General features: G+C 42.4%; 4 protein-coding genes and 1 long non-coding RNA gene across 7 annotated transcripts; 1 reads left to right on the forward strand and 4 right to left on the reverse strand.

Moving 5' to 3' along the window:
- Nucleotides 1-19172: 19172 nt before the first annotated feature.
- On the reverse strand, nucleotides 19173-67379 carry LOC135522556 (uncharacterized). The gene is made up of 3 exons (XR_010452702.1): nucleotides 67206-67379; nucleotides 27142-27247; nucleotides 19173-21731 (listed from the first exon to the last, which is right to left on the reverse strand). It is a non-coding gene; the product is annotated as an uncharacterized LOC135522556 (long non-coding RNA).
- Nucleotides 67380-72987: 5608 nt separating this feature from the next.
- Nucleotides 72988-77697, reverse strand: LOC135522558 (transcriptional regulator Myc-like). The gene is made up of 3 exons (XM_064948934.1): nucleotides 77490-77697; nucleotides 76438-77086; nucleotides 72988-75743 (listed from the first exon to the last, which is right to left on the reverse strand). Exons 2-3 carry the CDS (start codon nucleotides 77072-77074, stop codon nucleotides 75196-75198), a joined length of 1185 nt encoding a protein of 394 aa, XP_064805006.1. The 5' UTR covers nucleotides 77075-77086; nucleotides 77490-77697; the 3' UTR covers nucleotides 72988-75195.
- Nucleotides 77698-77999: 302 nt separating this feature from the next.
- LOC135522559 (progressive ankylosis protein homolog) lies at nucleotides 78000-125268 on the forward strand. 2 transcript variants are annotated; one of them, XM_064948936.1, is made up of 12 exons: nucleotides 78000-78082; nucleotides 95115-95331; nucleotides 95591-95709; nucleotides 96904-96987; nucleotides 97180-97350; nucleotides 101382-101516; nucleotides 108030-108122; nucleotides 108267-108359; nucleotides 119125-119254; nucleotides 119565-119688; nucleotides 123462-123561; nucleotides 123695-125268. In XM_064948936.1, the coding sequence occupies exons 2-12, from the start codon at nucleotides 95160-95162 to the stop codon at nucleotides 123809-123811; spliced, it is 1338 nt and encodes a 445-aa protein (XP_064805008.1). In that variant the 5' UTR covers nucleotides 78000-78082; nucleotides 95115-95159; the 3' UTR covers nucleotides 123812-125268. The 2 variants fall into 2 exon arrangements, with proteins under 2 accessions (XP_064805008.1, XP_064805007.1); XM_064948935.1 differs by lacking the exon at nucleotides 78000-78082 and adding an exon at nucleotides 85112-85584.
- A 3561-nt stretch (nucleotides 125269-128829) lies between these two features.
- Nucleotides 128830-150835, reverse strand: LOC135522560 (ubiquitin thioesterase otulin-like). Of its 2 annotated transcripts, none has more exons than XM_064948939.1 (8): nucleotides 150732-150835; nucleotides 135644-135894; nucleotides 135418-135509; nucleotides 134490-134596; nucleotides 134236-134379; nucleotides 133783-133914; nucleotides 131330-131599; nucleotides 128830-130723 (listed from the first exon to the last, which is right to left on the reverse strand). In XM_064948939.1, the coding sequence occupies exons 2-8, from the start codon at nucleotides 135790-135792 to the stop codon at nucleotides 130454-130456; spliced, it is 1164 nt and encodes a 387-aa protein (XP_064805011.1). In that variant the 5' UTR covers nucleotides 135793-135894; nucleotides 150732-150835; the 3' UTR covers nucleotides 128830-130453. The 2 variants fall into 2 exon arrangements, with proteins under 2 accessions (XP_064805011.1, XP_064805010.1); XM_064948938.1 differs by having other exon boundaries at nucleotides 134236-134403.
- Nucleotides 150836-167704: 16869 nt separating this feature from the next.
- LOC135522561 (POU domain, class 6, transcription factor 2-like) lies at nucleotides 167705-287663 on the reverse strand. Its single transcript, XM_064948940.1, has 9 exons — nucleotides 287492-287663; nucleotides 264899-264996; nucleotides 260935-261130; nucleotides 232027-232370; nucleotides 211665-211811; nucleotides 201680-201889; nucleotides 198176-198329; nucleotides 174922-175090; nucleotides 167705-169494 (listed from the first exon to the last, which is right to left on the reverse strand). The coding sequence occupies exons 1-9, from the start codon at nucleotides 287661-287663 to the stop codon at nucleotides 168978-168980; spliced, it is 2007 nt and encodes a 668-aa protein (XP_064805012.1). The 3' UTR covers nucleotides 167705-168977.
- Between the last annotated feature and the right edge of the window lie 695 nt (nucleotides 287664-288358).

Raw genomic sequence — 288358 nt, forward strand, 5'->3', positions numbered from 1 at the left:
TTTGTGGACACCCCTTCAAATTAGTGGATTTGGCTATTTCAGCCACACCCGTTGCTGATCAAATTGGGCACACAGCCATGCAATCGCCATAGACAAACATTGGCAGTAGAATGGCCTTAATGAAGAGCTCAGTGACTTTCTACGTGGCACAGTCAGAGGATGCCACCTTTCAAACAAGTCAGTTCATAAAATGTCTGCCCTGCTAGAGGTGCCCCGGTCAACTGTAAGTGCTGTTATTGTGAAGTGGAAACAACGACTCAGCCACGAAGTAGTAGGCTACACAAGCTCACAAAACGGGACCGTCGATTGCTGAAGCACGTAGCACATAAAAATCACCTGTCCTCGGTTGCAACACTCACTACCGAGTTCCAAACTGCCTCTGGAGCAACTTCAGCACAATGACTGGTCGTCGGGAGCTTCATGAAATGGGTTTCCATGGCTGAGCAGCCAAACACAAGCCTAAGATCACCATGCGCAATAACAAACGTCCACTGGAGTGGTGTAATACTCGCCCCCATTGGACTCTGGAGCAGTGGAAATACGTTCTCTGGAGTGATGAATCACGCTTCACCATCTGGCAGTCCGACGGATGAATCTGGGTTTGGCAGATGCCAGGAGAACTCTACCTGCCCGAATACATAGTGCCAACTGTAAAGTTTGGTGGAGGAGGATTAATGGTATGGGACTGTTTTTCATGGTTTAGGGTCGGCCCCTTAGTTCCAGTGAAGGGAAATCAATGCTACAGCATACAATGACATTCTAGACGATTCTGTGCTTCCAACTTTGTGTTGGGCTGTTTCACCCTGTCGGGCTATATCACCGCCTCATATGGCAACTGCACCGCCTGCAACCGCAGGGCTCTCCAGAGGGTGGTGCGGTCTGTCCAACGCATCACAGGGGCACACTGCCTGCCTTCCAAGACACCTATAGCACTCGATGTCACAGGAAGGCCAAAAAGATAATCAAGGACTTCAACCACCCCAGCCACGGCCTGATTACCCTGCTGTCATTCAGAAGGCGAGGTCAGTACAGGTGCATCAAAGCTGGGACCGAGAGACTGAAAAACAGCTTCTATCTCAAGGCCATCAGACTGTTAAATAGCCATCAATAGCCTGCCTCCACCCAGTACATTGTCCTGAACTTAGTCACTGTCACTAGCCGGCTACCACCCGTTTACTCAACCCTGCACCTTAGACGCTGCTGCCCTATATACATAGACATGGAATCACTGGTCACTTTAAAAACGGAACACTGGTCACTTCAATAAATGTTTACATACTGTTTGACTAATTTCATATGTATGTATTGCATTCTACTGTACTCTAGCTAATGCCACTCCGACATTGCTCATCCTAATATTTATATATTTCTTAATTCCATTATTTTACTATGAGATTTGTGTATTGTTTTGAATTGTTAGATACTACTGCACTGTTGGAGCTAGGAAAAGAAGCATTTCCCTACACCCGCAATAACATCTGCTGAATATGTGTATGTGACCAATAAAATTGGATTTGTTTTGATTTTAACTTTGTGGCAACAGTTTGGGGAAGGCCCTTTCCTGTTTTAGCATGACAATGTCCCCCGTGCACAAAGCGAAGTCCACACCAAAATGGTTTGTTTAGATCGGTGTGAAAGAACTTGACTGGCCTGCACAGAACTCTGACCTCAACCTCATCGAACACCTTTGGGATGAATTGGAACGCCGACTGCGAGCCAGGCCTAATTGTCCAATCATTAGTGCCCAACCTCACTAATCCTCTTGTGGCTGAATGGTCCCTGCAGTAATGTTCATCTCGTGGAAAGCCTTCCCAGAAGAGTGGAGATTGTTATAGCAGCAAAGGGGGGACCAACTCCATAATGCCCATGAATTTGGAATGAGATGTTTGACAAGCAGGTGTCCACATACTTTTGGTCATGTAGTGTACTTATTCTCAAACTGTAGCAGTCGGGTCCCTCACAACCCTTAACTTCAATAGACAGATAAGGACAAGTTGGGCTGATTAAATTATTTTGATGTTTCGGCAACATAAACACAGTTTCTCTCCATACAGCATATGAAATGCATAACTACAGTACATACTGTAACTACAGTAGTTCTATCTCTGTTTTGGGAAAATGTGCTTTTTTGAGGAAGCATTTATAGTAGCAGTTTGTTAGTGAAACTAGCCACATTGTGAGTAGCTATGTTGTCAATGAAGCATTCTCATTGCAGACCAACATTTGAACCTCGATTGAAAGAAAAACTCTCTGTTCCTGGGTTGAAGTCTGACCTAAGGTGTGAAGTCACACCTTCTTCTGAGTGAACTTGTCAGCAGAGCCTAAAAAAAGGACGGGTGCTGGGGAGGTGTGAATGAGACTGCATGTTTCACACCTCCCAGTGTAACAGCAAACAATGCTGCTACTACCCAGCGAGGGGAAATATATATATTTTTTCACCTTTATATTACCAGGTAGGCTAGTTGAGAACAAGTTCTCATTTACAAAGCAGTTCGACACATACAACAACACAGAGTTACACATGGAATAAACAAACATACAGTCAATAATACAGTAGAAAAGGTCTATATACAGTGTGTTCAAATGAGGTAAGATAAGGGAGGTAAGGCAATAAATAGGCCATGGTGGCAAAGTAATTACAATATACCAATTAAACACTGGAGTGATTGATTTGCAGAAGATGAATGTACAAGTAGAGATACTGGGGTGCAAAGAAGTAAGATAAATAGATAAATACAGTAAGGGGATGAGGTAGTTGGATGGGCTATTTACAGATGAGCTATGTACAGGTGCAGTGATCTGTGAGCTGCCCTGACAGCTGGTGCTTAAAGTTAGTGAGGGAGATATGAGGCTCCAGCTTCAGTGATTTTTGCAGTTCGTTCCAGTCATTGTCCACAGAGAACTGGAAGGAAAGGCGGCCAAAGTAGGAATTGGCTTTGGGGGTAACTAGTGAGATATACCTGCTAGAGCGCGTGCTACAGGTGGGTGCTGCTATGGTGACCAGTGAGCTGAGATAAGACGGGGCTTTACCTCGCAGAGACTTGTAGATGACCTGGAGCCAGTGGGTTTGGCGATCAGTATGAAGTGAGTGCCAGCCAACGAGAGTGTACAGGTCGCAATGGTGGGTAGTATATGGGGCTTTGGTGGAAAAACAGATGGCAATGTGATAGACTGCATCCAATTGGTTGAGTAGAGTGTTGGAGGCTATTTTGTAAATGACATCACAGAAGTCAAGGATCGGTAGGATGGTCAGTTTTACGAGGGTATATTTGGCAGCATGAGTGAAGGATGCTTTGTTTGCGAAGTGGAATTTTGCCAGTGGAAGATTGCTCAATGGGAGCGCAGACCACTGGTGCTAGTGAACAAACAGGGCCACATCAGCCTTTCCCTGGCTAAACTATAGAGCTTAAACATAACATCACCATAGCTGATAAAGAGCTGAATTGAAAACACTACATGATCATACATTGAGAGATTGATTGTTGAAAGGATACTTTTCTTTCACCTTTCTTAAAGAGGCATTGACCTAACATCAAACAGTGGAGTACCACTTAGATGTATAAAACAATTTAAAAATGTGTGCCTTCTTGTAAAGAGAACAGGTCCCACTGCATGACATATACTTTTTTATAAAACATATTTTGGATCCTGGATGCTGATTGGTTGATAGTTATTCCATAAAACCATAATTACATTACAAGTATCAATGTGCATCTACTGTCCTGCATCCCAGCCAGGTGTTCAAATACATAATATCCACAGGAAAAAGGTATCTAGACATCATTTCCCTATGCTTCTTACCTAGCATTTGGTTTGTTACAGTGGGGGTTAATATAATCTGACCTGTGCAACATGTTGCAGTTTTTGGGGGGACAATCTCCACCGTACCATGCATATAAACATATTCAGCTGATGAGACTGACAGCTTCTCTGACCCTTGGATGACTGTAACTAAGGCTGGGAATGTCAATACTAGCAAGGGCAATGATCACAAGTCAGTCATAATGTGCATAATGTGGCTAATAGGCTAGCGCACATGCCAAACATAAGGCAGGCAGGATGAATATGACACACAAGCAAGTATACAGTGGCTTGCAAAAGTATTCACCCCCCTTGCCATTTTTCCCATTTTTTAAAAATTACAACCTGGAATTAAAATATTTTTTGGGGGGGGTTGTGTAATTTGATTCACACAACAAGCCTACCACTTTGAAGATGCAAAATATTGTTTATTGTGAAGCAAGAAATAAGACAAAAAAACATAACTTGAGCGTGCATAACTATTCACCCACCTCAAAGTCAATACTTTGTAGAGCCACCTTTTGCAGCAATTACAGCTGCAAGTCTCTTGGGGTATGTCTCTATAAGCATGGCACATCTAGCCGCTGGGATTTTTGCCCATTCTTCAAAGCAAAACTGCTCCAGCTCCTTCAAGTTGGATGGGTTCCGCTGGTGTACAGCAATCTTTAAGTCATACCACAGATTCTCAATTGGATTGAGGTCTGGGCTTTGACTAGACCATTCCAAGACATTTAAATGTTTCCCCTTAAACCAATCGAGTGTTGCTTTAGCAGTATGCTTAGGGTCATTGTCCTGCTGGAAGGTGAACCTCCATCCCAGTCTCAAATCTCTGGAAGACTGAAACAGGTTTCCCTCAAGACTTTTCCTGTATTTAGCGCCATCCATCATTCCTTCAATTCTGACCAGTTTCCCAGGTCCTGCTGATGAAAAACATCCCCACAGCTTGATGGTGTTCTCTGGGTGATGAGAGGTGTTGGGTTTGCGCCAAACATAGCATTTTTCTTGATGGCCAAAAAGCTCAATTTTAGTCTCATCTGACCAGACTACCTTCTTCCATATGTTTGGGGAGTCACCCACATTCAGTCAGATTCCACTACTGATAAGTTACATATAATGTATTAATATGTATGAATACACTAAGTGTACAAAACATTAAGAACAACTACCTAATATTGAGTTGCCCTTAGAACAGCCTCAATTTGTTGTGGGATGGACTCTACAAGGTGTCGAACACAGGGATCCTGGCCCATGTTGACTCCAATGCTTACCACAGTTGTGTCAAGTTGGCTGGATGTCCTTTGAGTGGTGGTCCATTCTTGATACACACAGGAAACTGTTGAACGTGAAAAACCAGCAGAGTTACAGTTCTTGACACAAACCAGTGCGCCTGGCACCTACCACCATACCCCGTTCAAAGGCACTTAAATCTTTTGTCTTGCCCATTCACTCTCTGAATGGCACACATACACAATCCATGTCTCAATTGTGTCAAGGCTTAAAAATCCTTCTCTATCCTGTCTCCTCCCCTTCATCTATACTGATTGAAGGGATCATAGCTTTCACCTGGTTTCACCTGGTCATTCTATGTCATGGCAAGAGCAGGTGTCCTTAATGTTTTGTACACTGAGTGTTTCTCAAAACGCATACTACTGTGCTATGAGCACGCAAATTGGAGCACGGGCAGGTCAGCTTATGAATCCAAATTAAAGTATGTGAAACGGAGAACAGAGGGCACCTTTCAAATGCGTACGCCATTTGTACATATTTTGAAAAACGCATCGATGGAAGCTTCAAAGGAAAGTATGCAAAGAAATTTCGACGCCACGACGTAGAGAATCACGCACATTATTTTAGTGAGAGAAAATGCACTCCGACTTCAGAATTAAATGTTGCCTATTCACAGCTTATATGCTACCTGACGACAATATATTTTAACTGGATACATTAATAAATACATGCTGGCTTAATTTTGGTATGTTTATCTGCCTACGTACCTTAGATCGCAAGCCCATAATAAATCAATGGGGTTAACTGGCTAGCTACTACTAGACAGATAGCCACAAAGTATTGTTAGCTAGCTACCCACAAAGAATGGACATCTACCTTGCATAATGTTAGTTTTAGGTCATTTTCCCCTGTTCAACTACAGTGCATTCAGAAAGTATTCAGACCCCTTAACTTTTTCCACGTTTTGTTATGTTACAGTCCTATTCTAAAATGGATGAAATAAAAACAAATCCTAATCAATCTACACACAATAGCCCATAATGACAGAGCAACAAACAGATTTTTACAAATTTGCAAACATTTCTAAAAATGTGCTTTTGCTTGGTCATTGTGTAGATTGATGAGAAAAAAAAAACAATTCAATTTAATCCATTTCAGAATAAGGCTGTAACGTAACAAAATGTGGAAAAAGTCAAGGCGTCTGAATACTTTCCGAATGCACTGTATCTGGTTAGCTTCATTATCACAATTCAAATATAGCTAACTGATAGTTATGAAGTAAAACTTTTGCTTTGTGTATACCTTGTTTCGTCTCTATTGCCATTGTCCTGGCTGGAGTACGGTTCAGTGAATGGGCAGGATCTCAGCGAACACTGCCTCATTGCCTGCGTGCGTAATGGGTCTGCGGTCAAACGATTCCCCCTCATCACTGTCAAACGCTCCCTGAAACACTTCAGCGAGCAGGCTTTTCTAATCGACCTGGCCCAGTAGAGGATGCCTGGTTGCTCTTCAAAAGTATTTTCCTCTCCAACTTAAATAAGCATGTCCCATTCAAAAAACTGTAGAACTAAGAACAGATATAGCCCTTGGTTCACCCCAGACTTGACTGCCCTTGACCAGCACAAAAACATCCTGTGGCGTTCTGCATTAGCATCGAATAGCCCCCGCGATGTGCAACTTTTCAGGGGAGTCAGGAACCAATATACTCAGTCAGCTAGGAAAGCTAAGGTTAGCTTTTTCAAACAGAAAATTGCTTCCTGTAGCACTAATTACAAAAAGTTTTGGGACAAAAATGTTTTAAAAAAGAATAGAAAACAAAGTGATAACTGGAGAACATGGAGAATAAGAGCACCTCCTCCCAGCTGCCCACTGCACTAAGGATAGGAAACACTGTCACCACCGATAAATCTACGATAAACGATCATTTCAATAAGCATTTTTCCACGGCTGGCCATGCTTTCCACTTGGCTATCCCTACCCCGGCCAACATCTGAGCACCCCCTGCAGCAACTTGCCCAAACCCCCCCACCAACCCGCTTCTCCTTTAGCCAAATCCAAACAGATGATGTTCTGGAAGAGATGCAAAATCTGGATCCCTACAAATCACCTGGGCTAGATAATCTGGACCCTCTCTTTCTAAAATTATCCTCTGAAATTGTTACAACCCCTATTACAAGTCTATTCAACCTCTCAATGGATACAAGATGCAACTGAGCTCAATTTCTCATAGCAAAAATGTCAAAAAACCTGTTCTCGCTTTGTCATTATGGGGCATTGTGTGTAGATTGATGAATAAAACATTTAATTATCCATTTTAGAATAAAGCTGTAATGTACGACAATGTAGAAACAGTGAAGTGGTCTGAATATTTTCCGAATGCACTGTATGTTCCAGGATTGATCCGATGGCATTGAGGAGTATACCACATCAGTCACTGGCTTCATCAAAAAGTGCATCAATGACGTCATCTCCACAGTGACCATGCGTACATACCCCAACCAGAAACCATGGATTTACAGGCAACATCCACATTAAGTTAGTTCTAGGGCAGGCGTCCCGCTAGCGGAATCCCTCGACAACATTCCGCAGAAAAAGGCAGCGCGCGAAATTAACAAATATTTTTTAGAAATACGCAACTTTCACACATTAACAAGTCCAATACAGTAAATGAAAGATACACTTCTTGTTAATCTACCCATCGCTTTACAGCGAAAGCACATCATATGATTATATTAGGTCAGAGCCATGTCAAAAAAACACAGACATTTTTCCAGCCAAAGATAAGAGTCACAAAAAGCAGAAATATAGATAAAATGAATTACTAACCTTTAGTGATCTTCATCAGATGACACTCATAGGACATCATGCTACACAATACATGTATGTTTTGTTCGATAATGTGCATATTTATATCCAAAACGCTCAGTTTACATTGGTGCGTTACGTGCACTAATGTTTTGATTCCAAAACATCAAGTGATTTTGCAGATAGCTACATCAAATCCCAGAAATACTCATAATAAACATAAATAAAAGATACAAATGTTATTCACAGAATTAAAGATAGACTTCTCCTTAATGCAACCGCTGTGTCAGATTTCAAAACAACTTTACGGAAAAAGCATCATCTGAGTTCAGCGCCCAGAGCCCAATCCAGCCAAAGAAATATCCTCCATGTTGGAGACAACAGACGTTAGCAATAACATTATAAATATTCACTTACCTTTCATGATCTTCATCAGAATGCACTCCCATGAATCCCAGTTCGACAATAAATGACTGATTTGTTCCACAAAGTTTCATAAAGTCCATCATTTATATCCAAATAGCCAATTATTGTTAGTTTGTTCAGCCCAGTAATCCATCTTCATGAGGCGCGAGCACTACGTCCAGACAAAAACTCGAAAGGTTCCGTTACAGGTCGTAGAAACATGTCAAACGATGTATGGAATCAATCTTTAGGATGTTTTTAACATAAAACGTCAATAATGTTCCAACCAGAGAATTCCATTATCTGTAGAAAAGCACTGAAACGAGAGCAAACTCTGTCGGGACAGTGCGTCACGAGCCTGAGACACTCTGCCAGACCCATGACTCATTCAGCTCCCATTCCCCCCTCCTTTATAGCAGAAGCCTGAAACAAGTTTCTAAAGACGGTTGACATCTAGTGGAAGCCTTAGGAAGTGCAACTTGACCCCATTGACACTGTGTATTCGGTAGGCCAAGCTTTGAAAAACTACAAACCTCAGAATTCCCACTTCCTGGTTGGATTTTTCTCAGGTTTATGCCTGCCATATGAGTTATGTTATACTCACATACATCATTCAAACAGTTGTAGAAACTTCAGAGTGTTTTCTATCCAATACTAATAATAATATGCATATATTAGCATCTGGGACAGGGTAGGAGGCAGTTCACTCTTGGCACGCTATTCATCCAAAAGTGAAAATGCTGCCCCCTATCCCAAACAGGTTTTAACCTCTCTAGGGTATGTGGGACGCTAGCGTCCCACCTGGCCAACATCCAGTGAGATTGCAGAGCGGCAAATTCAAATACAGAAAAACTCATTATAAAAATTCAGAAAAAAAAACATATTTTACATTGGTTTAAAGATTAACTTCTTGTGAATCCAACCACGGTATCAGATTTTTAAAATGCTTTACGGCGAAAGCATACCTTACAATTATTTGAGAACAGCCCAACAGACAAATCATTCCGAACAGTAACCAGCCAAGTAGAAGAGTTACATAAGTCAGAAATAGAGATCAAATGAATCCCATACCTTTGATGATCTTCATATGGTTGCACTCAGAAGACATTCAATAACTCAATAAAGGTTCCTTTTGTTCGATAAAGTCTCTTTATATCCAAAAACCGCCATTTAGTTTGTGCATTTTCTTCAGTAATCCACGGGCTCAAACACAGTCACAACAGGCAGACAAAAAAATCCAAATTGTATCCGTAAAGATCATAAAAGCATGTCAGACGATGTTTACATTCAATCCTCAGGTTGTTTTTAGCCTAAATAATCGATAATATTTTAACCAGACAATAACGTTGTCAATATAAAAGGTAAACAAGAAAGGCACTTTCTCGGTCGCACACATGTAAAAGCTCTGTGACACGGCAGGTTCCACTCATTCCGACTGCTCTTACGCCTGAAACAATTTCTAAAGACTGTTGACATCTAGTGGAAGGCATAGGAAATGCAATTTGAGTCCTAAGTCAATGGATACTGTAATGGCATTGAATAGGATACTACAAAACCACACAAAAAAATAGTTCCTGAATGGATTATTCTCAGGTTGTCGCCTGCCAAATCGGTTCTGTTATACTCACAGACACTATTTGAACAGTTTTTTCTAAACGTTGGAGTGTTTTCTATCCAAATCCACCAGTTATATGCATTTCATATCTTCTGTGCCCGAGTAGCAGGCAGTTTAATTTGGGCATGCTTTTCATCCAAAATTCTGAATGCTACCCCCTACCCTATTGAAGTTAACCTCTTGAAACTCTAGGGGCGCAATTTAATTTTTGGATGAAAAACGTTCCCGTTTTAAACAAGATATTTTGTCACAAAAAGATGCTCGACTATGCATATAATTGATAGCTTTGGAAAGAAAACACTCTGAATTTTCCAGAACTGCAAAGATATTGTCTGTGCGTGCCCTAGAACGGGAGCTACAGGCAAAACCAAGATGAAACGGCAACCAGGAAACCAGCAGGATTTTTGAGGCTCTGTTTTCCATTGTCTCCTTATATGGCTGTGAATGCGAGAGGAATGAGCCTGCCCTTTCTGTTGTTTCCCCAAGGTGTCTGCAGCATTGTGACGTATTTGTAGGCATATCATTGGAAGATTGACCATAAGAGACGACATTTTCCAGGTGTCCGCCCGGTGTCCTCCGTCGAAATTGGTGCGTCTTTTTCAGCTGCTGGTATTTTTCCATGCGATTCTGAGGGGAAAGCAGGCTTCCACGAACTGCATATCAATGAAGAGATATGTGAAAAAACACCTTGAGGATTGATTCTAAACAACGTTTGCCATGTTTCGGTCGATATTATGGAGTTAATTCTGAAAAAGTTTGACGTTTTGGTGACTGAATTTTCGGTTCGTTTCGGTAGCCAAATGTGATGTACAAAACGGAGTGATTTCTCCTACACAAAGATTCTTTCAGGAAAAACTGCACATTTGATATGTAACTGAGAGTCTCCTCATTGAAAACATCCGAAGCTCTTCAAAGGTAAATGATTTTATTTATTTGGTTATCTGGTTTTTGTGAAAATGTTGCGTGCTAAATGCTACTCAAAATGCTAAGCTAGCTTAGCATACTCTTACACAAATTAGTGATTTGCTATGGTTCAAAAGCATATTTTGAAAATCTGAGATGACAGTGTTGTTAAGAAAAGGCTAAGCTTGAGAGCAGGCGCATTATTTTCATTTTATTTGCGATTTTCAGAAATCGTTAACGTTGCGTTATGCTAATGAGCCTGAGGCTTTATTCACGATCCCGGATCCGGGATGGGGAGTATCAATATTAAAAGCACACCTGTTAATGTCCCAGGTTCCTGTTTTGTCCCAGGTTCCTTAGCTTAGTGATGAGCTTTGACCGCACTATGGTGTTGACCGCTGAGGTGTAGTCAATGAACAGCATTCCTTTTGTCCAGGTGGGAAAGGACAGTGTGGAATGCAATAGAGATTGTGTCATCTGTGGATCTGTTGGGGTGGTATGCAAATTGGAGTGGGTCTAGGGATTCTGGGATGATGGGGTTGATGTGAGCCGTGACCAGCCTTTCAAAGCACTTCATGGCTACAGACGTGAGTGCTCCGGGTCAGTAGTTATTTAGGCAGGTTTCCTTGGCGATCTTGGGCACAGGGACAATGGTGGTCTGCTTGAAACAGAGACTCAGTCAGGGAAAGGTTGAACATTTTAGACACTTGCCAGTTGGTCAGTGCATGCTCTGAGTACACATCCTGGTAATCCGTCTGGCCCTGTTGACCTGTTTAAAGGTCTTACGTCTGATCATGCTTGCCATAGCCTAGAAGTCAGCTTCCAGACATTTAAATGATCTGTTGAAATCAAGGTGTTAAGAACAGGATTCATAGTGCAATGGTTGGAGTTCCCGCCTGTGGATCAAAACATTGTGGGTTTTCCTCCTGGAAGCAATATTTTGACCATTATTTAATTAAATCACTTAGATGTTAAGTCCCCAAACAGTGTTGTTATTCCCTCCGTAATGCAATCAAACAAGCAAAACTTCAGTACAGAGACAAAGTGGAGTCCCAATTCAACAGCTCAGACACGAGACGTATGTGGCAGGGTCTACAGACAATCATGGACTACAAAGGGAAAGACAGCCACGTCACGAACACTGACGTCTTGCTCCCGGACAAGCTAAACACCTTCTTCGTCCGCTTTGAGGATAACACAGTGCCACTGATGCGGCCCGCTACCAAGGACTGTCCTTCTCCGTGGACGGCATGAGTAAGACATTTAAGCGTGTTAACCCTTGCAAGGCTGCAGGCCCAGACGGAAGGCTGCATTGCAATGCTGCCTGCCCAGACGGATCCTCAACACTGGGGCCCCACAAGAATGGGTGCTCAGCCCCCTCCTGTACTCCCTGTTCACCCATGACTGCATGGCCACGCACGCCTCCAACTCAAATCATCAGGTTTGCAGATGACACAACAGTAGTAGGCCTGTTTACCAACAATGACGAGATAGCCTACAGAGAGGAGGTGAGGGCCCTGTGAGTGGGTCATGGGTCATTGTCTGGGTCATATCCTGAGTAGTGATCATTTTAAATGAATGGCTATAAATCGATCTTGGAATGGCTCAGAAAATATATAAAATCAAATTTTATTGGTCACATACACATATTTAGCAGATGTTATTGCAGGTGTAGTGAAATGCTTGCGTTCCTAGCTCCAACAGTGCAGTAGTATCTAATAACTGACAACAATACACTCAAATCTAAAAGTAAAAGAAAGGAATTAATTCATATATAAATATTCGATTGAGCAATGTCAGAGTGGCATTGACTAAAATACAGTAGAATAGAATACAGTATATACATATGAGATGAGTAAATCAGTATGTAAACATTATTTAAACATTATTAAAGTGACTCCATTATTAAACTGCCCAGCGTGTAACGGCGTTCTTCGTTTGTCGAAAGAGAGTCGGACCGAAATGCAGTGTGTTGGTTACTCATGTTTTTTAATGAAACAAATGACAATTACATGAAATAACTTGTAAATACAAAAACAACAAACGGAACGTGAAAAAACCTATACAGCCTGTCTGGTGAACACTAACACAGAGACAGGAACAATCACCCACGAAATACACAGTGAAACCCAGGCTACCTAAATACGGTTCCCCATCAGAGACAACAAGAATCACCTGACTCTGATTGAGAACCGCCTCAGGCAGCCAAACCTAAACTAAACACACCCCTAATACAATGACCAAGGCGTGACAGAACCCCCCCCCTAAGGTGCGGACTCCCGGACGCACCTCAAAACCATAGGGAGGGTCCGGGTGGGTGTCTGTCCATGGTGGCGGTTCCGGCTCGGGACGTGGACCCCACTCCATTAATGTCATAGTTCCTCCCCTACGCGTCCTGGGATAATCCACCCTCGCCGCCGACCATGGCCTAGTAGTCCTCACCCAGAACCCCACTGGACTGAGGGGCAGCTTGGGACAGAAGGGCAGCTCGGGACAGAGGGGCAGCTTGGGACAGAGGGGCAGCTTGGGACAGAGGGGCAGCTCGGGACAGAGAGGCAGCTCGGGACAGAGGGGCAGCTTGGGACAGAGGAAGTCCAGCACTGAGAGGAATCCCAGCACTGAGAGGAAGCCCAGCCAGGCAGTTGAATCCGGCAGATCCTGGCTGGCTGGCAGTTCTGGCAGATCCTGGCTGACTGGCAGATCTGGAAGAGTCTGGTTGACTCCCGGATCTGGAAGAGTCTGGTTGACTAGCGGATCTGGAAGAGTCTGGTTGACTAGAAGATCTGGAAGAGTCTGGTTGACTGGCAGATCTGGAAGAGTCTGGTTGACTGGCAGATCTGGAAGAGTCTGGTTGACTGGCAGATCTGGAAGAGTCTGGTTGACTGGCAGATCTGGAAGAGTCTGGCTGACTGGCAGATTTGGAAGAGTCTGGCTGACTGGCAGATCTGGAAGAGTCTGGCTGACTGGCAGATCTGGAAGAGTCTGGCTGACTGGCAGATCTGGAAGAGTCTGGCTGACTGGCAGATCTGGAAGAGTCTGGCTGACTGGCAGATCTGGAAGAGTTTGGCTGACTGGCAGATCTGGAAGAGTCTGGCTGACTGGCAGCTCCTTGCAGACTGGCAGCTCCTTGCAGACTGGCAGCTCCATGCAGACTGGCAGCTCCATGCAGACTGGCAGCTCTGGCTACTCCAAGCAGACTGACAGCTCTGGCTGCTCCATGCAGACTGACAGCTCTGGCTGCTCCATGCAGACTGGCAGCTCTAGCTGCTCCATGCAGACTGGCAGCTCCTTGCAGACTGGCAGCTCCTTGCAGACTGGCAGCTCCATGCAGACTAGCAGCTCCATGCTGACTGGCAGCTCTGGCTGCTCCAAGCAGACTGACAGCTCTGGCTGCTCCATGCAGACTGACAGCTCTGGCTGCTCCATGCAGACTGGCAGCTCTAGCTGCTCCATGCAGACTGGCAGCTCTGGCTTCTCCATGCAGACTGGCAGCTCAGGCTGCTCTGAACAGGCAGGAGGCTCCGGCAGCGCTGTAGAGGAGGAAGGCTCTAGAAGCGCTGAACAGGCAGGAGACCCCGACAGCGCAGGAGAGGAGAAAAGCTCCGACAGCGCAGGAGAGGCGAGGCGCACTCTAGGCCTGATGCGTGGTGCTGGCACTGGTGGTATTGGGCCGAGGACACGCACAGGAAGCCTGGTGCGGGGAGCTGCTACCAGAGGGCTGGGGTGTGGAGGTGGTACTGGATAGACCGGACCAGATCTGGAGACTGATCCGGGACCTTGAAATGCTTCTTACGAAGCCACTCCTTCATTGCCCGGGCAGTGTGTTTGGGATCATTGTCATGCTGAAAGACCCAGCCACCCCCATGCTTCCACCCCCATGCTTCACAGTAGGTATGGTGTTATTTTGATGCAACTCAGCATTCTTTGTCCTCCAAACACGACGAGTTGAGTTTTTAACAAAAAGTTATATTTTGGTTTCATCTGACCATATGATATTCTCCCAATCTTCTTCTGGATCATCAAAAAAAAACAATCCATGAGGTCGAAAAAGAATTGTCCGTAGAGCTCTGAGACAGGATTGCCCGTGCCTGTTAACGAGGTAATCAGAACGTGTACTAGCTAGCTAGCTACTTGTCTAGCATTGCAGAGGTTGGGCATAAGCCATAGCCTACATGTCAACATGTAGCTAATCATTGAAATTTTTATTTTATATATTTTTTCCTTATCTAGCTACCAGGTTTGGACTCGTTGCCTGTTTGCTTTTTGTAGCAAATGTTATACATAGAAAATAACATTTAAAATACAATAATATTGCTTGACTGTGATATCCTTCCTCTATGAATGAGTTAACAGGCACGGGCTATCATATCATTCATTGCTCGTTTATTGCGAACAAACCTTTTTTGGACATGGCTCACTAACCTCACATAGCCAGGTCATGGATGTAGTGGCTCACTATCACCATCTGACGTATAATTGAGATTACACAATAAAAAAGCACTTTTGGCATTTGTGTCATTAATACATTGTTGACAATGTCCCAACATGTTTTGCTTGTCAGCAATCAATTTTAAGATATGTACCTTTCAAAATGGCCCCCTGAGTGGCGCAGTGGTCTAAGGCATCGCAGTGCTAGCTGTGCCACGAGAGATGCTGGGTTCGAGTCCAGGCCAGGTCACTGCCGGCCACGACCGGGAGAACCATGGGGTGGTGCACAATTGGCGACTCCTGTGGCGATCCGGGGACAGTGCACGCTGACACGGTGGCCACGTTTCTGCCGACACATTGGTGCAGCTGGCTTCCGGGTTAAGTGGAAATTGTGTCAAGAAGCATTGCGGCTTGGTTGGGTTATATTTCGGAAGACGCACGGACTTTCGACCTTCGCCTCTCCCGAGTCCATATGGGAGTTGCAGCAATGAGACAAGACTAACTACTAATTGGAAACCATGAAATAGGGGGTAAAAGCAAAAATAAAAAATACAATATACAAAACAAATGTAAATGAACTTTGAAAATACAGAAATCATCCCAGTATGATGCATTTTGCATCATATGATGCAAAACGCAGCATTATATGATGCAAAATGCATCATACAGGGATGATTTATATATTTTGAAAGCTTGCATGTCAACATTTTTCAGGATCCTATCTTTCAAAGATAATTCGTAAAAATCCAAATAACTTCAAGGATCTTCATTGTAAAGGTTTTAAACACTGTTTTCCATGCCTGTTCAATGAACCAAAAACAATTAATGAACATGCACCTGTGGAACTGTCAGCTTACAAACGGTAGGCAATTAAAGGTCACAGTTATAAAGACTTAGGACACGGACTCTGAAAAACACCAAAAGACAGATGTCCAGGGTCCCTGCTCGTTTGCGTGAACGTGCCTTAAAAATGCTGAGAGAAGGCATGAGGACTGCAGATGTGGCCAGGGCAATAAATTGCAATGTCCGTACTGTGAGACGCCTAAGACAGCGCTACAAGGAGACAGGATGGACAGCCAATCGTCCTTGCAGTGGCAGACCACGTGTAACAACACCTGCACAGGATTGGTACATCCGAACATCACACCTGCGGGACAGGTACAGGATGGCAATAACAACTGCCCGAGTTACACCAGGAACGCACAATCCCTCCATCAGTGCTCAGACTGTCCGGAATAGCCTAGAGAGGATGGACTGAGGGCTTGTAGGCCTGGTGTAACTCACCAGACATCACCGGCAACAACGTCACTGGACCAGACAGGACTGGCAAAAAGTTCTCTTCACTGACGAGTTGCGGTTTTGTCTCACCAGGGGTGTTGGTCGGAGTCGCGTTTATCGTCGAAGGCATGAGCGTTACACCGAGGCCTGTACTCTTGAGCGGGATCAATTTGGAGGTGGAGGGTTCATCGTGGTCTGGGTCGGTGTGTCACAGCATCATCGGTCTGAGCTTGTTGTCATTGCAGGCAATCGCAACGCTGTGCATTTGTAATGGATGTGAAACGGCTAGCTTATTTAGCGGTGGTGCGCACTAAATATCGTTTCAGACCTTAAAGTAGTAGTAAGGGCCGCTCTGCAAGGGTCGCGGCTTTGTGGAGCGATGGGTAACGATGCTTCGTGGGTGACTGTTGTTGATGTGTGCAGAGGGTCCCTGGTTCGCGCCCGGGTATGGGCAAGGGGACGGTCTAAAGTTATACTGTTACACATTAAAGGGAAGACATCCTACTCCCTCCCGAGGTACCCTTCCTGCAGGCTCATCCTGACATGACCCTCCAGCATGATAAAGCCACCAGCCTCCAGCCACACTGCTCCTTCTGTGCATGATTTCCTGCAAGACAGGAATGCCAGTGTTCTGCCATGGCCAGCAAAAAGCCCGGATCTGAATCCCATTGAGCACGTCTGGGACCTGTTGGATCGGAGGGTTGGGGCTAGTGCCATTTCCCCCAGTAATGTCCAGGAACTTGCAGGTGCCTTGGTGGAAGACTGGGGTAACATCTCACAGCAAGAACTGGTAATATGGTACAGTCCATTAGGAGGAGATGCCCTGCAGTACTTAATGCAGCTGATGGCCACACCAGATACTGATGGTTACTTTTGATTTGGACCCCCCCCCCCCTTTTGACACATTCAATTTCTGTTAGTCACAACTGTTGAACTTGTTCAGTTTATGTCTCAGTTGTTATATCTTGTTATGTTCATACAAATATTTATAGGTTAAGTTTGCTGAAAATAAATGCAGTTGACAGTGAGAGGACGTTTCTTTTTTTGCTGAGTTTATTAAAAACTTGATTGCTGACTAATGAAACAAACCAAAATATAGTTTTTTGGGTGGTGTATTCCTTTAATGGTTCATGTTGCCTGAAATGTCGACTTTGCCGGCTCCATACCATAATGTCAACTACATTATGCAATTACTGATTTGTAAATAGAGGGCAAAACCATGCATAGAACGTAACTTTCTCCACCCAGAACTAAATTAGCTTGTTCTTGTTATGGTGATCTCTTGTATTGAGATTGCAGTGGAAGGTTACTTCCACTCCGCTAGTGCGTCGTGGAACACCCCTTCCACGCTGTTCATTATTTCCCATAGAACGCATAGCCTCTTGTTGATTCTCCAGTCATAGAGACTGAGGTCATGGGGAGGAAAAGTGAGAACTGAACCAATTGAACTCCAGATAGGCATATTTTTCCCACTACCAACTAAGTGAGCTTTACAGACAACGCAAGTCTTTGGTTTGTACCACGAACATGTAGACCCAGAAAAAATATATTTTGGCCATTTCTACTGCCTTCACTTTCAGTTTGTGTAAAGTCCCTTAACTGACTTCTCGTAAGAGCTTAAATGAATCAGTACGTTAGGGGAGGTGATTTCTCAATTACTAATCTTCAGACTCTCTTTAAGTGAGGCATAAACTCAAATATACTGTGTGGGTAGAATATAGAGAGCTATTTATCTGCTCAAGAATACAGTAATATCTTAATAGCTAAGATTCACTGATAGGACCAAAACCAAGAGCAGCCTCTGGGGGAGGGGGGGGGGGTGTATGTGCATTCAGGTGTGTGAATTAGTGGTAACACAAGTCTGTGGAATTCCGTTGACATTGTCACTATTTGAGTGTTTCACAGTACAGCATGTCAGTGTATGTTTGAGTCCTGTGTGTGGCAAGGAAATTGTCTGTGTGGAATGTGTGTGTTTTCAATCATCTGTAGCCACCTCCGACTTTGGTGGGAAAGTCAGTCATCCTATCCACACTTGGTGTCAGGTTGTCTGGGAGGAAATGGATGACAAGACATTCCAGTCGTCCTGAGGAGGGAGTGAGTGGGACGACTGAGTTGACAGCGGTTTCTTTTAAGGAAATCTCTGTTTAACGCTCTTACTTTCTTTCAGATCCAATTGAGCTTGAAACCAGAGAGAGAGAGAGAGAGAGAGAGAAAAGAGAACAATTAAAACAAAATGAGGCATCTCATCTAGACCTACAGTATCTTCTGTGGTTCAATGGCTTCTGGTACAAAGGCAACATATTTTGTTAGGGAATTTACAGTGCTTTAGTGAAAGTTATATAGTGGAGATTGGGGCATGGGTGGGGTGGAATACAATAATAATATGGTTAGAAACAATAACTGAATCAGTTTGAGTAATGTTTGAACAAACTAGTGTCTGCAACGCAATTTTTAAATGATGTAATTTTACTCTCATGTTTTATAAACTTGTGCAGAGGTGAGGGTGTGGTTTGTATGTGTTGTAGCGTGACATAAGTATTTTGTGTGTAAGTGCATGTGATGTATGTATCTGTACATTCCCTCCAAGTCTAGCTAGAAGGTAGTTATGCAGAAAATCTAGGTTCAGCGTCAGTGTTTGGTTTTGTGTATTGAATGAGTTTCAGCTGCCCATGGAAGAAAACACAGTCAAATGAGCTTCTGCGAAAGTGAGAGATTTATTCAGACTCAACCATTCTGCTCCAGACTCTTTCTGATTGACAAAAGACTGATTAGTACAGATGGATGGAATGTGACAGCTACTGACAGCGACCGTCACAAGAGTACAAAGCATTCTGGACACGGGGGGAATAAAGGCAACAGCAGCATGGCCTCAACATATTTCAGCCTACACCATGAAAATACATGACTCCACTAAATCCTTGTCAGTCCAACACAGACACGCAGACAGACATGGGGGTACGCTGGCACAAACACACACACACACACACACAAACCTGACCTCTCCATAAAACTTTACATTGCACAACTCATCATACGCTCTTTTAAATCCCTGTGTTCCGTTCCACTGAAAACTGACTTGTTTATTCATGCTAAGTGTAAAAGATTTAACTGTGAAAATGAAATATCTCATTTACGTAAGTATTCACACCCCTGAGTCAATACACGTTAGAATTACCTTACCTCTTTCTGGGTAAGTATAAGTGTTTTGCACACCCGGATTCGATCCAGCAACCTTCTTGTTACTAGCCCAACGCTCCTACCCGTCAAGCATTTCGCTACACTCGCATTAACATCTGCTAACTATTTGTACGTGACAAATAAAATTTGATTTGATAAACCAGCCGCAAACAGGATGCATGTTCTGGAATATTTTTTATTCTGTACAGCCTTCTTTTCACTCCATCATTTAGGTTAGTTTTGTGGAGAAACTGCAATGTTGTTGATCTATCCTCAGTTTTCTCCAACCATTAAACTCGAACGGTTTAAAAAAGTCACCATAGGCCTCGTGATGAAATCCCTGAGTGGTTTCCTTCAGAAGGACTCCTGTATCTTTGTGGTGACTGGGTGTGTTGATACAACATCCAAAGTGTAATTAATCATTTCACCATGCTCAAAGGGATATTCAATGTCTGCTTTTTAAATTTTTGACCCATCTACCAATAGGTGACTTTCTTTGCGAGACATTGGAAAACCTCCCTGATCTTTGTGGTTGAATCGGTGTTTGAAATTCCCTGCTCAACTGAGGGACCTTACAGATAATTGTTTGTGTGGGGTACAGAGATGAGGTAGTCATTCAAAAATCATATTAAACACTATATTACACAGAATGAGTCCACGCAAATCATGTGACTTTTTGTTCCTGAACTTATTTAGGCTTGCCATAAAGGGGTTGAATACTTATTGACTCAAGACATATCAGCTTTTCATTTTTTATTCATCTGTAAAAATGTAAAAAATATTTTTATTCCACTTTGACATTCCGTTACAGAAAAACAACATGAATTTCATGTGATCACATGATATTATGTGAAGTTACTGTAATGTGATAACATGTCACAACATGTAAAAGCAACCTGCGATAACATAAAACTACACATGTGAAAACAATGTTAAGTAAATGTGACAACATGGTGATGCCAAATTTCAATGTTTTTCAAATGTGAAAATTGTCACGCCCTGGTCTTAATATTTTGTGTTTTCTTTATTATTTTGGTCAGGCCAGGGTGTGACATGGGTTATTTATGTGGTGTGTTTTGTCTTGGGTTTTTTGTAGGTATTGGGATTGTGGTTAGTGGGGTTGTCTAGAAAAGTCTATGGTTGCCTGGAGTGGTTCTCAAATCAGAGGCAGGTGTTTATCGTTGTCTCTGATTGGGAACCATATTTTGGCAGCCATATTCTTTGAGTGTTTCGTGGGTGATTGTTCCTGTCTCTGTGTAGTTTCACCAGATAGGCTCGGTCACTTTGGTTTTTCTTTTTACTTGTTTTGGAAGAGAAGAGAACGAGCGCCATTCTCCTTGCGGAGATGGTGCTAAATACATCAACACGGTCGGTCCCTGGGATTGGGCTGGCCAACACGATTTGGTTTGCTTGGAAGGAAAAGGAGTTGGAGCCTTTAGGACGGGAAACTTTTGGAAGGATAATATTGATGGGGATTCTAAAGCTGACGGTGAAGGACGTGTTTTGTTTCCAAGGCAACTCGTTGGAGGGAGCATACGACGTGGCACTATATACAGAGGAAAAACACGATGATATCCTGAGAAGGGCAAGAGCAGTGGGAGGTGAGAGGCCGATGTGCCACTACGAAATAACAAGCCTGGCGAAGAATAACTTTAGGGTTGTAACTGTCAACATTTACAACCCTTACGTTAAGGACGAAGAGGTGAGGGCCTTTCTGGGGAGATACATGGATAACGTCTCCTCAGCAGAATAACAGAACATGGCCAAGATGTTCAAATGTTCATAAATGACCAGCATGGTCAAATAATAATAACCACAGTAGTTGTCGAGGGTGCAACAAGTCAGCACCTCAGGAGTAAATGTCAGTTGGCTTTTCATAGCCGATCATTGAGAGTATTTCTACCACGCCTGCTGTCTCTAGAGAGTTGAAAACAGCAGGTCTGGGACAGGTAGCACATCCAGTGAACAGGTCAGGGTTCCATAACCACAGGCAGAACAGTTGAAACTGGAGCAGCAGCACGGCCAGGTGGACTAGGACAGCAAGGAGCCATCATGCCGGGTAGTCCTGAGGCAGGGTCCTCGGGCTCAGGTCCTCGAGAGAGAGAAAGAAAGAATTAGAGAGAGCAAACTTAAATTCACACAGGACACTGGATAAGACAGGAGATGGACTTCAGATATAAGACTGACCCTAGCCCCCCGACACAATCTACTGCAGCATAAATACTGGAGGCTGAGACAGGAGGGGTCAGGAGACACTGTGGGCCCATTTGATGATACCCCCGGACAGGGCCATACAGGAAGGATATAACCCCACCCACTTTGCCAAAGCACTGCCCCCACACCACCTGGAGGGATATCTTCAACCACCAACTTACTATCCTGAGACAAGGCCGAGTATAGCCCACAAAGATCTCCGCCATGGCACAACCCAAGGGGGGGCGCAACCCAGACAGGAAGATCACGTCAGTGACTCAACCCACTCAAGTGACGCACCCCTCCTAGGGAGGGCATGGAAGAGCACCAGTAAGTCAGTGGCTCAGCCCCTGTAATAGGGTTAGAGACAGCGAATCCCAGTGGAGAGGGGAACCGGGACAGGCTGAGACGGCAAGGGCGGTTTGTTGCTCCAGAGCCTTTCCGTTCACCTTCACACTCCTGGGCCAGACTACTCAATCATGTGACCTACTGAAGAGATGAGTCTTCAGTAAAGACTTAAAGCTTGAGACCAAGTCTGTGTCTCTCACATGGGTAGGCAAACCATTCCATAAAAATGGAGCTCTATAGGAGTAAGCCCTGCCTCCAGCTGTTTGCTTAGAAATTCTAGGGACAATTAGGAGGCCTGCGTCTTGTGACCGGAGCGTACGTGTAGGTATGTACGGCAGGACCAAATCAGAAAGATAGGTAGGGGCAAGCCCATGTAATGCTTTGTGGGTTAGCAGTAAAACCTTGAAATCAGCCCTTGCCTTAACAGGAAGCCAGTGTAGGGAGGCTAGCACTGGAGTAATATGATCAAATTTGTTAGTTCTCGTCAGGATTCTATCAGCCGTATTTAGCACTAACTGAAGTTTATTTAGTGCTTTATACGGATAGACGGAAAGTAGACAGCATTATAGTTGTCTAACCGAGAAGTAACAAAAGCATGGATGCATGGACAGAAAGTTTTTGATTTTTGCAATGTTACGTAGATGGAAAAAAGCTGTCCTTGAAACAGTCTTGATATGTTCGTCAAAAGAGAGATTAGGGTCCAGAGTAATGCCGAGGTCCTTCACAGTTTTATTTGAGACGACTGTACAATCATCAAGAATAATTGTCTGATTCAACAGAATATCTATGTTTCTTGGGACATAGAACAAGCATCTCTGTTTTGTTTGAATTTAAAATTAGAAAGTTTGTAGCCATCCACTTCCTTATGTCTGAAACACAGTCTTCGAGCAAGGACAATTTTGGGGCTTCACCATGTTTCATTGAAATGTACAGCTGTGTGTTGTCCGCCTAGCAGTGAAAGTTAACATTATGTTTTCGAATGACATCACCAAGAGGTAAAATATATAGTGAAAACAATAGTGGTCCTAAAACGGAACCTTGAAGAACACCGAAATTTACAGTTGATTTGTCAGAGGTCAAAACAATCACAGAGACAAACTGATATCTTTCCGACAGATAAGATCCAAACCAGGCCAGAACTTGTCCGTGTATACCAATTTGGGTTTCCAATCTCTCCAAAAGAATGTGGTGATCAATGGTATCAAAAGCAACACTAAGGTCTTGGAGCACGAGGACAGATGCAGAGCCTCGGTCTGAAGCCATTAAAAAGGTAATTTACCACCTTCACAAGTGCAGTCTCAGTGCTATGATGGGGTCTAAAACCAGTGAAGTATTTCATATACATTGGTTTGTCTTCAGGAAGGCAGCGAGTTGCTGCGCTACAGCTTCTAAAATCTTTGAGAGGAATGGAAGATTCGATATAGGCCGATAGTTAAAAAAAAGATTTTCTGGGTCAAGGTTTGGCTTTTTCAAGAGAGGCTTTATTACTGCCACTTTTGGTGAGTTTGGTACACATCGAGTGGATAGAGAGCCGTTTATTATGTTCAACATAGGAGGGCCAAGCATAAGAAACAGCTCTTTCAGTAGTTTAGTTGGAATACGGTCCAGTATGCAGCTTGAAGGTTTAGAGGCCATGATTATTTTCATCATTGTGTCAAGAGATATAGTACTAAAACACTTGAAGTTCTCGCTTGATCCTAGGTCCTGGCAGAGTTGTGCAGACTCAGGACAGCTGAGCTATGGAGGAACAGGCAGATTTAAAGAGAAGTCCGTAATTTGCTTTCTAATTATCATGATCTTTTCCTCAAAGAAGTTCATGAATGTATTACTGCTGAAGTGAAAGCCATCCTCTCTTGGGGAATGCTGCTTTTTAGTTAGCTTTGCGACAGTATCAAAAATACATTTCGGATTGACTGACCTTCACGGCTTAATGTAATGATGGACTGTCGTTTCTCTTTGCTTTTTTGAGGTGTTCTTGCCATAATATGAACGTGGTCTTTTACCAAATAGGGCTATCTTCTGTATACCACTCCTAACTTGTCACAACAACTGATTTAACACAACACACGCTTTAAGAAGGAAAGAAATAACACATTCAATTAACAAGGCACACGTGTTAATTGAAATGCATTCCAGGTGACTACCTCATGAAGCTGGTTGAGAGAATGCCAAGAGTGTGCAAAGCTGTCATCAAAGCAAAGGGTGGCTTTTCCCAACACTTTTTTGGTTACTACATGATTCCATGTGTTATTTCATATTTTTGGTGTCTTATAAACACAGAAATAGTAAAAATAAAGAAAAACCCCGGAATGAGTAATTATGTCCAAATTTTTGGACTGCTACTGTATGTTCTCTACACACAGTCAAAATATGTCAGGAAATGTCAGAGTTCAATTGGAGTTGAAAAGTTAAGTCTATTTTAGGACTGCAGCTGTATTAAAAGAGGCAACTATGGATAATCATTTCGCCAAATAAGTGATAACTGTATACAAGCTGTATTAATCCACGCCACTCGTCAGTCAGTATGGCTCAGTATTGAACAGCCTGCTGTCATTTCGTGCCCGACCCTCATCGTGGAGAGCTATCCTCCTATTAGTTTTCACTTCACTTCATCCCTTACCTAACCTACTTGTACACATTCAGTATATAACCATATTTCTAACCAAAAAGACAGCAGGTGGTCAAAGTCAATAATATGGCATCCTCTCTACGTGACAAATGTCCTCATAACAATGCCTCCACACAGCATCAAAGCAATTAGAGGAACTCAGTACCACCAATGATTACGGGGGTGATTGATAGAAGTCATGAATACCTGCAGCAAGTCCCCAGAGGGCTGTGCATAGAAAAGACCCAAGGTACTTGCAACAGAATTGACTCCTGTATCTCCTATCTCTGTCAGCTAAGCAGAGAATAACTTCCCCACCACATAGTAAAATGTGGGCCTGCATGGAGAGGTAGATGTAGGGGAGAGATGGTAAGAATCATTCTCTTTTGTTGTAACTGCACAAAAACTGCCAGAGTAAAAGTAAATCAAATCTGTGTTTCGAAATAGTCTATAACTCAAAGTACGCAGTTAGGGGTTTATAATATTGGCTATTTACTTCAGAGTTTGATCTCTTGGCTCCACCTCCTCCGCTACTCCCTCCCAGTTATGCTGGTCTTCCAAGTCCCCCTTCCATACTATCCCCTAGTTAACTTAGCTACAATGCTCTTGGTTAAATCAAAAGATACTGCTAACTTTTATATGTGGTTAAACGTTAGCTAGATAGTTGGCTTTCTTAAATATCCAGTGGTGTAAAGTACTTAAGTAGTTTTTGTGGGTATCTGTACTTTACTATTTTTATTTTTGACAACTTTTACTTCACTACATTCCTAAAGAAAATGTACTTTTTACTCCATACATTTTCCCTGACACCCAAAAGTACTGGTTACATTTTGAATGTTTAGCTGGATAGGAAAATGGTCTAATTCACACACATCAAGAGAACATCCCTGGTCATCACTACTGATGACCTAAATTGTCAAATATATATATATATATATATATATATATATATATATATATTATTTATATTTATATATATTTATAAATTTATATATATATATATATATAAATATATATATTTATATATATTTATATATAAATATATAAATAAATAAATATATAAATATATAAATATTTATTTATATATATATATTATAATATATAATATAATTAATATAATTAATATTATATAATTACTATTATATATAATGTAATTAATATTATATATAATATAATTAATATTATATATAATATAATTAATATTATATAATATAATTAATATAATATAATTAATATTGTATATAATATAAAATATATATATATTAATTGTCAAATATATATTTTAATTTGCACGTCCCCGCTGCCTGTTCGCTCTCAGGACCCATCCTTCGCTCGCTCGACCACATTCTGCACTCTCAACTTGTCTGTGCACTCGTTGCAGTCCTCTGCTTGCAGTAACCATCCTCTGCGCTCTTGACTCAGTTTTTGCTTGCTCAACGCTGTTTCATCTTGCTCGACAGCCCCATCTTGCCCAATTGACTTGAGGCTGATTTGACACCATATACCCACATAGAACAATGAGAGATTAGAACATTGCGATACCTTTTGCATAGATGTATGTCTTTGTCAGGACAGACACACACGCATGAATGCATGCACGCACACATGCAGGCACTCACACACACGTACGTACGGCAGGTGAGACTGCACGAGTACTGTTGCTTTCACTAGAATAAGGCTGTGGTAAGCGGATGTGGTACTACGTGACATTTGTGACATTAGGTACTTCCCGGCCACAGTACCTTTCACAATGTATCGTACCACTGGGGCCCCTTTCACGGTGGGTCTGTCTTCAACATCAGCATGACTCAAAGAAAAGTGGAAGTGAGAAGTGTGTAACAAAGCTACTTCTTTCTTTCCTTTTTTATTTATATATTTAACTTCAATTCTGACCTTCATAAAGCCTCTGGGCTTGTATTCATAAAGCATCTCTGTGTGGAAGTGCGGATCTCGGATCTTTACGAATACGAGCCCCAATTACAAAGCCAATAAGCAACTAGTTGTAAACTGAGTGGCAGGAGAGGAAGGAAAGTTGATGACCACTGTTTAAATATTCCCTAAGGACGTCCCTCAATCCCTGTCTTGACCTGGAGGTGTGAAGTGAACTGACCTCATAGTGTGTCAATGAGGGGAATTGTGTTACGTATGTGTGTGTATTAGCTTCAGAACTGAGTTATTTCACTTGACTTTATTCATAGATACACTTAAAAAGGGAAGAAGTGGTCATTCTAAAACAATGTTCTATGGCTTGCTTCCTATCATACAGCAGACTCTATTGATAAAATATAAGGAACAGACATTACAACATAAAATCCCTTATTGAGCATGATCAAACTCCTTATGCTGTTTCCACCTGTTCAGTCTTTGCATCCAGGTCCATGTCTTGATTAGAGATCTGCTGATCCTGAATGATTGACAGCTGAGTATAGCAGAAAGGGCAGGGTCGTCAAACAGCCATCCTGCAAACACAGAGAAAAAGAAACTCAGAGAGCCATTACCAAGAGTGAAATGATTACCCTCCTTACTGATTTATGAGTGTGCATGTTAAAAGCTGTTCTCCTTTGAAGGGAAACCGTTTACCAGAAGAAGTGTCTGGGGTCTTTCCGACTTGGCCCTAGTTTCATCTTAATTTATAAATCACAACTCTTATAGCAGAACCACTCGTAGGCCAAACATGCAGGCTAAAGTGCGTACACATACCCACTTATAAAATGCATCCCAAATGACACCCTATTCACTTCATAGTGCACTACTTTTGATCATAGCCCACAGGGCTCTGGTCAAAAGTAGTGCACTACATAAGGAATAGGGTGCCATTTGGGGGACACAGTGTTGTCTCAGCTTTGTAAAAAATATGAATAGAGGATGTTAAAAATCGACACAGCACAGCCTAACTGCTAAACCAATAATGATCCATGCGAAGGTTCAAACATATTAGCCTTTGACAGGTCTGCTGCACAGTGAATACTAATGATTAGCCCAGAACATTTAGCTCTACAGCTCTGGGTGTTCATATCGATGTAGCACAACTCAGAATGTGCTGATGTCATCCAATGACAAGAGTGTTCTTGCATACATGGGACTAGAAGAGTTCAGACAAAAATCAAGGCATTGAGGAGACAAGACCAACTGGAATGTGCATTCGGTTCTTTTAAATAGCTCATTTTACACTCCTACTCCACCTAATGTTGCCTAGCTGAAGGGAGCGTCAGCTTCGGAATGCCTATGCAGAACATGTCATATCTTGACAGTGGCGAGACCGTTCTTTCAATATTGTTTAACAGCTCTGTGAGAATGGATGCCTCAAAGCGCACGTTACACCCACTGGTTGCTTGCAGCTCAGGTATGGGGAAACAAGGTTTGCTAACAACGAAAACAAAATGTTCTTGGTCATTGTTTGCCCTCTTGATGATATTTGTTCAGGAAATAGGACAACTCTTTGCCGAATGGTATCCATACCATGCATTCTCTGTGTATAAGATCCTCTCTGTTATTTTGCCGTGCTATAAAAATGTTTGGATTATAACACACAATATCCTGGGAATAAATGTAAATAGTACATATGAGCATCAAATATCAGGATTCAGTATCCACATAGTGGTTAGGGAAATTTTGCAAATGTTGATTGCAATATAACAGCAAGTCTTTGGTTTCTAGGGGTGGATGCTAATGTTACTTGAAGGTACATCCCTCCCCACAGGTACCATATACAGTAGTATACAGTAGCCATATCCAGTAGGCTCAATGAACACAGCAAGACTCCCTCCACATAAGACATTTCCACTGACATATTCATTGCCTCCAATGTCCTGATGTAGTGCACTATACACTTCCCTCAGGGGTGTGATTGCTTAGGCAGCTGACTGGTCGTAAGAGTATGGCAGCTACAGCACACGTCAGTCTGACTGTATTTCAGGAGGGTGACAAAGTATTGAAAGGAATGCGTGTGAGTGAAGGGAGGGGTTGTCGCTTTGGTCCCCACTCATGTGATGGTGGCACCCTATTTTTGTCGGGTGGTATCCATGAGTGACCAGGCTAAACGATGCACATACCATGTAGAAAAATATACATAGTATATAGTGTCAAATAAGGGTTCTTAAAGCGGAACCCTTTTTGGTGCTATATAGAACCGTTCTACAGACCTATTTAACAGCTTTCGGAGGAGGTGCGGAAGTGAACCCTGGAATCCCAAAGAACCTTTGGTGAGTTTGTAAACAACAGCTGTTCCGTCGTGGCTGTAAACACCTAGCTAGCTTAATTAGAAGCCATAGTACTTGTGATGGGATGGTCTTTAAGACCGGGGTGGAATCTATTTTTGAATATTAAAGTACTATGGCATTTTCCAAAGAAGACAACCTCTGTATGGGGGAGTTTTGTTAAAGAGCCCCAGCACTCGGTCTGAACATTAACACACATCGCTTGCGGTACGGTTTTGGAAGCATAAGGACATTATCTTTTATATCAGTGAGAAATCATTTTCAAAATACAAAAGGTTAAATTGATACACACCTTTATAGGGTTAGTGTTCTCACACGGTCATATCTCCATGTTACAGGGTGTGTTTACAGAAGATAGACTAGATAATTAGCTATATAGCATGCTTCGAACAACTGTGTGTAACAGAAGAAGGACCCAAAATACACATACTTTAGCAGCATACCACCCTGCATCCTACTGCTGACTTGCATCTGAAGCTAAGCAGGGTTGGTTCTGGATGGGAGACTAGATTCTGCTGGAAGTGGTGTTGGAGGGCCAGTGGGAGGCACTCTTTCCTCTGGTGTAAAAAGAATATCCCAAGACAGTAATTGGGGACATTGCCCTGTGTAGGGTGCTGTCTTTCAGATGGGATTTTCAGTGTAAATGAGAATGTGTTCAGTCAACTTACCTGGTAAAATAAAAATCACCTCTACTGTACATATTGTATGCACACAGACTGGAAATATAATACATTAAAACTGCTTAATTAATGTTTAAAGCATCAAAGGAGGTTGCCGACAGTGTGCCTTTCTTTTACTATGCCATGCTTCAGTGGGAATGGGGAATCCCAATTTGACTTGGTGTTTATTCAAGCAGGTCACTTGTAGTGCTGAGTGAAGTGCTTTTTAGGTTCGGTTTGATTAAAACAATCACAGTTTTCAATTTTCAGTTTCGATATATTCTTTGGACATTAAATGCACTGCATTAAGTGGGTTGAATGCAGTAACACAGAATAAAACAATTAACAAAAAAGTCCCATTACTGCTTTTCACTTAATCATTTATTCACATTACTTTAATAGAATATTTCCGTTGTTGTGTATATTACATTTGTTTTAGGCCTTTTTGATTAATTTATTATTCAATTCCAAGTAAATATCTAATGTCTATAGAGCTGCTGCCTAAACTGTGTGACAAAAAAAAAAATCACGATTTTAGGAGTTCTTCAAAGTAAATAAAGCATATGATCACTATCAATCTTAGATCATGAATTTTTTGAGATACCTCATGAAGCATTTGCCCTCTATCCCTCTCGATTGTTTGTTCTTCTATCTCTTCTGTTCATTATAGTTAATTACCACGTTTTCTGCGATAAACTACACGGAGTGTACAAAACATTAAGAACACCTGCTCTTTCCATGACAGACCGACCAGGTGAACTCAATATTAGGAAGGTGTTCCTAATGTTTGGTATTCTCAGTGTACTGTATGTTAGAATGTTGATCTGTTGGAAACTCCAACTCCCTACTACATTGCACAGTTCGGGCTTAATCGGATTTATCGCTAGAGAAAATGTGCATTGCGCTCACAGATTGAACCGACGTAGGTCAACTAGTGGTTTAAACTTTTACACTCGTACCCGTATACAGGTTGAAAATGGCAGATTTGGGCACTGATAAATGCCTAAAATTGGAACACAGTGGCTGTACAGTAACATGCTATACATGACGTCAGAGCTCTGGCTCTGCGCTTCACAGCGTTGTATGGTTTTTGACTGACAAACATTCTGAATTTGAGCACTCCAATCCATCCCACTAACTGGGCAACTTCTGCAAATGTTTTGTTGTCTGAGTGAGGGAAATGTGCGTAAATGTATTTGAAAGATGAGACGTTGAGGATTATAAGAAATACCACTGTCATACAAGCAAGCCAAACACCCGTCCAAATGTGCACTTCACATAACCATATCATAAAACTCATGTCATATACAGTGTCAACGTTTATGATCACTCACTATGTTTAATGTACAGTTCCAAAATGACACGGCATCATACCCTGGGTTGTTCTGAACAGAATTAGCCTGTTTGTCTATTGTGAAGAAAATGTCGCGGCACACACACATGAATGCACTCCTTTCTATGAGCACCATAATTATCTGTCCCCTTGAACTGCATTGCGAAAGTCTAACATCGTGTTTTATAACTTAGTTAGTCATGCTGGCAATAGAACAGGCCTTCAAACGATGCCCACCCGACTCAGATTGGGATTCATAATGGACCGTTTTTGGCGGGGATGCAGGGTTGTGTTCCAAACAAAACAACTACAAGTGTGCTTGCTCTAGTTCCTCAATGGCACAGCTAGGAGAGCTCAAAAAAAAATCACATTATACAGTAGTTGAACACTCTTAGAAATTAGTTATTTAGGAACTGTGCACATTTTGGAGAGGTGTGTGGCCACTTGGAGACACCAGTTAGTCTGCTCACTCATGTTGCACCTATCCCACATTTTCCAAGAATATCCTTATCATGTTACTGAATGTATCCAGAGCATTTTCAGATTTTGTTATCAACAAATGCGGCGAAAAGTACAGTAAATGTAAAATGCGCAAAAAAAATCTACAGTCTTAATGTTTGGATTCATTATTGTGTATGGTGAACTGTTGTGTCCTCACCTTTTGGCCTAATCATTTCCCAATACTCTCCAAACTGCATTGTCATGCATTTCATATTTCTTCTGTAAGAAACATTTAAATGTAGCCATATCCATATAGGCCAATTCCCACAAGTGTAAAGGGTTAAAAACTAGTCACCTGATAACAATGGTGTTAAAAGCACTGCCCGGTTTACAGTAGGTCACAAGAGGAGGAACGTTTTGGCTGCGGCCCACACATTCTTTATGGAGAAGAACAAAGGAGCATTCCTGGCTTCACTAACAGAACACACTTATCTTTCACAAGGTTTTTCACACCACACATATTGGGAAATCCTCTTGCTGTAAATCCATCAGGCCTGACAGGGTAATTATGCACTGATTAACGAAAGATAACCATGACATGTAGGCGTACCTACAGTCATAAAACGTTGTCAGAATTCCAATACGGAGTGACAAATTGGACTATATTGGACTAGTCATAATGCAAATAAAATATTTCCCAGTCCCACTCTAGTTGGGTTTGTCTCCTCTTAGAGGGTGGGGCAGGAAGGGATCCAACTAGTTCTCCGAAAGCCATGTCAGCCTCCTCCAAGAGATAATTTACTGAATGTGTCAAACTCCAGCCAAGTGCTTCATATCTCCACTGAAACATGGTACCTATGGAATGTGCGACGGTAGAGGGGGTGTCGGAGGGGAGGAGTTCAATCTCCGGGGTGTTAAACTGCTCTACTGAGTAATGAGGTTGTTGTCGATGACTGGTGGGCACTAGATCACGAATGGTGCAGACGCTTCTGGACGGCGCAGCCTGCTCCGGAGATCTTGGAGTGAGGTTAGGTGAAACGTTTGACCTGTGCGATGGCAGCTTAGAGTACTTCACAGACTGAGTAACCACTGTGGTCAACTCAGTCAACTATTTTTAACATGCAACGCCTAAGTACATACACAGTAAACAGAATAGACACTAAACCACATGAGGTACAATATCAGTCAAGATGAGTCAAAGATTGAACAGAACATCCATGTGTTTTTGGGATCTGTCATATTGACACCCCCCCTCAACCCTTGGAGCCCACCAGGAGTCCCCCGGAGGCAGCAGGTAAACCAATTCACTTAACGGGCTCCATGTGATGTGGCTTTTCCTCTAGAGGGTTCAGGGCCAGGTCTTCCTAAAGAGCTCAGGGTTCATTAGCAGTCTCTGTTCTAGGGATTACCCACTGAAGCGCTGGCCAACAGCTGCTCCAGTATAGCTAGAGAAGAGAGAGAGCTGGAAGGGTGAACGAGGTCATACGAGTCCCTTATGAGGACTTCCTAAAACCATAAGATAGGCAGCCAGGGCTATTTCCCTTCAGATTTCTCACCAAACGTGTCGCAAGACTTGACTGCATATGGTATGTGAATTTGCTGCCAATAATACCAGGAATAAATTGGCCCAATGTGTTTAGGCCACTCTGTGCAATGAGTTTGCGTGCCTAATGTTGTCCCTCACAGCTGCTGGCCTCGTAAAAGCATGAGTCCTTCTTCTGATGCCAAAGCCCACACAACTACAGCACAGCTAGAGGTTGCATGGTAGTACAAAATAAATACAAATGAAATAATATGTTTAATTGTCACATACATTTCACTGCACCTATCCAGTGTGTGGTTTTACAGGGTCAGCCATAGTAGAGCACCACCCCTGGAGCACCACTCCTGGAGCACCACCCCTGGAGTTCACCTTGTCAGCTCAGGTACACTACCTTTCAAAAGTTTATGGTAACTTAGAAATGGCCTTGTTTTTTTTTAAAAGAGCACATTTTTTGTCCAATAAAATAACATGAAATTGATCAGAAATACAGTGTAGACATTGCTAATGTTGTAAATGACTATTGTAGCTGGAAATGGCTGACATCTACATAGGCGTACAGAGGCCCATCACCAACCATCACTCCTGTGTTCCAATGGCACGTTGTGTTAGTAAATCCAAGTTTATCATTTTAGAAAGGCTAATGATCATTAGAAAACCCTTTTGCAATTATGTTAGCACAGCTGAAAACTGTTGTTCTGATTAAAGCAGCAATAAAACTGGCCTTTTTAGACTAGTTGAGTATCTGGAGCATCAGTATTTCTGGGTTCGATTACAGGCTCAAAATGTCCCGAAACAAAAACCTTTCTTTTGAAAGTCGTCAGTCTATTCTTGTTCTGAAAAATGTTGTCTATACTATGTGAGAAATTGCCAACAAACTGAAGATCTGGTACAACGATGTATACGACTCTCCTCACATAACAGCACAAACTGGCTCTAACCAGAATAGAAAAAGGACTAGGAGGCCCCGGTGCACAACTGAGCAAGAGGACAAGTACATTAGTGTCTAGTTTGAGAAATAGACGCCTCACAAGTCCTCAACTGGCAGAGTCATTAAATAGTACCTGCAAAACACCAGTCTCAACATCAACGTTGTGACTAATGTTTTGCAGGTACTATTTATGTTGTTGGAAGTAGTGTTGAAGGGCCAGTAGGGGGCACTCTTCCTTCTGGTCTTAATATCAATGTCCCTGGGCAGTGAAGAGGACATTGCTTTGCGTAGAGTGTGTCTTTAGGCTGGGATGTTAAACACATGTCCTGACTCTTGTGGTCATTGAAAATCCCATGGCACATATCGCAAGAGTAGGGGTGTTAACCCTGGTTAAATTCCAAGCCAGCCCCCTTTTCATCATGGCCACCTAATCATCCCTCTCATTCCTGATTGGCATATATCACTCCTCACCTCTCCACCATGCTAGCTGAATTGTGGTCAGTGTTCTGGCACAAAATGGTTGCTGTGCATCACCTTGGTGGTTGTGCAACATAGTGGTGGAGTATGAGGTGAGTTTCCCCCTTACTATGTAAAGCGCTTTGAGTAGCCTACCTCAGTTGGTAGAAAGGTGCAATTTGAATCTAAGCCATTATCATCATCATCATCATCGCAGCTTCTCTTCTCTCACAACCATAAGACACAAACAGTGAAATGCAACAGTCACCAATGGGTGGTAGACTAGAACTCCACAATAATGCACCCCCAAGGAAACTTACTATGACTGTGATATGTGGTTGTCTCCCCTAGCTATCTTAAGATGAATGCACTAATTGTAAGTCGCTCTGGATAAGAGTGTCTGATACATTTCACATTTTAGTAATTTAAAACATCAAATTAGACAGATGTCAACTATGGCCGGAGTTGATAATCCATATCTTTTACATGGGGAGTCAGCGAGGACATCCCAGGCAACGGCTGTGGCCGTCCTATAGAAGACGGAGTTTAATGTCGTTTCTACAGATGAAGGCTATAAATTCAGGATGGAAAACGCGAAGGATGGAAAGCCACTCCACTCAACAGGTGTACATCTAGAATGAATGGAGAATAATTTTTCTACTAAAGAGATTGAGTGTATAGAAACTTTTATTACGCTCAATTAGACTCGCTGTACAAATGTATGTTTCATTGGCACATTTATGGACCATGATTAATATGATTTCCATCGTATATTTTAGGGCTTTACTCTGGTGGTAGAAAAGGGGGAATATTCAAGGATCTGGCAACTCTACTGTTATGTGGATTCTTCACGAAACTAGAACGAAAAAAAAAATAGTGATTTGGATTTTCAGTTTATTCAAATGGTATATTTTAAAATATACATTTGGATATTTTTCAATATTCATAAATGTATGTAAAAAATGTGTGATTGAAATGAAAATACTACTCACATTACGGACAAGCGGTAAAGCTTCAGATAACACCAACTTTTGCTTTGTAGCACCTACAGATGAAACATTATGGAGTCTTAAGAGACCTGGGTAAGGACAGAATGTCACAAATATTCCAACTTCAATTAATGATTTCTCAATTATGCTTTAAGATACCAATGTCAAATATATGTCAACAACCCTTCCTCTAAAGGAACCTTCTATGATTACATTTCGTGAAGAGAAAAAAGGTATTTTTCTGTTCTAGTTTGGTGAGGAATCACCCCTATACAAGACCAATTGTTCTGCAGTTCAGCCTAAAGGCTATATTCTCGGCATCTCTCTCATGCTTCTTTCATCTCCACTTCCAGTTAAGTATGTGTCCCACGCAAATTAAATAAACGGACAGCCAGCCTTACATTAGCATTCTACAAGAGACTGCTTGCTTCCTGACAAATGAATAACCCTATTGTCATTCTGGAGGAAATCTTTCCGTTTCTCCTAATTTGTACTTCCTCTGGAATGAGATAATGTTAGCGAGAAGCACAACTGTCACTGAGGCACAAGACATGACAAAATGATGTGCACTTCGCTGATATCATCCACTTGAACTCACGGACATCTGCCGCGTTGACTTGAGTTGAACATCTCGGTTTCGTTTTACAACCTCACAGGCTAGGAAAATTCACCTCAGGTGGTTCTACGTTCCAAAGTCCAAGCTTTTCCAAGAACCCCTTCAGAGAATATTTCTGTGGGAACCTGCGCTGTCTTTGAAGTTGATTAGATATGCATAGCTGTTTCATGGTTCTTAGACAGCTGTGACATTTCCCACAGTTCATTTGTCATGATTAACGGGTGGACGGTTAATGATCTTTCTCCTGTTGTAGATAATAAAAATTTGTTTCTGATTGATCTTTACTCATTTTGTGATTGTAAAGCAGGTAGTCAGGCCATGATACTCCGGTACATCATGATATTAATTATGTTGCAGTAAATAATATTGTCTCAGGGCAGGAGCTGGTATTCAGTGTGCAGGCTAGGCAGTGAGACAACCGACTGGGCACACAAGGGTTGTATCAACGTTGTTGCCATTTAAATGAAATGACGTTGTGCCAACGTGGAATAGACGTCTGTTCCCATTGGGAAGTCGCTAAATAGAAGTGGCTTAGCATAACAACTTTGATTGATCTAATACGTATGCTACTTGGATTTGCATGTGAACCTCCAGGTTGTCAAACTAAAAAAACATTTGATAAAAGATCATAATATTCTAAATGGTCCACAGGCTTATCCACATCAAATGATCGTGATGATTCATTAAGACATCCTAACCTTTCAACTTGGGATCAGTAAAGCTCTCGAACCCCCAACTGATTAACGTCAGGAAGTCCTAAGGGTCAACTGGGGTCATGACTTCTAATACCTGAATGTTCAGCTGGTAGTGGAAACACACCCAGCAGCATCTGAAGGCTATTACTTGTGACTAAATGCCCACAGGAGCAGGACATCAAGGCACATAAGATGCTTCGTACGGGTGTTTGTGATTTTAGTCCTTCTCAATTTGCACATCAAAAAACCTGTTGGACCCGTGATCTGGTAGATTCTAGTTTAAATCTGGGGTTGGTCCTGTGTGTGCTCTATTCAACATGCAACACAAAAGACTGATGAATTACTTCCTCTGCCATAACGAAGCCATCGGCAGTTATGGAGCAAATTACTTCTCCAGTTTACAGGTCTCTGGAATTTGCTTTGTTCTCCTGTTAGCACTCAGATACGGCCATTCATTTCAGACTCTTATCTGAGCTTAGATAAAATGCGGTGTTTACTGGGAAGCCAGAGAATGTCTTTCATTCACTTGTACAGGCCGCCTTTGAACTCGCTCAAACATGGAAGGCTAAATATTTACACGTTGGCCCCTGCTTGTTTAACGTTGCAGACACACTTGCGCCGTAGAGTAAATTAATGAAAAAGGTTTAAACAAAACACCTTCAGGCATGTGATGGCTGCCAGGACACTTTGTGGTGCTGGCCTCCCCAGGTTCAACCTCCTTTTGAGGGCATGGGGACTGGGGAACCAGGGGGCTCGCTGGAGGGCCAGAACACTGCTGATGTTGCGGTCTCTCTCTGAAGAGAGATCAGAGCATTAAAGTTGTCTCAGGCTCAAAGAGATTACGCAGGTGTAGAGCACTAAGGCTGGGAATTTTCAGGGACCTCACGATACATAGGTGCCGATAAGATAAAGTGGCAAGAAAAAGTGTGAACCCTTTGGGATTTCTGCATCAACTTTGATCTGATCTTCATCTAAGTCACAACAATAGGCAAACAGTGTGCTTTAACTAATAGCACACAAATTATTGTATCTTTCTTGTCTATATTGAATACATCCTTTAAGTATGTGAACACCTGGGCTAATGACTTCTCCAAAAGTTAAATTGGAGTCAGGAGTCAGCTAACCTGGAGTCCAATCAATGAGACGAGATTGGAGATGTTGGTTATAGCCGACTTTCCCTATTAAATCTAGACTTGGTTTCCTTTATCGTAAATCGCTCCTCTTTCACCCCAGCTGCCAAACTAACCCTGATACAGATGACCATCCTACCCCTGCTAGATTACGGAGACAATTTATAGATCGGCAGGTAAGGGTGTTCTCAAGCGGCTAGATGTTCTTTACCATTCGGCCATCAGATTTGGCATCAATGCTCCTTATAGGACACATCACTACACTCTATACTCCTCTGTAAACTGGTCATCTCTGTATACCCGTCACAAGACCCACTGGTTGATGCTTATTTATAAAATCCTCTTAGGCCTCACTCCCCCCATCTGAGATATCTACTGCAGCACTCATCCTCCACCAACAACACCTGTTCTGCCAGTCTCATTCTGTCCCCAAAGCACACACATCCCTGAGTCGCTCCTCTTTTCAGTTCGCTGAAGCTAGTGACTGGAACGAGTTACAACAAAACACTCAAACTGAACAGTTTTATCTCAATCTCTTCATGCTACCATGTTGTGTTGTCATATTTTTAATTTTTAATCCCAGGCTCCTGTCCCCGCAGGAGGCCTTTTGCCTTTCGGTAGGCCATCATTGTAAATAAGAATTTGTTCTTAACTGACTTGACTAGTTAAATAAAAAGGTTAAAAAAAATAAAATTAACTCACAAAATTAATTCCCAAGTTTATCAAGACATTTTGAAGGAGAGTGTTAGGCTATGTCCGCCAATTGAAGCGCAACAGAATTTGGGTGATGCAGCAGGACAACAACCCGATATACAGAATTAAATCAACAACAGAATGGCTTCAACAGAAGAAAATGCGCCTTCTGGAGTGGCTCAGATTCCTGACCTCAAGAGAGCAGTTCACACCAGACAGCCAAAGAATAATGCTGAACTGAAACAGTTTGGTAAAGAGCAATGGTTCAAAATTCCTCTTGACTGTTGCACAGGTCTTATCCTCAACTACAGAAAACGTTCGGTTCAGGTTATTGCTGCCAAAAGGAGGGTCAACCAGTTAAATCCAAGGGTTCACATACTTTTCCCACCCTGCACTGTGAATGTTTACACAGTGTGTTCAATAAAGACGTGAAAATGTATAATTGTTTGTATTTTATTAGTTGAAGCACACCGTGTCTATTTTTGTGACCTAGATGAAGATCAGATCAAATTGTATGACCAATTCATGCAGAAATCCAGGTATTTCCAAAGGGTTCACATAGCTTCTTGCCACTGTATATACTGAACAAAAATATAAATGCAACAATTTCAAAGATTTTACTGCGCAAGAGTTCATATAAGGAAATCTCAATTAAAATAAATAAATTAGGCCTTATCTATGCATTTCAGGTAGGGCGTGGATCAGAAATCCAGTCAGTATCTGGTGTGACCACCAATTGCCTCGTGCAGCGTGACACATATCCTTCGCACTGAGTTGATCAGGCTGTTGTGGATTGTTGTCCCACTCCGCTTCAATGACTGCAAAGTTTCTGGATATTGGTGGGAATTGGAATACACTGTCATATACATGTCGATCCAGAACATCCCAAACGTGCTCAAATGGGTGACATGTCTGGTGAGTATAGGCCATGGAAGAAATTGGACATATTCAATTTCCAGAAATTGTGTACAGATCCTTGCGATACGTGCCATGCATTATCATGCTTTTAGGAATAAGGCCTGTTTTTCTTTTGAAGCCAAGAGGCTAGTATCAGCTACATTTATGCCTTTACTAGGCTATGGGGATATTTTATATATGAATGCTTCCACTGTGTTTGAGATCAATTGACACCCTTTGACATGGCACTTTGAGATTTATTTTAAACTGCAAAACCCTTACACACCACTGCACTTTGTATACCAGGGTTGGCTGGCCTTCTCTAGTCACTCGTAGGCTCAGTCACTGGTGTACTTTTATTTACAAAGCCATTTTGGTTTTACTACCTTTTATTTGGGCATTTTTATTGTTCAGAAATGTGGTGGGTACACTTCGTTCGCTGGACTTTATCCTGCTGACTGTTCCAAATGTCCGAACTGAATTTGGTAAAAGGGCTTTTATGTACTCTGCGCCATCGTCTTGAAACGCCTTACAAAATACTTTCAAAAACTGTAAGAACTTGTCCCGATTGGTATTTTTAAATTACTGATGAATGATCTTGAGACTGATCAACCTGACCGGTCAATGTTTTTAATTTGATGTTTTTGATTTTGTTAAACTCTTGTGAATTCTATGGTTTTTACTAGATTACTTGTAGTTTTTCATGTTGTTTGTCTGTAATGACTTGGTGCTGCCTATATTGGCCAGGACGCTCTTGAAAAAAATAATTTTAAATCTCAATGATTAAATAAAAGGGTTAATAATAGTAGAATGCTGAAACATCAGGTGATGGCAGCGGATGAATGGCACGACAATGGGCACGGTAGCTCTGTGCATTCAAATTCAGCAAACCGCTCACCCACACAACACTATACACATGGTCTGCGGGTTCTGAGGCCGGTTGGATGCACTGACGAATTCTCTAAAATGACATTGGAGGCAGCTTATGGTGGAGAAATGAACATAAAATGATCTAGCAGCTCTGGAAGACATTCCTGCAGTCAGTATGACATTCCTGCAGTCAGTATGACAATTGCACACTCCCTCAAAACATGAGACATCTGTGCCATTGTGTTGTGTGGCAAAACTGGACTTTTTAGAGTGGCCTTTTATTGTCCCCAGCACAAGATGCACCATGATCATGCTGTTTAATCAGCTTCTTGATATGCCACACCTTTCAGGTGGATGGATTATCTTGGCAGATGAGAAATGACCACTAAGAGGGATATAAACACATTTCTGCAAAAGAATGAGAGAAATAAGATTTCTGCTTATGGAACATTTCTGGGATATTTTATTTCAGCTCATGAAACATGGGACCAACTTTAAATGTTGTGTTTATATTTTTGTTCAGTGTATGTATTGTGACTCCCATGATTCTATGTATTGCAAATCGATACTCTGATTTTATTGCGATTTGATGTTCCAAACATATTTTTCGCTGTATGTCTGGTGCAGAGAGACGAGAGCCTGAGATCATTTGTTTTGATCAGTCATGTAAATAAAAGTTCTGAAAACATATTCATAGTTAGCTCACTGTGGAATGGCATCTCTTCACACATAGTATCCTTAAATGGGGTGAATGATCATTGAATCATGACTTTACTGTTGCCATCTCAATAAAGTTGAGAGAGAGACAGAGTGAGAGGGAGTGAGAGCGCGAGAGATTGAGATTGCAGCCAGAGCTTTGTTTTGACTCTCCCTCAATCAGTTTACATGTGTTTGCAGATCTGGCGTTTCCTCTCCCTCCAAGCATCTGTTTGTCTCTCATTCAAATGAATACCGATAAGAATCTGTTTGAGTAGCTTCAGTATATGAGTCAGTAACCAGGTTTCCATACAACCATCCAAAGTGAAGGGCTCCTGAGTGGTGCAGCGGTATAAGGCCCTAACGTCACAGTGACATAAAACACATCCCTTTTACAGCAAAGACCTGGTGAAGAGTTGCAGGGGAGAAAAGAACATGCCCATTTGCAAGCTAAATTAATTAGTATCTTGCGACATGTTTCATTCTTTAAAGTAGCTCTGATACCCCCGCTACAGATTGACTGATTTGTAACTGACTCGCTAGTCATGGTTCATATAATAGAAAACTTCAGTGTCAAAGCACTATTTTCTGTGGCATTTCAAATATGAACAGAGAAACTTTCCTTTGAATATCAGAGTAATATCGGATTATGAATGTCCTCGGATGAAGTCAAGACCATGGAAGCCCCTTTGTGGCCGCTGACCTCAAATCTTATCCCTTACAATGCCTATAAAAAGTTGACACCCCCTTTCAATATGTTCACCTTTTGTCTTATAGCTGAAATAAAAATACATTGAAATAGTTTCCCGCCATTGATCTACATATTTTACCCCACAACTTCCAAGTGAAAAATCTATCAATTTAAACTGAAATAGCTTGGTTGGATAAGCGTCCACCCTCCTTATAATAGTGATCATAAATTAGCTCAGGTGTAACCAATCACCTTAAAATTCACACACTAAATCAATTGGCCTCCACTTGTGTTAAATTGTAATGATTCACATGATTTCAGGATACATTTCAGCAGTTCCTGTAGGTTTCCTCTGCTGGGTAGTGAATTGCAAAGCAAACAACCATGAGCAGGAGCTTTCAAAGGAATGCCCGGACAAAGTTGTGGAAAGGCACACATCATGGGATAAGTATAAAAAGCACGCTACAAATCTGGCATGTATGGTAGGGTGGTATGACAAAACTAAAATCGAACTTTTTGGCCTAAATGCAAAGTGTTATGTTTGGCACAAACCCAACACATCACCCAAAGAACACCATCCCTACTGTGAAGAAGGGTGGTGGCAGCATCATGTTATGGGGATGCTTCTCGTCGTCAGGGACTATCAGGATTGAAGGGAAAATTAATGGATCAATGTACAGAAAAGTAATTGAGGAAACCCTGCTGCAAAAAAGCTAAAACTGGGATGGAAGTTCACCTTTCAGCATGAAAACGACCCGAAGCACACAGCCAAAGCTACAGTGGAGTGGCTAAGGAATAAAAAGGTAAATGACCTTGAGTGGCCCAGTCAGAGCCCTGTACTAAATCCAATGGAAAATGAGTGGCATAACTTGAAGATTACTGCCCATCAACACTCCAAGGAACTTGACAGAGCTTGAACAGTTTTGTAAAGGTCAAATATTGCCAAATCTCGGTGTGCAAAGTTGGTAGACACTTATCCCAACAGACTCACAGCTGTAATTGCTGCCAAAGGTGCTTCCACCAAGTATTAACTCATGGGGGTGGAGACTTCTCCAATTCTGATATTTCATTTTTTTTTTCACACACCAAAAAAAATAAATCTCTTCAAGTGTGGCGTAAGGAGTAAAGTTTTAGAAGCGCGAAGACCGTCATTTTAGGAACAATCATTTCTGCTCAGAGTCTGATTGGACACCATGTCCTAGATATGTCCACATTGTGCCCTGTAGAGGGGGCTTGGAATCAGGGTATGTGGGTTCGCTACATGTTATGTGGTAGTAGAGCTGAGAGAGTCTATGGCAGAGCCCCTTGAATGACCTATTCGAATGCCTCACAGCAGAAAATCTACACATATCCATTGGGTGACACCCCTGCCAGAACTCAGTCTCACTCCCAGAGCACAATGCAGTGCGTATAACAGAGAAATACAAAGTTGTAACAATGTTTGCCAGAGAATAACAGGCCATCAATTTCAGTGTGCCTAGTAACTTGGGGCTGGTAGTTAAGCCATAGAGGTTACCTATGGGACAGGCTGTTATACAGGGGAACCAGTGAGGCTGAGGAAGATTGAGGATGCTCAGCGGCCAAGAGGTGCAAACAAGCAATGCCCCCAGTGGCCCATCTGTTGTGGGAAAATAAACGGAAGCTCAGTCAGTTCAGTCAATGGTTGAAAATAAGGCCTGCTCGTGTGCTCCTCTCCCCCTCAGGAGCCATAGAAGACGGCTCCATTAATCACTTCCAGAATGAGCCTCCTGCTCTCATGGTGAAATGACAGCAGAAGCTTCACGCTTTCCTTACCTCACAATTGTAACTCCATTACAAGGCAAGCTCACTGCTGTACTAACTCCTGTTGTTTCTGGTGTTGTCACAACTGTCCCCCATCAAAACGCAAAAACAAAATGGTGAGAGGGATGATTTGATTTGTAGACTGTCATTGATTTCGCAAGGTAAAGTTAATATTTGTTTTACCTATACTGTAGGTGTCCAGGTGGGGATTGCTGCATAAAGTTAAAATAAATAAATAATCATTTGTGACCTGGGTTCGATTCCGGCCCACTGCTTTGTGGCACACTATCGTTCTTTCCCACGGTGTCTCCTTTATGCAATAAAACATGCACAAAATACATTCAATTTATTTCAGTTAGCTGTAATATGATGGTGGAAATGTATATTTTCGCACTCTTCAAATCCTCTATAGAACTTATATTGTTATAACTTCTTCACCACTTCCAACAACAGTCTAAAAGTTCTGGGCAGATCGACACCGACATACAGTGCATTCAGAAGGTATCCAGACCCCTTCATTTTTCCACAATTTGGTAGGTTACAGCCTTTATTCCAAAATTGATTTTTTTTTTTAAATTATCAATCTACACACAATACCCCATAATGACAAAGCAAAAACAGTTTTTTACAAAATGTTAGCAAGGTGAAATATCACATTTACATAAGTATTCAGACTCCACTCAGTACTTTGTTGAAGCACTTTTGGCCGTGATTACAGCCTCAAGTCCTCTTGGGTACGACCCTACAAGCTTGGCACAGCTGTATTTGGGGAGTTTCTCCCATTCTTTGTTGCAGATCCTCTCAAGCTCTATCAGGTTGGACAGGGAGCGTCTATGCACAGCTATTTTCAGGTCTCTCCAGAGATGTTCAATCGGGTTTAAGTCCGGGCTCTGGCTGGGCCATTCAGAGACTTGTTCTGAAGCCACGCATGCATTTTCTTGTCTGTGTGCGTAGGGTCATTGTCCTGTTGGAAGGTGAACATTAGCCCCAGTCTGAGGACCTGAGCGCTCTGGAGCAGGTTTTTAATCAAGGGTCTCTCTGTACTTTGCTCCGTTAATCTTTCCCTTGATCCTGACTATTCTCCCAGTCTCATCGGGGGAGAAGGGCCTCTGTCAGGGAGGTGACCAAGAACCCAATGGTCACTGACAGAGCTCCAGAATTCCTCTGTGGAGATGGGAGAACCTTCCAGAAGGACAATCATCTATGCAGCACTCCACCAATCAGGCCTTTATGGTATAGTGGCCAGACGGAAGCCACTCGTCAGTAAAAAGGCACATGACAGCCCGCTTGGAATTTGCCAAAAGGTACCTAAAGGACTCTCAGACCATGAGAAACAAGATTCTCTGGTCTGATGAAACCAAGATTGAACTCTTTTTCCTGAATACCAAACGTCAAGTCTGGAGGAAAATGTGTTCAATAGAACAGGCTGTTAAAAAAAACAGCAATTAGTGTTAAAACGGTTCATAATTAGTTAATGACCCATTTTCTAAGACTATTACTTGTATGAATTGCTTTTTAGGTTAAGAGAAGATGAAGCTGAGCAGTTAGTGCTTTTTGAGGTCGGTTCGGTTTGTAATTTTTTTTTAATCACAGTTTTAGATTTCGGTTCCGATTTATTTAAAATCAAATACATTATGAATTATAACCTTTACATTAGATTTTTTTGATTGAAATTTCAAAAGCCAAACATTAGATTTTTTTGATTGAAATTTCAAAAGCCAAATATGGAGAACATTCAATTGCCAAAACATTGTCTAATACAGAATAAAACAATAACAGCCCGATGATGGTAGCGACTGCCAATTAGTGCATGTTTGTCACTTATTCACATTACCGTAAAATATTTCAGTTGTGTATATTAGTGTTTTATTTGATTACTTTATTATTTTCCTAAAGTTAACACCATCTCATCTCTGCTCAGGCAGTAGAAGACAGCCAGCCAGACGTCCACGTAACGTGATCTCTGTGCTACCCATAGAGTCATCCTATTTACCTCGACTAGTAGTTACATGACTAGCTAGTAGCTGACTAGCTAGTAGCTGACTGCCTGTGCCTCAGAGGTGTCTGACAAAACCATTTTAGTAGTTCTTCAAAGTAGATCATGCATACTTTCAAGACAGCCATTTACCAACTACTACAAGTATCAACCAGATAGGGCTACCGCTCATTGTTGTGTACATTCCTCTCTCATGCAGTTTCTTGTGGTCTGTGTGTATCCACCTGTGTCCGGCAGAACAAGCACAATGTATTATGGCAATTGTAGTTAAAGAAATTGGTAATTGTGCCGGACTAGGTTGAGTATTTGTGACCCGTTTCAAGAAGACCCGTTTGTATGTCGCAAGTCACTACTTCACAGGAGAGGCATTTGAACATAAAAGTATATTTTTCAATCAAAATGTGTGTTTTTGGCAGAAATACCTTCTGGAACACGTGAACGTGAACTTTCATGTGCCTTAATAACAAACTTATATGCCATCTGTAAATACTAATACAATTGTTAAAATTACAAGCCTAGTTGGTTTAGCCACAGAAAAAGACAGGAACCTTCCCCCTAGCCATGATTGGCTGAAATAATGGATGGGTTGGACATGCCGAGAGATGAGTTTGGATTAGTCTGCCATGTCTATGACATGAGTTGCTGCCTGTGTAGATAATCATTGCTACCGCAGCTTTTTTTAAATAGAAAAATAACTGCAAAAGTGTTGCTCTCAACATTGCTGCCCTGGATTTAACAGGCACTATCGACAAAAATAAATAAATTGTGGCCTACTTTCTGGAAGACGATCGCGCGATGCTGACTCTGAAAATGAATCAGACGATGAGGATATCCCTGAAATAGAAACATTTGAATTGAACGAGACAGTGATGGGGAACATAGATCAACAGTGTTGTTGTCACGGAAGAAGTTAACAGAATTTTGAAATCAGTGGAATGCCCGGTGGAAGCAGAGTATGATTGCAAATGCAGAGGGAGTCGATGTTGTATAAAACACCTGTCTCCAGATTACATCTTCAAACTAAGGACATCCATGTATACGGGTAAGAGTCCAGCTACATTTTCAGATATTATACGTTTCTAATTTAGTCCGAAAGCTTTCATAGCTAGCTAGCAGTAGGCTTTAACTTGCAATCTAGCTATCTAGCTAACGTTAGCAGGCCCACTAGCTAAAATTATGTTTATGATCTGTGTAGTAATATTATTCGTACCTCAGAAATAAATTCGCATTGCTAGTTATTGACTAATGTCAGCTAGCTAGCTAACATTGAACCTAGTTGGTTAGCTTTAGCTACCTCCAGAATCATGCATGGTGACTAGCTATGACGATCAGTTTTTATTGCTAGTAGTATGGGTTGGGATTAAGTTTCATTGTTAAGCTCACTCGGTTTAGCACATGGCCTCACATGTGAATCCTTAGAGATGGGTGGGGCTAAATCTTAGGAGGGTGTGAATGATGTGGGATGGGTGTAGACAAAGAAGAGCTCTCCAGTAGGTGTACCAAAACAATTCGGCCCATTCTGTCAAAGATGGGGTTACAAGTTAATCTACTTTCAAAGCAGAATTCCTTTCCCATTGTTCTCAACTGCAGTGTATGATACAAACTCAGTAAAAAAAAGAAAGAAACATCCTCTCACTGTCAACTGCATTTATTTTCAGCAAACTTAACATGTGTAAATATTTGTATGAACACAAGTTAACAACAGACAAACTCAACATGTTCCACAGACATGTGACTAACAGAAATGGAATAATGTGTCACTAAACAAAGGGGGGTCAATGCAGCTGGTGGCCACACCAGATACTAAGTACTGCAGTGAATCTCCTCCTCATGGACTGCACTAGATTTGCCAGTTCTTGCTGTGAGAGGTTACCCCACTCTTCCACCAAGGCACCTGCAATCCAACAGGTCCCAGACGTGCTCAATGGTATTGAGATCCGGGCTCTTCGCTGGCCATGGCAGAACACTGACAATCCTGTCTTGCAGGAAATCATGCACAGAACGAGCAGTATGGCTGGTGGCATTGTCATGCTGGAGGGTCATGTCAGGATGAGCCTGCAGGAAGGGTACCACATGAGGGCGGAAGTCTTCCCTGTAACGCACAGCGTTGAGATTGCCTGCAATGACAACAAGCTCAGTCCGATGCTGCTGTGACACACCGCCCTAGACCATGAAGGACCTCCACCTCCAAATCGATCCCGCTCCAGAGTACAGGCCTCGGTGTAACACTCATTCCTTCGATGATAAACGTGAATCCGACCATCACCCCTGGTGAGACAAAACCATGACTCGTCAGTGAAGAGCACTTTTTGCCAGTCCTGTATGGTCCAGCGACGGTTGTGCCCATAGGCGATGCTGTTGCCGGTGATGTCTGGTGAGGACCTGCCTTACAACAGGCCTATAAGCCCCCAGTCCAGCCTCTCAGCCTATTGCAGACAGTCTGAGCACTGATGGAGGGAGTGGGTGTTCCCGATGCAACTCGGGCAGTTGCTGCCATCCTGTACCTGTCCCGCAGTTGTGATGTTCGGATGTACCGATCCTGTGCAGGTGTTGTTACACGTGGTCTGAACCTGAAAGACGCCTTGGCAGTGGTCACAGATAATGCCTCATACTGACTGAAGGCATATAAGGAGGTTCTGAAAGGAGTGATGCCCAAGTGTCCATGTAACCTGTCTCTGCCATGTCATTAATCTGGTGAGTGAGACCTGGCAGTACTAAAAATACTTCTCTGAAGTGGCATCACTTGTGACATGGATGAGATCTGTCTCCTTCAAGAACCCTGCCAGAAAGAGATGGGTGAGCTTCCTCATTATGAAGGGGTTTGTGCAGAACAGGGCTCCTCCTGAAGCAGTGAGCTCCAGATGGAATAGCTGGTTTGGGGCAGTGAAGTACCACGCAGAGCATGTTCATCTGTGCATCTGTGTTTTCTGTTGGCAGAAAAGTCATCATCCCAGGAGGTCACAAACATCCTCAGCCAGCTGGAAACGGAGAAGGTGCAGGCCCTCACTGTTAAGATAACCTTCATCTCTGGGCTGCTCCAAACTGATGACAGCTCTGTCAATCCTGGAAGGAACCCACCGTTCCACAGCAGTGTCTGCATACAATGTCATGCAGGATCTGGGCTCTTACCTAGTGAATGGAACGGCAAAAACATGTGGGTATGGTGCCGAGACAGATGAGCTATTGAAAAAGATGTCTGTGATAGATGGAAAACGTACAATGGACAGACATAGGAGCTCATAGGGTAGTTCCAGAAGTTTTGCCTATTGCTGCATTATTTCCTAGATTCTTCCATTACTTTTTTCAATTTATAATGAAACACTTATTAGAACTCTGTATTGAAGCACTTGCCTTGATAAATAGTGCAATGTTGTGTTGCATCATTACAAATGTACTGTTATGTATTATTCAATTGTTGATGTTTTATTCATTCACATTATTAGATACTTTTTTCTGATAAAATTAGCGTAAATCGTAACACAGAATTCAGAAAAATAAAAACGGAAAAAACGGAATTTGTGAAAACAAAACTGATTTCATAGGGCCATATGACTGCAAAATCAAACACCATTGTTTGAAGAACATGACTCATCAAGTCTACAGAACCTGGGAAGTAGAGCAAGATCACACTTCTGATGTTACCCGGTTCTCTCTCCCTGAAAGCTAAAATCATTACTTTATCTTCATAATTCTGTGCGCGTGTGACTTTGTGCGGTGTGTGTGTGTGACTCCAAGGAGGGGCATAAGGCATATGACAACTCCCCACTAACTTTCTTCTCACCCTCTCCCTCCCTCTGCTCCTGGCCCTGTCCATCCCTTTAAACTCCAGAATGTGCTCTATTGAGTCACAAACCCCAGCACAAATAAGGCTGTGTGCAATATGCATCTATGGCTGAGAGGAAAATCTCAGAGGAGGATTAGTTCTAATCCAGCCAACACGGCATGTTAGGCATCATTAGCGCATTGACACCAAGCACATCCAAATACAAAAAGGTTCTACAGATTCCAGCCATTCAGCAGCTTTTTATCTGCCTTCCATCTGAACATGGATTGACCGATGGGGCCTGAAAAGTCTTAGTGTGACAAAAGGCTTTTCAGGCAGACTTTCTATGAGATAACTATGGCCCTGTTCTGAATCCAACCACTATGTTAGCGAGGCAACAAAAAGGTTGGCTGACACCTCTAGGTTTCCATAGGCAGTATTCTGCTTCAACTATATAAATGCTAAACTATAGTGTCTTAGTAAATATACAAACTGTAAGAGACATTTCACTTCCTGCCATAATTAGGCCTATAAGTACATTGATTTACTTTGTTGAATGCACCAACTAAGTTTATCTGGATAATAATGTCCACGTAAAATGGGATGTAGCTCACCATTCTGTGTGTAAACAAAAAGGTTCGCCTGTTTATCAAATCCATGTTGTAGCACTTCTGCATAGAGAATCAAACAAGGGAAAGAAAATCCATGAGAGACGTACAGTTCAGTTTTCCAACTTGTCCCTTTTCCCTCCCCTATCCAGTTAAATATTCCTTAAAACGTGCCTGAAGCAAGACAGTGATTTCATTCAGCAGGGGGAATAACATTACATAACAGACAGACATGCATGTGTCTACCCCACAGCGGTACTCTAGGATTTCAATTATTCCAGAGAACTCTCTGGGGTACATTACTATGAAAACAAATCCAGAATTGTACCCTAAGAAAACACATGTATGTATAATATTGTGATGATATGGCTGTAATGTTAATCACTTTAGAGATTTGTGATGTGCATCGGTTCTTTACCATTACTGGTGGAAGACCTGTGATCGCAGCCACCGTTTTTAATGAAACCTCCTCGACATGTGTTTTTCATTTGATTTCAAACTGCAAATAGGATTTAAATATATTGTAGATGGACATGATCTTCCATGGTCACATTATGACCTTTATGTTAAAACATTCTCCTTAAAATAAATCAATAAATACATGAATACCATCAACAAAATCCTGAATTAATGTTTCAATATACATGATCTTACCTGTGCACATAATCTCTCTCTCACACACAGGAATTCACCGTTAATTAAACAAAAAGGTTAATGATTAATCTCCTCCACCAATTACTTTTCATATTGTCTGTTGTGTTTTAATAGAGTCTATGTCTCCCTTAACTTGGTTTTCGTGCAAATGTTCACATTCAGACTGGGAAAACGTCAGCCTATGAGAGATCCCATTGAAAAAAACATTAATGTTAAAATTCTCTTATATCGTTTGTCCCCAACTTATTTATTTGGTTCCAGAACTGTTGAGATTGAACGCAAAACAGGGAAACTAGTGTAACCCCCCCCACACACTTTTTATTCCACAACTTTATATTTCTGACTGTGCCTCTCATACCCCATCTCTCACACTGAAAACATTGTGAGGGGATCCAGGCACCCACTGCCAAAGACAACACAGACAGGCTGCCGTCTAATGGACAGAAAGAATGAGAGCGCAAGGGAGAGAATGAGAGCGAAACATTGAAAGACGGGGATGGGGGGGGACCTGGCTCTCAAGAAAATAGTGTCTATGTGCACACTGCTCCACAAAATGAGGTGGAAACTAGGCTGCACTTCCTAACCTCCTACCAAATGTTTGACCCATACTAGGAGACACATATTACACAGAGACATCAGACTCAATTAAAAAAAAAAATGAAATAACATTTTGATAGGAGTTTATCAGTGTGCCATCACGGCAGCAAAGATGTGTGACCTGTTGCCACAAGGGCAACCAGTGAAGAAAAACACCATTGTAAATACAACCCATATTTATATTTATTTATTTTCCCTTTTGTACTTGAACTATTTGCACATTGTTATACTGTACATAGCTACAATATGACATTTGAAATATCTCTATTTCTTAGAACATTTTGAGTGTATGTTTATTTCACTTTAGTTTATTATGTATTTCACATTATTTGGCAATGTAAACATATGTTTCCGATGCCGAGTTAATTTGATAACGTGACAACATGTAAAAGAAATGTGATAACATGAACTTGTGAAATAAATGTGACACAGGTTGCAAATGTAACATGTAATACCATGAGACCCTCAAGATGGTGCCAACAGATATTGCAGCTCTGCTTCAAATTCCTAAGCAGCTTTGCAATACATAGTTTTTTTGGTGGGGGGTTATTTCTTACATTATTAGCCCAGAAAGTTTGTGTTATTACATACAGCCGGAAATAACTTTTGGATATTATAGCGACGGTAACTCATCAGCATTACCCCCAAGACGCCGGCCGGTGAAGAGGAGATATTTGGAGTGGACTTCTAGTCCGACTAACCAGGCGTGCACACCATCCAACCACTTCTGAGTGTATAACAACAGGGACTGTAACATATTCTGCTTCACGGAATCATGGCCCTCGCCGGATTTTGATTTGATATGCTGTCCCGTCCATACAGCCAGATGTGCAAACTGGAAACCACATATTCTGAGGCCACATTTATTTCAGCTGGGGATTTTAACAAAGCAAATTTGAGGAAAATACTACCAAAGTTCTATCAACACATTGACTGTAGTACTCGCACTGCTAAAACATTCGATCACTGTTACTCCAACTTCCGGGATGCCAACAAAGCTCCTCCCTTCCTATAGGCAGAAACTCAAACAGGAAGTACCCATGCTAAGGTCTATTCAACGCTGGTCTGACCAATTGGAATCCATCCTACTTCATGAATTTCATGAAAATAGTGAAACCTGCAGATTAAATTATTTTTTATATGTAATCAGGCAAGTTAGGAACAAATTCTTATTTACAGTGAATGCAGCTAGCTAGTTTAGCCTACTTAAACAGAGAGGGATGCTATGTTACCTACCTGACTATCCAATACTGGAACACTTCCAAATCAGGGTAAGCTTTAGGTTTTATTAACTTATTGCCACGGGACCCGCTGGTGTACCTGCTAGCTACTGCATGATTGTAGCAGGTTTACTAACGCATTAGTTCTAGTAGCTTAGCTTTGCTGACATGACATTAGCTAATATGGGGACAACTGATATAGGCTGTGTATAGCGGTTACCGGTTATGATATGAAGGTTTGGCTTGGAAAGGTTTTCACCTGGTCACAGACAGCTGATGTGTTGTCTACAAGCAAAGTAATAACATGAGAGGAGGAGAGAGTATAGATGCAAGAAGGAATTAGCCAAAGATCAAGGGGCTCATGCTGTTTGTATGTGGTTGCTATGAAAGTAGGAGTGTTTATTTAACTAGGCAAGTCAGTTAAGAACAAATTCTTTTTTTCAATGACAGTGGGTTAACTGCCTGTTCAGGGGCAGAATGACAGATTTGACATTGTCAGCTCGGGGGTTTGAACTTGCAACCTTCCGGTTACTAGTCCAACACTCTAACCACTAGGCTACCCTGCCACCCCCTAAAGCAGGGGTTCTTAAACTTGTTCAGCCTGGGACCCAAATGAGAAATTCTGTGTTTTCCTGAGACCCAAGCTTATGAAAACATGCAACTACAGTATATGCAAATACCTGTACATTTTATTGCTATTATTTCTAAAACAAATGCAATATAGACAAAAACAAATAACAATGAAATGAAATACCCATATAGATAGAGTACAAAGCAATTCATGTTTATTTTTCCCCATTAAAAACTCTTACATGCAGTATCTGTCTAGGTTGAAACAGTTAAAATACAATAAATAATTTTCATTCTGAACTAGAATAAACTGATTGATCACATCACACAGATGTATAATAGAAGAACACATAGTTTGATAGTGCAGCCCTTAGTAACAGTACAGATGAAAAATGATCAGGCCTATTGTACATCTTACTGTATAGGTTGGAACGGTTGCTGTTAAAATACAATAAAAACTCAACTGGAATATAACGATTGATCACATCACACAGATACAGACCAGAAAACAACACACACACACACCTAATAAGGCAGGTAAAGTTTGACCGTTTTTTGACAGTGCAACCCTGAGGTCATGCTAAGTATTGAGTCGGTTTCTGTACTTGTTTTTTAAGTATGCCATAATTAAGAACCCTGACTTGCATAGGTATGTGGGGCCAAACTGGATCAGAACACCTGCTTTCTCAGTCAGGCAGGAGACAGCTTCCTGATGCAGATGAGCAACCCAGAACTGTTTAAGTGTGTTTGCCTCAAAAAAGCATTTTGCTTCAATCAGTTTATTCCAGTTCAGAATAAAAATGATTACTTGTATTTTAACAGCAACAGTTCCATCCTAGACTTGTTTTCATTCTGCCCTGTTCTGAAAGAACTCCCTGGGTTTATCATCATGCTGTAGATGTTTCATCAGGACGCTTTAATTTGTTCGTTTTGAGTGTCTCATTACTAAGTACTTCCCAGCACAAAACACATTGTGGGTGCTCAACGTTATTTCTAAAAGTTTGTATAAAACCAAGAGAGAAACTAATCGCTGTATTTGCGTTTCATGACGATTGAGCTCAGTCAGAACTTGTGGCTAGCTTGAGTCCACTGATGTCAGAGGTGAGTGGGAATGACAAATCAGTGGCTGACAGTGCATCATCTGCTGCTGAACAACAGCGCTGCAGCATGTGGGTCACTGAGTGATCATAAAAGAAAACAAGAAAAAAAAGACCTGGTAAACCGCGATGCATACGGACATCTCCCTCCCACTTGCCCGCAAGAGCCAAACTGAGCAGAGACGCTGCTAAGCAGAGAGCGCACTTATGCATTTACTCTTGACACGTTGCGACCCACCATTAAGAGGAGTGGGTTGCGACCCATACTTTAAGAAAGGCAGGCCTAAATAGATGTCAAAATACCTCCCTGCACATTCTCACATGCTGACCACACCTCTTGCGTAACTTGTGCGAGTGTTGCTAAATATACATCCCAGTCTGACGCCAATGTAATGAAACAGCAGGGAGCAGGTCTCGAACCCTCGACCTTTGAGCCCGAGGTCCGTACCTTGTCAGCTCGGGGATATGAACTTGCAACCTTTCAGTTACTAGTCCAAATGCTCTAACCACTAGGCTACCCTGACACCCCAGGGGTGTTCTATCTCTCATCTCCCCCTGAGCGGTATGACGACTGCGTGGTCCCATGGTGTTTATACTTGTGTACTATTGTTTGTACTGATGAACATGGTATCTTCAGGCATTTGGAAATTGCTCCCAAGGATGAACCAGACTTGTGGAGGTCTAAAAAACAATTCTGAGGTCTTGGCTGCTTTCTTTTGATTGTCCCATGATGTCAAGCAAAGAGGCACTGAGTTTAAAGGTCGGCCTTGAAATACAACCACAGGTACACCTCCAGTTGACTCAAATGATGTCAATTAGCCTATCAGAAGCTTCTAAAGCCATGACATTTTCTGGAATTCTCCAAGCTGTTTAAAGGCACAGTGTTAGTGTATGTAAACTTCTGACCCACTGAATTATAAGTGAAATAATCTGTCTGTAAACAATTGTTGGAAAAATTACTTGTGTCATTTACAAAGTAGATGTCCTAACTAACTTGCCAAAACTATAGTTTGTTAACAAGAAATTTGTGGAGTGGTTGAAAAAGTAGTTTTAATGACCCCAACCTAAGTGTATATAAACTTCTGACTTCAACTGTACATACAAAGTATACCCATCCACACAAAAAAACATATGTTGGAGGAAACACCATACACCTGGTGACTGTCAGCGTGCATGTGCCTGGCCTGCCACAGGAGTCGCTACAGAATAGGACAAGGACACCCTGGTCGGCCAAACACTCCCCTGGGCCAATTGTGCATCGTCTCATGGTCGCAGCTGGCATGGGTCTCGAACCAGCATTTGTAGCAATGCAGTTTGCACGGCGATGGAGTGTCTTGGAGCCTCCTGAGTGGCGCAGCGGTCTAAAGTTAATGCTTATCAATTGCCTTGCACAAAGTATCAAATACTACTTAAACATGAATCTTACATTTAATTTCAATGTTATTTGTATTTTTTGATCACAGAAAGAGAAAATATGGAAAAATAATTATGAAATGTTAATTATATAAAGCTGCCCCAATTGAGCCCCAGTAATACATTTGGGCCAGATAACTCACACCGAAATTGGCCCGAGATCAATCCCGCATCCTAGCCATAAGTAATACTGCCGAAGACGGCCCAGACTTGAGCCACATGAAGTCGGCCGAGTCTGACTCTCAGCTGGAATCGGCCTAGATCCACTGGGCTAGCTGGGCTGTGTATTCATTCCATCGATTCTATTGAAAAATGTTTCTTAAAAACGGAAGCAAACAGAACTGGGATAAACATACCTGAATTTGTCCAATAATAACTCTCGTTTGCAACTGTTGGACTAATGATCAACTAGATGCAGGCAAGATTATGCAAGGCGGTATTTAATGTGTCAGTTTCTGTCACCAACTAAAATTCATCTTGTCCTGTGCACCTACGTTGTAAACTGTCATTCATAGGCTAGGTCGTAGCAGCCTCATGATGGGTTTTGGGAAAATTTGAGTATAATGTTACATTGAGCTTGGTGAATGGAATATGAATGACAGTCATCCAATATGCTGTAATAGAAATGAGGCCATGCTCGTAAAAAAAAATATATAATAAATCTGGCCTCCCTCATCTTAAACGTCACCAACCGCCACTGATGTGAAGACATGATTTCACATATGAACAACAACCTCACGTGTCTTTCGTTTTCACATGTGAACATTTCAGCTCAATATGTGAACAGTTATTTCGCATGTGAAACTGCAAATGTCAAGGTTTTTTTGTAAAGAGAAGTAATGGAATTATATGGGGGTTAAGGTAGGTGCTACACTGATTAGCTAAAATAGTGTACAAATCTTTAATGAATGACAATATGATTACATTTGCCATGAACTCACAACCTATGCTGCATTTGCACAAGTCCCCCTTTGACACACTCAAACTGGTGTGCCTGGCACCTACTATTAGGGTTTTTATTTTATTTAACCAGGCAAGTCAGTTAAGAACAAATTTTCAACTTTTTTTTTTTCAATGACGGCCTAGGAACAGTGGGTTAACAGAATGACAGATTTGTACCTTGTCAGCTCAGGGATTTGAACTTGCAACCTTTTGGTTACAATTCCAACGCTCTAACCACTAGGCTACCCTGCCACCCCAGGGTAGCCTAGTGTTGCAAAGCGTCAGAAACTTTACGGTAAATTTTCAGAATTTTTCTGGAAATTTTCCATGGGAAGTTAAGCCTAGGCATTTTGGGAATTTTGCTTAAATTCATAAAAAAAAAAAGTTAGCTTATAATAGTGAACCTTTTTTGTGAGATACACAAGGCAATTCTAGGTCTTGTGGTATGTTTTGGTTAAACTATCCCCAATTCAATGAAGTTGCAACCCTCTGCATGCACAGTGCACTCTTCCATCACATGTAAATCAAATCAAATTGTATTTGTCACACACACGTTAGCAGATGTTAATGCAAGTGTAGCGAAATGCTTGTGCTTCTAGTTCCGACAATGCAGTAATAACCAATGAGTAATCTAACCTAACAATTCCACAACTACTACCTTATACACACAAGTGTAAGGGGACAAAGAATATGTACATAAAGATATGAATGAGTGATGGTACAGAACGGCATAGGCAAGATGCAGTGGATGGTATCGAGTACAGTATATACATATGAGATGAGTAATGTAGGGTATGTAAACATTATATTAAGTGGCATTGTTTAAAGTGCTAGTGATACATTTTTACATCAATTTCCATTATTAAAGTGGCTGGAGTTGAGTCAGTATGTTGGCAGCAGCCACTCAATGCTAGTGGTGGCTGTTTGTACTTTCTAATGAACTCGCTCACCGAATCAGCGTATTCGTCAATGAGGTTGTTGGATGCAAACATGATTGAAGCAGTCTTGAAGCGTGGAATCAGATTGGTTGGACCAGCGTTGAACAGACCTGAGCGTGGGAGCTTCTTGTTTTAGTCTCTGTCTGTAGGCTGGAAGCAACAAAATTGAGGAGTCGTGGTCAGCTTTTCTGAAAGGAGGGCAGGGGAGGGCCTTATATGCGTCGGAAATTAGAATAACAATGATCCAGGGTTTTACCAGTCCTGGTTGCTCAATTGATATGCTGATAGAATTTAGGGAGTCTTGTTTTCAGATTAGCTTTGTTAAAATCACCAGCTACAATGAATGCAGCCTCAGGATATGTGGTTTCCAGTTTACAGAGAGTAAAATAAAGTTTGTTCATGGCCATCGATGTGTCTGCTTGGGGGGAATATATACGGCTGTAATTATAATCGAAGAGAATTCCCTTGGTAGATAATGCGGTTGACATTTCATTGTGAGGAATTCTAAGTCAGGTGAACAGAAGGACTTGAGTTCCTTGTATGTTGTTATAATCACACCACGTCTCGTTAATCATAAGGCATACCCCCCCCGCCCCTCTTCTTACCAGAAAGATGCTTGTTTCTGTTGGCGCGATGCGTGAAGAAACCAGCTGGCTTCGATAGAGTTTCAAGTGAGCCATGCTTCCGTGAAGCAAAGAACATTACCGTCTCTGATGTCTCTCTGGAATGCTACACTTGCTCGGATTTCAATCATCTTGTTGTCAAGAGACTGGACATTGGCGAGTAGTATGCTAGGGAGTGGTGCGCGATGTGCCCGTCTCCGGAGCCTGACCAGAAGACCGCTTCGTTTGCCCCTTCTACGACATCGTTGTTTTGGGTTGCCGGTTGGGATCCAATCCATTGTCCTGGGTGGAAGGCAGAACACAGGATCCTCTTCGGGAAAGTCATATTCCTGGTCGTAAGGATGGTGAGTTGACGTTGCTCTTATATTCAGTAGTTCCTCCCGACTGTATGTAATGAAACCTAAGATTACCTGGGGTACCAATGTAAGAAATAACCTATAAAGGAAACAAAATGCTGCATAGTTTCCTAGGAACGCGAAGAGAGGTCTCCGTCAGCGCTGGAAGTGAGATTCTACAGCTGATTCTCAAATTCTTGCACACTAATGAGATGCTATTGAGCCCACACTACTGCACTGTCTGCGCCAAGGACGACATGCTTTCTGGTAAGTTTTTATTACAATACTGGGTGGGGAAAATATTTTATGACATACATTATTTTTTGTTAACTAGTAAATAGTAGCCTACAGCAAAGTGTGTTTAAATCATTTAACTTAATTTCTGATAGTTAGTTTTTGCTACCATGTGTGTTTAAGCTTGCTTGAGCCTGCTAACCGAGGAGTGTTAATTCATCTGTTTCATTCTAACATTTAATCTAACTATTTGTCTGTACTTGTTTTTTTTACTCATTTTTTTCTCATCATTACAGGAAAATGCCACAGGCTATATTTGATGTGTGGAGATATTTCATTGCAGCTAACGTAGAAGGAAAAGCTGTGTACATTTGCAAATACTGTTCCAAATCATGTGAAGAATGCAACCAAGAAGCAGTATCATCTGGCCAAGTGCATAAAGTTCCCTCAGCGCTCATAACAAGTAACCTCTGACAAAAGTCCCTCTACTTCTATTTGAGGTGAAAATGATGAATCAGACACCTTATCAATAGCAACAGCTCATGGTCCTCCTGGAATCCGAAGTTTTTCTGACTCAATGGAGGAACGTAATCAGAGAAATACTGATGAGTGTCTTTCTCGAGCTGTGTATGCATCTGGTTCACCCCTGATGCTCACAGGCAATGAGTATTGGAAGAGATTTTTGAATGTTCTTTCACTAAGCATACACCCCTCCAACCAGACATGCTTTATCTACTAATTTGCTGGATGCAGAGTTCAAGTGAAGGTCAAGCAAATCATAGAGAAAGTAGACTGTATTGCAATCATCTCTGGTGGGTGGTCGAATGTTCGTAGACAAGGAATAATTAACTACATAATCTCCATGCCTCAACCAGTATTCTACAAGAGCACAGACACAAGGGACAACAGACACACCGGTCTCTACATTGCAGATGAGCTGACGGCAGTCATCATTGACCTTGGACCACAGAAGGTATTTGCACTGGTGACAGACAATGCTGCAAACATGAAGTCTGCTTGGTCTAAAGTCCTACCCTCACATCACACCCATTGGCTGTGCTGCTCATGCATTGAATCTGCTCCTCAAGGACATCATGGCACTGAAAACAATGAATACACTACAAGAGCGCCAAGGAAATGCTTAGGCATGTGAAGGGTCATCAAGTTATAGCAGCAATCTACCTCACCAAGCAAAGTGAGAAGAATAAGAGCACCACATTGAAGCTGCCCAGCAACACCAGCTGGGGTGGTGTCATCATATTGACAGTCTCATGGAGGGGAAGGGGTCTCTCAAAGAAATGCTCATATCAGTCTGCCGATATGGACAGCCCCGACAAGAGGATCCTCCTGGATGATGTATTTTGGGAGAGAGTAGTAAGCAGCCTGAAACTTATATTAGTAGCCATTGCACGGATTGAGGGAGACAATGTCATCCTGTCATATGTTCAGACTCTGCTTTCAGATGTAAGAGAAGAAATCCGTACTGCCCTGCCAACTTCACTGTTGCTCCAACCAGAGGAAACTGCAGTTCTGAAATACATCGAAAGCGCCCATACACGCCGCAGCATACAGTGCCTTGCGAAAGTATTCGGCCCCCTTGAACTTTGCGACCTTTTACCACATTTCAGGCTTCAAACAAAGATATAAAACTGTATTTTTTTGTGAAGAATCAACAACAAGTTGGACACAATCATGAAGTGGAACGACATTTATTGGATATTTCAAACTTTTCTAACAAATCAAAAACGGAAAAATTGGGCGTGCAAAATTATTCAGCCCCTTTACTTTCAGTGCAGCAAACTCTTTCCAGAAGTTCAGTGAGGATCTCTGAATGATCCAATGTTGACCTAAATGACTAATGATGATAAATACAATCCACCTGTGTGTAATCAAGTCTCCGTATAAATGCACCTGCACTGTGATAGTCTCAGAGGTCCGTTAAAAGCGCAGAGAGCATCATGAAGAACAAGGAACACACCAGGCAGGTCCCAGATACTGTTGTGAAGAAGTTTAAAGCCGGATTTGGATACAAAAAGATTTCCCAAGCTTTAAACATCCCAAGGAGCACTGTGCAAGCGATAATATTGAAATGGAAGGAGTATCAGACCACTGCAAATCTACCAAGACCTGGCCGTCCCTCTAAACTTTCAGCTCATACAAGGAGAAGACTGATCAGAGATGCAGCCAAGAGGCCCATGAGCACTCTGGATGAACTGCAGAGATCTACAGCTGAGGTGGGAGACTCTGTCCATAGGACAACAATCAGTCGTATATTGCACAAATCTGGCCTTTATGGAAGAGTGGCAAGAAGAAAGCCATTTCTTAAAGATATCCATAAAAAGTGTTGTTTAAAGTTTGCCACAAGCCACCTGGGAGACACACCAAACATGTGGAAGAAGGTGCTCTGGTCAGATGAAACCAAAATTGAACTTTTTGGCAACAATGCAAAACGTTATGTTTGGCGTAAAAGCAACACAGCCCATCACCCTGAACACACCATACCCACTGTCAAACATGGTGGTGGCAGCATCATGGTTTGGGCCTGCTTTTCTTCAGGAGGGACAGGGAAGATGGTTAAAATTGATGGGAAGATGGATGGAACGAAATACAGGACCATTCTGGAAGAAACCCTGATGGAGTCTGCAAAAGACCTGAGACTGGGACGGAGATTTGTCTTCCAACAAGACAATGATCCAAAAAATAAAGCAAAATCTACAATGGAATTCTTCAAAAATAAACATATCCAGGTGTTAGAATGGCCAAGTCAAAGTCCAGACCTGAATCCAATCGAGAATCTGTGGAAAGAACTGAAAACTGCTGTTCACAAATGCTCTCCATCCAACCTCACTGAGCTCGAGCTGTTTTGCAAGGAGGAATGGGAAAAAAGTCAGTCTCTCAATGTGCAAACTGATACATACCCCAAGCAACTTACAGCTATAATCGCAGCAAAAGGTGGCGCTACAAAGTATTAACTTAAGGGGGCTGAATAATTTTGCACGCCCAATTTTTCAGTTTTTGATTTGTTAGAAAAGTTTGAAATATCCAATAAATGTCGTTCCACTTCATGATTGTGTCCCACTTGTTGTTGATTCTTCACAAAAAAATACAGTTTTCTATCTTTATGTTTGAAGCCTGAAATGTGGCAAAAGGTCGCAAAGTTCAAGGGGGCCGAATACTTTCGCAAGGCACTGTACATGTTGGACCCGAAGTATGCTGAAAAGAGCATCCTGTCTGGTGCAGAGATCAACAAGGTCTATGGTTTCATCACTACCATGTCTTGCTACCTTGGCCTGGATGAGGGCAAGGTTCTTGACAGTCTGGCGAAGTACACTTCCAAGCAAGGCTTTGGGATGGAGATGCAATATGGAGTCATGCCAACATATCTGGTAAGCCACCTGGTAGAAGGGACTTTGTGTATCTGAGGCTCTTTCCCCGGTTGCCTCCATCATCCTCCAAATCCCACCAACATCAGCTGCCTCAGAGTGCAACTGGTCATTGTTTGGGAACACAGACCCACCAAAGCACGCAACAGACTGACCAATGCAAGGGTTGAAAAATTGGTGGCCATCCGGGCAAATTTTAGGCTTTTTGAGCCTGACAATGAGCCATCCTCAAGGTTGTAAAGTGACAGTGAAGATGAGGCCTCAGAGTCTGATGTTCAAGTGGTGGCCATTGAGGAAGTCCAGGGAGAAGACATGGAGGCCTGAGAGGAAGACAGGTTAACAGATGTATGTTGAAAACATTTTTTGGGAAATGCGATGGATTATTGGGGATCATTCAATATTCCCTTTCTTTTGTTGTTCAGTGAAATCATCCCATGTGAAGAGTCAACTCATTTACTTAAAGTTCAATTCATAACTAAATTGTTCTCTTATTTCTATTGGAAGGATTTAATAATTTGTAATTATGTCTACTTATGATAAGGTAAAAGGTTTATATCTCCATAGGATATGGTAAATGTATCCAATGCAAAAACATCTACATTTAAATGGTACTAATATTAATTTGCATATATTTCCATTAATTCCCACGGAAAGTTTCCACCTCTGAATATTCCCCAAAATGTGCCTACTACCTATTATGGTACCTACTACCATAACCCATTCAAAAGGCACTTAAATATGTTGTATTGCCCATTCACCCTCTGAATGGCACACACACACTTGTTAATTGTCTCAAGGCTTAAAAATATTTATTTAACCCGTCTTCTCCCCTGATTGGAGTGGATTTAACAAGTGACATCAATAAGGGATAATTTCACCTGATTCACCTGGTCAGTCTGTCTTGGAAAGAGCAGGTGTTCCTACTGTTTTATACACAGTGTACATACACAATGTAATCACGTATGTAAAATATGTACAGTTGAAGTCGGGAAGTTTACATACACTTAGGTTGAAATCATTAACTCATTTTTCAACCACTCCACAAATTGTTAATAAACTATAGTCTTGGCATTTTTCCAACATTTGTTTACAGGCAGATTATTTCACTGAATCACAATTCCAGTGGGTCAGAAGTTTACATACACTAAGTTGACTGTGCCTTTAAACAGCTTGGAAAATTCCTGAAAATTATGTCATGGCTTTAGACGCTTCTGATAGGTTAATTGACATCATTTGAGTCAATTGGAGGTGTACCTGTGGATGTATTTCAAGGCCGACCTTCAATCTCAGTGCCTCTATGCTTGACATCATGAAAAAAAAAATAATAATAATAATAATCAGCCAAGACCTCAGAATTATTTGAGGTCTGGTTCATCCTTTGGAGCAATTTCCAAATGCCTGAAAGTACCACGTTCATCTGTACAAACAATAGTACGCAAGAATAAACACTATGGGACCACGCAGCCGTCGTACCGCTCAGGAAGGAGACGTGTTCTGTCTCCTAGAGATGAACGTACTTTGGTGCAAAAAGTGCAAATCAATCCCAGAACAGCAAAAAAGGGCCTTGTGAAGATGCTGGGGGAAACAGGTACAAAAGTAAAACAAGTCCAATATCGCTACAACCTGAAAGGCCGCTAAGCAAGAAAGAAGCCACTGCTCCAAAACCACCATTAATAAGCCAGACTATGGTTTGCAACTGCACATGGGAACAAATATTGTACTTTTTGGAGAAATGTCTGGTCTGATGAGACAAAAATAGAACTGTTTGGCCAAAATGACCATCGTTATGTTTGGAGGAAAAAGGGGGAGGCTTGCAAGCCGAAGAACACCATCCCAAACGTTATGCACGGGGATGGCAGCAACATGTTGTAGGGGTGCTTTGCTGCAGGAGGGACTGGTGCACCTCACAAAATAGATGGCATCATGAGATAATTTTCAAATGGACAATGACCCCAAGCATACTTCCAAAGTTGTGGCAAAATGGCATAAGGACAACAAAGTCAAGGTATTGGCGTGGCCATCACAAAGCCCTGACCTCAATCCTATAGAAAATGTGTGGGCAGAACTGAAAAAGCGTGTGCGAGCAAGGAGTCCTACAAACCTGACTCGGTTACACCAGCTCTGTCAGGAGGAATGGGCCAAAATTCACCTGACTTATTGTGGGAAGCTTGTGGAAGGCTACCCGAAACGTTTGACCCAAGTTAAACAATTTGAAGGCAATGCTACTAAATACTAATTGAGTGTATGTAAACTTCTGGCCCACTGGGAATACGATGAAAGAAATAAAGCTGAAATAAATTACTCTACTATTATTCTGACATTTCACATTCTTAAAATAAAGTGTTGATACTAACTGACCTTAGTGAATTTTTACTAGGATAAAAATGTCAGGAATTGTGAAAAACTGAGTTTAAATGCATTTGTCTAACGCGTATGTAAACTTCCGACTTCAACTGTAAATTGAAAACAGTGTGGCTATTTCGTGACGTTCTGGGGACATCCTATTGACACATTTGTTTGCAGGGCATCGTGTAAAAATATTTATCCACATATAAAAGGTTATGATCATGTGAAAATCCACATGTGAAATAGCATCACATGTGAAGTGCTCCAAAACCACATGGTTTCACATATGAAAGGTTGTGATTTTCCAAATGTGCAAAACATAAATCATGTTTTTTTTATAAGGGTAGGATTAATATGTGCTTAATCTACTTCAGCTCCTCACTAATGCAAAAACACACATTCTTACAGACTGTAATACATAATGTCAGACGGTCCCTGTGTAGTCCTGCTTTCAAACTGAGGTTGTGCACAGGTTTAACCCCAGACTATTACGCAACAACTCATCCTGTGTTGTGCACCCTTACCTACAGTACCAGTCAAAAGTTGTCATAACCTACTCATTCAAGGGTTTCTTTATTTTTACTATTGCATAGACATCAAAACTATGAAATAATACATATGGAATCACGTAGTAACCAACAACAACAAAGCCACCCTTTCCCTCTGACAGCTTTGCACACTTTTGGCATTCTCTCAACCAGCTTCATGAGGAATGCTTTTCCAACAGTCTTGACGGAGTTCCCACATATGCTGAGCACTCGTAGGCTGCATTTCTTTCACTCTGCAGTCCAACACATCCCAGATCATCTCAATTGGGTTGAGGTCGAGTGATTGTGGAGGCCAGGTCATCTGATGCAGCATTCCATCACTCTCCTTGGTGAAATTGCCTTTACACAGCCTGGGGGTGCGTTTGTCATTGTCCTGTTGAAAAACGCCAAGCGCAAACCAGATGGGGTGGCGTATTGCTGCAGAATGCTGTGGTAGCCATGCTGGTTAAGTGTGCCATCAATTAAAAAAATATGTACATATTATTTTTTAAATCACCTAGTGTCACCTGCAAAGTACCCCCACAACTCCTCATCCATGCTTCAACGGTGGGAACCACACATGCAGAGATCATCCAAAACCCAAAATCTCAAATTTCCACCAGTCTAATGTCCCTTGCTCATGTTTCTTGGCCCAAGCAAGTCTCTTTTTCTTATTGGTGTCCTTTAGTAGTGGTTTCTTTGCAGCAATTCAACCTTGGAGGCCTGATTCACACTGTCTCCTCTGAACTGTTGATGTTGAGATGTGTCTGTTACTTGAACTCTGTGAAGCATTTATTTGGGCTGCAATCTGAGGTGCCGTTAACTCTAATGAACTTATCCTCTGCAGCAGAGGTAACTTGGGGTCTGCCTTTCCTGTTGCGGTCCTCATGAGAGCCAGTTTCATCGTAGTGCTTCATGTTTTTTTGCGACTGCAGATTGACTGACCTTCATGTCTTAAAGTAATGATCGTTTCTCTTTGCTTATTTGAGCTGTTCATGCCATGATATGGACTTGGTCTTTTACCAAGTAAGGCTATCTTCTGTATACCACCCCATACCTTGTCACAACACAACTGATTTGGTTAAACACATTAAGAAGGGAAAAAAAATCCTCAAATTAACTTTTAACATGGCACACCTGTTAATTGAAATGCATTCCAGGTGACTACCTCAAGAAGCTGGCTGAGAGAATGCCAAGAGTGTGCAAAGCTGTCATCAAGGCAAAGGGTGGCTACTTTGAAGAATCTCAAAAACAAATCAAAATATATATTTATAAAACACTTTGTAGTTACTATATTATTCCATATGAATTATTTCATAGTTCTGATGTCTTCACTATTATTCTACAATGTAGAAAATAGTCAAATAGAGAAAAACCTTTGAATGAGTAGGTGTGTCCAAACTTTTGACTGTTGCTGTACATCTTTACCTACTGTTTTCTACAACTACATATAATGAACTGATAACATGCATGAGCTGTTTGATTGGCTCAGAGGGTTTAAAGGCAACCAAGGCTTTTTTCCCTCTCGTCCCCTATAAGCTTGTGTATCAGGACGTGTCGGGTGAAGTTGACCCTAGATGCTGATATTGGGTCAGTTTAGAAATTTCCCCCACTAATGATTAAGGTTCTGGGAATTGGGGGAGGGAAAACTGATCCTGGAGCTGTATCTACAGGAAACTATACCCAGGAGCGTATCGGTAGTGAACCTGCTGAGCACGAGACAGAACTAACTGGGAAAGAGAGATAGCAACACCAAAATCCATACTCCTCAGTGCGTTAGTTTATAGCTCAGTATGCTTACTCTGGCTCATTCCCAGAGAAAGTGAACAGGCTTTTCTATCTTCAGTCATGTTACTGGGAGGCAAGGCAGTCATCAATACTTACATTATTGTAAGTGACAGAACAGCAAAGAATGAAGGCCAAATTAACATTTGTTTTCTGGCTGTTTCTGGAACAGTTTTCCCGTAAAGTGACTGTAATCTTGCTATGGCGCATACAAGCACAAACGTACCACAAAGTGACAATAAATGTACTCATCATGTCTGCCATTGTCACAGTGACTCTGCAGTTCTTTGCACCTATGAAAACCAATGACCTTGTGTTCTTTAATAACACACACACACACACACACACACACACACACACACACACACACACACACACACACACACACCCCCTGAAGGGCTAAGATGTGCATCTGACTCATTGAGGATCATATAGACTTTGTAAATGTGCTGATAGGGCTGGATGAGCATCAGAAAATAATATAATATAGTGTACAATCACTTCAATTCTAGCCTAAACATTAAGCCCACGATAACTGATACATTTGGCACCATGTTACAACACCCATAAAATTAAATCTGGAAGCTCACAATAACAAAATGCGTTTAAACATGAAGTTATATTCCAGATTTAATTTCATAAGCAAAATAACTGTAGTTGGATAAGGTTAGCAGAAAGGATTTTGATTGAACATAAACATTGACATAAAGTGATGTGAACCAAAGATAGAGAGTATTAGAGCACTCTTACCCGTTCCCTGACTCCGTTTTGTGCATTATTAGTTCTATTCCATTTCGGATAGGTGCGTGCCTTTCAAACACAAATCTCGACCTCCTTCCCATGTGCTCGCAGCATGCGCTCCATGGAGCACTGCATAAAGATACAGTGAGTAACGTCACGATAGGGAGTCCTCATGATGATGAGGATAATATCACCTCCACATAGGCACGTCGACGTGAAAGCACGTGTGATTGATTGGCCTCGTGTTATAAATAAGGCATCGCGTAACGTCTGCTTCCAACTCACTCTCTCAAACACGTAGAACCCCTGAGAGCAAGCTCACACTCCAGATCCCAATCACCTGTTCACACACATGTATGTCATTATCGCACACTATTTAGTTCAGTTTTTTTGCACCCCTTCATTGTGAAGTATTGTTTGTTTTGTGACACACTTCTAGTCAGAGTTCTGGGTTTCGCCGTAATTTTACTCCTCCCGTGTATGATAGTTTTTTTGTCTGCCTCACTAACGAAGCCTTTTGGCTATTCTCTGCCTGTACTTTAGCCTATTGGATTTCCTGTTATCACCCTAATGCCTGATGTCCTGGACGACGTTACTAGCCTTTTCCCTGCCTGTACCGTTGACTTTTTGGACCCATGTGTATGACCTTCTGACTGCTCCTGGACCCAGCTACCTGCCTCCTCCTGTGGTCCTTTTTTAATAAACACCTGCTCCGCCCAGCACTTGAAACCAGCTCTCTGTCTCCCATCGTGTTCACTACACATCTACTGTAGGTGTATTTTTTTTATTTCTGCAAATGCATTAAATAATCAATAACCACTATCCAGTAAGACAAATACGGATTTTCAAGACGTATTTTTCAACTGCACATTATCAATTAAGCATTAACATCACAATAATTATTGGAAAGAAGAGCCAATCAGATTTGAACATAGAATATTTATTATTGTTCCCATCTCTCACGTGCACTTGTGTTAGCTTTTTCAAAAGCTTTAATTAACACTGGCATCCATGTTCAAAATTGTCAAACCTAAACAATAAACCAACAGACCACTTCAACTACAATAACTTAATCAGTAACGGTTATGTATGTATCTTGCCGTGATATGTTATCGACCTTAGTAGAATGTACGGACTGTATTTTTTTTTGACTGTGGTGGTATGTAAACAGCTACAGAGACTGGCACTAAGACAATATTGAATGAGCTGTATTCCACCATAAGCAAACAAGAAAGCACTCACCCAGAGGCGGCGCTCCTAGTAGCTGGGACTTTTAATGCAGGGGAAATTAAATATGTTATACCAATTCTATCAGCATGTTAAATGTGCGACCAGAGGGAAAAAAACTCCTACCTTTACTCCACACACAGAGACGCTTACAAAGCTCTCACTCGCCCTCCACTTGGCAAATCTGACCAACATTCTATCCTCCTGTTTACCAGCTAAAATTAAATTAGGAAGCACCAGTGACAAGATCAATAAAATAGTGGTCAAATGAAGCAGATGCTACGCTACAGGACTGTTTTGCTAGCATAGACTGGAATATGTTCCGTAATTCCTCCGATGGCATTGAGGAGTACAGACATTGGCTTCATCAATAAGTGCATTGATGATGTTGTCCCCACAGTGACTACGTATATATCCCAACCAGAAGCCATGGATTACAGACAACATCCGCACTGAGCTAAAGGAGCGGAACTCTAACTGGGAAGCTTATGAGAAATCCCACTATGCCCTCCGAACCATCAAACAGGCAAAGCGTAAATACAGAACTAAGATCGACTCGAACTATACCAGGTCTGACGCTCATCGGATATGGCCAGGCTTGCAAACCATTACAGACTACAAAGGGAAGCACAGCCTGGAGTGGCCCAGTGACATGAGCCTACCAGACAAGCTAAAATATTTCTATGCTCGCTTTGAGGCAAATAACACTGAAACGTGCATGAGAGCACCAGGTGTTCTGGAAGACTTTGTGATCACGATCTCTGCAGCCGATGTAAGAACTTTAAACAGGTCAACATTCACAAGGCCGCAGGGCCAGACGGATTACCAGGACGTGTACTGCGAGCATACGCTGACCAACTGGCAAGTGTCTTCACTGACATTTTCAACCTCTCCCTGTCCGAGTCTGTAATGCCAACATGTTTTAAGCAGAACCCCATAGTGCCTGTGCCCAAGAACACTAGGGTAACCTGCCTAAATAACTACCGATCCGTAGCACTCACGTCTGTAGCCATGAAGTGCTTTGAAAGGCTGGTCATGGCTCACATCAACACCATTATCCCAGAAACCCTAGACCCACTCCAATTTGCATACCACCCCAACAGATCCACAGATGATGCAGTCTCTATTGTATTCCACACTGTCCTTTCCCACCTGGACAAAAGAAACACCTATGTGAAAATGCTGTTCATTGACTACAGCTCAGCGTTCAACACCATAGTGCCCTCAAAGCTCATCAATAAGCTAAGGACCCTGGGACTAAACACCTCCCTCTGCAACTGGATCCTGGACTTCCTGACGGGTCACCCACAGGTGGTAAGGGTAAATAACAATACATCCGCCACGCTGATCCTCAACACAGGGGCCCCTCAGGGGTGTGTGCTCAGTTCCCTCCTGTACTCCCTGTTCACTCATGACTGCACGGCCAGGCACAACTCCAACACCGTCATTAAGTTTGCAGATGACACAACAGCCTGATCACCAACAATGGCGAGACAGCCTATATGGAGGAGGTCAGAGACCTGGGCGTATGGTGCCAGGACAACTGACAACTAAATTAAATAGTACCTGCAAAACACCTGTCTCAACGTCAACAGTGAAGAGGCGATTCCGGGATGCTGGCCTTCTAGACACTGGCAGAGTTCCTCTGTCCAGTGTCTGGGTTCTTTTGCCCATCTTAATCTTTCTTTTTATGGGACAGTCTGAAATATGGCTTTTTCTTTGCAACTCTGCCTAGAAGACAAGCATCCCGGAGTCGCCTCTTCACTGTTGATGTGAAATGTTGTGTAGAAATCCGAAAAGGGTGGCCAGCAGAGATAGGTAGGATGGGCTGAGGGTTGGGATGTGGAATTGGAGAAAATTGGAGTGGAGTTGCTGGGCGGGGGATAGAATGATGGTCAAAGAAAAAAGAATTTAAAAAATTAATTAAAAATGAAACATAAAAAGTATGTTTGAATGACACTGAGGGGTAGTGTTTTTACAGCTATTGCCGGTTTGCCTGAGGCTGATGCCGTGCAGGTGTTTGTACACATGCATATACACACACTCATTCAAATGCACACATACACGGACACACACACATGTAAATAAATGTACTCAACCATTTAGAGTTGGCCTTGCTGTTATGATTTTAGTTGTTCTTGATGTCCTTTGTTTTTTGCATTGTTTTCTGTTTTCCTGTCTTTTTTTTCTTGTCAGTTCATTTTCTTGGTTGTTGGTGCATTGGGGAGGTTCTTGGGGGTGGGGAATGGATTTTTTTTTATTTTCTTGGGGGGGACTGTGGGAGAGGTTTCGAATGGTTGAGGGACAGCTCTTGGGGAACTGTAGAGGGATCATGGAGAGTTCGGGTCCCCTTTTTTTCGATTTTGGGAAACCTAACAACGTGCACTTGAGCAGGACGTTGACCCTGGATGCTTCCACAAATTAACTTTTAACAAGGCACACCTGTTAATTGAAATGCATTCCAGGTAACTACCTCATGAATCTGGCTGAGAGAATGCCAGAAGTGTGCAAAGCTGTCATCAAGGCAAAGGGTGGCTACTTTGAAGAATATAAAATATATTTTGATTTGTTTAACAGTTTTTCGTTTACTAATTGATTCCATATGTGCTATTTCATAGTTCAGATTTCACTATTATTCTACTGTCTACACAAAATAGTAAAAATAGAGAAAAACCCTTGATTTTTGACTGGTACTCGTATACATATACATAGTTGAATCTGACATTGCTCGTATGGATATTTCTTTATTGTAGAATTTTTGGATTATGTGTGTATTGCTTGGTATTATTTTACTGTTGGAGCTAGAAACACAAGCATTTTGCAGCACCTGCGATTAACATCTTCAAATCTTTGTCCGCAATTAACACATTTGGATTTTATGGCTTTATCAGATGGATGTGGCTATGTAACTGCTGTTTGACTTCACATGAAACTAAACTAGAATTTTAATCCCGATGCTTAGCTGGTGTGTAGCATCTCATTCTTGTATGATGTGTTTGTTGAATGTTAAGTCCCCTGTGACTGAGGGAAATGAAGCTACAGCAAAAAAGTGATAATGGCTGGAGTCACATTTGCTTATATTTGCTGTTCTCCAAATGCCCCCCCTTCTATGATTGGGAGTGACAGGTGAGATACTCTGTTACAACCTCATGATTACAACACATTTGAATGCAACAGTCTGCACTGCAGTGTATGGCACTCAACCCAGGGAAGGTATGGGTTATGATATAGGGTTGGAAGCATCATTGTGAAATGAAACAGTCCCCTTTCAAATAGCTACTGATGCACCATGTTACTACAGACAGATAAAGGACATGTGAATGTGTTCTGTCAAGGTCTCATGTGCAAATGTGTTTCCCTATGTTACACAAGGACAGTGGAATGGACATGGGAATGATAACTCACATTATGGTCATTGCAGTGACGTGAGGTGAGATCTGTGGCTGGGTAGGCACGGGCAATTATCAAAGCCAGATTTACTGACAATTAAACCTTTACGAAAGCCTAGTTCACCATACAACAGCTCGTGCCAACAACCAGAGAAACATAGGCCATTAACATAAATTAACAAACAATTCTCACCAAATGTAAATACCAACGTAGCCAAGATACTCCAGCGATATCCTCTGATGGCAACATATTTCATATCATCTGACAATAGAATCCACAGTTACAGTTCAATCCTGGCTTTCATTTTAACACTGGTATTGTCTAAAATGTTGTAAAACATTCCTCTCATCTATGATCGTCTGTCTGCTCCAGGTTGCTGTGTCTGTCAGGCCGAGTGTGGTGCATTCGATCAGATGATTTTTCTGTCCCTTCCTCTGATGAAGGTCAGGAAGCGCAGGTGTTGGTCTCCCTCTGATTTATACCAAGTTTTCAGAAGGGAAATCCAGGTGCAGTGAAGGAGGCCCCATTTGTCAGGTTGTTTTTGCTAGCTAGCTTCGGTCAGTTTAAAGGATGCGGGCTCCAAATGATGTAGACACGGGCAAATGTGCAGAGCTTACCACGCGACATGTTGAGCCAATACACGTGCAAAATATGAAATCGGCTCAATGGAACAACTTTAAGCTAGGCAAAGCAGTAAGGCCTATGCTGACCCTGTCTACTAAAAGTTACTGGAGACAGGAATAGATTCATGTCAAGGATTTGAATGGAGGTTTTGATGCAGTTTCAGCAAATGTTTTGATTTTGAGCATAAAACCCACCAGTGTAAGCCCTACATACCCAGACTTTGACATCACTGGGTCATTGGTGATAAAAGAACCGAGGCTAGAAAAGAGCAATTCCTGCAAGAATGAAAATAATGCTGTGGATGTCTGGAATCTAATCCTGAGGCTACACTTTCAATTTCAACAGACACCTATGATGCTTCACAGTTGAATCAGTTACAGCAAATGTCTGTCATCTGCACCATACCAGGTAAATCAACTGCATCTTGTGATTAGTAGTGTACTTAAATGTTGAAAAATGAATTGTGAACAAGGGTATGTGTGGAGGATAATATTGGCAACCCAGAATCAAATCTTGCATAACATTTTAATGTAATGACTTCAGAGGTCAGTAGGTTCAAGGCTTTAATCAATGAAGAGGGCTCCATCCCAATTCTCCACCCTTCTTTTGAAGTGTGCACATACATACATTCTTGCATGGATTTAACAATAGTCCAGCACCATGGACATGTCATAATACCCTCCAGCAAATGCTTCTTCTTCTTTGGGTTTTATGGCAAACTACACACAAGGTGTAATGTCGCCACCAACTGGACGGGGGTGAAAAGATTTACAAAAATAAAATTCCATATGGGAAGGGAACATTTACATGAATCCACGCAAACTACAAAAAAAGTATTAACACAAAATATATACATTTCAACTCCTTCAGTCATTGGAAAACTCAAATACCCTGCTCAGGCTCTGGGGCCTGAGAGAGTGGGACTGCACGAGACAGTAGCTCCTCAGATATCAAATATTTTAATCCCAGAAAGAGTTTAGCTGCAGAAACAATGATGTTGATCTTTCTCGACTTATTTTGAACTTATGCACTTCCATTTATCACCATTGCTATAAATGACACAAAGTCCAATTGTTTCACATGAAGAATGTCTGGGTCCTGCTGGTAATAAGTCGCTCTGGATAAGAGCGTCTGCTAAATGACTTAAATGTAAATGTATGTAAATGTAATACTCAGGATGTGGTGAAGGTTCCAGTGTAGACGTACTGGTCTTCATTCCCACTGGACCTTCAGAGATACTATACCTTTTGAAAGTCTTGGCATAGGATACTCTCAACTGCCCTGCTTTTGGCAACCTCAGTCTCGTTCACCCTAATCGGGCAATCCAAGGACTGCGCTTCATGTTCTCCACGCCTTCTAATAAACATGCAAAATCTCCTTCATAGTGATGTTTCGCACACATCGGCTTCTCCCTTCTGCAGGCACTTCTTACATTTCCAAACATTTTACACCAAGAAGATTGTAAAGGCTGGTTTACAAAAGCTGCCAGGATAGTACAGACTCGAGAAATTACTTATTTGACAGGTTTCCTTCTCCGTAGCTCAAAGTATGATGAGTGATTACCCTCCCCCCCCCCAAAAAAATTCTGATCCTCAGAAACAAGAAATCAGAACAAACCTACTTCTCGTGCTCTTCACCGATTTTACTGTACCTAAAGTTTTATGCATCATTTTGGATGTTTCCAACGAGTCCCAGAAGTCTGACATACCCTCATTTTCCAAAACAAACAAACTCCTACCAGATACAATAGGGTATTATCAGAACTATACATTATTTCCCACAGTTGTACGTATTTTCTCATTGGAAAATTAAGTCCATTCATCCCCTTTGCCACCGCCATGAGATTCAAGTTACATATACACCATACCCTTGGTAGTCTCTCTCCCAGCCAATGCTTACAACATTCCTGTGCTTTTGAATCCATAAACAGGAAGTTATTCTAAAAGGGTGAAGAACAAGACATAACATTGAAAAGGATCTGGTCTTTCTGCCATCTGGACTATGTAAATTAGGACATCAAATCTCCAGTGCTTGCTCGGTTCACTCATCGAAGATCGAAATAAGGTGTACGACCCAATTGCCTTCAATTATAAGTTGGTTCCCCTGAAATGTATTTGACGACTGACCCTCAACTGTCCATACCAACTTGTGGCATGGTCAACTCTGGATAGATCGGTTTATAACTGCACCATTTCAAATTCCTGAATAAAGGTGATTCTACTGGTCTTCTAATTGTTAAGACTTCAAAGAGAATACACATTAATGCAAATCCATGTCCATTTTAACAAGTCAGCCCACGAGTGAAATCAACTGTATCAGATCAACTGTTAATGCAAACAGATCTTGTAAGACCTCATTCAAGTGAGACTGCAAGAGACAAAATATAATTTTTTTTTTAAAAAACAGGCGAGTGTTAAGAAATGCATTTATATTTCAAATGAATCGAGGAACATATGTAAACCCATATACTGCCTGAACTTCCTGACAATTGAGATCCAAAAATACATATTAGGAAATACTCAGTAACTATATACAAAACATTCAAATTTTAGGTTGGGCATGCAACACATGTACCCCATTTTCATATTTTATTAATAAAATAAATTTAATATTTTACTGCCGATAATTGAATTAAGGCAGTTCAACATTTAAATCAAAGACTCGCATTTTTTTTGTTTTCATGCAATATCAACTATACACGCCATGTCTTAACTTGCATTAATAACGATAAGGCCAAAAAGTCTATGCCGCTTTGATCTCAAACATGAGAGTTCTGCAACCGGGCCAGCTTCTGTTTCAAATGTTCACTTTTCCTCCTTAGCTGCTCTTTGAAGTTGACTAGTCTCTGCTCGTCTGTCTGCATGCTGTAAATACACTCTATCGCCTTCTTCAGGATGACCACTTTGGCTGCCTTTTCATTGTTAGCCACCTCCGGTATCTTGTCCCGTAGAGCGAAAAAGCTCAGCTTGAGCTCGTTCCTCCGCTGGCGCTCCAGTACATTATGAGTCCTTCTTTTGTCATAGTCCTCAGTGTCTGATGCCCAGGGACTTGGGCATTTGCGGTTGCTGCTGATCTGCTTGAGGACCCGGCTGCTGCTGCCACTGTTACTGCTCTCGAGCCTCAGCCTCTTGACAGCTGGCTGCTCGTGCCGCGTGGAGGGGTGAGCTGCGTAGTTGTGCTGGTGGGTGGAGACATGGCACCTCTTCAGCACAAGGGGACTGTGATGTCTGGTCCCAGACATGTTGGGGTCACACCGCTTCTCTGCGTGCCTCTTCTCCACAGTCACGACATCTATCTCCTCATATTCTGCAATGAGATTAAATAAAACAATTCAGCATTCACATTATTTTTAAGGAGAATCACTAGCCACAATTGAGCCCCATACAACACAGTATGCCTTCATGTCAGAAAAATCTGCTTTACACTCCTCCCCCTTTTTCCACATCAGCTGATTTTTCAACATTCCAGCCTGAAACCCTTCCCCTCAACACAGACTAGTCTGTAGACAAGTAACTACAGCACAGTCTTGACTATAGCACTTGTGCTAGAGGTTAAGTGGGGCGGCTGGTAGCAGAGTGGTTAGAGCGTTGGACTAGTATCCGAAAGGTTGCAAGATCAAATCCCCAAGCAGACAAGATAAAAATCTGTCATTCTGCTCCTGAACAAGACAGTTAGCCCACTGTTCCTAGGTCATTGAAAATAAGAATTTGTTCTTAACTGACTTGCCTTGTTAAATAGGCCTCTAGCCTGGCAAACCCATCCATGTCAAAATTCCTAACAAATTCCTGTTCACACCCTTGATGTCAAGGACATGAGTGACATCCATTTACCCCAATTTATTAATAAGCAAACATTAATATTCAACAGCACCATAAGAGTTCACATATGCAATTGGAGGGAATTATAATGCATGTTGCCAGAAAACACTGGCATTATACAAATGGTTTAGTCAGAATAAATCATAAAGAGCAATAAGTTACAACACTGCTATTCAGCTTACCTGAGTCACTACCACTGCTACTAATGCTATTGGGTGGGGTATCCAATGCCAAATCCGTGGGTGGTGTCACCTTGCTTGATTTGGAAGTATCAGTTATTGGGTAGGGAAAGACCACTGAGGGATCAATGCATTCGGACGCGGATGTGTTCAGATCCTGCAAGTAGTTTGCGTTCAACCGAGTAGTAGTCCACTCCGCGTTGTCGCTAAAAGCTGGTTCTTTCCTAGCAGCTTGGAGACAGGCGAGTCGTTCAGACACCACTTTTTCCAACTTGGCTGCAGCCGAGAACCCGCTCCACATACAGTCCTGGATGATGATAGACTTGAGGAAGGTTTGAGAGTAATCGGCATCGCAGATGAAACTCTGGTTTACAACGTCATCCCCGAGAAACTCAGTCACCATTTCGAGTTGGTCAGAAGTTGAAGGGAAAAGACTAGACAGTGATGGTCGCCGGCTCGGGGAGAGAGGAGGAGTGGGCAGCAACTCAAATTTCTTCCAGATGTCCTCACTTGGAGCCGGTGGCTGAAGTTGTCCTTGTTGCTGGTGATAAAAATCCTCATCTTCGTTGTCAACATAAAAATATGGCTGGATAGAATCGTAGTCGTAGTTTTTACTTGCCAAACTTGAATATAGCTGCATTGTCGCTCTTTCCTGAGTGAAAAGGGTGAATTAGTTGGTTAAAATAACTATAAAAAAAGAGGCTACATCAACTTGCATGCAAACTGATAATGGTGCATTCAGCAAAAATATCACATTTCATAAAAGCCTTGTCAGACACATTAACATGCAAAACCAATCTGCAGCTGACAGCTAGTCTGCGTGGCGCACAGGACATTTAAACCCAAGCAGACTGCAAAAACACAGCCGCCAGCCGGTTAACTATAAAAATGCATCGGACTATAGGACGTTACAGCTACAAATATGTAACAGCTGTTTAAAAAAAAAAAAAAAAAAAAAAGCACCACAACTAACAGATAAATAGTACGCAAAACAATATCCTTAGTGAACGGCCGTCTACACGGAACACGCAGTGTCATCTCAACACTCCCCTTACCTTGCGTTTGTAAAACAAAGTGGAGGTCAATTCACGAACTCAAAAACGTAGATTGTGAGAAGTATTCCAAACAAGCTAGTCAAATTAATCCTTGCCAGTGTGTGTGATAAGGAGATGTTCGTTTCCTATTAAAGTGGCTGGCTGAGAAGCATGCATAACAGCTCTTTTTGCTCGTGATGTTGGATGACATTTGCTGCAGGAGAATCACAGCTGAGTATTCAGCCCGGGCTTCAATAAAAAAGGTTGTGCTCTTACATTCCACCTATCCCTCCGCCACATTTATTTTCCCGCCAAACAACCATAGCGTTTTTATGTGAATATAAATGAAGATTATCGTGTTACCTCTATGGATGATTATTATCTTCACAGTCTTCAATGTATTTCTGAATGATCATATCATTCATTCGTCGCTATTTCCTTCGGGAAATTCTTATACAACTAGAACTAGTTGTTGCGGAAGGATATTTAAGTGGGAGGAGTTTAAAAAAAACGCAGTATTCCGTGCAAAAACAGCTTTACGTCTCAGCAGCAGAGAGAAGATGCATGCCCAGTTCAACACTTCAAAGCCTGTCATATTCTGTATCTGAAATGAGGTAAAGTATTGATAAATCAGAGGGAGGGAGCATAATCGGAAATACATATAAAATACAGTTAAAAAAATCTCAAACTGTTTTTCCTGTACATGTTTTTCCCTGAAAACTCACCAAGCGTAGGGGAGATATTTAAATACATGTTTAAATATTGAAATATTTAAACGTACGGGAGATATTTAAATACATGGCTCTGGGAGACTAGGGGAAATAATAGTAAAGTGTGGTTCAGCAGGGACTGGGTCATCTGACAAATCCCAGAACAACAAGATAGAAAACTTTACCTGATGGACAAGAAACATGCAGCAAGAAGACATGCTTGATTAGGTAGTCTGCTGCAGGTAAACCCAGTTGATAATGTGGTATGTAGGGCAAGAGCTTGAACTTTGATGATCCAGACCTTGGTGTGAGCTATGGCAATGGTGACGAGATACGATGTTGGCTTCCAACAGGCCAGATATAACTGCACTGCTAAAGTTTCGTTTTAAAAATGAGCACCTCCACAAATTGGCCATTGAACGTGAAGAAAGACATTGGAATGTCCTCAATAAAAACAGACGATTAATCGATGTATGGTTATAAAGCACCCTCTAGCGTCTAAAAAGCGACAGTGCAGCGCAACATCAGCACGTGGGGCGAGATGAACGTTTTTTAAAACACGATTTAAAAGGTTGTTCATGAAGAAAATCAAAAAACAATGAATGGAAGTTAGCCACTGCCCCCAGAATAACAGGTTTATAAACGCAGGTGGAGTCAGGGCCAGTTGATGCTACTGGGTTTGGATTATCTTTTACATTCAGATGTAATCAAATCAGTAATATCTATAGATAGTACAGGTGGTATACAATATAATATTTGACAGTAAAAAGCAGCTTCAATATCATAATATTATTCCATTATTCTCATTGATTCTCTTGAACATGGTCATCTGCAACTGATTCTATAATAAGCTCTTTCCTAAATGATTTCAGTAATAAATCCATTAATTTTGCTGAGACAATTATTCAAGTGTACTAAAATGTAGTGAAAAAATAGTTGCTATCTATTTTGTGGTGTAAAACCCTATCAAGCCACACCGTAATCAAGTTCATGGGTTTTTGTTTCATGGTGTAGTGTAGAATCATTGATTTTTAGATAACCTAAACTAAACTTTTCCTGGACAGGTAATATGGTCAAGAAAAACTCCTGGCCCAACACAGACTCCAGACACTGGTAGTCTTATCAGAGATAATCCATATATCCTACGACCGTATGTGGACCCATCCATATAAAATGGAAGGACGTGAGAACAAAATAGATATGTAAAGCCTATCCTTGCTTCCATATACAGTTGAAGTCAGAAGTTTACATACACCTTAGCCAAATACATTTAAACTCAGTTTTTCACAATTCCTGACATTTAATCAGAGTAAAAATTCCCTGTCTTAGGTGAGTTAGGATTAAAACTGTATTTTAAGAATGTGAAATGTCAGAATAATAGTAGAGAGAATGATTGATTTCAGCTTTTATTCCTTTCATCACATTCCCAGTGGGTCAGAAGTTTACATGCACTCAATTAGTATTTGTTAGTATTGCCTTTAAATTGTTTAACTTGGGTCAAATGTTTCAGTTAGCCTTCCGCAAGCTTCCCACAATAAGTTAGGTGAATTTTGGCCCATTCCTCATGACAGAGCTGGTGTTACTGAGTCAGGTTTGTAGGCCTCCTTGCTCGCACATGCTTTTTGAGTTCTGCCCACAAATTTTCTATACTATTGAGCTATGTGATGGCCACTCCAATACCTTGACTTTGTTGTCCTTAAGCCATTTTGCCACAACTTTGGAAGTATGCTTGGGGTCATTGTCCATTTGGAAGACCCATTTACGACCAAACTTCCTGACTGATGCCTTGAGATGTTGCTTCAATATATCCACAATTGTCCTACCTCATTATGCCATCTATTTTGTGAAGTGCACCAGCCCCTCCTGCAGCAAATCACCCCCACAACATGATGCTGCCGCCCCCGTGCTTCACGGTTAGGATGGTGTTCTTCGGCTTGCAAGTGTAACAGTACAACTTTAGACCGTCCCCTCGCCCATACCCAGGCATGAACCAGGGACCCTCTGCACACATCAACAACAGTCACCCACGAAGCATCGTTACCCTTCGCTCCACAAAATCCGCAGCCATTGCAGAGCAAGGGGAACCATTACTTCAAGGTCTCAGAGCAAGTGACGTCACCGATTGAAACGCTATTTAGCGCCACCACAGCTAACTAAGCTATCCGTTTCACATCCGTTACACAAGCCTCCCCCTTTTTCCTCCAAAGATAATGATGGTCATTATGACAAAACAGTTCTATTTTTGTTTCATCAGACCAGAGGACATTTCTCCAAGAAATATGATCTTTGTCCCCATGTGCAGTAGCAAACCGTAGTTTGTCTTTTTTATGGCGGTTTTGGAGCAGTGGCTTCTTCCTTGCTGAGCGGCCTTTCAGGTTATGTCGATATAGGACTTGCTTTACTGTGGATATAGATACAGGTACCTGTTTCCTCCAACATCTTCACATGCCCTTTGTTGCTGTTTTGGGATTGATTTGCACTTTTCGCACCAAAGTACGTTCATCGCTAGGAGACAGAACACGTCTCCTTCCTGAGCGGTACGACGGCTGCGTGGCCCCATAGTGTTTATTCTTGCGTACTATTGTTTGTACAGATGAACGTGGTACTTTCAGGCGTTTGGAAATTGCTCCCAAGGATGAACCAGACTTGTGGAGGTCTACAATATTTTTTTCTGAGGTCTTGACTGATTTCTTTAGGGAAACCATGATGTCAAGCAAAGAGGCACTGAGTTTGAAAGTAGGCCACAGGTACACCTCCAATTGACTCAAATGATGTCAATTAGCCTATCAGAAGCTTCTAAAGCCATGACATAATTTTCTGGAATTTTCCAAGCTGTTTAAAGGCACAGTGAACTTAGTGTATGTAAACGTCTGACCCACTGGAATTGTAATTTGTCTGTAAACAGTTGTTTGAAAAAATTACTTGTGTCATGCAAAGTAGATGTCTTAACCAACAAGCCAAAACTATAGTTTGTTAACAATACATTTGTGGAGTGGCTGAAAAATGAGTTTTAATGACTCCAACCTAAGCGTATGTAAACTTCCGACTTCAACTGTATAATTAATATATCATGTTGCTTTGACACCTAGTCGTCGCAGACATAACTAGTTTAATAGGTTTAAAATTAAACAGGTACAAAGTACCCAGGGGCCCGGGGCCAAACTGACAATTTAACACACTGCCACAGATTCAACAGTTTTATCGGGCCTACATTTCTCAACTCAGTGGCGTTGTGGCTAGAGTATCACCATGGGATTGCAACGTTGTGGGTTAGATCCCTGATCGAGTCATACAAAGTTCTTGTCATTGCAAGTTTACAAGTATATTATTGCACCAATTTCCTATATAGGTTCCAGAATATTTTTTTCTTCCTAAAGGCATCCATTTTACTGCAGAACCCATAAAACATTGTAGTGTAGTATCTTGAGGATACTGTAAAAATATTCCATGTAGGCTAGTAGTTTGTCTGTGTTTTGAAGTTTAATCAGCTGCTACCTTTATAGTTTGGACTTTTGTTTCTTCAGCAACCCTCATAGGCCTACAAACTCTGCATTCAACTGTGGTGAAGGTAGACAACAACACCTTCACCACGCTGATCCTCAACACTAGGGCCCCACAAGGTTGTGTGCTCAGCCCCTTCCTGTACTCCCTGTTCATCCATGGCCACGCACATCTCCAACTCAATCATCAAGTTTGCTGACGACACAACAGTGGTAGGCCTGATTACCAACAACGATGATTCAGCCTACAGGGAGGAGGTGAGGGCCCTGGCAGAGAGGTGCCAGGAAAATCACATCTCCCTCAACGTCAACAAATGAAGGAATTCAGGAGACAGCAGAGAGAGCATGCCCCCATCCACATCAACTGGGCCGCAGTGGAGAGGGTGAAAAGCTTGAAGTTCATCAAATGGTCACACTATACAGACAGTTTGATGAAGAAGGCACAACAGCAAGTCTTCAACCTCAGGAGGCTGAAGAAATTCAGCTTGGCCCTTCAGACCCTCACAAATGTCAACAGATGCACCATTGACAGCATCCTATTTGACTGTATCACCGTCTGGTATGGCAATTGCATAATCCGCAACCACTAGGCTCTCAAGAGGGTGGTGAAGTCAGGCCAACACAACACTGGGGGCACATTGACGGCCCTCCAGGACATCTATAGTACAGCATCCGGTGTGTCATGAGGGCCAATAAGATCATCAAAGACCTCAGCTGTACTCACCATTTCTATTCATATACTGTCCATTCACACCATTATATAATATACACTACATGGCCAAATGTATGTGGACACCTGCTTGTCAAACATCTCATTCCAAATTCATGGGCATTAATATGGAGTTGGTCCCCCCCTTTGCTGCTACAACAGCCTCCACTCTTCTGGGAAGGCTTTCCACTAGATGTTGGAACATTGCTGCAGGGACTTGCTTCCATTCAGTCATAAGAGCATTAGTGAGGTCGGGCACTGATATTGGGCGATTAGGCCTGACTCACAGTTGGTGTTCCAATTCATCCAAAAGATGTTCGATGTGGTTGAGGTCAGTCAAAGCCAATCAAGTTCTTCCACACCAATCTCGACAAAACATTTCTGTATAGACCTCTCTTTGTGGACAGGGGCATTGTCATGCTTAAACAGGAAAGGGCCTTTCCCAAAATGTTGCCACAAAATTGGAAGCACAGAATCGTCTAGAATGTATGCTGTAGCGTTAAGATTTCCCTTCACTGGAACTAAGGGGCCTAGCCCGAACCATGAAAAAGAGCCCCAGAACATTATTCCTCCCCCACCAAACTTTACAGTTGGCACTATGCATCGGGGCAGATAACGTTCTCCTGGTATCTGCCAAACCCAGGTTCGTCCGTCGGACTGCCAGATGGTGAAGCGTGATTCATCACTACAAAGAAAGCATTTCCACTGCTCCAGAGTCCAATGGCAGAGAGCTTTACACCACTCCAGCCAATGCTTTGCCCACTGACTGCAAGCCAGGCCTAATTGACCAACATCAGTTCCCGAAATCACTAATGCTTTTGTGGCTGAATGGTAGCAGGTTCCCGCAGCAACTTTACAATAACTAGTGGAAAGCATTCCCAGAAGAGTGGAGGCTGTTATTGCAGCAAAGGGGGAACAGTAACCATTTTATAAAATCAATAAGGCACGCGAGGCAGTGCTGTATCTTGAATACCGTTACATGTAATGGGTAGTCCATTTTGTTAAGAACGGACGACCATATTTATGCCCATGATTTTGGAATGAGATGTTCGATGAGCAGGTGTCCACATAATTTTGGTAATGTAGTGTATATACACTTACCAGACAGTTTATTAGGTACACCATCCATTTCACAAAAATGGATCGCTCCTACATACAGTGAGTCACGTGGCCGTGGCTTCCTGTATAAAGCAGACAGACAGGCATTGAGGCATTCAGTTACTGTTCAATTTAACGTTAGAATGGGCAAAACTAGTGACTTAAACGACTGAGCGCGGTATGATCATCGGTGCCAGGCACGCCGGATCCAGTATCACAGAAACTACCGCACTATTGGGCTTTTCGCGCATGAAAGTGTCTAGTGTTTCCCAAGAATGGTGCGACAAAAAATAAAACGCATTCAGCGACAGTCCTGTGGGCGAAACCGTTCGTTGATAAGAGGTTGAAGAATGGCACGAACCGTGCAAGCTGTCAGGCGGGCCACAAACAGACAAATAATGGCGTAGTGCAACAATGGTGTGCAAAACAGCATCTCGGAACACACAACTCGTCGATCATTATCACGGATTTCCAGCAGACGACCACAAAGAGTTCCACACCTATCAGCAAAAAACAAGAAAAAGCTGAAAAACATTGCCTGGTCCGACGAATCCCGGTTCCTGTCATGCTGATGGCAGAATCAGGATTTGGCTTAAGCAGCATGAGTTCATGAACCCATCCTGCATGGTGTCAACGGTACAGGCTGGTGGCGGTGGTGTACCGCTGTCCAATCTGTAGAAACTGTGTGATACCATTGCGTCAGCATGGACCAACATCCCTGTGCAACATTTCTGACTTGTAGAAGCCATGCCCGAAGAACCCAGGCTGTTCTGGAGGCAAAGGGAGGTTGTGGTATCAACAGTACAGGCTGGAGGTGGTGGTGTACCGCTGTCCAATCTGCAGAAACTGTGTGATGCCATCGTGTCAGCATGGACCAACATCCTTGTGCAATGTTTCTGACTTGTAGAATCCATGCCCGAAGGGAGGTCGTGCTGTATTGTCTGTCACAGGCACGTTATGCCTGCAAACAGTTCCATCTGAAAAGAATCACTCCACTGCAATAAGAATATCATGTTCATGTCCGAATCATCTCTTGTATTTAATCTCAATTTTTGTCCAGACTAAATATTCTAGTGGAAGAATTACATTGTATGAATTGATTTACCAAAATAAAGCTTTAATGACAATTAAATATGTTGGTAAAAGTAATAAGGCATTGTATCGCGTCGGGGAGAACAATGTAATTTATTTACCTGTTACAGCGCTACCTCTTGTGCCTTGTTGTTTAATAAGGCTGTATTCTTAAATTGCCTCCACTCCAGTGAGTCAGAACGCGCTCTGGGTCGTTCGTTACCTCTGATCGTTCAGAGCGCACACTGGACGCTCCGACCGAGGAGTAGGGTTGATCGGTCAAGACACAAATAAGAGAACTCTGACCATTTTACTCGCTCTAGCTGGTTAGGCTGTTTTCATGTTAAATAGAGCGTTAGTGACTGTAACTGTGCTGCTGGTAACAATGTAATTACCCCCCCAGCTATATACATCTGCTAAATATGTGTACACGACCATTACAATTTGATTTGTCTACCTATAATTCATGACGTCAAGAGTAGGTGGAGGAAGTTTAAATTTGGTGCCGAACCACGTGTGTGGTTTGGTTTCAGGCAAGGCGGGGATGGCTTGCTGTTGAACGCTCAGAATCGTATGCTACGAGAGCAAAGCTTTCTGGTATTCCCTCATTGTTTTGATACAAGCCGAGGTTCTCACTGGATTCTCTCGGTCAATTTTGTTTTAATGCAGCTTGCTGTCATTTTCTCCAACGTTGTCGAGCGATGCAGAAACGCCCATCTGCAATAATTCTTCTGACCTTCGCCTCCTCTGCACACCGAAGCGTATTCCTTGGATCCAGCGATGCGGGGAGCGTTCTGACTTTGACTGTCAGTTGAATTGGCATTTATTTAACGTGAAGTGCCTACCTACAATCTATTCTACCGATTTAACGTAATATTTTTAATAATCACGACTGAAGCAGATGCCCCTGGTTCTGTCACCCCTGCTATACTATGTTGGAATTTCCATCTCTCATTCCATATTGGCCTCTCATCAGCTTTCTGGTGCCTATGGCTATTACCAATGTAGCCATCGACCTCGGTGAACAGGTAGGTCGCCGGTATCAAATTGACATGAGACAGCGATATTTGCATAGGATATGTGCTAGTCGGTAGCCAACATTGGGGGTTGAGGTAAGAGTGACGGATGAACGTCAACAATTAGCTAGATGTCAGGCTCTGTCAAAACACGGTCCGGATAACTTCTATCGCTTGTTTGATTTGACATGAACTAAGCATTCAACGTGGTACAGAATGTTGTATCTATCCATCAGACAACCACTAGTAGTGGCCTACAATTCAAGAATTTGATCAATTCATTACAGGCACGTGTATAATTTAAACGCCGGCAGATGGCGATATTGAGACGGGTAATTTTTACCGTCCAAATAAATTATGGAGCCAGCAATACATTTGCATCACTTGTGGACCGGTTCGTACCTGACATATTCTCCATTCATCCTGCATAGGCGTCGATTTCCTCAACTTTATTGAATGGATAGATGGCGGGAAAAATATGGTTACTTTATGAAACACCGTTTTCCACTACCATGCTAGTGACAAAATGCTGAGCCCGCCTATACTTTCTTTGGATTGGTGGATACATCTCATTATTTGAATACTTTTTTGAATATTCAATGAGGTTTGTTGATTTCAACCGCATGTATTCAATGGAGAAATGCAACCATACTAGCCTCGTAACATGAATATGCTTAGTCATCTCAATACAACTCCGATAAGTGTTTTTTCCCACCGCAAAATTACGGGGAAGTCACGTGGCCAACTTATATCAGTACTCCTAACAACGTATGCATTAGGACATTTATATGCAATTAAATACATAGTAAATAAGCCATACAATTTTTGGCGGGGACCAAATTCGACACAGCATTGACCTCCATACAAAAACGTGCTTGGTGGGTGAGAATTCTTTTGTTTTTAAAGTGTTAGGAGATTTAGGTTAAGGTTAGCAAACAGGATAGCTAAAATAGTCCCAGACATGACTCCAACATTTCTTGCCACAACCAGGCCTACCCTGAGAGTAGTCTTGGTTTCCACCAATGCGATGCTGCCACAGCATCAAGCATAAAATAAACATAGCCCATGGTCTGGTAGTTTCAACCTGATTGGTTGAACAGATATACAACATCAGGGATTAACGTTAAGAAAATTGTTTCATAAGGAAAGTAAGCATGTTTTCCTTTACAGGAACATTCATGTGTCCTGTTTTCTGAGGGTTGGGAGAATATTCCATTACTTCCCACAGAACATGGTTGCTATATTCTCAGAATATAATTGATATTAATGTTATAGACGCGTTTCATGGGAATGTTTTCTCCCCCTCAACAAATGGTTTCATTACACATCACTCCTTGTGAGGCCCTGATTGGTGAACCACTGATCCTTTCAGTGTTTTGTCTGTTGGCAAAGTTAGGGACACACACAGTTCGATTAATCCCACCCGTGTAGGTGTTTTGTTTCGGATGAAAGTTGAATGCATTCTATTTGGAACCTGGCTCCCTCCCAGAGTCAGGTGCCCCGCGAAGTTGGCTCAAAACGAAATTGACGTAATTAAGCATGTGTAGCAATTACTAGGATTCTGTGTTTTCTCATGCAAAAGGGATTGCTTTTGATAAACACGATTTATCTGCCTTCCCAATGAAAACTATACATAACTAAATGCAACATGCAACCATTTCAACGATTTTACTGAGTTACAGTTCAAATAAGGAAATCAGCAATTGAAACAAATTAATTTGGCCCAAATCTAGGGATTTCACATCAATCAGAATGAGTTTTTCTCCACAAAAGGGCTTTATTACAAACAAATACTCCTCAGTTTGTAGAGATATGTGTGGAAGAACTTGACTGGCCTGCACAGAGCCCTGACTGGCCTGCGCAGAGCCCTGACTGGCCTGCGCAGAGCCCTGACTGGCCTGCGCAGAGCCCTGACTGGCCTGCACAGAGCCCTGACTGGCCTGCACAGAGCCCTGACTGGCCTGCACAGAGCCCTGACTGGCCTGCACAGAGCCCTGACTGGCCTGCACAGAGCCCTGACTGGCCTGCACAGAGCCCTGACTGGCCTGCACAGAGCCCTGACCTCAACCCCATTGAACACCCTTGGGATGAATTGGAACGCCGACTGTGAACCAGGCCTAATTGTCCAACATCAGTGCCCGACCTCACTAATGCTCTTATGACTGAATGGAAGCAAGTCCCTGCAGCAATGTTCCAACATCTAGTGGAAAGACTTCCCTGAAGAGTGGAGCTGTTATATCAGCAAAGGGGGACCAACTCCATAGTAATGCCCATGACTTTGGCCATGTGGTGTATGAAGAAATAAAGCTAGAATCTTAAATGTTGTAGGTGCACTGGTGTTCCTAAATTCAAATTCCAGGTCACACAGCAAAATATTTAGGTGCAAATGCTAATAAAATGGTCCCATTGTAGAGCTTTGGTGGCAAATACCAAATAGCCTATATGATTTTTGAGTTGCGACTGTCAGTGAAAAGTAGAGACACAGCCAGGCATTGGTGCTGTGAATTGCCAGGGACCTCACAATACGATGTTATCACGATACTTAGGTTCCGTTGCGATATGTATTGCTATTCTCAGTATTATTTTGGGAATCGATATTGTGATTTGTATTTATTTATTGCGATTCGATTTGCCAAACATATTGCTCACCATGTCTGCTGCAGAGGGACGAGCCATGAGAAAGAGTTTGAAATCTAATTAACTCATTATTTAAAAATAAAATGGAGAAAAGGCTATGGAGTTTTGGTGCCGGTACAGCCAACTAGCGCAATTTAAAAAATAAAATAAAATGAAAATAAAAATTGTCAAAATGATACGATAGTCAAAAATAATGTCCAGCGATGTAACTATTGATCCCCCATCACTACCAGACATATTGCAATATTTCAAAACATAATTGCTGGAAAACAGTTTGGAAAGCAAATAGTTACTGCGGTAAAGAGAAGACAATGAAAATACTAATATATCTGTTAGTTATCATAGTTCTCAACTAAATTTAGCAAACAGAATAGCCTATCTTAATGGCACCAGTGGAGAGAATTGGCTGAGTGTGTGCATATTCACTCTTTATCATTGTTGGGTCAGTGCCGGTTGAAAGTTTGATTTTGGACAACAATTTCCTCCTCCAGATTAGATGGATGTCATATTGTATTTGTGTCTCCCCTTCTTGACTTAACACATTTTGTTACGTTATTCAAAAATGTATTAAATTGTTTTCTTCCCCCAATCAACACAATACGCCATAATGACAAAGCAAAACATATATATTTCTTTGCAAATGTATTAAAAATAAACTACCACATTTACATAAGTATTCAGACCCTTTACTCCGTACTTTGTTGAAGCACCTTTGGCAGCGATTATAGCCTTGAGTCTTCTTGGGTATGACGCTACAATCTTGGCACACCTGTATTTGGGGGTTTCTCCCCTTCTTTGCAGATTCTCTCAAGCTCTGTCAGGTTGGATGGTGAGTGTCGCTGCACAGGTCTCTCCAGATATGTTCGATCGGGTTCTAGTCCAGGCTCTGGTGAGGCCACTCAAGGACATTCAGAGACTTGTCCGGAAGCCATTCCTGCATTGTCTTGGCTGTGTGCTTAGGGTTGTTGTCCTGTTGGAACGTGAACCTTCGCCCCAGTCGAAGTTCTAGAGCGCTCTGGAGCATGGTTTCATCAAGGATCTCTCTCTGTACTTTGCTCTGTTAATCTTTCCACCGATCCTGAGTCCCTGCCCTTGGAAAAACATCCCCATAGCATGATGCTGCCACCACCATACTTCACCATAGGGATGATGCTAGATTTCCTCAGGACTTGGCATTCAGGCCAAATAGTTCAATCTTGTTTCTCATGTGATTCTCATATGAGAGTCCTTCAGATGCCTTTTGGGAAACTCCAAGCTGACTCATGTGCCTTTTACTGAGGAGTGGCTTCCGTCTGGCCACTCTACCATAAAGGCCTGATTGGCGGAGTGCTGCAGAGATGCTTGTCCTTCTGGAAGGTTATCCTATCTCCACATAGGAGCTCTGTCAGAGTGACCATCGGGTTCTTGGTCACCTCCCTGACCAAGGCCCCTCTCCTCCGATTGCTCAGTTTGGCCAGGCTGCCAGCTCTAGGAAGAGTCTTGGTGGTTCCATTTAAGAATGATGGAGGCCACTGTTCTTGGGGACCTTCAGTGCTGCAGACATTTTTTAGTATCCTTCCCCAGATCTGTGCCTCGACACAATCCTGTTTCGGAGCTCTACGGAAAATTCCTTCAACATCATTGCTTAGTTTTTGCTCTGACATGCACTGTCAACTGTGGGACCTTTATATAGACAGGTGTGTGCCTTTCCAAATCCTGTCCAATCAATTGAATTTACCCCAGGTGGACTCCAATCATCCTTGAAATGTTTTTACAACTTGACCAATGGAAACAGGATGCACCAGAACTCAATTTCTAGTCTCATATCAAAGGGTCTGAATACTTTTTTAAATATGGTATTTGTTTTTATTTTTAATAAATTGGCAAAAAATCTAAACCTGTTTTTGTCATTATGTGGTACTGTGTATAGATTGATGCCATTTTTTTGTTTAATCAATTTTAGAATTAAGCTGTAACGTAAGAAAATGTGGAAAAGTTTAAGGGGTCTGAGTACTTTACGAATGCACGGTATATGCATAATCTATAAAGGCTTCATAATTCATAAAGGTAATGTTAACTGACTGATTATCTCATAGAACAATATGTGGAAGATATCTTAAGCGTCTGTTAACCTCTGACCTTATTTTTGGCATTTATCCCAAAACCCTATTCTTTTCTCATTCTTTTTCACAAATAGGGATAGCTTAACAAACCGGAGGTAACTAATTTCTGGGTTTTAGGACTTCAAGCTGGGAAGCTCCACTGTGATATCTAGAACAGTGAATGTAAACTAAAAAGCCCTTGCATTGTAGCATGGATCTAGGACAGTGAGCAACAGATATCCACTATAACATGGAAAGAAGAGTAGCTTTTTGTTGAATGAGTGGTGACTGATTTGAATTATTAGTAGATGTTATTGATCTACTTGTGCATCTTTGTGGCTTTGAGCAGGCCATAAGGCACACAGAACTAAAGCCCAGTTCAGTGGCGATCTTATCTTATGAATATCATAGCCCCACACCAGTAACCCACAGTAGTCCCAGTCATATGACAGATGACAGGTCTACTCATACTAGCTGGTATTCTTGCCTAGTCCTAGTGGGCAGTAGGAGTCCAAGCGTGCGTCTCAGAAGAGGTTAGGATTATGCATGGCGTAATGGCTGTGTGAGCAGCTATGAATCGTACCAAGCTCCCTTCTATGGAAAGAGGCAGCTGCGGATGCTCTCTGGAGGCAAAGCTAAATGGAAATAATGTCTAATTCGCCTGAATGACTGATTCAGTTTTTCAGGATCACGACAGGGTATAAAGTGTTTTTAGCATAGAAATAGAATGAGTTGAATGGGCTTTGAGTTTGGAACCTGACTGGTAAACTCATGGGTACTTGACTGCCTGGTAATGTAGAATATTAATTAAAATTATGCTAACTTAAGTTGCTCATGGAATATATTTTTTTGTATTGTCAATTAAGTTTATTAAACTAATCACGGAACAGATTGATAGGTACACATCCTGCTTTTACATCCTGCTTTGCTACTATGGGTACATTTGCAATTTCTGCCAGTCCGCCCATTGTCATCATTATCTTTAATGGGGACGCCTGTTCTATTCTTTCTATTTCTATAGGGTTTTACATATTTCCACATGAATCCATTATGTATAGGCACATGTATATTGTCTCCTATGCAGATTTTGTTACAATATTTCAGAAAAATTTAACTGGTAAAATTATCACAGCAAAAAAAAAGAAACGTCTCACGTCTCACTGTCAACTGCGTTTCTTTTCAGCAAGCTTAGCATGTGTAAATATTTGTATGAACATAAGATTCAACAACTGAGACATAAACTGAACAAGTTCCACAGACGTGACTAACAGAAGTGGAATGATGTGTCCCTGAACAAACGGGGGTCAAAATCAAAAGTAAGTCAGTATCTGGTGTGGCCACCAGCTGCATTAAGTACTGCAGTGCATCTCCTCATGGACTGCACCAGATTTGCCAGTTCTTGCTGTGAGATGTTATCCCATTCTTGCCGGTGCCTTGGTGGAAGTTCCCGGACATTTCTGGGGGGAATGGCTCTCGCCCTCACCTTCCGATCCAACATGTCCCAGACGTGCTCAATGGGATTGAGTTCCGGGCTCTTCGCTGGCCATGGCAGAACACTAGAAATCACGCACAGAATGAGCATTATGGCTGGTGGCGTTGTCATGCTGGAGGGTCATGTCAGGATGAGCCTGCAGGAAGAGTACCACATGAGGGAGGAGGATGTATTCCCTGTAATGCACAGCTTTGAGATTGCCTGCAATGACAACAAGCTCAGTCCGATGATGCTGTGACACACCACCCCAGACCATGACGGATTCGCAACCTCTAAATCGATCCCGCTCCAGAGTACAGGCCTCGGTGTAATGCTCATTCCTTCGATGATATGCGAATCCGACCATCACCCCTGGTGAGACAAAACCGCAACTCATCAGTGAAGAGCACTTTCTGTCAGTCCTGTATGGTCCAGAAACAGTGGATTTGTGCCCATAGGCGACGTTGTTGCCGGTGATGTCTGGTGTGGACCTGCCTTACAATAGGCCTACAAGCCCTGTCCAGCCTCTCAGCCTATTGCGGACAGTCTGAGCACTGATGGAGGGATTGTGCGTTCCTGGTGCAACTCGGGCAGTTTTTGCCATCTTGTACCTGTCCCGCAGGTGTGATGTTCGGATGTACCGATCCTGTGCAGGTGTTACACGTGGTCTGGCACTGCGAGGACAATCAGCTGTCCGTCCTGTCTCCCTGTAGCACTGTCTTAGGCGTCTCACAGTACAGGCATTGCAATTTATTGCCCTGGCCACATCTGCAGTCCTGATGCCTCCTTGCAGCATGCTTATGGCACGTTCATGCAGATGAGCAGGGACATTAACATTAACATTTAAGTCATTTAGCAGACGCTCTTATCCAGAGCGACTTACCTGGGCATTTTTCTTTTGGTGTTTTTCAGAGTCAGTAGAAAGGCCTCTTTAGTGTCCTCAGTTTTCATAACTGTGACCTTAATTGCCTACTGCCTGTAAGCTGTTAACATCCACATGTGCATGTTCATTTAATTGTTTATGGTTCATTGAACAAGTATGGGAAACAGTGTTTAAACCCTTTACAAAGAAGCTCTATGAAATTATTTGGAGTTTTACAAATTATCTTTGAAAGACAGGGTCCTGAAAAGGGTGTGTGTGTGAGCGAGTTAAAAGTTTGGACACCTACTCATTCCAGGGTTTTTCTTTATTTTGACTATTTTCTACATTGTAGAATAATAGTGACGACAACAAAACTATGAAATAACACACGTGGAATCATGTAGTAACCAAAAAAAGTTAAATCAAAATATATTTGCTATTTGAGAATCTTCATAGTTGCCACCCTTTGGCTTGATGACAGCTTTGCACACATTTGTCATTTTAGAGGGCTTTTATTATCCCCAGGACAGGGTGCACTTGTATAATGATCATGTTTAATCAGCTTCTTGATATGCCACACCTGTCAGGTTTATGGGTTATCTTGGGCCAAGGAGAAATGCTCACTAACAGGGATGTTAACAATTTGTTCATAATATTTCAGAGGAATAAGCTTTTTGTGCGTATGAAATATTTCTGTGATCTTTTATTTCAGCTCATGAAGCATGGGACCAACACTTTACATGTTTCGTTTTATATTTTTGTTCAGTATAGGACAGTAAATGTTTTGGTGATACCCGTGGTACACTGTCTGATATACCATGGGATTCATCCAACCAGCATTCAGTTTACAAACCACCCAGTTTATAATTAAACAATAAGGCTTGAGTGCGTGTGGTATATGGCCGATATTCCACGGCTAAGAGCTGTTCTTATACTAGACCCAATGCGGAGTGCCTGGACATAGCCCTTAGCCGTGGTATATTGGCCATATACCACAAACCCCCGAGGTGCCTTATTGCTTTTTTATAAACTGATTACCAACGTAATTAGAGTAGTAAAAATACATGTTTTGCCATACCCGCTGTATATTGTTTGATATTCCACAGATGTCAGCCAATCAGCATTCAGGGCTCGACCCACCCAGTTTATAATTGTAAATAAATCCCATTTGTGCATGTGCATAACTGATCAATCCGACAGGAGATTTTGAGTGATAAAACTTGGACAGAGGATCTCAATCTCTGTGCAAGAAACACTTGGACAAACTTCGAAAAACAAATGTTTGGCTATTTTCTGGCAGTTGTGCTGTTTGTGGCAGACGTTAAGATTACAAATGTTTTATATGGCTCATTTGTTAGATTGACTTGTTATTTCAATAGGCATAGGCTACTGACTAAAATCATCTGGGTTTATAATTGCAATTCAACTTTGCTATGGTTTGCTGAGCAAGATGCAGGTATTATATATCCCAACATCTAATTTCAGGGAAAAGTCCACAATGAAACTGAGATTAAATTTGGAGAATGATACATTTATGATAGAGCTGTGACCATGATCAGAATTGAGCTTCAAATTTAATTAAGTAAACAAGGCCATTTAATAATTACATAATAACACAGTGCACCTGAAGTCGTCTTCCAGTGCTTTGTCGCCATTACAGTGCTGAAATAGCAGCTGCATCTTCTGATTTACATGGACAAGATGGACCTGATCAGCAATGATACTCTGAAACACTTTGAATACAGCCCTAGATCTTCCCTAGTTCTGTGAGTGAGTACGGGGAAGAGGGCCGGGAGAGGAGTGTCCTGCAGGTGTGTGTGGTGGCCTGGCCAGTCATTTGTGGTTCCTCGCTGTAGCCTCAGGCCTTTGGCTCTTAATCTGAATCTCTCACCCAGCTCGCTACCTCTTCATTGTCACTGTTGAATGTCCTTCTCTGATCTCCCTTTCCTCAGCCCATGCCACCACAGACAATAGCAACACCAGTAGCCTCGGCACCACTCATTCTGAAAGGACACCTCTTCAGAAATTATCTACGATGCTCAGATTACCAATGGTTAACTAGGGAGCTAGGATATATCAGGTAGCTAGCCATTTACAGTCCCAGCAGTTCATCAATAGATCAATAAACACTAACATAGTCACAACCATATTATAATCTAAAATAGAAATTGAGAAATGTCACTCTCTTGGCGTTTTTAAGAGGCATTAACATGTGGGAAAATATCCAGGCTGCATCACATCTGGCCGTGATTGGGAGTCCCATAGGCAGGCGCACAATTGGCCCAGCGTTGGCCGGGTTAGGCCGTCAATTGTTAATACGAATTTGTTCAATTGACCAAAGTTACCTCGCTAACTCCTCAAACCTGATTTGTAGTATACCCCTCAGGCTAGTGCATACTGGTATGAATGATGGTTGTATGATGCTGAACCTTGGGGCTAATACGTTCTCACTCTTTCCCACCCATTCCCTTGGCCTTTTGGTCCTTGGCAGGCTCTAAACCGGGGTTTAGCAGGCTTTAAAGAGGATGCGGTTGAGATGCTTGCCAGCTATGGGCTGGCCTATTCGCTAATGAAGTTCTTTACTGGGCCCATGAGTGATTTCAAGAACGTGGGCCTGGTGTTTGTCAACAGCAAGAGGGACCGGGGCTGTGCTGTGCTGTGCATGGCGGTAGCAGGCACTATGGCATTCATCATCCATGTTCTCATCGGTGAGGATTAAACATGGTTTTGTCCCAAACCACAACATTTAATAGTAACTAACTACTAGTATTTATTCTTATTCATTCCAAGTGATTTTAAATCCAGTGATATGTCAGTTGTAAACTGCTTTGAAGTTCAGCTTTTCTGTTTTATTTTTTAAATGAAGAGGCCAACCCACTAGTGTTTTATCATCTCAAAAGTTTAAAATCGAGTTAGTGGTGTCATCTCCTCAGTCCTTACAGTATTCTGCTTCTCTCCCCTCTCTAGCCCAAACAGACCTAGGCTACTACATTATCAATAAGCTGCATCATGTGAACGACTCCGTGGGCAACAAGACCAGGAGGGCTTTCCTCTACCTGGCAACTTTCCCACTACTGGACGCCATGGTGAGTACCGAGGAGAGTATACAGCTTGATTTCAGGGTCTGCGTCCCAAATATCACCCTATTCACTATATAAAGTGTATTCAGACCTCTTCCCTTTTTCCACATTTTGTTACGTTACAGCCGTATTGTAATATTGATTAAATAAATCTTTTTCCTCATCAATCTGCACACAATACCGCATAATGACCCCCAAAACACTGTAATACCTTATTTACAGAAGTATTCAGACCCTTTGCTATGAGACTCGAAATTGAGCTCGGGTGCATCCTGTTTCCATTGATCATTGATTGGACATGATTTGGAAAGGCACACACCTGTCTATATAAGGTCGCACAGTTGACAGTGGATGCCAAAGCAAAAACCAAGCCATGAGGTCAAAGGAATTGTCTGTAGAGCTCCGAGACAGAATTGTCGAGCACAGATCTGGAGAAGGGTACCGAAAAATGTCTGCAGCATTGAAGGTCCCCAAGAACAGTGGCCTCATCATTCTTAAATGGAAGAAGTTTGGAATCACCAAGACTCTTCCTAGAGCTGGTCGCCCGGCCAAACTGAGCATTCGGGGAAGAAGGGCCTTGGTCAGGGAGGTGACCCGATGATGGTAACTCTGACAGAGCTCTAGAGTTTCTCTGTTGTGATGGGAGAACCTTCCAGAAGGACAACCATCTCTGCAGCACTCCACCAATCAGGCCTTTATGGTAGTGTGACCAGACGGAAGCCATGCCTCAGTAAAAAGGCACATGACATCCCGCTTGGAGTTTGCCAAAAGTCACCTAAAGGACTCAGACCATGAAAAACAAGATTCTCTGGTCTCATGAAACCAGGAATGAACTCTTTGGCCTGAATGCCAAGTGACATGCCTGGAGGAATCCTGGCATCAAAAGTAGTGCGTTATGTAGTGAATAGGGTGCCATTTAGGATGCAGACCAGCTCTTTCATGAACCAAAGCATGGCTAGCCAGAGAGCCATAATCATGGCAGAAAGAAGCTTAACACCTCAAATGTATGTATAATTGCCTTGACATCATGCTGATATTAAAACATACGCACTCCTGTCCCTGTATTTCAACTACTGCATATTGACACATTTCAATGTGAGCCTTTGGGTTGCTTTTTATTTTTACAGAAAATAACTTGGTATGCTAAAATTATTGGGTGGAGAATCAACAATTGTCTCCTTGTTCATTTTTGTTTTTTAGTCTTGGATACATGCTGGAATCCTCCTCAAGCACAAATACAGTGTCATTGTAGGCTCTGCCTCCATTTCTGATGTCATCACCCAGGTACTCAACAGATTGCTTCCTTGTTGTTCACTAATCCCCATTACAGTGAAGATGGGTTCTTGTAGCCAAAACAAAAATGCAATTCCCCTCAAAAGTGGACTTGGCAGTATGCCCTGCTCTGATAAGTTGTGAATGTGATGTGGTCCTAACGGAGTGTTTCTGACTGTGCCCCCCCCCCCCTTTCTGTGGCAGATTCTGTTTGTGTCCTTCCTGATGCATAGTAACCTGCCGTGTGTGGAGCCCCTTCTCATCCCCATCCTCGCCCTGTACATGGGAGCCCTGGTGCGCTTCGTCATCGTGGGCCTGGGCTACTACTACAACATTCACGACAACATCCCGGACTCCAGTGGCGTTGACGTAGGGGTAGGCTGTTTCCTTCGTCACCCAACTGGGACCTTTTTAAGAGTTCAACGTGTTGTTTATTTAACACTAGAACCGCTGGGCCTTTCAGGCGATAAGTATCCGCTGTAGCAGTGGTTCCCAAACGGGGTCGCAGCCGAGACGTTTGTGGTGCATTGCATGAAAATACATTTGAGGGAATGGGAAAGAAATGCTTTCAGTGTACGCTTAATGACTAAAACCAAATAGAATGTTTGTAGAAAAAATACTGCACCTATATATTTTTTAATAGCCTATAATCTTTTAGAACCTATAGTGAGCAAAATAAAAGCTAGACAATCAGGGGTCCATTTGATTTTGCTATGTTTGAGCATAAGAACACCACTTTTTCCATGTCAAAATGCGTAGAATTGTAGGAAATTAGCTTAAACTGCTAAATTGGTGGCCGTGGCTCAGTCTTTGTCAGAAAATATTAGGGACCCTCTTGGCCGCAGAGACAAAATGTTTTAAAGCTTAATTCCCTGCAATTGTACACATTTTGACATGGGGCGGAGAGACATTTAAAAAAAAAAAAATTAAAGCTAGTTTCCTATAATTCTACACATTGCCATGGGACTGAGAAGAAATAGTGGTTTAAAACCTAATTTCCTGCAATTCTACACATTTTACCATGTGGCTGAGAGAAAATGTGCAATTTTAAAACCTGTTGTGACTAGGGGACAGTATTTTCATTTTTGGGGAAAAAACGTTCCCGTAGTAAACGGGATATTTTGTCAGGAAAAGATGCTAGAATATGCATATAATTGACAGCTTAGGATAGAAAACACTATAAAGTTTCCAAAACTGTAAAAATATTCTCTGAGTATAACAGAACTGATGTTGCAGGCGAAAGCCTGAAAAAAAATCCAATCCGGATGTGCCCCATGTTTTGAAAGCGCTGTGTTCCAATGAGTCCCTATTGAGCAGTGAATGGGCTATCAACCAGATTACTCTTTCTCCGTATTCCCGAAGGTGTCTACAGCTTTGTGACGTAGTTTTACGCATTTATGTTGAAGAATACCCGTAAGCGGCTACATTGCGCAAGTGGTCACCTGATGCTGCCAGAGAGATTCTCATGTAAAATACAGAGGTAGCCATTACTCCAATCGGTCCTACTGAAAAACTAATTGTCCGGATGGATATATAATCAATTAGATATTTGAAAAACACCTTGAGGATTGATTATAAACAACGTTTGCCATGTTTCTGTCAATATTATGGAGCTAATTTGGAATATTTTTCACCGTTTTCGTGACTGCAATTTCCGGGCGATTTCTCAGCCAAACGTGAAGAACAAACGGAGCTACTTCGCCTACAAAAATAATATTTTGGGAAAAAAGGAACATTGGCTATCTAACTGTGGGAGTCTCCTGAGTGAAAACATCCGAAGCTCATCAAAGGTAAACTTATTTTTTATTTGATTTCTTTTCTGATTTCCGTGACCAAGTTACCTGCTGCTAGCTGAAATGTTTTTTTAAATTTCAGATTCTCCCTCGCTGTCTAGTTTTTATTTTATATACATCTCCGTTATCTTTTCTACATAGTTTATATCTGTTTTTTTACTGGAAACTTTTTACCATCACGAAAATGATTTTTTTTAAACTAATTAATATACGTTTTTAAAAAAATTGAGTGGCTGCATTGATTTAGGCCAGGGGTGCCAAACACATTCCATGGAGGACCTAGTGTCAGGTTTGTCCTTTCAATTAAGTCATAAACAATCCAGGTGTGGGTTGCTAACTAGTGACCTTAATTCATCCAAATACAAGGGAGGAGAGAACCTGCATCCTCTCGGCCCTCTGTGGAATGAGTTTGACATCTGTGGTTTAGGGTAAAGACTGCATCAATATTCTAACAGTCAAATAAATAAATTCCATATGCTATCGGAATAATAATAATCTGGGTGTGTCTATGAAGGTCTTAGGTTACATTATTATACAAAAAAATGTATTTCAAATAATATAATAGCATTTCATTAGTTTTTACTGTAGGCTATATATGGAAACCATTAAAACCACCACAGAAATGTAGTTTTGGCAGGTCTTAAACATTATGGAAATAAGAAAATGTATTTCAAAAGAACAGAATGGAATATTTTAAGTTGCATTACGTTAGTACTTTACTTAGTAGCCTGAGCAATGATCCCTTGAGTGCTCATGTGCTGAACGCATGGACAGCGTGGTTATCCTTGGAAAAAGTTATATTTTGAAATAGAGCTCACCTCTTGAATTTTTTTGTTATTTGAGAAAGGTCAGTGTCTTAGAAACAGCAGAATCTGCTGTTTTCTGATACTATATATCAAAATGTCGTACCTACATGTGACTCTGGAGGAGGATTTGAAAAAGTGGTGCCCCTTTCCCTGCTTCTGTCAATGACAAGCTGCACCCATCTCTTCATGTACAATTGGACAATTAAGTGATAATACCCGAGAAGCCAGTGTTGGAGAATGTATTGGCACGGGTGTTTTTATATCCTCTAACACCTGTGCCAATATCCTCTAAACACCTGATTCGAGGGCATTATTACTTTTAATAATATGGATGGGAGTCATTCATTTGTTCTAAATGTTCCGTTGCCATGATGGCTGGCAACATTTTTATCCCTTGCTTGCTAAGCTAGCCAATTTTGGCTAACACAATCATATCAAATAGTGCCACAAGAATAACAGCCAAGTAGCTGCATTTACTTTTTTTAGCTGTTTTTTGGGGGGGGATACATCCATAACAATGAGTTAATGATGTGATTTTTTTTTTTTTGCCTGGCGTAGAACATTTTGTTCTCGCGCCAGGCCACTGTTCAGAAGAGCTAGCCATCTACACTGCTAACTCAATCACTTCAAACTGAAGCTGAAAACATTTAGTGTTTTTCTATTGACATTTATTTGTATATATCCATACAAATGATGCTGATTCATGATTTTGACTAGCTGAGAAAAGCTGCCAGCCTGTCTGTCTCGTCCCGACACGTTCATTAGCATAGGTTAGCTGGAGATCAAATTTCAATATTGAAACAATGTTGCAAATGTAGGAGAGACGGACAGTAAAGTTATTACAAATCTCTGCTGTTGAAAACCAAAATGCTAGTCTTAAAGAAATGGGACATAATGTCTAGTTGCTTTTTAAAGTGTATATCTAGAATATAAATTGCCTGGCTGAGCTGAGACTAGATTGCGCAGTCAGGTGAAACAGTAAATAAGCATTTCAACGTCATAGATTTAGCCGGTGGTAACTTGTGGAATAGACACCGTCTGAATGCGGTTTTAACCAATCAGTATCCAGGATTAAACCCACCTGTTGTATAATTAAGCAATAAGGCACGAGGGGGTGTGGTTTAAGGGCTCTTCTTAGGCATCGCGGTGTACCTGGACATAGCCCTATACCGAAAACCCCCAAGGTGCCTTATTGCTATTATAAACTGGTCAACGTAATTAGAGCAATAAAAATAAATGTTTTGTCATATCCTTGGTATGCGGTTTGGAGTATCACAGCTGTCTGCCAATCAGCATTCAGGGCTCTAACCACGCAGTTTATAATTGATAATATTGTCACCCATCAGACTTTTTTGGTTACATGATTCCATGTGATATTTCATAGTTTTGATATATTCACTATTATCCTATATTGTAGAAAATAAACACTTGAATGAGTAGGTGTGTCCAAACTTTTGACTGGTACTATATATGTAGGAAAAGTCAGGTAAGGAGCAGAATGTTGCTTTTTTTGGGTGGCTTATTTGTTTATTTCTTTACATTTACAAAATCAAACATCGGTTGCCGTTGTCCTATGGCGGTTCTATTGTTAATCTTGGTCTTCTAAAACTGGCTTTGATGTACTTGCAGACTACCTAGATAGTAGCCCATGTCCCAAAATTAACCAGGACAATTAGGTCAATGGCCCCTATTTTATCTCGTAATCAATACTACTGCTCTCACGTATGGCAAGGAGCTACAGCTACAACTCCAAGGCACCCAGATTGAACTTATCCTTGTTGTCCCCTCTCATTTTGCTTCTTTGCAGGGAGATGTCACCATCGGGAAGATGTTGAGTTTCTGGTGGCCTCTGGCCCTCATCCTGGCTACCCAGCGGATCAGCAGGCCCATCGTCAACCTGTTCGTGTCCCGGGACCTCCATGGCAGCAGCATAGCTACTGAGGTGAGTTTGAAGCCGACTCAGTCCACTCCCCAATAATATCCCATTTAGTTCAGTCCCACTCACTGTAATTGGGAAGCTGCCAACCGCAATGGCCTTTACTTGAGGGGTATACTACAAATCAAGCTAGATCTTCTCTGGGTTTTCTAAAGCTAACCAGCTTCTGTTAGCTTTGCATTCCAGCTCAGGCTTGATCTGTACTACGACAGTGGATATTGCTTGTCTGCCTGATGCTAACTCTAGCAGGCCTGTGTACATGTCGCACATGGCTAGTCGAACACTGAACTCTTCATTGAGACAATGCATGAAAAATGGGCAAGTCAATGCCACTTTCATTTGTACCAAAATCAAAATGAAGGAAAAGTTAGCCTGAGGCACTTGTCCAGGACCTCCATATCAGGTGGTGTCAGAGGAAGGCCCCAACAATTGTCAGACTCCAGCTACCCGAGCCATAGACTGTTCAAATCAAATTGGATTTTTCACTTGATTTGTAAACAACAGGTGTAGACTAACTGTGAAATGCTTACTTATGGGTCCTTCCCAACAATAGAGAGACAATTTTGAAATAATAGAAAAAGTTAGCGATAACGTGGCTATACAAAAGGGCTACCAGTACCGACTCGATGTGCAGGGGTACGAGGTAATTAAGGTAGTTATTTTTGTATATATAGTGTGTGGACACCCCTTCAAATTAGTGGATTTGGCTATTTCAGTCACACCCGTTACTGACAGGTGTATAACATTTAGCACATGCCCATGCAATATCCATACTGTTTTGTTACTGACAAATATAGGCAGTAGAGAAGAGCTCAGTGACGTTCAATGTGGCACTGTCATAGGATGCCACCTTTCCAACAATTCAGTTCATCAAATGTCTGCCCCGTTAGAGCTGCCCCGGTCAACTGTAAGTGCTGTTATTGTGACGTGGAATCGTCTAGGAGAAACAACGGCTCAGCTGCGAAATGGTAAGCCAAACAAGCTCACAGAACGGGACCACCGATTGATGTAATGCGTAAAAATAAACGTTTGGTGGAGGGATAATGGTCTGGGGCTGTTATTCATGGTTCGGGCTAGGCCCCTTCGTTCCAGTGAAGTGAAGTCTAAATGCCCAGCATACAATGACATTCTAGATGATTCTGTGCTTCCAACGCTGTGGCAACAGTTTGGGGAAAGCCCTTTCCTATTTATGCAGGACAATGCCCCGTACACAAAGTGAGGTCCATGCAGAAATGGTTTGTAAAGATCGGTGTGGAAGAACTTGACTGGCCTGCACAGAGCCCTGACCTCAACCCCATTTGAACACCTTTGGGATGAATTGGAACGCAGACTGCGAGCCAGGCCTAATTGCCCAACATCAGTGCCCGACCTCACTAATGCTCTTGTGGCTGAATGAAAGCAGGTCCTTGCAGCAATGTTTCAACATCTAGTGGAAAGCCTTCCCTGAAGAGTGGAGCTGTTATAGCAGCAAAGGGGGGCCCAACGGCATATTAATGCTCATGATTTTGGAATGAGATGTTAGACAAGCAGGCGTCCACATGCTTTTGGTCATGTAGTGTATGTACATATAACTAGGAATAAAGTGATTGATTAATAAACAATAGCAGCAGCATATGTGATGAGTCAAAAGGGTGAATGCAGATAGTCTGGGTAGCTATTTGGTTAACTATTTAGCAGTCTTATGGCTTGGGGTTAGATGCTGTTCAGGTTCCGGACTTGGTACATTAGTACTGCTTGCCGTGTGGTAGCAGAGAGTACAGTGTATGTCTTGGGCCTTCCTCTGACACTGCCTGGTATAGAGGTCCTGGAAGGCAAGGAGCTCGGCCCCAGTGATATACTGGGCCGTACGCATTACCCTCTGTAGAGCCTTGCGGTCGGATGACAAGTAAGTTGCTATACCAAGCGGTGATGCAGCCAGTCATGATTCTATCAACGGTAGAGCTATAGAACTTATTGGGGTCAAAGGGCCCATGCCAAATCTTGCCCTCTTCATGATCGTTTTGGTGTGTGTGGACCATGGTAGATCCTTAGTGATATGGACACCGAGGAACTTGAAACTCTCCACCCGCTCCACTACAGCCTGTTGATGTGAATGGGGGCATGATCAGCCCTTTGTTTCCTGTAGTCCACGATCAGCTCATTTTGTCTTGCTGATGTTGAAGTAGAGGCTGTTCTCTCTGCTACCGCATATGGCAATTGGTACCAGTGCACCAAATCTGGAACTAATAGGACCCTGAACAGCTTCTACCCCGAAGCAATAAGACTTCTAAACAAAACAGCCAAGTAGTAATGAATGGCTAGCTGGGCTACATGCATTGACCCTTTAATTTATTTGTATTAACTCTCTTGCTTTGACTCTACTCACACATACTTACACCCCAACACACACATACAGTACACTAGCACACATGCATACTGATGCCACACACTTTCACACTGACGACATACTCTGCTCTACTGCTCACATAAGCTGCTGCTACAGCGGTCTATTATATCCTGTTGCCTAGTTACTTTACCCCTACCCTTGACTTATTCCACAATTTGTTGGTAAAACCTGAATTGTTTTATTTTTATTAAATATATTTATATTTTCTCACCCATCTACACACAATACCCCATAATGACAGTGAAAACATGTTTTTAGACATTTTTGCAAGTTTAGTGTTCACACCCCTGAGTCAATGCATGTTAGAATCACCTTTGGCAGCAATTACAGCTGTGAGTGTTTCTGGGTATGTCTTTAAGAGCTTTGCACATTATTATTTTAAAAAGTTGGTGGTTTATCAAATCCAGTGTATATTTGGCCTTCTGTTTTAGACTGTCCTGCTGAAAGGAACAGTTGTCTCCCAATGTCCGTTTGAAAGCAGACACAACCAGGTTTTCCTTTAGGATATGGGCACAGACAACAGCACAAAGGGCAAGAAGATAGAGACAACAATGCATCACACAAAGCAGCCACAACTGTCAGTAAGAGTGTCCATGATTGAGTCTTTGAATGAAGATTGAGAACTGTCCAGTTTGAGTGTTTGTTGCAGCTCGTTCCAGTCGTTAGCTGCAGTGAACTGAAAAGAGGAGCGACCCAGGGATGTGTGTGCTTTATGGATCCTTTAACAGAATGTGACTGGCAGAATGGGTGCTGTATGGGGAGAATGAAAGCTGCAGTAGGTATCTCAGATAGGGGGGCGTGAGGCCTAAGAGGGTTTTAAAAATAAGCATCAAACAGTGGGTCTTGCAACGGGTTTACATAGATGACCAGTTTACAGAGAAGTATAAATTGCAATGATGTGTCCTATAGGGAGAATCGTGGAACCACCAAGACTTCCTAGAGCTGGCCGCCCGGCCAAACTGAGCAATCGGGGGAGAAAGGCCTTGGTCAGGGAGGTGACAAAGAACCTAATGGTCACTCTGACAGAGCTCTAGAGTTCCTCTGAAGATGGGAGAACCTTCCTAAAGGAAAACCATCTCTGCAGAACTCCACCAATCGGGCCTTTATGGTAGAGTGGCCAGACTGAAGGCACTTCTCAGTAAAAAGGCACATGACAGCCGGCTTGGAGTTTGCCAAAAGGCACCTAAAGACTCTGATTATCTGGTCTGATCAAAGCCAAGATGGAAATCTTTGGCCTGAATGCCAAACATGACGTCAGGAGGAAACATGTCACCAAAATAGCTGTGCAGCAACACTCCCCATTCAACCTGACAGAGCTTGAGAGGATCCGCAAAGAAGAATGGGAGAAACTCCCCAAATACAGGTGTACCAAGCTTGTAGCGTCATACCCAAGAAGACTCAAGGCTGTAATTGCTACAAAAGGTACTTAAACAAAGTACTGAGTAAAGTGTCTGAATACTTATTTAAATGTTTTATTATCGGGTAGTCAGTTAGGAAAGCTAAGGCTAGCTTTTTCAAACAGAAATTTGCATCCTGAGGCACTAATTCCAAAAAGTTTTGGGACACTGCAGTCCATGGAGAACAAGAGCACTACCCCCTAGCTGCCCACTACACTGAGGCTAGGAAACACTGTCACCACTGATAAATCTGCGATAAGCAATGATTTCAATAAGCTTTTTTCTACGGCTGGCCATTCTTTCCACCTGGCTACCCCTACCCTGTCCAACAGATCTGCACCCCCTGCAGAAACTTGCCCAAGCCTCCCACACACACACACACAGACACACACACTTCTCCTTCACCCAAATCCAGACAGCTGTTCTGAAAGAGCTGCAAAATCTGGATCCCTACAAATCACCTAGGCTAGACAATCTGGACCCTCTAAAATGATCTGCCAAAAATTGTTGCAACTCCTATTACCATCTTGTTCAACCTCTTTCGTATTGTCGGAGTTCCCCAAAGTTTGGAAAGCTGCCGCGGTCATCCCCCGCTTCAAAGGGGGAGAAACTCAAGACTCAAACTGTTATAGACCTATATCCATCCTGCCCTGCCTTTCTAAAATCTTCAAAAGCCAAGTTAACAAACATATCCCCGACTATTTCGATTCCAACTATGCAATCTGGTGTCCCAGCTGGTCATGGGTGCACGCACCTCCTAAACGATATCATAACCGCCATTGATAAAATACAGTACTGTGCAGCCGTATTCATCAACCTGGCCAAGGGCTTTCGACTCTGTCAATCACCGCATTCTTATCGGCAGACTCAATAACCTTGGTTTCTCAAATGACTGCCTCACCTGGTTCACCAACTACTTCTCAGATAGAGTTCAGTGTGTCAAATCAGAGGGCCTGTTGTCTGGACCTCTTGCAGTGTCTATGGGGGTGCCACAGGGTTCAATTCTCAGGCCGACTCTTTTCTCTGTATATATCAATGATGTCGGTCTTGCTGCTGGTGATTCTCTGATCCACATCTACGTAGACAACACCATTCTGTATACATCTGGCCCTTCTTTGGACACTGTGTTAACAAACTTCCAAATGAGCTTCAATGCCATACAACACTCTTTCCGTGGCCTCCAACTGCTTTTAAATTCTATTAAAACTAAATGCATGCTCTTCAACCGATTGCTACCTGCTCGCCCGACTAACATCACTACTCTGGATGTTTCTGATTTAGAATATGTTAACTACAAAGATCTAGGTGTCTGGTTAGACTGTAAACTCTCCTTCCAGACTCACATTAAGCATCTCCAATCCAAAATTAAATCTAAAATCGGCTTCCTATTTCGCAACAAAGCATCCTTCACTCATACCCTCGTAAAACTGACTATCCTACCGATCCTTGACTTCGACAATGTCATTGACAAAATAGCCTCCAACGCTCTACTCAGCAAATTGGATATAATCTATCACAGTGCCATCCGTTTTGTCACCAAAGCCCAAAATTATTACCCACCACTGCGACCTGTATGCTCTTTGGCTGGCCCTCACTACATATTTGTTGCCAAACCCACTGGCTCCAGGTCATCTATAAGTCTCTGCTAGGTAAAGCCCCATCTTATCTCAGCTCACTGGTCACCATAGCAACACCAACCATAGCACATGCTCCAGCAGGTACATTTCACTGGTGTTCCCCAAAGCCAACACCTTTGGCCACCTTTTCCTTCCAGTTCTCTGCTGCCAATGACTGGAACGAATTGCAAAAATCACTGAAGCTGGAAACTTATCTCCCTCTAACTTTAAGCATCAGCTGCCAGAGCAGCTTACCGATCACTGTACCTGTACACAGCCCATCTGTAAATAGCACACCCAACTACCTCATCCCCATATTATTATTTTTTTGCTATTTTGCACCCCAGTATCTCTACTTGCACATCTATCACTCCAGTGTTAATGCTAAATTGTAATTATTTTGACTCTATGGTCTATTTATTGCCTTTACCTCACTAATCTTACTTAATTTGCACACACTGTACATAGACTTTTTCTATTGCGTTATTGACTGTACGTTTGTTTATCCCATGTGTAACTGTTGTTTTTGTCGCACTGCTTTGCTTTATCTTGGCCAGGTCGCAGTTGTAAATGAGAACTACATTGTTCTCAACTGGCCTACCTGGTTAAATAAAGGTGAAATATATATTTTTTAAGTATTGTGTGTAGAATGAGGGAGGGGGAAGAAGCAATTTTAGAATGACTAACCTAACAACATTTGGACAAAGTCAAGGAGTCTGAAAGCTACCTCAAGTATCTCATACCTTTGCCCATTGACTCAGTACTGGTACTTCCTGTATATAGCCATGTTATTGTTATTCTATGTGTATTTATTCCTTGTGTCACTTGCTATTTATTTTATCTTTAACTCTGCATATTTGGAAAAGGACCGTAAGTAAGCATTTCACTGTTTATCTTCACCTGTTGTTGACCAAGAATGTGACACAAAACATTTGATTTGATAGTTATGGGAAATCCACATGTGATTACCAACTTGGCACATATTCATAATTGTCTTTGCTGACAGGCTTTGGCTCAGCAGTCGTGTTTTAACAACTTTTCTACATTACTGTAAGCTGTTCAAAAAGGAAATGAAATATGAGTCCGAATGACTTCTTTGTCTCTCTCTTTGCTTGGCCAGGCTGTGGCTGTCCTCACTGCCACCTACCCTGTGGGTCACTTGCCGTACGGCTGGCTGACCGAACTGAGGGCCGTCTATCCTGCTTTCGACCAGGTAAACCAAGACCTCATCCACAGTCTAAGAATAGCCTCTTGTCGCAGATCACAACATAGTAAATATAATCAGATTTCAATGAATACAGGTGACTTGTATTGGCGTCCTTTATTCCCCAATAATGAGACTGTTCTTTTCCAACAGACCAATCCCAGCAATAAGCTTACTTCTGACACACCGGTTACAAAGACGCATATCAAAAAGTTTACAGCCTGTTGTTTGGCAATATCACTTACGGTAAGAAGGATCTATAGATGGAAGGATGTATGGATCTGTTTTTATTCCAATACTGTATTTTGATAAGTCACAGGATCAAATTATATTGGGAAGTATACCAACTCTACAGAAAAAAGAAGTATGAGTATAGAATTCAGAGCCAAAACAGGTTGAGACTCATGCAAGCAGAGGAAGTTGTCCCTTTAAGATTCCTGCACTGACAAATGCTTGGCATTTCTACCTCTGTCAATGCTTCTTACATAACATCTGGTGTCGTACTTATTAATTTCCTGAACTATAGCCTACTTTTTTGGTCCTAGCTGAAAATGATTGTGAGAAAAGGAGGAAGACGAAGCTGGCGCATCTGATAGATTAGCACAGTGCCATGGATGGATGGATATACAGTACCAGGCAAAAGTTTGGACACCTACTCATTCCAGTTTTCTTTATTTTTTACTATTTTCGACATTGTAGAATAATAGTGAAGACATCAAAACGATGAAATAACACATATTGAATCCTGTAGTACCCCCAAAAATGTGAAACAAATATTACATTTACATTACATTTAAGTCATTTAGCAGACGCTCTTATCCAGAGCGACTTACAAATTGGTGAATTCACCTTCTGACATCCAGTGGAACAGCCACTTTACAATAGTGCATCTAAATCATTAAGGGGGGGTGGTGAGAAGGATTACTTATCTTATCCTAGGTATTCCTTGAAGAGGTGGGGTTTCAGGTGTCTCCGGAAGGTGGTGATTGACTCCGCTGTCCTGGCGTCGTGAGGGAGTTTGTTCCACCATTGGGGGGCCAGAGCAGCGAACAGTTTTGACTGGGCTGAGCGGGAACTGTACTTCCTCAATGGTAGGGAGGCGAGCAGGCCAGAGGTGGATGAACGCAGTGCCCTTGCTTGGGTGTAGGGCCTGATCAGAGCCTGGAGGTACTGCGGTGCCGTTCCCCTCACAGCTCCGTAGGCAAGCACCATGGTCTTGTAGCGGATGCGAGCTTCAACTGGAAGCCAGTGGAGAGAGCGGAGGAGCGGGGTGACGTGAGAGAACTTGGGAAGGTTGAACACCAGACGGGCTGCGGCGTTCTGGATGAGTTGTAGGGGTTTAATGGCACAGGCAGGGAGCCCAGCCAACAGCGAGTTGCAGTAATCCAGACGGGAGATGACAAGTGCCTGGATTAGGACCTGCGCCGCTTCCTGTGTGAGGCAGGGTCGTACTCTGCGGATGTTGTAGAGCATGAACCTACAGGAACGGGCCACCGCCATGATGTTGGTTGAGAACGACAGGGTATTGTCCAGGATCACGCCAAGGTTCTTAGCGCTCTGGGAGGAGGACACAATGGAGTTGTCAACCGTGATGGCGAGATCATGGAACGGGCAGTCCTTCCCCGGGAGGAAGAGCAGCTCCGTCTTGCCGAGGTTCAGCTTGAGGTGGTGATCCGTCATCCACACTGATATGTCTGCCAGACATGCAGAGATGCGATTCGCCACCTGGTCATCAGAAGGGGGAAAGGAGAAGATTAATTGTGTGTCGTCTGCATAGCAATGATAGGAGAGACCATGTGAGGTTATGACAGAGCCAAGTGACTTGGTGTATAGCGAGAATAGGAGAGGGCCTAGAACAGAGCCCTGGGGGACACCAGTGGTGAGAGCGCGTGGCGAGGAGACAGATTCTCGCCACGCCACCTGGTAGGAGCGACCTGTCAGGTAGGACGCAATCCAAGCGTGGGCCGCGCCGGAGATGCCCAACTCGGAGAGGGTGGAGAGGAGGATCTGATGGTTCACAGTATCGAAGGCAGCCGATAGGTCTAGAAGGATGAGAGCAGAGGAGAGAGAGTTAGCTTTAGCAGTGCGGAGCGCCTCCGTGATACAGAGAAGAGCAGTCTCAGTTGAATGACTAGTCTTGAAACCTGACTGATTTGGATCAAGAAGGTCATTCTGAGAGAGATAGTGGGAGAGCTGGCCAAGGACGGCACGTTCAAGAGTTTTGGAGAGAAAAGAAAGAAGGGATACTGGTCTGTAGTTGTTGACATCGGAGGGATCGAGTGTAGGTTTTTTCAGAAGGGGTGCAACTCTCGCTCTCTTGAAGACGGAAGGGACGTAGCCAGCGGTCAGGGATGAGTTGATGAGCGAGGTGAGGTAAGGGAGAAGGTCCCCGGAAATGGTCTGGAGAAGAGAGGAGGGGATAGGGTCAAGCGGGCAGGTTGTTGGGCGGCCGGCCGTCACAAGAAGCGAGATTTCATCTGGAGAGAGAGGGAGAAAGAGGTCAGAGCACAGGGTAGGGCAGTGTGAGCAGAACCAGCGGTGTCGTTTGACTTAGCAAACGAGGATCGGATGTCGTCGACCTTCTTTTCAAAATGGTTGACGAAGTCATCTGCAGAGAGGGAGGAGGGGGGAGGATTCAGGACGGAGGAGAAGGTGGCAAAGAGCTTCCTAGGGTTAGAGGCAGATGCTTGGAATTTAGAGTGGTAGAAAGTGGCTTTAGCAGCAGAGACAGAGGAGGAAAATGTAGAGAGGAGGGAGTGAAAGGATGCCAGGTCCGCAGGGAGGCGAGTTTTCCTCCATTTCCGCTCGGCTGCCCGGAGCTCTGTTCTGTGAGCTCGCAATGAGTCATCGAGCCACGGAGCGGGAGGGAGGACCGAGCCGGCCTGGAGGATAGGGGACATAGAGAGTCAAAGGATGCAGAAAGGGAAGAGAGGAGGGTTGAGGAGGCAGACTCAGGAGAAAGGTTGGAGAAGGTATGAGCAGAGGGAAGAGATGATAGGATGGAAGAGGAGAGAGTAGCGGGGGAGAGAGAGCGAAGGTTGGGACGGCGCGATACCATCCGAGTAGGGGCAGTGTGGGAAGTGTTGGATGAGAGCGAGAGGGAAAAGGATACAAGGTAGTGGTCGGAGACTTGGAGGGGAGTTGCAATGAGGTTAGTGGAAGAACAGCATCTAGTAAAGATGAGGTCGAGCGTATTGCCTGCCTTGTGAGTAGGGGGGAAGGTGAGAGGGTGAGGTCAAAAGAGGAGAGGAGTGGAAAGAAGGAGGCAGAGAGGAATGAGTCAAAGGTAGACGTGGGGAGGTTAAAGTCGCCCAGGACTGTGAGAGGTGAGCCGTCCTCAGGAAAGGAGCTTATCAAGGCATCAAGCTCATTGATGAACTCTCCGAGGGAACCTGGAGGGCGATAAATGATAAGGATGTTAAGCTTGAAAGGGCTGGTAACTGTGACAGCATGGAATTCAAAGGAGGCGATAGATAGATGGGTAAGGGGAGAGAGAGAATGACCACTTGGGAGAGATGAGGATCCCGGTGCCACCACCCCGCTGACCAGAAGCTCTCGGGGTGTGCGAGAACACGTGGGCGGACGAAGAGAGAGCAGTAGGAGTAGCAGTGTTCTCTGTGGTGATCCATGTTTCCGTCAGTGCCAGGAAGTCGAGGGACTGGAGGGAGGCATAGGCTGAGATGAACTCTGCCTTGTTGGCCGCAGATCGGCAGTTCCAGAGGCTACCGGAGACCAGGAACTCCACGTGGGTCGTGCGCGCTGGGACCACCAGATTAGGGTGGCCGCGGACACGCGGTGTGGAGCGTTTGTATGGTCTGTGCAGAGAGGAGAGAACAGGGATAGATAGACACATAGTTGACAGGGTACAGAAGAGGCTACGCTAATGCAAAGGAGATTGGAATGACAAGTGGACTACACGTCTCGAATGTTCAGAAAGTTAAGCTTACGTAGCAAGAATCTTATAGACTAAAATGATTGAAATGATACAGTACTGCTGGAGTAGGCTAGCTGGTAGTGGCTGCGATGTAGCTAACCTAGAAAATCGCTCTAGGCTAAACAATTGACTTAGATACAAAGACGGCTATGTAGCTAGCTAGCTACGATCAAACAAAACAAACCGTTGTACTGTAATAGTTACTACAGTGCTGCTATTCGGGGCTAGCTGGCTAGCTACGTTAAGAGAACGACAATAGCTGGCCAGCTAACCTAGAAAATCGCTCTAGGCTACACAATTGTCTTAGATACAAAGACGGCTATGTAGCTAGCTAGCTACGATCAAACAAAACAAACCGTTGTACTGTAATAGTTACTACAGTGCTGCTATTCGGGGCTAGCTGGCTAGCTACGTTGAAAGACCGACAATAGCTGGCCAGCTAACCTAGAAAATCGCTCTAGACTACACAATTGTCTTAGATACAAAGACGGCTATGTAGCTGGCTAGCTACGATCAAACAAATCAAACCGTTGTACTGTAATGAAGTGAAATGAAAAATGTGATACTACCTGTGGAGCGACGCGGAATGTTGACCGGGTAGTTGGAGTTCAATTCGGTAGAGGTTGGCTAGCTGTTGGCTAGCTAGCTAGCAGCATTTCCTACGTTAAGGACGACAAATAGCTGGCTAGCTAACCTCGATAAATTAAGATAATCACTCTAAGTCTACACACTCTAAACTGCACAATTATCTTGGATACGAAGACAGCGAAGACAACTATGTAGCTAGCTGACACTACGCTAATCGAGTCGTTCAGTTGAGTGTAATAGTTTCTACAGTGCTAGTGGACAGTGGATGTTAGCTAGCTGCTTAGCTAGCTGCTGGGCAGATACGTTAGGACGACGAAATACGATAATATGCAATTGTCGTTGATACAAAGACGGCTATGTAGCTAGCTAAGAAGAAATTGCTAAGATAAATATATATTTTATGTTCTTCAAAGTAGCTATCCTTTGCCGTGATGACAGCTTTGCACGCTCTTGGCATTCTCTCAATCAGAGGAATGCTTTTCCTACAGTCTTGACGGAGTTCCCACATATGCTGAGCACTTGTTGGCTGCTTTTCCTTCACTCTGCGGTCCAAACTCATCCCAAACCATCACAGTTGGGTTGAGGTTGGGTGACTGAGGAGGCCAGGTCATCTGATGCAGCACTCCTTGGTCAAATAGCCCTTACATGATGAAATGACAATTATGGAATCCTTTGAGATTCTTCAAAGTAGCCATCCTTTGCCTCTGACAGCTTTGTGAACTCTTGCCATTCTCTCAACCAGCTTAATGAGGTTGTCACCTGGAATGCATTTCAATTAACAGGTGTGCATTAAGTTATTTTGTGTAATTTCTTTCCTGAATACATTTCAGCCAATCAGTTGTGACAAGGTAGGGGTGGTATACAGGAGATGGCTCTATTTGGTAAAAGACCACGTCCATATTATGGCAAGAACAACTTGAATAAGCAAAGAGAAATGATAGTCCATTACTTTAAGACATGAAGGTCAGTCAATCCGGCAAATGTCAAGATCTTTGAAAGTTTCTTCAAGTGCACTCACATAAACCATCAAGCGCTATGATGAAACTGGCTCTCATGAGGACCGTCACAGGAAAGGAAGACCGAGTCACCTCTGCTGCAGTGGATAAGTTAGAGTTACCCGCCTCAGAAATTGCAGCCCAAATAAACACTTCAGAGTTCAAGTAACAGACACATCTCAACATCAACTGTTCAGAGGAGACTGCATGAATCAGGCCTTCATGGTGGAATTGCTGAAAAGAAACCACTACTAAAGGACAGTGGAGGAGGTTTCAAAATAATAAAAGCTGACTTCTATTTTACATTCAGCTCTAGATGTACGAATAATAGACATTAACAGAGCACAGGTTGTTTTTGTAAAAGCGCTGTTGAGAGAGCATATATCCCAACGAATATAAACTCCGCAAAAAAAGAATGGACCCCCATCTTTAAAAGATAATTCGTAAAAATCCAACTTCACAGATCTTCATTGTAAAGGGTTTAAACACTGTTTCCCATGCTTGTTCAATGAACCATAAACAATTAATGAACATGCGGAACGGTTGTTAAGGCACTTAACAGCTTAGACGGTAGGCAATTAAGGTCACAATTATGAAAACTAGTGTCCTAAAAGAGGCCTTTCTACTGACTCTGGAAAAACACCAAAAGAAAGATGCCCAGTGTCCCTGCTCATCTGCGTGAACGTGCCTTTGGCATGCTGCAAGGAGGCATGAGGACTGCAGATGTGGCCAGGGCAATAAATTGTAATGTCTGTACTGTGAGATGCCTAAGACAGCGCTACAGGATGGACAGCTGATCGCCCTCACAGTGGCAGACCACGTGTAACAACACCTGCACAGGATCGGTACATCCGAACATCACACCTGCGGGACAGGTACAGAAAGGCAACAACTGCCCGAGTTACACGAGGAACGCACAATCCTTCCTTCAGTGCTTAGACTGTCTGCAATAGGCTGAGAGAGGCTGAACTGAGGGCTTGTAGGCCTGTTTTAAGGCAAGTTTTCACCAGACATCACCGGCAACTACGTTGCCTATGGGCACAAACCCACCGTCACTGGACCAGACTGGACTGGCAAAAAGTGCTCTTCACTGATGAGTCATGGTTTTGTCTCAATAGGGGTCATGGTTTTGTCTCAATAGGGGTGATGGTAAGATTCGCTTTTATCGTCGAAGGAATGAACGTTACACCGAGGCCTGTACTCTGGAGCGGGATCGATTTGGAGGTGGAGGGTCCGTCATGGTCTGGGGCGGTGTGTCACAGCATCATCGGACTGAGCTTGTTGTCATTGCAGGCAATCTCAACGCTGTGTGTTAGAAAGACATCCTCCTCCCACATTTGGTACCCTTCCTGCAGGCTCACCCTGACATGACCCTCCAGCATGACAATGTCACCAGCCGTTCTGTGAGTGATTTGTCAGTGTTCTGCCATGGCAAGCGAAGAGCCCGGATCTCAATCCCATTGAGCACGTCTGGGACATGTTGGATTGGAGGGTGAGGGTGAGGGCCATTCCCCCCCAGAAATGTCTAGGAACTTGCAGGTTCCTTGGTGGAAGAGTGAGCTAACATATCACAGCAAGAACTGGCAAATCTGGTGCAGTCCATGAGAAGATGCACTGCAGTACTTAATGCATCTGGTGGCCACACCAGATAATGACAAACTTTTTTTGATTTTGACCCCCCCCTCTTTGTTTAGGGACGCATTATTCAATTTGTTAGTCACATGTCTGTGGAACTTGTTCAGTATGTCTGTTGTTGAATCTTATGTTCATACAGATATTTACACGTTAAGTTTGCTGAAAAGTAACGCAGTTGACAGTGAGGACGTTTCTTTTTTTGTTTTGTTATGCCCTGTCATAAATTCTGGTTTTTCACTTATTTGTTTTATTTACAATTTTAAAAAGGACTGGAATTGATAACTTGCAGTTTGAATAATAATTCAACTTCTATAGAGCTTTTCAAAGAATTTCAAAGCACAGTTGCCAACTCTCACTCATTGGCTGGGAGACGCATTTGGATCCTCTTCTCACTCCCTCACACCTCTATCTTGCACATTGAAAACTACTGCTTTTATTTTTGTAATTAGTCCATTTGTGTACTCGTACTCGGCGTGTTAACTTTTCAACTATGCTCCAAATCGTTTTGAAATTGCAGCATCTGCGCCTGAAATTTAACATCATGAGCGGTCTTATCTTGCCACAGCACTGTGAGCTGCGGCACATTAAAGCATATGATTGTTCCCTTGCATCCAATCCCTTTGGTATAGTTATGTATCTTTTAAAGAGAGCAAAACGTTCTCCACTGAGTTTATAAAACTGTAAAAAGAGCAGCACTGTAGTGCTGTTTTATGTACAATGTTGTCAACAAAATTAGGTTGCATATTTTATCTCTTTACTTTATTTAGTCTGATCTGTGGAACAATAATCAGTCTTAATGGGATAAATTATAGGGTAATTACTGTGCTTGTCAGCAAGAACACTACAGTTATTACCCACACTTATTCCACTTTTCCCAATTTTGCCAGTGTAATCACATATTTGAAATCTGATATGCCTGCTTGTCTTAAATTAATTATATGAGATGGTAGGGGAACTCAACTCAAACACATCCCATTTTGTCTATGTAGAGTAAGATGGCAAGGATCTTCAACTAGTAGGCGTAAACCCACTTAATATTGGTATTCATTAGATTTGTCTTGAAGGTTGGGTGATTTTCAGAAATTAGCCCTGTTTTAAAGAGTTCACCCAAATGACAAAATACAAAATTGTTTCTGTCCTTACCTTGAAAGCAGTCTATGGACAAGGAGACTGCAATATAGGATTTGGTTATCCACTGCCATCAACCATTAATATATAAATGGCCTGTGCGGCAACTTGTTGTAGTGGCCACACTCCACGGCAGGTGTTGCATACAACTTTCCACTTGAGAATAGGGATCAATACCTACTTCCAATGTTTCTACCGTTTGCCCATCTAATAACTTTCTGAATAAAGTGTCAAACCACCCAAAACAAATTATCATGGATTAAATGTAATCAAACAAAATTCTGACTAACAAAGTTGTCGAATTTTGAGTGTTCATTTAATGTTCAAAGCATCCTCAATCCACATGATCTGGGGTTTTATTTAAAGATGTTCCACCCTGGTCATGGGCCTAAGCCATGTCAAAATACGTAGAAATTAGTCCCCCAAGGTTGTGCCAGAGGGCAATTCAATTCGCATAGCAAATCTCACTCCAAGTTTTTATCAAAAGTTGGCTGCCCTGAAAGCACAAAAAAATACATGTAATAAAGAAAAACAACATTGCAACTTCTTTATGGACAGAAAGTTCATGGCTTGAGTGATCATCTGAGGGAGGTGGTCAAGCAGGGAGAGAGAGGCCGGAGGCAGGCAGGTAGCTCATCAAGGTGACTCACTTGTTTGTCTTTTCCATAATCGGCGCTAGGCCACTGGACTCTGTAGTAGGTAGCTAGCTCGCTATTTAACTACTCCTTCACTACTACCAAAATGAAGCAGCCACAAAGTTGTTTTAACAGGAAAGCAGTTACGTGGCGCCAGAAAGCACACCACGTTTTAAATAATAATTCAAGAGCAGCCTCCCTACGATCCTCATCACTGCACACCTCTGCCATCTTGCTTTCGGCTTCTCTCCATCCTCAACCGCTGGACATTGGCTGGAATTCGAATCAAAACAGCTAGCCAGCTAATGTTAGCTAGCCAAACAAACAAATGACTAGCCAGCTTCAGTCTTAATGCTGTGGTTGATTCTGATATGAATGAGCTATATTAAATATTCATTCTTAAAACCAAAATGAATTGATGACAAAAATATTTACACAATGTACAGGAGCTCTCTGCTTAGGCTGCAGGGCACCATGGAAACTGTAGACCTATGTACAAAATGATTTGTCTTTCCCTAAAATCATGGTGGTCAGTACTTTTTTTTTATATTTGTTGTCCCACAGACAATCGATCTGAAATCAGTCATGGGATTTTGTTTTGCTTTAACCCATGTAGGGTGGAAATGGGAACGGTAAGAAACTGGTTTGAAGTTTGTAGCCAAAGTTAGGTCTTGGAACCAGAGAAAGAAGTGGCATTCCAGCTCAATGTGGCATTCCAGTTTTAAACAAGTAGGGTGTGGGCTCATGCCTGGCAGCACACATCATGTTGGGCCAGATAGGCGTGGCCTATGAGCTTGATGACAACTCGGGCAAAGCCTGTCTGACAGACCACAGGCCAAGACTTTCTCTGATTTGCATCTGACTCCGAGGGAAAGACAACGGAGAACAGAGCGGACAAGATGGATAACGGTGTAAAAGAAACACCACAAAAATGATCCGTGTAAAGTTTATACTGTAAACAAAGCAAATTGGTTTTAGATTTTCCTTTATAACAAATTTACTTTAGGGGGCGGCAGGTAGCCTAGTGGTTAGAGCGTTGGGCCAGTAACCGAAGGGTTGCTGAATCGAATCCCCGAGCTGACAAGGTAAAAATCTGTCGTTCTACCCCTGAGCAAGGCAGTTAACCCACTGTTCCCTTGGCGCCAAAGACGTAGATGTCAATTAAGACAGCCCCCTGCACCTCTGATTCAGAGGGGTTGGGTTAAATGCGGAAGACGCATTTCAGTTGAATGCATTCAGTTGTACAACTGACTAGGTATCTATCCCCCCCCTTAGATGGCATTTAAAGATTTAGATTGAATGAGGAAGTCTGGCGAAAAAGGGAGGAAAACCACTGATTTATTGACTCAAAATGACCTCTCTCTTTGTGTACAGTATGACAGGTGACTGACTAACCGTCTACAACTAGAAAAACATCTGATAGTGATCAGCATGACTACACTGCTACAGTTTCTTTGACAATACAATGTTTGTTAACCAGAACGTGATGAGCACGACAGGTGGTTTATATGTTGATTTGCAATATTGTTACATACTGTATCTACAGTACATTGCAATTTGAATGAATGAATTCGGTCACACGTCTGGCTTGTGTTAACTTCTAAGGGACCACAGTGAATCGAAAACCACTCGCCTTAAAGGGGAAATATGCAGTTGCTACCTACATTTATGGATTTAGAAATTTAATGATATTAATGATAACTTTTAAATGGCTCATGAGCTTAGTTGTCGTACCTCATCAGAACCCAAAATATAAGCTTGTTTTATTACAATGTTTGTAGACAAATAAATGTAATACAACCTTTTTAAAACAGGGTTAAAACTGTAATTTTGATATTGTGGTTGTTCTCCAGCCCCTTCCTTCAGCTTTTTACTGAAAAATGGGCGGGGAGGATGCTTTATTATTGTTATAGCTGCTGATTACCGCTTTATTGATCTAGTCAATTCTAACGAGGCATGGTTTTGGCAAGGTTGCCCAACTTTGTGTGTGTGTGTGTGTGTGTGTGTGCTTAACACCAAGTTAAATTACTCTGTTTAGTTGCCCAGCTGTGTGTGATGTACCGAACACCTCTGTTTGTTTGTTAAACTTTGGACAGATCTGCTTCATGGTGTTCTGGACCCCTCACATCTCGGAAATGATCCTGGTGAATGTGATTGGGGTGGATTTGGCCTTCGCTGACCTCTGTGTTCTTCCACTGAGGATCTTCTCCTTCTTCCCTCTGCCAGGTAAGAAGAACCACTCTTCTCATTTCACCATTAAAACACTCCCTATGCCTCCTGCGCAGTTGGCTGGAGGGTAGCGTTGTGGGTTTGATTCCCGACGGGCCACATATATTAAATACAATATATATTAACAAAGTTGTTTTAACAGGAAATATCTGCTGGAAATGTTTGACCATGATGATTAGTCCCAAAATGCAGTGTTTTGTTCCTATCTTGTCTGTGTGAACAGCTATGAGCCATGGTTTAGCTGAGAGAGCAGTATGTCTGGGAAGTAATGTTTCCACTGACTTTCCCTGTGTGCGTGTGTGTGTAGTGATAGTCCGGTCCCACCTGACCGGTTGGTTCATGACCCTGAAGATGACCTTTGTGCTGGCCCCCAGTTCTGTGCTCCGCATCATGGTCCTCATCACCAGCCTGGTCATGTTGCCTTCTATTGGGTAGGTGGACAATTCAGTGGACAATTCAGTGGACACAGACCAGTCTGAGTCCCAAATGGCACCCTATTACTTTTGACTAATATGACAAATGATGTTCTATTCTAATACTGGATCACTAAAGATGGTTCATTTTGAATTCAGTAAACTTTGCTCAGTGTGATTTTGATTGGACTTCAATCTGACAGCGTTGATGAGCTGCTCCCTGTTTCATGATGAGCAAATATTCATAGAAATGTATTCCGAGGTGAGTTTAAATCAGGACAATGTAAAGGTTCCCCATTCACTGCATCACCTAACATCCAATACAGTCTGTGCAAATTTATTGAGGTGCACATTAATGGGTTCTCTGCAGCTTTTATTGAGCTGATATACACATTAAATCTTTCTACCGTTTCCTTGTGCATGTTTTGGAATTAAGCATAAGGTTATCGAAACATGAATTTATGAGCTATGCCACCAGAATTTGACCCATCTGCAATAGTAGCTGCCATTATTTTACTCTACCTTATCCGTAAATGTAAGTGAATATGTTACTGCCGTTTCTTGCAAAGCCATTTTTATATCTGAAACGTATGCACTAGAAAACGGTCACTTCAAGATAGTTGTTTCTCTGTGGGCAGACTGCATCTGCACTTATCCCGAAAAAATATTAGTGAGTTACAAATAAAAGGTATTGTTTATATACAGTGCCTTGCGAAAGTATCGGCCCCCTTGAACTTTGCGACCTTTTGCCACATTTCAGGCTTCAAACATAAAGATATAAAACTGTATTTTTTTGTGAAGAATCAACAAGTGGGACACAATCATGAAGTGGAACGACATTTATTGGACATTTCAAACTTTTTGAACAAATCAAAAACTGAAAAATTGTGCGTGCAAAATTATTCAGCCCCTTTACTTTCAGTGCAGCAAACTCTCTCCAGAAGTTCAGTGAGGATCTCTGAATGATCCAACGTTGACCTAAATGACTAATGATAAATACAATCCACCTGTGTGTAAGTCTCCGTATAAATGCACCTGCACTGTGATAGTCTCAGAGGTCCGTTAAAAGCACAGAGAGCATCATGAAGAACAAGGAACACACCAGGCAGGTCCGAGATACTGTTGTGAAGACGTTTAAAGCCGGATTTGGATACAGAAAGATTTCCCAAGCTTTAAACATCCCAAGGAGCACTGTGCAAGCGATAATATTGAAATGGAAGGAGTATCAGACCACTGCAAATCTACCAAGACCTGGCCGTCCCTCTAAACTTTCAGCTCATACAAGGAGAAGACTGATCAGAGATGCAGCCAAGAGGCCCATGATCACTCTGGATGAACTGCAGAGATCTACAGCTGAGGTGGGAGACTCTGTCCATAGGACAACAATCAGTCGTATATTGCACAAATCTGGCCTTTATGGGAGAGTGGCAAGAAGAAAGCCATTTCTTAAAGATATCCATAAAAAGTGTTTAAAGTTTGCCACAAGCCACCTGGGAGACTCACCAAACATGTGGAAGAAGGTGCTCTGGTCAGAGGAAACCAAAATTGAACTTTTTGGCAACAATGCAAAACGTTATGTTTGGCGTAAAAGCAACACAGCTCATCACCCTGACCACACATCCCTACTGTCAAACATGGTGGTGGCAGCATCATGGTTTGGGCCTGCTTTTCTTCAGCAGGGACAGGGAAGATGGTTAAAATTGATGGGAAGATGGATGGAGCCAAATACAGGACCATTCTGGAAGAAAACCTGATGGAGTCTGCAAAAGACCTGAGACTGAGATTTGTCTTCCAACAAGACAATGATCCAAAACATAAAGCAAAATCTACAATGGAATGGTTCAAAAATAAACATATCCAGGTGTTAGAATGGCCAAGTCAAAGTCCAGACCTGAATCCAATCGAGAATCTGTGGAAAGAACTGAAAACTGCTGTTCACAAATGCTCTCCATCCAACCTCACTGAGCTCGAGCTGTTTTGCAAGGAGGAATGGGAAAAAATTTCAGTCTCTCGATGTGCAAAACTGATAGACATACCCCAAGCGACTTACAGCTGTAATCGCAGCAAAAGGTGGCGCTACAAAGTATTAACTTAAGGGGGCTGAATAGTTTTGCACGCCCAATTTTTCAGTTTTTGATTTGTTAACTTCTTGAAACTCCCCATCCCGGATCCGGGTTTGTGACTAAAGCCTCAGGCTCATTAGCATAACGCAATGTTAACGATTTCTGAAAATCGCAAATAAAATGAAAATAATGCGTCTGCTCTCAAGCTTAGCCTTTTCTTAACAACACTGTCATCTCAGATTTTCAAAATATGCTTTTGAACCAAAGAAATTGACTAATTTGTGTAAGAGTATGCAAAGCTAGCATAGCATTTTGAGTAGCATTTAGCACGCAACATTTTCACAAAACCCAGATAACCAAATAAATAAAATCATTTACCTTTGAAGAGCTTCTGATGTTTTCAATGAGGAGACTCTGTTACATACCAAATGCGCAGTTTTTCCTGAAAGCGTCTGTGTGTAGGAGAAATCGTTCCGTTTTCTACATTGCGTCTGGCTACCGAAACGAACCGAAAATTCAGTCACCTACAACGTAAAGCTTTTTCCGGATTAACTACATAATATCGACCGAAACATGGCAAACGTTGTTTGGAATCAATCCTCAAGGTGTTTTTTCACATCTCTTCATTGATATGCAGTTCGTGGAAGCTTGCTTTCCTCTCTGTATCCCATGGAAAAATACTGGCAGGTGACTTTTTGCGCACCAATTTCGGCGCAGGACACCGGGCGGACACCTGGTAAATGTGGTCTCTTATGGTCAATCTTCCAATGATCTGCCTACAAATACGTCACAATGCTGCAGACACCTTGGGGAAACGACAGAAAGGGCAGGCTCATTCCTCTCGCATTCACAGCCATATAAGGAGACAATGGAAAACAGAGCCTCAAAAATCCTGCTCATTTCCTGGATGCCATCTCATCTTGGTTTTGCCTGAAGCTCACGTTCTAGGGCACGCACAGAAAATATATTGGTAGTTCTGGACACGTCAGAGTGTTTTCTTTCGAATGCTATCAATTATATGCATAGTCGAGCATCTTTTTGTGACAAAATATCTTGTTTAAAACGGGAACGTTTTTCATCCAAAAATGAAATGGCTCCCCCAGAGCATCAACAGGTTAAAAAAGTTTGAAACATCCAATAAATGTCGTTCCACTTCATGATTGTGTCCCACTTGTTGTTGATTCTTCACAAAAAATACGGTTGTATATCTTTGTTTGAAGCCTGAAATGTGGCAAAAGGTCGCAAAGTTCAAGGGGGCCGAATATTTTCGCAAGGCACTGTAAATCACCACAAAGACTGGCCATATAGAGATTACATTTCTTCCTTCGCTTAGCAACGCCTTTCATCTGGACTGACAAGTGGAAGCAAGTCGACCAGACCTGCTGCTATGGCTAAGACTCACAGGAGTGGAAAATCCTTTTTATCTTTACCTAACCAACAATAACCATCTGTGCCAGATGTCAGGATATTTCACAACAAGACATCTCAGATGACTCATGTTCTTCCGGAACCCGCTCGCACATTTTCCCGCTCGCCACACACTATAATAGACCTACAACTAAATGATTGCTTTGTTTTTGAGGGTTAAGTGTCTTATTTTAGTCTGTGGATCCTCAAAATGTATTCCAAAATGATAAGCCTGTACCACATAGGCCTACTGTAAATCCTGTATTTTGATCTCTACTGGTCAGTGTTTCCAGTGTTAATGAATTTGGGTTTGTGTTTCAGTGTCCACGGGGCAACTCTGGGGGTTGGGTCCTTGTTGGCTGGTTTCATAGGGGAGTCTATCATGGTGGCCCTAGCTGCCTGCTATGTCTATCAAAAACAGGTGAAGTCCCATCCTTAAAGGCAAAAGGAGAGTAAGAAACTGTATAGTCACAGTGAAGTACAAAATCACTCTTAAGTTGCCCTTCATTCCTTTCATGTCTCTTTCCTTTCTTCCGATCTCTCCTTTTGCACAGAAAAACTATGAGATGGCTAACAAGCTGGTGGAGGGAGAGGAGTCTGTTCCTCCGAGTGAGGTGTGTTCCAGAACTCAGAAGGACGCCATCGAGGAGCTCCAGGAGGAACATGAGTAGAGGCACTCGGAGGGAAGGGGACAGGAGAAAATGGAGCTAAAAGCTATAGAGAAAGGGAATTCCAGTGGGTATTTCCTAATACCGGACCTGAGAGAACAACTGAGGGGATCACAGAGTCCTTAACCTTTTACACTCATACTCATATACTGGTTGAAAAGTGTAGGTCTGGGCACTAATAAGAGCCAGAATTGGAATGTTGTGGCTGTACAGTAACATGCTATATATGATGTCACAGCGCTGTATGGGTTTTGACTGACAGCCATTCTGAACTTGAGCACCCTGTGCGACAAGAAGTTGCCCCCATCCCTCCTGATAATTGGGCAACTCTTGCAATTTTTGTCCGAATGCTTTAAATGAAAATGACTATTTTGAAAGATGAGATGAGGATTATAATAAATGTCGCTTTGATGTCAAACCAGCAACCCGAACAACTTGTCCAAATTTGCACTTCACATTTCCAAATAATAAAATATATGTAATATAGTGTCAACGTTCATGATCACTGTTTGACGTGCATTTACAATATGACATGGTGCCACTCTCTGGGTTGTGCTGAACAGAATGAGCCTATGTTTGTTTATTGTGAAGAAAATGTGCTGCTGTACATGAACCTGAATGCACTCATGACTCCTTTCTATGCGCACCAAAATTACCATCTGTTTCTCTGAATTGCCTTGTAAAAGCCTAACACTGTAACAGCGTGTTTTATAACTTCACTAGTCATTGGCAATGGGACAAGCTTTCAAATCATGCCCACCTCACCCAGATTGTGATTTATGGATTGTTTTTGGATTGCGTAAACAGTAATTGTGTGATGGTGGGGATGCAGGGTTGTTCCAAACAAAACAATTGCAGGTGTGCTTGCTCTAGTTCCTCAACGGCACATCTAGGAGAACTTAAAAAGTACCTTATTGTTGGAGACTTCTTTGGCTGCGTTAAGTCATCCCAATTCTGAGATCAGCTGCGAAAAAGGAAAATAACTGATGCGATTGGTCAAAAGACCAATCAGTGGAAACATTTTCAGAATTGAGCTGCCTGTGTAAACGCAGCCTTAGTCATGAATGGGCATTGAAATGGCTGTGCCCACTTTGGAAAGGAGTGGCCACCTGAACCTATATTATACCTGTCGCCAAAATGCCCTTCGTCATGATCTTGACTTGATGTCTTGATCTTGACCATTTACACTTTTAAGATCTGGTCACAATCGGATCACTGTATTTTAATCCTATTCATGTCTAAAAATGTGGGCAAGATCAGGACAAAATACAATGTTAGCACCAGGTATAAACTGGAATATGGACTCAAGTTGGTACTCACTCAAACCCTTGTAATTGTTTTGTCTTATGGTCTACCTAACCCACATTTTCCAGGAATAGTCTTGTTACTCAATATGTTCAAGTTGTTTTTTTCATGATCAACAAATGCTGCAAAAGTACAGTAAATGTGAAATGCACAAAATCAAATGTACTATTTGGATTCAGTTGTGTGCTCTCACCTTTTGGACTCATTGTATTTATTTTATTTCACCTTTATTCAACCAGGTAGGCTAGTTGAGAACAAGTTCTCATTTGCAACTGCGACCTGGCCAAGATAAAGCAAAGCAGTTTGACACACAACACAGAGTTCCACATGGAATAAACAAAACATAGTCAATAATACAGTAGAACAAAATAAAAAAGTGTATATATACAGTGAGTGCCAATGAGGTAAGATAAGGGAGTTAAGGCAATAAATAGGCCATGGTGGTGTAGTAATTACAATATAGCAATTAAACACTGGAATGGTAGATGTGCATAAGATGAATGTGCACGTAGAGATACTAGGGTGCAAAGGAGCAAGATAAATAAATACAGTATGGGGATGAGGTAGGTAGATGGGTTATGTGCAGTGAGCTGCTCTGACAGCTGGTGCTTAAAGCTAGTGAGGGAGATATGAGTCTCCAGCTTCAGCGATTTTTGCAGTTCGTTCCAGTCATTGGCTGCAGAGAACTGGAAGGAAAGGCTACAAAGGAGGTGTTGGCTTTGGGGGTGTCCATTGAAATATACCTGCTGGAGTGCGTGCTGCTATGGTGACCAGTGAGCTGAGATAAGGCTGGGCTTTACCGAGCAGACTTGTAGATGACCTGGAGCCAGTGGGTTTGGTGATTTTCCCCATTATTTATTTTTCCCATTTACTTACAAACTGTATCCCTTTCAGTTGCTACCATGGTTATGCATATTATTTTCAGATTTCTTCTGTAAGAAATGTTTTAATTAAGCACTAATCCATATAGGACAATTCCCATGAATGTAAAGGGTTAATTGGCTCCTTGAGCATAGACAGTCATCCAATAAAAGTGGAGATCTGCCATGATGAGGAACGCACACTGTACAGACAAGCCATGCACTAAAGTGTTCATACATTTAAATAACTTCCATCATGTTACTGCTAATGGAGCATGGGAAACAACTGACACAGAAGAACCTGTCCTCAGCAATGAAAGGGAAACAATGTGTTACTTGATCATAATGCCGGGACATTTTTAAGGACCTGTTGAGTTGGGCAAGTGTATTTTATACTGGCGACGGGTATTGCAACGTGTGTATTGACTAACAGTGAGGGTTCGGGAATGCCTCAGAAGCTTGTATGTGTGACCCTGGGCCCGATTCAATCAGATCCGCTTCAGCCGAAATCCACAAAGCTGATGTTTCGACGTGTCGAGGTGGTACGGCTGTCAAATCAACGAGCGCACATTATCCTGAAGCGGACGTAGCAGACGGAGTCGCATAGAGCGAAATCCCATGCAGAACACTAGGATGTGAGAGGTTGGCTAATCCACACATCGATTCGGCTGATAGAAATCCTCATTACGTTGAATATTTTTTTAATTTGAGGGTAATTATTTCTATATAGGCAACACCAGGGGTATTCCAATACGAACCCTACGACAGCGTTTCCCAAACTCGCTCCTCGGGACCTTAACGGGTGCACGTTGTATAGTGTTTCGGGCAACAAACACATTTGGGAAACTGCCTTACGAGTTCTGGAACCATCTGGTTTTCTTTTCTACCTGATAATTAATTACACCCATTTGAAATCAGTCCCTAATTAGAGAGGAACAATGAAATAATGCAGGGGAACTGGTTTCGAGGTCAAGAGTTGAGTTTGAGGGGCCTACAATTCCTCGTTTTGAACTTCTAACTTGAGTGGAAAGGGTGTGGGTTCGTGACCACACGAGCAGCCGCTCACCAATTTGACAGCTCTATTGCAGTTACACCTCTGACGTCGTCAAAACACCGGCTATGCGAGAGTCTGGTATCACTGGTTAACACTTGATCTGATTGAATACCAGCTTTACATTTTCACAGAGTACATTTCTGATACGATAACATGAAAACTGTCTGGTTTTAGAATTTGAACTTTCAGCTCTATCAAATGTCACATTTGGAGATCTAGTTAATGAAGCCTATTGAACTTATTGGAGAAAAAAATATATTTGCCCAAGCTTATTATTAGAACAGAATGCATCAGTGATTCCTATTTCCTGCAACTTTCTGAAGAGGTGAAGGCAATGCCCCTGTCTGTGTGTGTGCAGTGCGTGTACACTACATGACCAAAAGTATGTGGACAACTGCTTGTTGAAAATCTCATTCCAAAATCATGGGCATTAATATGGAGTTGGTCTCCCCTTTGCTGCTATAACAGCCTTCCCTCTTCTGGGAAGGATTTCCACTAGATGTTGGAACATTGCTGTGGGGACTTCCATTCAACCACGAGCATTAGCGAGGTCAGGCACTGATGTTGGCCGATTAGGCCTGGCTCGCAGTCAGCGTTCCAATTCAATCACAAAGGTGTTACATGGGGGTCAGGTCATGGATCTGTGCAGGCCAGTCAAGATCTTCCACACCGATCTTAACAAACCAGTTCTATATGGACTGGGACATTGTCATGCTGAAACAGGAAAGGGCCTTCCCAAACTGTTAGCACAATGTTGCAAGCACAGAATCGTCTAGAATGTCATTGTATGCTATAGAGTTAAGATTTCCCTTCACTGTATCAAAGGGGCCTACCCCGAACCATTATTCCTCCCCCACCAAACTTTACAGTTGGCACTATGCATTGGGGCAGGTAGCGTTCTCCTGGCATTCCTCAAACCCAGATCCATCGATTGGACTGGCAGATGGTGAAGCGTGATTCATCACTCCAGAGAACATGTTTCCACTGCTCCAGAGTCCAATGGGGGCGAGCTTTACACCACTCCAGTTAACGCTTGGCATTGCACATGGTGATCTTAGGCTTGTGTGCAGCTGCTTGGCCATGGAAACCAATTTCATGATGCTCCCGACTAACAGTTATGCTGACGTTTCTTCCAGAGGCAGTTTGGAACCCGGTAGTGAGTGTTGCAACCAAGGACAGACAATCGACACATTTCAGCACTCGGCAGTCCCGTTCTGTGAGATTGTGGCATACCACTTTGTGGCCACTTCACAATTACAGCACTTACAGCTGACCGGGGCAGCTCTAGCAGGGCAGAAATTTGATGAACTGAATTGTTGGAAAGGTGGCATCTTATGACGGTGCCACATTGAAAGTCACTGAGCTCTTCAGTAAGGTCATTCTACTGCCAATTTATGTCTAGAGATTGCATGGCTGTGTGCTTAATATTTATACACCTGTCAGCAATGAATGTGGATGAAATGGCTGAATCCACTAATTTGAAGGGGTGTTTACACACTATAGAAACAAAAGTATGTCTGACACTTCATTATTAGCATTACTAACAACTACACAATCTTCAGGTAGCTGGAAAGACTAGGGCTACATTCAATCAGATCTGTTTTAGCCAACATCCACATAGGTTTGTTTTGATTGTGTCCGTGGTGGAACTGTGTTACAGATGTCAAATCCACAAGTGGCTCCTGGCATTATACTGTACCTAAAGCAGACATTGCCATTGGCTGCACGGAGTCAATCCCATGCAGCCTTGTTTACAAATTAAAATACTGGAATGTGAAATGTAATCTACACCACAATTTGGATATAAATTATTATTTTATTAATTTGAGTATAATTATTTCTATACAGCCTACAATTTCTCATTCTGAACTCATAACGCCAATGGGGGCAATTGTGGCTTGTGTCAATGACTACAAGAGCAGCTGCTCAACTATTTGACACTCCAACTGCAGTTCAACTGACGTCGCTGGTTAACTCTTGATTGAATTGAATCTATATGTAGGCCTTAGGTACCTATGCCTACCTGGCAGAATCATGATTGGCATCAATCCAGCAGACATTTGTTTAGCAAATTAGAACACGTGCTTTACAGAAAAAACTGCTCGGTTTATATGCATTTGAATTACAAGGTATTAAACTACTCCAAGCTACAGTTCTTACATTTTTCCCCAGACCTAAATATGTGGTCTCCTGGTGCGGTTCTATAGAAAGAACATCAAATGTCTTTCTATAGAAAAAACTAGCTGCTTTTTTGGTGGTATTGAAATCAAAATTCTGGTATCGTGACTGTTCACATTATGCTTGTCCACTTTTTTTATTTTGACAAGTATAGCCATTTTCTTTCTTTTTAAAGGCATCTTATTTGGCAAATAAATAGATCAAAATAATAGAAGACTATTGAAACATTGATACAGTGAATAAAAAAGAAATTGAACAATATAGAAAAGCATTTAACCAAATGGTATAAATCAGTGTTACCTTGATCTTTCCTTGCTAAATGGTGTCGAGGCAGCAATTGCCAATCTTCACCCCTACTGGGCATAAATAACTTAAGGCAACATGGAGGACTAAGCCAGGCTTCCTATCTGGAACCCAACTGAGGCTGGTGGTTTAACAATGAACCTGGAAACAGTTGCCAGTATCTAGATGTTGCAACACTGGCACAATGTTCTTCTCCAAGAGCACCTTGGTTAAAGGCAACATGTTACATATCGAAAAAAGATCACACCTTCAGTCAAGTGCATAATGGCAAAAGCAGAGACCAGGCATGCCTTTGATACAGGGACAAATGATCAAACAATCTCCTCTGGATTCTAGTTTAAGCCCATCTTCAAATACGTTATTGCTAGTGCTAACCTTACGATTGTCTCAAAATGCAAGTGTATATCATTTTTTTAAATGTCACAGCAAATACTGGTATCAAAATGGTTTCAGTGTCAAACAATGTCAAAGTTAAACCCTTAACATGAAGTAGTAGTCATTTGTTCTATTTTAAATGCCGTGCTGTGAGGTTTCAACTTCTGCTTACTGTAGTTTGCTCTGGTCACCTTTTGCAGGATGGTTAAGTGTCCATCTCTCATGCAAGTGGGCATCTGACAGACACCATTTACACCTGATAGTAAAATGCATCGTGATGGTATTGTGTGATCTGATATATTTATTCATCAGTTCTGGGACAGGATTCAACGCAAACAAGCAACATTGGGGCGGCAGGTAGCCTAATGGATAGAGCGTTGGGCCAGTAACCGAAAGGTTGCTCGATCGAATCCCGTGCTGACAAGGTAAAAACCTGTCGTTCTGCCCTAGTCATACTCCAAAAGCTATTTTTAACTAAGTGTAAACTGTCAATAAGCATGAGTCTTCTTCCAGTCAACCTGAGGAGCCTTCTGACATTATGGCATTGTGTGCATGCCATGAGCTTTTTCTTCAGTGGCAATCAGCCTGGGACTTAGAGTCCAAACAGTCTGGAGGGATGTCCTCTGGGATAGCAGTGACGTCTTCTGGGACTTGGAGTCCATTGTGCTGGCCCACTGGGACGTTGTAGTGGCGGTCATCCTCTGTGACCAGACACACACAGGGCCAGTCTTCCTTATGGTCATCAGGATAATAGGTGACAAACTCCTCTGTGTCTGTCATGTACAGCCTGTAGACCTGGATGGTGCACTGCAAGGCATATCCCAGCAGAAACATCTCCACCTGAAGGAACCAATGACATACGGAGTTGATGCTTTAAAACATATTACACACTGTATTTAAAAACAGGGCATTAAGATTTAATGGGAGTGTTTACGTTGTTCAGTATCCACTTTGAAAATTAGCTTTAATCCGTAGAAACCTCAACAACAAAAAAGTACTGTTGTGTAATACATTCTTCCCCGAGACACCGCACTGTCATTGATGATAATAACCTTCAAACCAAAATTAAAAATGTTTTGCTCTGGCTTAAGACCTTCCCAAGAAGGTCGCTGAACAATTCAGACAGACCCGGAGGCTTAGACTGGACAGCTGTTAAGTGCCAACAGATCAGATGGTGCGGTGCAACTGTATGCATGTTAGGCTTTCAGGGTTTGGTTTGTGGGAAAGCTGCACTCCCATCCTACTGTATCCTCCTGTTTGTGATTTACCACCATTTAATTGAACAGGGAACCATGAATGTGTATTCTATAGTCATACGTCACAACTCTGGGGTGAAGTTTCCCCTAGGTAAAAGATCCAGGATTCTCTCTTTCCCAATCCTAACCATTAGTGGGGAAAATTCTAAATTGACTCAAATCAGCATCTAGGGAAAACTTCAGTGCTCACCTGCTCTAGACCCCCGCTGAAACCCACTCGACTCAGGTGGTTGGAGAGGAATGTGCGTGGGCAGTCGGAAGAGTCGCGTGCATAGAGCAGCCAGCAAAAGACGGGCACGTCCCCTCCCTCTTGCATGGCGGTATGGAACTCTGACGCTCGGACCAGCATGAGGAGCTTCAGGGCCTCCAGCAGCCCCAGCTCCTCCTCCCCTCCTTGGAACACACGCTCACACAACCGCTGTCTCACCTCCATGCTGGAGCAGCCCACCGCCGCCTGCCACTGGGCACAACACAGACATGCCACATACTGTCAACATTACCATGGCTGGAAATAATACACCGCATGTATATTGAATTATTGCCCTTTTCTTGACTGCAATTCACACACGCACTTACTGTCATCATTAGTGTAAACCATATTGAATATTCAACTTTTGCTCTTTTCGCAACTGCAATTCATGACTTCACTGTCAGTTTTCACCATAATACAAAAGGTGACAGTGTGCGTAATTTTCCCCTTAGTTGGCGATGCTAGGGTACAGCTACCAACCATTTGAAGTGTAGAGTGTAATGAACATAATTCTTCAAAAGCTGGAAGAGGCTGTTAGATGCCAGCCTGTAACTTTTGGCAGAGGTCTCAAGTCTACGTCACACTTATGTATTCAACTGTTTCCTGAAGACTGAGGGTCCATCTATCCCATCTCCAATCAGACGGGTTCAATAAGACACAGCAATCCACAAGGAAGGGTACAGTTGTTGCAGTATACCACACTCTACCCTGAAACTGCCATTAAAACCCTCTTCTATATGGCCATAATTACAAACATAAGGATTGGGAATCAGCAGCATCTCCATTGACAGTCTAAGAAGGACATCAGTGTTTGAGTTTAAACTAGAGAGCACAGTACATACAGTTGAAGTCGGAAGTTTACATACACCTTAGCCAAATACATTTAAACTCAGTTTCACAATTCCTGACATTTAATCCTAGTAAAAATTCCTTGTCTTAAAGTCATTTAGGATCTTCACTTTAATTTAAAAATGTGAAATGTCAGAATAATAGTAGAGAGAATGATTTAGTTCAGCTTTTATTTCTTTCATCACATTCCCAGTGCGTCAGAAGTTTACATATACTCAATTCATATTTGGCAGCATTGCATTTAAATTGTTTAACTTGGGTCAAACGTTTCAGGTATCCTTCCACAAGCTTCTCACAATAAGTTGGGTGAATTTTGGCCCATTCCTCCTGACAGAGCTGGTGTAACTGAGTCAGGTTTGTATGCCTCCTTGCTCACACACACTTTTTCAGTTCTGCCCACAAATGTTCTATAGGATTGAGGTCAGGGCTTTGTGATGGCCACTCCAATACCTTGACTTTGTTGTCCTTTGGAAGTACGCTTGGAAGACGCATGTGACCAAGCTTTAACTTCCTGACTGATGTCTTGCGATGTTTCTTCAATATATCCACATCCTTTTCCTTCCTAATGAAGCCATCTATTTTGTGAAGTGCACCAGTCCCTCCTCCAGCAAAGCACCCCCACAACATGATGTTGCTTCACGGTTGGGATGGTGTTCTTCAGCTTGCAAGCCTCCCCCTTTTTCCTCCGAACATAACGATGGTCATTACGGCCAAACAGTTCTATTTTTGTTTTATCAGACCAGAGGACATTTCTCCAAAAAGTATGATCTTTGTCCCCATGTGCAGTTGCAAACCGTAGTCTGGCTTTTTTATGGCGGTTTTGGAGCGGTGGCTTCTTCGTTGCTGAGCGGCCTTTCAGGTTATGTCGCTATAGGACTCGTTTTACTGTAGATATTGGTACTTTTGTGCCTGATCATCGATCATCTCTAGGAGACAGAACGTGTCTCCTCCCTGAGCGGTATGAAGGCTGCATGGTACCATGGTCTTTATACTTGCGTACTATTGTTTGTACAGATGAACATGGTACCTTCAGGAGTTTGGAAATTGCTCCCAAGGATGAACCAGACTTGTGGTGGTCTACAATTTTCTTTCCTGAGGTCTTGGCTGATTTCTTGATTTTCCCATGATGTCAAGCAAAGAGGCACTGAGTTTGAAGGTAGGCCTTGAAACACATCCACAAGTACACCTTCCATTGACTCAAATTATGTCAATTAGCCTATCAGAAACTTCTAAAGCTATGACATCGTTTTCTGAAATTTTCCAAGATGTTTAAAAGGCACAGTCAACTTAGTGTATGTAAACTTCTGACCTACTAGAATTGTGGTACAGTGAATTATAAGTGAAATAATCTGTCTGTAAACAATTGTTGGAAAAATGACTTGTGTCATGCTCGAAGTAGATGTCCTAACCGACTGCCAAAACTATAGTTTGTTAACAAGACATTTGTGGAGTGGTTGAAAAACTAGTTTTAATTTCTTCAACCTAAGTGTATGTAAACTTCCGACTTCAACTGTATGGCTGTGGAAGGAAGACATGGGCGGTACCCTGTTCTGGAGGAGTTCCATATAGCGTTTGAGCTGTTGGACGGCGTCTTCGCTCCCATCCCCCTGTCTGCACTCCGAGGGGAACATCCACTGGCCAATCAGCCCCTCACGTGCCTCCAGCTCCTCCGCCCACTGTGAAGAAGCAACAGGGTCATATTCATTATGCACCATACGGAAGAAAACAGACAAACAGGGAGGGAAAAACCTCAACTTTTCTACCCAAAAAATTTGCTAATTTTAGTTCGGTTGCAAAATGTTTTGCTACATTGTGTACTAATGAATACAACCCAAGATGAATACAATAAAACTAACGGCAAGCCACACTGACCATCAGCTGATGTCCACTCAACTGTATACTTGGACTTCCACTGAATGTACAGACAGTACGAGGGCTAGTGACTTATATAAAAGTGGCACAGTGTAGTCAGCATTAGTTACGCAAGCATGGTGTACCGTGGAGATGTGTTCGACCTGCAGCCAGACAGGCGGCTGGGTGCTGGTGGAGAGCACCTGGAAAAGAGTGGCTCGGAGGGCACAGTAGTTATCGCCTCTCACCCGTCTCAGGCTCTCAAACCTCTGAGACAGCTTAGTGTAACCCTGGGACCAGACAGGAAGAGGGATCTAGGTGAATCATGAACGATTTAGAAGAATGTCCGAAATATTTATTTGAAAATATGAAGATCATAATAACTGGCTAATCAACTGACCTTTCTAATAAGGGTACTTTTGGTAGTGTTTCCCTTCCACTCACTCTCACTGTAGGACAGAATATCCAGCATTGGCTCCAGGCTGCATCGGTCCTCAGCCTTCGGAACTGAGATATGGAGAAGAAAGTGAGAAGTTGCAAACTAGAATTGTTTCAAAAATATTTTGGGGTATACCATTTAAAGGGCCAATCCACAGTTGAAACAATAAGAGGGCACACCGCCTCTTTTTTTTTGGTAAAAAAGCTGATGGATGGGCCTGGAGAAATGTATGAAAAAGAAATAGGAGCTGAGATGCAATAATTGTTCAACCGACATTTAGACAGCCAAGCTGTCTTCATCGGGGTATAATTACAAACACTGCAGGTTACTAGTTTATAAGAACACACAGGTATCTGTAATAATGGCAGCTGTGGTATATATATATATATATATAAATAAATAAAACATGAATGGATAACATACGATCATAGACACAATTAGGCTACATAGGCCTACAAACATGATATACAATGGATAACACAATCACAAGAATGGCTTCAGATCAAACTCTACATTGAGACCGAAGGGAGCGAGTGCTTTAAATTAAAGATCCAGGAGGCCACTCGTTTTAAATAAATTGTCAAGGTTACCTGGAGAAATGTAACCACAATCAAATTCATAGACAGCACTACAGCTGCAAGAACTGATCATCAATGATATAATTTTAACTATGTTGAGGATATAACATTTATTTTTTATATTTACAATGTTTACTAACATTGAAATAAAACAAGTTTATATTTCCTGGGTTCTGACGGGGTGTGATCATTATTCAAAATCTATGGGATCATATCATCCATTTATATGTAAAACAATTGATCTGAGAAATGCAGATTCCCCCTTTAAGGAAACAATTCTGGAAAAATGTAATGATCTGAAAGTGACTGACGTGTGCTTTCAAACAGTGCTCCCCCCGGTCCTGCATGTTTGACTGGCCCTTGGGGGAGATCTTCAGCTCCTCGATACAGGTCTTCCTCCTCACTAAGTGGAAGATAGTAATTACATTATCATTAACTAACAATTAAATAAGAGAGACCCATTTTGGCTCTATTGTGTGACATTGACACAGATCTGAGGTCAGTTGTGAGGTAATACAAAGCAGGACTTTGACAAACCTAACTCCCAGATCCTCCACAGGTGGACGATATTCCTCCCTCACATCAGCTAAGGTGCTAGGCCCCTGGAGGGCCTCTTCTTTTGGGTCCTCCTCCCCTCCCATGGCCTCTGTTACAGCAGCATTCTTCTTTCTCCTTTTCCTTTTCATCCTTCTGTTCCTGGCAGTTCTTCCTCTAAGAGGTCTTCCAAAGATGGGACTTCAGTCAATCCACATTGGATATCTCCTTTATCGTCCTCATACGAGTTCTGACTGGAGAGAAAAGAGTGGATAAAGCCATTGTATGAACGTTTTTGCGCCTCACGTTATACAGGCAGGGATCCCACCGTAAACTTCATAAGACATTTTTCATGAAAATAACCTCTTCTGTCATGGTCTTATGTTGTTACACCCCATTCCTCTTGTACAGGCCTCAGGCAAGCCATAATGTAAGTAGTCTTCTAATGTTCAACTCCAGAAGACACACAATTCCTCAAGAGGTTGATTAAAGTATGTTCACAGGAGCAAACATTATGGAACATAGATCAAATTACAATCATGATAATGGTGAGAAGCCAAAGACAGATTTCAAAAGGTTTTTCCTGGAGAACAGTTATGTGAGATTGTAAACATGCTCTATGCTGCATTGCTATACCTCAAGAGTCCACTCTGACATAAATCATTCCTTTCGCTCAAACTCAGTTCACTATTAAAATAGTCACGGCATTGATGGCCATGATTACACATTTATACACGGTCATATAGGAAACCTCAGTTGGAGGACTATATATTTTTTGCTTCACTTTTAAGAAATGTAGAACAGTGTCCTTTTCACATTACATCTCATCTCTAAATTGAAATTAGTGATTTTTTTCAACACCTCAGATATTACTTTTACAGTCTTTGGATGCCCCCTAATGGTGGCAAATGAGACAAAAACAGCTTTGTTGTAGTAAACTGTACTTGTTAGTAATTGACAAAGACTATTATATTAACAAGATACTCTATTGACCGCTCTAACAATGGAAATACATGTCCTCGGTGATGTAAGGCGGCGAGATCAGGTGGGACCATTCTAGCCAATGTGAAGGCAGATGCATGTTTGAACAACAGGCCATAGGGATAGAGGGCTCATCTTTGCATCTGTACCATTATAGCGCCTGCCAGCATGGGCAGCGCCATTGAGGCAATCTGCATTTTAAAGTAGTCAATTTTCCTTCTTCATTGGCTGATTGCTCCTAACTCATAGGCATCCCCACCCTGTTGACTACTTTAAAAATGGTGGAAGCAGTCAATGGCAATGTCCATGTTAAACAGGTTATACCCATGACGAGTCCTCTCTTTGACAACATGCACAACTCCGATATAAATTAGATGTTTTCAAGGTTGCCAAAATGCCACGTGCGTCCACTTTATAAATCAGTGCATTTGTAACAACCTAAACATTACCAAATTTATTTTCGATCAAATAAGCCTCACAGTAGCAATTACATTTTCTGTTGACCAAATTCGACACGCATTGACGTCATACATAAATTCCTCACTCTGGCGTCGCCTCTTCGTTTCCGGTACTGAGCTGTATGGCAGACACAGTAGGCACGTCTCTCCCCGCGAATGCGCACCGACTCCCGCCAATTCGCGCAGTCATCGATTCAATTACCACGTTTCGATCTACCAGTTTATGCGAGTAAAGTCATACCGTATATAAAAAAATACAATTTACAAAAGCTGTACTGAAACGTCCCGTTTCCATCACAATTGTATAGATGCAGACAGAATTTGTTCGATATGGTGGGATCTCAGTGTTGGTTAAATTCATTGTGTGAGAAATAGCAGTGGAAACGCCTTTTGGAGCAAATATTGATCATATCGAATTAAAAGTGGACGCCGATTGTCCCCCCACTACGACTCGGGAAACCATGCAGTTTTTTAGGCTACAGATGAAAAAAGTGATTAACTTCACAGGGTGGCGAAAGTGCAGTGATGAGTTTGATGTTCCTTTCCAATAACTATCGAGGGTTTTATTCTGGTGACAATATCGATGCTTGACTGCCATTTGAAAAATATTCTCCTTTACCCATAATCTCATAATGTTGACTAGCCTACCCGCATTGTATCTCCGAATTGTTGTCTATAGTGTACATGCCAAGACCGCAGTAGGCACATTTTCTTTTTAACGCAACAGTTTGTGTGACAAACTATCACGCACTGATTTTTATTCTCAACAAACACCACTGATTGGAAAACGTGAAAATTTTCTTTATGCAGATTTTATAATATTCACATCAAAAACTGTCACCAATTGGATGGAGACCAGCTATTGTGTCACTTGTGAGCCCTTTGACAATGTTTATACATTCCCAGTTAAATATATAGGCCTAACTTAAAGTTACCGTTAATACCCGCATTTCCCCAGTAATTTTAGAATGTTAGTGTTACGGCAGGTAGCCTATTTTAGAATGCACTGGGTGAGGAAGCAGGTGATACAAGGTGTAGGTGTCCAGGTAAGAGGACAAGGGTAGGAGAGAGACTTGAGGATCTGGTTTAGCTCCCATTTGTTCTCCCAAAAACAATTCCATGTGTGAGCGTTTAAAAAAAAAAAAAAAAATTCTGAAAACACATTTGCATCAAACTTCATATTGTATATCAGAGACATAATACCAATATTCCTTGTCATTCATATTTCAACAATCTCAGAGCCAGTAGCCAAACTACAATTATAATCAAACCCATTATTCGATTTCGAAATGTCGATATGTAACGGAGGCTTTTGTGGAGCGATGGGTAACGACGCTTCGAGGGTGACTGTTGTTGATGTGTGCAGAGGGTCCCTGGTTCGCGTCCGGGTATGGGCGAGGGGACGGTTTAAAATAATACTGTTACAGATACATTACTGTCCATACATTATAACGCAAATCACAACAGTGTGTCTTTAAATGCACACTGAATGACAAATTAAAAGGAAAATGTAATGTGAGTTTTAAGAGCATGGATAATCTGTAACTGTCTTTTAGTTCAAAGGTACGCAGGTACTTAACGGGTAGCTTCTTTTAGCAACGCGGGTGTATTTACATACACTAGCGTTGCTCTCAATTTTATCGGGTTGAACAAAAACAGTCCGATTGGCACACGTGTTTCTGGCGCTGATTAGAAACACGGGATTTCAGTCTTGGACGTGTGTTTCCTGACCGATTCTGCGTTTGGTTAATGAAGTTTATCCCCCAAGAGACACTTTCACTTCTTCAAAATCACAGGAATTCGTCGTTTATGCTGAGGGTGTTTTAGATCTAACTAAGGTGTGTGGTGGAGTATTTATCAAGTTAAAACAAATGCACAACGTGTAGTCTTATGTAAACAAAGTCGGAGCTGCTGGGCAGGTCTGTCTCGCTGTCTATGCTATTGGATAGAGAGCAATCACCGCAGTTGTTCACCCCGTGTAAGTGGGCATATGGACATCTTCAAATCAAAACCCAACCTTCATGTGGCGACGCACGGATGTTCCAAACTACATTTTAGGCGAGACTGACTTCACCAAAATGATCCTATTTACACTTTGTAGTCTGTTTAAAAATGATGCTTTTGTAAAAATCAAACAAAATTGAAAGCAATGCTAGTTTATGTAAATACACCCGCGTTGATAAAAGCAGCTCGGTAACGGGTTGGAGGTGCGCTCAGAGGTGCCCACAATTAAAGGGACAGTTCCCTAAAAAGTATAAGAAAATGAGAGCCTTTCCTACAGTTTGTTTACAGTAATTTCTGTTAATTAATTGAATAAATTACATACATGTTCTCTTCTCATTCTCATAGTGGAAACGTACATTGTTTGGAGAGCTCAAACTGTGTAACACTTGTGGTAAAGCTTTGGTTAAAATATTTTTTTTACCAGTTCTGTCCATTTCTCCATGTTCTTAGTTTGAAAAATGTTCCATTGTAAAATGACTAATACAAACATTAACAGAAATGTAGGTAACCAAATTACTGGGATTAACAGTACATTTACAGTTTAATCGGAAAGTATTTCAGGCCCCTCAACTTTTTTACAGCGTTATTCTAAGATGGATGAAATTGTTATTTTCCATCAATCTACACGCAATACCCCATAAATGACAAAGCAAAAACAAGTTTATGAAATGTTTGCAAATGTATAAAAAAAGGAAGAAATAACTACATAAGTATTCAGACCCTTTACTCAGTACTTTGTTGGAGCCCCTTTGGCAGCGATTACAGCTTGGGTATGATCGGGTTAGTGTTCCCTCACGGCCATATCTCCATGTCACAGCGCTGTTTACGGAAAAGAGTCAATCACCTGTGCTAATTAGTTATCAGCATGTTCCGAGAACCTGTATGTAAGCATAACTCGGGAATTGTAGTTTCGTCAGCTGGAGGCACCCATAGCTGTATGAATCTGTGCACAACTGCAACAGTAAGTATCTTTTATTTGAAGGATTCTTTCTCGCTGATCAAAAGTACCATATGTTTCAAAAGCCATAACAAGTGATGATTCGTCGGGATTGTAGCTCACATAAGGCAGTCGTGGGCAAAGCTAATGGTTGAGAACTGTAGGGAGAAGGAAGAATCCAGCATAGTTTGAGGCCCAGGTTAGCCCAATATTGGACTAAAGAAGGGTAACGTTACTCCTTAGTCCAATGACCTTACATGTTCTGTTTAATAAAGGGCGAATTGGCTCTGGAAGAAAATAGCCAAATACTCGATCTAAACATGAATCGGTTTTCAATTGCAGTACAATTATACCAGGGCCGGGCCGCTCATTAGGGCGTCATTTCTGAGTTAAACTGACCAAGATGTAACTCCAACAACACATAATTCTTCCCAAAAACAATGACAATTTCTCCACACCAGTGGTATTTGGCCTTTTTAGGTGGGCGCTGATACCGCCCTGGGATTAGCGGTGCTCACTTTATGCAAGGACACCAAATATTTATCTTGTCAATTCCCAGCGTGGCTCTCCATGGTGCTGTTGGAGAGATCATCTCTGCAGCGTTCCACCAATATTCCGTCAAAAAACAAATATAACATAAATCATGTAGCAGATATCATATGGTAGAAAGAGTATGTGCCCTTTTCTGTAGCCTACAGGCTGGCGATAAAATGGATGACAATGTAATGAGAAGTAAACTTATTACATTCGGTTTCTACGGTCAAATAGCCTACCCTAAATGTTGCCCAAACAACAACAAAAATGTGGTGATATGTTAACAAACAACATCCTAAAATCAGGACAGGTCAAAGTAAAATGGACAAATCAGGCTACTCACAACTGATGTCCAGGACTTTCATCCCGTGAGCTATATTGTCATAAGTGGTTTCATGCTTGTATAAAGCTGATCATAGCTAAAAGTATACTTTTGCATTTCCTGCTTTGGTAAAAAAAATAGGCAATGGAGCATGCTCCTCTTGATAAAGTTGGGTAGCTGATTCAGAGAATTTAGCAGGCGCTATCAACAAAGATCAGTGGGAAAAAGGTGTCGGACTAACATTACTTCCTGCACACGGTTGCCCAGAGTGACTTGACAACGGGCCGAACAAGCTGTAGCTAGCTACAAACCAAACGGAAAAGACATGCTACCGTGAAGCGTTCATCCATATATATATACACGAGTAAGAGTCTGGCAACATTCATATATTATGTTTCTAATTTAGTCAGAAAGTCAGCTTCAATGCAAGATAAAGTATACTGTTAGCTAGATAGTGAACGTTAGCTTGCCAGCTAACATTACATGTATGATCTGTGTAGTAATATTATTCATATCTCAGAAAGCCATCTGCATTGCTAGCTTTAGCTAACATCAAACCTAGTTGGTTAGCTTTAGCTAACATCAACCCTAGTTGGTTAGCTTTAGCTAACATCAACCCTAGTTGGTTAGCTTTAGCTAACATCAACCCTAGTTGGTTTGCATTAGCTAACATCAACCCTAGTTGGTTTGCATTAGCTAACATCAACCCTAGTTGGTTTGCATTAGCTAACATCAACCCTAGTTGGTTTGCATTAGCTAACATCAACCCTAGTTGGTTTGCATTAGCTAACATCAACCCTAGTTGGTTTGCATTAGCTAACATCAACCCTAGTTGGTTTGCATTAGCTAACATCAACCCTAGTTGGTTTGCATTAGCTAACATCAACCCTAGTTGGTTTGCATTAGCTAACATCAACCCTAGTTGGTTTGCATTAGCTAACATCAACCCTAGTTGGTTTGCATTAGCTAACATCAACCCTAGTTGGTTTGCATTAGCTAACATCAACCCTAGTTGGTTTGCATTAGCTAACATCAACCCTAGTTGGTTTGCATTAGCTAACATCAACCCTAGTTGGTTTGCATTAGCTAACATCAACCCTAGTTGGTTTGCATTAGCTAACATCAACCCTAGTTGGTTTGCATTAGCTAACATCAACCCTAGTTGGTTTGCATTAGCTAACATCAACCCTAGTTGGTTTGCATTAGCTAACATCAACCCTAGTTGGTTTGCATTAGCTAACATCAACCCTAGTTGGTTTGCATTAGCTAACATCAACCCTAGTTGGTTTGCATTAGCTAACATCAACCCTAGTTGGTTTGCATTAGCTAACATCAACCCTAGTTGGTTTGCATTAGCTAACATCAACCCTAGTTGGTTTGCATTAGCTAACATCAACCCTAGTTGGTTTGCATTAGCTAACATCAACCCTAGTTGGTTTGCATTAGCTAACATCAACCCTAGTTGGTTTGCATTAGCTAACATCAACCCTAGTTGGTTAGCATTAGCTAACATCAAACCTAGTTGGTTAGCATTAGCTAACATCAAACCTAGTTGGTTAGCATTAGCTAACTTCAAACCTAGTTGGTTAGCATTAGCTAACATCAAACCTAGTTGGTTAGCATTAGCTAACATCAAACCTAGTTGGTTAGCATTAGCTAACATCAAACCTAGTTGGTTAGCATTAGCTAACATCAAACCTAGTTGGTTAGCTTTAGCTAACATCAAACCTAGTTGGTTAGCTTTAGCTAACATCAAACCTAGTTGGTTAGCTTTAGCTAACATCAAACCTCGTTGGTTAGCTTTAGCTAATGTTACATGTAGATTCATACTCCAGCATTTCATGGATGGTGGCTAGCTACTTACTGTATGCCAATTATTTTGTACTGTAGCTATGGGTGGGATTAATGTTAATTGTTTAGCTAGCTAGCTACCTGTCTAGACAAAAGACTCCACTTCACAAGAGAAGGATTACATGACCCATAAAGTTAGCCAGGTGTGTCTGGGGGTTATTATTAATCCAAGATGGCGTAGCAGTCAGACGTCTTTCTCCTGTCGTGTCCCTTGTATATATCGTTTTACATATTTTTTGTCTCATATCCGTTAAAATATTTTGCTAAACCTCATCATCTAAATACTCTCCTGCAAACCCGCCTCACCCAATGTGGCGTGGATCTGCTTTTTTTTTCTTGAAGTATTTATATTTACTTTGGATCTGGAATCCCTCAACTGAAGCTAGCCAGCTAACTACCAGATATCAGTCAGCAATCCATTGCCAGCGGTCATCAGCTAACCTTCAGCTCAGAAAGCTCTCGCCAGTTCGAACAACGTGACTCTAACCAGAGCATAACAGACCTGTTATTTTTATCCCCGGATTCTTACCGCAAACTGAACATTTTCATCTGGATCTTCACAACTAGCTAACCGCAATTCCGGATGACTACTCCTGGCTAGCGTTTCCATCCCAGAGCAAGCACCAATTTAGCTTGAAGCTAGCCCGGCCAGGGCTCCTGTGCTACCACCGAAGCATACTCCTGGGCTACAATTTCGGCCTGCTAGCTACCTAGAGCTAATTGGAACCCTACTAATTCCACGACCGGTCTAGCGACGTCACCGCACGAAGAGGCAAAAACAGACTTACCCCCATCGCGACGTCCCACCCCCCTACGGCTAACTTTCTAGCCCCTGCTATCTGCTTGCTTGCTAACCCGGTCTGCTAACTGCTAGCTTGCCTGCCCAGTCTGCTAACTGCTAGCACTTGCTAACCCGGTCCGCTAACTGCTAGCTTGCCCTGGTCTACTAGCTTGTTTAGCGCCGGCCTACTAACTGTTAGCTTGTTAGCCTGCTAACTGTTTGAGTCGCCATGTCCCCAGCCAGCCCAACCACTCACTGGACCCATATGTTTACTTGGCTACGCATGCCTCTCTAATATAAATATGCCTTGTCCATTACTGTCCTGGTTAGTGATTACTGTCTTATTTCACTGTAGAGCCTCTAGCCCTGCTCAATGCCTTAACCAACCATGTTGTTCCACCTTCAACATATGCGATGACATCACCTGGTTTAAACATCTCTAGAGACTATAATCGCTCTCTTCATTACTCAATGCCCAGGTTTACCTCCATTGTACTCACATCCTACCTTACCTTTGTCTGTACACTATGCCTTGAATCTATGCTATCGTGCCCAGAAACCTGCCCCCTTTACTCTCTGTTCTGAACGTGCTAGACGGCCAGTTCGTATAGTCTTTAGCTGTACCCTTATCCTACTTCTCCTCTGGTAATGTGGAGGTTAATCCAGGTCCTGCAGTGCCTAGCTCCACTCCCACCCCCCAGGTGCTCTCATTTGTTGACTTCTGTAAACGTAAAAGCCTTGGGTTCATGCATGTTAACATTAGAAGCCTACTCCCTTAGTTTGTTTTACTCGCTGCTTTAGCACACTCTGCCAACCCAGATGTCTGAGTCATGGCTTAGGAAAACCACCAAAAACCCTGAAATCTCCATTGCAAACTATAACGTTTTTCGCCAAGATAGAACTGCCAAAGGGGGCGGTGTTGCAATCTACTGCAAAGATAGAAAGTAATACAGAACTCTGCAGGCTAAGTCTGTAACAATTTGATCTTCTACTTCTAAAAATTCACCTTTCCAGAAACAAGTCTCACTGTTGCTGCTTGCTATAGACCTCCCTCTGCCCCCAGCTGTGCCCTCGATACTATATGCGAACTGATTGCCCCCCGTCTATCATCTGAGCTCGTGCTACTAGGTGACCTAAACTGGGACATGCTTAACACCCCGGCCATCCTACAAACAAAGCTTGATGCCCTCAATCTCACACAAATTATCAATGAACCTACCAGGTACAACCCCAAATCAGTAAACACGGGCACCCTCATAGATGTCATCCTAACTAATTCGCCCTCCAAATACACCTCTGCTGTTTTCAATCAAGATCTCAGCGATTCACTGCCTCATTGCCTGCATCCGTAATGGGTCTGCGACCAAACGACCACCCCTCATCACTGTCAAACACTCCCTGAAACACTTCTGCGAGCAGGCCTTTCTAAATCGACCTGCCCGGGGTATCCTGGAATGACATTGACCTCATCCCGTCAGTAGATGATGTCTGGCTTTTCTTCAACCTCTCTGGGCAACCCGACGCGCTAGCGTCCCACCTTGCCAACAATAAATGCAAATGCGCTATGCCAAATGCTAATAGCACTCGTTAAAACTCAAACGTTCATTAAAACACACATGCAGGGTACTCAATTGAAGCTACACTCGTTGTGATTCTAGCCAACAAGTCAGATTTTTAAAATGCTTTTCGCCGAAAGTATGAGAAGCTATTATCTGATAGCATGCAACACCCCGAAATACCTGAAGGGGACGTAAACAAAAGAATTAGCGTAGCCGGCGCAACACAAAACACAGAAATAAAATATAAAACATTCATTACTTTTGACGAGCTTCTTTGTTGGCACTCCTATATGTCCCATAAACATCACAATTGGGTCTTTTTTTCGATTAAATCGGTCCTTGTATACCCAAAATGTCCATTTATGAAGACTGTGATCCAGGAAAAACACAGTTTCTAAACACAACGTTATTTTTTTTAATTAAAAAAGTTGCCTATAAACTTTGACAAAACACTTCAAACCACTTCTGTAATCCAACTTTAGGTATTAGTAAACGTTAATAAACGATCAAATTGATCACGGAGCGATCTGTATTCAATAGGAGCAAATTTGGAAACCATAGTCCACTTTCCCCCTTCCATTTCTTCCTGCTGTGTATCCGACGAGAGGATGTGCCTATTACTCATATGACCAAGGATTTACCTGCATAGAATTCACAACACTGGCGACATCGTGTGGAAGCTGTAGGAACTGTAAGCCGGTTGCTATCTATTATACCTTGCAATAGACAATACAGAAACTGGCGGATTGATTTTTTCTTCCTCGATTTTGTGATCAGGTTTCCTTGCGATTTTGACCACGAAACACATTCTGTTATAGTCACAGACATCATATAACCAGTTTTAGAAACTTCAGTGTTTTATATCCACACATACTAATCATATACATATACTATATTCCTGGCATGAGTAGCAGGACGTTGAAATGTTGCGCGATTTTTAACAGTATGTTGAAAAAAAGTAGCCAGATCTCTAACAGGTTTTAAAAGTGCCTTCCTCACCATCTTAACTAAGCATGCCCCTCTCAAAAAATGTAGAACTAGGAATAGATATAGTCATTGGTTAACGCCAGACCTGTCTACCCTTGACCAGCACAAAAACATTGGCGGTCTGCATTAGCATCGAATAGCCCCCGTGATATGCAACTTTTCAGGGAAGTTCGGAACAAATATACACAGGCAGTTAGAAAAGCGAAGGCAAGCTTTTTCAAACAGAAATTTGCATCCTGTATTACTAACTCAAAAATGTTCTGGGACACTGTAAAGTCCATGGAGAAAAAGAGCACCTCCTCCCAGCTGCCCACTGCTCTGAGGCTAGGAAACATTGTCACCACCGATAAATCCACTATAATTGAGAATTTCAATAAGCATTTCTCTACGGCTGGCCATGCTTTCCACATGGCTACCCCTACCCCGGTCAACTGCCCAGCACCCTCCACAGCAACCCGCCAAAGCCCCCACCATTTCTCCTTTAACCAAATCCAGATAGCCGATGTTCTGAAAGATCTGCAAAATCTGGACCCTCTCTTTCTAAAATTATCTGCCGAAATTGTTGCAACCCCTATTACTAGCCTGTTCAGCCTGTCTTTCATATTGTCTGAGATTCCCAAAGATTGGAAAGCTGCCGCGGTCATCCCCCTTTTCAAAGGGGGGGACACTCTTGACTCAAACTGCTACAGACCTATATCTATCCTACCCTGTCTTTCTAAGGTCTTCAAAAGCCAAGTTAACAAACAGATTACTGACCATTTCGAATCCCACCATACCTTCTCCGCTATGCAATCTGGTTTCAGAGCTGGTCATGGGTGCACCTCAGCCACGCTCAAGGTTCTAAATAACATCCTAACAGCCATCGATAAGAGACTGTGCAGCCGTATTCATCAACCTGGCCAAGGCTTTCGACTCTGTCAATCACAACATTCTCATTGGCAGACTCGACAGCCTTGGTTTCTCAAATGATTGCCTCGCCTGGTTTACAAACTACTTCTCTGATAGAGTTCAGTGTATCAAATCGGATGTCTGGACCTCTGACAGTCTATGGGTGTGCCACAGGGTTCAATTCTCGGGCCGACTCTCTTTTCTGTATACATCAATGATGTTGCTCTTGCTGCTGGTGATTCTCTGATCCACATCTACGTAGACGACATCATTCTGTATACTTCTGGCCCCTCCTTGGACACGGTGTTAACTAACCTCCAGATGAGCTTCAATGACATAACTCTCCTTCTGTGGCCTCCAACTGCTCTTAAACGCAAGTAAAACTAAATGCATGCTTTTCAATCGATCGCTGCCCGCACCTCGCCCGTCCAGCATTACTACTCTGGACGGCTCTGACTTAGAATACGTGGACTCACATCTCCCTCACTAGCTTTAAGCACCAGCTGTCAGAGCAGTTTACAGATCACTGCACCTGTACTTAGCCTATCTGTAAACAGCCCATCTATCTACCTACCTCATCCCCATACTGGTATTTATTTATTTTGTTCCTTTGCATCCCAGTACCTCTACATTCATCTTCTACCATTCCAGTGTTTTAATTGCTATATTGTAATTACTTCGCCACCATGGCCTATTTATTTCCTTAACTTACCTCATTTGCACTCACTGTATGTAGATATTTTTTTCCTACTGTATTATTGACTGTATGTTTTGTTTATTCCATGTGTAACTGTTGTTGTATGTGTCGAATTGCTGCGCTTCAGTTTGGCCAGGTCGCAGTTGTAAATGAGAACTTGTTCTCAACTAGCCTACCTGGTTAAATAAAAATACATTAAAAAAATTAGCCATCTTTTGTATTTCATGAACATGTGTACAGGTCTAGACAATAGTGACCCCATCCACTTAGCTAGATATGGCTGGGATGGTGGTTATAGCAATTCTTTCACATGACCCATCAATTTAGACAAGTGTCTATGTAAGCATTATCTAATAATTATACAATATTTTTATCTGGACACTTTCAATGTCAGATCATCTAGGCCAAGGACTAGATAGTGTATTTTTACGTGGAGTTCTCCCTTATTGTAGGCTACTACTTTCACCACTTTTCATCTTTGGTTGTTTACCTTAAAGAGATGGGTGGGGATAAGGCTTAAGAGGGTGTGAATTATGCTGAATAGGTGTAGGCAAAGAAGAGCTCTCCAGTAGATTTACCAAAATATTCCAAAGGCCAAGTGAAGTTACAAGTTTATCAACTTTCAAAGCAGAATTATTTTCCCCATCTGCAGTGTATGATATACCATTTTGTAGCTCTGAGTTCAATGTAAAACATAATAATAAAAAATAACATTTTAAAACACCATTACAAATTTTGCTACATAAAATCGAATCGAGATGTTGGGTCAAACAGTAGGAATACCACAGATTGGCATACCTAAAATTCAATTTCAGGCGACACTGTAGGCTATACCTCAGTAAGCAGACCGACGCTGGCACCTTTTAGATGTTTTTGTTGTTGTTCTGTCTGTGAGTCCTTTTTGGTGCAATCCGGACCGGCCTTGATTTCCACGTCCACGGACGTTGGTTTTTGGTCTGAACCAATCATAGATGTCTATGTTTGGTTCAGATTTTGTCCTTTCACCGTAGACGTCTATAAATGACATATTTTCAACTTTCATTCAGAACCCAAAATCAACCTAACTTCAACATATGGAAAAATAGGTATTTTAGGACGTCTGTTCAACGTAATTTTCCTTACTGGGACTATTCTAGTAAGGGCAACAATGTGTCTCCCCTAGGGCGGCAGAATGGACAGGACCGGCCCTGGGTTCTACATTGAACAAAAAATATAAACAACAATTTCAAAGATTTTACTGAGTTACAGTTCATATAAGTAAATCAGTCAAATCTATGGATTTCACATGACCGGGAATACAGATATGCATTTGTTGATCACCGATAACATTTTTAAAAAAAGGTAGAGGTGTGGGTCAGAAAACCAGTCAGTAGCTGACCATTTGTGACCATTTGCCTCATGCACATATCTTCCAATAGAGTTGATCATGCTGTTGATTGTGGCCTGTGGAATGTTGTCCCATCCCTCTTCAATGGCTGTGCGAAGTTGCTGGATATTGGTGGGAACTGGAACGCACTGTCATACATGTCGATCAAGAGCATCTCAAAACATGTTCAATGGGTGACATCTTGTGAGAATGCAGAATGCATTAAAGCACTAGGACATTAATCTTTCAGGAATTGTGTACAGATCCTTGCGACAGTACATTAGTATTCTGAAACATCAAGTGATGGCAGCGCATGAATGGCATGACAATGGGCAACAGGATAGTGCGGCACACAAGTGGCCCAGCGTCGTCCGCGTTAAGGGAGCGTTTGGCCACCAAGGATATCCTTGTCCCATCGTGCACTAGCAACTTCTGTGGCGGGCCGGGCACAGTGCGCGCTGACAGTTGCCAGGTGTACAGTGTTTTTCCTCCGACACATTGGTGCGGCAGGCTTCTCGGTCAAGTGGGCATTGTGTCAAGAAGCAGTGCAGCTTTGTTGGGTTGTGTATCGGGGGATGCACAGCTCTCGACCATCGCCTCTCCCGGGTCTATACAGGAGTTGCAGCGATGACAAGACTAACTACCAATTGAATACCATGAAATTGGGGAGAAAAAGGTAAGCAAAACTAAATAATAGCCATTGATAAAATGCAATTGTGTTGGTTGTCCGTAACTTATGCCTGCCCATACCGTAACCCCACCATGTGGAAATCTGTTCACAACATTGACATCAGCAAACCGCTCAACCATACAACGCCATCAACGAAGCACACACATCTCCAGAGTGCCAGTGAGCATATGTCCACTGAAGTCAGTTACCACGCCAAACTGCAGTCAGGTCAAGACTCTGGTGAGGATGACAAGCACACAAATGAGCTTCCCTGAGACAGTTTCTAACAGTTTGTGCAGAAATTATTTTATGTTGTCCAAACCCACAGTTTCATCAGCTGTCCAGGTGGCTGGTCTCAGGGGAAGAGGACAGATGTGGAGGTCCTGGGTTGGTGTGGTCACCAGTCCAGTCATATGACAAAATAATGTCACACGTACAACACACACACGGACTGTACACTCTTAGCACAGTTGCAGCCGACAGCATTTTCAGTGGACACAAGTTTGTTACGTCTGTCTTGTTTACACCATTAGCACAGGTAGTCAGTCCACTGTCTATCGTCTGTTTTCCGGAAACAAGCGCTATAACATCGACTTATGGCCGTGTGGGAACACTAACCGTATAAAAGAGTTATCAATTTCACCTTTTGTTAATGATTTCTCGCGGATATAAATTCCTTATGACTCCAAACTCGTACCGCAAGCGATGCGTGTTAATGTTCAGATCGACCGTTCGAGGCTCTCGTTAACAAAACACCGCCCTACAGAAGACTGCTTCGTCCAATGACGTGTAATTGAACTGAGAGTCTTGATCAAGTGCTAGGTTAGCCTGTTCCCTTCCTTGTAACAAGTTAGCAGTTAAACTAGCATGCTAATGTAACAGTTTGTTACAAAAGTACCATGCCCTTCAAGACAGTTCAGGCGCAACAGTTCAGAGTTCTAAATCTCTAACAGCTCAGGTTTCAGATTGTACTCCTAGCAGTCAAGACACAGTTGCCGCATATAGTAAGTATATATATATCCATGCTTGAGGTACACTCGAGACATGTCTACTTACGTTTAACGCTTCCAAAACATATTTTACACAGGTGTCCCACTTGCAAAAATGCTATATAGCCACCAGTTGATAAACGCTGTGTGCACGTGTCTGATCAACGTTTCCTCAGCGACACAAAATAAAGTACTTCCGGTTCATGTAATTGGGAAATTGTCAAAATAAAAGTCCCCCACAAAACAGTAGAAAAGTGTCAATAACCTGTATTTATTCATGATATAATAAAAAATAATCGACTAAACATTAACAGTGATCCGTTGTTGATCATATTTAAGTTACATTTGCATTACATTTGGGTTTTTAAAACATGTTGCCTGTTTTGCATTTTATTTTGACATTAATACGTGTCACACATCAGTTTGCAAACATTGTAAAAATATATATATATATATATAATTTACTTAATAAAGCCGCATACAAACATGGTCTCTTTTTTGTTTTCTTGAGTAAGGCAGCTCCAAAATGCAGGTGTTTCAGCCAAGCTCAGTGCCTTCTGTGGTTGGGCAAGCCAGCAGAAAATACGGCGCCTCATGATTGGCTCACTGTGCTGTCACTCATGGGGACACTATGTCACTGTCAAGTCTAAGGGTAGAGCTCGAAAATTCAAGCCCCTTGGATGCTGCCATAGAATTACATTAGATGTGCCCATCCAAGAAAGCTCCAGGTCATTGGCCACAGATAAAATGACACAAAATCACGTTATATCTACATTAGCTTTGATTGGACTGATCATGTCAACATCATACTTTCAAAATCTTAGCTAGCAGTCATCATCACGAATCAAGTCAACAATCTATTTGCAAATCTGTTTTAATCCTTGTCATATGGAGAGAAATAATGATGAGAAACTATGGATCAAATGTATCTGTGCTCATTGGCCATTGGACAAGATTAAGGGTCTCTTTTCCTAGTTTAAAATTACAAACATTCAACATTGGCCATGCTGTCAATGAAGCATGATTTGTGCCGCACTAAAAACAATTGTAAACTCGGAACTGCAAAATCTGACTTTAATGAGTTCAAGACAACTGGGAACTCGGGGAAAAATGAGACAACTGGGAAAATACGTTTTGCACTTTCATCCAACTCGGAATTGTAAATCCATAACTCAAGCCTCTTTCTAGAGCTACAACCTGAAGATCACTGAGGTCATCATGATTCAATTTTTTCTTTTTGAGTTCCCAGTTGTCTTGAAAGCACCATAAATCCAGAGAATGGCATACTTTGATGGCAAAATGGATGATACAATTTGCTCAAGAAGGACCGCTGCGCTACCTTTCTATTCAAGTGAGCACACTCCAACAAGATGAGTCCAAAAATGTCTTATATGCTATTGCATAAATTATGTAATATGCCAGGGGGATATGTATACTGTAGCTAAAAAAGTAATACTAAGTGTAGTAAGCTGTTAGTAGCCCATGTGCTTCACTCTTATAATTTGGTCTATTTTCACCTACTGTTCTGACTTGGTGCACATGTAGCCTATAACCTGTTTTTGAGAAATGTAATCATAGAATATTGTAAGAGCTTTCATTGTCTGCTTATATAGCTCCTTTATTTATCCTACGGTTCTGACTTGGCGTACAGGGAGAGCACTGTAAGAACTGCCCATGTTCTGAATTCTGTCACTGTACATTTCAAAAGTGCTGAACAAATAGTTATCGTGACTACGTCCGTCCTCGCTCGCTCATTGTTGTTTTAATTGAAATTCCTGATTGCCTCATCCGCTTGTCGTCCCCTTATGCCATAGTTTGTACATCTCAATTGTCAGTAGAAACCACATTTGTTTAAGCAAGTCAGCCATATCATCTTTCTTTTTTTAAGGCAGTAAATGAGGCTGAATGAACTGTTTCGCTGATAGCCATATGTAGCAGTGGTAAGGTGTTTGGACTTCTGTTGGGACTCTGCTGTTGGGACAGCTTTATGTATGGGCAGCAGGTAGCTTAGTGGTTAGAGTGTTTGACTAGTAACCAAAAGGTTGTAAGATCAAATCCCTGAGCTGACAAGGTAGAAATCTGTCATTCTGCCCCTGAACAAGGCAGTTAACCCACTGTTCCTAGGCCATCATTGAAGGTAAGAATTTGTTCTTAACTGACTTGCCTAGTTAAATAAATGTAGTTCCTAAGAATTTGTGGTCACTGTTATAGTGCAATTAATGTGTTGTGTAGTGGCTTTGCTGGCATGCATCCCACATTTTCTTTTTTTTTGACGCACCAATATTTACATGCTACAATTGCCACTGTCCGCATTACATCTTGGCTTATAGGGAAAAAACAATTATGTGTGCCAATGTAAAAGTGGGGTGGGAAGTACTGTAATGCATATAGGGTCTGTAGAATCTAAATATGGTGTCATTTCATGAGGCTCTGAATAATACCGAGTGTTGCTGGACTACTCCGCCCATTACATTGGCCACAATTCAAATCATTGTAATTGCATTAACATATTTTCTAATAGAGAAAACAATTTATTCGTGCCAATGTAAACTTATTGATAATTACATTGATAGAAGTTTTTGTGTTTTTTACTTCTTTTCACAGGTGGATCTAAGGACCCAGATAGTGGGATCACAGGAGCAGGCGTTTACATTCCTGAATTTGATGTGCAGATATGTAGAAGACTAACAGATGAACTGTCAGTATACTCAGTTGAACTGTTGGCGATAGTAGTTGCCCTCCAGTGGGTGGAGGACGTACAACCTGTTAGAATTATAGTATGCTCATATTCTCTGTCTATATTGAATAGTTTATCATCTGGTAAATCTCATAGGAGTGACCTACTATTGGTTCGCTTTGATGTGCCACTGATGTTCCACAATAAAGTGCCACCGACACAGCCCGCTCCTTCACCGCAGCCAACATGAGTAAAACATGTAAACGTGTTAACCCTCGCAATGCCGCTGGCCCAGACGGCATCCCTAGCCGCGCCCTCAGAGCATGCGCAGACCAGCTGGCTGGTGTGTTTACAGACATATTCAATCAATCCTTATCCCAGACTGCTGTTCCCACATGCTTCAAGAGAGCCACCATTATTCCTGTTCCCAAGAAAGCTAAGGTAACTGAGCTAAACGACTATCGCCCCGTAGAACTCACTTCCATCATCATCATGAAGTGCTTTGAGAGACTAGTCAAGGATCATATCACCTCCACCCTACCTGACACCCTAGACCCACTCCAATTTGCTTACCGCCCAAATAGGTCCACAGATGACGCAATCACACTGCACACTGCCCTAACCCATCGGGACAAGAGGAATACCTATGTATGAATGCTGTTCATCGATTACAGCTCAGCATTTAACACCATACTACCCTCCAAACTCGTTGTTAAGCTCAAGACTCTGGGTCTCGACCCCGCCCTGTGCAACTGGGTCCTGGACTTCATGACGGGCCGTCCCCAGGTGGTGAGGGTAGGAAACAACATCTCCCACCCTGCTGATCCTCAACACTGGGACCTCACAAGGGTGCGTTCTCAGCCCTCTCCGTACTCCCTGTTCACCCATGACTGCGTGGCCATGCACGCCTCCAACTCAATCATCAAGTTTGCAGACGACACTACCGCTGTAGGCTTGATTACCAACAACGACGAGACGGCCTACGTGGAGGAGGTGAGGGCCCTCGGAGTGTGGTGTGAGGAAAATAACCTCACACTCAATGTCAACAAAGGAGATGATCAGGGACTTCAGGAAACAGAGAGAGCAGCCCCCTATCCACATTGACGGGACATTAGTGGAGAAGGAGGAACGTTGTTAAGTTCCTCTGTGTACATCACGGACAAACTGAAATGGTCCACCCACACAGACAGCGTGGTGAAGAACAACTGTCCCAAAGTATGCTTGGAATATTTATTTCTTGCATAGAAGGACAAGTTGGCCAATATAATAAGTCAACTTTTGTACTATGAGGGACAGTATATTGACATAGGCGAGTGCTTTTGCTGTTTGTTATGCCTACTCATCTTGTTGGCTGACGAAAAGTAGGCTAAATGTGCACAGTTCTATCTTCAATATGCGCCTCGGAATTCGTGCAGTGGCGTCTGTGATGTGTCTGTCTTCACTCACTTGAAGCCTACTTCTTACCTGAAATGCGTGTGAGAAGAACCCGATCACGTGACGGGCATTGGCGACATCTAAGAGAGCCATGTGAGCTAGAGTTGCTTTGGAGCAGCAGGGAGAAGGGAATTATACTTAGGGTATTATATTCAGCCTAAGGGGACAACGGCCACTCTGGCCGCAAAAGGCATGCATTTTTTAGGGGACATTACGGCCACACAGGGGGGATGCTGCCGGGAAATTCGAGGGCTGATGCGAATATTATAAAGTGCTTGTCAAATTGTGAATGAGAGACTGTTGAAGAGTGTGCAGATTGCGCCTTTTTTCAAATCATAATTCAAGTCCTATCATGCAGCCTTAGAATGTAATTAAACATCAAAACATATAGCCCAACGTTTGTATCACAACTAAAGTTGCACAGATAACTAAATGATGCATATAAGAGGACCAGTTTATTTGTTAACCAATCAACACAGGACAGCCACATGTGCGTGTTATCCTTTCTATTTTATTATGCTATGTTCAATTGTACTCTTCATACTATAAAATAATACAAAAATAATGCTACAGAATTCGAAGCAAATCTTATCAGCTAAATTAGCTAAAACAGCTATATGACATAGCCACATCAGGGCCTAAAATAAGGACAACTCAGACACAGGAGGTTGGTGGCGCCTTAATTGAGGAGGACAGGCTCGTGGTAATGACTGGCGCAGATTCAGTGGAACGGTATCAAATACATCAAACACGTGGTTTTCAGGTGTTTGATGCCATTCCATTTGCTCTGTTCTGTCCATTATTATGAGCCGTTCTCCCCTCAGCAGTCTCGTGTGAAGTTAGGGTATGTTATTCTGTTCTTCTGAAATAGACTACATTTTCTTCATGTCATGTTTCTTTAGACCTGTCTAAAATAAAGAATGGACTTATTGCGATGGTGTAGGTTATATTAAATGGATTTATTCGACTTTTAGATGTTGTAGATGTTCCAAAGGTCTGCATCAGTGGCTTGTGGACTATGCTTGGAAGCCAGGAGATGCTAAATGTGTTTATGTTAATTAACGGTCAATTACCGTAAGAACGGCAATTATTTGCTTGACAATCACCGGCTGACAAAATTTCATGACTGCCACAGCTCTATTAAATACTTTGTTTTTTGATCCACGCCCCAACCTTTTTTTTAAAGGTATCTGTGACCAACATATGCATATCTGTATTCCCAGTCATGTGAAATCCATAGATTAGGACCTAATTAATATATTTCAACCGACTGATTTTGTTAAATTAACTGTAATTCAGTAAAACTTTTTATATCGTTGCATGCTGCGTTCATATTTTTGTTCAGTGTAGTTTCTGGAGAGCCTATGTAACAGTATAACTTTAGACCGTCCCCTCGCCCATACCCGGGCGCGAATCAGGGACCCTCTGCACACATCAACAACAGTCACCCACGAAGCATCGTTACCCATCGCTCCACAAAAGCCGCGACTAAGTGACGTCACCAATTGAAACTCTATTTAGCGCGCACCCACCACCGCTAACTAAGCTAGCCGTTTCACATCCGTTACACCTATGCTAAATTCACACCTTAAGTTAATTATTTACAATATGTTAAACTACACTATCTAGCTATCTAGCCATTATTTTTTAGAGACTTCTGAATCCCCAGAAACTTGTTTAGAACAACCAGAACATTAAGGAAATGGCTCTGATCTTACATCTGGCCTCACCTCTACCCAGTGGAACATTAATATCAATTATATCTTGTTTCAAAGCTCTTTTAGCTAACTGGTCTACAATTTCATTCCCCTCCACACCCAAATGTGCTGGGACCCAGCAGAATCTCACTACTACCCCCAGTCTCAATTCTCCATAATAACATTAATACCTTCAATAGTACCGTAGGTCACTCCTATGAGATTTACCAGATGATAAACTATTCAATGCAGACAGAGAATCTGAGCATACTATAATTCTGACATATTGTACGTCCTCCACCCACTGGAGGGCAACTACTATCGCCAACAGTTCAACTGAGTATACTGACAGTTCATCTGTTAGTCTTCTACATACAGTGCCTTGCGAAAGTATTCGGCCCCCTTGAACTTTGTGACCTTTTGCCACATTTCAGGCTTCAAACATAAAGATATAAAACTGTATTTTTTTGTGAAGAATCAACAACAAGTGGGACACAATCATGAAGTGGAACGACATTTATTGGATATTTCACACTTTTTAAACAAAACAAAAACAGTTTTGCACATCGAGAGACTGAAATTTTTTCCCATTCCTCCTTGCAAAACAGCTCGAGCTCAGTGAGGTTGGATGGAGAGCATTTGTGAACAGCAGTTTTCAGTTCTTTCCACAGATTCTCGATTGGATTCAGGTCTGGACTTTGACTTGGCCATTCTAACACCTGGATATGTTTATTTTTGAACCATTCCATTGTAGATTTTGCTTTATGTTTTGGATCATTGTCTTGTTGGAAGACAAATCTCTGTCCCAGTCTCAGGTCTTTTGCAGACTCCATCAGGTTTTCTTCCAGAATGGTCCTGTATTTGGCTCCATCCATCTTCCCATCAATTTTAACCATCTTCCCTGTCCCTGCTGAAGAAAAGCAGGTCCAAACCATGATGCTGCCACCACCATGTTTGACAGTGGAGATGGTGTGTTCAGGGTGATGAGCTGTGTTGCTTTTACGCCAAACATAATGTTTTGCATTGTTGCCAAAAAGTTCCATTTTGGTTTCATCTGACCAGAGCACCTTCTTCCACATGTTTGGTGTGTCTCCCAGGTGGCTTGTGGCAAACTTTAAACAACACTTTTTATGGATATCTTTAAGAAATGGCTTTCTTCTTGCCACTCTTCCATAAATGCCAGATTTGTGCAATATACGACTGATTGTTGTCCTATGGACAGAGTCTCCCACCTCAGCTGTAGATCTCTGCAGTTCATCCAGAGTGATCATGGGCCTCTTGGCTGCATCTCTGATCAGTCTTCTCCTTGTATGAGCTGAAAGTTTAGAGGGACGGCCAGGTCTTGGTAGATTTGCAGTGGTCTGATACTCCTTGGGATGTTTAAAGCTTGGGAAATCTTTTTGTATCCAAATCTGGCTTTAAACTTCTTCGCAACAGTATCTCGGACCTGCCTGGTGTGTTCCTTGTTCTTCATGATGCTCTCTGCGCTTTTAACGGACCTCTGAGACTATCACAGTGCAGGTGCATTTATACGGAGACTTGATTACACACAGGTGGATTGTATTTATCATCATTAGTCATTTAGGTCAACATTGGATCATTCAGAGATCCTCACTGAACTTCTGGAGAGAGTTTGCTGCACTGAAAGTAAAGGGGCTGAATAATTTTGCACGCCCAATTTTTCAGTTTTTGATTTGTTCAAAAAGTTTGAAATATCCAATAAATGTCGTTCCACTTCATGATTGTGTCCCACTTGTTGATTCTTCACAAACAAATACAGTTTTATATCTTTATGTTTGAAGCCTGAAATGTGGCAAAAGGTCGCAAAGTTCAAGGGGGCCGAATACTTTCGCAAGGCACTGTATCTGCACATCAAATTCAACAAGGTAAACGCCTGCTCTTTTGCGCCCACTATCTGGGTCCTTGGATCCCTCTGTGAAAAGTGGTAGAAATGCATAACAACTTATACCAATGTAATTGTCAACCATTTTTCCAATGTCACTTTATTTGATTTGATTACTTTTACCCCTTTGGATACAGAAATTGCAGAATAACTACAGTGTACTGCAGTTGAACTGCAGTTATACTGTACTATAACTGCAGTTATACTGCAAAATTACTGCTGTGAAAAAACGGTGTTATTTTGGACCCAGTATTTGCAGCATACTGCACTCTAACTTCAGTTATACCACATTGTACTGCAGTTTGACTGCAATATCTTTTTCATACGGGTGAGAGTAGCCTCGGAGGAACCAGTGGCGGTTCTAGACATTTCAACTGGGAGGGCCAAGCTGGGGCCAGTTGTACTGTTAGAGGGGCCAGTTACATTAGATATTATTGTTGTCATTGTTTTCTTCACTGCATTGCAGGCATTAGCAGGCAAAAGACCATGTTCATAATCATCATCGTTGCCACTGTCTAATAACGGATGTAAAAAAAGAATGATAGCAAAAATTAGTTATGTAAAAATGATTTCATACTCCACATTTAGGGGGGCCACAAGGGGGTCCAAAATTGTTGTCACAGCGGCACTGCCCCCCACCCCCACCCCCACCCTCCAGAACCGCCACTGGGTGGAACATCTCCTATCACCACAGGAGGGCCAACCTCCAACTCCCGCAAACCACTCTCATCAGCAAGCTTTCCAACTTTCCAACCAAAACCACTGCCTTGTCTACTAGTATATTCCCAACAGTCATGTAGAACAGTATCAGTGAGATGGTCAACCTCACAGCCTTTCAGGCTAGCCCAATACACGAAAGAACACTGTAATTCGTTGGGCTGGCAGAGTATAAAAGCAGAAATGGGCGTTCATCAACGGGCCAGAAAAGTTACGATTCCATCACAATGCGCATGGTTTCTTTTCTTCTTTGGATGGCAATGTATACCCAAAGCGAAGTGATACATTCTGCCATCTACAGCGTGGAAGTAAAATGACACACTTGTCTCCAGATTGAGTTTCATTTTGCCTGTAGATGGCGCTAAACCCATACAATTCTACAGAGGTGCTAAAAAATGTAGGTCTTCTACCATTTGTCATATTCGGTTACTCTCGTTGCCCTCAAATTCAACTCTGGACCTCGAAGCCAGTTCCACTGTTTGTTTTCATTGTTCAGCTCTAATCAGGGACTGATTTAGACCTGGCACACCAGGTGGGTGCAATTAATTATCAGGTATAACAGAAAACCAGCAGTTTTTTTACCTCCGAGTCTAATGTATCTAACTATGTCTAAACATTTTTGTACACAAGTAAAACAAACTATATGAAAACATGAATGAATATGTAGTTCACACACATCCAAAGAGTAGGTCTATTTCAAAGGCAAGATGTAGGTACTAGGTCGCCTATGCTGACAGGACTATTGCAGCCTACATTAAAATTAATTGCTTCATATATTGCATTTTATGCATATTCATATTTTTGACATTCTCAATTATCTTTCCACCCAATACCAGTCCCATATAATTCACTATTTTCACATGTGGAAAACGATCAGTCAAACAAATCTCTGGCACAATGGAAGAGTGCTGGAATGGAAAAAATGGCAATACCTTCCACTTTCTGACTACTTTGTGTGCAAGACATTTGTCCTGTCTATTTACAGAGTTTTGGTGCTCAGATACATAGCCATTAAGAGAGATGCAAAATATCCTGTGGGAAGATGGTCTGCACAGAGTAAACATATTCTGAAAGTAGGCTATCCTCTCTCACCGCTTTTCGTTCTTTTATTCCGGAAATGTTCATTCTTTAAACTTTTGCATATGATACCTGGTATCCTTTTTCATTCCAGTAAAATGTTTGAGGAAATAATGATTGATTGCTTTCTTTTTGTAATTGAGCAGTGGCCAAATGAACGTTTATTTTCCTCAACTCTTCACATTTTGGTCAAGTAAATGTTGCTTTATACCACAGGGCGGATGGGCAGATATTCATTATGAAATGTAAACCATCTTGTTGTGGCATGAGGCTCGGGACCGTATGCTCTATTTACACAAGACATTTGCCAACAGCTTTTGTCCAGCTTGACTGCATCTGTTGTTAATGTCAATGCTCAGACACTCCTTTCTGTCTCCCGTTGAAGTTTCAAACAGGGATATGGTATTTGCGATGACAAACACATTACTTGCTCATCAATATTGCATTTCCCCCCTTTCTTCTCACCATTGCGTTATTTTAAGGTTCCCCCATTCTTCCATGCCATGTTTCATGGAAAACACAAGAGAGAGAGAGAACGTGGTGGACAAATGCATTTCAACTAGGTAAGCATGCATTTGCAGGAGCTGGATAACAATGGTCTTGAGAATACTCCCAGGCCACAGTGGAGTTGTCTTTTGCTCTGGAAATGGAGTCAGTCCGGGGGCCTCATTCGCAGCAGCAGCCATACCTTCAGTCCCGCTGCTCAAAGTGCAGAACAAACCAGCCAGGGCAATCACCTGACACATTTCCATCCAATTTCCACTGCAGAATGTGTTCATTTTCAGCCTAATGGCATGTCATTTTGCAAGAGCCTTTGGTCAAGAATTAATCCTGGAATCAAAACAGATTTTCCGGGGAGCAGTCTTCCATCAAGTATTGATTTTTTTTACACTCACGGAGCCTGTACTCCCTAATTTAACCTGACAGCCGGCAGCACAATGGACTGGGAGCACCTTGGCATCTCACAGAGGGAACTCTCCGCCTCCTCTTCGCTCTCCTTTTCTCTTTCTCCTTTTCTCTCTCTCCCCCTCCATTTTTCTTTCTCTTTCCTTCTTTCATCCCCCTTTCTGAAGAAGTGAAAGATAGGTGTGTGTGTGTGTGTGTGTGTGTGTGTGTGTGTGTGTGTGTGTGTGTGTGTGTGTGTGTGTGTGTGTGTGTGTGTGTGTGTGTGTGTGTGTGTGTGTGTGTGTGTGTGTGTGTGTGTGTGTGTGTGTGTGTGTGTGTGTAAAAGAATCCCGGACCTATAAAACAAAGAGCTTTGGCTACAGAAAATGGTGGAGGGGTGGGGTAAAGCTTCTGTCTGTTTTACCTCTAATTATGTTTTCAAGTATAGTGCAACTTGGGCAGGTATAAGGCTGAGAGGGAAAAGGGGAGAGAGTCTTCTGGGGCCATCAGGTATCATTATGGTCCTGTTGACATCTCCCTGTTTTTGAGTGATTCTCATCTGTGATTTCCCCCAGCCATTTTGCTGAGATGTGCGAAGAGGGTCTCATCATGGCCCCATGAAGAAGGCCAAAGTGTCCTCACTGGGCCCCCACTAATAAGACGGCAAAGATGCGGCCAACCATACCACTCACAACCTACTCCTCAATCCATATCTCCTCTCTCGCTCGCTGCCTTTTGCTATGCACTCTCTATTTCTCTGCCTCAGAGTATACTATAGGTGATTGGGAGAGAGAGTAAGAGGCAGATGAAGAGGTGGACATTGTCCATACAAACACCTCATCAGAGTAACAGTTATCTGCCAGACTTCCAAACATCTTAGGATGAGATCTCTGTGATCCATGTTAAATATATATATATATATATCACTCTCAGATGATACCACTCCACTTAGAATACAACTCGTGTCTTGTTTTTACCATAGAAATCTGAGAGAAATGGATAGTACAACAATATGTTCCACAAGAGCTAGGTTTCCATCCAATTGGCGACAGATTTTCATGAAAATATTCTAAAATATGCATAAAAACAATATGTGCATTTTCATACCAGAGATGTTTCCATCAAACAGATTTGCACGTAAAAATAACTTTTACGCTTCAATTCTTCCAATTCTTCCATCCAATTCAATTCAATTTTTTAAATGTTGCTTTATATAGCGAATGTGCCCACTCTGGTCTCGACGTCTGCGCTCTAGCCAACAGCTCGCAGATACAGTGCGGGTAGGCTACATGCATTATGAGAGCGAGATTATTTTTATTTGTCAAACGGCAGCCAAGCATCGATCATCATGTCACCAGAATAAGACCCAATACATCTATTGGAAAGAAGAATCAAGCACATGACTGTGCACTTTCACCACCTTGTGAAGATCATCATAATTTATTTAACCTGTAGCCTAATAAACTGTTTTCTTTCCCGAGTCGTAGTGGGAGGACCACACAATATCACTCCGTGTTTACTTTGATGTGATGGTTCTTATATCAATATTTGTGCATAAAGGCATGTCCACCGCCATTTCTCTCACCATTAATTTTACCGACACAAAAAGATCCCACCTTGTCTAGCATATTTTGTTTTGTGGACATTTGGAAATGTTACCGACCAAAATTAGCTGTTGCCTTGCGACACGTACTTTACTTGCATGAAAGGTTGGATGGAAACCTGGTTACAGATCAGAATAACTGCCAGTGTGTGTAATAATATAGTAAAGCAGTGTCAGTGGATAGAGATCTGGGTTGGGTCCACTCATTTAAACTAATTCATTGAAAGTGAATTCATGGGCAATCCTATTTATAAATGGCACTTTAATCCAATTCCTTATTGAGTTAACTGAGGGTGGAATTGACCCTGACCGTGGAAGAGTTCAACAGATTTATAGGCCCTACCCCTGACAACAATAATTAGGTAATGCAGATGGTCTTTGCACATTTTTGTTTTAGGTTCATGTTCAGAACATTACAGTACTGTAAGTATTTCTGTTGAATTCATTCAACATGATTTAATTTAGAATTTCAGTAAAACCAAGAATGGTAGTGAAGAAGAACATGTCAAACCAACACCCTTGGATTGGTGCATGCAAAAGAGAAGAGGTGGGACCCATGGTGGTGGGAGCACTGGGCCTAGTCTTGAGTCCTGATGAAAGACGGAAGGCATCACAAAGTGAGAAGGAGCATTCGCACAGTCAGTGTAGATTAGACAGTGTAGAAAGTTTATTGGGCTGTGGGCAATGCAATCTGCTATTCCAGTCAGGGTGCCGGCCATCTCTATAAAAAAAAACTAGCCTATTAACTCCTCTCCCTTCAAATGCCTCAAATTGTGTCATGGCTAAGAATGGTGGAGGGAAAAAAAACAGAATACCAAAAGCAACCAGGCATCATATGCATGGACAACCTGGATTGCATGTGAGGATTGTTAATTGTACCCCCAGAGGCAACCTGGTGTGCGGAGCAGAGCAGCAGAGTGGGAGACGCCTCAGTGGCTTTGGGGGCTGAGCAGTGAGAGCAGCAACGTCTCAACCTTGAGGCGGAAGTGAAAACAAGGAGGCGGAGGGAGGGCTGCTGGTAGAGATGGATACACCGACAGTTCATTTACTGAGAACATCAGCCCAGTGCACATTGTCTGAAAGATAAGGGAAGTGAATGCCTCATGCCTGATAGAAAACAAAGGGGGCAATTTAGAACCATCTGCATCCAACACATGCAGCCTCATCCTCCACCTTTCTCTTTCTGTGTCCTGACTGATATTGAAACATAATCCATTTGGACTGCCAACATGTCATAATATTTTCTTCTCACCCTCTTTCTCTTCCAGGATAATTTCAATTGGTTGCTAGTTGAACAGGAATGTGTTCGAAGTCCGTCGGTTGACTGTCGCAAAGAGCTGTTTGGGAGAGATTATTTTTCCCTATTTTAGACTCATAGATCAACACAAACATATTTCTCGCTTTTTTGAAAGACGTAATGTAGACAAAATCCAAAGGGTATTTTCTAATTTGCAAAGAAATATGGCAATACTAGTGATAATGTCCTCCTCTGATTTCATTGAAATAGGGACCGCAAACAACACTGTTTCAGATGATTATATGGTTAAGATTCAGGATCAAACAGCTTCAGTACTGACAGTGTTGATTGATGATACTTTAGTAGCAACATTATCCCACCCGTAGAAACACAATTAATATAACAGAATATTCTATTAATTGTGGACTAGAATATCAGCATATCAGCGGTACCATTTTGAATGTTTGAGTGTGATTCTGTCCTTGTGCTTCTCACAATGTTGTACACGTAGTAGATATGACAAAGTCCAGAAGCAAATAGGTGAATTGAAAAAACGTGGATTTTAACCATGTTTGTTTTGTCTACACTATTTCCATGATTCCACTTCACTTTATTGGGTTACTCCTCTCTGTATCAGAAAGATGTGTTGTTGGTATGTTGAGAGTGGGATATGTCATTTTTGTGCACTGGTCATTTACTTATTGCCATTTTGTTAACTTTTGTTAAGATGAAGTTTTACTTTTCCATCAACAAACTATAAAAGACATTGAGAGAAAAAAATGGCTGTCTGCACAATTATGTTGTACAGTGAAAAATAAAGAAAATGGAACAAATACAAAACAGAAGAATATCAAATAGCCCAAGCTATACCTCACCCCTCACCACGTAAAAATACATCTAGTTTTTTGAAACGAAGAGGGGGGAAAGAAATCTGTTTTCAGCCTAATGTTAATAATTTATGTTTGTCTGTGCTTTTTTATTATTTATTTATTTACTACTTTCTATTCACCAGCCAGACAGATTTCAAAGGCTTCATAAACAAGAAAGCTATTTCAAACTTTGGAGTTTAGTTTCAAAAGGCTTTCACTGAAGAATGTTGATTTTTTTTTTTTTTTTTGTATGCTTGTCTCGTTATTGTTATCTGGTAAGGCATTGATGTGAAATAACCCTGACATGTATTCATTTCTATTGACCCCATGGAAATATAAATGAATTGCTACTGACCCCACAGGCTGTCAAGCCTGTCCGTTTGCTTTTAGGTGCAAATTCTCTGTATTGAAACGTGGTTCATTGTTCAATTCTCTCAATCACGGCACGGTGGAAGTGCAAGAAAGCTGACAGCTAAGACGTTCTGAAAACTACACAGGGAAAAATGATGGGCAAGACACAGAAGTTTGAGTTAACTTTATGCTCCAACTATATATATATGTGCGTGTTTTAATGCAAGGACAGCAAAGTATGCAGTGGTGGAATTTGATAGGGGGATATGTACAGGTCTTGTGAGACTAGAAGACAGTGAGTCCTTTTCTGCAACCCCAGCATTATTACTCCTACTGCAGTGTTTACAGTGCCTGTTGATATATTGTTAGTATGTGGTGCATTTGTGCTTTCTTTACCATACACAGGACAAAAAAAGGTTCTAAAAAGGTTATATCGCTCGCTTGATATATGGCACCCTAAATTCTATATGGAACCCCAATGAACCCTTTTCCTTGAAGAAAAAGAGGTTCTACTTTATAGAATTTTTAGGGGGTGAGATATATGAAGCAAGCAATATAACCTTTTATTCTAAGAGTATACTGTACAAGACAAAATGCAGTTCTTACCAGATAATTATTTGGAAATGTCCTTTTGGTGCTTATAAGTCACCGAGAAATATCTTTTAGATTCAAAATTCATTCTACATTTCAGAATAAACAAGACGATCCATTCATGTCTAACACTTGTTTATTATTAATTATGGTACAAATAAATGTGACAGACGTGAACCTTTTTAGAAATACACAAAGCGCCGCTTAAATGACCAAACAGATATTGCTCTATAGATTAAGCACAGGTTTCAGTCTATAAAATGAAAAGCAACCTTTGCAGGTTCATCAGCTTTGGTTTCAAGGTCTTGAGTTATAACAATATTTCAAACCAGTTGGTGTATGAGTCTGTGTGGATATAATTTAAAAACATTTATCTTAATTATGATTATCTTTATTTATTTTTTACAGAATCGGGTACAATCATAAAGCCTTCTTTGCCCCCTATAAAATAGGGCACATCTTGGAGACTGAAACTGAGAAGTGTATGTAACATAGCCACAGAGAGAAAAAAGCTAAACAAGTAACAACAAACTAGTAAGTCCTATATATGTGACCCTGGAAACCACTTGGCAAGAGTAAAACGGGTGTCATACAGAATCTCAGTTCAGACCCCCCCCCTCCCCCGTGAGAAGTGAACACCACTTTCAAACATACAGGAGCCATTTTTCTGTCTTTTTTTCTCTGATGGTTTTTGCATGGCATTGCTCACAATGTACGTGGGCAGTGGTGACGTCAAATTTAAAAGAACTACTACTTATCTACTCATCGATTCTCTTTGTATTTCAAGATTGTCGGCGACATTAACCCATTTCTCTGTACAATGTGCATATAACTATAGAGCTTTGGTCCAGCATCAAATGGTTACGTGAAGGTTTAACTCCGTCCTTTGTCTTTTTGTTTTTGGTTACAGCTTCATTGTTTAGCCTCAGTACTACCAGCCCATACAATACAGAAGCCGCATAATCACTTCTCTTACATGTTGGGATGAGGTGGGGTGAGAGACAGAGGGGAACACACAAAAGTCTTTAAATTGATTCAAATCACATATGACTTACAGTATATTATGATTGAACACCATTTAGTAATACTGACTTACAATATTACACTGTTAAAAACGACTTCCTGCTAAAAGTATTCAATCTTTGCTCAAGGTAGGCCTCCATTAAATAATAAAGGGTAAATGAACACGTAAGGGGGGCTCCTATGTAGTTCCTCTCAAACCTCAGCCTTCTGTATACTCTCCTCAACTAATGTCTATTTCCGTATGTGTTTGTAAGTGTTATCAAGTGCACTTTATGCTGCTAGGCAAGCAACAGTGTAAAGTGGGACTAAGTGTTTTACTTGAATCAAATTAGAACATTTCATATCAATGTGTAATCTTAAGAGTTCTGAAAAGTGGTTTTTACATGTGTGTGTCAGTTTGCAATACTCTTTATAGTTCAACACAGTGGCTGTAGGCCTATAGGTTATTACACATCAGTGGTGTAATAATATGGATTCCTTAAATCCTCCATGTGGGCCCTGGTAATATTGAAGTACACCTATAGGAGGTGAGCTACATGTTGTGACGACACTCTGTTCATATCCAACATCTACACAGCAATAACACCCTCTGATTTGTTGATTGAAATGAATATGGATTATGTCTTGCGAAAGGGCTACTTTGTTGTCCTGCATTTCACACGACTTTTCCCCAAAATACTTTTTGAATTAGGCTATACTGTCTGTCAAGTCTTCACTATAGAATCACTAAAAGAAAAGAAACAAAACCGCAGCAGGACATTTTCACAAAAACATATTTGACCCCTGAAGACAAAGATTCAGCGATTAGAAACATTCAGATTGATAAGATTATAATGAGTTACTGAATGCTAAAGGGAAGTAATGCACATTTTGCTCTAAAGGTCAAATCATGTAAAAAATATTTGCTAAAACCACTAACGTGTAATTTGTTCTCAGTGACAATGTACTCTGAAAAATATACATGTATTTAGGGATTTGGAACTTGGGCTGCCTTTTGTGTTTTATGATGTCTTGTTTCCAGATTTCTGTAAATCCAACTTTGTTATAAGTGGTTCATCTCAAACATGCAGGAGCAATTCTTCAAATAGAAAAAACTAGACACACACTTCAGAAAGGGATGGGCAGAAAAGTCCTCACAGTAAAACACATGTTCTATATTGCAATATCAAAGGGTTGTGAACTAACAAAGAGTAATTGTTTGGAATCAAAATGTTATTTGGCATTCTGTTGGCCTTTGTGTAACTTAGTTGAGCTCAGTGTATGAAATAAACTGTACAGTAAAAATAAGCAGAGAAAGGGAACTTAGGCACATAACTATAACTAAAACATGTTATTGGCCAAGGTAAAATACCCCTATGTTCTTGAGCTGAAGTAATGTGTTCTTTGGCTATCAGGCTTTGGCAACAGAATGAGATACAGTAGCTTCAGACATATCCACAATAGAGTCGGTGCACAGAGACAGAACCTATATGGTTAGGTACAGAGTATCCCCTCATTGTTTAGACAGCCTTCAGTTTATTACCCTTCCTCCAAAACATAGACAATCTCATAAAATCATCGATAAATACTTGTAAAAGTTGTACAAAGTTACACTGTGACTGAAAATAGTTGCAGACGAGAAAGAGTCTGAGACAAACAATATGCCATTGTTGAACAGCAAAGAAACGCATTTACATGACAAATTTGACATTGTGGTTTCAATTTAGTAGATATTTACATATAAACACGGGAGATAATGAAATTAAGTGAGACAAAGATAAAATGTACAGCCAAACTCACACACATATCTTAGATGTTCTTGCCAGTACAAATGTAAAAATTTAGAACACTTTTACACTTAAAAAATTATTCTTAGTATTCCGATGCAACAGACTTTGGTAAGTAGTTAGTGTTTTTGTCTTTGATTTTGGCATGATTGCTTTACTAAAATCTCCCTAATGGGAACCCAAATTTGGACAATATTCTGGTCTATGAGGCCAGAACTAGAACTCTTTGAAGCAGCACACTCTAGGTTTGTAATCTTTTTCTATCAAATACTAACATATTTATTTTTATTTTGGGATTTCGGCAAAGGTCAATAACTGTGGTAATCACACTGATAACACATATTCTCATTTGCAAACTTTCCTAACTGTCCTTTTCAGTTGACTCTATAAAAGGGCTGGAATGTTCTTTCATTCTTCTTCCCACTTTGGGTCATGATCCACCATGTTGTTTGGACTTTTCTCTTTATCTCTTGTTTTGGTCGTTCATTTTGGGATCTCATCCAGAGAATCACAGAGAGGGTCCATAGGCGCGGTCGGGCCGAGGTCCAGGTCACCGGGCTGTTTCAACCGCTTTATTGTGTTTTTCAACGCTTGCCTCTTGTTGCAGAACCAGACGCGGACCACCTCGCGGTCATAGTTCAGTTTCTCGGCTATCTCGGTCATTTCCTGTCCAGAGGGGTGCGTGTTCTTCTCGAAGTGGCTGTTTAGGATCTCCAGCGCTTGCGGGGTGAACGAGGTCCTCCGCTTGCGTTTTTTGGAGGGCTCGCTGCCAATAAACTCGGTCAGGTTCTGCATGCCGGACCTGTGGCGGGCCTCGGCCTCGGCCATCCAGCGCTCCAGAACGGGCTTAATCTTCTGGGCGCTTTTTGGGGTGATGTCCAACTTCTCAAACCTGGCAGGATATAAAAGGCCAGGGTTCAGTTTGCCTGTCAGACTGCTACCTATAGTGTTCTCTTGGGCTTCCTGTGGTAGGAAAAAGTGGCTTCTCAGGATGGTGTGTCTGGGGAGAATTGAGAGAGAAGAATCTTACTTAGGTGCCCTGCTGGGCCAAGGGATAACCTGCCTGCCTCAGTGAACTGGAAGTGCCTCCTCTCCCAGACAACTGCCACTGGGACAGAGACACCCACCAGCCTTGGATACAGTCATGACAGTTTGTAGCCAAAGTTGTAGCAATTGGAAGAGAGTGTTACATGTGGTGCTATATTGTTTTTCGCTTGTCTTGTATTTGGTTGTGATTCGCTGTCCCAGATAGGCAGTGTTGGAGTGAGGATACCCTGCCATTGGCTAAAAAAAAGACTTCAGATAGACCCCCCAAAAAACAGACAGAGCATCTGACTATCATGATCAAACACTGAGCTTTAGCAATGTAGATTACACACACACATTGATGTGAAATATAATCCACATATTATATCACCAATCACAAAAAGGTAAAAAGGGGTTAACCAAACAATGAATTGAACATTATTCCCATTCCTTTCCTTGAAGTGATAAAATAAAATCTGTTTTAATTCAAATGGCCAAACAGGCAGCAGACAATGCATCTCGATCTTCTCAGTCGCGTACACTCAATTTTTGTATCAGTGTTGAAACGTATCTATAGCACAACAGCAATGATCAAACGCTCATATGCAGTTACAAAATTGATCATTTTCTTGCCTTTGTATCTGACTTGTATATCTTAGACCACTTGTTTGCAAAACTTTTAAATACAAACGTCAACAATGAACACAAAACTCACTGTTAAGTGTTTTGTTCTCAGAAATGTTAACTCATTGTTTTCATCAGAAGAGAAATGTGTGCAACTCTGTTCACTTTCTGGCATAAATAAATACTATTGCACAACATGTTAAAATCCCCCCCCATCAGTGTCAAACCATGTACAATATAGAGAATGATCTATGCAATGGGGACTGTCCACTTTTTATGATTTTTTATTACAATATTGCGGACATGCAGAGATGTAGAGAATGAAGTTGGGTTACTTATAAGTCACTGTGGGTTACTCCTAAGTCATCATCTCCAATGTTGTGACATTCGAGGATAGAGCTTTGCTTTGGTGTAGGTTGAGGCCTACAGTATACATTCAGACTGTATCAGTTGTGTTTCTCCATTGTATTCTCCTTTCCCATTTCTATTGTGGATTGTGTTTCTGGAACCAATTGGAAAGTCTACAAAATGTGAGCAAACCAGCCTACTGTATGTATTGAAAACATGGAATTGGCTTGTGATGATATCGATGAATGAATCCTGCACAACGGGCTTATTATTGACTTTTTTCCATTTTTATCAGGAATAATATTAGATTTGATATGTATGAAATTGTTTGGTGAAATATGCAATTGCTCATAATTCTGCAATTTTGACCATCATGATTTGGTGACTGTAAAGAAAATGTATTGATCTAAGTGGGATTTTTAAAAGACAGACTAACTTTCTGTTTTGTCTGCTTGGACTCGAGAGATGAGTGTGGTTGTGTTAATCTTTTTGCAGGCAGTTGTGCTCTTTTGATGGATCTATTTGCAATGTGGACAGTATAGTAGAGTTTTAATGAATGTATTTATGTTTTCAGAAGGCAACTACATTTTGAAAACACATCTACTCTTTTGCAAAAGGCCACAGAGTTTTGTGTCTTGTGGATTATTTTTTGAAAATAGTCATTAATCCAAAAAATGCTTGTAAGCGATTTGAGCAAGTGTAAATACATAACTGTAATTTCTTTACAAAAGCAGTATGAATTATTAATCCACATTCACATTTTTCAAACTTTTCTCCTGCCTCAAGTTCTCTTGTATATTTAATATGAATACATTTCCACCCTTCAGACTTGAATACACTTCAGAGTTTATGGATGCATGAAGCATAAGTCATTATTTGAATTGAATGTATTGTGCACTTTAGTGCTTGAAAAGTACCTTCAATAGCTCAAGACTATAGTTACAACATTTTGACAGAGTTCCTGAGTCACAGTAGCTGAATTATGGCTTGCTGAATCAGTTTAATCTCAACAAATAGTTGATACTACTGTCCTATTAGAACATTTTCAGGAGTATCTGTACTGTAGCTCTGTGTACTCTGACCCTGTCAGTTGCAGAGTTCTGTGAGACAAGCACAGAGATGGCGTTTGGCTTTCACATGATGAAAGAAGATGGACCTGGGCTAAAGTTGCTGGGTTTCTCTCATGCTGTATAATAATGGGGTCAGTGTCAGAGTGTGGTTTGAGCTGCCTGCCCTCTAACGAGAGTCCAGACATCTGTCCAGGTGTTCGGGAGCGAGCAGCTGAGAGAAAAAGGTGATCCCCCTTTAAAACAACAGCCGTTCCTGTCCAGGCCTCTTCTAAGACCTTGACCGAACATGGATGTCTTTGATAGAATCTTTCTGGCAGGCAGGTGAGGAGAGCCTTAGAGCTGGGGGAAAGGACCCCTCTCACACAAACAAAATGAAAGACATTTCTTAGTGGCAAGTCGGCTTGTTATACAGAACAGTAGGGAAGTGATGCTGCCCTAGCTTACTGAAGAAGGACCCTGCCTGTTGTTTCCTGTTTCCCCTCTCTGATTGTTGGTGCATCTCTGCTTGTTGACGGCCATTATTGTTTATAACCACCTTTTAAACAGCGGAAAGAGGACGGTTATATACTGCAAGGAATACTTTAGTAAATATGAGGAGTCGGTAGAGACAGGACATTTCATGGTTCAACAGGAACCAAATGCACTAAAATGAGTTGGGAGCTGCTCGGCTGGCTCCCCACTGGTTCAGAACCACCAGGGGAAAATAAAAACATACCTCTACCTTTTTTGCCCCCATTGTCTCTCTCTCTTAACTGTCTTAAAAGTACCTTTTGTCAGGCCATGCACAAACATCGGATAAGTGTAGCCCAAAATGAAGGTTTGCATATGATTATGGCTAAGATTGGGTCTTTAACTGAGTGGAGGCTCTATGACTTACAGAATACAAGGGGCAGATCAGTATTCCATCTTTCAGATATTAACCCAGGAGCAGGTCGAGACAGAAGTGGATGTGATGAAATAGACATATCGAGGATGTGAAGGCACGTATCTGCTACAATGATGCGCAAATTAGAGACAACCGTTACTTGTCACGAGATGTGAATCGTTGATGTGGACGGGCTGTGTTCTAGTGTGAAGGAAGGCCGTAAACGCATGCAGCTTAAACATGCATGCAGTGCCATGATTCCCCTTCAAGAATTACACCAGCAATGAGTAGTTAAGACAACATTGTGCACCTATGCATTCTGAGCAGCATTCACATCGAGAGCACCGTGAATCTTTGGACATGTACTGTAATTTTATTGAGGTGGATTCAAACTTCATGCATTTTTTTCTGCAATAAGATGTGTCCTCCATTTGATGAAAGAATCGATGCCATCAATCATAATCTGCAACATGATCTATACATAATTGATACAATAGAATAATAGTTTTGTGTTTAACCCATAAATATGACATGCAGCAATATGACATATTGCATGTACCAAGCACTCTATCATAAGACAAGATTCAAACCCATTGGTCTGATGATGTACTTATGGGATGTTTGTTCCCCCTGTGATAAGCTAATAAGGCTTTTTAACAAAGGGAGCAATGGAATCAGACAAGATGGAACCATCTGTCACTACCTGTTCCAGTGATATCGGACAACAACATGCCCCTGAGCTACCATGTGGTCCTCTCTTCTCCCCCAACTTCCATGTCTCTGTTGATGTTAACTAAACTAAAGCATGTGAAGACTGCCTCTCTACTTAAAACATAGAAGATGCTTGTCATGTCCAATGTCATACAAGCAAAAAAAAATACTATCTTACTGACATAAATGAACCCTCAAGGACATATTACCTGTTTATTTATTTTAAGCTAATGGCTTTTAATGTATGTTATAAATATCTGAATTATGGATGCTTGTAAATATTTCATGTGTGATTTAAAAAAATACTTTAAACATTAGTTTGAAAGGGCTGTCCATCATAAGAACCCTGCTCCCCCCCAGTTTCAGATTATATTGGCCGTTTGATGTTGATGTGATGAAACTTTTAAAAGCCCATTGCACCAATATGTCACAGAAGCAGGGCAGGTCATCAGCAAAGCACATGTATTTCAGAAACACATGACAAATTAATACAGGAATAAGATGGGATACAGTGCTGATAACTGTTGACAGTGAAGCATGCAACTATGGTAAGGCAAAACGCTATGGGTAGAGTACAAAGAAAAGGGAACACAAAATTAGCCACAGTAAGGTCATGGACAAATGCCAGAATTAAAGAAAACAACATGATTATGATATTGTTAAAACTATTGCCTTTGCGTGTAGTCCTTTGTTGCTCAGTTGGTAAAGCATGGTGTTTGCCATGCCAGGATAGTGGGTTCTATTCCTGGGACTACCCATACATAAAATGTATGCACGCATGACTGTAAGTCGCTTTGGGTAAAAGTCTCTGCTAAAAAGAATACATTATGTGTTTGGTGAGAGAAAACACAAAGTATCATACTTTTTGATCATGTGAAACTCTTTGGGTTAATATAATGTTACCCTATGTGCCTTTGTCTGATTAGAGATACTGTAGGTGTATTTCAAAGGGGTCTATTTCATTTGCACTAAAGTCAACCAGGTGGAAAGAAAGGCATAAAAAAAGGAAGAGATTGACTCATAACACTATATGTCTGATTATCTAATGAATAGGTAATGCAGCTGTTTATGACTAAACGCATGTGCTTGCGGGACTGTAGAACATGACAATCTTATTAACAGACCAGTTCTTGACAGGTTCTCTGAAGCCCAATGTAGAGGGAACAGCAAAAGGGCTTAGTAATTATTAAATGCGTTAAGTGCTTCGTGTAATACTCTAGGTAATGTATTTTGCATAAGTTACAGCGCGCTCTTGTGTGAGAGGAGAGAAAGAAGAGGGCAAAGAATTGACGTGAGAGCTTAATTTGACTGGATGGTCTTCAATTATGTATTCATTTTAATATCTTAATGATGTCTGCCTAAATATGAGATGAAATATGGATGTGAGTCATCATGGACACCGGACGATTATGTGCATTCTCATGTACAGCAGTGCTGAGTGCCTTCGTCTACTGTAGCTACTACTGCATACTGACCGGAGTGGAGCAAGAGGGTCAGTTGAACTACAGAGAAATGATTGTCCACCATTCAGATATGAAATGGTATAAGATGTTGTACATGAATGACATATATATTTCCATAACACTGGTAATATATTGTATTTATTTGTCATTTTAACACCACGATGAGTTAGTAAACTTAAATTCTGCACTGCAGTAAAAAAAACAATTTATCACTTGATGGGAAGGATAGGAATATTCCAGAAGACACCATAATCAATAGATCTATGGTCAAATATAGCATGTTTTAATGTTAATCACATGGCACCCCAAGTCTTCCTTACCTGCAGATGGCAGACTGACTATAGGCTGGGCCCTCGGCCGCGCTGAGCGCCTGTCCCACCTGAGTCTGGGTCAGGCCAAGGGACAAGCGACGGATCTTGAATGCTTTGGCAAACTCCCGAATCTCCTCCAGGTTGACCCCATCCACCTCGCTGGGAGCCATCTGGGGGTCTACAATACAACACAGAAGGAGTGGCTCAAAAAAACGAGGAGGACCAAGGCACTCTTCATATAGTTTAAAGGAAAAGCTGCACACTAGTAGCTCCGATGCAATTATTTATTCACCAACGTTTCAACAGCAAGCTGTCTTCGTCAGGGTTTCTCTTCATAGAGTTAAAATGCCTTTATTGTGATGGCATGTTCAATAGAACAACATCTCAAAAGCTCTTTGTCAGGGATTGCAGAGTGAGGCAGGTTTCCGTTACCTGAATAGTACTGTTAAACACACTGGATATAAGGAATGTAGCTCATATACAGTATATATACATTCCAATATAATGGGACCATGCTGCTCTCTGTTGACGAGCAACGAGTAGCTTTAGAAAATAGATTATGAAATGTACCTTCAATTAGCAGTGATTCTCATTTTGGTGCTTCTCTGCCTCTCTAGTTGATAATAGCAGTCTCTGTACAGTATGTGCTGTATCAATGGTAGTGAGAGTGAAAGGCTGGCTTTGCATTTAACCCTAAATTGAAAATGTTCCTCCTTCAATCTTCCATATAAAAGCTCATACAACATACTCTGTGGCATAAAGCCATTTAATAAGTTAGTCTACGGTGTCCAATTGCCATTCTCGGCATTCATTCTGTTTCATGCAAACGGCTTTATAACCCACTCTCCCTGCTTTTATAATAAAAGATAAGGTCTGTGGAATGTTTATTAGAGAACCATTCCTATTCATGTGTCCCTCCTTTGGGTTAGTCAATTGAGGTCTCCACAGAAAGATTGTGCTGCTGTGCACTGCACAACTCAAGTGTTGACAGATGACAAAAAACTCCTTTGTGTAGAATTCACTTTATAGGAATGTTTTTGTAAATTGCTGCTTTGCAGACCCCCATATACACTGAGGGTACAAAACATTAATAACACCATCCTAATAGTGAGTTGCACCCCCTTTTGCCCTCAGAACAGCTTCAGTTCGTCGGGGGCAGGGACTCTACAAGTGTTTCACAGGCTAGGGCTGTGGCGGTCATGAAATTTTGAGAATTTACCAGCATTTGTAACATAAGTCTGATAATTATCTGTACAAAACAGTTCATCTGTAATAATACTTCTGGAATATAAAAAATACTAGTTTGATATATGTTTTGAAAACTGAAATGGTCTACTAATTCCTTTTCAGTAGACACTCTTATCCAGAGCAACTTACAGTAGTGAGTGTATATATTTTCATACTGGTCCCTCGTGAGAATTGAACCCACAACCCTATAAGCACCATGCTCTACCAATTGAGCCACATCATCACATCACCTCATCACAAACTCCTTGATGTCTCAAAGTATTCAATTACTGTACTGTGCATTGTTTTTCTTCATTGTGATTGAAAATCTACAGGTACAAACCTAGATGACCAGCTAATGTACAATACAGTAACTGCACAAAAAGTGGTTTGTTGTCCATGTTATTTGATCAAGAAAAATATTGAATTTGATGTGGATGTTTTGTGTCATTGCCCATAACTAATTAATTGTTTGAGGACAGGGTTTTGTTCTTTATAGATTCCATTAGAATGACAATCACAGAGAAAGTGACAGGGAAACAACTCTTATAATTCCAATGATTGAATCCTGCAACTGTCACACCCTGACAGTGGCGACTCGTCATTCAGGGCGACCACCAGGTGTCTCACATTCCCCCCCCCATTATCCCCTGTGTATTTATACCTGCGTTTTCTGTTTATTTATTGCTAGTTCGTCTTGCCTTGTTCAGGTCATACCAGCGTGTTTTTACCTGTTTTCAATTTTTGTTTTCTAGTCTTCTCGGTTCTGACCTTTCTGCCTGTCCTGACCCTGATTCTGCCTGCCATTCTGTACCTGCCCGATTGACCTGGTTTACAAACCCCTGCCTGCCCTTTGCCTGCCCCCTGTGTAACAACAAATACCTGAGATTCGAGCGATCTTGTTAATTATACAAAATGTTTTGCCAAAGCGGAGATGCTGAAACAAAATGTTGCCCGCGCTACAGACGTAGCTACAGAAGTGTGCCCTACTTTGGTGATTTTTTTTTTCTCTTTAAAAAAATAATGTATATTTACATTTTATTCCGATTTTTCAGAACTCCTACTGCCCGTGGCTCAGCATGAAATGGAAGCACTCTTCTCTGTTTCTTGTGCAGGCTGCACACACTTCATCATTTTTTCCATTCATAGTTTGACAAGCACTTGATAATATGCTCATGCAGTGCTCTCAATATAATCTGGTCTTTACTTATAGCCTACTAATATATGTGTAGAATTTTAAAAAGTAATCCATAGCCTGTACTGGAATAGCGAATGGAGGCTACCTGCAGTTACGTTTTAATATGCCAGGAAGGCTACACCGTTTGTGAGACATAAATATAGCAGCACAAGAAAGCTGGGATCTGCTTTCATTATATAGTGGCCAGTCAAAACTCGGTTTCCAAATGCGATTGCGCAATGTCTGGGCTTATGAATTGAAATACATTTGCCAAAGTTATAGAATTACTGCTGTCTGTTCAGAAAGAAATTACATAATTCAGAATAGCCTACTACAACATGAGTAGGCCTGTAATTTAGCCGTATGGGCTCAATCGCGTCTCACACACACACACACACACGCACACGCACACGCACACGCACACGCACACACACACACGCACACACACACACACACACACAGGCCTACACTAGGTCTGATTGATCTCATATTCTCAGTGTCAAAGTAGCCTGTCATTTTGATAATTTGTGAGGTATAAAAAGAGATTCTGCTAGTCTTCAGTCTCATGAAATGTTTGATTTGATTTTAGAGCGCTGAGTACCGGTCCATTAGCAGGTTTGGTAGACTACTAATGACCATCAGGGGCATCAAAGCACACTTTTGAAAAAGCCTAGTTGCAGTGACTCAATGGTCACATGGTGTTTGACTGCGGTCATGTCTCCTGACTGTCAGTGTGGGTGAAATACGGTCTCCTTAACAGCCCCCACGCTGGCACCTACTACCATACCCCATTCAAAAGGCACTTACATATTTTTATCTTGCCCATTCACCCTCTGAATGGCACACATACACAATCCATGTCTCAATTGTCTCAAAGCTTAAAAACCCTTCTTCATCTACACTGATTGAAGTGGATTTAACATCCAAGGTGACATCAATAAGGGTTCGTAGCTTACATCTGGATTCACCTGGTCAGTCTGTCATGGAAAGAGCAGGTGTTAATAATGTTTTGTACACTCAGTGTAAGTGACTTTAGGAAACTTTTTTTCTCCCAGAGCATTTGAAGAATTTCATAGCTAATGAAAAGTGATTTCACATTGTACACATTGTACCCTGGCATACTGCTTACTAAAGCAAGGTTTGTGCCGGTGAATTATTCATCTTGGTCATTATCAATTAATTATTAAAGGAATCCTCCAAGCGTGTTTGAAAAAAATCTATTGAGCTGTCATCTTGCCGTGAGGCCTCATAAGAGTGGGGCTTCCGTGCTTCTACAGCGGCCGAGCTCCAGACGTGTGAACATTTGGAGACCTACGTAGTGCAATACTTTTGACCAGGGCCTATAGTATATTTTTTTTACTTAATGGGGGGGGGTTCATCTGGTCAAAAGTAGTGCACTATATAGGGAATAGGGTGCCATTTGGGACGCAGACCCTTTCTGTCATAAAACAACAGAGCTAGAGCGGTGTTTGTCCGACCAGGTCCCATATCGACAAAGCATCTCAGAAAAGGTCTTGGGAATCCTGTTAAAACCTGTTTCAAGGTGGAAAAAACTACTAGCTAGGAGTACGGTTTAAGACAACAATAATTTTATTCAACTTTTATTTTGGGGTAACCCATTGAGACCAGGGTCTCATTTACAATGATGCCCTGAGGACAACAATACAAATTCAAAATGATCAATACAGATTAAATAAATACAAATTACATAATCAACAACATAGCTTCAAACACCACAAATACAATTATTGACCAATTCTCATTAAATTCATTCAACATAAAGACCTAAAATGTACTAGAGGCACCAGAGAGTCAAGAAGTAGGGAGTTTGGTAGGCTATACCAAAAATAGGGATCACTAAAACTGAAGGCGGATTTACCTAGATTGGTGTGTACTAGTGGAACCTCGAGAGGTAACCATCTCTGTGAATGGGTTTGGTTTTAATATATTCAAATTTTAACAGTGAAGTGAGGTAGGTCGGAAGCTTGTGTAGTAAAGCTTTGTAAACAAAAAGGGAGTAATGAGGACCAGCCAATCTTTTGATACAAATTAAATCATATTTTATCACGTGCCAAATACATCATCTCAACATCAACAGTGAAGAAGCGATTCCGGGATGCTGGCCTCCTAGGCAGAGTTGCAAAGAAAAAGGCATATCTCAGACTTGCCAATAAAAAGAAAAGATTAAGTTGGGAAAAAGAACAGACATTGGACAGAGGAACTCTGCCTAGAAGGCCAGCATCCTGGAGTCGCCTCTTCAATGTTGACGTTGAGACTGGTGTTTTGCGGGTAATATTTAATAATGAAGCTGCTAGTTGAGGACTTGTGATGCGTCTGTTTCTCAAACTAGACACTCTAATGTACTTGTCCTCTTGCTCAGTTGTGCACCGGGGCCTCCCACTCCCCTTTCTATTCTGGTTAGAGACAGTTTTCGCTGTCCTGTGAAGGGAGTAGTACACAACGTTGTACGAGATCTTCAGTTTCTTGACAATTGCTCGCATGGAATAGCCTTCATTTCTCAGAACAAGAATAGACTGACACATTTCAGAAGAAAGTTATTTGTTTCTGGCCATTTTGAGCCTGTAACCGAACCCACAATGCTGATGCTCCAGATACTCAACTTGCCTGAAGAAGGCCAGTTTTATTGCTTCTTTAATCAGAACAACAGTTTTCAGCTATGCTAATTTAATTGCAAAAGTGTTTGCTAATGATCAATTGGCCTTTTAAAATGATAAACTTGGATTAGCTAACACAACGTGCCATTGGAACACAGGAGTGATGGTTGTTGATAATTGGCCTCAGTACGCCTATGTAGATATTTCATAAAAAATCTGCCTTTTCCAGCTACAATAGTCATTTACAACATTAACAATGTCTACACTGTATTTCGGATCAATTTGATGTTATTTCAATGGATCAATCTTTTTGTTGATTTTCTTTCAAAAACAAGGAAATTTCTAAGGGACCCCAAACTTTTGATCGGTAGTGCATACATATTATTTATATAAATAGTAAAAAGGACAGGTCCCAAAATCAACCTTTAGTAATATCGAGGTAACTTGACACCATCAGAAAGCACACCGTGTTCTGTCGGACAGTTCCAAAACCACTTGTATGACACCTGGTCGAGCGCAATTTCAGACAACCTTTGAATGAGTAGGGGATGGTGGACAGAATCAAAGGCCTAGAATAGGTATATAAATACTGCAGCACAGTGATTCCTATGATCTAAGCAATTCAATTTATAATTTAAGAAAAGCGTAGCTGCTGAAACAGTGCTATGTCCAGGCCTAAAACCAGTCTGGTACACATTAAGAGTATAATTTGAAGTTTAAAAAGTTCTTAGCTGAGAGTTTACTAGTGATTCTAATATTTTTGCAAGACCGTTTAGAAATTGGGCAGTAGTTATCTAGGTCAGAAGGATCTCCACCTTTGTAAAGGGGGAGGATGTGCGCCGCCTTCCTGATCTTAGGGATAGCACCAAAGGCAACTGTTAAATAACACATTTGGGTCAAAGGTTCTATAATTAGGGGGACAGAAAGCTACAGTAGAAATAGATCAAGCGAATCAGCTCCTGTGGATTTGGTTACATCAATTTATTTGCAAGGCACTTAATAATTAATTGACTTAAAATGTTTCAAATTAAGAAAAAAGAAGTGAGTGTCTGGAAGTGCATCATTCTCTGCTATCTGTTTAGAGGTGAATAAAGGACTCCTTCCACTGGAAGTTGAGGTCTTTCAGAAACCATTATTTCAAATAGATGGCCAGCCGAGACAAAATGGTTATTATAAGCACCACAAATGTATTTTTTTGTCTGTTATGGGACCAGAGGCTGTCATAACCTGCTGGGGCAATGAGGGGCAGAGTTTCTCAAAGATTCGACACTTTCAAAAATGTAGCTGGATTTCTAACACTCTCTGATACACAATGCAATAAGTATGTTGACTTTGCTTTTCTAACCAGAGTAATACATTTCTCAAATGTCTGAAGGACTGCCAGTCAGAGGTAGAATCAGTTAATCGAACCATAGCCCAAGCTAAGTTTTCTTTCATAAAATCTTTCAGACAATTCATGCGTGAACCATGGGTTAGATCTGTCCTTTACCCTTAATCTCTTATATGGGGCATGCTTCTCTGAAATAGAGTATTGTGTATGTTAAGACACCACTTTTAACAACTATTAGAATTGAAAAAAAGGTTACACATGCCAACTTATTAGGCAAGAATTAAAAGTAGGTAAAGTGATTGTGTCAGGCGAAAATTATAATAAATGTTTTACCATTGCAACATTTAATTGCAACATTTGAAACAGCTGGTAATGCCTCATCGCCAGTGGCAATTTTAGCATGTACATTTTGGTGGGGGAATTTTTTTTTCCCCTTGATGCATGCCAGCAAAGCCACTACACAACAGAACACTAAACAATGCATTAATTACACTACAACGGTGACAAACGGTGCCCACAAATTGTTAGGGCCTACATAAAGCTGTCCCAACAGCGGAGCTTTCTTTTCAGCACCATGGAGTGAATCCTTACCAACGCTACACCTGGCTATCAGCAGAGCCTCATCTGGCAGCAAAAAAGTTAATTCAGGACCTTTACTGCCTTTTTAGAAACCATAGCTGATACGGCTGAGTTGCTTAAATAAATATGGTTTCTACTGACTTGTGGAGTTGCGTAATTAGATAAAAATGCATTCTCATTCAATAATAACGAATGCCGACATGAGTTTGACTTCTGAACCATACACAAACATTATTACATTTATGTTCCGTAGATTCATAATGTTTATTCATATATCACACTTAGCACATAACACTTAGCTCTAAGTATAAGCAACTGCAAGCAAACAAGCTGCGACGAGGTAGGCCTTCGCTCAGCACTTTCAAAATGGACATGGACAGAAATTTAGATTGGTGTTAGTTCAGATAAATTCAACAGGATGTTAGGGCGTTAACTTTACACAACTTTAAGGCACCACAGAGAGAGAGAGACTCAAATTATGAATAAGATACTAATGAGATAGATCTATATAAGCAATATAACAATTGAGGTGTAGAAAGTATGGCATAAGGGAATGATGAGCGGATAAGAGGCAATTTAGAATTAAGATATTAATGAGTTAGCTCAGATGGACGATATGCCTATTTGTTTAGCACTTTTTAAATGGCCAGCGACAGAATTCAGAACATGGGCCGTTCTTACAGTATTCTCCCTGTACACCAAGTCAGACATGTAGGATTGATAACAGGCATATAAGCAGACAATGAAAGCTTCTACAATATTCGATAAGGACATTTCTCTAGAACTGACTATAGGCTACATGAGCACCACAAAGTCAGAACAGTATAAATTAAGTTCTGAGGGGGAGAGGGAACAATTTCTAAGGATGAGACATGTTTGCCAAAATGCACCAGATTCCAAATTGTAACAAGATTCTCTGGTCTGATGAAACCAGGATTGAACTTGTTGGCCTGAATGCCAAGCGTCACGTCTGGAGGAAACCTGGCACCATCCCTACGGTGAAGCATGGTGGTGGCAGCTTCATACTGTGGGGATTATTTTATGTGGCATGTACTGGGAGACTAGTCAGGATCGAGGCAAAGATGAACGGAGCAAACTACAGAGAGATCCTTGATGGAAACCTGCTCAAGAGCGCTCAGGACCTCAGACTGGGGTGAAGTTTCATCTTCCAACAGGACAACGACCTTTAGCACACAGCCAAGACAATGCAGGAGTGGCTTCGGAACAAGTCTCTTTTTGGGGAACTCCCCCAAAAAACGAGGATGAATCATGACATCAGTGATCTTCCGGTCGGAAATTCAGAGCTCTAGAAAGAGATCCGAGTTCCCAACTTGAAATTCCGAGTTGGATGATCGTTCAAAATGTATTTTCCCAGTTCCCAGTTGTCTTGAACGTATCGAAGTCTGAGATTTCCCAGTTCCAAGTTCCCAGCTGTTTTGAATCCGGCAGAAGTCATGCTGGATTGACAGCATGGCCAATGTATTCAACCTTTTCTGACCCATTGTGTTGTGTGTGGATGTTAATAATTTTAAGCTTGAAAAAGAGACCCTTTCAGACATGTGTTTGAAATCTTTAAACCCGGATTGGTGAATGTTGATTGCTTTGCATGTGATTGCTTTGCATCTCAGTTAGCCACTGATTCCTTCCAAGTCACTCATTGTTGAATTGCAATTTCCGACATGTTGTGTAATGTTTATATCCAATGGCCGATGAGCACTGACATGTTTTTATCTATAATTTCTCTTCATATGACAGGGATTGAAAAAGATTTGCCAGTAGATTGTCAAAATAATTCATGATGATAACTGCTAAGATTGTGAAAGTATGATGTTGACATCAGTCCAATCAAAGCTATGGTAGATATAATGTGTATATATAATGATATAATGTGCAGGAGTCACAACACTTTTTTGTGCATTGCACCATGGACCTCCTGGTCGCAGCTGGCTGCGACCAGGAGGTCCATGGTGCGATGCACAATTTGCCCAGAGTTGTCCAGGTTAGGGAGGGTTTGGCCGGCAGGGATATCCTTGTCTCATTGTGCACTAGCGACTCCTGTGGCGGGCTGGGTGCAGTGCACGCTGACCAGGTCGCCAGGTGTACAGTGTTTTCTCTGACATATTGGTGCGGCTGGCTTCCGGATTGAATGTGCATTGTGTCAAGAAGCAGTGCGGTTGGATTGTGTTTTGGAGGATGTATGGCTCTCGACCTTTGCCGCTCCTGAGTCAGTACTGGAGTTGCAGCGATGAGACAAGACTGTAACTACTACCAATTGGATACCATGAAATTGTGGAGAAAAAAAGGGGTAAAAGATAACGTGATTTGACGTAATTTTATCTGTGGCCTTCTTGGATTGGCACTTCTAATGTAAATCTATGGAAGCACCCAAGGGGGCTTGAACTACCTAGCTTTCCCTGAAGATTCTGCGGCAATGTAGTGTCCCCATGAGTGACAGAACACTGAGCCAATCACGGTGCAACTAGAAAAAAGTACTGATGTAGGTTCTGCTTTTGTTGGCTGCCCCTCCACCATAGAAAGCACTGAGTTAGGCTGAAATGCCTGTATTGTAAAAAATGTTTTTTTGCAAATGGATTTGTAACATGAATTAATGCCAAAATAACATGCAAAATAGGCCAATTATAATTATTATCTGTTTTTCCTTGTATAAATTTGGCCTTAACAATTCAATGCATTTCTATGGGCGAATAGTCGTAAGGCCAAATTCAATGGTTCATTAAATACTTTTTTATTTGTATTTATTTATATCTAAAGGGTCCTGAAATGTAAAATCAGATAGCTAAATGATCCTCGGTATGACCATCTTAAAACAATTCCATATATTAGCTTAGTAGAAAGCCAGCTCCGGACCCTTAGACTCTAGGGCAGTGGTCACCAATCTTTTCTGAATTAAGATCCCTTTCGGAGTCAAAAAGCAAGCTGAGATCTACCTCTCAGATTATTTTTAAAGACTTAAAAAACATAAGCCTATGCATCATTAACCGTTAAAAACAGATCTGTAGCGATGAGGTTTGTGCAGTAGGCTATAGGCCCAACACATTATCACTGCACACCAATTCACGTTTTTACTCCTATGATCAGAGAAAGTGAAATATTCCTAGATATTAAAAAGACACAAGCCACTAATAATGACAACACATGCTTATCGAAACACTTTGCTATACTCATTCATTGAAGCTGCAATGTTGGTTGTAGCATGAGTGGAAGTCGCCTTGGGAGAACACGCATTTTATGGCTTATAAAAAAAAAGTGTTGAACAAAGTGCTCAATGACATTTTAGTCATTTAACAGATGCTCTTATCCAGAGCAACTTACATTTAGTGCTTTCATCTTAAGATGGCTTGGTGGGACAACCAAATATCACAGGCATAGTAAGTACACTTTTCCTCAATAAAGTAGCTTTCAGCAAAGTCAGTCTTTCTCTAAGTCTTGGTTTTAAAAGTTTTCAAATATTCTCCACACTATTTAGAAAATTCCATCCACTCATTCAGAATAAAAAACTCCTCATATTCTAGAGGTAAATAGAGAAAATATAAGTTATGTCAAGGACCTTGCAAATACAAAGAGCTTGACCACAGCAGTACATTGGTTGGAAGAAAATAGAACTCAAATGATGATGATTTGACACATAAATAATGCTCTATTGCTCATGTTCCCATCAAGTTGATCAATGGCAACTTCTTTAAATTGAATTCAGAACTCATTCATGAAATGAATCTAACTAAAACAGCCTTAAGGCAACGTTTGAATGCTGACAACCTTGGGTCCTATGATTCATATAGGGTCCACGAGAGGGCAAAGCATTTGGAAACTGAGGCCCGTGTTCAATACATACAGGGTTTTTGGATAGTCTAATAAATGTTTATTTAACATTTTTTTAAATTTTATTGAACCTCTATTTAACCAGGTAGGCTAGTTGAGAACAAGTTCTCATTTACAACTGCGACCTGGCATAGCAGTGTGAACAGACAACAACACAGAGTTACACATGGAGTAAACAATAAACAAGTCAATAACACAGTAGAAAAAAAAGAAAAAAAGAGTCTATATACATTGTGTGCAAAAGGCATGAGGAGGTAGGCGAATAATTACAATTTTGCAGATTAACACTGGAGTGATACATGATCAGATGGTCATGTGCAGGTAGAGATACTGGTGTAGCAGAAAAGTAAATAAATAAAAACAGTATGGGGATGAGGTAGGTAAATTGGGTGGGCTATTTACCGATGGACTATGTACAGCTGCAGCGATCGGTTAGCTGCTCAGATAGCAGATGTTTAAAGTTGGTGAGGGAGATAAAATTCTCCAACTTCAGCGATTTTTGCAATTCGTTCCAGTCACAGGCAGCAGAGAACTGGAAGGAAAGGCGGCCAAATGAGGTTTTGGCTTTAGGGATGATCAGTGAGATACACCTGCTGAACTGAGATAAGGCGGAGCTTTACCTAGCATGGACTTGTAGATGACCTGGAGCCAGTGGGTCTGGCGACGAATATGTAGCGAGGGCCAGCTGACTAGAGCATACAGGTCGCAGTGGTGGGTGGTATAAGGTGCTTTAGTAACAAAACGGATGGCACTGTGATAAACTGCATCCAGTTTGCTGAGTAGAGTATTGGAAGCTATTTTGTAGATGACATCGCCGAAGTCGAGGATGGGTAGGATAGTCAGTTTTACTAGGGTAAGTTTGGCGGCGTGAGTGAAGAAGGCTTTGTTGCGGAATAGAAAGCCGACTCTAAATTTGATTTTAGATTGGAGATGTTTGATATGAGTCTGGAAGGAGAGTTTACAGTCTAGCCAGACACCTAGGTACTTATAGATGTCCACATATTCTAGGTTGGATCCGTCCAGGGTGGTGATGCTAGTCGGGCGTGCGGTTACAGGCAGCGAACGGTTGAAAAGCATGCATTTGGTTTTACTAGCGTTTAAGAGCAGTTGGAGGCCACGGAAGGAGTGTTGTATGGCATTGAAGCTCGTTTGGAGGTTAGATAGCACAGTGTCCAAGGAAGGGCCAGAAGTATACAGAATGGTGTCGTCTGCGTAGAGATGGATCAGGGAATCGCCTGCAGCAAGAGCAACATTATTGATATATACAGAGAAAAGAGTCGGCCCGAGAATTGAACCCTGTGGCACCCCCATAGAGACTGCCAGAGGACCGGACAACATGCCGTCCGATTTGACACACTGAACTCTGTCTGCAAATAACCAATTTAATTTATAGGGGATTAAATAAATCAAATTAAAGAGGAAGGAGAAAAATCTGTAACCCCGCATATTACAGCTTGTTAATTACCTAGTAAATAAATAATAATTAAGTTTAAAATATATATATATTTCACCTTTATTTGACCTGGTAGGCTAGTTGAGAACAAGTTCTCATTCACAACTGCGACATTGTATTTACAAATTAAGTAGCCTGAGTCACAAAATGTAATTATATAAGTAAGTACAGTTAAGAAGAATGGTACAACTAAGTACCAGTTAATAACTATGTAAATCCCTACTCACGCCTCTATTTCAATGTAATATATAAGAAAAACCAAGCAACATACAAACTCACAAAATGTAATTATAAAGTAACTACTTAGTCCCAAAGGTGAGTACAAGTATGAAACAGCGTATTAGTATGAAAATACTTAGTCACAGCAGTCTCTTTCAAAATAATACCTAAGAAACACCAATGAACATACATGGTAATTTATTACCACATAATTACCAAATCAATACATTCAAGTGATCCTTCTGTGTTCATATTCTCTCAGTTGTTCCTATGTACAGTACTTTACCTTTAGTTACCATGTACAGTTGAAGTCAGAAGTTTACATACGCTTAGTTCGAAGTCATTAAAACTCGTTTTTCAACCACTCCACAAATTTCTTGTGAACAAACTACAGTTTTGGCAAGTCGGTTAGGACATCTACTTTGTGCATGACACAAGGAATTTTTCCAACAATTGTTTACAGACAGATTATTTCACTGTATCACAATTGCAGTGGGTCAGAAGTTTACATACACTAAGTTGACTGTGCCTTTAAACAGCTTGGAAAATTCCAGAAAATTTTGTCATGGCCATCGAAGCTACTGATAGGCTAATTGAGTTTGAAGGCCTACCTTGCTTGACATCATGGAAAAATCAAAAGAAATCAGCCAAGACATCAGAAAAAAAGGTAGACCTCCCCAAGTCTTGTTCATCCTTGGGAGCAATTTCCAAATGCCTGAGGGTACCACGTTCATCTGTACAAACAATAGTACGCAAGTATAAACACCATGGGACCACACAGCCGTCATACCACTCAGGAAGGAGACACGTTCTCCTAAAGACGAACGTACTTTGGTGCGAAAAGTGAAAATCAATCCCAGAACAACAGCAAAGGCCCTTGTGAAGATGCTGGAGGAAACAGGTAAAAAAGTATGTATATCCACAGCAAAACGAGTCCTATATCAACATAACCTTAAAGGCCACTCCAAAACCGCCATAAAAAACCCAGACTACGGATAGCAACTGCACATGGGGACAAAGATTGTACTTTTTGGAACAAAAATAGAACTGTTTGGCTATAAGGACCATCGTTATGTTTGGAGGAAAAAGGGGGAGGCTTGCAAGCCGAAGACACCATCCCAACCGTGAAGCACGGGGGTGTGCTTTGCTGCAGGAGGGACTGGTGCACTTCACAAAATAGATGGCATCACGAGGGAAGGAAAATTATGTGGATATATTGAAGCAACATCTCAAGACATCAGTCAGGAAGTAAAAGCTTGGTCGCAAATGGGTCTTCCAAATGGACAATGACCCCAAGCATGCTTCCAAAGCTGTGGCAAAATGGCTTAAGGCCAACAAAGTCAAGGTATTGGAGTGCCCATCACAAAGCCCTGACCTCAATCCTATAAAAAATCTGTGGGTTGAACTGAAAAAGCGTGTGCGACCAAGGAGGCCTACAAACCTGACTCAGTTACACCAGCTCTGTCAGGAGGAATGGGCCAAAAGTCACCCAAATTATTGTGGGAAGCTTGTGGAAGGCTACCCAAAATATTTACCCCAAGTTAAACAATTTAAAGGCAATGCTACCAAAAAGTAATTGAGCGTATGTAAACCTCTGACCCACTGGGAATGTGATGAAAGAAATAAAAGCTGAAATAAATCATTCTCCACTGTTATTCTGACATTTCACGTTCTTAAAATAAAGTGGTGATCCTAACTGACCTTAGACAGGGAATTCTTACAAGGATTAAATGTCAGGAATTGTGAACAACTGAGTTTAAATGCATTTGGCTAAGGTGTATGTAAACTTCTGACTTCAACTGTATGTTCATAATAACAGGGCTATAAAATTAAGGGGTGTCTGTTTCCACATAGATTCAATGTATACTGAACAAAAATATCAACGCAACATGTAAAGCCGTGGTCCCATGTTTTATGAGATGAAATAAAAGATCCCAGAAATGTTCCATACACTCAAAAAGCTTATTTCTCTCAAATGTTGTTTATATCCCTGTTAGTGAGGATTTCTCCTTTGCCAAGATAATCCATAAATCTGACAGGTGTGGCATATCAAGAACAGCACAGAATTTTTTTCTCCACCCTGGCTCCATGGAGAAATTCTGAGAACTACAGCAGGAAACCGGCTTTAAAAAAACATGAAGTGAGGCCTTCTTAAAATGTTCTCACAAGTTCACCCGCGCCGACCGCGCCCACTGCCACATCCCCTGGTACACTCAGACCCTTTTTGATCCTGTAAGGACCGACGCCGAAGATGAGAAGCGGGTACGAGGAGTCAACATTTATTCCCGGAACAGACTGGTAAACAGGACAGGCACAGCATCAGAACAAGGGCAAAACAACGGCAAATGACAATCCATACAGCAGCGGGGGAACAGAGATGTGGAACTGACACATATAGGGGAGGTAATAAACAGGTGATCGAGTCCAATAATGCAGTGGCAATAGTGTGTAATGCTGGGGAGAAGGCGTCAGGGTTGGGGAGCGGGAGCAGAGGTGACAGATCCAGGGAAAAAAACAGATAATATCTTTCAAAAGCTCATTGAGAAGGAATGGTGGAGCTCACCCATGGCCACAGCTGGCCACATCAAGTCTTCCGGTTTTTGCCATCAAAAGAAAATGTGTATGATATGAATTCAATAAAAAAAAAATGTATATTTTTTTTTTACAGTTTTCCATAGTGGACAACATTACATTGGGATGCAACATTATAACTGGATTGGGAAAAAACGAAAGGTTTCTAAATATGTTTTAGACACGTTTCTACTATGACATAGGGGAGTTTTATTTTGAAATGTAAAAAAAAGTAACTTGTTAGTGTTTCTATCAATACACTAAGCTAACTACTTTCCAATCTCACCAACTCGCCCCAAACCATAGCCATACTTGTCTTTCTATCCTTTAAATTGGTTGTGAGTACAACTATTATTTGTCATGATTTGAGCACGTACGTGTTGTTATTTAGTAGAAATAAATATTTTTACTAGAAATAAATGATTGCTATCAGTAGCTAGGTTTCAATGTTCTGATTAGCTGGAGGTAAGACGTGGGAGGGATAGAGGGAGAGACTGCTTGGAAAGATACAGCATATGTTAAGATATCGTTTTCTTTTGTGTTTAGTGAGTCCGCTAGATCAGTCAGTAGGGATGACAACATGTTCTTGTGAATCCTGTCCTGCTAAGCATTTGAAATGTAACGAGTACTTTTGGATGTCACTTTGATTTGTAAATAAGAATATAATATGTTTCTGAACACTTCTACATTAATTTATTAATTGTGAATAAGTGAGTGAGAAAGACTCTACCTCCAAGACATTTGTAATGGTGAGAGGTTAGCATAAGATGAGATGTTAGGATTTTTTAGGGGTAAGATAACGTTGTTAGATTCTACTGGAGTAAACTTGAAAGTGTCTGGTATTTACATGGTGTTACACGTTTAGTTTTTTCCATTTATGTTTTTAGGTTGGACTTTTAGCAAGTATATCACGTTAGAACGTAGGTGCACCGATTGTAACGGGTTTCTTCCAACTCCTCCTCTGACGAAGAGGTGGAACAAGGATCGGACCAAAATGCAGCGTGGTTCGTTAGATACATCTTTAATGATGAAGAAAACACGAACAATACAAAACAACAAACGTTGAAAACCGAAACAGCGCTGACTGGTGCAACAAACACAGAGACAGGAACAATCACCCACAAACACACAGTGAAACCCAGGCTACCTAAATATGGTTCCCAATCAGAGACAACGATAATCACCTGACTCTGATTGAGAACCGCCTCAGGCAGCCATAGACTAATCTATACACCCCACACAACCCCAAGACGAAACACACTACAAATAAACTCATGTCACACCCTGGCCTGACCCAATAAATGAAGATAACATAATAAATATAGACCAGGGCGTGACACCGATTGGTGCAGATTCAACCAAAAAGACCAGGGAGCTTTTCCAATGCCTCGCAAAGAAGAGCACCTATTGGTAGATGGGTCTAAAAAATAAATAAAAGCAGACTGAATATCCTTTTGAGGATGGCAAAGTTATTAATTACACTTTGGATGGTGTATAAATGCACCTATCCACTTCAAAGATACAGACGTCCTTCCTAGCTCAGTTAACGGCGAGGAAGGAAACCGCTTAGGGATTTCACCAAGATTTTCACCAATATTTCACCACTGGGAGATGAATTCACCTTTCACCAGGACAATAACCTAATACACAAGGCCAGATCCAGACTGGAGTTGCTTACCAACAAGACAGTGAATGTTCCTGAGTGGCCGAGTTACAGCTTTGACTTAAATCTGCATGAAAATCTATGGAAAGACCGGAAAATGGTTGTCTGGAAATGATCAACAACCAATTCAACAGAGCTTGAAGAATTTTGAAAAGAATAATGGGCAAGTGTTGCACAATCCGGGTGTGTAAAGCTCTTAGAGACTTACCCAGAAAGACTCACAGCTGTAACCGCTGCCAAAGGTGCTTCTACAAAGTATTGACTGAGGGGTGTGAATACTTATGTAAATGAGATATCTGTATTTCATTTTCAATAAATAATGTTTTCACTCTGTAATTATAGGGTATTGTGTATAGATGTGTTAGAAAAACATATTTCATCCATTTTGAATTCAGACTGTTACAAAGCAAAATGTTGAATAAGTACAGAGGACATTACTTGGTACATTTATGTCTACACAATAATTAGACTAAATCATAAAGAGGGCTAATTGATCGGCAAGTATCTGGTATATACCGTGTATTCAGAAAGTATTCAGACCCCTTGACTTTTTCCACATTTTGTTACATTACAGCCCTATTCTAAAATTGATTTTTAATTATTATTTTTTAACAGTTTTTTTTTAGAATTTTAGCAAATGTATTAAATAAATTAAAAAATGAAATATCACATTTCCATAAGTATTGAGACATTTTACTCAGTACTTTGTGCACCTCAGTACTCAGTGCACTTTTGGCAGCGATTACAGCCTCAAGTCTTCTTGGGTATGACGCTACAAGCTTGGCACAGCTGTATTTGGGGAGATTCTCCCATTCTTCTCTGCAGATCCTCTCAAGCTCTGTCAGGTTGGATGGGGAGAGTCGCTGCACATCTATTTTCAGTTCTCTCCAGAGATGTTGATCAGGTTCAAGTCCGAGCTCTGGCTGGGTCACTCAAGGACATTCAGAGACTTGTCCCGAAGCCACTCCTGCATTGGCTTGGCTGTGTGCTTAGGGTCGTTGTTCTTTTGGAAGGTGAACCTTCTCCCCAGTATGAGGTTCTGAGCGCTCTGGAGCAGGTTTTTATCAAGGATCTCTCTGGACTTTGATCTGCTCATTTTTCCCTCAATCCCGACTAGTGTTTCAGCCCCTGCCACTAAAAAAACATTCCCACAGTATGATGCTGCCACATCCATGCTTCACCGTAGGGATGGTGCCAGGTTTCCAACAGACGTGACACTTGGCATTCAGGCCAAAGAGTTCAATCTTGGCTTCATCAGGCCAGAGAATCTTGTTTCTCATGGTCTGAGAGTCCTTAGTTGCATTTTGGCAAACACCAAGCGGGCTGTCATGTGACTTTTAGGCTGATTGGTGGAGTGCTGCAGAGATGGTTGTCCTTCCGGAAGGTTCTCCCATCTCCACAGAGGAACTCTGGAGCACTGTCAGAGTGACCATCGGGTTTTTGGTCACCTCCCCGACCAAGGCCCTTTTCCCCTGATTGCTTGGCCAGCTCTAGGAAGAGTCTTGGTGGTTTAAAACACATTTTTATTTCAGAATGATGGAGGCCACTGTGTTCTGTGGACCTTCAATGCTGCAGACATTTTTTGGGTACTCTTCCCCAGATCTGTGCCTCGATACAATCCCATCTCGACACTCTACTCCAAGGAGAAATATCTCAAGGATGATCAATGGAAATAGGATGCACCTGATCTCAATTTCGAGTTTCATAGCAAAGGGTCTGAATACATAAGTAAATACACTTCCAAAAATGTCAAAAACCTGTCAAAGTAAACAGTCTGAGTTGTCCATTTGGTTAATTATTCAGCAGTCTCAAGACTTCGGGATAGAAGCTGTTAAGGATCCTTTCGGACCGAGACTTGGCGCTACGGTACCACTTACCGTGCAGTAGCAGAGAGAACAGTCTATGACTTGGGTGACTGCTACAGCGTACAATGACATTCTAGATGATTCTGTGCTTCCAACTTCGTGGCAACAGCTTAGGGAAGGCCCTTTCCTGTTTCAGCATGGACAAAAAGAGGTCCATACAGAAATGGTTTGTCAAGATCGGTGTGGAAGAACTTGACTGGGCTGCACAGAGCCCTGACCTCAACCCCATTGAACACCTTTGGGATGAATTGGAACACCGACTGCGAGCCAGGGCTAATCATCCAACATCAGTGCCCGACCTCACTAATGCTTGTGGCTGAATTGAAACAAGTCCCCACAGCAATATTCCAACATCTAATGGAAATCCTTCCCAAAAGAGTGGAGGCTGTAATAGAAGCGAAGGGGGGACAAACTCCATTTTATTGCCCATGATTTTGGAATTAGATTTTTGACGAGCAGGTGTCCACATACTTTTGGTCATGAAGTGTAAATCTATATTAAAAATACAAAACTGAAATATCATAATTGGATAAGTCATCAGCCCCCTGAATTAATACTTGGTGGAAGCACATTTGGCAGCAATTACAGCTGTAAGTCTGTTGGGATATGTCTCTACCAACTTTATACACCTCAGCCTGGTCTCATAGATTAGACGTAACATAAAAAATCTAAATCCGGGACACTGAAATTAGTATGATATGTTGTGTTTGGTATGGCTACATAAGACAGAAGGTTAATTAAGGCAAAAAATGAAAGGATAATCATTGTAGAGGTGGATGGGTGGGTGAATAACACGAACATCTAGCAACCCAAAGGTTGCGTGTTTGAGTCTCATCACAAACAACTACCAGTCCAAAGTTTGCACACACCTACTCATTCAAGGGTTTTTCTTTATTTGTACCATTGTCTACATTGTAGAATAGTAGTGAAGACATCAAAACTATGAAATAACACATATTGAATCATGTAGTAACCAAAAATATGTTTTATATTTGAGATTTTTCAAAGTAGCCACCCTTTGCCTTGATGACAGCTTTGGACACTCTAGGCATACTCTCAACAAGCTTCATGAGGTAGTCACCTGGAATGCATTTCAATTAACAGGTGTGCATTGTTAAAAGTTAATTTGTGGAATTTCTTTCCTTCTTAATGTGTTTGAGCCAGTCAGTAGTGTTGTGACAAGGTAGGTGTGGTATACAGAAGATAGCCCTATTTGGTAAAATACCAAGTCCATATTATGGCATGACAGCTCAAATAAGCAAAGAGAAACGACAGTCCATCATTACTTTAAAATATGAAGGTCAGTCAATACGGAAAATTTTAAGAACTATGAAAGTGCAGTCACAAAAACCATCAAGCGCTATGATGAAACTGGCTCTCATGAGGACCGCCACAGGAAAGGCAGACCCAGAGTTACCTCTGCTGCAGAGGATCATTTCAGTAGAGTTGACACCACCTCAGATTGCAGCCCAAATAAATGCTTCACAGAGTTCATGTAACATACACATCTCAACATCAACTGTTCAGAGGAGACAGCATGAATCATGCCTTCATGGTTGAATTACTTAAAAAAAAGACACTACTAAAGGACACCAATAAAAAGAGAACACTTGCTTGGGCCAAGAAACACGAGCAATGAACATTAGACCGGTGGAAATTTGTCCTTTAATCTGATGAGTCCAAATTTGAGATTTTTGGAGATTTTTGGATTTTTGGATGCAGAATAGGTGAACAGATGATCTCTGGATGTGTGGTTCCCACCGTGAAGCATGGAGGAGGAGGTGTGATGGTGCTTTGCTGGTGACACTGTCAATTATTTATTTAGAATTCAAGGCACACTTAACCAACACGACTATCATTTGTTTTTCAACGGGACAATGACCCAAAGCACACCTCCAGGTTGTGTGTAAGGGCTATTTGACCAAGGAGAGTGATGGAGTGCTGCATCAGATTACCTGGCCTCCACAATCACCTGATCTCAACCCAATTGAGATGGTTTGGAATGAGTTGGACTGCAGAGTGAAGGAAAATCAGCCAACCAGGGCTCATCATATGTGGGAACTCCTTCAAGATGGCTGGAAAAGCATTCCAGGTGAAGCTGATTGCGAGAATGTAAAGAGTGTGCAAAGCTGTCATCAAGACAAAGGGAGGCTACTTTGAAGAATCTTAAAAAAATAGTTTTTTGGTTACTACATTATTCCATTTTTGTTATTTCATAGTTTTGATGTCTTCATTACTATTCTGCAATGTAGAAAACAGTAAAAATAAAGAAAATACCCTTGAATGAGTAGGTGTGCCCAAACTTGACTGGTACTGTACTTTGCAACTACTTACTACTTTCTAGCTACTTTGCAACTATTTAGCATGTTAGCTAACCCTTCCCAACCCTAACATTGACCCTTTAACCTAACTCATAACCTTAACTCCTGACACTTAGCCTAGCTAATGTTAGCCACCTAGCTAATGTTAGCCACCTGGCTATTGTTAGCCACAACAAATTGGAATTTGTAACCTATAATACCAATTGCAATTTGTAACATATCATACAAAGAATCATTTGTAACATATCATACTAAATAGAGTTTCTCGGATTTACTTACAGAATAATAAGAAATGCTCTGAGACCAGGTTGCACACCTAGATTTGGCCATATTTGACCATTCTTCATTACAATACTGTTCAAGCTCTGTCACAATCCTTTGAGAGCATTGATGGATAGCAATCTTCAAGTCATGCCACAAGTTTTCTATTGGGATTAGGTCAAGGCTCTGACTGGGCCACTCAAGGACATTTCTTAGCAACTCCATTGTAGCTTTGGCCTCCGGGTCATTGTCATACTGAAAGGTGAACGTTCATCCCAGTTTCAGCTTGCAGATGGCAGCAGGTTTTCTTCAAGGAGTTTTCTGTACATTGCTCCATTCATTTTCCCTTCTATCCTGATGATGAGAAACATCCCCATAGCATGATGCTGCCACCACACTTCACACTATTTAAAAAAATGTATTTAACTAGGCAAGTTAGTTAAGACCAAATTCTTACTTACAATGACAGCCTAGTAACCGTGGGTTAACTGCCTTGTTCGGGGGCAGAACGACAGAATTTGACCTTGTCAGCACAGGGATTTGATCCAGCAACTTTTCAGTTGCTGGCCCAATGCTCTAACCACGTAGGCTACCTGCTGCCACACTAAGGATGGTGTTCTTTGGGTGATGTGTTGTGTTGGATTTGCACCAAATGTAATGATTTGCATTTAGGCCAAAAAGTTCCATTTTAGTTTTGTCAAACCACAAAACGTTATGCCACATGGCTACAGAATCTCCCAAGTGTTTTCTTGCATTTTAAACGGGATTCAATGTGGGCTTTCTTGAGTAATGGCTTCCTTTTTGCCACCCTATCAAACATGCCAGATTTGTGGAGTGGTTGGGATATTGTTGTCACATGCACACTTTGACCAGTCTTAGCCATAAAAGCCCATAGGTATTTCAAAGTTGCCATTGGACTCATGGTAGCCTCAGATCAGTCTCCTACTTGGTCGGTCATCCAGTTTGGAGGGACGTCCTGATCTAGACAGGGTCTTGGTGGTGCCATACACCTTCCACTTCTTAATAATCGTCTTCACTACCTAGTTTCAGGAACTGCTGAATTTATCCTGAAATCATGTCAATCACTACAATTGAGGTCAATTAACGTGTGTGTGTGTGTTTTTGAAGGTGAATTGGTTACACCTGAGCTAATTTAGGATCGCAATTACAAGGGACACTTATCCAACCAAGCTATTTCAGGTTTTATTTTTTATTGATTTAAAAAAATACAAATAAAAATGTTCACCTGGCAGTTGTGGGGTATGATGTGTAGATCAATGGGAGAACTACTATTTTAATGCATTTTAATTCCAGGCTGTAAGGCAACAAAAGGTGATATTTTTAAAGGGGGTGTAGACTTTTCTATAAGCATCGTATATGGTATTAGCTATGATTTCATTGTACAGCCCTCTTACCTCCTACCTACCCTGTGAGTATAAAGGTGGTACCATGTAGGGTAGGATCACAGACAGATTTGTCTTCGTGTGATGGAATCAACCAATGTGGTGGTAACTCACAATTAACTACATTGTATCTACATGGAAATAGACATGACTTAATTTTACAGCCCTGTTCCTATGAACATGCATGGTAACTAAAGCTAAAGTACACGGAAGCAACCGAGAGAATATCATCAAAAGAGGATCACTTGAAGGTATTTATTTGGTATTTAAATGAAGGTATTTAAACGATAAATGACCATGTATGTTCATTGGTTTTTCTTAGGTATTACTTTGAAAGAGACTGGCGTGACCACATATTTACATAGCAATACGCTGGTTCTTACTTAAACTTCTTACTTACCTGTACTTACTTATATTATTACTTAATAAGTATGAATGTAATACTTATTTGGTTGTTTAAGGCTAAATTGTTACTATGTATATTGTTTTTGTTACTATGTAAATACATAGTAATTAAGAGGCTATAAAATGAAGGGTTACCGAAAAATCTAATGTTTTTGGACAAACAGAAAGCCAGCGCTCTTGAAATAGAAGGTTCACCATACCAAAGACTGTGGTCAATTACAAAATGTAATTCTCTGACAATGTAGGTTTATCTGTATGCTTGTATGTTATTTTACTATGTGTGCATGTGTGTTTGTGTGTGTGTTTGCGCGTGGGGGTGTCGCCGGGTACTCACTGCTGACCAGCTGACCCACACTGAGAGCGGAGGAGGAAGAGGACGATGATGAGGAGGAAGAGACCTGGCGGAGAGGACTCTGGCTGAGGGGCATGTGGAGCAGGTTGGGCTGAGACGACACTGGGCCTGTCTGGACCTGCTGAGCCTGAGGCAGCTGAAGACACACACACAGAAATTAAATATTGACTGAATATATTCACTTAAAACAACAATACAACCACTATAATATTACACCTTAATAGCACAACAAGTTATCTTCACAATAATTTTTAGGAACTCAGAATAATAGAATATACGGTGCAATTTCAAAATTTGGTTGTGCATCTGCAGTCACTTAATTAGCTCATGTCTGATTATTTTTTTTTGGGGGGGGATTGGTAAATTAGTCTAGTGGCCAGCTATCTAAACTTGTAGTGAGCATAGTCAAATTACAGACCTGGGTGGAGCCCATCGATCATCAGTAATCATATTAAAAACGGAAAACATTTGCTTCTACCCTAGGGGCAAAATGTGTAGAATTGCATGAAATTAGATATAAAATTGCAAAACCTTCTCTCTGCCCCATGTCAAAATGTGTTGAATTTCATGAAACATGCTAGACAATTGCAAAATCTTCTCTCCGCCCCATCGCAAAATGTGTAGAATTGCAGCAAACTTGCTTTAAAACGACAACATTTTCTCTACGCCCTTCTCTTCACTGTCATGAGGGGTGCCGTTAAAATGTTTTGCTTGCAAGGTGGGGGGGTTGTGGATGTGGGTATCCAGACCCACAAGCCACTGCGGCCCTTCATGAAAACTATTCAGAGCTAGATTACAATTGAAACAGACAGTTAGATTAGTAAAAAAGAGACACTGGGTTTTAATAGGAGATGAATGGTGGCTCAGCTGTTTTCTATTTCTCTATCTCTTCCGCTCTCCATGAGCATAAACGTCCCCTAGAGATCTTCGTGGATCCACCTGTACCCGAATACCCGAGACCCGAGCCGGGACTCGAGCAGATCCGAATCCAGAATTCTGAATAATGTCATGGGTCTGGGTTGAATCTGATATGACTGTCAATGGTCTCGGCCCGGGTATGTGTAATTTTAATTGACTTGTCCGGGAGGGCCCGTACATATCCGGACGCGACTGCTGCAGTAGAGAGAGAGAAATTGTATCCTTTATGCTGCTGCTCATGCTTTTCATGAGAGTGGAGTGTGTAGCGTATAGATTGTTGTTGTTTTTGGCCAATCATAAATCATCGAAACAGCAATTGTTAGTAGATATCTAATCAATGGAAGATTAAATTAAAAGTTAAAGGAGACGGATAGACTGCAACGACCAAGAGTCAACAGGTAACGCTAGGCTGCTACTTAATATTTTGAACGGAGTTGTCATTTGTAACTAGGATGAGAAAGCACATGCACTGCAACTTCAATTAGCCTAGCTACGGTAGCTAACGTTAACTAGCTTCTCCCAGTTTGATGCAGTCATATTTGAGGCTAAATAACCTAGACATGGCATATTTTAGTCTACTATAGTCGCCAGTCGGCTTGGATGCTGTCTCTTGTCTCTCCCTCAACGCTCCCAGTGTCACTCGCTCACAGTAGGGTCCCTCCCCGCCTGCTAGAGCAGCACCTCTGTCTCCCTCCTCTCACTTTATCAACTCCGGTCAATAAAGTAGCTTAAAAATACATATTTTCTTCTGCTTCCCGCACTCGGATCTGACCAGGTCTATATGGAACGGGTCTAGTTGTCCTCGGGTTCGTTCGGAACGAGTGTCTATATATAAATAAATAAATAATAATGTATCCATATCGGGTTCGGGTTGGAAAGCCTAGGTCCATTTTAGAACGGGTCCAAAAAGTGAATAGCGCTACCATCCCCTGCCTGCCATACAGGAGTGTGGGAAAAAACGTTATGACAATTATAGGGTGTTTTCTCCAGTCATCACACAAGGGAATTGCTAATAAAGGCAAGTCCGCGCAGGAAAAGAACCATGGACACCGCGGCTCACGTATCAAAGATAATGTATGATTTACAGGCAATGCACTCCGGCTGTAAGAAAACGATGTATTCTCATGTTTGGTGCGCACATGAATTGCTCTTACAAGATCAAGCTGATACGTCTTCACTCTAAAGTGAAAGCTGTCTCCTCCGTAAACTAGGTTGGCTTTCTCAATACTCTCCCTCGCTATTAATTCCTTCCCCATCGGCATGTGTTTGTTTGGAATGGTAGTGGATGTCAACAGCGATGCACATACTGTCAAGACGGTTGACAGGCAGTGAGAATTATCTAGCTTCACTTGAAATATTCGGCACTGCCGGAGCTGACAACCGTAAATTATACCCGTGGAACAGTCGCTGGCTTTGAAGAGAGGACCAAAACACATAAACATTATCACAAATGCATTCATTCGTTCACGAGTGTGATCTAGTGTTCCGTGAAGACACGCCTACTGCCCTAACCCGTTTACATAGCATGTTTCATTTGTTTTTATCTTCCTTATTTATGGCCGAGGGCCTGGTCCATAGTAGGTAGACTTAAAGCTTGGACATTTCTTTGTTTTCTTTGGTAAGTGTGCATCTGACGCCTACCATGCATTTACAAGTCCAAAAGAAGGAAGAACATTTACGTTGTACATAACAATTCAGCACTAGGTGGGGTTTGAGTTCACTGTCAAACATATAGCACCATAGAACTCATGTTCTTCTTTGCATGTTCTAGGAGAGCCTCTTTTAGAGGATCAGTCTGGTGTTGTATTGTTACGATAGCTAAAGACACACAATTCTCCTTTTAAATGTGTGATTAAGGAGAATTATCACATGCTCAGGTCACAGGTAAGGTCACAAATAAGTGGGGAGGATGAGGGAGAGAAATATAGCGGGTAGTGAGAGAACAAAAAACAGAGTGAGGTAGTGTTTGAGTTTTAAGTGGGGTGATGAAAAGTGTTGTTTTTCGTTTGGCTCTGCAGGGGCTCTGCAGACTGCCAGAGAGGGAGTTTGAGAGGTTCCCTGACAGCTGCTTCACACACACACAAACACACACCTTTGTGAGGATGCACCATCGTGCTGCTTATTAGCTCCTAAGAAAAGAGTATATTTTCAAAGGCCTGACAAATTTTGATATATCACTCTTTCTTTCTGTCACACTTCTGTAATCTTTACTGCCCTAGTCAAGAGACTGGTTTAATCGAAAGCAACCACTTCCAAACACTGGGAGCAATGAAATGCTACAGTTGGGGGTTATGTTTATGAGAAGGAAATCTTCTCAAGTTGTGTTTAGACAGAAGATGGAGAAGACTTGATAGCTGAAAAAACATCAGACTTGACTAGTATTGTTTCTCACGAGTGAAACAGAAAAAAGCTAAATCTACACAGATTTTTGGTCTTCGAATGTACTCAATTGGCATTTTCTGTGAGTAGGAATATATCTTCATGTGTCTTGTATGTGATGTGACTCGTGTGTGTGTGTTTGTGTCTGTGCATGTGTGTGTGTACTATACAGTACATGTGTGTGATTACCTGCTGTCCAGGCTTGATTGGTGACAGCGTGATTCCCTGGGTGTTGATGACAGGCAGGATCTGATTGCCGATCACCGTGGCGATGATCTGGCCCTGGGTGTTGGTCAGAAGCTGAGGTGTAATTGGCTGGACCTGCAGCGCAGGGTTTCCGCCCCCTGATTGGCTCGAGGGCCCCCCAGAGTTGGGCATCAGTGGGATCGTTCCAATTATCTGAAAAAGGAGGGGTGAGAGGAGAAGAAATCAGATGGGTCATTCCATTGATCTACAGTACATAGATAAGGGTAGGAAGGCAATTATCGTTACAACTGTTGTACAACTGTTGATCTACTGCACAGAAGTATAGAGCGCCTTTCAGATTCTATATGAACTCCCCCATTAAATACTTGTGCATTGCGTATGACAATACATGTATGTCAGTGGACGCACAAACGTTTGGAATGGCAGTATCAAAGCCCAAGCACTTGATGGTTGAGTTCATGTGTGTGAGGGAACTCACAGGCAGATTATCTGATCATCTGTCATAGAGGAGGTTTTATAGGCCAAACCAAGTGAAGGCAGAGCCCACTGCTGGGAGCACACTGCAAAGGTCAGCTCTGAGTACCTGTGTGTGTGCTGGTGCAGACCACTGCCTGTATTATCCATCACCAGGCCAGGAGAGGGGCATGTGTCTAAGATTCATGTGTGTATATGTGTATTTGTCGGTTTCTGTTATGGGGGGTTGCTAATACTGAGAGACCCTCCCCTTTAACACACACACACAAGTGCGCTTGCATGCACACCAACACACACACACACCCCAAATGTCCAATTCAGCTCCCAGGGTCCCTGGGGTACTTCATCCCCTCCTCTCCTCCTCTCATCCCCAGCTCTCCTCTTCTCTACTCCATGGCTGTAATCAGGAAGTGCAGATCAAAGGGGGCGGCAGAGTGTCACCGCAGCATTTTCGCTCTCAGAGCTGCCAGAGTGCGGCCAAGAGTAGCGCTTTAGGGGGGGACTTAGCGCCTCTTCACAATGATGAAGGTTAATGTAATCTGTGGACTGGTCCTGGACAGACAGCTTCAGAGTTTCAGTCTCTCTGCCTGTTCTCTCCACTGACAGGACCAGCCTAATTATGCCAGAGGAGAGTGAACATGGTCGGGCTTGCAATTATTTTACCAAACTTGTCATTTGGACCTGGCTGGAAGATTTGGGCTAGCATTGTTGTATTTTGTTACGGTAAAAAAACAAAGGCAAAACATTTTGACCAAAATAAATGGACACAAGCACAATGAATGTTTTGGTAGCTCATGCTGCCTACTTCAAGCATTATGTACAAATCACCAAAATATTCATATATACTGTAGGTCAGACATAAAAATTATTACACGTGCACCTACCACTATATATAATTTCACAGCAAAATGTAAACAGGTCCCCCCATACTGTAGTCCAGCATCTCACTACTGCTTCCAGTGCTAATCTGATTCTCCCTGCCATGCCTCTTTCTGCTTTATTGCCCCCTCCCCCTCCCTCCTCTCTGTTTGACATAATGGGGAAGGATCAGTGGTAGAAAGGTAGGCTGGCAATCTGTAATTCATCCCCTCCACGGCTCATTTGCTTACGTTGCTTCGTGTTAACCGACAGATAATTTCTCTCTCTCTCCGGGCTCTGTGTCGCCGCCGCCGATTCCCCTGTAATGCTCTCCTCTCTTGCCACTTAGCATATTTTATTGCGCCGCCTGAAGCTCATGTCTCTCGACATCTGGCTTCGCGTGCCTCTGTGGCGGAGGACTTGTTCCACTCAATTATTCATCCTCGTTGGATTAAGTGGTTATTCTACAAGAGATTAGCGTAATAGCACGGGCAGGGAACTGACAGTTTAGCTCTTGCCCCGGATGCACCGCTACCGCCACATCTCCTTCTCTCCCTCAGACCTCGTGGATGATCTATGGCAGTGCTCAGATGGCGTTTCTCAAGGCAGTTGATTGTGACACTGATTATGTAAAACATGTAAATTCTGATGGAAACCTGTAGATTCATGGAGAGGTCAATGGAGAATACATGCTTCGGTGGCAGACTACAGCCAGTTATGGCATTTTATACACACAGAGTCACATAGGTTGTGGCACCTTCTAACAAACAATAATATTGTCAGCTTTGTCCAACCAGCATCCTTCATGTTTACCTTTCCTCCCTTTGTCTTTTTCCTCCTCATGTATTCTTTTCCACTCCTGATAGTGTGGCGTGTCAGGAACGGTCAGGACCCGCATCCTCCCCTCTCTCTCCCTCTCCCTTCTCTCAGCAGAACTCATTAAGATTATCCTGCTCTTCTCTTGTTTCCACAGAAATGCTGTCTCATCTATCCAGCCAGGCCAGGGCAATCTGTGGTGTTAGCCATGGTGGCCAGACAAAATCTCTGGCCATTTTCCCCTCCTGCTATCTCCGTGCTGGGAATAGAGAACCATGTTGGAATAGAGACCCGGGTTGGGAAACGTTTGGAAGTCCTGACTTACCTCATTACAGCTCAAATACATCAAGCATAACACTTTGATAAAGAATGTGAATTGCTTTATAAGATCACAAAGTCAGATGAAAAGCCATTTTGATTGTGGTCCTAACACAGTGTGAATATTCTACCATATTACAAAATATACAGACACCTGAAGTATTATTCACCTGCCTTTTATTTGCCCCACTGTTAGGTGAAAACAGGGGTTCAAAAGTTAAAATGACAATGTCAGAATATGTTTCCTCTACCACTGAGGACTGACTTGTATTTGTATTTCAGCGGAGTCCCTCTGTGGTTGTGCCCATTGCAGGTTAACAGAGCATGTGTGTTCCTGCCTGGCATTGTGTGCATTAGTAACAGCAGTCAGCCCTGTGGGCTCTGGCCTTTATCAAAGCCCAGTGAAGAGGATGGATGGGCCCAACAGCCCAGGCTCATGGGGGTTTCACTAGGAAACACAAAGACCAGGCACCCATTCCACATGAACAAAATACTACAGTTTACAATAGAATACTACAGTACTTACTATATCATTATTTAGGCATATTCTACACACTGTAGTATCCCTCGATCATGTGTAGTACTTACTATAGAATTTTGTAGTATACTGAAGAAAACTATAGTAAATACTACAGTATACCTCAGACCGCAAAAAACACTACAGTAAATACTACAGTAGTTTCCGCAAAAACACTACAGTCTGCTAAAACACTATAGTAATTAGCATATTATATTATACTACAGTATTTCATTTGCAAATACCCTGCCAATCCCCCTCCCCTATATCCCATTTTGTGCCACCCAGAAGGGAGAAACCTGCATACCAAGTGTAGACCATATATTTTGTTCTCTACAGGTTATTCGTTCAGACCTCTGTCCTAATTACCTACAGGTTATGGAAAATTTGCTCTTTGAGTATTATGTCCAGTAGGTTTCCTCAAGGAGAAGGCTCCCACTGCTATATCCAAGATAGAAAAATAAAAACACTGTAGTAAATACTACAGTAATGTCTGCAAAAACACTGCAGTAAATACTATAGTACGCAAAAACACTGCAGTAATTATTATAGTATACTGCATACTACAGTTTTTTACTACAGTATTTATCCTATAGTAAACTGGAAATACAGTATATGTCCACAACAATTCAGTAAATAACAATATTCAACTTGCACTGCAAAAAGTGAAATCTAAGCAAGCCTAAATATCTTATATTGAGTGACAATTCACTGTTTTTATGCACCAAGCTAAATTATCTAACATCATTGGCAGATAATGTTGCTTATTTAAACCTAAACATGGCTTAATACAATAAATGTATCTTATTTCAAGATATTTAAAAAAATATATTTGACCTTAATCGTTGTATTAGATACTGAGTAAACTAAAGTAAAATGGTGTAATGCTTTCCCAAGGCAATCTGTGTATTGATATCAAATTAATTCTTACTATTTTGTCACAGCCATATTCAAACAGATGGGACTGAAGAGTGGCTTCGTCGACTAGCCTTGGAAAGTGAAAAAAGATTGACAAATGTAATCAGGTGGACACATGATCAAATCCAAACCTACTCCAATAAGCTAAGAGGAAGAAATCGACTGGACATTAATGACAGGGTCACTTACTGTGTTAACCTCTCTTCAAAAGTCAAATACTTCATTCAGATTAAAAGACCTATAGGAGAAGAAAGGACTCCAAATGAAGGCAGGGCAGGTATTTTCATTCGGATACCTCGTTCAAAATCCTTGTGCTTTTAGCACAGTAACAATGCTGCATAACCTAGCAAAACGACTGCTGCCTAACCTAGCTAAACCACAACACAATATTCAACAAGCACACACATTTTGGAGGGATTCTAGTTCCTCTGTCGTTCTTCCAGCAAAACAAACGCCAAAGTCTGTTTGGGATTCTACAGACTGACACAAGTGCTGCTTTTATGGTGGGCATTCAGCTTCTGAGGCGCTGTTTTGTTGGTCCTCCAGTCAAGTTGCAGGCATGCATTAACCTCTAATGTTTCCAGTATCAGAGGGGTATGTGTGCATGTGCACGCGCATTTGTGTGTGCGTGTGTGGTGGGGGGATCCTGGGTTAGTAGTAGTAGTGTAGTGCATGTTTCAGAGTGCTCAGACTGAATAATGCTCTGAATAATAAGGTGTAGGAGCAAAGGACTGTCGCCCAGGGCTTTGACCGTCTCCGTGACCTTATTATGTCAGCCAGTGTCAGTCGCCGTGACATTACAAAAGCACAGAGCATCCCATCAAATCCATCTCCATGGCGATCTGTCCCCGGCGCTCTGGGCATTTCCAGACCAGGGAAACCTATACTTTCTCATTAGCCGTGTTTAGCATCACTCACGCATGCTGTTTACAGTATACACTACACGTGGGCAAATGCCAAGAAATCATAATTTATTTGTCACATGCGCCGAATACAGTGAAATGCTTACTTACAAACCCTTAATCAACAGTGCAGTTTTAAGAAAAATACCTAAAAAAAGTACAAAATAAAGTAACAAATAATTAAAGAACAGCAGTAAAATAACAATAGCGAGGCTAAATACAGGGGCTACTGGTACAGAGTCAATGTGCGGGGGCACCGGTTAGTCGAGGTAATTGAGGTAATGTGTACACTATCGTTCAAAAGTTTGGGGTCACTTAGAAATGTCCTTGTTTTTTAAAGAAAAACACATTTTGTCTCCATTGAAATAACATAAAATTGAACAGAAATACAGTGTAGACATTGTTAATGTTGCAAATGACTACGGTAGCTGGAAACGGCAGATTATTTTATTGAATATCTACATAGGCGTACAGAGGCCCATTACCAGCAACCATCACTCATTGGTCAGCATCCATCACTCATTTTAAAAGGATAATTTATCATTAGAAACCCTTTTGCAATTATGTTGGCACAGCTAAAAACTGTAGTTATGATTTAAAGAAGCAATAAAACTGTCCTTTAGACTAGTTGAGTATCTGGAGCATCAGCATTTGTGGGTTCAATTACAGGCTTAAAATGGCCAGAAACAAAGAACATTCTTTTGAAAACTCAGTCAGTCTATTCTTGTTCTGAGAAATGAAGGCTATTCCATGCGAGAAATTACCCAAAAAATTAAGATCTCGTACAACGCTGTGTACTACTCTGTCACGTATGCTCCCTCTTCGGCCTCTAGGTCACCAGGCTGCTCATTATGGCGCACACCTGTCAACATCGTTATGCGCACCTGCGTGTCATCAGACACCTGGACTCCATCACTTCCCAGATTACCTTCCCTATATATGTCACTCCCTTTTGTTGCTTCCTTGTTTCTGTTTCATGTCTCCCTCTTCAAAGGGGGAGACACCCTGGACCCAAACTGTTACAGACCTATATCCAGCCTGCCCTGCCTATCTAAGGTCTTCGAAAGCCAAGTCAACAAACAGGTCACTGACCATCTCGAATCCCACCATACCTTCTCCGCTGTGCAATCTGGTTTCCGAGCCGGTCACGGGTGCATCTCAGCCACGCTCAAGTTACTAAACGATATCATAACCGCCATCGATAAAAGACAGTACTGTGCAGCCGTCTTCATTGACCTTGCCAAGGCTTTCGACTCTTGTCAATCACCATATTCTTACCATATTCTTATATTAGACTCAGTAACCTTGGTTTTTCTGATGACTGCTTTGCAGACAGAGTTCAGTGTGTCAAATCGGAGGGCATGCTGTCTGGTCCTCTGGCAGTTTCTATGGGGGTGCCACAGGGTTCAATTCTCGGGCCGACTCTTTTCTCTGTATATATCAATGATGTTGCTCTTGCTGCGGGCGATTCCCTGATCCACCTCTACGCAGACGACACCATTCTGTATACTTCTGGCCCGTCCTTGGACACTGTGCTATCGAACCTCCAAACGAGCTTCAATGCCATACAACACTCCTCCAACTGCTCTTAAACGCTAGTAAACTGGATGCAGTTTATCACAGTGCCATCCGTTTTGTTACTAAAGCACCTTATACCACCCACCACTGCGACCTGTATGTATCTAGTCGGCTGGCCCTCGCTACATATTCGTCGCCAGACCCACTGGCTCCAGGTCATCTACAAGTCCATGCTAGGTAAAGCTCCGCCTTATATCAGTTCACTGGTCACGATGGCAACACCCACCCATAGCACGCGCTCCAGCAGGTGTATCTCACGGATCATCTCTAAAGCCAACACCTCATTTGGCCGCCTTTCGTTCCAGTTCTCTGCTGCCTGTGACTGGAACGAATTGCAAAAATCGCTGAAGTTGGAGACTTTTATCTCCCTCACCAACTTCAAACATCTGCTATCTGAGCAGGAAAAACAAATACAATTGTCAAAAGTCTACAAATACAATTGACATAGTCTATCGGTAAATAGCCCACCTAATTTTACTTACCTCATCCCCATACTGTTTATATTTATTTACTTTTCTGCTCTTTTGCACACCAATATCTCTACCTGTACATGACCATCTGATCATTTATCACTCCAGTGTTAATCTGCAAAATTGTAATTATTCGCCTACCTCCTCATGCCTTTTGCACACAATGTATATAGACTCTCTTTTTTCTACTGTGTTATTGACTTGTTAATTGTTTACTCCATGTGTAACTCTGTGTTGTCTGTTCACACTGCTATGCTTTATCTTGTCCAGGTCGCAGTTGCAAATGAGCAACTAGCTTACCTGGTTAAATAAAGGTGAAATAAAAAAAATCACTCCCTGTGCTTGCTTCTCGACTCTCACCGCACATCGTTACATACTCCCTTCACAAAACAGTGCAAACTGGCTCTGACCAGAATAGAAAGAGGAGTGGGAGGCCCAAGTGCACAACTGAGGAAGAGGACAAATACATTAGAGTGTCTAGTTTGAGAAACAGACGCATCACAAGTCCTCAACTGGCTGCTTCATTATTAAATAGTACCCGCAAAACACCAGTCTCAACGTCAACAGTGAAGAGGCGACTCCTGGATTCTGGCATTCTCGGCAGAGTTGCAAAGAAAAGGCCACATCTCAGACTGGACAATAAAAAGAAAAGATTAAGAGGGGCAAAAGAACACAGACACTGGACAGAGGAACTCTGCCTAGAAGGCCAGCATCCCAGAGTCGCCTCTTGATGGAGTTGTGCCTGGCCATGCAGTCATGAGTGAATAGGGAGTACAGGAGGGGACTGAGCACACACCCCTGAGGGGTCCCCGTGTTGAGGATCAGAGTGGGGGATGTGTTGTTACTTACCCTTACCACCTGGGGGCGGCCCGTCAGGAAGTCCAGGATCCAGTTGCAGAGGGAGGTGTTTAGTCCCAGGGTCCTTAGCTTAGTGATAAGCTTTGAGGGCACAATGGTGTTGAACACTCAGCTGTAGTCTATGAATAGCATTCTCACATGGGTGTTCCTCTTGTCCAGGTGGGAAAGGGCAATGTGGTGTGCAATAGAGATGGCATGATCTGTGGATCTGTTGGGGCGGTATTCAAAGGGAATTGGTCTAGGGTTTCTGGGATAATGGTGTTGATGTGAGCCATGACCAGCCTTTCAAAGCTACAGACGTGAGTGTTACTGGTTGGTAGTCATTTAGGCAGGTTACCTTAGTGTTCTTGAGCACAGGGACTATGGTGGTCTGCTTCAAACATGTTGGTATTACAGACTCAGACAGGGAGAGGTTGAAAATGTCAGTGAAGACACTTGCCAGTTGGTCAGCGCATGCTCGGCCTTGTGAATGTTGACCTGTTTAAAGGTCTTACTCACATCTGCTACGGAGAGCGTGATCACACAGTCGTTCGGAACAGCTGATGCTCTCGTGCATTTTTCAGTGTTACTTGCCTCGAAGCGAGCAAAGAGTAGAAGTCATTTAGCTCGTCTGGTAGGCTCGTGTCACTGGGCAGTACTTGACTGTGCTTCCCTTTGTAGTCTGTAATAGTTTGCAAGCCCTGCCACATCCGACGAGCGTCGGAGCCGGTGTAGTACAATTCGATCTTAGTTCTGTATTGAAGCTTTGCCTGTTTGATGGTTCGTTGGAGGGCATAGCGGGATTTCTTATAAGCTTCCGGGTTAGAGTCCCGTCCCTTGAAAGCGGCATCTCTACCCTTTAGCTCAGTGTGGATGTTGCCTGTAATCCATGGCTTCTGGTTGTGATATGTACTTACAGTCACAGTGGGGAGGACGTCATCGATGCACTTATTGATGAAGCCATTGACTGATGTGGTGTACTCCATAATGCCATCTAAAGAATCCTGGAACATATTCCAGACTGTGCTAGCAAAACAGTCCTGTAGCATAGCATCTGCTTCATCACCATCTTTTTATAGGCCGAGTCACTGGTGCTTCCTGCTTTAATATTTGCTTGTAAGCAGGAATCAGGAGCATAGAATTATGGTTAGATTTGCCAAATGGAGGGTGAGGGAGAGCTTTGTACGGGTCTCTGTGTGTGGAGTAAAGGTGGTCTAGAGTTTTTTCCCCTCTGGTTGCACATTTAACATGATGATAGAGATTATGTAAAACTGATTTAAGTTTCCCTGCATTAAAGTCCCCAGCCACTTGGAGTGCCGCCTCTGGATGAGTGTTTTCCTGTTTGTTTATGGCGGAATACAGCTCATTGAGTGCGGTCTTAGTGCCAGCATTGGACTGTGGTGGTATGTAGACAGCTAGGTAGATAGTGTGGTCTACAGCTTATCAGAAGAAGAACATATACACTCTTGAGAAACACATTTTTGACACAATTATAAGTAGCCTGCAATATGTGCATCGCTTAGTTATGAGCATATTGAGAAAAACTCCCCTGTACGCAACTTTTACGCCTTACAGACTTCCTACACAACAAACATGGAATACGGTCTGTCTTATCATAAAACTATGAGAGCCAACGTCTAAGGCATTCGTCAGGCAGTGGTTTTAAGTTAGCGATCAACAGGATAGCGGGAGGAGTGCACCGAGAGAGGGATGAAATGGGGGTTAAGGTAAATAACTGGCTGGCGTGAAAGGGCACATTGTCCATATGATCTTTCTTGAATATGTGCTGTGTGCACCTGCAATAAGATGATTCATTAGATAGGGCCCCACTCTGACAAGCGTCATCGTTTAAGCCACTGGCTACTGATGGAACAATTCTGCAGCCACCCTGTAAATATGACACGGTCAGCATTTTACGGTGACCGGCACATGCGGATAAGAGGAAGAAGGGCTTTGTTTATTGCCAAAAAGCTTAACATATGACAGTATGTCTGAACGGGGCTGATAAATAAATAAATAACCCCCCCCAAACAACATTGCTACATAAGAAAACGGAATATTGAGGCCGTCCAGTCTTTGGAGTTCTGTTTGCATGTATTTAGTTAGTGAAAAGTGTTTATTGTAGCACTGAACAGCATGGTAATGTACTGTAACGGTAACCACCATTGTGGGACGTGATCTTCCACTTGGCTTTCATTCCAGACATGTCTTATGAAAAGTTGAAACCTGATAGACATCACTTTTTTGTGTTATAAGTGGTGTTATGAGTGGACACTCACCTGTCCTTGTGCATTGGTGACCAGCTGACCCGTGACTCCAGCTTGCAGGTTGGAGAGGGCGTTGCCAAAGACCTGGGACCCGGCGATGGAGCCCATAGCTGCAGCAGCCGCCGCCGCCACCGCTGCCTGGCTGGCCAGAGGGTTCAACTGAAGGTACACAATCCACCATTAGAGGTCAAATATAATAAGTTATGCTGTTTGATCAGTAGCAAATAAGGTTTTTTGGTATTCTTGAAATGTTAGCATACACAAACATGGGAGAGCGAGTACAGGATGAAGAAAGTGAAGTAGCTTGAGAAAATAGAGTGCCAATGCTTTGTTCCTAACGACAGTCGTACTGTGATGTCTATATGTACAGTAGTCCATCATCCAGGCCCTAGAGGTGTGTGCTCCAGGGCCCAGATGAAAGCTTGGGGTGGGCTGGTGAATAAGTGGCAATTTTACCAGTCTAAGTGCTTCCTGTGGCCCCCAGGGTCCAGCACCATCTCTACAGGGGCCAGGCAGCCCCAGACCATCTAGCTCTAACAATAGAAGGAGCCACGGTGGCCATGCACCACCACTTCAACACCTCCCACTCTGAACTACCCCGCTGCCGCACCGCTCATCTCGAGGGTTAAAAAATGACCGTCTTTACCCCAGCTATAATGGACTTATCTGGAACCGGTGGACTGGCCAAGCGGTTGTAGAGGAGGTCTCCGTGTGGGCAGAGCCTGTGGAGCTCCAGCCAAGAAGGAGCATGAGATTACCCATATAAATCAAGCTAACCTCTTATTAGGCCTGAAAATGCACTGCTGATTTTGTTGTAGTGCAGCAGAGCAGAGCCTTATTAGGTTGAGTAAGTAGATCGAAGAGCAGGCCGACTGAGGAGACTGTCCAATTACTCAACAGAATAGAGAAATAATAGAAACACTTCTTAAGCTGCGACTGGCTTATTGCTGGTGGGCAATAATGTTATGAGGGGGCTAATGTTCAAACAATTGAGGCCTGGTGAAACAATTGAACATCCTAATAGCACATAGAGAATGCATAGACAAAAGGATAACCATGTAAAAACCAATATGGGTAGATAACTTCAATGTATAGTGGATGCGCAATATCTTTCATATACTTCTGTATCAAGGCACGAGGCGAGACCCAGATGCAAACACAGGAGGCAGATGGTTGGAGTCTTACAATGTTTATTAATCCAAAGGGGTAGGCAAGAGAATGGTCGTGGACAGGCAAAAAGGTCAAAACCAGATCAGAGTCCAGGAGGTACAGAGTGGCAGACAGGCTCGTGGTCAAGGCAGGCAGAATGGTCAGGCAGGCGGGTACAAAGTTCAGCAACAGGCAAGGGTCAAAACTGGGAGGACTAGAAAAAGGAGAATGCAAAAAGCTGGAGAATGGCAAAAAGGCTAGCTGACTTGGAAACATAAAAGACGAACTGGCACAGAGAGACAGGAAACACAGGGATCAATACACTGGGGAAAATAGCATAAGCACCAGGGACATGGCTTTTAATCTTCTTCCCATTAAGCGTTTTTTATTTTCAGAATCTTCTCATGCTGAGCCTGTCTACCACAAAATATTAACAATCTCCCTTTTTCCAATGTACTGAGCTAATTTCACTTCACCTACCTCTTTCTCCATGGCATAAGTTAGTTGGATAGGGTGTAGGTGAGGCCCTGTGGTCTCATCAAACACCATCACCACTTTCCACTCAAACACATCATTACTCTTGCTTCCTACTTTGGCCCTTTTTATGTTTGCTTTACTAAATGCTCCACTGCTTTCTGTATCATGATCTCTCTTCTTCCTATGACTTTCAACTACCGACCATTCCAGTCCTTGACCCTCATCCTCCCACCCAGAACTGACACCCATATTGTTCGCGTTCCAGCACAGCTGTTGCTTTACCAACTTTTCCTCAATTTCCTCCATTTCCACACTACTCGCCGCCATTTCCGACTCCCGGACTCCCCCTCTCTCCTTCCACCTTGAGTTGGCATCAGCTGTGTTTACTTTTTTTGTAACAGAGAACATGATTACACTATTACACTCGACGGAACGACTTGATTAGTGTAGTGTCAACATCGCAGCCACTACCAGCTAGCCTACTCCAGCAGTACTGTTTCATTTCAATCATTTTAGTCAATAAGATTCTTGCTACGTAAGCTTAACTTTCTGAACATTCGAGACGTGTAGTCCACTTGTCATTCCAATCTCCTTTGCATTAGCGTAGCCTCTTCTGTACCCTGTTAACTATGTGTCTATCTATCCCTGTTCTCTCCTCTCTGCACAGACCATACAAACGCTCCACACCGCGTGGCCGCGGCCACCCTAATCTGGTGGTCCCAGCGCGCACGACCCACGTGGAGTTCCTGGTCTCCGGTAGCCTCTGGAACTGCCGATCTGCGGCCAACAAGGCAGAGTTCATCTCAGCCTATGCCTCCCTCCAGTCCCTCGACTTCCTGGCACTGACGGAAACATGGATCACCACAGATAACACTGCTACTCCTACTGCTCTCTCTTCGTCCGCCCACGTGTTCTCGCACACCCCGAGAGCTTCTGGTCAGCGGGGTGGTGGCACCGGGATCCTCATCTCTCCCAAGTGGTCATTCTCTCTCTCTCCCCTTACCCATCTATCTATCGCCTCCTTTGAATTCCATGCTGTCACAGTTACCAGCCCTTTCAAGCTTAACATTCTTATCATTTATCGCCCTCCAGGTTCCCTCGGAGAGTTCATCAATGAGCTTGATGCCTTGATAAGCTCCTTTCCTGAGGACGGCTCACCTCTCACAGTCCTGGGCGACTTTAACCTCCCCACGTCTACCTTTGACTCATTCCTCTCTGCCTCCTTCTTTCCACTCCTCTCCTCTTTGACCTCACCCTCTCACCTTCCCCCTACTCACAAGGCAGGCAATACGCCGACCTCATCTTTACTAGATGCTGTTCTTCCACTAACCTCACTGCAACTCCCCTCCAAGTCTCCGACCACTACCTTGTATCCTTTTCCCTCTCGCTCTCATCCAACACTTCCCACACTGCCCCTACTCGGATGGTATCGCGCCGTCCCAACCTTCGCTCTCTCTCCCCCGCTACTCTTTCCTCTTCCATCCTTTCATCTCTTCCCTCTGCTCATACCTTCTCCAACCTTTCTCCTGACTCTGCCTCCTCAACCCTCCTCTCTTCCCTTTCTGCATCCTTTGACTCTCTATGTCCCCTATCCTCCAGGCCGGCTCGGTCCTCCCCTCCCGCTCCGTGGCTCGATGACTCATTGCGAGCTCACAGAACAGAGCTCCGGGCAGCCGAGCGGAAATGGAGGAAAACTCGCCTCCCTGCGGACCTGGCATCCTTTCACTCCCTCCTCTCTACATTTTCCTCCTCTGTCTCTGCTGCTAAAGCCACTTTCTACCACTCTAAATTCCAAGCATCTGCCTCTAACCCTAGGAAGCTCTTTGCCACCTTCTCCTCCCTTCTGAATCCTCCTCCCCCTCCCCCCCTCCTCCCTCTCTGCAGATGACTTCGTCAACCATTTTGAAAAGAAGGTCGACGACATCCGATCCTCGTTTGCTAAGTCAAACGACACCGCTGGTTCTGCTCACACTGCCCTACCCTGTGCTCTGACCTCTTTCTCCCCTCTCTCTCCAGATGAAATCTCGCTTCTTGTGACGGCCGGCCGCCCAACAACCTGCCCGCTCGACCCTATCCCCTCCTCTCTCCTCCAGACCATTTCCGGGGACCTTCTCCCTTACCTCACCTCGCTCATCAACTCATCCCTGACCGCCGGCTACGTCCCTTCCGTCTTCAAGAGAGCGAGAGTTGCACCCCTTCTGAAGAAACCTACACTCGATCCCTCCGATGTCAACAACTACAGACCAGTATCCCTTCTTTCTTTTCTCTCCAAAACTCTTGAACGTGCCGTCCTTGGCCAGCTCTCCCTCTATCTCTCTCAGAATGACCTTCTTGATCCAAATCAGTCAGGTTTCAAGACTAGTCATTCAACTGAGACTGCTCTTCTCTGCATCACGGAGGCGCTCCGCACTGCTAAAGCTAACTCTCTCTCCTCTGCTCTCATCCTTCTAGACCTATCGGCTGCCTTCGATACTATGAACCATCAGATCCTCCTCTCCACCCTCTCCGAGTTGGGCATCTCCGGCGCGGCCCACGCTTGATTGCGTCCTACCTGACAGGTCGCTCCTACCAGGTGGCGTGGCGAGAATCTGTCTCCTCGCCACGCGCTCTCACCACTGGTGTCCCCCAGGGCTCTGTTCTAGGCCCTCTCCTATTCTCGCTATACACCAAGTCACTTGGCTCTGTCATAACCTCACATGGTCTCTCCTATCATTGCTATGCAGACGACACACAATTAATCTTCTCCTTTCCCCCTTCTGATGACCAGGTGGCGAATCGCATCTCTGCATGTCTGGCAGACATATCAGTGTGGATGACGGATCACCACCTCAAGCTGAACCTCGGCAAGACGGAGCTGCTCTTCCTCCCGGGGAAGGACTGCCCGTTCCATGACCTCGCCATCACGGTTGACAACTCCATTGTGTCCTCCTCCCAGAGCGCTAAGAACCTTGGCGTGATCCTGGACAACACCCTGTCGTTCTCAACCAACATCATGGCGGTGGCCCGTTCCTGTAGGTTCATGCTCTACAACATCCGCAGAGTACGACCCTGCCTCACACAGGAAGCGGCGCAGGTCCTAATCCAGGCACTTGTCATCTCCCGTCTGGATTACTGCAACTCGCTGTTGGCTGGGCTCCCTGCCTGTGCCATTAAACCCCTACAACTCATCCAGAACGCCGCAGCCCGTCTGGTGTTCAACCTTCCCAAGTTCTCTCACGTCACCCCGCTCCTCCGCTCTCTCCACTGGCTTCCAGTTGAAGCTCGCATCCGCTACAAGACCATGGTGCTTGCCTACGGAGCTGTGAGGGGAACGGCACCGCAGTACCTCCAGGCTCTGATCAGGCCCTACACCCAAGCAAGGGCACTGCGTTCATCCACCTCTGGCCTGCTCGCCTCCCTACCATTGAGGAAGTACAGTTCCCGCTCAGCCCAGTCAAAACTGTTCGCTGCTCTGGCCCCCCAATGGTGGAACAAACTCCCTCACGACGCCAGGACAGCGGAGTCAATCACCACCTTCCGGAGACACCTGAAACCCCACCTCTTCAAGGAATACCTAGGATAGGATAAGTAATCCTTCTCACCCCCCCCCCTTAATGACTTAGATGCACTATTGTAAAGTGGCTGTTCCACTGGATGTCAGAAGGTGAATTCACCAATTTGTAAGTCGCTCTGGATAAGAGCGTCTGCTAAATGACTTAAATGTTAAATGTAAATGTAATTGGCAGACGCAATTAGCAGAGATGGTACCCAGGTTTTGATTGGTTTACTGTTATAGTACTTGGCAGCATTTGTTTGACCAGCTAACCAACTTAAAAATAATTATAAAAATAAATAAAAATCGAGAATAGAGATGGCCAACAAACGGAAATGTGTTTAGAAAAAATAAATGTAGCTTATATGAAGAAGAAAAAAAAACGCTCCACCTCACCAAGGATCGATTATCTTGAAAACTAAAGCAGATATGGTGCTTCGGCCCACCGGCTAAATCATTCTGTGGGGACCTGAGCTTTGTTAAGCTGAGACCATTCAGTTGCCATTCATCTTTTATGGTACCCCAACCACTATATTATTACGCCTTCTGAAATCAAATGATGAAAAAATGCCACAGAACGATCAATACTTTTTCATTGACAGTAAAGGTTAAGCACATTAAAGAATGACACTGCATTTTTCTTATGAAATCATATTTCATGTTGGTGGCCTCAAACTGGCCATGATTGATATTGGGTCCCCTAGTCTGAAAGTCATCCAGTTTCTTTAAATGCCCAACCCCCGTTCGTCTTTTTGACCAACTTCAGTCTTTAACGTTAAGAAGAAATTCACCCTTCACAGGGGTGAAGTGCATTTGAGAATCTCATTCAAGCTTTTACTCGTCATTGGCTAATTGACATTGTCTCAAAATGATCAAACATAAGCACTAACTTTTGACAATTGTATTTGTTTTTCCGTGCTCTTGTTCCAAGAGACCCTTGTGAAAGAAATCACACACTTCTTCACGTGATCACATTGTAGCACTGTCGTTAATGCGTTAACATGTGGCAACAGCTAAAAGAAACATGCGATAACATGAAACTACATATGTGAAAACATTGAGCACGTGTGGAAGCATCACCTCGTGAAACAAATGTGACAACATGGGGATGTGAAATTTCAACAAGTGATACATACCATGAAACTGAAATGCTAATTCTACTTCCACATGTAAACGTTTTTCACACGTCAATCTGCACATTTCGTGAACATGAACACATGTTATACTCCTCACATGAGAAAAGATGGTGCTAACATGTGAACTCTAAACTTAATACATGTGAACAACTGACCTCGTGTCTCTTTTGACAGCTCAATATGTGAAAAGGGAAGTAAAGACATTCTATGGGATTTGAAGGTAGGTGGTACACTGTTCAGCTAAAATAGTGTAAACATCTTTTTTTAATCAATATAGTTACATTTGACATGATCATTTAGTGCTGACTTTTCAAGATGACCTCAACTGGGATTTGAACTAGCAACCTCTGTATTTGGGGTCTGCTGATATATCTGCTGCGCCACATCTTTATGTAATACATGTATCACTAGCCACTTTAAAATTTGCCACTTTGTTTACATACCCTACATTACTCATCTCATATGTATATACTGTACTCGATACTGTCTACTGCATCTTGCCTATGCCGTTCTGTACCATCACTCATTCATATATTTTTATGTACATATTCTTTAACCCTTTACACTTGTGTGTATAAGGTAGTAGTTTTGGAATTATTAGGTTAGATTACTCGTTGGTCATTACTGCATTGTCGGAACTAGAAGCACAAGCATTTCGCTACACTCGCATTAACATCTGCTAACCGTGTGTGTGACAAATACAATTTGATTTGATTTGATTTACATCGCTGCACTTAGCAAAAGAGTGCCATCTGCATTGCTCTTTTAGTTATCAATTCATCGGATTATTCTGTCATTGATTTCATTGACTTATTTAATGTCCAATGTTGGTGGGTCATATTATTCAGATTTAATGATACTACTGAATCCCTATGATAAATAAAATTGTTTTTCCAAAGTGCAGGAATACAGGTGAAATCAGTTATTGACACAGACATGGTTGCGTAGTGAAGATTGGAATGTCGTGTTGAAATCCCAGGTGAGGGATTGAGTAATAATTACTGTATAAATAAACATACACACTGAAACCATGTATTTTAAATATGTACGTTGAAAACACAGAGTTTTTGTTTGCAGGGCATCACCTGTGAAATATCATGTGAAAAATATCCACATGTGAAGCTTTATGTGAAGTATCATCATATGTGGTGTTCCAAAACCACATGGTTTCACATGATTTTACATGTCAAATTTCATGTGAAATGACATTTTACACGTGCAAAATGTGGACATTTTACATGTTAAATCATGTGAGTTTCTGCATGTGAAATCATGTGTTTTTTCCGTAAGGGGAGGCTTGTAACTTACAATCAATTTGCTCTAGTCAGGGTAGTATTATTGTAAAGGCCAGCGAAACAGAACAGAAGAGGAAGCATGTATTTCATTACTTGTCATACAGTAATTGTTTTGAAAACACGTCACTCTCCCATGAAATGGATGCCCTAAAGGACTCGTGTAATTTTAAATAGACATTTTTTTTGCGATGATATACGGACTTCTAACCTTCTAAACGTATCTTGTTCATTTTAGATCATATTGAAGTTGATGTCAGTAGAGATAGCAATAGTTTGTTTACTTTGACATCTCATGGAATCAGGAGAAAGTAAAACAATAACAAAATCAAACCTGGCTAGCCCATGGAATGGCAAGATTCCTTCATGCCAAAAAGTATTTGGAGTGGAATTGGTATCTAGACAAAATGGTAGTGTGTGGAAAGACTGTTTAAACTCTTCTCTATGACAAAGCTTGTAGTGTCACTATGACAGTACGGGTTTAGCCTGCTATTATTGTAATAGTGACATTGAGATATACATTTCTCTCCCGTGATGCAATATGTTCACATAGTGACATTTTAGACAGAAATAAAGGATGAGTGTAATGAGGAGCCAGGTTGGCCTCTATATCTGTCCTGGTGGGAGGGGGGTGGAGAGAGCCAGCCAGACACCCTCATCCTGCTTTATGACCACGGTGCTGGATTTCAGAGGGTCTTATCCGGGCCAAATCTTCAAATAAATACATGTATCGGTGCGAAAGTGGCAGGAAGGGTCGGCTGGTGATATCAGTCAGTAAGGGATTGCATTAACAGATAATCCTCCCTTCATTTCTGAGCAGAGCTGCGCTCTCTCTCTGCTCTCTGCTGAGGGGGAGAGGATTTGTGTGAGTGAGAGGTGATACAATGGTGGAGTCCAGGTGAGGCATAGAGGGATTTGGTCATGGTCGTTTAAACATCGTGCCCTTAGGTGATTTGGTTATGTCAAGCGATGCGCTGGTCTGACAAAGGGGGTTTCCTTATTTAACTGGGTTAATGATGTGTATTTGGTAATACCACGGGGTGATGTGCTAGCCTGATAGAGGCACAGTGGAGAGAAGGAGGATGTAGAGAGGGGCGCCTACACTACAGCTAGCAGAGCGGAGCAGAGCCAGGCCTCATGTGGAGCTGGAGAGGTCTGGATCAGTACACAGATAATGGTATCGGTGTGTGCGTGTGTTGATACTTCAGTGCTATTTCCTTGTGTAGCTATACGTGCCCAACTGAATATGTTGGTGGTAGTATCATTGTGTTTGCTATTCCTCTGCTATTCGGAGGCTATTATTCTGGTAAATCCAGGTAAAAAAGAGATAATCGACTGGGCTCTAGCCTCGGGTCTTGAATTGGGTGATATGGGTAGTGGCGTGAGGGAGAACTAGGCATAAGAAGGGGGATAGCAGTGTTGGACATCTAAACAGGTGATTTTCCGCCACAGTGCCTCCTCTCAACAGCGTTATAGGAGGCAGAAAATGACAGACGTGGCCCAGCATTTGTGTTGATTGCATGTGTTGCAGGAGATAAACAGTGATCTTCCTATTTACAAGGCCGCCATATAAACCATTGTGTACCAGCCTTTTCATTCTCCCATCAATAGGGTGGTTATGGAGTCTTAGTGGTATGGATCTCACTAGCCGTTCGCTAGGGCCGAATCGTGCCAATAACCCACAACCAAGAGCCGCAGGAATCTGACAATGACATCAAATAATTGGATAAATATATATTGTGGAGTCACCAGTCAGGTATACTGTAGGACAAATATTATATTATTATATTGAAACATCAGTATGTCATCATCACAGGACCACAAGCCACAGATGTTTCTCGTCACATCTACTTGTCATCACTCCCCATAAGCCTTATTCATCACCCTAACTGAATACATACTGTACAGCCCATGGAGTCAGTTGGTACAAAAAGAAGGTCCTTGCTTCAATGTAGATATCATTCTTTGATAAAGCAGCCAAATTGTTACAAATACATATTTTGCACTATGGGTAAAATGAGGACGGTACATGTCAACTCTGTTACAGTCACTGTTTAGTAACCCGTTGTCCATGAGGGTCACCTGGTGCAGTAACCCGTTGACCATGTGGGTCACCTGGTGCAGTAACCCGTTGACCATGTGGGTCACCTGGTGCAGTAACCCGTTGACCATGTGGGTCAACTGGTGCAGTAACCCGTTGACCATGTGGGTCACCTGGTGCAGTAACCCGTTGACCATAAGGGTCGCCTGGTGCAGTAACCCGTTGACCATGTGGGTCACCTGGTGCAGTAAGCCGTTGACCATGAGGGTCACCTGGTGCAGTAACCCATTGACCATGTGGGTCACCTGGTGCAGTAACCCGTTGACCATGAGGGTCACCTGGTGCAGTAACCCGTGCAATCTCTGGAATAGGATAAAGATGGTCTCTGTGAGCGTGAACAGACCACTGGAAACGTAAATGTGTGTGACTCAAACTAACTGGAGTTTATTCTGGGCTGGCTCTTCTTATGTGCCTGTTTGAAAGTGAACCGTTTTTCCGTCAGACACAATGGAACAGAGAAGAGCAGAGGTAATGGGTATCAACCCAGGTCAGACAACAAAAAGGGAAGCATCTCAGGGGAGTTTCGACAGGCTTGATGCATGCAGCGCTCAAATGTTTTGATATGTCGCGCCCCCCCAAAAGTCACAATAATTTAACAAACCACCATTTTGTTTGTTTTGCAGCCATATGTACTGGAAAGGAAAACATAGTGTTCTATCATTATCAATGAGCTTTGAACAACATCCATAATAATTCTCTCAGCTCCTTAGAAGGCGCTTATCAGGGAGAATTTAGCTCAGAGTAGACAATTACTGTAGGATGAAAATACTTTCTCTAGTAGACCTACATACACAGCATGTGTAATGGACAAATGATTCTGTACATAAGGGCACAGTATATCTGACCATTATGGAATAGAATGTACTTCAGCTTGCCTGAGAGGGTCCTCACGTGAAAATGAGGATGATCGCAGTGAAAGGAAGCCTGGCAAAGTAATGCTCTTGAATGTAGCCAGATGCAAGAAGCCCATCTGATAAAGCGGCCCATCCATCTTAATTCTTCCTGTCATGCTCGTTATCACTCAGCCAAAAGTGTGGCAAAAGTTAACCAAACAGGGAAAATGTACAATCGATAGAGTTTTTGCTTCTGGATGAGAGCAACGAGAGTCTATCTCAAGAGGGAAAAACACACACTGTACATTTCCCCTCCCTCGCTCCTGTTTTCTCGGGCCCACCTCTCACATCCCTCCATCCATCTCTTCTTTTCCCACTCCTGAGTGAATGTAATCAGCTGTGACATGAGAAAACACGCTCTCTGCCTGTCAGTGCCTTGCCAGTCCTCTGCTCGTCCTAGCTTCCCCAAACAGCTCCCTCCCTGGCTCCTCCTTGCCCTCACATCCGCTACTGTACATCAAAAGGCCATTAGGCCCTCCCAAACACCTCTAGTCCCAGGGTTGGCTGAAATGGCTTGGGGGGGGGCAGCCTCACACACAGCTCCTCCACTCTGGGTCCTCAGAGCGCAGTCTGGGTCACTGATGGACCTCTGTTGCCACTGTACTTATTGGCCATTGTCCCAAATTAACATTCGAAAGGACATTGAACATTGAGGATGAGGGACGAGAAAGACAGAAAGGCAAAAAGAACATAAGGGACAGAAAATGCCATGACAGTAGAACACCAGAACATCCGTAACCATTCTAATGGCAGTGGGCCTGAGATGGGTGGGAGTGGTGCGTGCTAATGGAGTGATGTCATCATAGCCTAGCGATCTGACAGTTAGTTAACAGTGGAGGGGTGGGGGGGCTGATAAAATAAAATGCATTAACTCCAGGAAATAGACATCCTTAGTGGTGGGAGAATGGCTATATTTAATGAATTTAATGAGGCTAAATGCTAATGAAGGAAGAGCAGAGTCCTGAAAACGTTCGTGCTAACTATAAAGGGATAATTGAGTGCAGGATAGTGGCCGTCAATCCTCTCACTCATTAGCCTCATGTGAAATTAACAGCGGCTTGAATCATTACATGAAATCTGTTCTCGCCCATTCGTTGATAATTGTGGGGCTTGAGAGTTCATGCTGGGTTCTATAGTCATCCATCAGCAGAACAGTACATTTCCTCTGGTCAGAGGGGCCACCGACTGTGTGGCTAAAAAAGGTACCTTTTATAAAATCCCTTTTATTCTCATTTCTCTCTGCTTAATAATCCATAATATTTGTTGAATTTACGGCAACTGTCTATATGATGAAGTACCATTCGTGGAAAAGAGCTGACCATTGCGATTTTACGAAGTGACACATTTGGTCCAGTTTGTATACAGTTGTAAAGTTGAGAAACATGCCCTTTTTCTCAAGCTACGTTTCCTAAAATAGCAGAGAGAGTATTACTCTGGCTGAGAGTGTGAAGTGGATGCATTGTATTCCTGGTATGTGCTACTTCTCAGTTTACTACAGTAGTAAGAGGAAAATTAAACATCGGGTGAAAACAATGCACAGAATGACAACATTAGAGTATCGCATGGTATAGAATTAGGGGCTGGTTTCTCAGACACAGATTAAGCATAGTCCTAGACTAGAAAGCCGGCTCAATAGAGATTATTCATAGGAAGTGCTTTTCAGTCTAGGACCAAGTTTAACCTGTGTCCAGGAAACTACCCCAAGAGATTGATTCAATTATTTTGGGTGTGTGTTTAACAATTTATGTTAAAAAGGTTAAGGAACAACAATCACCTAAACAAAATATATTGACCATTTTTCATGACCTGAGGGGAAATGCCGTCTCTTTTCAAATTGCTGTTGTTTGACATATAAATATAGCATTTGAATTACTTTAATATCCTCCTAATCAATGACCGGTGATCTTTCCATGTCCTCAATTCAATATAGAAAGGGTCATCCGTGCTCCGGCCTTATAAACACAATAAAGGTAAATGATTACTCTTTACTGTGGTGTCCCAAAATACGGCTTATAATGAAGAGAAACGAGGGAGGTCGAGGGGGAGGCCTGTCATGTGTCATTGACTCCAGAGATGAATCACAAGAGAGGGGCACTGTGGCCGAGACGTAGTCACCCATGATCGATAAACCCCACCGCTCACACAACACACACATGTGCAAACACACACACACACGTACACACACGTGCACACACACGCACGCACACACAACGTATATCAGCATTAAGTGGTGAGATGAATTGATGACATTTACAGACTTTGTGTATTGATAATCTGCTTGTTTAACTCCCGAGGCCGTGCTTTTTGAGAAGCTGCTAAAGTGAACTAAATCTATTGGTTTTGTATTGTGGTCCATTCACAGAAGCATCAACATCAGTTTCACTCCGCTAATCAAATGAGGCCAAAGATCCCCCCCAACATGGATGAATATAAGATGGAGCCTATACTTCCATTTCCTTATTTCCAATGGTGTATCAGCATTTAGAGTGTAGCTATCGAGTGACCCTAACATAACATGCAAATAACACACTTTCTGGTCATATTTTGCACTGACCAGAAATGGGGACTTTTGACTTGGCCTATAAGAGTAATGCAATAACATTGCTTTAAAAGAGGGTGCTTTTTGCGGTGCAGGTCAGTGCTGCTGTGCAGAATGGCTGTTTGCCTTGTGGTCACTAATGGGCATCAGACATTACAGACAGGAGAATCGTGCCCCGCAGGGGGACTGGCCTCCTCGGTGGAGTGGAGCACTTAGACAGCAGCTTGTGTCTGGGAGCCCACTGGAGGAGGAGGAGGAGGAGGAAGAGGAGGGGGGAACTCAATGTCACGGCCTAGCCTCATAATTTAAGAAACCCTATTCCGTATCCACTGTTAAGTGAGCCTTGGCTTGGCTTCCCAACCCCAAGGCTCCCCTGTGGGCATCTAATGCGTGTCGCCCCCAGTGTGAGTGCAGGTGGATCGGGGAACCAAGTCTCACTACTAGGCTGAGTTGGTTACCTCCTCTCTTCTCCCCAGCTCTCTGCCTGCCCAGTGGGAGAGAAAGGCTGGGGAAGAGGAAGAAGCGCCAAAACACAGACGGGAAGTAGTAAATAGGGGAGTAATGCCTTTGCAGAGCCACACAGCAACAGAGTGCAGTTGATAAAGGATACCTGCTTGTTACATCCCTAATAGAAAAAATGTGCAGGAATTGTCCATGGACTGGAGTGAAAAACATATTATTCTTTCAGAAAATATAGTAAATATGTTTTTTTTTTTTTTTTACTTCTTCAAATGTATTTGGCCCTGAGTCTAAAGATTTCCTTCGGGCCTAATCCCTCTAATTTGAAGTAAATAAAAGCAGTAAGGCTGTCATGCTGTTCCCCTCATCTCCCTCCACCTATGCTGCTGTATAAATATTAATATGAGAAATGTGCCGCTGTCTTTTGATGGACAACAGTCTTATTTTCTGCTTCAGTCCACAGTGCCCATTTGTATTTCTAAATGGTGGTGGTGGCGCTGAGGTCGCTATGTCCGTCCATTTTCTGCCTTCTTAAGAGCCAGCTCTCCTGTGCATTAATGAGACTCCCTCCCTCCACCTCCTCCCAACTTGAGCTGCTGAGGAGCCTGACTACCGACAAGGCCCTGCTGCTAGCACTAGACAGCAGTGACGGCACAACACTTAAGACATCTATCCCCAGCTGCTCATTTACACACTTTTTTTTTTAAATTTAAAGAACACGCTAGTAACAAATGAGTTGAATCCAGTGCTTTATGGAAAAATATGCTGCATTTTAATTCAGTAGTAGTTACTGCGATATGACCATATATCTGTGCTGTTTGTATTAGACCTATGACGTCTTTTAATTCACCTCTAACACTGTATTTTTTTTCATTACATTTCTGAGTGGTAAAGGACAATTGCATAGATTTACATCAGTCCTGTTAGATATGATACTATCACACTAAGAACTATTGGGCATGGAAATCATGTTGTACATTTAGCATGCTAGTGGAATGTCATCTTAATTTACATTTAATACACTGTGGAATTATCCGGGGCTGCATGAATAAATTGAGCAGGCGGGTACCTGATCTGGAAAATCAATTAAATCGATATGCAAGAGCCATTTAAAACACACCAAAAGAGGAATGAAACAAATTGAAGGGTGCTGATTCTAACAGTGGTTGACATAGGCAAAAGTGCGCTGCAGCGGAAGACAGTGACACGGGTGTTTTGAAGGGGCGTCAGCTGGAGACAAAAGCAGTTGAGATGGGCTGGAGACCGACCGAGGAGAAGGAGGGAGGGAGTGCAAGAGATGGAGAGAGTGCAGACAGCCAGGCCCCTGAAAGCCTGTTGTGGTGGGCAGGGCCTGACCTTGGTGACGATGGGTTTTCACGAGAGGGCTCTTAATGAAGCTGGATTGTCAGGGACTACTGAGGGAGCCGAAGGGGAGTCGGGCGAGGAGGGGAGAGAAGAGAGGAGGAAGAAGAAAGAGCGAGAAAAGGATAGGGGAGAGAGAAAGGGCCCAGGTAATTGCAGCACTTGTGGGTCTGATGCACCGCGGTCCTGTGATGTCGGGGTGCACTGGGGAAGAGAAGGAAGGAGAGAGAGGGAGAGAAAGAGATGTCCACAGACGTTTTGGTGGTAAATTGTGGAGCGCTGGAACAGGAGGGAGGGGAGGGAGATAGAGAGAGAGAGCAGGGCTCTGGGCAGTAATTACCCCAGCGAGTCTGTGGGATGGAGGGATGGAATAGAGTGGACAGGCCCAGTGTGGAGCTCTGACAGGGACAGAGAAGAGGAAAGCTGAGGACTGCAGGGGGAGGCCAGGCAGACGGCAGGAAGCTGACAGAGGGATGGAGACAGGACATACTGTAAGCCCTGAAACCACAGAACTAGACACCGCTAGACACTGTGCCAAGGTTAAGGGCTATAAGTGAACACACACACACACAGCATATGACAGGACAGCCCAGACCAATACAAGAGGTACTGTAGGGCTGGCGAATGATACTGTTCATGAGCCTCTGGAAGATGTCGCTCGCACAAGAAACAACAGATAAGGTTCAGGCAGACTGAGTATTGTACCTAACCAACCAGACAGGTTGCTTTAAGAGACATTCTAAATTCTTGTTTCTATAGAAGAACAGGAAAGTGGAGAAAGGACATGTGAGAAACAAATCAAACAGAAATGAAAGGAATAGAATGTGAAAAGAAAGAGCTGAAGAGAGTGATAACATATGGTAGAATGTGTGTGTGTGTGTGTGTGTGTGTGTGTGCATGCAAACCTGTGTCTGTGTGTGTGTGCCTGTGAGTATGTTAGCTCCACTGAATGGAGCACAGGGGTCACGAGGGCCCGGACTCAGCGAATGGAATTAGAGAGAGTTGATGGGCTGGCCTAAGCCTCCCACTGCCACGGATCAGTATGTAGCAGCCTCTCTCTCCCTCTTCTGCCTCTCCCTGCCGGGGGCCGATGTAACTCAGTGGACTGGCAAATTACACCAGACCTACAGCTGTAGCCCGACATTATGATTAATTTGATCAGTAATTTCTCCTGTTTTTCATTTTAATCGCCGCGACCATTCTGCTGTGGCAGGTCTTTCAGATCTAATTAAGATCAATTCTGGTGTAACAGACTTGGCGAGCGCCGTCAAATCCCTGAGCTCTGCTGGGCGTGGAGAAAACCTGCACCTCTATTCAATCAACTTCCAGCAAATCCAGCCCGGATCCAGCAATCAGGCCATTAACACACTTAAGCAAATTTCATAATCTCCCTCCCCGTCTATTTGCCATCACTGTGGAGGGAGGCCCCCTCTGCGAGCGCCTGGAACTCAGCATGCTGGAGTGGGGTGTGAGACAGGAGGTCGTAGTGTCGTAGGGCTGGCTGCTGTGGTGGAGACGCACTGAGGAACCTCTCGTTGTGCTCAAAGTTCAACTGTGGAGAGTCCGCCAGTAAACCTAGGCTGTTAGGCTACTCCACTGAAACATGGAGGGAGTAGCAGTGAAACAGCAGCATCGTCTCTCTTCATCCACTCCGATGTTGATATTAGAAGCCAGTGGATGTTAGTTTCTTGACATGCAAAGACGAGCTTGGACCGTTGATTCTATTCTAAAAGGTTCAACGTGAGCATCATCTCCCAGTGGGGGACAATTAGGAGAGTAATAGCATCCTAATGATTGTTTGTCTGTCTGACACTCCCTCTGGTTCTTAAAACAAAGGGTTAAATGGCTGAGTGGTCTTGTGTGTGTGAATAATAGGCAAACAATAAAAGGGCTGTGATCTGTACTCCCTCTACATCCCAAATGGCACCCTATTCCCTATTTAGTGCACTACTTTCGACAAGAGCCCTATATCCTAATGTGAGGACTAATTATGGCATGCCTTGGCTGTATAGATTCCCAATACAACACTTTTGTATTTTAGTCCCACATGGCCAAAGCAATAATGCAAAATACGCAATGAAAATGTACTCTAAGGCCAATTATGGTTTAGAATTCTCAGAGGAAAGGTTTAATGTAGCATGCATGCACACACACACACAGACACACCCACCCACACACGCACCACCACACACACCCACACACACTCAGGGGGTTACAGATGGGGACTCTCCCCTGATGGAGGCCTCTATGGATTAACCAAATTGATGCTCAGTGACTCTTAACTGAAAATGTAATCATTGACCTGGGTGTTGAGGGTGGAGGGTGCAGATGGATGGAGGGGCCCAAATCATATTGCAGACTTGAGTGTGTCGAGAGCTGGGCAGGACTGCTGTCAGCAGAGAAGGGTTGGCTCCCCCGGTCAAAAGTAGTGCACTACGCAGGGAATAGGGTGCCATTTGGGATGCACACAAGAACTGTCCATGGAGGGACCCTCACCGGGTGACATAGCAATGCCCTCAGTGACAACCCCAGCACTGAGCCAGAGAGAGATGAAACATTTCACACCCAGCCTGCCTACCTCCCTCTCACATCAGCCTTAATACCATTGGACGAGGCAATATCTTAATGGCTCCCCTCCAGGGTGGTCAATTTATCTATATATCTGTCTATCCCCAGTCATTATAATCAGGATCTCAGCTTCTTTATCTAATACAATCCATGCTAAGAACAAGGTGTGATTGTGGGGAAACTGGTGAAAGATGTCATAACAGCACTAATAAATGATGATTTGTCATTTTAATAAAGCATCAGAATGCATTGTGACTATGCCAGGCACAGGCAGGGATTGCTCTCTGTAGCTCTGCTTTCAAAGAAGTTCTATAAAAGCCATGCTTTCTAAGACATTCCTCAAACACACTAAAATATTCAGAGAAGAAAATGGGGGGCTTTGCTTGACTGTAATGTACTAACATTAGAACACTTATTTACTCCAGAAAATAACATTATTGTTAGGCTTTGGCACTTATGCTGGGTGTGTCTGATTGGACCAGTACTGTGTGTTCATCCCAAATAGCATCTTATTCCCTATATATTAGGGTTGGGCGATATCCAGATTTTCATACCGTTATACCATCCTCCTTGACGGTATTACCGGCTTATTACACAAGGGGGCGGCAACATAAACATTTTTTTATTTTTTTTATTAAAGCCAACTGAGCGTCTATTACCAGAATTACTAACAAATTTGTAATTTCCATGGAGGCTGCTAACTAAATATGCTAACGAGCGCAAACTAAAAAGTAAATAATTGCAAAGACACGCAGTCCAGCTCAAAGTTATACACATATACTGTAGGTAGCTACATATGTCATTTTTGTTAAGTTTTGACATTTACAAGCGGATGTGAACGAGAGATATTGTCCAAATGAACAGTACTGGCTTTAGAGCAGCATGTGTCCCCACTCTAGGGCAATGAAAACTTAAGGAAATCAAAAGATAGCGGTGGCAGCTGTACAGATAACTCATCCACTGTACAGATAACTCATCCAAAGGGCTTTGACTTCTCGAACACGGGGGTCGCGTTAACACAGAATTCTAAAACGCATAAGAAATATCTTGCTGCGTTTTGTAAATGCAGATCTACAATGCTTCTTATTGTAATTTCTGCTCGGCTTCAGACTCATTTTGTGCTTCAGTTGCATTTCTCCACTTCACTAATGGGCATTCTATCAGCAGGCAGCACTCTGACTGATGTGGAGCTACTTTTCTCCGGTATTTTTCTAGGTGTAGCCAGCCTACTGTTCTCAAGTAAAATGACAGATTAACTATATGAAAAACATGAGGAAATGTAGCTGGCTACATTATTTCTATGATAAACAGAAATATGATGGCCATGCAGTTTTTTTTTTCAAAAAATGCAGTGCTTTTTTATTGTAAGGTCATTTAGCCTACAACTGTGGCTCCCCACCAAATAGCGTTGCACTTCTGTTGTCATCTGATGAAAATGAAGCTATTTTCTGCCGAATGTGTTGCACTAATGTCTTTTCTGTGAAGAAAAACTATAGTTGCATGTCCCTGTTCTCTTTATTGAAGCAACAAAACACACTTGAGTTTCAATATATATTTACAAACAAACACGTGACTGGCTCAACTGTTCTGGGGAAGTACGGTAAGCTTCATAATGAAAAAAAATGTGACAAGTGAAATGAAGAGCGCAATCTGCTTTATCTTCTAACACATTGCACAAGTTGACTGCAGATATTTACTTAAAAAGTAGCTGCAAATATTAAAATGTATAAACAAGCTTCAATGAACTAGTTTTGACGGTGTTGAAAAACCATCCTGTGGCTATTTCCAAATACCCTGGTACACGGTATACAGCCCAAGCTTACTATATAGTGCACTACTTTTGACCAGAGCCCTATGGGCCCTGGTCAGAAGTAGTGCACTATGAAGGGAATAGGGTGCCATTTGGGATACAAAGCCTTTCACTAGCCCAATCTACCATCAGCGCTCAGGATTCATTGCCATGGCTGGACTGTGGCTACAGTATATGGTTGGCATCTAGGTCTGGGAGGCAGGCAGCAGCTAGCAAGCCTTTGGAGGTCATTAAATGCGGGCGTCTGTTTTTCCTGCTGAGTCTCACTAGGCCATGACAGGGCCGGAGAGGGGTGCAAGGGGGGAAACAAATGGCTGTACTCATCCAGGCCTTAAAGAAGGGCTCGGCGCCACAACACAATAAGGGCCTGACGCTGATGAATGTGGCTGAGGAGAGGGAGGCGACTCTGGCCAGGCTCCACCAGAAATGAAACCACAGGGATATAAAATAGGTTATTATCGTCAGATGGACAGAAGGGGGCCGAGATTGATGGACAGACAAACTGACTGAAAAGTAGGTCGGATGAGGGAAGGGAAGGGCAGCTAAGCTAAAAAAGACGGATAAATGTTGATGAGAGCTGGGATGGATAACAGTTGGAAAAGTTATGCATGATGGCTCGAGACTCGGGTTTAGTGTGCTTTGAAGAAACCTCTCACTGTAGGATGACCTTGTCGATGAGATGCACATTTGATGTTCCCCACACTGACAGCAGAGCTGCCTGCCAGGAGTCAAACACTGGGTTTTGTTTCATATCAAGTATAGAATAGAGTACATGGACAAACCAGGTCTATTAAGTAGGCATCAGCATGGTGTTAACTTGAGGTTGGCCTCCGTCTCTATACAACGCACCCAACTATAGCATATCACCACTAGTAAGACAATTGAAAAATACACCCATTTGCTGAAGTTTTGTATGAGGGTGTCAAAGGTACAGCAGCAAAAAGCAGTAAGGTCTACGTAAACGACTATTCTTCCAACTTGGATAACAAAGTTATAGATCATTTTGTGACTAAACCATTGGCGTACCCGAACAGGAGGGGGTAAGAGTGAGCTCACCTGCAGCGGCATGGGCGGGGTGACGGGTGAGGGTAGGCTGCGGGCCGGCGATTGGTTTTGCCGGAGGGGCGAAGACTGCGGCGGTTGGCCAGAGCCAGTCATGGAGGCGGTGGAGGAGGAGGCGGATCCAGGGGAGGGGACCGAGACAGAAGACTGCTGAAGGCCGGGCGGGGTCATGCGACCCTGCGATGACAGCTGGTTGTGGGCGTGGCTGTGGGAGTGTTGATGCTGCTGATGGTGGTGTTGTTGTTGCTGATGGTGGTGCTGTTGTTGCTGATGGTGGTGCTGTTGTATCTGTTGGAGCTGCTGCAGGTGCTGAAGCTGGGAGTTCAGGGATGAGGTAGCTGAAGAAGGAAGAGAAACAGAAGCAGAGTGTCAACCTCCTGATATCATCTCCATTGTTATGTTATCATCATCACAGTTCATGTGCAATCATGAAAACCAGCAGTCAGGTTATCATACTGAAAAAGAATGCTCACGCCTCACACACGATACATGCTAGGTGGAGGTGTGGAACGATGATGTAAAAATTGGGCAGCGCCACAACAAAGTCCTGTAGTTTTTTAACTTCTACAGCGGACTTACAGAACCACTTAACTTCAAGTTAGAGGACAAAGCTATATACATTGATTGACATAATTGCTCTCTCTAGATAGAATCTGTTCAATTTCACGCAATGGATGCCACGATCTTGGGTTTAATTGCAGAAAATCTCCTATGAAGAGCCATTCATCTTGACTGGACATCTTAAGAAATCAATCCATTAACTAATTGGATTCAATAATGGCATGCCATTATCCTCATTTCTAGATTTAAATGTTCATACATTTCATGCACAGTTTCAGCGAAACACTGAGGCAGAGATGTTTCAGAGAGACAGACACGCATACTCGAGTTTGACAGGGGAACAGGACTCCCGAATCTCGCGGGTCTCGCGGGATTCTGGCAGGAATGGGAGTAAAGTTCGAGACAGGATGGGACAGGATCAACAGTCTACAGGGATGGGTAGTACAGGAATAGTTATAAAATATAGTTTTGTTCTGCGTAAATATGTCATGTGTGGAGCAAGTGTGTAGGCTTGGCTTTATACTGTTTACTTAATAAACATTTGTTTTAAAGGTCATTTCCCCTCTGCCCCTTCTGTCGGCTCACTCCAGTTGTTGCCAGTCATTAGGTTTCAGATGCCAACCAACATCAGTAGGCTAAATGATGAGGCGTTCAAGGAATTGCCATGTCTTGTTGCAGCCAAGGACCCATCACTAACATTAACATTAGAGCCAAGGAAAGACTGATGTTTTAGCAACATTTTATGGAGTTGTCTGTTGACAAGGAAGGCTTGTAAAAAAAATGCTGTGGTTTAATCAAATAGGCTACCAACCGGAGAGCAGGAGCTGTACTCCTAACAACTTTACTGTCAAGCCCAATTGTTTATGTATTTAACTAAACCCGTCAAGCCCAATTGTTTATGTATTTAACTAAACCCGTCAAGCCCAATTGTTTATGTATTTAACTAAACCCGTATCATTTGAGGTGAAGAGCAAAATAGAAATAGATTGACTTATGCAGTACTACCACTCTGTTTTTATTTTGTATGTTCATGTTGTAAATGTTCATATGGGGCTCCCAGGTGGCGCAGTGGTCTAAGGCACTGCATCTCAGTGCTAGAGGTGTCACTACAGACAACCTGGTTTGAATCCAGGCTGTATCACAACCAGCTGTGATTGGGAGTCCCATAGGGCATCTGTCACACCCTGACCATAGAGAGCCCTTGGATTCTCTATAGTGGTTTAGGTCAGGGTGTGACTAGGGTGGTGTTCTAGAATGTGTATTTCTATGTTGGTGTTTTGTATGGTTCCCAATTAGAGGCAGCTGGTAATTGTTGCCTCTAATTGGGGATCATATTTAGGAAGCCCTATCTCCCACCTGCCTTGTGGGATATTGTTTGTGTAGGTGTTTTGGGGCACTACGTCTTCACGGTCTTTGTAAGTTTTGGTTCTAGTTTCACTTTGTATTAAAAGAATGTGGAACTCAATGCACGCTGCGCCTTGGTCTGCTCATTTTGAAGTCTGACAGCAGCGCGTAATTGGCCCATCTGAGTTTGGCTGGTGTTGGCTGTCTCTGTCCTCATCCTCCAGCCTTAATCGATCTACATTTAGGTAATTTAGAATATGCTCTTATCCAGAGCCATTTAGGCCTACAGTCATTGCATTTAACTAAAATAGTAAAGACAACCACATATCACAGTCGCATATTACATTACTGAAATTATTTTCAATACTTCCTAAACAAGCACAATAGCCAACATATTTCTGAGTGCAAGAACTCGCATGGAACGGGACAGGAGTGATTTTTATCGGGAAGGGACAGAAAAGTTCTGGGGTTGTAGAAGTATTGCGGAATCAGGACAGTACAGGAAAAAAATTGACAGGACAAGACTGGAAAAGGAATACATTTTCACTCCCATAATATGCTATACTTACTGTACATGTACTGTGTATTCAGAAAGTATTCAGACCCCTTCACTTATTCCACATTCTGTTGCATTACAGCCTTATTCTAAAATGTATTAAATAAACATAATCCTCATCAATCTACAAAATACCCTGTAATGACAAAGCGAAAACAGGGTTTTAGATTATTTTGGAAATAAATAAAAAGCAGAAATACCTTATTTACATAAGTATTCAGATCCTTTGCTATGGCAATGAGCTCAAGTGCATCCTGTTTCCATTGATCATCTTTGAGCTGTTTCTACAATAAATTCAATTGATTGGACATGATTTGGAAAGGCACACACCTGTCTATAGAAGGTCCCACAGTTGACAGTGCATGTCAGAGCAAAAACTAAGCCATGAGGTCGAATGAATTGTCCATAGAGCTACGAGAGAGGATTTTGTCGATGTACAGATCTGAGGAAGGGTACCAAAAAAAACTCTGCAGCATTGAAGGTCCGCAAGAACACAGTGGCCTCCATCATTCTTAAATGGAAGAAGTTAGGAACCACCAAGACTCTTCCTAGAGCTGGCTGCCCGGCCAAACTGAGCAATCGGGGAGAAGAGCCTTGGTCAGGGATGTGACCAAGAACCAGATGGTCACTCTGATAGTGAGTTCCTCTGTGGAGATGGGAGAACCTTCCAGAAGGACAACCATCTCTGCAGCACTCCACCAATCAGGCCTTTACAGCATGTTAGAGTGGCCAGACGGAAGCCACTCCTCAGTAAAAGGCACATGACAGCCTGCTTGGTGTTTGCCAAAATACACCTGAAGGACTCTCAGACCATGACAAACAAGATTCTCTGGTCTGATGAAACCAAGATTAAATTATTTGGCCTGAATGCCAAGTGTCACATCTGGAGTAAACCAGGCAATACCTGGCCAATACCATCCCTTCGGTGAAGCATGGTGGTGGCAACATCATGCTGTTTCGATGTTTTTCAGCAGCAGGGACTGGGAGACTAGTCAGGATTGAGGGACAATGACTAGAGCAAAGTACAGAGAGATCCTTGATGAAAACATGCTCCAGAGCGCTTTAGACCTCCGACTGGGGCAAAGGTTCACCTTCCAACAGGACAACGACCCTAAGCACACAGCCAAGACAACACAGGAGTGGCTTTGGGACAAGTCTCTGAATGTCCTTGAGTTGCCCAGCCAGAGCTCGGACTTTAATTCGATCTAACATCTCTCGAGGGACCTGAAAATAGCTGTGCAGCGACGCTACCTATCCAACCTGACAGAGCTTGAGAGGATCTGCAGAGAAGACTGGGAGAATCTGCCCAAATACAGGTGTGTCAAGCTTGTAGTGTCACGCCCAAGAAGACTCAAGGCTGTAATTGCTGCCAAAGGTTCTTCAACAAAGCACTGAGTAAAGGGTTTGAATTATAATATAAATATGATATTTCAGTTTTCTGAAAACCTGTTTTTGCTTTGTCATTATTGGTATTGTGATGTCGTCATGGGGTATTGTGATGTCATTATGGGGTTTTGTGTGTAGATTAGTGGGAGAAAAAAACTATTTAATCAATTTCAGAATAAGGCTGTAATGTAACAAAATGTGGAAAAAGTCAAGGGGTCTGAATACTTTCCTAATGCAACGTATTCAGCCCTTCTATAGTACAGTATTGGATGGCACAAATTTGTAACCATTGACTCTGAAAATCCTTTGTCCTTATTGTTTAACAAAGCCCTAAGTGACTGTATAAGTGACTGTATAAGTGACTGTATTGACCTAAGGCATACAGCATTTTATCCGTATCACTCAGTAATTCGAATGAAGAGAGTGCAAAAACCAGACGATTTCTAATAACAAAACCAAATATAAAGACATGCATACCAGTTGACTTGACCAATACATCACATTTCTAACTGACCCACTCGTTCTCCAGTGAAAGGAAGGGGAAGACTACGCTCTGAGAGGTTGAACATTTGACTGTGAATCTACTTGACTTTGTCCCTTGGGAAGTGGTACTGGCGGCGTGGTGCACGTCCGGCACCAGACAAAGATCCGATTGATGTTCAGGTGGCTCTTGCCACTCACTGTAGGGCTACCTGCAGCCCAAGACTTTGTTTTCAGCCTTGAAAAACAATGAGAGGTCTCGAGAAATTGAGAGAATAACAACAGATCAATGGCACAAAAAATTGTGTTGATTGGCGTATTGATAATGCAACAGAGCATTCGTGAATAGAGGGGTAGACAAACTTGTATACGTACTGAATCATTGCACTTCACTAATTATGTTTCATAGTGAGATTAATAAATAAAATATCAGGGCAGACATTTCTTTGATTAGTCTGGTCGCTGTTGGTTCTGGACAGGCGCATACGAACATTTGATCAAGACCTCCCCATTTTCCTCAGTTCTAAGTAGCAGAAGAAGAATGCCAGCAAAGGAAGCTCGTGAGTACGTCTCAAATGGCACCCTATTCCTTATATAATGCACTACTTTTTGTTATCAGAGCCCTATCAGACCCTGCTCAAAAGTGTTGCACTTTAAAAGGAATAGGTTACCATTTAGGACGTGACCAGTGTCTCTGGGCCAGTAAACAGCAGCAATACTTTTACATTTCTTCTACCTCCTGACACATTGACACCTCTCCCAAAACCCCACCATGAATTATATATCATCTTGGGCTCGCGAAAGCGAAAGAGTCCAATTCTCGCTTGAAATGTTGGGGCAAGTTGTCTCGCAATGTATGACAGGACCGGGCGCCTCTCTCTGTCTTCCCTTACAAGTGAACCACAAGAAAATGTGGAATGCGCCAGTTAAAAGATGGAAAATGGGACGAATGAAAGAAAGACAGAACGAACAAACGAAAAGGAGAGCGCGTGCGAGAGAGAGAGAAATAGAAAATGTCTGTAAAAAAAACAACATCGAAACCTAGGGACGATCAAAGAGGATTCGGAGAATTTCCTCCAAGCGCTGACCTGAAGCAGAGGAGGAAAGAGTGGCACGATAAAAGAATATGAAGAAGAAGAAAAACAAATACTGAGGGAATATGGAAGAAGCCCCATGTGGCCTTATTATAAGGGCTGCACCACAGGTAACTATATTCTTTAACAGCTGTGGTTTATAAATTCTGTCATCTTGTGAAGACTTTCAAGCCCACTGACCCTTCTACCCCTTGTAACTGGGCACCCGGCTTTAGGAAGCACATTCTTCTAACCGCGGCTGTCTGATGGCTTTGGCTGAGCACATGATCCAGCAGCCCTGTCTCCACTAATTGTTTGTGCTCTCCCTCTCTCCTCAAGCAGACAGTGGATGGATGGAGGATGAGAAAGGGAGGCTTGGTGAAGTTGGAGACAGGCCAAAAGGCTGCTGGAATCCTATGGAGCTCATTATATGCTCTACACTTCCCTGGATGCGTGCTCACCAATCCTAGTACTATGTTCGAGTGGTCCTCTCACTTATATAGGCACCATGCTTAGTGGTAAAAGAGCGAGGCTCCCAATCTGACTGTTGAACCAGCAATCCTCTGTTAATGAGGATAATAAGGAATAAGCCACATCACAGAAGAAGGACTCAAAAGACATGAATCAACTAAAAACATTAGATGTGCATTTCAGTAACACTTCTGGACCATAAGAGGTCCCAGTAGGTGGGAGATGAAATCCCTCAAACAACATACAATGATTCTCTGCACCACAGAGGGGTAAGAGTCACGTGACCTGTGTGGTTCTAGGACCCAGGATACTGTAGGCTCTTGTCTACTTTGTTTCATCGGGGATGGTGCCACCATTCAAAAAAAAAAATTGACTGTCGTCTTTGACTGCCGCAGCCCTGACTCTTTGTGAAGTACGAAGCGAGACTGATTGTCAGAGGTCGAAAAGGTTAGGTCAAAACCTGCTTGTTCGTCAGACACAATGCTATTTTTGTTTCCTGTGTCGCTCAGGGGAGGAGGAGAGAGAAGCAGCCAACTCTCTCATTACCACAGGGCCCTCTCTGGTCCCTGCCAACCCTCCGTTAATGCAGTTCTCTCTTTGGACTTGATTTGGACTCTGTTGTTTTCTCCTCTGTGTTAACAACAGCTCTGCCCTGTGTTTGTGTGTGTGTGCGCGCAATGAGCATTAGTCATATCTGTCTGCTCTGCACAATGCATGTGTTGGTAACTCTTTTCTTTAGTTAGGACACATTCGTACAAGGTGCAATGAAAAAGGCGGAACATAAAGGAAGGCCAAGTATTTGTCCAGTTATATACAGTATTGAAAGAAGGTCATCAATGGCAAAAGGTGATGTTATAATTGAAAGGAGAAGCCTTCAATGGGATTGTGTCTACATCCATGCTCATCACACTCAGTTCACAGAAAAGGCCAAAGTAGTAACGGAGTAGCCATCATGTCCAGATAAAGGAACATTGACTGGCCTGGCTTCAACCCACACAGTTTACCACATAGATAGACTAGCTCTTTACACTTCACTGAATGGACTGGACTCCTCTTTCTTTCGTGGTATAGTGTATATCGCACAAACCGTTTGAATACAATATAAAGATGAGGAGTCCAGTCCATCCAATGAACTGTAAAGAGTTCTTCAAGTACGAAAAATAGTCTAGGTCACAACAGTCAGTGCAAACTGTACAGTCGTGGCCAAAAGTTTTGAGAATGACACAACAATTATTTTTCACAATGTCTGCAGCCTCAGTTTATATGATGGCAATCTGCATCATTGTTGTGAAGAAGGCTTCAGGGCGCCCAAGAAAGTCCAGCCAGCGCCAGGACCATCTCCTAAAGTTGATTCAGCTGCGGGATCGGGGCACCGCCTGTACAGAGCTTGCTCAGGAATGGCAGCAGGCAGGTGTGAGTGCATCTGCACACACAGTGAGGCAAAGACTTTTGGAGGATGGTCTGGTGTCAGGCAGGGCAGCAAAGAAGCCACTTCTCTCCAGGAAAAACATCAGGCACAGACTGATATTATGCGAAAGGTACAGGGATTGGACTGTTGAGGACTGGGGTAAAGTCATTTTCTCTGATTGTTTGGGGCATCCGGAAAAAAGCTTGTCCGGAGAAGACAAGGTGAGCGCTACCATCAGTCCTGTGTCATGCCAACAGTAAAGCATCCTGAGACCATTCATGTGTGGGGTTGCTTCTCAGCCAAGGGAGTGGGCTCACTCACAATTTTGCCGAAGAACACAGCCATGAATAAAGAATGGTACCAACACATCCTCCGAGAGCAACTTTCCCAACCATCCAGGAACAGTTTGGTGATGAACAATGCCTTTTCCAGCATGATGGAGCACTTTGCCATAAGGCAAAAGTGATAACTAAGTGGCTCGGGGAACATGGCCAGGAAACTCCCCAGACCTTAATCCCATTGAGAACTTGTGGTCAATTCTCAAGAGGCGGGTGGACAAACTAAACCCCACAAATTCTGACAAACTCCAGGCATTGATTATGCAAGAATGGGCTGCCATCAGTCAGGATGTGGCCCAGAAGTTCATTGACAGCATGCCCGGGCGGATTGCAGAGGTCTCAAAAAAAAAGGGTCAACACTGCAAATATTGACTCTTTGCATCAACTTCATGTACAGTGCCTTGCGAAAGTATTCGGCCCCCTTGAACTTTGCGACCTTTTGCCACATTTCAGGCTTCAAACATAAAGATATAAAACTGTATTTTTTTTGAAGAATCAACAACAAGTGGGACACAATCATGAAGTGGAACGACATTTATTGGATATTTCAAACTTTTTTAACAAATCAAAAACTGAAAAATTGGGCGTGCAAAATTATTCAGCCCCTTTACTCTCAGTGCAGCAAACTCTCTCCAGAAGTTCAGTGAGGATCTCTGAATGATCCAATGTTGACCTAAATGACTAATGATGATAAATACAATCCACCTGTGTGTAATCAAGTCTCCGTATAAATGCACCTGCACTGTGATAGTCTCAGAGGTCCGTTAAAAGCGCAGAGAGCATCATGAAGAACAAGGAACACACCAGGCAGGTCCGAGATACTATTGTGAAGAAGTTTAAAGCCGGATTTGGATACAAAAAGATTTCCCAAGCTTTAAACATCCCAAGGAGCACTGTGCAAGCGATAATATTGAAATGGAAGGAGTATCAGACCACTGCAAATCTACCAAGACCTGGCCGTCCCTCTAAACTTTCCGCTCATACAAGGAGAAGACTGATCAGAGATGCAGCCAAGAGGCCCATGATCACTCTGGATGAACTGCAGAGATCTACAGCTGAGGTGGGAGACTCTGTCCATAGGACAACAATCAGTCGTATATTGCACAAATCTGGCCTTTATGGAAGAGTGGCAAGAAGAAAGCCATTTCTTAAAGATATCCGTAAAAAGTGTCGTTTAAAGTTTGCCACAAGCCACCTGGGAGACACACCAAACATGTGGAAGAAGGTGCTCTGGTCAGATGAAACCAAAATTGAACTTTTTGGCAACAATGCAAAACGTTATGTTTGGCGTAAAAGCAACACAGCTCATCACCGTGAACACACCATCCCCACTGTCAAACATGGTGGTGGCAGCATCATGGTTTGGGCCTGCTTTTCTTCAGCAGGGACAGGGAAGATGGTTAAAATTGATGGGAAGATGGATGGAGCCAAATACAGGACCATTCTGGAAGAAAACCTGATGGAGTCTGCAAAAGACCTGAGACTGGGACGGAGATGTGTCTTCCAACAAGACAATGATCCAAAACATAAAGCAAAATCTACAATGGAATGGTTCAAAAATAAACATATCCAGGTGTTAGAATGGCCAAGTCAAAGTCCAGACATGAATCCAATCGAGAATCTGTGGAAAGAACTGAAAACTGCTGTTCATCCAACCTCACTGAGCTCGAGCTGTTTTGCAAGGAGGAATGGGAAAAAATTTCAGTCTCTCGATGTGCAAAACTGATAGAGACATACCCCAAGCGACTTACAGCTGTAATCGCAGCAAAAGGTGGCGCTACAAAGTATTAACTTAAGGGGGCTGAATAATTTTGCACGCCCAGTTTTTCAGTTTTTGAATTGTTAAAAAGGTTTGAAATATCCAATAAATGTCGTTCTACTTCATGATTGTGTCCCACTTGTTGTTGATTCTTCACAAAAAAATACAGTTTTATATCTTTATGTTTGAAGCCTGAAATGTGGCAAAAGGTCGCAAATTTCAAGGGGGCCGAATACTTTCGCAAGGCACTGTAATTGTCAATAAAAGCCTTTGACACTTATGAAATGCTTGTAATTATACTTCAGTATTCCATAGTAACATCTGACAAAAATATGTAAAGACACTGACGTAGCAAACTTTGTGGAAATTCATATTTGTGTCATTCTCAAAACTTTTGGCCACGACTGTACAATATGTGTTCAAACGTTCGGAGGCGTGAAACATCCAAAGGTCAAAAAACGAATCTACCTAAAACAAACAATGCTCTATCTATCCTGTAAACCTTCCAGTCCACAGTGAGATGAGAAACTTCTTTCTGACCGCTATCTATCTTCGACTCTCTCTCTGCCCAGCATCATTAGCATGTTGTAGTAAATCAAATCAAATTGTATTTGTCACATGTGCCGAATACAACAGTGAAATGCTTACTTACAAGCCCTTAACCAACAATGGAGTTTTAAGAAAAATACTTATTTGTAATATTTTTATTATGAAATCAAATAAGTAATAAAAGTAACACATAATTAAAGAGCAGTAGTAAAATAACAATAGCGAAGCTACATACAGGGGGTACTGGAGTCAATGTACACAGAGTCAATGTAAGGGGGCACTGGTTAGTCGAGGTAATATGTACATGTAGGTAGAGTTATTAAAGTGACTATGCATAGATAATAACAGAGTAGCATCAGCGTAAAGAAAGGGGGGGGAACAATGCAAATAGTCTGGGTAGCAATTTGATTAGATGTTCAGAAGTCTCATGGCTTGGGGGTAGAAGCTGTTTAGAAGCCTCCTGGACCTAGACTTGGTGCTCCGGTACAGCTTGCCGTTCGGTAGCAGAGAGAACAGTCTATGACTAGGGTGGCTGGAGTCGGACAATTTTTAGGGCCTTCCTTTGACACTGCCTGGTATAGAGGTCCTGGATGGCAGGAAACTTGGCCCCAGTGATGTACTGGGCTGTACGCACTACCGCCTGAACACCTCGTGGTGCCTTCATGACGTAAATAAACATTTCTCTTCTGACTCATCCTGTATTTTAGGGGTCTTCTAAACTGTGCTGTGGTTCTTGAACAAGTCAAGGGAGAGGAGAGGAACAACATCCCTATTATTTCTCTGCCTCACTGTTCTCAGTGGGAGCACATCAAGCACCGTCTCAATTGGTTGCTCAATGAGCCACACAGGTAATTACTACACTGGAGAGAGATGGGCTGGTCGGCGAGGCTCTTGGTAATTATGACGGAGGAAGGACATTTTTACCCCTAGGATTAAAGAGTAAACTCACTTGGACTGTTAAACTGGATGAAAACATTTGTTGCCACTTTTATCACAGTGGTAAATCATTTTAGGAGATTGCTGTCTCCCAAGAAATAGTTCATATTATTGGTATTTGCAATATGGCGGCTCAAGCATAATAATTCAGCACAATGATATACTTCCCTTCGCCTTTTTTTTTATAGATGAACTGAAATTGAAAATATTTCATCATCACAGTCTTGTGTAGAGAAGGGTTTAAAATGTCAGCATCAAAATAGATTCCTGCTCCTTGGCCATGGTTGGAATAATCACCGGGAAATAAAACCGGGATCAAAGATCCAACTGTGTAAAAATATTACCCGCAGTCAGTGTTTCAATACTGCTTTGGAGGTGTTTAGACAATACAAAAATGTTAGCAGTTGAGACTGAGTTGAGTGGGCCATGGGGTTTTACAAAGTAAAACGCACTGCTTATCGGGATCCACACATCTCTTTGTGATGCAATGCAATCTCAAGCTGTGTGGTGGAATTCTCACCCCAGGGGAAGGATTTTAAAGTATCGAGTCCTGTAATATTAGGAGAGGGGACAGCTTTAGTTTTGACTCACTGTAGATATTTAATTGCTATAGTTGATTTTCATCATTATTTCTCATTTTTCCCTACTCTATTTAACTCTGTATCTGTCCATGCGAAATGTCAACATCATACATCAATCACTACAGTACTATGGTCAATAAAGATGTAATGCCAGGCATGGCTGCTTAGCCCACTCAAGTAGGAAAACTCCCTATGAACATAGCAGGCTTCTCTCGCTCTTCAAAGACCATCCAGAAGGGAGGTTCAGACAGATGTGGAGAAGATACAGAATGTGTGTCACTGAACACAACAGACATGATTGGCCCTCTAGCTCTGCCTTTTGTCCTTCAGTGGTATGTACTCCAGTGGAGTCTGGAGCCCCGGTCAAGCCTGTTAGCCTTGGCAGGCCAGGGTTATCACAGCCTGTCCATGGTCCCGTCACCTGTTGTCAGACCGAGGAGGAGGCAGGGCGTAAAAGCCTAATGCAAAATGTATGTTCATGCGGCTGTTTCGGTGGCTGGAAAAATCAATATTGTGGACCTGATGCACAGAGATGACTGAGTGCTCTCTGACTGACAGTAAAAGCTGGGAGAGATTGAGGGGCTACATTTACTGCTCCCAAAATGGAGTGTAGGCGAGCTACTCTAATAGTCTGCTCAACTTAAATTAGAATTTCGTTGGGGATTATTTTGATAACAGTTTGGATTGTGGGGGGTGGGGGTGGGGGGTGGGGGGTGGGTGGGTTGTTTAAAAAATGATGCCATTAGAAAACAAAAGAGGAGGGAGGGAGAAATGAGAGCGCACAGCTTGTCCTTTAAAAAACATATTTCATTCTCAGCTTCCAGGCAGCTACATTATGGGGTTATGAAGCGTTGCCTCACTCGCCACTTCACTCACCCACTCCCCCAGATATCAAATGATTCTGAAAGAATGAAAAGACAATGTAGGGATGAGTAGGACATCATAGCCCCCTTTGTTGTACACTGCCTTCGCTTGTTTGAAAGTGTGCCATAGACCCATAGTGAAATGCGAGAATAGAAGGAGAGAAAGAATTTGGTGGGATGAAATAACCCCAAACAATGGGATTTGCTCTCCATTCTTCTGCCGACATCTTCCGTCTTTAATTATTCCCTTTGGTTGTCTGTGGGAGCGCGTAAGCACTTTTGCACAGCACAACATGCCCACCAGCACAACATTGTCAGCCCCAGTGATGTGGAGACTTCTGAGTAACACAGAGCCTGTTGTGATTAGTGATGCTCTTTAATACAACACAACACAGCAGCGAATGTGATTGGGGGGGAAAAACTGATTTCAAAATTCATAGGCAAAGACAGTGTCAGAAATGTATGAGAGATGTATAGTGTCAGTCTCGAGCACCAATAATTGTGAGTTTCATACCACATAAACCGAAATGTTGGCAAGATGCAAACATCAAAAATGTATATTCCATTACACATGCAAACAATCCGTACATTATTTATTGCACAGCATTTGATATAACCCCAGCTGCTTCCTACAGGGATTCTTTGTGCCGTTTTAGTAGTTTCCTACTGAATCGCCTATGAGATATTTGCGGTCCAAGAACGATGTATGATGAATGAAGACCCTCGCCACTTATACACCTATCGTGCTCACTGACTAGCAACAGGTTCAGCAAAAGGCAGCAGCGGTAAGTGAAATTCCCTACCGGGACAATATATCATCAGGAGAAATGTATGCATGCACCTGAAACATAGAAGTCTTCCCTGGATGCAGACATGGTGCTTGAAGGGGGAAGAGGAACGGGTAGTGGAGAGGGCAGAGGGGTAGTGGAGAGGGCAGAGGGGTAGTGGAGAGGGCAGAGGGGTAGTGGAGAGGGCAGAGGGGTAGTGGAGAGGGCAGAGGGGTAGTGGAGAGGGCAGAGGGGTAGTGGAGAAGGCAGAGGGGTAGTGGAGAGGGCAGAGGGGTAGTGGAGAGGGCAGAGGGGTAGTGGAGAGGGCAAAGGGGTAGTGGAGAGGGCAGAGGGGTAGTGGAGAGGGCAAAGAGGGTAGTGGAGAGGGCAGAGGGGTAGTGGAGAGGGCAGAGGGGTAGTGGAGAGGGCAAAGGGGTAGTGGAGAGGGCAGAGGGGTAGTGGAGAGGGCAGAGGGGTAGTGGAGAGGGCAGAGGGGTAGTGGAGAGGGCAAAAGGGTAGTGGAGAGGGCAGAGGGGTAGTGGAGAGGGCAGAGGGGTAATGGAGAGGGCAAAGGGGTAGTGGAGAGGGCAGAGGGGTAGTGGAGAGGGCAGAGGGGTAGTGGAGAGGGCAGAGGGGTAGTGGAGAGGGCAAAGGGGTAGTGGAGAGGGCAAAGGGGTAATGGAGGAGGGGAAGAGGGGGTTGGGAGGAGGAGGGGAAGAAGGGGTTGGGAGGAGGAGCAGGCAGAGGAGAAGATGGGGTTGGGAGGAGGAGCAGGCAGAGGAGAAGATGGGGTTTGGAGGAGGAGCAGGCAGTGGAGAAAATGGGGTTGGGAGGAGGATTAGGCAGAGGGGAAGATGGGGTTGGGAGGAGGAGCAGGCAGAGGGGAAGATGGGGTTGGGAGGAGGAGCAGGCAGAGGGGAAGATGGGGTTGGAAGGAGGAGCAGGCAGAGGGGAAGATGGGGTTGGGAGGAGGAGCAGGCAGAGGGGAAGATGGGGTTGGGAGGAGGAGCAGACAGAGCGGAAGGGGGTTGGGAGGAGGATTAGGCAGGGGGAAGATGGGGTTGGGAGGAGGAGCAGGCAGAGGGGAAGATGGAGTTGGGAGGAGGAGCAGGCAGAGGGGAAGATGGGGTTGGAAGGAGGAGCAGGCAGAGGGGAAGATGGGGTTGGGAGGAGGAGCAGACAGAGGGGAAGAGGGGGTTGGGAGGAGGATTAGGCAGGGGGGAAGATGGGGTTGGGAGGAGGAGCAGGCAGAGGGGAAGATGGGGTTGGGAGGAGGAGCAGGCAGAGGGGAAGATGGGGTTGGGAGGAGGAGCAGGCAGGGGGGAAGAGGGGGTTGGGAGGAGGAGCGGGCAGAGGGGAAGAGGGGGTTGGGAGGAGGATTATGCAGGGGGGAAGAGAGGGTTGGGAGGAGGAGCAGGCAGAGTGGAAGAGGGGGTTGGGAGGAGGATTAGGCAGGGACGGAAGAGGGGGGTGGGAGGATGAGCAGGCAGAGAGAAAAGCAGCAGATTGGTTGAATCATTTCTAATTTCATATGATGTGTCTTTTAACCATTTCCCTACAACTGGAAAATGAGAGTACCAGGGCTAATTTCACAGTGAGAGCTCATTGAACAAACCTCCATGGTCAGGGCAAAAGGTGCTAGCCTACTTTGTCACTGTGAATTACAGTTATGTAATTCCATAAGGCTAGGAAGAGAGAAAGAGGGTGGAGAGGAGGAGAGTACAAGAGGAGAGGGGTGGGCGATGTGTTTGAACAAAGTCAAAAACCGTTGCTTTTCTCTCTACGCTCAGATCTAGTTAGTGATGCTCTCTTATGATCAGTGAGTAATGGATCTCCATCTGTGATGTGTCTGCGGTGAGCCCAGAGATGGCCCCCCAGGGACCCCAACACCACTCCCCAGAAATCATCTGACACTGATATAAGCCCCCCTGTCCCTGTCTCAGGCCTGAGACACCAAGCCTATTAATTAAGGCAATTAGGCCCCGGCCAGCAATTAGTAACCACAGATAGCTTTTAGCAGCCTAGTGGTCCAGGCTTCTCCTAATGGTCGTGGGGTTTGTTTCAACACCATATGCTGACAAATATCACCACAAGCTCTCTGGTTTCACAGACATGGAATTGGAGAGCCATGTTTAACAGTGACCTTAGTGTGATATGGCTGGGCTTGCTGGTGTTGTGACCCCCTGAGCCCTTATTGGAGTAGCACTTTGTTCTGTTGAGATGTTTCTGTTACTTTTGAAATGCCTGTGTTTAGTGTATGCCTGTCTGACCTTTGTAGGGAAAGGACATGTTAAGTGCACAGACTATTGATAAAAAGGTGTAGATGTGGGTTGAGTGTAAGCATTATTGATTAGTAGATACGTCTTTATTGATTTAGTGTTATTATTAAAGAGACGTTCCATAACTTTGGCGACTATGTAATGTCTTTTCTAAACCTCCCTATTTTGGGCTGGATGTGTTGTTCCTACAGCACCAATTTGAGCACTGCCAGCTTGGCCCACGTGGGCCAGCCCCCTAGGTATTAGAGCTCCAGACAATGAGTTTTAGCCCCTCGCCATTTCAGTGACAGCTAGCAAGATGCACATTGACAAGTTTCACAGTGAAAGAAGAAGGCTGGCCCAGGCCTGCCCAGTATTTTACAATGAGGTTGCCGGGCGGGCCCAATGGCTCAGTGGCATAGCAGAGAGAGAGAGAGAGAGAGAGAGAGAGAGAGAGAGAGAGAGAGAGAGAGAGAGAGCAATGACATACTACATATGCACATAATGACATAGTACGGAATATTCGGGGACCCGTTTTGGCCCTTGAGCGCTACTTTCAGAACTACTGGCTAAAAAGTACACAAATGTCCCGGAAAGATTTTTACCGGAAAGGTGTATTGATAATGATGTTTTTGTATTGAACAAATATTGTATTCCAATAATAGCTACTTTGTCACATTCTGACCATCGTTCGAGTGTGTTTTCCTTGTTTTAGTGTTGGTCAGGACGTGAGCTGGGTGGGCATTCTATGTTGTGTGTCTGGTTTGTCCATTTCTATGTTAGGCCTGATATTGTTCTCAATCAGAGGCAGGTGTTAGTCATTGTCTCTGATTGGGTACCATATTTAGGTAGCCTGGGTTTCACTGTGTGTTTGTGGGTGATTGTTCCTGTCTCTGTGTTTTGCACCAGATAGGGCTGTTTTTGGTTTTCCACGTTTGTTGTTTTGTAGTGTTCATGTTTATCTGTTTTAATTAAACATGAATCAATATAACCACGCCGCGTTTTGGTCCTCCTCTACTTCACCACAGGAAAACCCTTACAGAATCACCCACCAACCAAGGACCAAGCGACGTGGTAAACGGAGGCAGCAGGAGAAGCAGCAGCAGGAGCAACAGCAGCAGCAGCAGCAGCAGTGGGAGAGGCTGCACTATTTGGAGGAATGGACTTGATGGGAAAGGACCCTGGGCAGAGCCAGGGGAATATTGCCGCCCCAAAGCCGAGCTGGAGGCAGCGAAAGCAGAGAGGTGGCATTATGAGGAGCTAGCACGGCAGAGCGGCTGGAAGCCCGAGAGGTACCCCCAAAAATTTCTTGGGGGGGGCACAGGGAGAGTGTGGCAGAGGCAGGAGCCAGACCTGTGCCAACTCCCCCTGTTAACCGTAAGGAGCCATGGATGTATTCGGAGCTATCGGCGAAGCTGAGGGCTGAATCTGAGAGGGTCGAGGAGTTATTGGACAGAATGGAGGAGAGTGAACGGATGGGAGATGAGGAGACACTCGATGAGGTGTTAATAGAATTGGGGGAGTGTGAAGAGAGAGAGGAGTTGCTTTGGTGTAGTATGCAAGGCATTCGCCCTCAGGTGTGTGTCCCCAGCCCGGTACCACCAGTGCTGGCACCCCGCACCAGGCTGTCTCTCCGTTCCATCAACATAGGTGCTCCCGCCTGACCGGTGCTACCAGAGTTTCCGCCCCTCAGTCCAGCGCCGCCTGAGCTACCCGTCTGCCCAGCGCCGCCTGAGCTACCCGTCTGCCCAGCGCCGCCTGAGCTACCCGTCTGCCCAGCGCCGCCTGAGCTACCCGTCTGCCCAGCGCCGCCTGAGCTACCCGTCTGCCCCGCGCCGCCAGCGCCGCCAGTCTGCCCAGCTCCGCCAGTCTGCCCAGCTCCACCAGTCTGCCCAGCGCCGCCAGTCTGCATGGAGCAGCCAGAACAGACAGTCTGCTTGGAGCAGCCAGAGCTGCCAGTCTGCTTGGAGCAGCCAGAGCTGCCAGTCTGCTTGGAGCAGCCAGAGCTGCCAGTCTGCTTGGAGCAGCCAGAGCTGCCAGTCTGCTTGGAGCAGCCAGAGCTGCCAGTCTGCTTGGAGCAGCCAGAGCTGCCAGTCTGCTTGGAGCAGCCAGAGCTGCCAGTCTGCATGGAGCAGCCAGAGCTGTCAGTCTGCATGGAGCAGCCAGAGCTGTCAGTCTGCATGGAGCAGCCAGAGCGGTCAGTCTGCATGGAGCAGCCAGAGCGGTCAGTCGGCTTGGGGCAGCCAGAGCTGCCAGTCTGCATGGAGCTGCCAGTCTGCATGGAGCTGCCAGAGCTGTTGGTCAGCGTGGAGCAGCCAGAGCTGTCAGTCTGCCAGGAACCGCCAGTCATCCAGACTCTTCCAGATCTGCCAGTCAGCAAGACTCTTCCAGATCTGCCAGTCAGCCAGACTCTTCCAGATCTGCCAGTCAGCCAGACTCTTCCAGATCTGCCAGTCAGCCAGACTCTTCCAGATCTGCCAGTCAGCCAGACTCTTCCAGATCTGCCAGTCAGCCAGACTCTTCCAGATCTGCCAGTCAGCCAGACTCTGCCAGATCTGCCAGTCAGCCAGACTCTTCCAGATCTGCCAGTCAGCCAGACTCTGCCAGATCTGCCAGTCAGCCAGACTCTTCCAGATCTGCCAGTCAACCAGAGCCTTCCAGATCTGCCAGTCAGCCAGGATCCGCCAGAACTGCCAGTCAGCCAGGATCCGCCATTCAGCCAGGATCTGCCAGAACTGCCAGTCTGCCAGGATCTTCCAGATCCGCCAGTCAGCCAGGATCCGCCATTCAGCCAGGATCTGCCAGAACTGCCAGTCAGCCAGGATCCGCCAGTCAGCCAGGATCCGCCAGTCAGCCAGGATCTTCCAGATCCGCCAGTCAGCCAGGATCCGCCATTCAGCCAGGATCCGTCAGAACTACCATTCAGCCAGGATCCGCCATTCAGCCAGGATCTGCCAGAACTGCCAGTCTGCCAGGATCCGCCAGTCAACCAGGATCCGCCAGCCAGCCAGGATCTGCCGGAACTGCCAGCCAGCCAGGATCTGCCGGAACCGCCAGCCAGAATCTGCCAGAACCACCAGCCAGCCAGAATCTGCTCGATTCATCAACCTGCCTGAGCTTCCTCTCAGTCCCGAGCTGCCCCTCAGTCCCGAGCTGCCCCTCAGTCCGGAGCTGCCCCTCAGTCCAGTGTGGCCCGTTGTTAGGGTTCCTAGGCCGAGGTTAGCGGCGAGGGTCGCCACTCAAGGGACGCTAAGGAGGGGGACTAAGACAATTATGAAGTGGGGTCCACATCCAGCGCCAGAGCCGCCACCGCGGACAGATGCCCACCCAGACCCTCCCTTATAGGTTTAGGTTGTGCGTTCGGAGTCCGCACCTTGAGGGGGGGGGGGGGTACTGTCACGTTCTGACCATCGTTCGTGTGTGTTTTCCTTGTTTTAGTGTTGGTCAGGACGTGAGCTGGGTGGGCATTCTATGTTGTGTGTCTGGTTTGTCCATTTCTATGTTAGGCCTGATATGGTTCTCAATCAGAGGCAGGTGTTAGTCATTGTCTCTGATTGGGAACCATATTTAGGTAGCCTGGGTTTCACTGTGTTTGTGGGTGATTGTTCCTGTCTCTATGTTTTGCACCAGATAGGGCTGTTTTTGGTTTTCCACGTTTGTTGTTTTGTAGTGTTCATGTTTATCTGTTTTAATTAAACATGAATCAATATAACCACGCCGCGTTTTGGTCCTCCTCTACTTCACCACAGGAAAACCCTTACATACTTGTCCATTATGAAATAAATATATATTCCTTTGGAAAGTATTCAGCGCTGTTTCTGAAGACTACATACTTCAGCCGAATGTTAACAATGTCAGTAACTCGATTTTTAAGTATCCCTTGAGGAAAATTCAGTTTGAATAGCTTGGTAGAAATAAAAGTGTCAGAAGCCATTCAGCAAGTACTTTTTACTCCACATTTCTAAATCTCTCACGAACGAAGATGAATGTTCAAACAACCCAGTGGTAAAATACTACAGTGTCTCTGTATAGCCTTTGCTTCAGTAAAGGTGTGTGTTTGCAATTGGTGTTCTGAGTAGAACTGCCTGATTAAAAAAAATGGTCTGAATTTGTACATTCAAAAACAGAGGACAGATCATGCAATAAGTCACATTACTGGAAAATGGGAAATAAAGGATACAACCACGCTCCCGTACACAATTCTACATTGGAGGCAATCTGAGAACGCCATTTTCATTCCAAGTTCAGTCCCATAAAATTACCATTAACATTACAAGCCATGCAGAACACAGATAAATGTAAAATGTCACCCAATTCTGCCACGGCGGGATTTCCAGTTCCACAAAATTGCCATCTCGGTCTGCTCTCTCCCACTGCACCTTGCCTAATATTTCATTTTCAACATTTCGTAAGTTCATTTTCCCCTCACTGACCATTTAAATCACAAATCAATTTTCATTTAAAATGCTTGACTACAGATTGTTCCTGAAAGCTTAGGAATCGTGCCTTGGCAATCTCTGGCAGACCTTTAATTAGTGAGGGCAGCAAGTCTTTTGGAAACCTTCTGGAGGTAAAATAAGTAAGGGCTAATTTTGCATTATGCTTCCAACCGTCTTCTCGACTGCCGGGGCACTGAAGTCATTTGCTGGATACATTGGAAGTATGGAAATGTCAAATGTTTGAATTTGTATCTATTATTTTGACTATAATAATAATGATAATACCTTAAGGTTTAAAATACAAATTCAGTATCGAACAAGTAGAAAAAACGTTCCTTTAACACCATCCCATTTTTCATTCCATATTTGACTGGGCATGGGACGACAGTGAGTCAGGCTGATAATGTAATATATTGTTATAGTCCAGCAGTTGATCGAATGACAGCTGGCTGAGGTAAAGGGAATGTGTTCCAACTTTGTCATTTCATTTTTAATGCCGGTTGGCAAAGCTCAAGTCATTTCAGGCCTCCGTGCACCACTTCTCTGTCAGAAGAGAGCACTGTATTCTCCCCACACATGCCTTTATTGTCAGTCCAAATTACTGGGTGACAAACACGGTTACTATATCGTACAAAGCATGTGCAGAAATAAACATCACGCCCTACACAGTACAACCACCTCAAGTGCATGTCTTGAGTCTATGTTTATGACATGATGTTAGCAGACTGTCTCCCGCAGTGCTCTCTCTGCCACAGTTAGGGCAGATCCAGAGCCTGCTGTAGTGAAGCACCCACAACCATGTCTGAGGAGCATTGTCCTTTACTACACTGGCATCAGACTCTCTCTCTCTCTCTCTCTCTCTCTCTCTCTCTCTCTCCCGGCGTGGGAAACATTTTTACTTTGCTAAAGCAAGTGAAATAGATAATAAACAAAGGTGAAATAAATGAACAGTTAACATTAGTTCCTAAATATATACACTACTGTTCAAAAGTTTGGGGTCACTTAGAAATGTTCTTGTTTTTGAAAGAAAAGCAAGTTTTTTGTCCATTAACATAACATAAAATTGATCATAAATACAGCGTAGACATTGTTAATGTCTATTGTAGCTGGAAACGGTAGATTTTTAATGTAATATCTACATAGGTGCCCATTATCAGCAACCATCACTCCTGTGTTCCAATAGCATGTTGTGCAAGATAATCCAAGTTTATCGTTTTAAAAGCCTTATTGATCATTAGAAAACCCTTATGCAATTATGTTAGCACAGCTGAAAACTGTTGTTCTGATTAAATAAGCAATAAAATGGGCCTTCTTTAGACTGGTTGAGTGTCTGGAGCATCAGCATTTGTGGGTTCGTTTACAGGCTCAAAATGGCTAGAAACAAAGAACTTTCAGTCTATTCTTGTTCTGAGAAATGAAGGCTATACCATGTAAGAAATTGCCAGGAAAGATCTCGTACCACGCTATGTACTACTCCCTTAACAGGACAGTGTAAACAGGCCCTAACCAGAATAGAAAGAGGAGTGGGAGGCCCCGGTGCACAACTGAGCAAGAGGGCAAGTACATTAGAGTGTCTAGTTTGAGAAACAAGTTCTCAAATGGCAGCTTCATTAAATAGTACCCACAAAACACCCGTCTCAACGTCAAGAGTGAAGAGGTGACAGGGATGCTGGCCTTCTAGGCAGAGTTGCTAAAAAAAAGCCATATCTCAGACTGGCAAATACAAATAAAGGATCAAGAACACAGACACCGGACAGAGGAACTCTGTCTGTATATCTGATAAATTTGATGTTGTTTGAATGGACAAAAACGTTGCTCTTCATTCAAAAGATTTCTAAGTGACCCTAAACTTTTGAACAGTAGTGTATTTAATTAGGCAAAGAAGTTAAGACCAAATTCTTATTTACAATGTCGGCCTACCCCAGCCAAACCCAGACAATGCTGGGCCAGTTGGGACTCCCAATCACAGCCAGATGTGATTCAGCCTGGACTTGAACAAGGGACTCTATTGTCACCTCTTTCACTGAGATGCAGTGCTTTAGACCGCTGCACCACTCAGGAGCCCTGAAGAACAAAGACAATTCAAATGTAATATTATGTCTATATACAGTGTTGTAATGATGTGCAAATAGTTCAAGAACAAAGGGAAAAATAAATAAACATAAATATAGGTTGTATTTACAATGGTGTTTGTTCTTCACTGGTTTCCCTTTTCTTGTGGCAACAAGTCACAAATCATGCTGCTGTGGTATTTCACCACAAAAATAGGATTTGTTTTCTAATTCTTTGTGAATCTGTGTAATCGGAGGGAAACGTGTTTCTAATATGGTCATACATCTGGCAGGAGGTTAGGAAGTGCAGCTCAGTTGCCACCTCATTTTGTGGGCAGTGTGCACATACACTAGCATGCCTTCTCTTGATAGCCAGGTCTGCCTTTGACAGCCTTTCTCAATAGCAAGGCTATGCTCACTGAGTCTGTACATAGTCAAAGATTTCCTTAATTTTGTGTCAGTCACAGTGGTCATATATTCTGCCACTGTGTACTCTCTGTTTAGGGCCAAATAGAATTCTAGTTTGCTCAGTTTTTTTGTAAATTCTTCCCAATGTATCAAGTAAATATATTTTTGTTTTCTCATGATTTGGTTGGGTCTAATTGTGGTACTGTCCTGGGGCTCTGTGGGCTCTGTTGGTGTTTGTGAACAGAGCCCAGAACCAGCTTGCTTAGGGGGCTCTTCTCCAGGTGCACATCTCTGTAGGTGATGGCTTTGTTATAGAAGGTTTGGGAATTGCTTCCTTTAAGGTGGTTGTAGAATTTAACGGCTAATTTCTGGATTTTGATCATTAGCGGGTATCGACCTAATTCTGCTCTACATGCTTTATTTGGTGTTTTACGTTGTACACAAAGGATATTGTTGTAGATTTCTCCATGCAGAGTCTCAGTTTGGTATTTGTCCCATTTTGTGAATTCTTGGTTGATGAGCGGACCCCAGACCTCACAACCATAAAGGGCAATGGGATCTATAACTGATTCAAGTATTTTTTGCCACATCCTAATTGGTATGTTGAATTTTATGTTCTTTTTGATGGCACATAAGGCCCTTCTTGACTTGTCTCTCAGATTGTTCACAGCTTTGTGGAAGTCACCTGTTGTGCCGAGGTATGTTCAGTTTGTGTGTGCTCTCGGGCAACGGTGTCTAGATGGAATTTGTATTCGTGGTCCTGGCAACTGGATCTTTTTTGAAACACCACTATTTTTGTCTTACAGAGGTTTACTGTCAGAGCCCAGGTCTGACAGAATCTGCGCAGAAAGTTTAAGTACACTTAGGTTGGAGTCATTAAAACACATTTTTCAACCACTCCACAAATTTCTTGTTAACAAACTACAGTTTTGGCAAGTTGGTTAGGACATCTACTTGTGCATGACACAAGTAATTTGTCCAACAATTGTTTACAGACAGATTATTTCACTTATAATTCACTGTATCACAATTCCAGTGGGTCAGAAGTTTACATACACTATGTTGACTGTGACTTTATACAGCTTGGAAAATTCCATAAAATTATGTCATGGCTTTAGAAGCTTCGGATAGGCTAATTCATTTGAGTCAAATGGAGGTGTACCTGTGGATGTATTTCAAGGCCTACCTTCAAACTCAGTGCCACTTCGCTTGATATCATGGGAAAATCAAAAGAAATCAGCCAATTGTAGACCACCACAAGTCTGGTTCATCCTTGGGAGCAATTTCCAAACACCTGAAAGAACCACGTTCATCTGTACAAACAATAGTACGCAAGTATAAACACCATGGGACCACGCAGCCGTCACACCGCTTAGGAAGGAGACGCGTTCTGTCTCCTAGAGATGAACGTACTTTGGTGTGAAAAGTACAATTCAATCCCAGAACAACATCAAAGGACCTTGTGAAGATGCTGGAGGAAACAAAAGTATCTATATCCACAGTAAAACAAGTCCTATATCGACATAACCTGAAAGGCCGCTCAGCAAGGCAGAAGCCACTGCTCCAAAACCACCATAAAAAAAGCCAGACTGCGGTTTGCAACTGCACAAGGGGACAAAGATCGTACTTTTTGGAGAAATGTCCTCTGGTCTGATGAAACAAAAATAGAACTGTTTGGCCATAATGACCATCGTAATGTTTGGAGGAGAAAGGGGGAGGCTTGCAAGATGAAGAACACCATCCCAACCGTGAAGCACGGGGGTGGCAGCATCAGGTTGTGGGGGTGCTTTGCTGCGCTGAGAGCAAAGGCTACAGCCGTTTAACCAGAGTGACAATGCCACCATCTCCAAAACAAATAAGAGCGGGTGGAGGAGCTGGGATTTAGCAGGCCAATGTTTATGACCAGTACACATAGGAGAACATGCCAGGTCATGGCAATTTCATAACACATAACAGGCCACGTGAATACAGAGCAAGGGATGAAGGGTGTACGACATGTGACATATCTCAAAAAGTGAGTTTTGTTCATGCTTATGTTTTTCCCGTTCTTATTTGATCTCACTCGCTGTGTTACAATTCCACCGCAAATTGAGAACAAACGCGTTGAGATGATGTCAAATTCGGAGGTGAAATTGAATTACACCTTTGCTTCCAAAAAATAACACCTAGGTTTTAAGTAGTAAGTGTCAAGGGATAGGTATGTGCCTGCTGAAGTGAATACGAGGGGGTTTGATTTGAACCTTTTGTACGCTGCTGTGGTACATTCTGATTGGTGAGTTATTTTCTTTTCCCGAACTGTCACATAAGCAGTTCGCTCCTTTACGTACCCAAGCTGCTTATTGAAGACAAAACAATAAACCAGTGGTCGCTGATATCAATGGCAGAGATGAGAGCCACGGCGCCATGTCTGCTGGGATTGCCTGGGATAAACCTGCCTCAGCCTGCTCTTTATCGCCAACAGCACCTCTCGCTCTCAATTATTTGGCTGCTGTCACAACAAATCAATCAAATTATCGCTCCAGGACAGTGTGTGCAGCTGCTCCTATGGCGTCGCTAGTTGCATTAGCTTTGAAATGTATGAGGTCTACATTTTATCACGGTTATTTATTTAATGTCACTCTCTCCCTTGCGAGTCATCTTACAACAACGGCAAAGTTGAATCATTAAAGGAACGACGTGGATTACATACTGGTGGAAAACACTTCAAAATCAACAGGAGAAGGGAGAGGGGCTGGGATAGGTTCTATTGTATTGAGAACGGAATAGATAGGGGTGTTGATCTAGGGGAATTATGGGAGCAATAAAGCCTCAGAAGTCTCTCTGACATAAAAATACTCCATCTTGATGTACTCTTCGCTAGGATTTTTTTACCAACACCAATCTGTTGTAGTTATTGTAAGTATTCTTATTGTTAGAATTTTTACTTGCCGCAAAGTGCACGCACACACACACACACACACACACACACACACACACACACACACACACACACACACACACACACACACACACACACACACACACACACACACACACACACACACACACACACACACACACACACACACTGTACAAATGAAGCTGAACGACATGTTTGAAATGCACCAACTGTGCCAATGGTGGAATGGAGTAAGGAAGGGAATAGACAGGTAATTTCCTTTCAATCCCAGTGTTTCTGGGAGCTGTGGCGAGCTAACCTCTTAAAGGAGCGGTGGCGTACACCCAACCGTCAGCTGAGTCGGAAAAGATGGAGTCTGACATTGACTAGCGAATGTACCCCCCAGGAGTCCACCCTTTGGCGCTGTAATGAGGAGGAGTGATTTCCATAATTTGTATCATGTTAACATCCACTCACAACATGAGAACGCCACCGATTGCGTTTGAGCGTTTTCATCAAACCAGTGAGGAGACATGTCTTTGATTGCTATTGACACGGCTTCTCATGAGGCTAGCGTTAGGTGAGTGAGACACACAGGGTTTATCTATCTGGATCTCTGAGTGATGTTTTCGTGTTTCTTCTGGAAGAATGGAGGGGAACAATGCTATCACCTAACCGTTAGAACTAGGGTCTCTGGTGTCATGTGCACCATGGAGTTTGGGCTGAGAGCAAATATGAAAGGTGGTTTGTTTAGTGGAATTGAGTCTGGAATTACTGTCGAGTGAGTCTTAGAGAAAATGTGCAGACAAATGATGTTTCATTCATTTCCCTCCACTGAGCATTACATTTCTGCTTCATTGATACTTTACAACTTACAATACAAGGAAGGATATCTTGCATGGCCAGTTACTGTAAGCCCTATGTGCAATAAAGCTATATTGAAAATCCAATATAAATATTGTCAGGATATTAATGTGAGTAATCTATATTTCCTAGAATCTTATATTTAGTTACTTGTTGTGCAACTGTGTTTTGTTTTATTTACACATCTAATGACTTACAGTATACAACAGCAATATAGTATTGAAGTAACAACCAATTATGTTAATGAGCCAATAAATAAATAAATGCATCATCACATAATTGTACAAACAGCATGACCGTAACCTAGTTTGCAGCTAAAATAGTGTCCACTCTATCAAAACAAAAATACTTTCTCCCTCGTTTAGTTTCAATGGGAATTTGTTTGTACAGAATGCTTCCTGGCATAAATCATTCTGACAAGTAACAAGTTACACTGGGTGCTGCTGTGTTTACCATTTCCGTGACAAGATGCTGCTGCTCCGTTTTATTTAAGCAACAGTTCCAACCTTACTGCACAACCCCATTATGATGGTTTTCTCTCTCTCTCTCTCTCTCTCTCTCTCTCTCTCTCTCTCTCTCTCTCTCTCTCTGATGGGCAACTTTGATGGGGTGGGGGCCACAACATAACAGAACTGATCATGCAAACACCTTGCAAGCAAAACATTTTAGTGGACAGTGAAGATAAAACAATTATGTGTGAAATATATTTTCCTGCAATTCTGGGGACAGAGAGAAGATTTAGAAATGTTATAACTAATTTAATGCAATTCTACTCATTTTGGCATGGGGCAGATATTTATTTTTTGCAGTTACAGCTTGACAAATGTTTGCAGTTTTTAACATGATAACTGATGATCAATGGGCCACACCCCGGTCGGTAATTCGACCATGCTTACTACAAGATTAGATAGCTGGCCACTAGACTGACTTACCAATAAATAAAACAATTGGCCAATTGAGTGACTGCTGATGGGAAACCAAATTTCATAACTGCACCTTGTGTATTCTATTATTCTAACTCTCAACAGTAAGTTGAGACCCCGACTAAGTCAATTTGTAAGGGCCCCGGACACAGTCAAGACATTGGGGGGGGGGTGAAATTGGTCCGTGGGCCTAAAAATGGGGGGCCGCGGGCCAACAGTTGCCCATCTCTACTCTAGAAGGATCTTAGACAAGGTAAAAGCCAGTGGTGTTTAACACGAGGTAAGATCAAAGATGCTTAGCGGGATTCTCTTGGTTCTCACATGTTTTGCACCTTGCATAAAACTAAAGCAGAAAGGGGCGAACAATCGGATTAAATAGCCAGTGAGTGTTGATAGAAAATGCATACTTTTTAGCACTATATTTGGGCTTCAGTTAAAGCCTATGAAAATGTGGACTCCAAAAGTGGAATCCATCCTGGGTTTACTAGCTATAGTAGCTATACTAAACATGTACAGTGAAGAATCCCTCACCCTTCCAAAGACAAACAGCAATTAGCTGATCATTAGCCATGTCAGTAGATTTAAATAGAGTCAAAGGTCTTCCTGCAGTCTAATTACTGTAGGCTAACAGCTGTATGTGTCTAATCTGATGCTAATTAACCAGCAGAGCAGTGTTACACAGTGCAGTACAGCAGGGCTGTAAAACACACTTACTCCTGAGGTCGTGAAATGAGCTGGCTGCTGGCTCTGAGCTCAAAAGGGGCAATGACTGCATTAAACGTGTGATTAATCAGTGTTGATGGGGACTGGCGTGAGTAGCGAGGAGAAAGGGCGAGGGGCGAGGGCAGGGGCAGGCTGGGGCCGCCTTACAGAGGTGCTGTGCCAGCAGGCCTCATTTAGCAGGGCTCTGATGCGCTCCGACAGGGGAGAGTGAAGGGGCGGCGCGTGGCCAGAGGGCCCCGGACACAGTCAAGACATTTAGCTTCACTCCTGACTCGTGTCACTTTCTCTTCACGGAGGTGCCTTCACCGCGTCCCCCTCAGACAGGATGGGTGGAGGATGTGGGAACAGCCAGTCTGTCAGTGCTTCTGCACGCTTAAAATTAAACTGCCATGGAGGCATTTCATTGTTTAACTTTGTAACCAACGGATGATGAAGTATAGCAAGTGATTGAGGACCAAACCATCTGTTATAAAATGATGATTGAGAGGTGTTGGTTTTGTGCCTTCAACATTATGACTGGGTGTTTGTCCGTCGGTTATTTCTTCCTCTGGCTTGTCCCACATACAGTATGAGAAGTTTTTGAAATGTGAGACAGACAGACAGCCTTTTGGGCCCCTTATCGCCCCTTGCTCCAGGATACATTGGAGGGGCCTCAGTGGCTAGATAGATGTGGGATTTATTAAAAGCTCGCCCCGTTGCCATGATGCACGTTGTTATTTATGCATGCTTGTGTCCATTAGGGCTTCTATCTTCCTTCACATTTCCTCACTCAATCCATCCGTCCATCCATTTCCTCACATGAGGGGAAAGGGAGGACTCCTTTCTCTGCACTTTGTGCTGCCCGGGCATTATTGTAATCTCCACCAAAAAACACACTGCTTTACATGCAGCCTGGCATCTTTTTACATTAGCGAGGCCCCTCTCCATGCAACATTCATGACTGATGGTTTCCCCATCCATCCCTCAATCTAATGGTATAAAAGAGACAATGTTTTAAACATGAAAATGGAAACCATTTACAACTATGATCAAAAGAAAACACTTGCGCACTAAAGTTTAAAAGGCGAGGATAAGAACAGCTATGGATGAGGTGAAAAAGAGAGGAAATAGAAGAGGGGAGAGTACAGTGCACTCTTATGGAGAGAAAAGAGGAGAGGGGAGAGTACAGTGCACTCTTATGGAGAGAAAAGAGGAGAGGGGAGAGTACAGTGCACTGTTATAGAGAGAAAAGAGGAGAGGAAGAATACAGTGCACTCTTATGGAGGTAAAAGAGGCAGCCCTCTTACCTTGCAGGTTCTGTAGGGGAAGCGTCATGATGCCCTGTGCGGCTGCTGCAGCCACCAGGCCCTGGATATTGGCGGTGGGCAGGGAAAGCACAAGACCCTGCTGGCCTCCCAGGTGGCCGCCTGTGTTGAAGGGGATGAGGATGGGCTGGTTCAGGCCTGGCGACCCCCCGGCCAGCTGCTGGGCCACCAGCAGAGACTGAAGAGAAAGACACTGGGTTACAAAAATATGTTGACATTAGTATGCATAGTAGAGAGAGGTTACGTTCGCATCACATTTCACCCCGATGTTTATGAGTGCCTCGGGATAATGGAATGAACCATTCATAAAAATACATGAAGATATTCCCATCAGATTCATCCGAGAGAAATCAACGGCCATCACACATGCAACCCACATTTCACTCAAGTGACAGAGGTGCTCTATAAATCAATGTGTTGAATGCTGTTGTTTTTTTTCTGCTGACATCTGTGCTTTGAAACATGCCACAGCCAGAGTGACAGTCGGAACGCAGTGCTGCTTGCTGGCGTGCGGGGAAAAGGAATCCAACTCCAACCTTTGAAAAAGAGCCGTGCATTTTCCTTTCAGACTGATGCAGAGTGGTTTATATTTCATCACAATGAACACACTTCTGGTACCCTAGAATCAGCCGTTGAATTGTTCCCCCAAGCTTTCATAAATATCAGCACTTTCCCCGTTTGGTGGGAGATACAGTACATCACTGACTTCATGTCAGCATTCACTAATATTAGTCAGAGTAGAATCGGTGCAGTCATAGACACAGACTCTGCGATATGTTATCTGAAGTATCGCTAGAAGACATTTGGCACAGTCGAGGAGCCGTTCAAATGTATTTTCACAGCGAGCAGCTCTGCAAATATACAGCCACAGACACATTTTGTAGCACAGTGCTCTGATCCCGGGTTTAATGAATGGTCTTGACACCAGATGTGGAAATGGTTGTAGCACCGGAATACAGAGCAGAGTTAGTCCAGAGTTAGGACACCCAGATATGTATTACATTTAATATATAATCTATTAGTTCACCAATTTGTCAGATACAGACTTGATTCTCATAGTGTCATCAGGGGGGAAACAAGCGTTCTGCATCACGTAAAACGACATTCCCAAAATAGCTGCTAGTGCCTCTACATACATGGCATGGACATGGAGGAATGCATGGCTCCTTTGAGTCTGAGCCCAGCCTAACTGCTCTTGAACGTCTCAGCCCCTGTATGCCTGTAGTATGCCTGTAGTATGCCTGGCTGCCCTGTGGCCTCGGTGCTGATCCTTCTCCGCTTGACACCTCCACACTAACCTGAGCCCACGAACCTTTAACGGCACTTGCCAGCTATCTGCTTCTGTTTTGCATGGGGCGCCTGTGGTGAAGGAGCGGAAGGCGGCGTGGAGGGGTCGACTGGTGTGAACATGGCACCATCCTCCCAGGCTTGGTGCTGCTGGGTGACAGCGGTGTCACTAAAATAACCCGGCGCCGTGCGGAGAGCGATCACCAGTTTCGACATAATCCCAGTTTTAGGAATGTGATGTTGCATGGGTTTAAACCAAGAGGCTGGGTGAGATTGGAAGGTAAACACTAGTATTCAAAAAAAGTTACAAATCGAATTGGATCGTGGATTTGTTTGTCCCACAGCTTTAATCAAAGGAGACCAGGGACGAAGCTTGAAATGAATAGTCACTGGCATGGAGAGACCTTTCGTTCCAGCAACTGTGTCATGTGAACAAACAGAGTATGTTTTATATAAAACTCATTACCGTAGGTTTAAAATGCTGAACATTTTCAAAATTCACAACAATTATAGTTTGCTTTGAAACACTATAACAAATCATAACAGAAACGAGAGACACGGGTTGACTGCTTTGAACGCGTTCAAAATTACATTTTGTCATTCGCTTTAAATAAGGAATTAGTCATTTGAGTGATAAAGAAGAACCATCAGGACATTAACAAAGGGGGCCCTTTCGTCAAGGCAAGTCACATATGTTTAATCTCGCTTTTTAACGTACATTTCACGTCGAATTGTGGTGGCATATAATCAAAGACAAGTCTTTGAACATTTGATCTTGAACATTTTGATCTTGAAATGAAATGAGATCCCTTCCCCTGACACTGAAAAGCGATACATGGAAGGGAATGATATATTTTTTTTAACAATTCTAATTACATCAAATGTACTTCTGATTTATTATTACAGCCACATGTCTGCCAACTTCAGAGCACTTCAAGTAAATAAGACCCCTTGCTATTTGTCTTTAGGCTGTGTTTGTTGCTGTGCGACTCGTGGCTTTTGTGATGGGAAGAGAAGGATAGTTCCGAAATATATTCCATGTTTCCCTAACTTGCTTCTGTAAAACGTGCAAAGTGTGCATACTAATTGAATTCGGTAAAGCTAGCCCCTGACCGCCACCACAAAGTGAGCTTCAATTTCCAGAACATAAAAACAAAACTGTCCTTTTAAAATACCAGACCATTACTGTAAACAGCCCTGTCTGCTCCCTTTGGGTGTCAGTGTGAATAGTTCTGCATTATTTTCCTTTCTCCGTGTTTGTCTTGCCTGTCTCTCCAACGCAGGTCTAGTGGGGATGGTGTGGTACTGCCTTAGGCATGGCTGACAGCTGAGTGTTGAGGAGTGGGGTCGCCCAGGGAACAGGCACATGTTCTTGTCCAAACCTAAATAAGGTACCCTGCCTCTCTGCATGTGTTCTGGGTGGAGTTGGATGGGGTCTGGATGGGTCTGGGAAGAGCTTTAGACCTGGATGAGATACCCTGCCTCTCTGCCCAATAGGGGCCAGCAGGCTCTTCCATCTGACTGGAAGCCCAGTCAGGCTCTGAGAAATTGCCCATAATCACAGAGTTTGTTATCCTAACTGTGAGTGGGAAACAGGGGGAAAAGCGGATTCATGTTGGGTAAACTACCTTCGGATAATGCCTGTTCGCACAATATCCGGCTCCGAAGTGAGAATCTATCAAAACATATTGATCCCAAAATAGGAGAATTGGTTATGGCATGGGGAGCACCCTCTTTCTTAAAACTGTTAGCTTCACCGAGACTGTACTGACAGCATTAATATATTAGACAGACTGTTGGGGGAACAACCTTCTGAAGCTTATAGGGGCTGGCACAACTAGCTGCACTAAAGCATTTCTATTATGTCTGATAACCTTGTTTACCATTCATGGATGAAACAGCTATCATGTCTCTCATTATCAGAGTGGCTTTAATCAGTCTGGTTCTCTGTATTTCATTCTGTTGAGCTGAGTGAGGTAATTCAGCAGGGAACTCAGTGAATTAGTCTCTCACGTATCCTCTTTTGTTTACCCTGATGAGGATTGATTCAGTAGCGGAGCCCTTATTGAGTAACACTGAGTGATGTGTCCCAAATAGCAGCCTATTTCCTTTATCGAGCACTACTTTTGACCAGGGCCCATAGGGCTCAGGACAAAAGTACTGCGCTATACAGGAAATAGGCTGTAATTTAGCACGCAACCACTGAGTGCTGGGAGAGTGGCCTCGTTAGGGGAAGGGAGGGAGGGAAGCCCTATGTCTGCCTGGCTGGCTAGCTGTTCACACTACTGGGTTCAGGAAGGTGACAGTGAGACAGGACTAATGAGATAGATATTCATTAAACAGGGCTAAGCCACCAGGCCAATAAATCCAATCACATAGGCTGACTGTCGTATTGAGCTATTTATTGGGATGCCTGGGGGCAGACTGTGCTTGTGTTGGCGTTGAAGGGGACAGAGGAAATGTAAACAACTCACAATTTATTCAAAAAAGGTATATGTTCATTAAGGTCACATGTCGACTGATTACCTTTGCAGAGGATTTGAAATCCCTCTCAGATCATTTTCATATTTTGTTGTGTTCCTGGTGTGATTGTGTGTGTGGTGCTGGGCGTGTGTGTTTAGGCACAGGTCAGGAGGAGGTGACATGGAGAACCACTCACCTGTGGTCCTACCGGGTAGGCTGGGTGAGACTGACCCAGATGACACTGTTCTGACGGGCTGTTGCTGGCATCAGACTGGACAGAGCCGTCACGGGCTCCTGGGGGAGCGAAAGAGAGATGGGGAGAGAGGGGGAGGGAGAGAGCGATTTGAATCCCCTGTAACATCAAAACAATCGTAAAACATGCACAAACACGCATGCACACACAGATAGAGCAAGCAGATACACACAGCCTCAAGTACGACGGGGAGAGGATTTTGTGTTTAAGTGTTTTATCAATAAACGTACTGCCGCCGTTCACAATCAGCCCTGAATAAATGACCCGTCAGCCGAGAGGCTCATTGACGGGGAGACGGCGCTCCGATTACAGCAGAGGGATGAGGGATGGATGGCCACGGCGCTGCATAAACTGTGGGGCCCGGCTCCGCATTATTCATCCATTTGCATCGCTGAGTATCATCGCCAATCTAACCCCCCCCCCCCCCTTGTACCACAAGCAGCCTTGCGGCTATGAGACACCATTAGACCTGTATGCTACGAAGCCACAGCGGAGTACGGAGGCGCACATCAGACATAGACATGATAATAAGCCTGGCCTGCTGTGTGATGTGATGGCTGGAGGGAAAACAAAGCCACTCAGGGTGGGTGGGTGGTGAGACACTGGCTGTGTCTCAAATGGCACCCTATTCCCTTTGTAGTGCGCTACTTTTGACGAGGGCCCGTAGGGTACTGTTTGAGCCACAGATACTGACCATTCCCACTGGAGATAGACGTCAGTTCAACGTCTGGTTTTGATTTAGATTTGGTTGAGTTCTCAACGAATGTGAATTCAACATGAAATCAACAAAACATTTCACCATGTCATTGGATTTAGGTTCAAAGTTGGGTGAAAAAACATGAAACAACATAAAATTATTTTGTTTGAGCCAACCAGTTTTTGCCCTGTGGGTTTGACTCTCTCAGCATCTCTCAATAGCTCATGCTCAGTTTGTGGGTGACTATTCCCAAGGGTTGTGTGTGATAACATGTTACTAGAAAAGTGCATTGCCACCATAGTACATTCTTTATAGGTCCCTTCTGCTTAGCTATTGTATCTTGTACACTGCAGATTAGACATTCAACTTTGAAAAAGTATCTTCAATCAGATAGTTCAATGATAAACTATTTGCTTTCGTACCACATGGGCTTGGATAACTTTTATAACGTCCATGCTTTACAAAAGTCCAGTTCATTGACCAAAGAACGTAAACCTCAAATATCACAAGTCAATAGAAGTAATCAATACAAAGATCTCGTAAAATTGATCTTTCTCTAAATGCAGTCATACATCAATGGTACGCTACCACACAACAAATTCAATGCATTGTACCACAACACATTCTAACTCACTTCCCTCAAAAACTTCAATTCAAGTTTGTGAAAGAAGTACACAAATCAAGGAAAGTAGGAATGTGAGTGGGAGAGTTCCAGAGAAAGCCAAAGAAAACGAATACACTTGCGTATCTCTTTTCAATTTGGGTAATTTACAAGAGGACTATTGAAGAAAAATCATAGTTTGACCTTGGAAATTGAATAACAAACTTCAAAAGACTAAAATTAGAAAGACCAAGAACATTTGACAGATACACCGTCAATAATAACGGTTTAAAAAAGCATTTTGTTCATGAATTCTAAACTTAACTGGACATAGGCATGAAAACGTGCACACTGCGTTTGAGAGTTCCAAGATCTCATTGCCGGTTGGATGTGTGGGACTGGGACTGAACAAATGTGCACATTACATCCAAAACTCCACTCCGCCACACAACATCATCTTATCTATACATAAAATCCAAATAATTGGTGAATGGCATGACCCATCAAATAAACCTTAAACATTTGAGGCTTGATTTAATTTCCCTGGGGACAAGTCCGCATTTCGAGCTGGTTTCTACCTCTGGCTCACTGGGCCTGCATCTAGGTATTGGTTCACATAAACCCAAGCTTGTCAACCCTGCAGTCACTTAACATTAGATGGTACAGTCTCTTACCAATTTCACCCATAAAGAGTCAAACATAACCCGACCCAATGCCTTTAATCATTGTAGAGAAGAAAAAATATATATATTGGAAGACACTATGTCTTTGGCTTTGAAGAGCAGAACCCTTGTCTCATCCTAACTCCAGGGCAAACATTCAAAAGAGGTTCAAATAAGTGCACGATGATGAGCCTGGTTGAGGGTGTCTCTATTTCTCACAGCTATTCTATATGGCATCAATTCACCCCTTACTACTGACTAAATGTTATGTCTTTGAAGACAAGTTTCTTCATGGAATGAAAGGCGGAATTCACGAGTGAACTGAGGATCTCATTCATATTCATGAACATATTAGACATTATCCAATGACATAACTAGCTGCTAATTCATTTAGACAACAGGGCCTACAAGCCTGCGTATCGTTAAGTGTCACATCAGAGAACGACAACCTTGACAGTGGAATTGAACAAAGGCAGCAGCAGTTCCTCTAATTAGCAGATATCCAATTCCATCTCAATATCAGAGATGAAATAACAACGGCTTGACTCTGGCATCCACCGCTAATCAGAGGGATCACTCTGCTCTATTATTGATGAGCGAATCAGAGTTTACAGAATGCATGACAAAACCATCAATAAGTAATGAACGCTCATAAATGCAGTGGCTGCAGTGAATAATGTATTCCGTTTGATAAGCAGCGCAGGGGGGGGCTATGGCTTATTCAATAACTGCTGTATGCCTTTCATTGCGTCATCTCACAATAACTTAGCGGGATGTTGAGAGAAAGCTTGATCCCCTTGCAAATATCTGTGACGTTAACACGTTTAGCTCGGGGAAAGGAATCGATAATAAATAAATGCACATGCACTTTTCCCTAAGGTGTTGGGTGTGATTTCTTTAACAAAATTAAAAAGCTGACAGGAGAAATAACCAGGGAGGCCATCTTCAATTCCCTTTTATTACGAGGTTCTTTGTTCTTTGAAGTTATTTTAACCCATTTATATAATGTGAAGGTTTCTTAAGTGGATTCCTTTTTGGACAGTAACACTGGACTGACAATAGCAATACTGGCACATGGAATGATAAAATGTTTGCTGATAGGAATGTTTGATGAAAATGTTATACATAGACTAAGTTTAGACTGACGATTTTATACATAGACTAAAGTAATTCCTTAACTATTGTGTGCACAAAACTCTAGCACTGAAATTGATGAATGTGTTCACTATATTATTTTGAATATCTACCTCTCTCTGACACATAGACTTTGCCTTGACCGTAGGAGCTTATTGCTTGTTAATATAAAATCCCATTTTGTAACCTATTTGTGCCGTTTTTTCAACTTAACCCAAAACTATCTCCCACTTTAGTCTAACCACTGTCATCTGTTCTACACTTTACAACAAGAATGATTCCTATTTTAGTGTTGGAGGGGGCTCTGAGGTGGCTTAGGGAGCGGAAATATTCCCAATATTGGACACTACACAAATGATCTTGCATTGATCACCTAAGTGGCGACTGGAGAGACACTTTCAAATGGCAGAAGGCTTCGTATGGGGTGGAAAAGAGCTGCATTTATTTGCCATCATCCGTCGCCCTCCTCAATACAGATGGCTTCCCCGAGGACAACATAGCACCAAACAATAAGTCCGCCATTTCATAAAGCAATCAGTTTGCCACCTACTCTAATGCAACAACTGTTTTACCCATTGACCATCTCAATGAAATGGGTGTTATTGAAGGCTTTGTGTCCCGAGTTAGCTTTTGGCCCAGTGCATTACTGAATCTAGTTTGTGTCCATAAAAGAAACGTTCACATTTAAGCTGTTTTAGTGGCGATTCATTATATAAGTTGTCAAATGTGGGAGAGAGAGCTGCGGTAACGGTTCACGCTTTTCAAGATCAACCAGGCCATCAACGCCCCAACCCCCCCTTTTTTAGTAAAGGCTCTTTTTAAAAAGCTTGGCTGAGTGCATGTTATTTCTTTATGGAGCTGGTCTCACATGACATGTAGTATATTCACGACAAAAATGTGTTGTTGTTCCTTGTCATTGTTTAGTGCTAAACAAATGAGGGTGAACGCTCAGGCTGCACCAATCAATGGAGATTCACTGATGATGAGGATCAGGGCATCATACTGAGGCCCGGAAAAATGACAAGTCACATCATACACAAGGTTTAATTCTGTCAATACCAGACCAATTGTGCTGGATTGTTTGGCCATTGATTTCACTAATGCTGCTGAAATGGCTGAATGGCTGACACGGCATAGCTTTTATGGGATTGGCACACGGACAAGTATTCACACACGAGAGAGAGAGAGAGAGAGAGAGAGAGAGAGAGAGAGAGAGAGAGAGAGAGCGAGAGAGCGAGAGAGAGAGAGAGAGAGAGAGAGAGCGAGAGAGAGCGAGAGAGAGAGAGAGAGAGAGAGAGAGAGAGAGAGAGAGAGAGCGAGAGAGAGAGAGAGAGAGAGAGAGAGAGCGAGAGAGAGAGAGGGAGAGAGAGAGAGAGAGAGCATATACAGTACTGGATAGTGCACTACAGTAGGCTATAGTTAAACCTGAGTGGCAGAACATTACGTGCTCAAGAATGTTCTATCTGTATCCCTATGTGGTAGCAACTTGTGTTAGACTCCAGACTTACAAAGTGTTTTTCATGTCATTCTTCTGTCTTTCATTGAGCACACTAAAGCCCTCAACAATAACCATGAGTATAATGTGCTGGCAATAACCCCGGGTCCTCTTTGTTAGGCTCCCTGAGGATGAGCAGGAAAGTAATACGCTGTTTAGAGACCCCGAGTGAGAGAAGAGGCTGGCTGGTTACAGGTCAATAGCGTTTTTGGAGTCGGAACACACCAGAGACTGACTGTTGAGTGGTTGGCTGCCTGTAATACCATTAGCTACATTATAGCCCGCTGGAGCCTGGAGAGCTGTCATTTCCTTAATTAAGGACCCGGCGTAGGGGCTTGGTGGTCAGGGGCCGTGCCAGTCTCTCTGGGCTCTTTACATTGAAGTTTGATTTGCTGGAGTTGCAAGGGGCTCCAGAGTTTACAGGCAAAAATATCTTATTCATTAATTATTCCACCAATAAGTGGACTTGTGTAGTCAAGGGGTCGGTTCTCAAAGCAAAGCACAGGGAAGCGTGGATTGTTTTTTTTTACCACAGCAATTCCTCAGCCACTACTGGAGTAATTACAATACCACATTGGAAAACATGGGGGGGGGAGTGGCAGAGAGAGAGAGAGTAAGAGAGAGAGATGGAGGTACAGAGACGGACTAATGTCTCTGTCTTCCCAGTTTTTACAGGGTAAAAACTACATTTTTGAAGTGTCAACTCCACTGTTGCTGCTCAATGGATAGCTACTGGTCATTGTCAGTATGTCAATGTATCTGATAACAAGGAAGTAGCATCCTTCCGTAGCTATCCTCTCTCCCATGGCCATGGGTTTCCCTCCAACAGGCTCTCTGAGACAGGGAAGTGCTCTAGGCCTGCTTGTACCTGCCTCTCCCTCTGCAGTGAAGGGGACCAGGAGCTGAGGAGGCTGGAGAGCACAAGAGGGACAGGATGAGGTGAACTGGAGAGGAGGGGGAATGTTAATCTCAAAGGTTGAGAAAGAGAGGGTGTGATGAAGAGAGAGAGAGACAGGTGGGGGGGGGGGGTGGAAAGGAGGAAGAGGGGGAGAGTTAGAGAGAAAGGGAGAGGGCATTTGCGCAGGCAAGCTCTCAGGGGAGTAGAACACTTTGCACATGAGCACATCTGTTGCGGCCTCTTCTCCTCATTCCCCTAGCAATGTCAACCTGATTACCTCAGGGTTGAAAGAGACAAATAACAATCCTACATTATTCCTCATCCTTTTATGTCCATCAGCGCAGCGTGGATGGTGAAATCAGGGCCTGCCTGAGAGGGCTCTAAGCCTGTTAGGAGATGAGGAGAATACTGAGGTGCCTCCCTCTCTATTGATGGGCAACTCTTTTTAAATGACTTAAATTATATTTGTGGGATTGCCCCTGATCTGGTGCCCCCTTCATCCCTGTCCTGCACGAGGGTCTCTTTTCAGCCATGGCCCTCTGTCTGCATCTCCGTCCAACGCGTTTTTTTCACAGCACTGGTTTTCATTTATCTTCCTTTTCCTCTGTCTCAAACAAAGGAAACGTGTGGAATAGCGCAGCTTCATGTTCAAAATGGCAAATAAGTGACTAACAATTATACGCTATTCATTCCAAAAGTATCAAGGAAAGAAACCGTTATAGCTATGTGAAATAGTCACAATCCTAGAATTACTGTAGGCAGAACATAGACAGCACATAGTATGTATGGAGAATGCAATACGTCCAAAGAGCGGCAGCCAGTGGTGTCTGTTGGTAGGGACCGTTACAGGGGACAGGGGCCGGTGCGGGGGGTTACTAGACACCCACATGTCACACTTGACACATCACCCCCCTCAAGGCTATCCAACACTAACACTACTGCTGCCTCTCTGTCCCACTTCCGGGGGAGGGGGGGGGGGGTTCAGAATCGAGAACCGGCCCTCCATGCTCTCTAACAGAATTTCCCCAGCAGCACACAACATCCTCATAGTGCCGTCACGCTGCGGAGGGAGGGGAGTGTACAGGATAGACTATTGCTTTGAAGCCCGTAACTCCATTCCCCAAGAAAAGAAGCGTCACAATGTTATTCCACATCCTCAGATGTGAAGGGGGAGAGAGAAAAAACTAATAACTTCTCGCTAGCCTGGATCTCCACACACCCTTTTCTCTTCCTTCAATCTTTGGTTTCAAAGGAAACGAATCTGCCAGAAGGACAGAAGGTTATGCATTAGTACTGGTCATTGCTCAAAGAGGGAGAGCTATAAATAATAAAGGTTTGTGAAGGACATGCGGACTGTGGGATGGATACATCTCCGGTTCACGCCTCACAAGTGAAAGACAACATTGTAATTTCCATTCCTGAAAACGTGACCCCTTTCCCAGCTTCAATTACATCCCTACAACACCGACCGTGTCAACGCCAAGGAGTTGCGACGTTTCTTTGTTAGTCCAACATGAAGACTATGGAGACTATGAAATACATTTTTCATTGAAAATGGTTATTTTCATCTCAAAAAACTGAGCATGCAGAGAGCAGAATAAAGTGCATTTTAATATTCATTAAATTAATGTCCTCTACCACTGGCCCTCAATGTAATTTACTCCACAATAAGGTTAACAATTCATTTCTACAGTATGTGCACAATATATCGGACGGATTATAATGTCAGTCACTTTGACGTGCTCAGTGTCACCAGGAATGTAATCTACATGACCGGGGTGTCTATTTGTAAAACAGATGACCTCTGCCTGTCCATCTCAGAAACAGCACCTCCTTGTTCCTCAATGCTATCTGAGCTGTGATGGTGACGATGGCAAGGATAGCACACGGTCGCTCTGGGTGCATAAGCGAATGTATTACACCTGCTCTATAGGGCACCGATTAAGCCGCTTTTCAAGTTTGCGGCACAAACATCTGAAATCCTCATTAATGAGATCCACCTCCTGGGGAGAAAGACTCCTAGTCCTCCCCCGCTCTCGGCCTTCTTTATCCTTGAGTCTTATTTACTGTTACCGAGCCGGTCCCATTTGCACACTTGTCTCTTTCACTTTATTACTTAACCCCGGCTCATCAGAACATTACAGGCCTCTTTGCATTAGCAAGCAGCCAAACAGCTCCACTCACTCACCCTGCTCACTAAGCTGATTTACAGAAGGAAAATGGTGAGTGTGGAGGGATGCCTCCAGCCGTGTGTGTCTGTGTATGCAGAGGGGGGGGGTTGAAGGGAACAAGGGGATAAGGAAGAAGTAGGAGATAGTTGTAGAGAATGTTGGTATGAAATGAAATACATGCCGATCCTAATAAAAGTGAACAGGTTCTTCTGAGTGATAAACATATTTTTATACTGGTATTAAGGACAACTGTCACAGTAATCCAATTCACTTAAGTGATTTTAGTGAGGTACTGTACAGTAGCTACCGGATTGTAAAAAAAAAAAAAAAAAACACATTTAGTCATAAATATCTTATCTTATCGAAATTAATGACTAACTGATCTTACGAAACACAACAAATAAAGACATTTAGTCTTTCTAGGCTTTTTCTTCGGAATGACCCCCAATCGCATAAATCGATGGAAGATTTATTTCTCTCCTCTTTTTAGTCTGTAGGTGACCTTTCTGAAAATGTTCCTCCATTTTGGCAGAATCGGTATAAGTGCAGGCCATTTCATGTAGACAGTAAGTGTATGAAATGAGTGCCCTTGTCGTTCTAGCCAGGCTGTTTTTGACGGCATGATGATGGAAGCGTCACATCCTAGGGAGAGTAAATGCAAACTGACAAGAGGAGCCTGTGGTTGCGGAATATAATACCGAATTGTGCTCTGAGTGTCTTATTATCTTGTCTGTTGATGTTCGAAAGGGGAGATTTGCTTGAGAGCGGAAGACAGAATCTGTACACAGCCCAGCCATCTCGTCCTCATGCCGGGGACGAGCTTTCCCACCTAACATCCACTTTTCAGGATGTTTGTGGTGCCTCGTGGCTTTTGATAGCTGGAGTGGAAGACTATTTGCACAGCCATGAGGAATTAGCTTTTAAAAAGGAGAGAAACCATTTCACCAGTGAAACGAGCATGGCTGGGTGTGGTAGACAAACATTACTCATTACTCTTTACAAACAAATATTACCAATGACATTGTCTACCAATGTTTCCTTTTATACAACCGCCTGGGCCCTCACAACTAGGTTTGCAAAGCGACTGGTCATTTTCCAAAGTTACCGGAATCTTCAGTAATTTGGTAATTAACAGAAAATCTATGGCAATCTATTGTAACTTGAGCGATTCATATTTTAATATTTAAAAAAATGTATTCATATATAGTATAAATGTTTTATATCTGTGACCATATTGTCCATGAGTTTCTAATAGATTTGCCATAAGGTACAAGAGAAAATAGCCTAATTAATGAAGAGAGAAAAAATATCTATACTGGAATTATTTTCAATTACTTCTGCAACTCGTCCAACTACTGACTTTTTTCACAATTCCCAAAAGTTTGACCCCAAAACATTGACATCAAATACATACTGACATAGTAAAAAAAAGTAGAGTCTAAAAAAAGATGAAGTGTATTAAATGCTTTAACCCTCATATTAAACACCAGTGGAATCGACTAAGTTGATGGTTTATATTTAGAATAATGTTTTACATTGGCATGTTACAGTGGGGCAAAAACGTATTTAGTCAGCCACCAATTGTGCAAGTTCTCCTACTTAAAAAGATGAGAGAGGCCTGTAATTTTCATCATAGGTACACTTCAACTATGATAGACAAAATGAGAAAAAAAATCCAGAAAATCACATTGTAGGATTTTTATGAATTTATTTGCAAATTATGGTGGAAAATAAGTATTTGGTCACCTACAAACAAGCAAGATTTCTGGCTCTCACGGACCTGTAGCTTCTTCTTTAAGAGGCTCCTCTATCCTCCACTCATTACCTGTATTAATGATACCTGTTTGAACTTGTTATCAGTATAAAAGACACCTGTCCACAACCTCAAACAGTCACACTCAAAACTCCACTATGTCCAAGACCAAAGAGCTGTCAAAGGACACCAGAAACAAAATTGTAGACTTGCACCAGGCTGGGAAGACTGAATCTGCAATAGGTAAGCAGCTTGGTTTGAAGAAACCAACTGTAGGAGCAATTATTAGGAAATGGAAGACATACAAGACCACTGATAATCTCCCACGATCTGGGGCTCCACAGAAGATCTCACCCCGTGGGGTCAAAATGATCACAAGAACGGTGAGCAAAAATCCCAGAACCACACAGGGGACCTAGTGAATGACCTGCAGAGAGCTGGGACCAAAGTAACAAAGCCTACCATCAGTAACACACTACGCCGCCAGGGACTCAAATCCTGCAGTGCCAGACGTGTCCCCCTGCTTAAGCCAGTACATGTCCAGACCCGTCTGAAGTTTGCTAGAGAGCATTTGGATGATCCAGAAGAAGATTGGGAGAATGTCATATGGTCAGATGAAACCAAAATATAACTTTTTGGTAAAAACTCAACTCGTCGTGTTTGGAGGACAAAGAATGATGAGTTGCTTCCAAAGAACACCATACCTACTGTGAAGCATGGGGTGGGAACATCATGCTTTGGGGCTGTTTTTCTGCAAAGGGACGAGGACGACTGATCCGTGTAAAGGAAAGAATGAATGGGGCCATGTATCGTGAGATTTTAGTGAAAACCTCCTTCCATCAGCAAGGGCAATGAAGATGAAACGTGGCTGGGTCTTTCAGCATGACAATGATCCCAAACACACCGCCCGGGCAACGAAGGAGTGGCTTCGTAAGAAGCATTTCAAGGTCCTGGAGTGGCCTAGCCAGTCTCCAGATCTCAACCCCATAGAAAGTCTTTGGAGGGAGTTGAAAGTTTGTGTTGCCCAGCAACAGCCCCAAAACATCACTGCTCTAGAGGAGATTTGCATGGAGGAATGGGCCAAAATACCAGCAACAGTGTGTGAAAACCTTGTGAAGAATTACAGAAAATGTTTGACCTCTGTCATTTCCAACAAAGGGTATATAACAAAGTATTGAGATAAACTTTTGTTATTGACCAAATACTTATTTTCCACCATAATTTGCAAATAAATTCATTAAAAATCCTATAATGTGATTTTCTGGATTTTATTTCCTCATTTTGTCTGTCATAGTTGAAGTGTACCTATGATGAAAATTATTTTTAAATATTTTTAAGTGGGAGAACTTGCACAATTGGTGGCTGACTAAATACTTTTTGCCCCACTGTACAAGGCCAGAGAGAGGGCCAGAGATAATTACATACACCTGTGATAATCTGAAGTACCCAAACGGGCCACTAGATGACTCATAATATATTATATAAAATCCTTGAAAGATACCAAAATTCCGGTAGTTTTACTGGTAAAGTTTCCAGTAGCGTACACTCCCTTCGCAAAACTAGTCACAACAATCAACCAAATTCGAGAACCCCAAGAAAGTTGACACCTTCACTTCAATCAACACTTTTTTCCCTGCAGAAATCAAACTTCAGTAAGTATCCACTTAAATGTAAAGAAAATCCTACTAAATCCAAAAGCATCACTGTACTCTATACAATGCAGTTCCTCACAAATAATCTAACTGAACCTTAACTCTCTCACTTTGTTGACACAGGAATAGTCACTGAATAAAGAATCACTGAATATCATTATCATACTCTTTTGGTTATTTTCCTCTGCTGCTTCAACAAAGTTGGCACTTAACAAATTATACTTGGTGAATTCTGAACATTCACTCTCTATAGCTCCTCGCATCCCAGCTGAATATAGACACTTTCAACCATACAGCCAAGGACATGTGTTCGTTGACCACCGCATGGATATTTTCAGATTGATGGTGTGAACCTGTATTGTGCATTTTCTGACAAACACCACTATTATGTGTACATTGAGTACAGTGTCACCATCCACCAACATACTGATGAAAATGACACACAAAAATAATTAACTTTCCTTTGCTGTTCTATTAATTGAAACTGTTAATCCAGCGAACACTGTGAAGAGTCGCCTCGAGAAATGGGTGGGAAGTTCTTAAGTCCGTCAACAGCAAATAACATTGTGTATTTTTGTCTAATACCAGGAACTTCTTAAACCAAATAAAATCTAGAGTATCTGAACTGGCTCATATGACTAGCTCAATTACCGTTATGCAGAAAAGGGGTTTGTTCAAAGAGCTGAACTTAATACATACGTACTCAATCCCGAGGGTGGTGTGGAGATGCATGGGCAATCATAGCTTGAAATAATTACTATATTTTTTGGGGATAGTGAGTTGGGTTCAAAATGTAACTGAGAATATCAAGAGTCAAGATTTCTCTAAACATTTCTGATTAAGAAATACAATCTCATTGACAAATTTGCACATTTATAACAGTAAGCCACCCGAAAGAGATGCATATCCATACCATAGGCCTACTGTACATGCATCTGTTGTCTACGGCAACGGAGACTCAAGGAGGCTGATAAGAGAACATTGCCCTACTCCCACATCTAAGGCTAAGAATAATACTGTAACATAGGCTACACATGCATAAACAAACGTGTGTGTGTGTGTGTACATAGATGCATATACAACCTTGGCATAACATTAGACTTTTTCCTTCTTGTGAGAAACCATCCTCCTATCATCCACTATGCCCTGTGACCTGCATGTAGGGGAGCTGTGCTGCTGCTTTGTCAGAGGAGTTGAGCTCTCTCTCTCTCCCTCTCCCTCTCCCTCTCCCTCTCTCTCTCTCCATCTCCCTCTCCATCTCCATCTCCATCTCCCTCTCCATCTCCCTCTCCATCTCCCTCTCCATCTCCTGACTACTCCACATATCCTGACCGTCTCAAAGCTGTGCCTAGTCTCAGGGCAAGTGAGTCGTGCCAGCCTGCCCAGAGCCGCCACCTCCCCCCCCCCCCGGCATAGCCTACGGGCCGAGCCATGCCATCGCTCCATCGGCCTCACAAGAAACACCAGGGCAGCTTGGGTCAACCACATCTTAAGACAACCTCTACCAAAACACACCACTGAATTAACAATAATGGTGACAGCAGGTGAATTGACATGAAATATAAAATGACAACAGAGTTATGTGGAATACGGTATTATAAAAATAAAGACTGCCGTTTTAGAAAGGCGTATTGCAGGGATGGGTAACTTTGATGGGGGTGGAGGGGACACAGGAAATCAGAACTCATCATGAGCTATTGCAGGGTCTGTGTACCCACCTCCATACCCTCACATGCAGTCAGAGCCGGCCCTAGCCTTTTGGGGGCCCTAAGCGAAATGTTGTTATGGGGCACCCACTTGACAGCAGAGAAAACATTTTTAAGATTTACAGTTCGTTTCCTGCAATTCTACACATTTTTCCATGGAGAGTAGAGGAGAATTTGTAATCGTATAACTAACTTCATGCAATTCTACTCATTTTGCCAAATGTTTGAAGTTTTTAAAATTATATCTGAGTGAGAGTGACGAAAAAAATCAATGGGGGCCCCCGGTTGGTAATTTGACCATGATTACTACAAGTGTTGATGGCCGCTAAACTAATTTACCAATCTAAAAAATGTTAGCTGGCATGGGCTAATTGAGTAATTTGAGAGGAGGGAGATTGTTCCGCGGGCCGGGCTGTCAGTTCGCCAATCTACATTCTGTTCAAAAGAAATTGGGGGGGGGGGGGGGGGGGACAGAGCGTGAAGTACAGGCAAACACGGACCAGTGGCTTCACATGTAACCATGAGTCTAGAAGTGAACTGAAAGACCGCTTGATGCTTATTGCAGAGAATTGTAACACTGTTGAGATGAATTAGTTACCTGGTACACTAGTCTTTGTTTTGGAGAGTCTAGCCCTGGGATATCCTAAAAAATGTATTTCACTGACAGCTGGAGCCGTACACTGATCAGGACTTGGGAGGTTGTTTGGAGAACCCTCTCCCAAAATATTTCTCAGCAGTAAGTAACAATGGAGCACAACGCTGTCAAACAGCACACTATCTTCACCTTACGCCACTTCCTTGTCTAGTCTCAAAACGCATGTGAACTGTACAAACACACAAAAACAGACAGATACACGTGCACACACCACTGCCAGACTGCACACTATCGTCCCCTTGTCTAATCCCAAAACATGCACACAGACAAATACACAAAGCAGAGAAACAAATACTCGCACAGTCAAATACACGGACAGACAAATACACGGACAGACAAATACACGGACAGGCAAATACAATCACGGGCAAATACAATCACGGACAAATACAGTCACGGACAAATACACGCTCAGACAAATACACTCACAGACAAATACACTCACAGACAAATACACGCACAGACCAATACAAGCACAGACAATACACAAACAGACAAATACATGCACACTCACACACACCCTAAAGCACCTTGTTATTGTATGCTTCATCATAATGGGATAGCTGTTTTTGATGTATTATTCATGACAAAACAAATGCCAATGCTTTCTCTCATCTTTCCATGTCCAATGTAACACTACCATGTTTTTTAAAACTCTTATTGTGTGATAACAGGTAGTAGACTAAGAGCATTGCTCATCTTGGGCACCAATGGTGTTGAAGGATGCCAGCAGCAATGGATCTGTACTGATTGATGCGTGCGTGTAAGTGGTTTAATGTGCTTGATCATTAGAATGAATCCAAAATTAGATTAGTCCTGATTATATAGTGAGTATAGAAAGCCAACATGATATATTTGTGTTTTTGGCATGAGGTAGGCCAAGCACACATAAATTAAGTAACAATAATGGCAATTATTATAAATGGTTCAAGCCCTGAATGCTGATTGACTTAAAGCCGTATACCATGGGTATGACAATACATGCATTTTTACTGCTCAAATTATGTTGGTAACCAGTTTATGAAATCAATAAGGGTTATGGGTGTTTCAATGTGGGTGTTTGTGGTATATTGCCAATATACCATGGCTGTATCCAGGCACACTGCGTTGCATCGTGCATGAGAACAGCCCTTAACAATAATATATTAGCCATAGACCACCCCCCCCCCGGGTCTTATTGCTTTAACTAGAACTTGACATACAGAAGAAAGAAATGAGACATAAAAACATTCCGGATTGCTGTGCTGACAGCATTCAATTAGAAAAGGAGTTATGTTTTTCTAGCATGCAGGCCAAATACAGATTCCAAATGGTATTGTAATCTATTTTGTGTGTATATGTGGTGAGTATAATACTATTTGTAATAAATATATATTTTTCATTTTTTTTGGTACAATCTGAGCTCAAGGCATGCTCTGTTGCCACCTATAAACCTACAGTAAAACCACACACATACAGTGCCTTCAGAAAGTACTCATACCCCTTAACTTATTCCCCCCAGAATTGTGTTACAGCCTGAAATTTAAAAAAATCTCCCCCAATCTACACACAATACCTGATAATGACAAAGTGAAAACATTGGTAGAAATTTTAGCAAATGTATTGAAAGTGAAATATAGAAATATCTCATTTACATAAGTATTCACACCCTTGAATACTCATGTTAGAATAGCCTTTGGCAGCAATTACAGCTGTGTTTATGTGCAAGTCTGTCAGAGCTTTGCACGCCTGGATTGTACAATATTTGCACATTTTTCTTTTTAAAATGATTCAAGCTCTGATCATTGCTAAACAGCCATTTTCAAGTCCTGCCCTAGATTTTCAAGCTGATTTACAGTGGGGCAAAAATGTCTTTAGTCAGCCACAAATTGTGCAAGTTCTCCCACTTAAAAAGATGAGAGAGGCCTGTAATTTTAATCATAGGTACACTTCAACTATGACAGACAAAATTAGAAACAAAATCCAGAAAATCACATTGTAGGCTTTGTAATGAATTTATTAGCAAATTATGGTGGAAAATAAGTATTTGGTCACCTACAAACAAGCAAGATTTCTGGCTCTCACAGACCTGTAACTTCTTCTTTAAGAGGCTCCTCTGTCCTCCACTCATTACCTGTATTAATGGCACCTGTTTGAACTTGTTATCAGTATAAAAGACACCTGTCCACAACCTCAAACAGTCACACTCCAAACTCCACTATGGCCAAGACCAAAGAGCTGTCAAAGGACACCAGAAACAAAATTATAGACCTGCACCAGGCTGGAAAGACTGAATCTGCAATAGGTAAGCAGCTTGGTTTGAAGAAATCAACTGTGGGAGCAATTATTAGGAAATGGAAGACATACAAGACCACTGATAATCTCCCACGATCTGGGGCTCCACGCAAGATCTCACCCCGTGGGGTCAAAATGATCACAAGAACGGTGAGCAAAAATCCCAGAACCACACGGGGGGACCTAGTGAATGACCTGCAGGGAGCTGGGACCAAAGTAACAAATCAGTACCACACACTACGCCGCCAGGGACTCAAATCCTGCAGTGCCAGACGTGTCCCCCTGCTTAAGCCAGTACATGTCCAGGCCCGTCTGAAGTTTGCTAGAGAGCATTTGGATGATCCAGAAGAAGATTGGGAGAATGTCATATGGTCAGATGAAACCAAAATAGACCTTTTTCGTAAAAACTCAACTCGTCGTGTTTGGAGGACAAAGAATGCTGAGTTGCATCCAAAGAACTCCATACCTACTGTGAAGCATGGGGGTGGAAACATCATGCTTTGGGGCTGTTTTTCTGCAAAGGGACGAGGACGACTGATCCGTGTAAAAGAAAGAATGAATGGAGCCATGTATCGTGAGATTTTGAGTGAAAACCTCCTTCCATCAGCAAGGGCATTGAAGATGAAACGTGGCTGGGTCTTTCAGCATGACAATGATCCCAAACACACCGCCCGGGCAACGATAGAGTGGCTCCGTAAGAAGCACTTCAAGGTACTGGAGTGGCCTAGCCAGTCTCCAGATCTCAACCCCATAGAAAATCTTTGGAGGGAGTTGAAAGTCTGTGTTGCCCAGCAACAGCCCCAAAACATCACTGCTCTAGAGGAGATCTGCATGGAGGAATGGGCCAAAATACCAGCAACAGTGTGTGAAAACCTTGTGAAGACTTACAGAAAACATTTGATCTGTCATTGCCAACAAAGGGTATATAACAAAGTATTGAGATAAACTTTTGTTATTGACAAAATACTTATTTTCACCATAATTTGCAAATAAATTAATTTAAAAAATCATACACTGCGATTTTCTGGATTTTTTTTCTCATTTTGTCTGTCATAGTTGAAGTGTACCTAGGATGAAAATTACAGGCCTCTCTCATCTTTTTAAGTGGGAGACCATGCACAATTGGTGGCTGATTAAATACTTTTTTTGTCCCACTGTAAATCAAAACCCTAACTAGGCCACTCAGGAACATTCACTGTCATCTTGGTAAGCAACTCCAGTGTATATTTGGCCTTATCTTTTAGGTTATTGTCCTGCTAAACGGTGAATTTGTCTCCCAGTGTCTGTTGAAAAGAAGACAGAACCAGGTTTTCCTCCCTAGTCCTGAAAGGCATACCCATAACATGATGCAGTCATCACCATGCTTTCAACATTTAAGAGTCGTACTCAGTGATGTGTTGTGTTGGATTTTTCCCAAACATAACGCTTTGTATTCAGGACATAAAGTTAATTACTTTGCCACATTTTTTGCAGTTTTTCTTTAGTGCCTTTTTGCAAAAAAGGATGCATGTTTTGGAATATTTTTTTTCTGTCCAGGCTCCCTTTCTTTCACTCTGTCATTTAGGTTAGTGTTGTAGAGTAATTACGATGCTGTTGGTCCATCCTCAGTTTTCTTCTATCACAGCCATTAAATTGAAACTGTTTTAAAGTCACTATTGGCCTCATGGGGAAATCACTAAGCGGTTTCCTTACTCTCTGGCAACTGAGTACACCTGTATCTTGGTAGTGACAGGGTGTATTGATACACCATCCAAAGTGTAATTAATAACTTCATCATGCTCAAAGGGATATTCAGTGTCTGCTTTTTTACATTTTTACCCATCTACCAATAGGTGTCCTTCTTTGCGAGGCATTGGAAAACCTCCCTGGTCTTTGTGTTTGAAATGCACTGCTCGACTGAGGGACGTTACAGATAATTGTATGGGTGGTTTACAGAGATGAGGTCGTCATTAAGAAATCATGTTAAACACTATTACAGCACACAGAGTGAGTCCATGCAACTTATTATGCAAATGTTTATTCCTGAACTTACACTGAACAGAAAATATAAACACAACATGTAAAGTTTTGGTCCCATGTTTCATGAGCTGAAATAAAAGATCCCAGAAATGTTTCATATGCACAAAAAGCTTATTTCTTTCCAATTTTGTGCACAAATTTGTTACATCCCTGTTATTGAGGATTTCTCATTTGCCAAGATAATCCATCCACTTGACAGGTGTGGCATATCAAGAAGCTGATTAAACTGCATGATCCTTACACAGGTGCACTTTGTGCTGGGGATAATAAAAGGTCTCTCTAAAATGTGCAGTTTTGTCACACAGCACAATGCCACAGATGTTTCAAGTTTGAGGGAGTGTGCAATTGGCATGCTGACTGCAGGAATTTCCACCAGATCTGTTGCCAGATAATTTAATGTTAATTTCTCTCCCATAAGCCACCTCAAACGTGGTTGTAGAGAATTTGGCAGTACGTCCAACTGGCCTCACAACCACAGACCACGTGTATGGTGTTGTGTGGGCGAGCGGTTTGCTGATGTCAAATTTGTGAACAGAGTGCTCCATGGTGATGGTGGGGAACACAATTGCATGTTATCGAAGGCAATTTGAATGCACAGAGATGAGATCCTGAGGCCCATTGCCGCGCCATTCATCCGCCGCCATCACATCATGTGTCAGCATGATAATGCATAGCCCATGTCGCTCTGTATACAATTCCTGGAAGCTGAAAATGTCCTAGTTCTTCCATGGCCTACATACACACCAGACATGTCACCAATTGAGCATGTTTGGGATGCTCTGAATCAATGTGTACGACAACGTGTTCCAGTTCCCACCAATATCCAGCAACTTTGCACAACCATTGAAGAGAAGTGGGAAAACATTCCACAGGCCACAATCAACAGCCTGATCATTTCTAGGTGAATGAGATGTGTCGGGCTGCATGAGGCAAATAGTGGTCACACAAGATACTGACTGGTTTTCTGATCCACACTCATGTGAAATCCATAGATTAAGACCCAATGAATTGATTTAAATTGACTGTTTTCCTTATATGAATTATACGTCTTTGAAATTGTTGCATGTTGCGTTTATATTTTTGATCAGTATATTTTTAGGCTTGCCATGGCAAAGGGGTTGAATACTTATTGACTCAAGACATTTCAGATTACATTTTTTTAATGAATTACTAAAAATGTCTGAAAACATAATTGCATCTTGACATTAAGGGGTATTGTGTGTAGGCTAGTGACACAAATCTCAATTTAATCCATTTTAAATTCAGCCTGTAACAACAAAACGTGGTGAAAGTCAATGGGTGTGAATACAACTATACCATATGTTAGGCCCTATAAATTCTGCGATGTGGAGAACGTGGAAGGAATCGCGGAATCCAGCCATTACAACAGAATTCAACAATATAAAACAATTTATTGAACTTAATAGGGAATCAACTAAAGGTATTGAAAATGTATTAATTAGCCCACATGTATTATAAGACATGAACAGAATGCATCAGTGATTCGTATTTCCTGCAACTTTCTGAAGAGGCAATGAGAATTCCCCTTCTGTCTATGTGCGGTGCGCGCATCTACCACTTTGTGTAGCAATGATGCTAATGAAACAGTCTTCTGGTAGATGGAAAGGCTTTCCCAAAAATGATACCTACAAAGTAGCCTTTGCTTAACTGGCAGAATTCTAGAATGATTATTTGCATCAATCCAGTGGGTATTTGTTATGTAAACTCTACTATCACGTGTGCGCTACAAAAACACTCCTGTTGCTAGCCTCTTGCTAGGTGCACACTGGGATTAAAGGGTAACTACACCCCCCAAAAGAATTTCAAGACCTCAAAAGTTGGATCCTGATGTGGTTTAAGCATTGTTCTGGATTTAGAACATCTGTGTTTTTTTAGAGAGAAAAAAAAAAGAAAAACAGTGGAAAGCAGAAACCTGGCAAAACTAAACTGAGGAAACAGACTGCAGTCACTCACAATCCTGCACTCTTCACGTCAGAGTCACTGTGTACTGTTTTGGTATCGTTTCTTTTGGTACTGCTTTTTCATGGGATGTTTAAGTTACAGAACAAATATGTTTTTAATTTTATTATATGACTATCATTATTTTGTTTATAATGTATTATTTTTTTTCTACTGTGTTATTGACTTGTTAATTGTTTACTCCATGTGTAACTCTGTGTTGTCTGTTTACACTGCTATGCTTTATCTTGGCCAGGTCGCAGTTGCAAATGAGAACTTGTTCTCAACTAGCCTACCTGGTTAAAATAAGGTGAAAAAAAATGTTAATATGAAAATATATATTTACTACCAATTTAATCAAGTATTAGTAGTACTGTTGTAATGTTTACATACCCTACATTAATCATCTCATATGTATATGTATATACTGTACTCTATATCATCTACTGCATCTTGCCATCTACATGTATCACTAGACACTTTAAACTATGCCACTTTTATGTTTACATACCCTACATTACTCATCTCATATGTATATACTGTACTCGATACCATCTACTGCATCTTGCCTATGCCGTTCTGTACCGTCACTCATTCATATATTTTTATGTACATATTCTTTATCCCTTTACACTTGTGTGTATAAGGTAGTAGTTGTGGAATTGTTAGGTTCGATTACTCGTTGGTCATTACTGCATTGTCGGAACTAGAAGCACAAGCATTTCGCTACACTCGCATTAACATCTGCTAACCATGTGTATGTGACAAATCAAATTTGATTTGATTTACTGTAGTAGTTTGTATCAATGATATCTAGAAGACACAATTCACTTACTTTTCGAAAAGCCTCTCCAGACAAGCATACCTTTACTGTAATTTGAAGGGGGTTCATGGAATTTTAGTGAGTGCGAAATAATCTTTTACAATGATGTCCATGGGCCTCTTCAGAAATAGACGTATTACATCCTCAATGCTGAGTACTGACTCATAACATTACAAGCATGTTTAGATGTGTACTAAGTGTAAAATTACTGTACACTGAAATAGCTGTTCTCTGTGTAAAATGTCTTAAATAGACCACATCATATCCCATCCAGTATCTACTCACACCAAGGACACACGCTGTAACTGCATTACATATGGTTTCCTCAGCGATAGTTATACATCCAAAGCACCATCGTCAGGATAACACAAAAAGTACACTTTAGACAATCCATGACATACAGTAATTGTTCTATTAATGCATTTCATTACACAAAAATCTAATTGAAATTCCTGAAACCAAATTTTGCATTGATAGATTCATAAATTCATATCTTAGATGCATATTACATCTCACAATGTTCCAATCGCTATATTGTTTTTTATGAACCTCATTTTGATGGTACAAAAAAATGTACTTTGGTGTAAATAAGGATTAGTGAGTGACTGAATTTATTCCGATTATTTTGCGACAGCATTGACTATAAATGTAACACTTATACTTCCATCCTAAAGGATCAGACCAAAATCCAAACAAATTGAAATGAGGCAGTGTCTAACCTTTACATTGAGACTGAATATACATATTACAGCAGTCTATATTAGACATGGTGCAATGACTTTTAAAGTTTCATTCTACAAAACAATTGTTTTAATCTCATTAGACCTAGCGATTCATCCTTATGACCTAGGATTAAATTAGACTGTCTGTATAAGTAAATTAGGTTCATCAAAAGCATATTGATTAACTTGATCACAACTGTAATTGAACCTGGACATGGAATTAATGACAGAAATAAACATAAAAAATATAAATTTCCAATTAGTATCTCTTATGTTGGTCTACTTGTGGTAAGGATATGTAATTCCCTATCAGTGCAATAGGCCATTTTCCTTTATATTTATAAATTGCTAATTGTAATTTAAATGTGTTTACCATGTATAATTTTTATAAATATCAATTCATCTTCATACCGGTATTTGCAATTAACCTACAAAAAAATGTGTTTAGTTGCTTAAAAAATTATAAACTGTGATGACCCACCATTGCAGATAATATAAAGTGTAAGGAAATGTCACAAACCAAAGCCAAAACCAAAGATCCTCACCACTGTTCAATATATAGGTATATTTAAGTGAGAACGCACACACATTTCGGATACAATGCAGCCTCAAATTCTCTCTTATTTAGCATATTTTGTCACAACATTCACACATTTCACTTTCACACCTGCTACAAAATATAAAATGCCACATTCCAAGATATTCCAAGATGTTTCTGAAAGGAAGGGTCACTTTCCTACCAATCTAATCAATGTGAACTATACCAACTCTAATTACTAAATGTGTAGGCCTAAAGACACACTATGAAACGTAATTACATGAACAATTCTAGTGTGAAATTTTGAGTATTCAACTGCGACTCTCACGGCAATCTAGTTGAACATTTCCACAACTAAACTTCTCAAGATGTAGCCTATAAGGAAATCAATGAATCAATTAACAGAAGACTCATAACAAGACCTCAAACCGTTTGTAGGACATGGCTTCATTGATATTGCCAGTGAAAAAAGTCACGACATAATGAACGTGTAAAACACCATGTCACCTGAAAGCTCACCTAAAGAACTTATCTTCAACATCTGCATGCTCTAAATCAGGCAACCAACCTTATTGCATCCACCTCATCCACCCCTGAATCCTTGCACTTCAACTTAGTTTGGTCTATTACACTCTTCTAGAACCTGCTCCAGTAGTACCCGGTCTCAGACACCCTTTCCAAAACACACAGAGACAGAGCATTTCTCTGGTCAATCATACCACGACCAGTCTCAGAAAGGAGAGGAGAGAAGGAGGACTGTCCTGTCAGTGGACTCACCATAGAGCTTGTTGGGAGTGCCCTCTCTGCCCGTTGCCTCGGAGGACAGGAGCAGGGGCTCGTCATTGAGCTTGCTGTCTGGGGTGGCCGCCTTGTCCTCTGCCCGGAGTTCTGCCGCGCTCATCTCGCTGCGCAGGGAGAGCAGCGGCTTGCTCAACTGCCCTGTAATCATCGGATCCTGGAGGGAGCTGGAGAGCCCAGGTGGGGAATACAACAGAACGTGGTTAGATTTGCCTCGCCGCCTCTCGCACACTACTCTACACCGGCTTGTTCTCTGTCTACTCCCCTTCACTCCCCTTATCTCTACCCCTGTGTCTCCCCTCTATCACTCACTAACCACTCTCTCCCTCCCTCCCCCTACCTCTCTCTCCAGCGGTCTTTCTTTTATCTGAGACTGGTGCTGCTCCTGCTGATATTGGTGGCTGCAACCTGCCTGGTGAAGAGCGGTTACGGATTGTTTGGCTTTGCCATTATACCCTGCAGCCTTCAAGGTTCTTCACACCTCTAAACGCTCATTAATACCCACAGAACATACGTGTCACAACTTCAGTATGACACACATCCTGTACACGCATACTGTACCTACAAATTCAATTGCTAAAGAAATACTGACACACTCTATCTACTCTTACAAATCTACATAGACAGTTTGTTCATTTCTCAAAAGTAAAGCCTGCATGATATTTGAATTAAGAGCAAGAAGTCCACGTTGGCATCATTATTCAGAGGCAACACCAGCAAACAATTAAGTCCTCTTCCAATCAAGGGCAGGAATAGATCAAGGCATATCATTGGTCCTCCCAAAAATGTCATTCTAATGTCTCACAAAAACAAAAACCACCGTAAGCTGGAGGGAATTAAAATGAC

This window comes from Oncorhynchus masou, chromosome 30 (genome assembly GCF_036934945.1).
Source record: "Oncorhynchus masou masou isolate Uvic2021 chromosome 30, UVic_Omas_1.1, whole genome shotgun sequence".
In the NCBI taxonomy this organism is placed as follows: domain Eukaryota; kingdom Metazoa; phylum Chordata; class Actinopteri; order Salmoniformes; family Salmonidae; genus Oncorhynchus; species Oncorhynchus masou.

Excerpts from the sequence above, each read along its gene's own strand:
- LOC135522558 (XM_064948934.1), bottom strand. The coding sequence starts at position 77,074 with ATGCAGCTATATTCAAGTTTGGCAAGTAAAAACTACGACTACGATTCT. Across the intron at positions 75,744-76,437 it reads TAGCAGTGGTAGTGACTCAG|AATATGAGGAGATAGATGTC; the intron begins GTAAGCTGAATA and ends ATCTCATTGCAG.
- LOC135522559 (XM_064948935.1), top strand. The coding sequence starts at position 85,489 with ATGTTGGAATTTCCATCTCTCATTCCATATTGGCCTCTCATCAGCTTT. Across the intron at positions 96,988-97,179 it reads TTTCTGATGTCATCACCCAG|ATTCTGTTTGTGTCCTTCCT; the intron begins GTACTCAACAGA and ends TTTCTGTGGCAG. Across the intron at positions 101,517-108,029 it reads GCAGCAGCATAGCTACTGAG|GCTGTGGCTGTCCTCACTGC; the intron begins GTGAGTTTGAAG and ends TTGCTTGGCCAG.
- LOC135522560 (XM_064948938.1), bottom strand. The coding sequence starts at position 135,792 with ATGAAAAGGAAAAGGAGAAAGAAGAATGCTGCTGTAACAGAGGCCATG. Across the intron at positions 135,510-135,643 it reads GTGGAGGATCTGGGAGTTAG|TGAGGAGGAAGACCTGTATC; the intron begins GTTTGTCAAAGT and ends TCTTCCACTTAG. Across the intron at positions 134,597-135,417 it reads AGCACTGTTTGAAAGCACAC|TTCCGAAGGCTGAGGACCGA; the intron begins GTCAGTCACTTT and ends TCCATATCTCAG.
- LOC135522561 (XM_064948940.1), bottom strand. The coding sequence starts at position 287,663 with ATGATTACAGGGCAGTTGAGCAAGCCGCTGCTCTCCCTGCGCAGCGAG. Across the intron at positions 261,131-264,898 it reads CCTACCCGGTAGGACCACAG|TCTCTGCTGGTGGCCCAGCA; the intron begins GTGAGTGGTTCT and ends CTTTCTCTTCAG. Across the intron at positions 169,495-174,921 it reads AGTCAGTCTGCCATCTGCAG|ACACACCATCCTGAGAAGCC; the intron begins GTAAGGAAGACT and ends AATTCTCCCCAG.